This window comes from Corella eumyota, chromosome 1 (genome assembly GCF_963082875.1).
Source record: "Corella eumyota chromosome 1, kaCorEumy4.1, whole genome shotgun sequence".
Lineage (NCBI taxonomy): Eukaryota > Metazoa > Chordata > Ascidiacea > Phlebobranchia > Corellidae > Corella > Corella eumyota.
This window is the reverse complement of record NC_137490.1, coordinates 15,388,969-15,660,574: the sequence shown is the minus strand read 5'-3', so window position 1 is coordinate 15,660,574 and position 271,606 is coordinate 15,388,969. Positions and strand designations below refer to the sequence as shown.

At 29.3% G+C, this 271,606-nt stretch overlaps 50 protein-coding genes, 2 long non-coding RNA genes and 1 pseudogene across 63 annotated transcripts; 29 read left to right on the top strand and 24 right to left on the bottom strand.

Annotated features, from left to right (window-relative positions):
• Positions 1-522: 522 nt before the first annotated feature.
• On the top strand, positions 523-5,035 carry LOC145740676 (cytosolic phospholipase A2-like). The gene is made up of 19 exons (XM_082558504.1): positions 523-579; positions 635-716; positions 834-994; positions 1,120-1,234; positions 1,357-1,490; positions 1,652-1,788; positions 1,879-2,013; positions 2,151-2,247; positions 2,329-2,443; positions 2,797-2,934; positions 3,132-3,218; positions 3,286-3,302; positions 3,398-3,477; positions 3,547-3,680; positions 3,821-3,892; positions 4,068-4,180; positions 4,301-4,511; positions 4,657-4,796; positions 4,955-5,035. The coding sequence occupies exons 1-19, from the start codon at positions 523-525 to the stop codon at positions 5,033-5,035; spliced, it is 2,106 nt and encodes a 701-aa protein (XP_082414630.1).
• A 31,335-nt stretch (positions 5,036-36,370) lies between these two features.
• On the bottom strand, positions 36,371-39,939 carry LOC145759879 (uncharacterized). Its single transcript, XM_082573735.1, has 8 exons — positions 39,756-39,939; positions 39,367-39,509; positions 39,151-39,264; positions 38,853-38,966; positions 38,543-38,695; positions 38,180-38,388; positions 37,677-37,828; positions 36,371-37,281 (listed from the first exon to the last, which is right to left on the bottom strand). The coding sequence occupies exons 1-8, from the start codon at positions 39,872-39,874 to the stop codon at positions 37,107-37,109; spliced, it is 1,179 nt and encodes a 392-aa protein (XP_082429861.1). The 5' UTR covers positions 39,875-39,939; the 3' UTR covers positions 36,371-37,106.
• Positions 39,940-42,082: 2,143 nt separating this feature from the next.
• Positions 42,083-44,778, top strand: LOC145763450 (uncharacterized). Its single transcript, XM_082574894.1, has 4 exons — positions 42,083-42,154; positions 43,378-43,654; positions 43,782-43,964; positions 44,171-44,778. The coding sequence occupies exons 1-4, from the start codon at positions 42,098-42,100 to the stop codon at positions 44,665-44,667; spliced, it is 1,014 nt and encodes a 337-aa protein (XP_082431020.1). The 5' UTR covers positions 42,083-42,097; the 3' UTR covers positions 44,668-44,778.
• Positions 44,779-45,700: 922 nt separating this feature from the next.
• LOC145740666 (putative sodium/bile acid cotransporter 4) lies at positions 45,701-49,115 on the top strand. The gene is made up of 4 exons (XM_082558492.1): positions 45,701-46,130; positions 46,562-46,739; positions 47,935-48,148; positions 48,342-49,115. Exons 1-4 carry the CDS (start codon positions 45,701-45,703, stop codon positions 49,017-49,019), a joined length of 1,500 nt encoding a protein of 499 aa, XP_082414618.1. The 3' UTR covers positions 49,020-49,115.
• Positions 49,091-50,921, bottom strand: LOC145745515 (uncharacterized). The gene is made up of 6 exons (XM_082563617.1): positions 50,503-50,921; positions 50,233-50,331; positions 49,987-50,043; positions 49,773-49,877; positions 49,578-49,700; positions 49,091-49,448 (listed from the first exon to the last, which is right to left on the bottom strand). The coding sequence occupies exons 1-6, from the start codon at positions 50,704-50,706 to the stop codon at positions 49,383-49,385; spliced, it is 654 nt and encodes a 217-aa protein (XP_082419743.1). The 5' UTR covers positions 50,707-50,921; the 3' UTR covers positions 49,091-49,382.
• An 843-nt stretch (positions 50,922-51,764) lies between these two features.
• LOC145745505 (ufm1-specific protease 2-like) lies at positions 51,765-55,574 on the bottom strand. The gene is made up of 9 exons (XM_082563606.1): positions 55,501-55,574; positions 55,179-55,326; positions 54,556-54,747; positions 54,191-54,473; positions 53,897-54,092; positions 53,643-53,789; positions 53,264-53,428; positions 52,946-53,147; positions 51,765-52,681 (listed from the first exon to the last, which is right to left on the bottom strand). The coding sequence occupies exons 1-9, from the start codon at positions 55,552-55,554 to the stop codon at positions 52,470-52,472; spliced, it is 1,599 nt and encodes a 532-aa protein (XP_082419732.1). The 5' UTR covers positions 55,555-55,574; the 3' UTR covers positions 51,765-52,469.
• A 114-nt stretch (positions 55,575-55,688) lies between these two features.
• Positions 55,689-57,298, top strand: LOC145740662 (polyprenal reductase-like). Its single transcript, XM_082558483.1, has 5 exons — positions 55,689-55,982; positions 56,078-56,217; positions 56,295-56,446; positions 56,527-56,677; positions 56,755-57,298. The coding sequence occupies exons 1-5, from the start codon at positions 55,783-55,785 to the stop codon at positions 57,012-57,014; spliced, it is 903 nt and encodes a 300-aa protein (XP_082414609.1). The 5' UTR covers positions 55,689-55,782; the 3' UTR covers positions 57,015-57,298.
• Positions 57,208-79,710, bottom strand: LOC145740660 (neurobeachin-like). Of its 2 annotated transcripts, none has more exons than XM_082558481.1 (51): positions 79,459-79,710; positions 79,016-79,120; positions 78,364-78,490; positions 78,178-78,278; positions 77,800-78,017; positions 77,388-77,514; positions 76,943-77,062; positions 76,111-76,257; positions 75,750-75,962; positions 75,477-75,607; positions 75,135-75,265; positions 74,739-74,869; positions 74,251-74,562; positions 73,901-74,091; positions 73,526-73,716; positions 72,890-73,212; positions 72,507-72,621; positions 71,086-72,332; positions 70,732-70,886; positions 70,357-70,507; positions 70,097-70,277; positions 69,664-69,911; positions 69,348-69,501; positions 68,932-69,027; positions 68,712-68,749; positions 68,396-68,482; positions 68,031-68,109; positions 67,759-67,902; positions 67,386-67,520; positions 67,103-67,229; positions 66,847-66,955; positions 66,447-66,622; positions 66,144-66,259; positions 65,945-66,079; positions 65,717-65,853; positions 62,172-62,289; positions 61,859-61,961; positions 61,669-61,784; positions 61,342-61,454; positions 60,998-61,138; positions 60,683-60,802; positions 60,389-60,541; positions 60,100-60,249; positions 59,845-59,952; positions 59,409-59,664; positions 59,015-59,170; positions 58,771-58,944; positions 58,478-58,649; positions 58,080-58,212; positions 57,856-58,007; positions 57,208-57,777 (listed from the first exon to the last, which is right to left on the bottom strand). In XM_082558481.1, the coding sequence occupies exons 1-51, from the start codon at positions 79,627-79,629 to the stop codon at positions 57,690-57,692; spliced, it is 8,622 nt and encodes a 2,873-aa protein (XP_082414607.1). In that variant the 5' UTR covers positions 79,630-79,710; the 3' UTR covers positions 57,208-57,689. The 2 variants fall into 2 exon arrangements, with proteins under 2 accessions (XP_082414607.1, XP_082414605.1); XM_082558479.1 differs by having other exon boundaries at positions 57,209-57,777; positions 66,144-66,268; positions 66,456-66,622.
• Positions 63,180-64,991, top strand: LOC145740661 (putative nucleotidyltransferase MAB21L1). Its single transcript, XM_082558482.1, has 7 exons — positions 63,180-63,340; positions 63,488-63,688; positions 63,828-63,966; positions 64,120-64,286; positions 64,352-64,462; positions 64,609-64,732; positions 64,815-64,991. The coding sequence occupies exons 1-7, from the start codon at positions 63,180-63,182 to the stop codon at positions 64,989-64,991; spliced, it is 1,080 nt and encodes a 359-aa protein (XP_082414608.1).
• Positions 79,711-80,557: 847 nt separating the features above from the next.
• On the top strand, positions 80,558-83,394 carry LOC145740663 (clarin-3-like). The gene is made up of 5 exons (XM_082558484.1): positions 80,558-80,709; positions 81,429-81,517; positions 81,705-81,887; positions 82,097-82,215; positions 82,330-83,394. The coding sequence occupies exons 1-5, from the start codon at positions 80,582-80,584 to the stop codon at positions 82,534-82,536; spliced, it is 726 nt and encodes a 241-aa protein (XP_082414610.1). The 5' UTR covers positions 80,558-80,581; the 3' UTR covers positions 82,537-83,394.
• A 598-nt stretch (positions 83,395-83,992) lies between these two features.
• Positions 83,993-85,759, top strand: LOC145740657 (tyrosine-protein kinase SYK-like). The gene has a single exon (XM_082558480.1). It carries the CDS (start codon positions 83,993-83,995, stop codon positions 85,757-85,759), a length of 1,767 nt encoding a protein of 588 aa, XP_082414606.1.
• A 602-nt stretch (positions 85,760-86,361) lies between these two features.
• Positions 86,362-87,206, bottom strand: LOC145756005 (late histone H2A.1-like). Its single transcript, XM_082572227.1, has 3 exons — positions 87,005-87,206; positions 86,745-86,906; positions 86,362-86,643 (listed from the first exon to the last, which is right to left on the bottom strand). The coding sequence occupies exons 1-3, from the start codon at positions 87,141-87,143 to the stop codon at positions 86,531-86,533; spliced, it is 414 nt and encodes a 137-aa protein (XP_082428353.1). The 5' UTR covers positions 87,144-87,206; the 3' UTR covers positions 86,362-86,530.
• Positions 87,207-87,557: 351 nt separating this feature from the next.
• On the bottom strand, positions 87,558-88,650 carry LOC145745969 (vacuolar ATPase assembly protein VMA22-like). Its single transcript, XM_082564153.1, has 3 exons — positions 88,342-88,650; positions 87,923-88,218; positions 87,558-87,834 (listed from the first exon to the last, which is right to left on the bottom strand). The coding sequence occupies exons 1-3, from the start codon at positions 88,554-88,556 to the stop codon at positions 87,698-87,700; spliced, it is 648 nt and encodes a 215-aa protein (XP_082420279.1). The 5' UTR covers positions 88,557-88,650; the 3' UTR covers positions 87,558-87,697.
• LOC145745946 (PHD finger protein 10-like) lies at positions 88,444-91,117 on the bottom strand. Of its 3 annotated transcripts, none has more exons than XM_082564142.1 (2): positions 88,754-90,962; positions 88,444-88,573 (listed from the first exon to the last, which is right to left on the bottom strand). In XM_082564142.1, the coding sequence occupies exon 1, from the start codon at positions 90,617-90,619 to the stop codon at positions 88,784-88,786; it is 1,836 nt and encodes a 611-aa protein (XP_082420268.1). In that variant the 5' UTR covers positions 90,620-90,962; the 3' UTR covers positions 88,444-88,573; positions 88,754-88,783. The 3 variants fall into 3 exon arrangements, with proteins under 3 accessions (XP_082420268.1, XP_082420253.1, XP_082420261.1); XM_082564127.1 differs by lacking the exon at positions 88,444-88,573 and adding an exon at positions 90,995-91,117 and having other exon boundaries at positions 88,608-90,680; XM_082564135.1 differs by lacking the exon at positions 88,444-88,573 and having other exon boundaries at positions 88,608-90,680; positions 90,767-90,962.
• Positions 91,118-92,038: 921 nt separating this feature from the next.
• LOC145759067 (cytochrome P450 2H2-like) lies at positions 92,039-94,618 on the top strand. Its single transcript, XM_082572803.1, has 9 exons — positions 92,039-92,343; positions 92,419-92,564; positions 92,778-92,880; positions 92,950-93,059; positions 93,116-93,237; positions 93,314-93,429; positions 93,510-93,654; positions 93,753-93,916; positions 94,029-94,618. Exons 1-9 carry the CDS (start codon positions 92,074-92,076, stop codon positions 94,344-94,346), a joined length of 1,494 nt encoding a protein of 497 aa, XP_082428929.1. The 5' UTR covers positions 92,039-92,073; the 3' UTR covers positions 94,347-94,618.
• Positions 94,448-96,573, bottom strand: LOC145759107 (dolichyl-diphosphooligosaccharide--protein glycosyltransferase subunit TUSC3-like). The gene is made up of 7 exons (XM_082572861.1): positions 96,426-96,573; positions 96,243-96,337; positions 95,916-96,108; positions 95,657-95,797; positions 95,312-95,452; positions 94,897-95,125; positions 94,448-94,766 (listed from the first exon to the last, which is right to left on the bottom strand). The coding sequence occupies exons 1-7, from the start codon at positions 96,492-96,494 to the stop codon at positions 94,660-94,662; spliced, it is 975 nt and encodes a 324-aa protein (XP_082428987.1). The 5' UTR covers positions 96,495-96,573; the 3' UTR covers positions 94,448-94,659.
• Positions 96,574-98,142: 1,569 nt separating this feature from the next.
• Positions 98,143-100,539, top strand: LOC145759032 (peroxisomal carnitine O-octanoyltransferase-like). The gene has a single exon (XM_082572762.1). The coding sequence runs from the start codon at positions 98,387-98,389 to the stop codon at positions 100,253-100,255; it is 1,869 nt and encodes a 622-aa protein (XP_082428888.1). The 5' UTR covers positions 98,143-98,386; the 3' UTR covers positions 100,256-100,539.
• Positions 100,540-100,784: 245 nt separating this feature from the next.
• Positions 100,785-104,104, bottom strand: LOC145759007 (Fanconi anemia group J protein homolog). Its single transcript, XM_082572725.1, has one exon. The coding sequence runs from the start codon at positions 104,078-104,080 to the stop codon at positions 100,913-100,915; it is 3,168 nt and encodes a 1,055-aa protein (XP_082428851.1). The 5' UTR covers positions 104,081-104,104; the 3' UTR covers positions 100,785-100,912.
• Positions 104,105-104,986: 882 nt separating this feature from the next.
• LOC145758980 (sister chromatid cohesion protein PDS5 homolog B-A-like) lies at positions 104,987-117,347 on the bottom strand. 2 transcript variants are annotated; one of them, XM_082572702.1, is made up of 31 exons: positions 117,177-117,347; positions 116,839-117,045; positions 116,426-116,619; positions 115,996-116,203; positions 115,698-115,838; positions 115,447-115,584; positions 115,089-115,316; positions 114,787-114,938; positions 114,531-114,644; positions 114,364-114,445; positions 113,900-114,091; positions 110,533-110,654; positions 110,169-110,268; positions 109,760-109,923; positions 109,470-109,584; positions 109,241-109,393; positions 109,051-109,149; positions 108,739-108,879; positions 108,473-108,592; positions 108,233-108,340; positions 107,974-108,070; positions 107,742-107,856; positions 107,491-107,623; positions 107,198-107,326; positions 106,887-107,014; positions 106,177-106,495; positions 106,067-106,092; positions 105,876-105,950; positions 105,648-105,725; positions 105,497-105,562; positions 104,987-105,425 (listed from the first exon to the last, which is right to left on the bottom strand). In XM_082572702.1, exons 1-31 carry the CDS (start codon positions 117,273-117,275, stop codon positions 105,329-105,331), a joined length of 4,140 nt encoding a protein of 1,379 aa, XP_082428828.1. In that variant the 5' UTR covers positions 117,276-117,347; the 3' UTR covers positions 104,987-105,328. The 2 variants fall into 2 exon arrangements, with proteins under 2 accessions (XP_082428828.1, XP_082428820.1); XM_082572694.1 differs by having other exon boundaries at positions 106,177-106,498; positions 117,177-117,346.
• LOC145759039 (uncharacterized) lies at positions 111,238-113,693 on the top strand. Of its 2 annotated transcripts, none has more exons than XM_082572774.1 (6): positions 111,238-111,883; positions 112,039-112,195; positions 112,275-112,410; positions 112,600-112,869; positions 113,046-113,160; positions 113,410-113,693. In XM_082572774.1, exons 1-6 carry the CDS (start codon positions 111,243-111,245, stop codon positions 113,678-113,680), a joined length of 1,590 nt encoding a protein of 529 aa, XP_082428900.1. In that variant the 5' UTR covers positions 111,238-111,242; the 3' UTR covers positions 113,681-113,693. The 2 variants fall into 2 exon arrangements, with proteins under 2 accessions (XP_082428900.1, XP_082428906.1); XM_082572780.1 differs by having other exon boundaries at positions 113,392-113,449.
• A 979-nt stretch (positions 117,348-118,326) lies between the features above and the next one.
• LOC145759136 (small ubiquitin-related modifier 2-like) lies at positions 118,327-119,866 on the top strand. Its single transcript, XM_082572895.1, has 5 exons — positions 118,327-118,579; positions 118,672-118,722; positions 118,805-118,882; positions 118,983-119,054; positions 119,373-119,866. Exons 1-5 carry the CDS (start codon positions 118,541-118,543, stop codon positions 119,436-119,438), a joined length of 306 nt encoding a protein of 101 aa, XP_082429021.1. The 5' UTR covers positions 118,327-118,540; the 3' UTR covers positions 119,439-119,866.
• Positions 119,867-120,044: 178 nt separating this feature from the next.
• Positions 120,045-124,965, bottom strand: LOC145759027 (MBT domain-containing protein 1-like). The gene is made up of 15 exons (XM_082572749.1): positions 124,823-124,965; positions 123,817-124,003; positions 123,573-123,711; positions 123,203-123,304; positions 122,965-123,115; positions 122,664-122,800; positions 122,438-122,550; positions 122,135-122,267; positions 121,862-121,988; positions 121,604-121,723; positions 121,293-121,464; positions 120,969-121,189; positions 120,708-120,856; positions 120,588-120,638; positions 120,045-120,525 (listed from the first exon to the last, which is right to left on the bottom strand). The coding sequence occupies exons 1-15, from the start codon at positions 124,848-124,850 to the stop codon at positions 120,235-120,237; spliced, it is 2,121 nt and encodes a 706-aa protein (XP_082428875.1). The 5' UTR covers positions 124,851-124,965; the 3' UTR covers positions 120,045-120,234.
• Positions 124,966-125,246: 281 nt separating this feature from the next.
• On the top strand, positions 125,247-131,306 carry LOC145759017 (cleavage stimulation factor subunit 3-like). Its single transcript, XM_082572736.1, has 18 exons — positions 125,247-125,335; positions 125,477-125,569; positions 125,688-125,783; positions 127,411-127,541; positions 127,620-127,721; positions 127,881-128,007; positions 128,112-128,270; positions 128,379-128,460; positions 128,542-128,651; positions 128,737-128,928; positions 129,009-129,152; positions 129,234-129,336; positions 129,419-129,488; positions 129,570-129,704; positions 129,779-129,839; positions 130,054-130,231; positions 130,397-130,552; positions 130,633-131,306. Exons 1-18 carry the CDS (start codon positions 125,309-125,311, stop codon positions 130,821-130,823), a joined length of 2,157 nt encoding a protein of 718 aa, XP_082428862.1. The 5' UTR covers positions 125,247-125,308; the 3' UTR covers positions 130,824-131,306.
• On the bottom strand, positions 130,535-133,782 carry LOC145759127 (sodium/potassium-transporting ATPase subunit beta-1-interacting protein 3-like). Its single transcript, XM_082572883.1, has 7 exons — positions 132,127-133,782; positions 131,904-132,041; positions 131,735-131,815; positions 131,483-131,644; positions 131,354-131,411; positions 131,192-131,279; positions 130,535-131,127 (listed from the first exon to the last, which is right to left on the bottom strand). Exons 1-7 carry the CDS (start codon positions 132,181-132,183, stop codon positions 131,112-131,114), a joined length of 600 nt encoding a protein of 199 aa, XP_082429009.1. The 5' UTR covers positions 132,184-133,782; the 3' UTR covers positions 130,535-131,111.
• LOC145759094 (uncharacterized) lies at positions 132,706-135,084 on the top strand. 2 transcript variants are annotated; one of them, XM_082572848.1, is made up of 9 exons: positions 132,706-132,872; positions 133,036-133,289; positions 133,365-133,439; positions 133,512-133,619; positions 133,694-133,796; positions 133,872-133,991; positions 134,162-134,305; positions 134,405-134,625; positions 134,747-135,084. In XM_082572848.1, the coding sequence occupies exons 1-9, from the start codon at positions 132,779-132,781 to the stop codon at positions 134,915-134,917; spliced, it is 1,290 nt and encodes a 429-aa protein (XP_082428974.1). In that variant the 5' UTR covers positions 132,706-132,778; the 3' UTR covers positions 134,918-135,084. The 2 variants fall into 2 exon arrangements, with proteins under 2 accessions (XP_082428974.1, XP_082428965.1); XM_082572839.1 differs by having other exon boundaries at positions 133,509-133,619.
• An 867-nt stretch (positions 135,085-135,951) lies between these two features.
• LOC145759057 (meiosis-specific nuclear structural protein 1-like) lies at positions 135,952-137,729 on the top strand. Its single transcript, XM_082572791.1, has one exon. It carries the CDS (start codon positions 135,985-135,987, stop codon positions 137,476-137,478), a length of 1,494 nt encoding a protein of 497 aa, XP_082428917.1. The 5' UTR covers positions 135,952-135,984; the 3' UTR covers positions 137,479-137,729.
• Positions 137,730-137,751: 22 nt separating this feature from the next.
• Positions 137,752-140,173, bottom strand: LOC145759076 (suppressor of SWI4 1 homolog). The gene is made up of 6 exons (XM_082572816.1): positions 140,046-140,173; positions 139,237-139,821; positions 139,065-139,161; positions 138,832-138,981; positions 138,460-138,757; positions 137,752-138,331 (listed from the first exon to the last, which is right to left on the bottom strand). Exons 2-6 carry the CDS (start codon positions 139,773-139,775, stop codon positions 138,030-138,032), a joined length of 1,386 nt encoding a protein of 461 aa, XP_082428942.1. The 5' UTR covers positions 139,776-139,821; positions 140,046-140,173; the 3' UTR covers positions 137,752-138,029.
• A 109-nt stretch (positions 140,174-140,282) lies between these two features.
• Positions 140,283-145,638, bottom strand: LOC145759084 (uncharacterized). The gene is made up of 9 exons (XM_082572828.1): positions 145,600-145,638; positions 144,133-144,264; positions 143,916-143,979; positions 143,634-143,779; positions 142,660-142,790; positions 142,167-142,545; positions 141,708-141,938; positions 141,409-141,530; positions 140,283-141,126 (listed from the first exon to the last, which is right to left on the bottom strand). The coding sequence occupies exons 2-9, from the start codon at positions 144,220-144,222 to the stop codon at positions 140,922-140,924; spliced, it is 1,368 nt and encodes a 455-aa protein (XP_082428954.1). The 5' UTR covers positions 144,223-144,264; positions 145,600-145,638; the 3' UTR covers positions 140,283-140,921.
• LOC145759116 (non-structural maintenance of chromosomes element 3 homolog) lies at positions 144,271-145,361 on the bottom strand. The gene has a single exon (XM_082572873.1). The coding sequence runs from the start codon at positions 145,256-145,258 to the stop codon at positions 144,575-144,577; it is 684 nt and encodes a 227-aa protein (XP_082428999.1). The 5' UTR covers positions 145,259-145,361; the 3' UTR covers positions 144,271-144,574.
• Positions 145,639-145,974: 336 nt separating the features above from the next.
• LOC145758996 (uncharacterized) lies at positions 145,975-152,141 on the top strand. Its single transcript, XM_082572714.1, has 17 exons — positions 145,975-146,115; positions 146,297-146,402; positions 146,555-146,712; positions 146,802-146,895; positions 146,976-147,084; positions 147,174-147,273; positions 147,418-147,563; positions 147,655-147,720; positions 147,792-147,888; positions 147,963-149,548; positions 149,627-149,749; positions 149,825-149,910; positions 150,213-150,398; positions 150,524-150,623; positions 150,706-150,925; positions 151,241-151,380; positions 151,563-152,141. Exons 1-17 carry the CDS (start codon positions 146,082-146,084, stop codon positions 151,644-151,646), a joined length of 3,435 nt encoding a protein of 1,144 aa, XP_082428840.1. The 5' UTR covers positions 145,975-146,081; the 3' UTR covers positions 151,647-152,141.
• A 560-nt stretch (positions 152,142-152,701) lies between these two features.
• LOC145764255 (uncharacterized) lies at positions 152,702-158,355 on the top strand. Its single transcript, XM_082575877.1, has 18 exons — positions 152,702-153,309; positions 153,391-153,536; positions 153,606-153,708; positions 153,790-153,899; positions 153,962-154,083; positions 154,193-154,308; positions 154,450-154,594; positions 154,669-154,829; positions 154,907-155,206; positions 155,993-156,235; positions 156,320-156,465; positions 156,555-156,657; positions 156,742-156,851; positions 156,909-157,030; positions 157,150-157,265; positions 157,381-157,525; positions 157,606-157,766; positions 157,842-158,355. Exons 1-18 carry the CDS (start codon positions 153,070-153,072, stop codon positions 158,157-158,159), a joined length of 2,907 nt encoding a protein of 968 aa, XP_082432003.1. The 5' UTR covers positions 152,702-153,069; the 3' UTR covers positions 158,160-158,355.
• A 544-nt stretch (positions 158,356-158,899) lies between these two features.
• LOC145764245 (cytochrome P450 2J5-like) lies at positions 158,900-160,881 on the top strand (annotated as a pseudogene).
• Positions 160,882-160,996: 115 nt separating this feature from the next.
• LOC145763542 (uncharacterized) lies at positions 160,997-163,435 on the bottom strand. The gene is made up of 3 exons (XM_082575010.1): positions 162,721-163,435; positions 162,425-162,502; positions 160,997-161,638 (listed from the first exon to the last, which is right to left on the bottom strand). The coding sequence occupies exons 1-3, from the start codon at positions 163,397-163,399 to the stop codon at positions 161,445-161,447; spliced, it is 951 nt and encodes a 316-aa protein (XP_082431136.1). The 5' UTR covers positions 163,400-163,435; the 3' UTR covers positions 160,997-161,444.
• A 651-nt stretch (positions 163,436-164,086) lies between these two features.
• On the top strand, positions 164,087-166,348 carry LOC145764237 (phosphatidylcholine:ceramide cholinephosphotransferase 2-like). Its single transcript, XM_082575855.1, has 6 exons — positions 164,087-164,114; positions 165,124-165,307; positions 165,477-165,594; positions 165,717-165,855; positions 166,104-166,171; positions 166,250-166,348. Exons 1-6 carry the CDS (start codon positions 164,087-164,089, stop codon positions 166,346-166,348), a joined length of 636 nt encoding a protein of 211 aa, XP_082431981.1.
• Positions 166,349-167,012: 664 nt separating this feature from the next.
• On the top strand, positions 167,013-169,866 carry LOC145763864 (glutamine--tRNA ligase-like). The gene has a single exon (XM_082575400.1). It carries the CDS (start codon positions 167,071-167,073, stop codon positions 169,393-169,395), a length of 2,325 nt encoding a protein of 774 aa, XP_082431526.1. The 5' UTR covers positions 167,013-167,070; the 3' UTR covers positions 169,396-169,866.
• Positions 169,867-169,915: 49 nt separating this feature from the next.
• On the top strand, positions 169,916-182,040 carry LOC145763863 (bromodomain and WD repeat-containing protein 3-like). Of its 2 annotated transcripts, XM_082575398.1 has the most exons (37): positions 169,916-170,051; positions 170,217-170,275; positions 170,367-170,396; positions 170,479-170,538; positions 170,693-170,939; positions 171,112-171,272; positions 171,442-171,582; positions 171,811-171,891; positions 172,173-172,265; positions 172,357-172,542; positions 172,754-172,906; positions 173,160-173,324; positions 173,560-173,694; positions 173,946-174,074; positions 174,288-174,507; positions 174,656-174,763; positions 174,890-175,094; positions 175,305-175,494; positions 175,714-175,912; positions 176,059-176,121; positions 176,231-176,350; positions 176,428-176,507; positions 176,608-176,745; positions 176,913-177,004; positions 177,121-177,286; positions 177,493-177,651; positions 177,887-177,953; positions 178,145-178,303; positions 178,456-178,670; positions 178,871-179,008; positions 179,084-179,263; positions 179,376-179,528; positions 179,646-179,764; positions 179,836-180,269; positions 180,845-180,909; positions 180,997-181,271; positions 181,916-182,040. In XM_082575398.1, exons 1-36 carry the CDS (start codon positions 170,006-170,008, stop codon positions 181,240-181,242), a joined length of 5,202 nt encoding a protein of 1,733 aa, XP_082431524.1. In that variant the 5' UTR covers positions 169,916-170,005; the 3' UTR covers positions 181,243-181,271; positions 181,916-182,040. The 2 variants fall into 2 exon arrangements, with proteins under 2 accessions (XP_082431524.1, XP_082431523.1); XM_082575397.1 differs by lacking the exon at positions 181,916-182,040 and having other exon boundaries at positions 180,997-181,846.
• LOC145763865 (phosphate-regulating neutral endopeptidase PHEX-like) lies at positions 181,317-187,523 on the bottom strand. Its single transcript, XM_082575401.1, has 19 exons — positions 187,421-187,523; positions 186,861-186,950; positions 186,079-186,240; positions 185,840-185,926; positions 185,228-185,433; positions 185,094-185,156; positions 184,856-184,996; positions 184,666-184,746; positions 184,385-184,512; positions 184,203-184,296; positions 183,940-184,068; positions 183,632-183,811; positions 183,308-183,470; positions 183,162-183,216; positions 182,879-183,077; positions 182,564-182,629; positions 182,325-182,420; positions 182,166-182,242; positions 181,317-182,075 (listed from the first exon to the last, which is right to left on the bottom strand). Exons 1-19 carry the CDS (start codon positions 187,497-187,499, stop codon positions 181,973-181,975), a joined length of 2,199 nt encoding a protein of 732 aa, XP_082431527.1. The 5' UTR covers positions 187,500-187,523; the 3' UTR covers positions 181,317-181,972.
• Positions 187,524-187,988: 465 nt separating this feature from the next.
• Positions 187,989-193,625, top strand: LOC145764225 (monocarboxylate transporter 10-like). The gene is made up of 8 exons (XM_082575845.1): positions 187,989-188,406; positions 188,845-189,088; positions 189,326-189,493; positions 189,867-190,038; positions 192,044-192,231; positions 192,559-192,737; positions 193,146-193,343; positions 193,516-193,625. Exons 1-8 carry the CDS (start codon positions 187,989-187,991, stop codon positions 193,623-193,625), a joined length of 1,677 nt encoding a protein of 558 aa, XP_082431971.1.
• Positions 193,626-200,481: 6,856 nt separating this feature from the next.
• On the bottom strand, positions 200,482-203,481 carry LOC145756845 (uncharacterized). Of its 4 annotated transcripts, none has more exons than XM_082572398.1 (11): positions 203,380-203,481; positions 203,117-203,206; positions 202,865-202,987; positions 202,604-202,780; positions 202,382-202,449; positions 201,877-202,290; positions 201,755-201,789; positions 201,554-201,635; positions 201,348-201,471; positions 201,132-201,242; positions 200,482-201,043 (listed from the first exon to the last, which is right to left on the bottom strand). In XM_082572398.1, the coding sequence occupies exons 1-11, from the start codon at positions 203,398-203,400 to the stop codon at positions 200,732-200,734; spliced, it is 1,557 nt and encodes a 518-aa protein (XP_082428524.1). In that variant the 5' UTR covers positions 203,401-203,481; the 3' UTR covers positions 200,482-200,731. The 4 variants fall into 4 exon arrangements, with proteins under 4 accessions (XP_082428524.1, XP_082428525.1, XP_082428527.1 ...); XM_082572399.1 differs by having other exon boundaries at positions 201,348-201,441; XM_082572401.1 differs by lacking the exons at positions 203,117-203,206; positions 203,380-203,481 and having other exon boundaries at positions 202,382-202,474.
• A 415-nt stretch (positions 203,482-203,896) lies between these two features.
• On the bottom strand, positions 203,897-205,916 carry LOC145758657 (WW domain-binding protein 2-like). Its single transcript, XM_082572528.1, has 6 exons — positions 205,582-205,916; positions 205,377-205,485; positions 205,161-205,299; positions 204,937-205,029; positions 204,593-204,799; positions 203,897-204,443 (listed from the first exon to the last, which is right to left on the bottom strand). Exons 1-6 carry the CDS (start codon positions 205,632-205,634, stop codon positions 204,343-204,345), a joined length of 702 nt encoding a protein of 233 aa, XP_082428654.1. The 5' UTR covers positions 205,635-205,916; the 3' UTR covers positions 203,897-204,342.
• Positions 205,917-208,233: 2,317 nt separating this feature from the next.
• Positions 208,234-210,975, bottom strand: LOC145758500 (uncharacterized). The gene is made up of 8 exons (XM_082572516.1): positions 210,804-210,975; positions 210,459-210,639; positions 210,228-210,372; positions 209,925-210,049; positions 209,760-209,819; positions 208,922-209,694; positions 208,606-208,684; positions 208,234-208,538 (listed from the first exon to the last, which is right to left on the bottom strand). The coding sequence occupies exons 1-8, from the start codon at positions 210,892-210,894 to the stop codon at positions 208,472-208,474; spliced, it is 1,521 nt and encodes a 506-aa protein (XP_082428642.1). The 5' UTR covers positions 210,895-210,975; the 3' UTR covers positions 208,234-208,471.
• Positions 210,976-211,822: 847 nt separating this feature from the next.
• LOC145740673 (putative ribosome biogenesis protein RLP24) lies at positions 211,823-213,013 on the top strand. Its single transcript, XM_082558496.1, has 3 exons — positions 211,823-212,037; positions 212,109-212,296; positions 212,650-213,013. Exons 1-3 carry the CDS (start codon positions 211,894-211,896, stop codon positions 212,819-212,821), a joined length of 504 nt encoding a protein of 167 aa, XP_082414622.1. The 5' UTR covers positions 211,823-211,893; the 3' UTR covers positions 212,822-213,013.
• LOC145740672 (DNA-directed RNA polymerase III subunit RPC3-like) lies at positions 212,887-214,810 on the bottom strand. Its single transcript, XM_082558495.1, has one exon. The coding sequence runs from the start codon at positions 214,784-214,786 to the stop codon at positions 213,215-213,217; it is 1,572 nt and encodes a 523-aa protein (XP_082414621.1). The 5' UTR covers positions 214,787-214,810; the 3' UTR covers positions 212,887-213,214.
• A 421-nt stretch (positions 214,811-215,231) lies between these two features.
• Positions 215,232-217,016, top strand: LOC145764098 (RWD domain-containing protein 1-like). The gene is made up of 5 exons (XM_082575684.1): positions 215,232-215,396; positions 215,527-215,738; positions 215,937-216,080; positions 216,296-216,422; positions 216,505-217,016. The coding sequence occupies exons 1-5, from the start codon at positions 215,324-215,326 to the stop codon at positions 216,636-216,638; spliced, it is 690 nt and encodes a 229-aa protein (XP_082431810.1). The 5' UTR covers positions 215,232-215,323; the 3' UTR covers positions 216,639-217,016.
• A 75-nt stretch (positions 217,017-217,091) lies between these two features.
• LOC145764097 (NLR family CARD domain-containing protein 4-like) lies at positions 217,092-224,652 on the top strand. Its single transcript, XM_082575683.1, has 18 exons — positions 217,092-217,211; positions 217,329-217,510; positions 217,720-217,868; positions 218,002-218,120; positions 218,204-218,436; positions 218,542-218,734; positions 218,833-218,949; positions 219,021-219,476; positions 219,638-220,141; positions 220,295-220,352; positions 220,556-220,780; positions 221,003-221,199; positions 221,343-222,178; positions 222,351-222,771; positions 222,846-222,887; positions 223,029-223,206; positions 223,285-223,359; positions 223,572-224,652. The coding sequence occupies exons 2-17, from the start codon at positions 217,367-217,369 to the stop codon at positions 223,352-223,354; spliced, it is 3,942 nt and encodes a 1,313-aa protein (XP_082431809.1). The 5' UTR covers positions 217,092-217,211; positions 217,329-217,366; the 3' UTR covers positions 223,355-223,359; positions 223,572-224,652.
• Positions 223,567-228,946, bottom strand: LOC145764216 (uncharacterized). The gene is made up of 25 exons (XM_082575833.1): positions 228,882-228,946; positions 228,683-228,758; positions 228,506-228,606; positions 228,324-228,444; positions 228,162-228,260; positions 228,003-228,104; positions 227,816-227,911; positions 227,657-227,747; positions 227,509-227,570; positions 227,183-227,320; positions 226,943-227,027; positions 226,744-226,855; positions 226,564-226,644; positions 225,835-225,910; positions 225,662-225,762; positions 225,480-225,600; positions 225,300-225,398; positions 225,085-225,186; positions 224,852-224,959; positions 224,669-224,765; positions 224,488-224,552; positions 224,141-224,278; positions 223,927-224,011; positions 223,740-223,851; positions 223,567-223,657 (listed from the first exon to the last, which is right to left on the bottom strand). The coding sequence occupies exons 1-25, from the start codon at positions 228,944-228,946 to the stop codon at positions 223,567-223,569; spliced, it is 2,424 nt and encodes an 807-aa protein (XP_082431959.1).
• Positions 228,947-230,961: 2,015 nt separating this feature from the next.
• LOC145764210 (carboxypeptidase B-like) lies at positions 230,962-233,294 on the bottom strand. The gene is made up of 13 exons (XM_082575820.1): positions 233,230-233,294; positions 233,033-233,108; positions 232,856-232,956; positions 232,676-232,796; positions 232,514-232,612; positions 232,355-232,456; positions 232,168-232,263; positions 231,995-232,085; positions 231,850-231,911; positions 231,526-231,663; positions 231,344-231,428; positions 231,145-231,256; positions 230,962-231,043 (listed from the first exon to the last, which is right to left on the bottom strand). Exons 1-13 carry the CDS (start codon positions 233,292-233,294, stop codon positions 230,962-230,964), a joined length of 1,230 nt encoding a protein of 409 aa, XP_082431946.1.
• A 1,165-nt stretch (positions 233,295-234,459) lies between these two features.
• On the top strand, positions 234,460-240,160 carry LOC145763335 (phosphatidylinositol-3,5-bisphosphate 3-phosphatase MTMR8-like). The gene is made up of 13 exons (XM_082574802.1): positions 234,460-234,591; positions 234,870-235,054; positions 235,257-235,348; positions 235,841-235,996; positions 236,111-236,252; positions 236,386-236,509; positions 236,890-237,022; positions 237,105-237,214; positions 237,385-237,560; positions 237,956-238,156; positions 238,355-238,519; positions 238,718-238,887; positions 239,032-240,160. The coding sequence occupies exons 1-13, from the start codon at positions 234,568-234,570 to the stop codon at positions 239,481-239,483; spliced, it is 2,130 nt and encodes a 709-aa protein (XP_082430928.1). The 5' UTR covers positions 234,460-234,567; the 3' UTR covers positions 239,484-240,160.
• Positions 240,161-248,214: 8,054 nt separating this feature from the next.
• LOC145753124 (uncharacterized) lies at positions 248,215-248,987 on the top strand. Its single transcript, XR_014283822.1, has 2 exons — positions 248,215-248,487; positions 248,701-248,987. It is a non-coding gene; the product is annotated as an uncharacterized LOC145753124 (long non-coding RNA).
• An 872-nt stretch (positions 248,988-249,859) lies between these two features.
• On the top strand, positions 249,860-253,530 carry LOC145753114 (tyrosine-protein kinase JAK2-like). Its single transcript, XM_082569514.1, has one exon. It carries the CDS (start codon positions 249,888-249,890, stop codon positions 253,314-253,316), a length of 3,429 nt encoding a protein of 1,142 aa, XP_082425640.1. The 5' UTR covers positions 249,860-249,887; the 3' UTR covers positions 253,317-253,530.
• A 644-nt stretch (positions 253,531-254,174) lies between these two features.
• On the top strand, positions 254,175-255,666 carry LOC145763396 (uncharacterized). 2 transcript variants are annotated; one of them, XR_014288419.1, is made up of 4 exons: positions 254,175-254,264; positions 254,343-254,531; positions 254,598-254,698; positions 254,828-255,666. XR_014288419.1 is itself a non-coding variant. In XM_082574835.1 (4 exons), exons 2-4 carry the CDS (start codon positions 254,379-254,381, stop codon positions 254,903-254,905), a joined length of 324 nt encoding a protein of 107 aa, XP_082430961.1. In that variant the 5' UTR covers positions 254,175-254,264; positions 254,343-254,378; the 3' UTR covers positions 254,906-255,666. The 2 variants fall into 2 exon arrangements, 1 of the variants encoding a protein (XP_082430961.1); XM_082574835.1 differs by having other exon boundaries at positions 254,343-254,543; positions 254,618-254,698.
• A 711-nt stretch (positions 255,667-256,377) lies between these two features.
• On the top strand, positions 256,378-256,952 carry LOC145763859 (uncharacterized). Its single transcript, XR_014288463.1, has 3 exons — positions 256,378-256,517; positions 256,700-256,796; positions 256,874-256,952. It is a non-coding gene; the product is annotated as an uncharacterized LOC145763859 (long non-coding RNA).
• A 129-nt stretch (positions 256,953-257,081) lies between these two features.
• LOC145764200 (synaptic vesicular amine transporter-like) lies at positions 257,082-259,812 on the bottom strand. Its single transcript, XM_082575809.1, has 9 exons — positions 259,698-259,812; positions 259,131-259,499; positions 258,798-258,974; positions 258,495-258,631; positions 258,187-258,343; positions 257,832-257,979; positions 257,581-257,747; positions 257,296-257,432; positions 257,082-257,179 (listed from the first exon to the last, which is right to left on the bottom strand). Exons 1-9 carry the CDS (start codon positions 259,810-259,812, stop codon positions 257,102-257,104), a joined length of 1,485 nt encoding a protein of 494 aa, XP_082431935.1. The 3' UTR covers positions 257,082-257,101.
• Between the last annotated feature and the right edge of the window lie 11,794 nt (positions 259,813-271,606).

Genomic DNA, 271,606 nt, shown 5'->3' with positions numbered 1-271,606 from the left:
AATACATAATATGTAGTATAGAGTTTAAACTAATCTTTGCGTTTTACAAACTAAAGAAAAAAAGTTCTGTAAACACCAACTTCGATAAAAGCCAAGGGACGCCAGACAGGTCGCTGTAAATTCTTTGTGCATAAAACACCTACAGCGTTTATCAGCACTCGACCTAATGGAAACAGTACTATATAAATAAAAGAATAACATATCTTTAGTATTTTAGCAAATAAGAAGAATAGATATAGGCTTATAACTAATGATGAGATAATCTGTATTTATAAAAATAAAGTCGAAAGTTATTTTCAAAGGCACAGGTGTTAAAAAAACTGATATAGGAATGTTTACAGACCATATGTTTAATGTTTACCAGTATTGTATTCTATGCTATGCGTATTGTGGAAATTCCTGAACTAATGACGTAACAGAATAAGTGACGATTTGTACCATAAACAATAACATGAAAACACTGCAGTTTATCCAAAGTAGTTTTATATTAAATGAAAGTGAGGAACTTCTGAGTGACCTATAATGTTTTCATTAAAAGTTGCTGAAGACAAGAAACAGAAAAAGTTCGAACAGTTTAAGGTAAATGTGCTTTTTTAAAATGTTATTAATGCTTTAAATGACTCGATATTTTTAGTTTCATAGCAAACCATGTCACGTAGTCAAAATTGTCGTTGTCAAGTTCTGTGGTGTTTCAGTGTCAAAGGTGCAGGATTTTTGTAAGTTAGTTTTATTGATATTTTTAATAGTAGCTGTGATCCCTGTTGTATTGTTAAATATGAAAACAAGCATAGTCGTACACCTACATAAAATAAATAATCTATTTTTGTTAACAGTCGACACTCCAGATCCGTATATTGAAATGAAATGCCCACTTGCTAAAAAAGTCAAACAGTTTAGGACAATCGTGAAGTCAGATATAACATGTGGAGTTTTTGATGAAGTTTTTCAGTTTTGCATTGATAGTGATCAGCTCGATAAACCCTTTCCCTGCCGGGTAAGTTAATTAAAAATACTTAAAATGTTTATACATAAAAGATACAAGCCTTTAACAAAACCTAAGTAAATTGTTAAAAACGTTAAAGCGTTTTGAATGTTTTAAATGTTGTTTATCTATTTTAGATAACGTTGTATGATTATGACAAATTGTCACGTGATGATTATATCGGAAGAGTAAAGCTTAATTTAACAGAACTTCCTTTTGGCAGACAGGTTGAGAAAAATGTAAACTTTAAAGGTCATGGAAAAGTAGTTTTTAAATTTCTTAAAACATTCAGGTATAATTTAAAAAATGTAAAATTATGTTTTCTACAACAAACCGATATGAAATATATTTACATTCAACATGCCTATACAGAGATTCGCCTGATTTTCGACTAGGACTGGAACTTTGCGATGAAGAACGAAATTTTCGCTTAAAGCGACTACCCAAAGTCGCTGAAGCTATTCGAAAATTAATTGGAGATAAAAACGCTCCAAGAGTCGATTATGAGGTTAGAATTAAATAAAACGTTAACGGTCTTAATAAATTTCGTTTTTTTTAAGTTTATGTTTACAATGTTTGTTTTCTATTGAAAGTTACAGCAGATTTTATAAGGTATTAATATTTTAAATAATTTAAGTAGTTCAGATCTGCAGACCTTTTGTTTTTTAGGCTCCAGTGATCTCTGTGATTGGATCAGGTGGAGGATATAGAGCAGTAATAGGAATGACAGGAGCGATGGAAGCTTTAAATGAAGCAGGAATAACTGACACCCTCACTTACATGGCTGGAGTTTCTGGATCAGCTTGGTAAATAATTCTATGAATGATTTTTTATGTAATACATAAAGGTAACAATTTGTAAAATTAAATAACTTAACAAGGTTTATTTCGACCAAGGTATATGACGACTGCCTACGCTCACCAAAACATTGGAACAAATAGTCAAGAACTATTGCACAGCCGTTTACGAGAATCTCTTTCCCATAACCTAAAAAAGGATGTATTTTCTTTGTCGTTCATTAAAGAATATCTGTAAGTCATGATAATTATTAATTTAAAATACATGTAATTCAATTATTATTGAGCATGTGTTGCATTTTAAATTATAAGTCAATGAAAGTGAAGTTACCTTTTTTGTTTATTTATCAATACATTTCATTGCATTAAAGAAAAAACTATCGAGACGAAAAAGAGCTTTATAAACAACCTATTTCAATAGTAGATTTTTTTGGGTATGGTCTTGGAAAAAGATTACTAACAAGCTATGTATGTTTTTTAGCAAAATTTTTATTTAGTTTTTTTATTAACCTTTAGTAGCAACTAAAAATTTAAATTTGCGACATTCAGAACATGGGAATCAAGTTATCTGACATGCAAGATTACATTAAAGATGGCGACGTTCCTTATCTTATGTTTGTTGCGATTAATGTTAAAGATGATAAAGATATAAGCGACTTTGCTGGTACAATATTTATTTATTTTTAACAAATTATTTGCTTTATACTAAATAAACTATTATTAAAGATGGCTTGTTAAGTTAAAAAATATTAGCCATAATCTTGATATTAGTCTAATATTAATTTCTAAGTAAAAATATAAGAGTAAATATATAATATTACCACTCTAAAATTTTTAACATTGTGTTTGTTAAAAACACAATGTTAAAAATTTTAGAGTGGTAATAATTCAATAAACGGCGTATAATTCAATAAACGGACTGGCTGCCTTTTGAACGTTATAAGTTGAACAACCGCATTCTGTAAATTTATCTTGTTACTAAGACAATGTCGATGTTACGTATAATATGGTTTTTAGTTTATATGGAGAACTCTCCATTTGAAATATACATTCCAAACTTTGGAATAGGAATACCACCTAGCATGTTTGGCTCGGTTTGGAATCGAGGTTTTTTAGCAAGAAAATGTCCGGAGTTTCCGCTTCATTATTACCAAGGTAGTTTTTTTAAATATTCTTACCAAGGTAAGTTTATAGAATCTATTAGTAAAAAATATCAAATCATTTATTCTAAGTTGATCAGTTAGGGCAAAATTAAAAATGAGGGCTAGATATATATAAGCGTTTGATTATTTTTTAAGTATATTTTGGTAAATGAATGTGATGATATAATATGTTTTTTTTTTATTACGAAGGCTTTTGTGGAAATGGTTTTGCAGTCATTTTAAAAGAATATGTTGAATATAATATGGAGGGTGGAGAAGGATTCGACAAATACTTAGGTAAATTTTTAAAATATTTCTTGTCAAATTTTTTCGATTTTATTTTAAAACTTTTATTTTTTTGCAGATAAAATCAAGAAATCGGTATGTTAATAAACTATTGCTAACTTTATTTAAAAAAAATAATTTTTAAACGTTTTAAGGAAATTTTTTTATTAATGTTGAACTTGACTTTTTAGGATAGTCCACCTGAAGATGAAAAAACTTCACTGGAAAAAATTCTTCACTGTTTACCCAAATCCTGCACCAATTTAATTCAGTAATATAATTAGTCTTACTAATATAATTCTTAAAAAATCCACAAACGTTTTAAAAAATCTCGTTCTAGAAATTCTTTGCTTTTCATAAGCAGAAATGGTCTAGTTGAAAAAACTGGTAGAATTTTTAATTTTGCAAGATATTTTGATTGTCCCAGTTTTCATCTTCTCAATCCGAACGTCTCAAAGCTCAGTCAAAGAAAAGGTGTTGTTTATATTTTTAAATAACTTCAATAGTTTTCTTTAAGTTTTTCTATTTTTGTCAAATTTTTCTACATTTTCCCGCTTTACAAGTGGTTTAATTGTTACCTTTTTAAAGTATACAACTTTTGGTTTTGCTTTTAGGTAAAAGTAAAGAGCTTAACAAACCAATAAAACTGTCCACCACCAAAAACATTATATCTTTGGCTGACGCAGGTTAGTAAAAAAAATAAGTTGTTATCAAATCTATATTTAAACAATGGAAAATAAGAAAAATTTTATATATATAAAAAATAATATTTAATATTTAAAAAAATAAATGTTAGTTTAATTTTTTTGATTTGTGTATGTAAGTACAAATAAAAAAGGTCACATTTATAGTGTTTTTAAGGAATTTTGATGAACGTTTGTACAAACAATATTTTAAGACCACAACGTCATTCTGACCTTCTTATAATCTTTGACTTTAACGCTTATGAATCAGACTCAAGTTTTGAATATATGGTACTATTAATATTCTTTATTTTTTATTGTTAATATTACCATTTGATAGATACGCAGGTTGGTACATTTTGTTAGATAGTTTTTATTTATTTGATATTTTTATTTTTTCGACTTTTTTAGCCATTGATTCAAGCAGCACAAACTGCAAGCGCAGAGGGAATAAAATTTCCAAAAATTGATTTTAAGAAAGTAGTTAACTCACCACCAAAAGAATATCAAGCATTTGTGGGAAATGGTGACGATTGTCCAACTGTTTTGTGGTTTACTCTTTGCAACACAAAGTTTAAAAAACTAAAAGGTTATAAACCAAGACATGCTGAAAATGCTGATGGTAAGAATCAATTTAAAACAATATTTTTATTTTAAAAATTCAAAAATATTTATTTAAATATTTATTCCTCTTTAAACTAACGGTGTAGAAAATTAAAAAAAAATGTATTTAAGGCAAGTATTTACATAAAGCTTCTTTTTTATAGATATCTCTTCAGATCCGTTTAATGTGTTTTCCGTATTTGATAAAGGAAATAAATACAGCACTTTCAAGTTCGAATATGCTGGTGAAGACTTCGACAAACTGAGCGACCTTATGTATTTTAACGTAATATCAAATATAGAGGTTAGTGAAATGAGTGCAACAAATATACTTAACTTTTTGTCAATAAAGCTAAATTCTAAAACTTAACAAGAGACATAAATCAATTGAACTGTTGAATGTTTAAAAGCCTTATACATTGGTTTATGATAAACAGTAAATTTGGTTATTTTTATGTTTAGAATGTAAAGTATCATATTGAACAAGCAACTCTTTTAAAGCGGGCAAAAATGAATCGAATGAGTTTCCGTTTTAAAAAATAACTATAGCAAAAATGTATAACTAAATATTTTGTGTTCTTTCGGTTAATTTAAAATCTTAATAGAGTTTATATTCAGAACCAATATCTTATTTTATTATTGAGTAAATTTTTCGTACTGCTGTGTTTAAATAAAGTAATTTAAAATATTTATTTAGGTTTGTGAATTTAAAAATTTGTATACGCTACAAAAACATATATTGTGTTACTGCAAATGCCCGAAATTTCGAAAATAAATTTTTTTTTTCGAAACTAAAAATTTGTTTTACCAAATAAACTGCGCCAGTGATGCAAACAAATTTTTAAAATCTTAATACATATACAGGAGTTATGACACATATAATTTATCCATTTTATACATAATTTAAAAATTTAATCAAAAAAAACTATATAGTCAAATGAGTTACTTAACTAAGAATTAAAAGAGAAGGTAAACAGAATTTACAAATACCGAGTAAAAAGCAAGATTACAAGACTAACGCCCCGTCTCAAGGCGCAAACACAGATAAGATTACTGAACTCGTGACGTAGGTATACATTATAGCAAAAAAAAAAAATTATTTTATAAATTAAAACTTTAATTATTTTATTTAAACCACGTTGGTTATATCCACTTATTTTTACATTGTTTTTACCCAATATTAATATTCACAGGAGTTATGAGAGATTTACTAAATATATGTAAAATCGCAAAACTTCAAATTTTGTACTTTATTAGTACCGTACTAACTAACATAATTAAGATTTGAGACAATACATTTTTTGTATAAAGACAATAAAACAAAAATTAGAGCGATTTTGTAATATTTTTTTTACTTATTTAAGCTTTTTTACTAAGCTAAGTATGCAAATGTGCAATCTTAAACTGTTGAAGTTATTAGCTTACCCCGTAAGGCGCTTTCTTGTTGATCTTTACGTCCTCGGTTCAAATCTGGATGAAAAAAAAACAAAAAAATTACTTTAAATAACACCAAATTTGATTATGGTTCGAAATTTTAGATTTTGAAACATATTGTTATTGTCAGTATTATTATGTTATTATTGATAGTGTATTTATTATAATGGTTTAAAATCTTAGATTTGGAAACATATTGGTATTGTCATTATTATTATGGTTCGAAATCTTAGATTTCGAAACATATTGTTATTGTCAGTGTATTTATTATTATGGTTCGAAATCTTAGATTTCGAAACATATTGTTATCGTCAGTGTATTTATTATTATTATTATTATTGTTTTTATTCTTTCTAGTCAGAATTTTGAAAGACGATAACTTTTGTTCTTTAAAAGTAAAAGTTCTAAATTTTTAGTATGTTTGTTATTATCCCAACGAATCGCAAACCTCCTATTTACGACATTTAAATGTCACTAATTACTAATTAATATATTTCATTATTAAAATTTAAAGATTAAATTTTCTGAAATTTTAATATGTTGTTGGTATTATTATTTTGTATGTTGCTATTTAAAATGAAGATTTAACTCTAGCTAAATATCGTTTAATCATTATTTTATTTTATTTTTTTTATAAAATAACGAATCAGTGTAAGTTTAATGCTTGAATAATTTAATAGCGTTCTGGTCGCCGTCAAAAATCGTCCTTTTCGCTGTCTATTAAAGTAAAAAATATTGGTTGAAAATTTAAGTAAAATGTTAAAGTATAAGTCAAAAATGTGTAAAATTTTTTTTTTTAATTGTTTTGTTATTATTATATATTAATACTCGTTTGATTACTAAAAAATTAAGATCGGTATTTTGCTTTTAAATTTAGTTTACTTTTCTATTACAATATCAATGAATGCGTGTTCGTTTGTTAAAATTAGGTTTAAATATAAAAAAGTTCATATTTAAATTTATAATTTAATTAATAAACCTACTAAATAAATTATATTTATAAAAAAGAATCAAACGATTTCGAACCATATTTTATTTATCAAATAAATCTAGTTATTGTTTTTATTCTTTCTAGTCAAAATTTTGAAAGACGATAACTTTTGTTCTTTAAAACTAAAAGTTCTAAATTTTTAGTATGTTTGTTATTATCCCAACGAATCGCAAACCTCCTATTTACGACATTTAATTATTACTAATTACTAATTAATAGGTGTTTGTTTATTAAAATTTAAAGGTTGTTATTAATTTTTTAAATTTTGGTCAATTGTATATTATGATATTACTAACTCAAAAATAAATTAAATTTTTAATTTTTATCACTAATTACTTAATAATAGGTGTTTGTTTATTAAAATTTAAAGGTTGTTATTAATTTTTTAAATTTTTGTCAATTGTATATTATGATATTAGTAACTCAAAAACGAATTTAATTTTTGTCACTAATTACTAATTAATAGGTGTTTGTTTATTTAAATTTAAAGATTGTTATTAGGTTTTTAAATTTTGGTCGGTTTTATCTTATAATATTTATAATTCGAAAATAAATTAAAAAATAATTCTTGTTTGTTTTTTATATTTAAATGCTGGTTTGTTCATTAAAAATTAAAGTTCGACATTAAGCATTAAAAATTTGGTATGATGTATTTTATAATATAAGTAATTAAAAAACATATTAGAAAAATAATTTTCGTTTATTTATCATATTTAAATGCTTGTTTATTTAATAAAAATCAATTTTAAGAATTTAAAATTTACTATAATTTATATCCTAATATCACCAACTTAAAACTGGGTTAAATATTAGTTTTTGTTTGTATAATATATATAAATGCTTGTTTGTTTATTAAAAATCAAAAGTTTGTAATATTCTTAGTTAATGTTTATGCATATCTTTTTTTATTTATAAAAATTTATGTTAAAAATAATCAAATATTTTCGAACCATATTTTATTTATCAAATAAATCTAGTTTTTTTATTATTACAAGTGCTTACTTAAGCCATGTATACAATTTTGCATCATTGAAAGGGCGTGACAGTTAGCTCAGTGCGAAAGGCCCACAACTCTCAGTACTGAGTTCCGAGGTTTGGTTCCTTAGACTCCTCAAAAAAATCAACTTACCAATTTTTTGTATTTTGCGTACATAGGGCCGGTCATATGATCACGTGACCTAGCACACTAGTAAAAAAGTTTTAAAATTTTTTTTTTTTAAATCAAAAGATAACTATACCAATAAAACCGGACTGTTCTAACAGCCGTGCTTGCAAAAATTTTTTAGCAAACATTAATATTTCCGAGAGTTATCACAAATTTATGACATTGATTTTAAATTTTTTTAGAACTGTTTTGGTATAACTAATGCTCAAGATAAAGAAATTTTCGAAAATAATTAAAAGAACAAAAAAACATTTTTTTATTTCGCGTACATTGAATTTTTCGCGCGACCTTTGGACCTAATTAAACCCAAAATAAAAATTACCTCAAACTTTTTTTTTACTGAAAATTTTCGCAAAATGTTTTATCTTGAATGTTAGTTAGGCCAATGCGCGTCTAATAAAATACAAAATTTTAGGTTTTGAGATTTCATAAATTTTTAATAAAAGTTTCATAACTTTTATGAATATTAATATTTTCGAAAAATATTTTGTAAACACGGTAATTGGACCTGTGCGGTTTTAACACAACAATTATTTTTCAAATTAAAATTTTTTATTTTTTTTCAAAAAATTTGTATGCAATATCATTGGCCAAAAATATCACGTGACCTAATTAAACCCAAAAGAAAAATTACCTCAAACTTTTGTTTTACTGAAAATTTTCGCAAAATGTTTTATCTTGAATGTTAGTTAGGCCAATGCGCGCCCAATTAAATATAAAATTTCAGATTTTGAGATTTCATAAATTTTTAATAAAAGTTTCATAACTTTTATGAATATTAATATTTTCGAAAAATATTTTGTAAACACGGAAATTGGACCTGTGCGGTTCTAACACAACAATTATTTTTCGATTTAAAATTTTTTATTTTTTTTTAAAAAATTTGTATGCAAAATCATTGGCCAAAAATATCACGTGACCTAATTAAAACCAAAATAAAAATTACCTCAAACTTTTGTTTTACTGAAAATTTTCGCGAAATGTTTTATCTTGAATGTTAGTTAGGCCAATGCGCGTCTAATAAAATACAAAATTTTAGGTTTTGAGATTTCATAAATTTTTAATAAAAGTTTCATAACTTTTATAAATATTAATATTTTCGTAAAATATTTTGTAAACACGGTAATTGGACCTGTGCGGTTCTAACACAATAATTATTTTTCGATTTAAAATTTTTTATTTTTTTTTAAAAAATTTGTATGCAAAATCATTGGCCAAAAATATTACGTGACCTAATTAAAACCAAAATAAAAATTACCTCAAACTTTTGTTTTACTGAAAATTTTCGCGAAATGTTTTATCTTGAATGTTAGTTAGGCCAATGCGCGTCTAATAAAATACAAAATTTTAGGTTTTGAGATTTCATAAATTTTTAATAAAAGTTTCATAACTTTTATAAATATTAATATTTTCGTAAAATATTTTGTAAACACGGTAATTGGACCTGTGCGGTTCTAACACAATAATTATTTTTCGATTTAAAATTTTTTATTTTTTTTTAAAAAATTTGTATGCAAAATCATTGGCCAAAAATATCACGTGACCTAATTAAAACCAAAATAAAAATTACCTCAAACTTTTGTTTTACTGAAAATTTTCGCGAAATGTTTTATCTTGAATGTTAGTTAGGCCAATGCGCGTCTAATAAAATACAAAATTTTAGGTTTTGAGATTTCATAAATTTTTAATAAAAGTATCATAACTTTTATGAATATTAATATTTTCGAAAAATATTATGTAAACACGGCAATCGGACCTGTGCGGTTCTAACACAACAATTATTTTTCAATTTCAAATTTTTTATTTTTTTTCAAAAAATTTGTATGCAATATCATTGGCCAAAAATATCACGTGACCTAATGAAAACCAAAATAAAAATTACCTCAAACTTTTGTTTTACTGAAAATTTTCGCGAAATGTTTTATCTTGAATGTTAGTTAGGCCAATGCGCGTCTAATAAAATACAAAATTTTAGGTTTTAAGATTTCATAAATTTTTAATAAAAGTTTCATAACTTTTATGAATATTAATATTTTCGAAAAATATTTTGTAAACACGGTAATTGGACCTGTGCGGTTCTAACACAACAATTATTTTTCGATTTAAATATTTTTTTTTTTAAATTTGTATGCAATCTCATTGGCCAAAAATATCACGTGACCTAATTAAACCCAAAATAAAAATTATCTCAAACTTTTGTTCTACTCAAAATTTTTGCAAAATGTTTTATCTTGAATGTTAGTTCGGCCAATGCGCGCCTAATTAAATATAAAATTTCAGATTTTGAGATTTCATAAATTTTTAATAAAAGTTTCATAACGTTTATGAATATTAATATTTTTGAAAAATATTTTGTAAACACGGTAATTGGACCTGTGCGGTTCTAACACAGCAATTATTTTTCGATTTAAAATTTTTTATTTTTTTTTTTAAATTTGTATGCAATTTCATTGGCCAAAAATGTCACGTGACCTAATTAAACCCAAAATAAAAATTACCTCAAACTTTTGTTTTAGTGAAAATTTTCGCGAAATGTTTTATCTTGAATGTTAGTTAGGCCAATGCGCGCCTAATTAAATATAAAATTTTAGATTTTGAGACTTCATAAATTTTTAATAAAAGTTTCATAACTTTTATGAATATTAATATTTTTGAAAAATATTTTGTAAACACGGTAATTGGACCTATGCGGTTATAACACAACAATTATTTTTCGATTTAAAATTTTTTATTTTTTTTTTAAAAATTTGTATGCAATTGGCCAAAAATATCACATGACCTAATTAAACCCAAAATAAAAATTACCTCAAACTTTTGTTTTACTGAAAATTTTTGCGAAATGTTTTATCTTGAATGTTAGTTAGGCCAATGCGCGTCTAATAAAATACAAAATTTTAGGTTTTGAGATTTCATAAATTTTTAATAAAAGTATCATAACTTTTATGAATATTAATATTTTCGAAAAATATTATGTAAACACGGTAATCGGACCTGTGCGGTTCTAACACAATAATTATTTTTCGATTTAAAATTTTTTATTTTTTTTAAACAATTTGTATGCAATATCATTGGCCAAAAATATCACGTGACCTAATTAAACCAAAATAAAAATTATCTCAAACTTTTGTTCTACTCAAAATTTTTGCAAAATGTTTTATCTTGAATGTTAGTTAGGCCAATGCGCGCCTAATTAAATATAAAATTTCATATTTTGAGATTTTATAAATTTTTAATAAAAGTTTCATAACTTTTATGAATATTAATATTTTCGAAAAATATTTTGTAAACACGGTAATTGGACCTGTGCGGTTCTAACACAACAATTATTTTTCGATTTAAAATTTTTCATTTTTTTTTAAAAAATTTGTATGCAAAATCATTGGCCAAAAATATCACGTGACCTAATTAAAACCAAAATAAAAATTACCTCAAACTTTTGTTTTACTGAAAATTTTCGCGAAATGTTTTATCTTGAATGTTAGTTAGGACAATGCGCGTCTAATAAAATACAAAATTTTAGGTTTTGAGATTTCATAAATTTTTAATAAAATTATCATAACTTTTATAAATATTAATATTTTCGTAAAATATTTTGTAAACACGGTAATTGGACCTGTGCGGTTCTAACACAATAATTATTATTCGATTTAAAATTTTTTATTTTTTTTTAAAAAATTTGTATGCAAAATCATTGGCCAAAAATATCACGTGACCTAATTAAAACCAAAATAAAAATTACCTCAAACTTTTGTTTTACTGAAAATTTTCGCGAAATGTTTTATCTTGAATGTTAGTTAGGCCAATGCGCGTCTAATAAAATACAAAATTTTAGGTTTTGAGATTTCATAAATTTTTAATAAAAGTATCATAACTTTTATGAATATTAATATTTTCGAAAAATATTATGTAAACACGGTAATCGGACCTGTGCGGTTCTAACACAACAATTATTTTTCAATTTAAAATTTTTTATTTTTTTTCAAAAAATTTGTATGCAATATCATTGGCCAAAAATATCACGTGACCTAATGAAAACCAAAATAAAAATTACCTCAAACTTTTGTTTTACTGAAAATTTTCGCGAAATGTTTTATCTTGAATGTTAGTTAGGCCAATGCGCGTCTAATAAAATACAAAATTTTAGGTTTTAAGATTTCATAAATTTTTAATAAAAGTTTCATAACTTTTATGAATATTAATATTTTCGAAAAATATTTTGTAAACACGGTAATTGGACCTGTGCGGTTCTAACACAACAATTATTTTTCGATTTAAATATTTCTTTTTTTAAATTTGTATGCAATCTCATTGGCCAAAAATATCACGTGACCTAATTAAACCCAAAATAAAAATTATCTCAAACTTTTGTTCTACTCAAAATTTTTGCAAAATGTTTTATCTTGAATGTTAGTTCGGCCAATGCACGCCTAATTAAATATAAAATTTCAGATTTTGAGATTTCATAAATTTTTAATAAAAGTTTCATAACTTTTATGAATATTAATATTTTTGAAAAATATTTTGTAAACACGGTAATTGGACCTGTGCGGTTCTAACACAGCAATTATTTTTCGATTTAAAATTTTTTATTTTTTTTTAAAAATTTGTATGCAATTTCATTGGCCAAAAATGTCACGTGACCTAATTAAACCCAAAATAAAAATTACCTCAAACTTTTGTTTTACTGAAAATTTTCGCGAAATGTTTTATCTTGAATGTTAGTTAGGCCAATGCGCGTCTAATAAAATACAAAATTTTAGGTTTTGAGATTTCATAAATTTTTAATAAAATTATCATAACTTTTATAAATATTAATATTTTCGTAAAATATTTTGTAAACACGGTAATTGGACCTGTGCGGTTCTAACACAATAATTATTATTCGATTTAAAATTTTTTATTTTTTTTTAAAAAATTTGTATGCAAAATCATTAGCCAAAAATATCACGTGACCTAATTAAAACCAAAATAAAAATTACCTCAAACTTTTGTTTTACTGAAAATTTTCGCGAAATGTTTTATCTTGAATGTTAGTTAGGCCAATGCGCGTCTAATAAAATACAAAATTTTAGGTTTTGAGATTTCATAAATTTTTAATAAAAGTATCATAACTTTTATGAATATTAATATTTTCGAAAAATATTATGTAAACACGGTAATCGGACCTGTGCGGTTCTAACACAACAATTATTTTTCAATTTAAAATTTTTTATTTTTTTTCAAAAAATTTGTATGCAATATCATTGGCCAAAAATATCACGTGACCTAATGAAAACCAAAATAAAAATTACCTCAAACTTTTGTTTTACTGAAAATTTTCGCGAAATGTTTTATCTTGAATGTTAGTTAGGCCAATGCGCGTGTAATAAAATACAAAATTTTAGGTTTTAAGATTTCATAAATTTTTAATAAAAGTTTCATAACTTTTATGAATATTAATATTTTCGTAAAATATTTTGTAAACACGGTAATTGGACCTGTGCGGTTCTAACACAATAATTATTTTTCGATTTAAAATTTTTTATTTTTTTTTAAAAAATTTGTATGCAAAATCATTGGCCAAAAATATCACGTGACCTAATTAAAACCAAAATAAAAATTACCTCAAACTTTTGTTTTACTGAAAATTTTCGCGAAATGTTTTATCTTGAATGTTAGTTAGGCCAATGCGCGTCTAATAAAATACAAAATTTTAGGTTTTGAGATTTCATAAATTTTTAATAAAAGTTTCATAACTTTTATAAATATTAATATTTTCGTAAAATATTTTGTAAACACGGTAATTGGACCTGTGCGGTTCTAACACAACAATTATTTTTCAATTTAAAATTTTTTATTTTTTTTCAAAAAATTTGTATGCAATATCATTGGCCAAAAATATCACGTGACCTAATGAAAACCAAAATAAAAATTACCTCAAACTTTTGTTTTACTGAAAATTTTCGCAAAATGTTTTATCTTGAATGTTAGTTAGGCCAATGCGCGTCTAATAAAATACAAAATTTTAGGTTTTAAGATTTCATAAATTTTTAATAAAAGTTTCATAACTTTTATGAATATTAATATTTTCGTAAAATATTTTGTAAACACGGTAATTGGACCTGTGCGGTTCTAACACAATAATTATTTTTCGATTTAAAATTTTTTATTTTTTTTTAAAAAATTTGTATGCAAAATCATTGGCCAAAAATATCACGTGACCTAATTAAAACCAAAATAAAAATTACCTCAAACTTTTGTTTTACTGAAAATTTTCGCGAAATGTTTTATCTTGAATGTTAGTTAGGCCAATGCGCGTCTAATAAAATACAAAATTTTAGGTTTTGAGATTTCATAAATTTTTAATAAAAGTTTCATAACTTTTATAAATATTAATATTTTCGTAAAATATTTTGTAAACACGGTAATTGGACCTGTGCGGTTCTAACACAATAATTATTTTTCGATTTAAAATTTTTTATTTTTTTTTAAAAAATTTGTATGCAAAATCATTGGCCAAAAATATCACGTGACCTAATTAAAACCAAAATAAAAATTACCTCAAACTTTTGTTTTACTGAAAATTTTCGCGAAATGTTTTATCTTGAATGTTAGTTAGGCCAATGCGCGTCTAATAAAATACAAAATTTTAGGTTTTGAGATTTCATAAATTTTTAATAAAAGTATCATAACTTTTATGAATATTAATATTTTCGAAAAATATTATGTAAACACGGTAATCAGACCTGTGCGGTTCTAACACAACAATTATTTTTCAATTTAAAATTTTTTATTTTTTTTCAAAAAATTGGTATGCAATATCATTGGCCAAAAATATCACGTGACCTAATGAAAACCAAAATAAAAATTACCTCAAACTTTTGTTTTACTGAAAATATTCGCAAAATGTTTTATCTTGAATGTTAGTTAGGCCAATGCGCGTGTAATAAAATACAAAATTTTAGGTTTTGAGATTTCATAAATTTTTAATAAAAGTTTCATAACTTTTATGAATATTAATATTTTCAAAAAATATTTTGTAAACACGGTAATTGGACCTGTGCGGTTCTAACACAATAATTATTTTTCGATTTAAAATTTTTTATTTTTTTTAAACAATTTGTATGCAATATCATTGGCCAAAAATATCACGTGACCTAATTAAACCCAAAATAAAAATTACCTCAAACTTTTGTTTTACTGAAAATTTTCGCGAAATGTTTTATCTTGAATGTTAGTTAGGCCAATGCGCGTCTAATAAAATACAAAATTTTAGGTTTTGAGATTTCATAAATTTTTAATAAATATTTTCGTAAAATATTTTGTAAACACGGTAATTGGACCTGTGCGGTTCTAACACAATAATTATTTTTCGATTTAAAATTTTTTATTTTTTTTAAAAAAATTTGTATGCAAAATCATTGGCCAAAAATATCACGTGACCTAATTAAAACCAAAATAAAAATTACCTCAAACTTTTGTTTTACTGAAAATTTTCGCGAAATGTTTTATCTTGAATGTTAGTTAGGCCAATGCGCGTCTAATAAAATACAAAATTTTAGGTTTTGAGATTTCATAAATTTTTAATAAAAGTTTCATAACTTTTATAAATATTAATATTTTCGTAAAATATTTTGTAAACACGGTAATTGGACCTGTGCGGTTCTAACACAATAATTATTTTTCGATTTAAAATTTTTTATTTTTTTTTAAAAAATTTGTATGCAAAATCATTGGCCAAAAATATCACGTGACCTAATTAAAACCAAAATAAAAATTACCTCAAACTTTTGTTTTACTGAAAATTTTCGCGAAATGTTTTATCTTGAATGTTAGTTAGGCCAATGCGCGTCTAATAAAATACAAAATTTTAGGTTTTGAGATTTCATAAATTTTTAATAAAAGTATCATAACTTTTATGAATATTAATATTTTCGAAAAATATTATGTAAACACGGTAATCGGACCTGTGCGGTTCTAACACAACAATTATTTTTCAATTTAAAATTTTTTATTTTTTTTCAAAAAATTTGTATGCAATATCATTGGCCAAAAATATCACGTGACCTAATGAAAACCAAAATAAAAATTACCTCAAACTTTTGTTTTACTGAAAATTTTCGCGAAATGTTTTATCTTAAATGTTAGTTAGGCCAATGCGCGTCTAATAAAATACAAAATTTTAGGTTTTAAGATTTCATAAATTTTTAATAAAAGTTTCATAACTTTTATGAATATTAATATTTTCGAAAAATATTTTGTAAACACGGTAATTGGACCTGTGCGGTTCTAACACAACAATTATTTTTCGATTTAAATATTTTTTTTTTTAAATTTGTATGCAATCTCATTGGCCAAAAATATCACGTGACCTAATTAAACCCAAAATAAAAATTATCTCAAACTTTTGTTCTACTCAAAATTTTTGCAAAATGTTTTATCTTGAATGTTAGTTCGGCCAATGCGCGCCTAATTCAATATAAAATTTCAGATTTTGAGATTTCATAAATTTTTAATAAAAGTTTCATAACGTTTATGAATATTAATATTTTTGAAAAATATTTTGTAAACACGGTAATTGGACCTGTGCGGTTCTAACACAGCAATTATTTTTCGATTTAAAATTTTTTATTTTTTTTTTAAAATTTGTATGCAATTTCATTGGCCAAAAATATCACGTGACCTAATTAAACCCAAAATAAAAATTACCTCAAACTTTTGTTTTACTGAAAATTTTCGCGAAATGTTTTATCTTGAATGTTAGTTAGGCCAATGCGCGTCTAATAAAATACAAAATTTTAGGTTTTGAGATTTCATAAATTTTTAATAAAAGTATCATAACTTTTATGAATATTAATATTTTTGAAAAATATTATGTAAACACGGTAATCGGACCTGTGCGGTTCTAACACAATAATTATTTTTCGATTTAAAATTTTTTATTTTTTTTAAACAATTTGTATGCAATATCATTGGCCAAAAATATCACGTGACCTAATTAAACCCAAAATAAAAATTATCTCAAACTTTTGTTCTACTCAAAATTTTTGCAAAATGTTTTATCTTGAATGTTAGTTAGGCCAATGCGCGCCTAATTAAATATAAAATTTCATATTTTGAGATTTTATAAATTTTTAATAAAAGTTTCATAACTTTTATGAATATTAATATTTTCGAAAAATATTTTGTAAACACGGTAATTGTACCTGTGCGGTTCTAACACAACAATTATTTTTCGATTTAAAATTTTTCATTTTTTTTTTTAATTTGTATGCAATATCATTGGCCAAAAATGTCACGTGACCTAATTAAACCCAAAATAAAAATTACCTCAAACTTTTGTTTTACTGAAAATTTTTGCGAAATGTTTTATCTTGAATGTTAGTTAGGCCAATGCGCGTCTAATAAAATACAAAATTTTAGGTTTTGAGATTTCATAAATTTTTAATAAAATTATCATAACTTTTATAAATATTAATATTTTCGAAAAATATTTTGTAAACACGGTAATTGGACCTGTGCGGTTCTAACACAATAATTATTATTCGATTTAAAATTTTTTATTTTTTTTTAAAAAATTTGTATGCAAAATCATTGGCCAAAAATATCACGTGACCTAATTAAAACCAAAATAAAAATTACCTCAAACTTTTGTTTTACTGAAAATTTTCGCGAAATGTTTTATCTTGAATGTTAGTTAGGCCAATGCGCGTCTAATAAAATACAAAATTTTAGGTTTTGAGATTTCATAAATTTTTAATAAAAGTATCATAACTTTTATGAATATTAATATTTTCGAAAAATATTATGTAAACACGGTAATCGGACCTGTGCGGTTCTAACACAACAATTATTTTTCAATTTAAAATTTTTTATTTTTTTTCAAAAAATTTGTATGCAATATCATTGGCCAAAAATATCACGTGACCTAATGAAAACCAAAATAAAAATTACCTCAAACTTTTGTTTTACTGAAAATTTTCGCGAAATGTTTTATCTTGAATGTTAGTTAGGCCAATGCGCGTCTAATAAAATACAAAATTTTAGGTTTTAAGATTTCATAAATTTTTAATAAAAGTTTCATAACTTTTATGAATATTAATATTTTCGAAAAATATTTTGTAAACACGGTAATTGGACCTGTGCGGTTCTAACACAACAATTATTTTTCGATTTAAATATTTCTTTTTTTAAATTTGTATGCAATCTCATTGGCCAAAAATATCACGTGACCTAATTAAACCCAAAATAAAAATTATCTCAAACTTTTGTTCTACTCAAAATTTTTGCAAAATGTTTTATCTTGAATGTTAGTTCGGCCAATGCACGCCTAATTAAATATAAAATTTCAGATTTTGAGATTTCATAAATTTTTAATAAAAGTTTCATAACGTTTATGAATATTAATATTTTTGAAAAATATTTTGTAAACACGGTAATTGGACCTGTGCGGTTCTAACACAGCAATTATTTTTCGATTTAAAATTTTTTATTTTTTTTTTAAAATTTGTAATTTCATTGGCCAAAAATGTCGCGTGACCTAATTAAACCCAAAATAAAAATTACCTCAAACTTTTGTTTTACTGAAAATTTTCGCGAAATGTTTTATCTTGAATGTTAGTTAGGCCAATGCGCGTCTAATAAAATACAAAATTTTAGGTTTTGAGATTTCATAAATTTTTAATAAAATTATCATAACTTTTATAAATATTAATATTTTCGTAAAATATTTTGTAAACACGGTAATTGGACCTGTGCGGTTCTAACACAATAATTATTATTCGATTTAAAATTTTTTATTTTTTTTTAAAAAATTTGTATGCAAAATCATTGGCCAAAAATATCACGTGACCTAATTAAAACCAAAATAAAAATTACCTCAAACTTTTGTTTTACTGAAAATTTTCGCGAAATGTTTTATCTTGAATGTTAGTTAGGCCAATGCGCGTCTAATAAAATACAAAATTTTAGGTTTTGAGATTTCATAAATTTTTAATAAAAGTATCATAACTTTTATGAATATTAATATTTTCGAAAAATATTATGTAAACACGGTAATCGGACCTGTGCGGTTCTAACACAACAATTATTTTTCAATTTAAAATTTTTTATTTTTTTTCAAAAAATTTGTATGCAATATCATTGGCCAAAAATATCACGTGACCTAATGAAAACCAAAATAAAAATTACCTCAAACTTTTGTTTTACTGAAAATTTTCGCGAAATGTTTTATCTTGAATGTTAGTTAGGCCAATGCGCGTCTAATAAAATACAAAATTTTAGGTTTTAAGATTTCATAAATTTTTAATAAAAGTTTCATAACTTTTATGAATATTAATATTTTCGAAAAATATTTTGTAAACACGGTAATTGGACCTGTGCGGTTCTAACACAACAATTATTTTTCGATTTAAATATTTTTTTTTTTAAATTTGTATGCAATCTCATTGGCCAAAAATATCACGTGACCTAATTAAACCCAAAATAAAAATTATCTCAAACTTTTGTTCTACTCAAAATTTTTGCAAAATGTTTTATCTTGAATGTTAGTTCGGCCAATGCGCGCCTAATTAAATATAAAATTTCAGATTTTGAGATTTCATAAATTTTTAATAAAAGTTTCATAACGTTTATGAATATTAATATTTTTGAAAAATATTTTGTAAACACGGTAATTGGACCTGTGCGGTTCTAACACAGCAATTATTTTTCGATTTAAAATTTTTTATTTTTTTTTTAAAATTTGTATGCAATTTCATTGGCCAAAAATGTCACGTGACCTAATTAAACCCAAAATAAAAATTACCTCAAACTTTTGTTTTACTGAAAATTTTCGCGAAATGTTTTATCTTGAATGTTAGTTAGGCCAATGCGCGCCTAATTAAATATAAAATTTTAGATTTTGAGATTTCATAAATTTTTAATAAAAGTTTCATAACTTTTATGAATATTAATATTTTTGAAAAATATTTTGTAAACACGGTAATTGGACCTCTGCGGTTCTAACACAACAAATATTTTTCGATTTAAAATTTTTTATTTTTTTTTTAAAAATTTGCATGCAATTGGCCAAAAATATCACGTGACCTAATTAAACCCAAAATAAAAATTACCTCAAACTTTTGTTTTACTGAAAATTTTCGCGAAATGTTTTATCTTGAATGTTAGTTAGGCCAATGCGCGTCTAATAAAATACAAAATTTTAGGTTTTGAGATTTCATAAATTTTTAATAAAAGTATCATAACTTTTATGAATATTAATATTTTTGAAAAATATTATGTAAACACGGTAATCGGACCTGTGCGGTTCTAACACAATAATTATTTTTCGATTTAAAATTTTTTATTTTTTTTAAACAATTTGTATGCAATATCATTGGCCAAAAATATCACGTGACCTAATTAAACCCAAAATAAAAATTATCTCAAACTTTTGTTCTACTCAAAATTTTTGCAAAATGTTTTATCTTGAATGTTAGTTAGGCCAATGCGCGCCTAATTAAATATAAAATTTCATATTTTGAGATTTTATAAATTTTTAATAAAAGTTTCATAACTTTTATGAATATTAATATTTTCGAAAAATATTTTGTAAACACGGTAATTGGACCTGTGCGGTTCTAACACAACAATTATTTTTCGATTTAAAATTTTTCATTTTTTTTTTTTAATTTGTATGCAATATCATTGGCCAAAAATGTCACGTGACCTAATTAAACCCAAAATAAAAATTACCTCAAACTTTTGTTTTACTGAAAATTTTCGCGAAATGTTTTATCCTGAATGTTAGTTAGGCCAATGCGCGTCTAATAAAATACAAAATTTTAGGTTTTGAGATTTCATAAATTTTTAATAAAATTATCATAACTTTTATAAATATTAATATTTTCGTAAAATATTTTGTAAACACGGTAATTGGACCTGTGCGGTTCTAACACAATAATTATTATTCGATTTAAAATTTTTTATTTTTTTTTAAAAAATTTGTATGCAAAATCATTGGCCAAAAATATCACGTGACCTAATTAAAACCAAAATAAAAATTACCTCAAACTTTTGTTTTACTGAAAATTTTCGCGAAATGTTTTATCTTGAATGTTAGTTAGGCCAATGCGCGTCTAATAAAATACAAAATTTTAGGTTTTGAGATTTCATAAATTTTTAATAAAAGTATCATAACTTTTATGAATATTAATATTTTCGAAAAATATTATGTAAACACGGTAATCGGACCTGTGCGGTTCTAACACAACAATTATTTTTCAATTTAAAATTTTTTATTTTTTTTCAAAAAATTTGTATGCAATATCATTGGCCAAAAATATCACGTGACCTAATGAAAACCAAAATAAAAATTACCTCAAACTTTTGTTTTACTGAAAATTTTCGCGAAATGTTTTATCTTGAATGTTAGTTAGGCCAATGCGCGTCTAATAAAATACAAAATTTTAGGTTTTAAGATTTCATAAATTTTTAATAAAAGTTTCATAACTTTTATGAATATTAATATTTTCGAAAAATATTTTGTAAACACGGTAATTGGACCAGTGCGGTTCTAACACAACAATTATTTTTCGATTTAAATATTTTTTTTTTTTAAATTTGTATGCAATCTCATTGGCCAAAAATATCACGTGACCTAATTAAACCCAAAATAAAAATTATCTCAAACTTTTGTTCTACTCAAAATTTTTGCAAAATGTTTTATCTTGAATGTTAGTTCGGCCAATGCGCGCCTAATTAAATATAAAATTTCAGATTTTGAGATTTCATAAATTTTTAATAAAAGTTTCATAACGTTTATGAATATTAATATTTTTGAAAAATATTTTGTAAACACGGTAATTGGACCTGTGCGGTTCTAACACAGCAATTATTTTTCGATTTAAAATTTTTTATTTTTTTTTTTAAATTTGTATGCAATTTCATTGGCCAAAAATGTCACGTGACCTAATTAAACCCAAAATAAAAATTACCTCAAACTTTTGTTTTACTGAAAATTTTCGCGAAATGTTTTATCTTGAATGTTAGTTAGGCCAATGCGCGTCTAATAAAATACAAAATTTTAGGTTTTGAGATTTCATAAATTTTTAATAAAATTATCATAACTTTTATAAATATTAATATTTTCGTAAAATATTTTGTAAACACGGTAATTGGACCTGTGCGGTTCTAACACAATAATTATTATTCGATTTAAAATTTTTTATTTTTTTTAAAAAAATTTGTATGCAAAATCATTGGCCAAAAATATCACGTGACCTAATTAAAACCAAAATAAAAATTACCTCAAACTTTTGTTTTACTGAAAATCTTCGCGAAATGTTTTATCTTGAATGTTAGTTAGGCCAATGCGCGTCTAATAAAATACAAAATTTTAGGTTTTGAGATTTCATAAATTTTTAATAAAAGTATCATAACTTTTATGAATATTAATATTTTCGAAAAATATTATGTAAACACGGTAATCGGACCTGTGCGGTTCTAACACAACAATTATTTTTCAATTTAAAATTTTTTATTTTTTTTCAAAAAATTTGTATGCAATATCATTGGCCAAAAATATCACGTGACCTAATGAAAACCAAAATAAAAATTACCTCAAACTTTTGTTTTACTGAAAATTTTCGCGAAATGTTTTATCTTGAATGTTAGTTAGGCCAATGCGCGTCTAATAAAATACAAAATTTTAGGTTTTGAGATGTCATAAATTTTTAATAAAATTATCATAACTTTTATAAATATTAATATTTTCGTAAAATATTTTGTAAACACGGTAATTGGACCTGTGCGGTTCTAACACAATAATTATTATTCGATTTAAAATTTTTTATTTTTTTTTAAAAAATTTGTATGCAAAATCATTGGCCAAAAATATCACGTGACCTAATTAAAACCAAAATAAAAATTACCTCAAACTTTTGTTTTACTGAAAATTTTCGCGAAATGTTTTATCTTGAATGTTAGTTAGGCCAATGCGCGTCTAATAAAATACAAAATTTTAGGTTTTGAGATTTCATAAATTTTTAATAAAAGTATCATAACTTTTATGAATATTAATATTTTCGAAAAATATTATGTAAACACGGTAATCGGACCTGTGCGGTTCTAACACAACAATTATTTTTCAATTTAAAATTTTTTATTTTTTTTCAAAAAATTTGTATGCAATATCATTGGCCAAAAATATCACGTGACCTAATGAAAACCAAAATAAAAATTACTTCAAACTTTTGTTTTACTGAAAATTTTCGCGAAATGTTTTATCTTGAATGTTAGTTAGGCCAATGCGCGTCTAATAAAATACAAAATTTTAGGTTTTAAGATTTCATAAATTTTTAATAAAAGTTTCATAACTTTTATGAATATTAATATTTTCGAAAAATATTTTGTAAACACGGTAATTGGACCTGTGCGGTTCTAACACAACAATTATTTTTCGATTTAAATATTTTTTTTTTTTAAATTTGTATGCAATCTCATTGGCCAAAAATATCACGTGACCTAATTAAACCCAAAATAAAAATTATCTCAAACTTTTGTTCTACTCAAAATTTTTGCAAAATGTTTTATCTTGAATGTTAGTTAGGCCAATGCGCGCCTAATTAAATATAAAATTTTAGATTTTGAGATTTCATAAATTTTTAATAAAAGTTTCATAACTTTTATGAATATTAATATTTTTGAAAAATATTTTGTAAACACGGTAATTGGACCTATGCGGTTATAACACAACAATTATTTTTCGATTTAAAATTTTTTATTTTTTTTTTAAAAATTTGTATGCAATTGGCCAAAAATATCACGTGACCTAATTAAACCCAAAATAAAAATTACCTCAAACTTTTGTTTTACTGAAAATATTCGCGAAATGTTTTATCTTGAATGTTAGTTAGGCCAATGCGCGTCTAACAAAATACAAAATTTTAGGTTTTGAGATTTCATAAATTTTTAATAAAAGTATCATAACTTTTATGAATATTAATATTTTTGAAAAATATTATGTAAACACGGTAATTGGACCTGTGCGGTTCTAACACAACAATTATTTTTCGATTTAAAATTTTTCATTTTTTTTTTTTAATTTGTATGCAATATCATTGGCCAAAAATGTCACGTGACCTAATTAAACCCAAAATAAAAATTACCTCAAACTTTTGTTTTACTGAAAATTTTCGCGAAATGTTTTATCTTGAATGTTAGTTAGGCCAATGCGCGTCTAATAAAATACAAAATTTTAGGTTTTGAGATTTCATAAATTTTTAATAAAATTATCATAACTTTTATGAATATTAATATTTTCGAAAAATATTATGTAAACACGGTAATCGGACCTGTGCGGTTCTAACACAACAATTATTTTTCGATTTAAATTTTTTTATTTTTTTTCAAAAAATTTGTATGCAATATCATTGGCCAAAAATATCACGTGACCTAATGAAAAACAAAATAAAAATTACCTCAAACTTTTGTTTTACTGAAAATTTTCGCAAAATGTTTTATCTTGAATGTTAGTTAGGCCAATGTGCGTCTAATAAAATACAAAATTTTTGGTTTTGAGATTTCATAAATTTTTAATAAAAGTTTCATAACTTTTATGAATATTAATATTTTCGAAAAATATTTTGTAAACACGGTAATTGGACCTGTGCGGTTCTAACACAACAATTATTTTTCGATTTAAATTTTTTTTTTTATTTTTTAATTTGTATGCAATCTCATTGGCCAAAAATATCACGTGACCTAATTAAACCCAAAATAAAAATTATCTCAAACTTTTGTTCTACTCAAAATTTTTGCAAAATGTTTTATCTTGAATGTTAGTTAGGCCAATGCGCGCCTAATTAAATATAAAATTTCAGATTTTGAGATTTCATAAATTTTTAATAAAAGTTTCATAACTTTTATGAATATTAATATTTTTGAAAAATATTTTGTAAACACGGTAATTGGACCTGTGCGGTTCTAACACAACAATTATTTTTCGATTTAAAATTTTTTATTTTTTTTTTTTAATTTGTATGCAATATCATTGTCCAAAAATATCACGTGACCTAATTAAACCCAAAATAAAAATTACCTCAAACTTTTGATTTACTGAAAATTTTCGCGAAATGTTTTATCTTGAATGTTAGTTAGGCCAATGCGCGTCTAATAAAATACAAAATTTTTGGTTTTGAGATTTCATAAATTTTTAATAAAAGTTTCATAACTTTTATAAATATTAATATTTTCGAAAAATATTTTGTAAACACGGTAATTGGACCTGTGCAGTTCTAACACAACAATTATTTTTCGAATTTAAATTTTTAAATTTTTTTCAAAAAATTTGTATGCAATATCATTGGCCAAAAATATCACGTGACCTAATTAAACCCAAAATAAAAATTACCTCAAACTTTTGATTTACTGAAAATTTTCGCGAAATGTTTTATCTTGAATGTTAGTTAGGCCAATGCGCGTCTAATAAAATACAAAATTTTTGGTTTTGAGATTTCATAAATTTTTAATAAAAGTATCATAACTTTTATGAATATTAATATTTTCGAAAAATATTATGTAAACACGGTAATCGGACCTGTGCGGTTCTAACACAACAATTATTTTTCAATTTAAAATTTTTTATTTTTTTTCAAAAAATTTGTATGCAATATCATTGGCCAAAAATATCACGTGACCTAATGAAAACCAAAATAAAAATTACTTCAAACTTTTGTTTTACTGAAAATTTTCGCGAAATGTTTTATCTTGAATGTTAGTTAGGCCAATGCGCGTCTAATAAAATACAAAATTTTAGGTTTTAAGATTTCATAAATTTTTAATAAAAGTTTCATAACTTTTATGAATATTAATATTTTCGAAAAATATTTTGTAAACACGGTAATTGGACCTGTGCGGTTCTAACACAACAATTATTTTTCGATTTAAATATTTTTTTTTTTTAAATTTGTATGCAATCTCATTGGCCAAAAATATCACGTGACCTAATTAAACCCAAAATAAAAATTATCTCAAACTTTTGTTCTACTCAAAATTTTTGCAAAATGTTTTATCTTGAATGTTAGTTAGGCCAATGCGCGCCTAATTAAATATAAAATTTTAGATTTTGAGATTTCATAAATTTTTAATAAAAGTTTCATAACTTTTATGAATATTAATATTTTTGAAAAATATTTTGTAAACACGGTAATTGGACCTATGCGGTTATAACACAACAATTATTTTTCGATTTAAAATTTTTTATTTTTTTTTTAAAAATTTGTATGCAATTGGCCAAAAATATCACGTGACCTAATTAAACCCAAAATAAAAATTACCTCAAACTTTTGTTTTACTGAAAATATTCGCGAAATGTTTTATCTTGAATGTTAGTTAGGCCAATGCGCGTCTAACAAAATACAAAATTTTAGGTTTTGAGATTTCATAAATTTTTAATAAAAGTATCATAACTTTTATGAATATTAATATTTTTGAAAAATATTATGTAAACACGGTAATTGGACCTGTGCGGTTCTAACACAACAATTATTTTTCGATTTAAAATTTTTCATTTTTTTTTTTTAATTTGTATGCAATATCATTGGCCAAAAATGTCACGTGACCTAATTAAACCCAAAATAAAAATTACCTCAAACTTTTGTTTTACTGAAAATTTTCGCGAAATGTTTTATCTTGAATGTTAGTTAGGCCAATGCGCGTCTAATAAAATACAAAATTTTAGGTTTTGAGATTTCATAAATTTTTAATAAAATTATCATAACTTTTATGAATATTAATATTTTCGAAAAATATTATGTAAACACGGTAATCGGACCTGTGCGGTTCTAACACAACAATTATTTTTCGATTTAAATTTTTTTATTTTTTTTCAAAAAATTTGTATGCAATATCATTGGCCAAAAATATCACGTGACCTAATGAAAAACAAAATAAAAATTACCTCAAACTTTTGTTTTACTGAAAATTTTCGCAAAATGTTTTATCTTGAATGTTAGTTAGGCCAATGTGCGTCTAATAAAATACAAAATTTTTGGTTTTGAGATTTCATAAATTTTTAATAAAAGTTTCATAACTTTTATGAATATTAATATTTTCGAAAAATATTTTGTAAACACGGTAATTGGACCTGTGCGGTTCTAACACAACAATTATTTTTCGATTTAAATTTTTTTTTTTATTTTTTAATTTGTATGCAATCTCATTGGCCAAAAATATCACGTGACCTAATTAAACCCAAAATAAAAATTATCTCAAACTTTTGTTCTACTCAAAATTTTTGCAAAATGTTTTATCTTGAATGTTAGTTAGGCCAATGCGCGCCTAATTAAATATAAAATTTCAGATTTTGAGATTTCATAAATTTTTAATAAAAGTTTCATAACTTTTATGAATATTAATATTTTTGAAAAATATTTTGTAAACACGGTAATTGGACCTGTGCGGTTCTAACACAACAATTATTTTTCGATTTAAAATTTTTTATTTTTTTTTTTTAATTTGTATGCAATATCATTGTCCAAAAATATCACGTGACCTAATTAAACCCAAAATAAAAATTACCTCAAACTTTTGATTTACTGAAAATTTTCGCGAAATGTTTTATCTTGAATGTTAGTTAGGCCAATGCGCGTCTAATAAAATACAAAATTTTTGGTTTTGAGATTTCATAAATTTTTAATAAAAGTTTCATAACTTTTATAAATATTAATATTTTCGAAAAATATTTTGTAAACACGGTAATTGGACCTGTGCAGTTCTAACACAACAATTATTTTTCGAATTTAAATTTTTAAATTTTTTTCAAAAAATTTGTATGCAATATCATTGGCCAAAAATATCACGTGACCTAATTAAACCCAAAATAAAAATTACCTCAAACTTTTGATTTACTGAAAATTTTCGCGAAATGTTTTATCTTGAATGTTAGTTAGGCCAATGCGCGTCTAATAAAATACAAAATTTTTGGTTTTGAGATTTCATAAATTTTTAATAAAAGTATCATAACTTTTATGAATATTAATATTTTCGAAAAATATTATGTAAACACGGTAATCGGACCTGTGCGGTTCTAACACAACAATTATTTTTCAATTTAAAATTTTTTATTTTTTTTCAAAAAATTTGTATGCAATATCATTGGCCAAAAATATCACGTGACCTAATGAAAACCAAAATAAAAATTACTTCAAACTTTTGTTTTACTGAAAATTTTCGCGAAATGTTTTATCTTGAATGTTAGTTAGGCCAATGCGCGTCTAATAAAATACAAAATTTTAGGTTTTAAGATTTCATAAATTTTTAATAAAAGTTTCATAACTTTTATGAATATTAATATTTTCGAAAAATATTTTGTAAACACGGTAATTGGACCTGTGCGGTTCTAACACAACAATTATTTTTCGATTTAAATATTTTTTTTTTTTAAATTTGTATGCAATCTCATTGGCCAAAAATATCACGTGACCTAATTAAACCCAAAATAAAAATTATCTCAAACTTTTGTTCTACTCAAAATTTTTGCAAAATGTTTTATCTTGAATGTTAGTTAGGCCAATGCGCGCCTAATTAAATATAAAATTTTAGATTTTGAGATTTCATAAATTTTTAATAAAAGTTTCATAACTTTTATGAATATTAATATTTTTGAAAAATATTTTGTAAACACGGTAATTGGACCTATGCGGTTATAACACAACAATTATTTTTCGATTTAAAATTTTTTATTTTTTTTTTAAAAATTTGTATGCAATTGGCCAAAAATATCACGTGACCTAATTAAACCCAAAATAAAAATTACCTCAAACTTTTGTTTTACTGAAAATATTCGCGAAATGTTTTATCTTGAATGTTAGTTAGGCCAATGCGCGTCTAACAAAATACAAAATTTTAGGTTTTGAGATTTCATAAATTTTTAATAAAAGTATCATAACTTTTATGAATATTAATATTTTTGAAAAATATTATGTAAACACGGTAATTGGACCTGTGCGGTTCTAACACAACAATTATTTTTCGATTTAAAATTTTTCATTTTTTTTTTTTAATTTGTATGCAATATCATTGGCCAAAAATGTCACGTGACCTAATTAAACCCAAAATAAAAATTACCTCAAACTTTTGTTTTACTGAAAATTTTCGCGAAATGTTTTATCTTGAATGTTAGTTAGGCCAATGCGCGTCTAATAAAATACAAAATTTTAGGTTTTGAGATTTCATAAATTTTTAATAAAATTATCATAACTTTTATGAATATTAATATTTTCGAAAAATATTATGTAAACACGGTAATCGGACCTGTGCGGTTCTAACACAACAATTATTTTTCGATTTAAATTTTTTTATTTTTTTTCAAAAAATTTGTATGCAATATCATTGGCCAAAAATATCACGTGACCTAATGAAAAACAAAATAAAAATTACCTCAAACTTTTGTTTTACTGAAAATTTTCGCAAAATGTTTTATCTTGAATGTTAGTTAGGCCAATGTGCGTCTAATAAAATACAAAATTTTTGGTTTTGAGATTTCATAAATTTTTAATAAAAGTTTCATAACTTTTATGAATATTAATATTTTCGAAAAATATTTTGTAAACACGGTAATTGGACCTGTGCGGTTCTAACACAACAATTATTTTTCGATTTAAATTTTTTTTTTTATTTTTTAATTTGTATGCAATCTCATTGGCCAAAAATATCACGTGACCTAATTAAACCCAAAATAAAAATTATCTCAAACTTTTGTTCTACTCAAAATTTTTGCAAAATGTTTTATCTTGAATGTTAGTTAGGCCAATGCGCGCCTAATTAAATATAAAATTTCAGATTTTGAGATTTCATAAATTTTTAATAAAAGTTTCATAACTTTTATGAATATTAATATTTTTGAAAAATATTTTGTAAACACGGTAATTGGACCTGTGCGGTTCTAACACAACAATTATTTTTCGATTTAAAATTTTTTATTTTTTTTTTTTAATTTGTATGCAATATCATTGTCCAAAAATATCACGTGACCTAATTAAACCCAAAATAAAAATTACCTCAAACTTTTGATTTACTGAAAATTTTCGCGAAATGTTTTATCTTGAATGTTAGTTAGGCCAATGCGCGTCTAATAAAATACAAAATTTTTGGTTTTGAGATTTCATAAATTTTTAATAAAAGTTTCATAACTTTTATAAATATTAATATTTTCGAAAAATATTTTGTAAACACGGTAATTGGACCTGTGCAGTTCTAACACAACAATTATTTTTCGAATTTAAATTTTTAAATTTTTTTCAAAAAATTTGTATGCAATATCATTGGCCAAAAATATCACGTGACCTAATTAAACCCAAAATAAAAATTACCTCAAACTTTTGTTTTACTGAAAATTTTCGCAAAATGTTTTATCTTGAATGTTAGTTAGGCCAATGCGCGTGTAATAAAATACAAAATTTTAGGTTTTGAGATTTTATAAATTTTTAATAAAAGTGTCATAACTTTTATGAATATTAATATTTTCGAAAAATATTATGTAAACATTATAATAAGACCTACGGTTCTAACAGAACAATTATTTTTTTGATTTAAAATTTTTTTTTTTTAATTTCTATGCAATATTATTGGCCAAAAATATCACGTGACCTAATTAAACCCATTTATTTCACGTACATAGAATCGTTCGCGTGACCTTTTAACCTATCAAAACTGTATACTTAGCTCGACCAATGATCATACAAGGGTTGTATGATCATTGGCTCGACCAAAAAAAATTTTTTGTCGCAAAACTTAAAATTTTATAGTTAATTAGAATTGTAATGACGGTATTAAGATTCAAGATAAAGAAAGTTTTTCAAAAAGTCAAAAGAACAAAAATTTGAGCACTTTTTTCTTTGCGTATTCATAACATAAATATTTTTTATATTACAGGTCGTGACTATAGCTATGCGTGAAAAAAAAAAAAATTATTTTCAATGGGGAAACTGGGTTTCGAAACTTAGACTTTGCTACTTACAACGTATGGCATTACGCGTTGAGCTACCGGACTCGATATATCAGCGTTACTTATTTATATACATATGTTTGCAAGAGACTTTCGATAATAAAAAAATATTATGATCAATTTTATTAAACAAAAATGATTTTATAAAGTTGAACAACCGATGTTGTTATGTGTTGTAATGATCAATACTGCCTGTAAAACAAAAAATATATTTAATAAAATATTACATAACGTAATTTGAAAACTTAAATTACACACGATATATGAATATAAACTGTATACGTAATATAAAAATGATGTAATTTTTGTTCTGTTTAATATTTTTTGAATTTTTTTTTTATCTTAGGTGTTCTTTTGAGTGTTTTAACATAAATATAATCTCAAGTTGAAGTAACGACTTCCAACTATTTTGAAGTACTTTAAAAATAAAATTTTACTATGATTGATTAAGCCAAACGCATTTTAAAAGTTAAAGCAAACGAGACTAAAACCTAAAAGTAATCAACAAATTAAATTTATTTAAACTTGATAAACGCAAAAATGAAGTTTTGTGATCGTCAGTAGAGATATAACAATATTAGAGATAAAACAAGACACTTTGGCACGAAGAAATACTTTTGTACATGTTAAAACTGTGAATTTAACTTCGTCATTTTTAGGTTGCACTTGATGAACTTCTTTTGTTAACCTTCCAACTATTTACGTGAAAGTGAAAAAAACCTAATCAAAAAGAAAAAAGAAATTACAATTTTCTTCAAGACGCTTCGGGGAACTCCCCGATTTCTGTTTTTATTTATTACGCTCGGATGGTTTTAAATGTAAATTGCTTTATCCTCGATTATATAATATTTCATGTTAATTAATATTTTACATTTTTAAATATAAATTGAATCACAATGTATGTAACAAATTTTTGTTTTTAATAAGTTATTATTTTTTTGTCTTAATCAAAAAATTTAAATACAGTTAAATATTTCAAGTTTTCTTAAAAATTTACAAAAATTATTATTAGTTAACCAACTTTGATATATTGTTATTACTTTTACTACATAAATATTTATTTTACATAAATATTTATTTTTTGGGATGTATTTATTTAGATTCCCATACTAAATCAAATACTTTTTTTTTTTATTACTACATAAATATTTATTTTTTGGGATGTATTTATTTAGATTCCCATACTAAATCAAATACTTTAAAGCTCTTAAACTTGATACACTATCGAACACATCAAACAATCATTTAAATTTCTTAAATTTAAAAATAAATATCTATTTAATTTTTAACTTTTTTAGTTTAAAAAAAAATGCTAAATTATGTATTTAACTGAATGTTAAAAATTCAGTTAACTTTAAGATAACAAAAAAATAGTTTTTAAAACTTAAATATGTTTTGAAATCATTTTTTTTAATTTAACTGTAAAACAATTTTTTAATTTAATTATTTTTTTATTTTAATTTACTATTGAACCCTTATTATGGTTCGAAATCTTAGATTTCGAAACATATTGTTATTGTCAGTGTATTTATTATTATGGTTTCGAAATCTTAGATTTCGAAACATATTGTTATTGTCATTATTATTATTATTATTAATATTATTATTAATCTTTTCCAGTGTCTTATAAGCTGTAAATTTTGAGTTAACATAACTTTTGTTTGTGAACATTTACAGTTTTGAAATTTTAGTATGTTGTTTATTATTAGATTGTGTTTTCATTCTCCTATTTACAACATTTAATTATCACTAATTACTAATTAATAGGTGTTTATTTATTAAAATTTAAAGTTTGTTTTTTATTTTTTAAATCTTAGCCATTTGTATATCATGATATTAGTAACTCAAAAATAAAATAGAATTTTAATTTTTATCACTAATTATTAATTAGTAAGTGTTTGTTTATTAAAATTCAAAGGTTGTTGTTAATTTTTAAAATTTTTGTCAATTGTATATCATGATAATAGTAACTCAAAAATGAATTAAAATTTTAATTTTTGTCACTAATCACTAATTAATAGGTGTTTGTTTATTCAAATTTAAAGATTGTTATTAGGTTTTTAAATTTTGGTCGGTTATATCTTATAATATTTATAATTCGAAAATGAATTAAAAAATAATTCTTGTTTGTTTGTTATATTTAAATGCTGGTTTGTTCATTAAAATTTAAAGTTTGATATTAAGCATTAAATATTTGGTATGATGTATTTTATAATATAGGTAGTTAAAAAACATATTTCAAAAATAATTTTTGTTTATTTATCATATTTAAATTTAATGCTTATTTATTTAATAAAAATCAAAAATCAATTGTAGGAATTTAAAATTTACTATAATTTATATCCTAATATTACCGACTTAAAACTGGGTTAATTATTAGTTTTTGTTTGTATAATATATATACATGCTTGTTTGTTTATTAAAAATCAAAGGTATGTATTATTCTTAGTTAATGTTTATGCATATCTTTTTTTATTTAGAAAAAATTATGTTAAAAATAATCAAATAATTTCGAACCCTATTTTATTTATCAAATAAATCTAGTTATTGTTTTTATTCTTTCTAGTCAAAATTTTGAAAAACGATAACTTTTGTTCTTTAAAACTAAGATGTCTAAATTTTTAGTATGTTTGTTATTATCCCAACAAATCGCAAATCTCCTATTTACGAAATTGAATTATCACTAATTACTAATTAATAGGTGTTTGTTTGATTGATATTAGGTTTTTAAATTTTGGTCGGTTATATCTTATTATATTTAAAATTTGAAGATAATTAAAAAATAATTCTTGTTTGTTTGTTATATTAAATGCTGGTTTGTAAATTAAAAATCAAAGGTATGTAATATTCTTAGTTAATGTTTATGCATATATTTTTTATTTATAAAATTTTATGTTAAAAATAATCAAATAATTTCGAACCATATTTTATTTATCAAATAAATCTAGTTGTTTTTATTCTTATTTGCTCGAATTTTGAAAGATGATAACTTTTGTTCTTTAAAACTAAAAGTTCTAAATTTTTAGTATGTTGGTTATTATCCTAACGAATTGAAACCTCCTATTTACGTCACTTAAATGTCACTAATTACTAATTAATAGGTGTTTTTTTATTAAAATTTAAAGGTTGTTATTAGGTTTTTAAATTTTGATCGGTTATATCTTATTATATTTATAATTTAAAAATGAATTAAAAAATTATTCTTGTTTGTTTGTCATATTTAAATGCTGGTTTGTTTATTAAAAATCAAAGGTATGTAATATTCTTGGTTAATGTTTATGCATATATTTTATATTTATAAAATTTTATGTTAAAAATAATCAAATAATTTCGAACCATATATTATTTATCAAATAAATCTAGTTATTGTTTTTATTCTTTCTAGTCAGAATTTTGTAAGACGATAACTTTTGTTCTTTAAAACTAAAATGTCTAAATTTTTAGTATGTTTGTTATTATCCCAACGAATTGCAAACCTCCTATTTACGACATTTAATTATCACTAATTACTAATTAATAGGTGTTTGTTTATTAAAATTTAAAGGTTGTTATTAATTTTTTAAATCTTGGTCAATTGTATATTATGATATTACTAACTCAAAAATGAATTAATATTTTAATTTTTATTACTAATTACTAACTAATAGGTGTTTGTTTATTAAAATTTAAAGGTTGTTGTTAATTTTTTAAATCTTGGTCAATTGCATATCATGATATTAGTAACTCAAAAATGAATTAAAATTTTTATTTTTATTACTAATTAATAGGTGTTTGTTTATTAAAATTTAACGGTTGTTGTTAATTTTTTAAATCTTGGTCAATTGTATATCATGATATTAGTAACTCGAAAATAAAATAGAATTTTAATTTTTATCACTAATTACTAATTAATAAGTGTTTGTTTATTAAAACTCAAAGTTGTTGTTAATTTTTTAAATTTTTGTCAAATGTATATCATGATATTAGTAACTCAAAAATGAATTAAAATTCTAATTTTTGTCACTAATTACTAATTATAGGTGTTTGTTTATTTAAATTTAAAGATTGTTATTAGGTTTTTAAAGTTTGGTCGGTTATATCTTATAATATTTATATTTCGAAAATGAATTAAAAAATAATTCTTGTTTGTTTGTTATATTTAAATGCTGGTTTGTTCATTAAAAATTAAAGTTCGATATTAAGCATTAAAAATTTGGTATGATGTATTTATTTTATAATATAAGTAGTTAAAAAACATATAAGAAAAATAATTTACGTTTATTTATCATATTTAAATCCTTGTTTATTCCATAAAAACTAAAAATTGTTATTTAAGCGCAGAACAAAGAAATAATTTTAATTTTTTAGTGTAATAATTAAAAAAGGTATACATAATATTTGATTAATTAGTTCAGTTAATCTTTTTAAATAGGTAATGTTTGTCTATAAATTTATTTACAATAAATATTAATTTTAAAAATAATCAAATAATTTCGAACCATATTTTATTTATCAAATAAATCTAGTTATTATTATTATTATTAATATTTTCAAGTGTCTTATAAGCTGTAAATTTTGAGTTAAAATAACTTTTGTTTTCGAACATATACAGTTTTGAAATTTTAGTATGTTGTTTATTATCAGATTGTGTTATTACTAATTACTAATTAATAGGTGTTTTTTTATTAAAATTCAAAGGCTTCATTAAGTTTTCAAATCTTGGTCACATGTAAATTATGATAGTAACCAATTAAAAGTGGGTTAAAAAATGAAATTTGTTTGTTTATTTTATTTAAATGCTTGTTTATTTATTCAAATTTAAAGATTGATGTTAGGCAAATAAATTTTTTTTTTTTTTATAATTCACAAGTCAACTCACATAACTTTTTTTTAAAAACGTGCATAACTTTTAAAAAAATTAATATAGGGTAATAACATTTTGAAAATAAGAATCTAAAACCATTTTTTATTAAAAAAAATTAAATATGTATATTTCTTTTCTATATTAATACAGTAGTCAGTACCTACTTTAAATGGTCGCGCGATCGACATCAAATATACGTAGTACATAAAAAAAAGTTTAATTTATTTCGATTTAAACCTTGTTATAGTCCTTTAACAGATCAGTTTATTTAGTGACTATTTAAAAAGTCAATATAATTGCAATCAAAATAAATACAATATAAAAACTATTATATTTCAACAAAAATTTCTTTATGCGTATGGTTATTTTAAAAATATTAAATAACTTATGCAAATCAAATAGTCATACCTTCTTAAATGATATCGTTTTTTTTTAATTTTTTAAAAGTAAATTATAAAAATGCGTTACCTCTAATTTTATTCACGAATATGTTTCTTTTTTTATGTTGTCATGTACGTTAATCTAAAAGAACTTCAAAATATATTTATGTTTTTAAATATTAAGGAAAGTTCAAATATTGCACTTTTAATTAAATCTACCGCGCCTAAAGCAGTTATTTGTTAGGTTAAAAAATGTCAATAGTTAAGTAGGAGCATTACATATATCTACCTTATTGTACTTTGATGCATTGTTGAATGTAAAACTTGTAAAAAAGGGAGAAAATATTGGTGGAAGAACTGCAAGATGTGGGCAATTCTAATCATCCTCATATTAGTTATAATCATTATTATTGTATATCTTAATATATCTTAATATATTTAAATAATAACAGAAATCAATGATCAAAAAATAGGTAAATCATAGATTAATAAAACTAACATAATCTACATGCATGCATATAGAAGTATTTTAAAATATACATTTATAAAAAGTTTTTTTTTAATAGCTGTTAATTAAGTAGTTACACATTAGTCCAAAATTGACACTCTACTTTAAATCACTTTACTACCAGAACTCTTAATAAAACTACAGATATATATATATAATTATAAAACACAATTAGATAAAACATAATAAAAATGATTAAAATATATGTAATACTAGGTTGATGTCTAAAATGTTGTATAAAGTTACAGGTTTAATAAAATATGTACAGAAATAATTAAACTACAGAAGTTGTACATTAGTACTTACATTGGCTTTGATATCTAAAAATTACTTGACCTGACATAAGTCAACGATTGCATTTTTTAATTGTATATAATCTTCTTCAACGTTATATACATTACAGCTTATTCTGATCCATTTCTTGTCATTAAAAGAAGGAAAAGCAACAACCACTTTGTACAAGTCAATCATCTTCAGAATAAGTTGAGTATCATTCGTCTCACTGTTAAAAACAGTTACACGTTTTTATGATTAGACTGCTAGCTTATACACTTTATTTAAAAATAAAAAAAGTGTAATGTAAACTGACACCATAAAAGTTTAAAAAAATAAAACATCCAAAACGCACAAAAGTTTAAAAAATAAAACATCCAAAATGCACAATTGGCAAAACAAAATAAATTTATTTAAAAATATACAACTTTATGTAATTTGCCAGTCATTAATTAAGATTAAAAAATGTAATCAGTTTCATACAATCTTTTTAAGTATTAGTGGCATATATGTTATGCCGCTGTTAAACTTTTTTAGTTGATTAAATAGCAAAAAAACACTTAAATAATTTACAGTGTGCTGTTTGTGTTTGTAAACAAAAATTTCCTTATTTAAAGTACTTACTCATCTTGTTTGGGTAACGGAGGAAGTAATACACAAGCCATATAAGGGGCTCTCATGTGATGAGGTATGTCTAGTATACTTGTCTTAAATGCTTTTGCTAGCATTTCTTGAGCCCATGTCAACATCTTATCAGCATATTCCTGTTGTACTTTCTATAAAAAACAGTGATAAAATTTAAGAAAAAAAAATTAAATTTGCTTTTCATACCCAACCTGTTTTATTTTTACTTTTATTCACTTAGTTGTTGTTTTAACTTATCTTTACCAAAATGATAAAAACAAGTACACAAAAAAGGAACTATTTAATGGTTACTAATATTTTTTACACATTGTAATGAATATTTGTTGCAAGAATTAAAACCAAATATTAAATAAGTTTAGATTTTTCTTTTTAAAAACTAATATCATGATGTGTAAAAAAAAATTTGTCAATACATAAATAAATTAAGCATTTGAACAAATCTTTTTTAATGAGCTTAAACTAAACAAATCATTATAACTCACAAATCCTCCAATTATCTCTTGGTGAAACTCAATAGCTTTTGGCAATGTGAAATAAGGACTTGTGTCTCTAGTTCCCATGTAACCAAACCTTTCATGAAAAAACTTTATGTGGTTTGAGGTGATAAGTGGAAATATTTTTCCACTAAAAGCTGGAGCAATCCATAGAAATGCACATCCACGAGAGGCATAACACCATTTGTGAAAGTTTCCTTTTTTGTAAAAGTTGAATGAATAATTTCCGTTTAAAAATAATAATTATAATACCTTATTTAAAATAGAAAAATTTAAACTATTTTTAAATAAAATATAATGGAGAATTGTACACCTCAGGCTATTTAAATCAAATGCCATAATGTGGCTTACCAACATAAAAATCAGCATTAATATCCATAATATCAATATCTATTTGACCAGGAACATGGGCCCCATCAATAAAAGTAAGAACTTTAAAGTCCTGACAAACTTCTACCAATCTTTTTACAGGTAACACAATTGCAGAAGGGCTGGTTATATGATCTGAATTACAATAAAATAAATTTTATTATAAATGCCTTAAATTGTTGTTATTTATGAAGTAAATTATTGTCAATACAGTTGTATTTAAATACTTTTATAATAAATGACATTTATAAAAAAATTTAGAGCAAAAATTATATGCAGTTATTTTTCATACCAATTACAGCTAGTTTAATGTTGGGGTGTTTGGCCAAACTTTCCTTGTACAGATTAATTATTTCCTCTTCAGCCTTGATTGGTACCGGAATATCTATGGAAACAATGCTGATACCTAAACAACATATGTTTAAATAGAGATAATTTTACATCTATAAATAAAAAATTATTTTTACAAATTTATGATAAAAATTACAAAATACTTTTGACAAATTGAAAAATACCGTTGAGTTATTTAAAAAATTTACCATTTCTTAAAAACTTCATAGCTCAATAATAGTTACATTGATGCCACTTACCAAAATCATTTTTAAGTTGGTCAATAGTATTTTTCACAGCTAAATATGTATGTGTTGTCATTAATATTGCATCATCTTTCCCCCATTTTAAATTCTTTAACACGGTATTTGTTCCTACAAATAAAACCAAGTTTACAGAAGTTAAATACAAATATGACGAAAAATTAAAATCAGAACAAGTCTAATGAAAAACAAGAGTTTTTTACTGCCATTTACCAGTGGTAGCGTTATCCATAATGAAAGTGTCATTTGGATCTCCCTTAATAAACTTAGCTGCTGCATAAATAGATTCAGCAAAGTACTTTTGGTATTTTCTTCTAAACCAAATGTCAGGATATTTGTCTTGATCCGCCAATACCCTGTGTGTACAATTATTTTTTTACATGAACTTATATGCAATAACAAATAATATTTTCACCCAAAATATTTCAAAATTATTTTAAATCATATTATTTGAAGCAGGTTAATTTAAACATAAACACAATCAATGACTAGTAAAAATAAAGAAATAACAGCATCCAAAACTATAACTAGTTGTACACATTTAAAATGTAGGTAATAAAATATTTAAAAGTCTTGTAGGTAATTTAAAACAGATTATTTACTCTATTCTGTATTCTGCAACAGGGACAGGTACCAAACCATAGCTTCCATGATTTACCATTGCATTTCCCTTCTCCTGTCGAAACAATTTTCGAATTTCTTCAGAACCTGGTTTTAACATTTTTTCTTTTTTTTAATTTTTAAATAAATTAAAAAAATACCACTATAGTATCAGTATCCCTATTTAAAAATGAATCTAAAATAAATTTCGACACAACCAGCATTAGTTAAAATCCGAACAAAGTATGTAATTAAATAGTTGTTTCAACTTTTACGTTTAAATAAAAAGTTCAAATTAAACATTCCTATATGATCAAAATAGTTACTTTTATAAAAATCCTTGTAAAATATATAAGCAGACAAGTGTACATTACAATCCAGCAATAATAAGTAACTAATTGTTCAACACTTAAGTTGTTTGATTAGCATGCATTTGTTTGTTTAGTGTCTTAAACCCTAACCACTTAATGTGATTGTGTTACACAAACATCACATGAAATAATGAATGAAGGCTATCTAAAATGAAAAATATAAGGTGATAATTTTAACTCATTTGCCTTTTACCCATTTTTTGGCTTCTTAACTTGTTGTTAAAAACAAAACATCTACCAAGCAAAAATACTAATTACAGTTTTAAAAAAAATATTTTAATGTTTTAGTGGCAGAAACTTGAAATTAAAAACAAGCATTGAAGATCAAAATTGGGAATGCCCCTATTAATTTGCAGGGTTGTCATATTTATTAAATCGAGTTAAACTAACTTAAGTATAACTAAAACATGAAAATTAGTTAAACAATAAATTAAAACCAGCTTTAAGCCTAATTTTTAAACATTTTTAGAAATTAATTTGTTAGGAGTTCAGTACAATGTACGAATAAACCTTCTAGCAATAGCTTTTGCATAATAATCTTTTAATTCACAAAAGCAATTATTTTTTATTTTATAAAAATAATTTTGTTTAATAATTACAGCAATTGTAAAAACATTTAAATTGCAGTTACCATATTTTTAAAAATAAAGAAACGGTATTAATAAGCTAATAATAGAAAAAGAGATTGTTTTTTTAGATGCAAGTGTTAGGAAGGATTGAAAAATATACTACCTTAGACCAGGTCACTTCTACCCAAGCTGAAACCAAATAAATTTTATGGTATAACTTTGACAAAATATTTAATGTTGTTTTATAAAAAGTACAATAATTTATACCAAAAATTAGATAGTATTTAAAAAAATTTAATTTATATCAAAAATGAGATAGTATTTATATTTTTTTAATTTGTTTTTATATTACTATTCAATGTTTTTTTTGTTTTTGCTGAAAATGGGAATCTAAGATAATCGCATGATATCCATCGTAAGATAAACCTGTGTTATTAACTAAAAAGACTACGTACGATATAATCTATTGGATTTATATAGAGAACAAGTTGTAGTAAACAGAAATCATATTGTTAAAAAGTTGCTCACTTTTAAACCTTGTGATGATTATAATAAAATTTAATTTAATAGCTCATTTAAAGTATCAAAAAATGGTTTGACATTACCTTTTTACTACAAGAAAAAGAATACTAAAATAAATATTTGTTAAGAAAATTCGCTTTCTTAGCAGATTTACCAAGCAAAAAATAAACTTAAGTATATAAAATTTCTCCCATATTAAATGACGTAGTTGTTATGCTTATCTCCGTAACAGACTAAATATTATCAAGAGGAATAATGTCACGACCAAAACAATAAAATATCTTGTTTACCAAACTGCAATTTCCAATGTTGCGATATGTAGCTTACACTGGGACTAGCATTAAAGCTAGAGTTATAAACTATGTGAATTTATTTTTATTTATTTACATATTTGAAAATCGTTACATAACAACCACAATAAATACATAATTACCTGATTTATCCATTTAATAACAGGTAAAATGTTGCCACCTTATTGTTTAAAAAGGGCAATTTTTTATAGTTAGGTTAAGAGACAAGTAAAAAATTAAGAATTGATAATATTCATTTTTTTCAAAATTAGGAATTGATAAAAAAAATTAAGAATTGATAATAGTCACTTTTAGAGTTTAAGTTGCCATAAACCAGTCAAAAAAGGATTTATAAGTTAAAATTTTATTTAAAACAAAAATAAGTCTTAATATTTGTGAGTAATATTATTTAATAAAACAGTTTAACTTTAATATCACCAGGCCTATTTGAAAGAAACACGGCAAAAAAAATTAGCGCGTGATAAAAAAAAGAAAAAGGAAGAGGTTAAGGGGAATACCCATAAGGTTCTTATTAATATAAGCGAACGAAAAGTTTAAGAATTAAATCACAGTTCGCTGTAAAAGAAGTAATATGTTAAATATCAGGATTTGTTTTATTACCTTGGGACTTATAATAGTTTGTATACAGGTAAAAAAAGTTAAAAATATTTTTAATTTTTAATATAAGACTGTTATATATAGTTTGTCTAAATAAGCCCAAAGAAAAAATTTAATTAAAAGTAGGCATAATTTTTTAATCTATAGGTTAGTATAACTATTGAAATAAACATTTATTAAAAAAACTTAAAATTTATTATCAATAAATAAACCTAAAGTTTATAAAGGTTAACTTTAATCGTAAGAAAGTTAGACAGTCTGCGTTGCATCATTATTTTGGTGTGACATTCGTCTGTCATTACCCACAACTTTAAAAAAAATTGCTATTAAGTATTTACGCTTTGGATACCTAAAAAACATACAAGGTCTAATATTTACATTAAAATAATCAAAATTTTAAAAAGTTTTAAATTTTTTAAATTTTTTTTTAAGTTTTTAAATAAAATTATTTTTAATGCTTATTAAGTTTGAATGTACGTTTTACTTTACATGTATGATAACATCGCTTATAAGAAATACGTAGTTCTCACGCTGGTTGTAAAATATTAATTCAGCTTGTTAATATGCCTGTAACATGCCTTCAAATCGTTGTTATCGTCATTGATATTTTAAAAAGATGATGTTATCTGTAAATAAGCAATGTGTGGAGAAATGTTAAAAAAATTTGCTATTTAACAAGTAAACCAAAACTATGACTTTATCCCTACTGCGGGGTCAAGTGAATATAAATAAATGACTTTAATTTTAGTACGGCATTGACGTATCACGTTGTGCTTGACAAAAGGTTACGCAAATACAGTGACGTCGACGTATTGTTTGCCATAGTAAATTTAGATTGCCCCACCCCCTTTTCACTATAAATTAAGTTGATATCCAAAATAGTTTGCAAAATAAGGTATTATTTAAATCAGACCATCCCTACGTGATTAGGTTAATATTGATACGCAAATTAATAAAGCAACCGAAAGTCATTTCTATATTTAGCTGTTCCCTATTTTGTGTTGCACCACAATTAAAATATTATAAAACATTGTTTGTTTACGTAAAATTGGGATACAAAGCAAAATGCAGAGCAACCAAATATTTATTTACAATATTAATCTGTTTTAGTGCTTTTGTTACAATATTAGACAAATAAATAATGTTGCATCACAAGCGGTACAATCCTATTACTAACTAGCAGCATATACAGTTGATCAAACAACCTGATATTGCCCGATAAATAATTAAAATTAAATACATTTTTGTATTTAGGAATGTTTTACAATCTGTCCATCTCGATTTTATTCGGATTCTAGTCAACCAAGGTCTTGTCAGCCATGCAGTATTTGTCCAAAACGCTATGGTATGGTGACGCAATGTACGAAAAGTTCTGACACTGTATGTGCCCCTTGCAGAGAGGGAACGACATTTCAAAGCGGTTGGGGTCGTCATAAATTTTGCTATTCGTGTAAAAGTTGTGGGCCAAATAGAAACGTTATTACACCATGTACGTTAACGGAAGACACAGAATGCGGAAGTTGCCATAAAGGTATATCTTAATTACTTAACGAAGATATCATATTTTATTTAAAAAACAGTGTATAAGGAACTTGTATTATTTGACACTAGTTTCATATTTCCATTGAACAAGCTTTCACTTTTTATTTACTTGTTAGGGTATTATTGGGATGATATAAAAGGAACTTGTCAGCCGTGCTCGTGGTGTTTTCCAGATTTGTTCGGACCAAATGAAAGATATGTTGTAGCTAGCTGCAAGACAATGAATATACCAGAAGATTACCGGTGTGCAAAGTTACATACGCCACCTTACCATCAAATCACGTTTGAAAAATTTCAAGGTATATTGCTAAATTATGCAAATGTATAACACTATCACGCGTTGTCACTATACACAAGCATTAAAGTGTATGTAAATTTTAATACAAAAGCTCGTTATCAGGCATAGTCCGTCTATATTTAGATCATTGTTTAAATAACAGAATTAAAATTTTGTAAAATCACAAAAGCAATTTAAATTAATTTAAAATTTAAATATTTATTTTAGAAATGAGTTCGCACGATTTGGGGTCGGGTATTCAAGAAGGTTCAACAAACACGGAATATGATGAACACGACGGAAGCGGGGATGACGCTAGCAACTACCCATATGTAAATGACGTTGGTAATTTGCCAGGCGACGATGAAGACGTTTCGTTGTACACCAACCCAAAACTTGTACACAAAGAAAAAGAAGTCATAACAAGAAATGAAATAGTTCTAAACACAGATACAAACGAACCTAGCCAAATGTTATTGCCTGCACCTTTAATGGCTGGGGAACCTCAAAATACTAATATTGAAAACGACTCAACTAGTTTTTTATTTGCTTGTTTTACTGGCTTGTTGGGTATATTATGTATAATCCTTGCAGTGTGTGTGATTGTTTTATCGAAAAGGATTTCTAAACTTAAAAGCAAAAATAATAATAACGGTTTCAAGAAGAAAAGCATTCATTCCAATGAATCAAACTTACCTTTAATTGACATTGCAAGTGATAAATAATGATAAGACTTGTATATTTTGTTTTCATCTTTAATTATTTATCTACATCAATATTACAGTTTAACAAAACATAGTATTTATATTACACCTTAAATAAAATAAATTTGTTGAAGCTCTTGTTTTATATTTAATTCTTTAATTAAGTTACCAAATGCAACAACATATTGTTGTCCTAGATAAGCAAAAGCAAAGCCGACTTTAAAGTTAAAAGCTATCGATCTAAATTCTAATTAAGACTCTGTTCAATTGAACAATTTTCAAAGAGTTTTTATTGATTTGACAAAAACATTTCAGCTAATCAAGAGTGGAAATTTACCTTTTTAAAACTCTATATTAAAAAAGAATTTACTAAATATTAAACAATTTCACAAAACCCACTAATATAGTTGAAAATATTTAAAGGGAAGTATAAAAATCGCATTGTTTGGTTCGATAAAGATTGGATACAAAGGCCTCTTGTTAACAAAGCCTTGTAATTACAACCATATGTTAACCAATTGTCTGCATCACATTAGCTGCAAGTTAGATTCTTTAACTCGAAGACCGTAAAATCGATTTCCATTCCTAAGATCAATAACTTTCAAAGTGATTGGACGGTTTTATTTTTTTCCTCGGACAATTCGTACGAATTAGATGGCTGAGTTGGTTGTTATGTTATAAATATTTCATTGGGTGCCGACGACGTCAAATGCACGCTGTCAGAAATAAGAAAAGCTTCTTATTAGAAATAATAAGACACTGCAATATTGAGAAGGCTTAAGTTTTTTTAACTTAATAAGAAAAATTGTAAAAAATAAAAAGATTGTATAGGATTGGAATAACACAAAGATGTAATGTAACTACCAGGCCAAAATTTACAACAAAAATGTAGTTTTAGTTAGGCGTAAAAACTGCTTTTTATAGTTAAACAGTCTTAATTTTACAAAACAATTGACTTGTCAGATTTAATATAAAAAAATTATTTTATAAAGTTTAAAAATACACAAAACACATGTAATAATAATAAAATTATTTTTAAAAAGAATTAAGAAGAATGAAAGTTATTTATTTAAGTTTCGTAATATTTTGTGGTTTAATCAAAAATGGTTTTACGACCTCGAGTGGTCAGGAATTACAAACTGATGTTCAGACGACAATAACACCAGTGACGTCACCAGAAACGACAACAGATGATGACGTCATTAGCATTACAGTTGCAACGACAACGACCGAATGTCAAAACTCGACGGTCGAGTCGTACCCGGCTAGTTTAATGCAAGAAACTAGTCAACCCGAACCTAACAACCGAGAACTGACAACGACCGACAAAAATATTGCCCAAATTGTAGAAAAAATGAGACGAAGCCCAGGGTTAAATTCGGGAATTGAAGCAGTCTTGGTTCTAGTTGTGATTCAAACCATGCTTGGCTTAGGCTGCACGATGGATATACAAATTATCAAGGAGCATTTAATGCAGCCCACAGGTATGGTATAGTGGTAATACAGCCCACATATTAAAAATTACCAAAACAAACATTAAAAATAAATTATCTATCACCAAACATTGCCTACACAAAAGTTCGATGCAAATTATGTTTTTTATTAAACTAATAAAAAAGTTAATTCAGCCTCCAGGTATGTTCGTCGTGGGCTTCTGCCTACGAATATATTAAATACCAATTTTTACAATTTTAAGGTGATAAAGGCCCTTTCTCATAAGTTAAAGCGTTAAAAATATGCCACTTTGAATCATTTCCAGCGATCAATCGCCTACATAAGCAGACGATTATATTTTATAGCGTCTAAAAACAACAAATCAATTTCCGACATTCACCTTAACGTCGCATTCAAAGTAATGGATTTAAAATTAACCCAATTCTGAAAATCCTAACAAAATGGTTATTGTGTTTTGCAGGTATTATTATTGCGGCCGTTTGTCAATTTGGCATAATGCCCTTTGTATCGTTTCTAATGGCAAAATTGTTTGGTTTGGATAAAGTAGCAGCGATCGCTATTCTAGTTACTGGAAGTTGCCCGGGAGGAAATTTGTCCAACTTACTGACTTATTTCTTGTACGGAGACACAAATTTGAGGTTTGATATTTCTAAAGCAAGACAGATTGTATAACATTAAGTGATACAGTATACGTAACAGAATGCCAAATAAAAATCACGTTTAATTTAATAAAAATTCACTTGTAAACTAAACGAAAAAGATGGTTGCATAAGTAAAGTTCAGTGACTTGAATAAATGTTGCATTAAGTTTGCTTCTTTTGTCCTCTCTTATTTAAATAAAACGTAATATTACGTCTACCAGCGTTTATTTGCGAGGGCGTAATTCAATTGCGTAACGACGTGGGCGTAGGATTTCATTACGCGAGTTTGAGGTATTTCGCTCGAGTAGTTTCGTATCAATAAATGCGGGTGTATCAGGAAACTAATTTTCCAAATATTTTCCGCATTTTTGCCAAGTCACTATTTCTATTACCCTTGCAATGTTGTGGTTAAAATTTTTTTTTTTGAAATTGGAAAATCCAGTTTTTTTGTCCATGTACATTTTATTATGCTAACCTAACTGTTCAGTAAAAAAAAGAAACCCCGACTAAGCATACCGCCCAAAAATTTTTTTAAAAATAAATGGAATTTTACAGAAAAACTCGAATAATTCTATGAATCATATTTAAAAAAAAACGATTGCAAATCTGCAAACTTTCGTATAGACTTGTGGGTTTCGATTTCCTGTTAGACACATGCGATTTTCCGTGGGCGAATTAAGAGAATTTCTTAGTCATTTCATTTGTATTAAGAACTTCTAAAAAATACACAATTGCCCACGCAAACGTGCAGTAGAATGACAAATACCTGGTAAAATAAGTAGCATTGTAGCATTGTTCGTCGTTTAATCATTAAGGTTGTTATTTGCTTATCGTTATCAAATCCCACGTTCTGCAGATTTTAAATCTAAAATAGAAAACTGACCTTTATCACAAAAAAATTTGCAACAATATGTAAATTTTTCATGTTAGTTGATAAATTTATTTTGCGTATAGGACAAGCACGTTATTTTTATCAAAAATACTCACAAAACACTTTAGTCAAGTGGTTTGCTTTGTTTGTATAAGTATTTTGTGACGTAAAATATTAAGTAAGTCGTCTGCTGTCACTCTATACTTCAAGTGCCCTTTGTTAATTTTATGCTTTTTTTAAATTTAAAATAATACATAAAGTTTGCAATACATCTTCAAGCTAAGACTTTGTGTTTTAAATTTGATTTTTTTAATGTTTCAGTATATTGATGTCCACAATTTCCACTGTTTTGGCCTTAGTGTTAATGCCCCTATGCATATTCATGTACGGTTCAAGCTGGATTGAAGTTTCTATGATCGGTCAGTTGGTACCATTTGGTGGCGTAATTTTAACTTTAATTATGACGTTATTGCCGGTGGCTGCCGGTATTGGAATTCGAATGAAAAACGAAAAAGTGGCCACTACTATTTTAAAGGTTAATTTTTATTTTTACAAATTGAATTACTAAAAGTACTTACGATAATCTAAAATTTTATATTTAAATTAAGTTTTTTATCAATTTTGTTTAACGTGACCGTGTTGTTATTTGCAGGATTTAATTGCAATGTAAGTTAATTACGTTTATTACATTTATTGATTTATTAAAAAACTTTTATTTGTTTTTATAGATTTCTCTGATTAGCGTTGGCGTTTCTTTTATCGCTCTAATGCTTTTATCGATAATTCTTTTCCAATCTTTAATTTTCACCGCTATTTCTGGTCCGAGTTACGTCATTGCCTTTATTACTCCATTGATTGGATATGGATCGGGCTACCTACTAGCTACAGGTTTTAGACTTCCTGATGCAAGCAGACGAACGGTTGCCATAGAAACCGGATGTCAAAACAGCCAACTGAGTTCAACAATCTTAAAGATGGCTTTCGCTCAACAAACCATGGGCGCTTATTTCTTGTTTCCGCTCTATTACGCTATATTCCAAGGTTTAGAAGGTTTGGGAATGATTGTAGCGTTCCGGATTTACAGAAGATACCACGCCGATGAACTCCTTGCTGCACATTCTCGAATAACGTACGAAAAGTTCGATACCGACTGGAGCGCAGAACTAGGCGGAGAAGACCCGAAACCGATCGGCGGAACCCTTTACCAGCGTTCGCCAAGCAGTAATGGTTCATTCAACAGTGACCTAGCGACTACTAGCGGCAGAAACGTACCTCACGATCTACCACTAAAGCACAAGTACTCGCCTGAGGACAGTTACGATAATTCTGCCAACGACAGTAGCCAATTAGTTAGCGGACGACAAAATTCAGCTGGTGGAATTTTACACTATGGAGGCACGCAATAAAGATACTCAAATTAGGATAGTATTAATGCAATAAAGTAGCCATGACAATTACTATTTGTACATATACAAAAAAACTACCATATATTCAAAGTGTTAAATTATATATTTCAGTGTTTGTGCGTTTTATTTATTGTGTAATACACAAAATAAAAATTAATTAAAAAAATAAGCATTATACATTAAGCCGTGTATGACTTGTAAAAAAAGGTCAAAACCTAATTAAATACTAAGCATAAAATAGAACTGGAACTTGAAATTATCATTAGCAGCATCACAAGCGAACTTTAAAAAGGCATCATAAAAGTCTTTTTTTACAACTGTACACTGGCAAGAAATAATACATAGAATAAAAGTTAAAGAAAGTTATTCTTGGTCACCAAGTAAGACTTTTACAACTCTGCGCGATGTCGATATATCCTTTGTACTCTCCTAAAATTTTATATTTTAAAAATATTGGCAAAACATTCTTGAAATACTTAAGTACATAAATGCAGTATGCTTATCTTATGCAAAATAATACGTAAATTGCTGTTTATACAATTTGCATATAAATTCTACCTTGATTTTTTTCGTTGGTTTGACGTTATTTCTTCCAGCGTAAAAGTAACACAAAGCTACCGAAGTCAAAATCATTTCGGAAATCGCGATTACTTCCAATATTAAATGCAGAATAAGTGAATACTAAAATCATTAATTTTTTTTAATTGTTGTATAACTAACTATGTGTAATGTAAATATGCTAAAGAGTTTTACCACTATAAGTTGTCTGTTGATCATCACAATATACAACTCGAAGCCTTCAATGCAAGCCATCAGAAGCGAAAAATGAATGCAACAGCCACCAAAAACCGCAATGACCTTTAACAGAATGATAAATTAGTGCGCAGTGTGAAGCGCCAAGTTGTTTACAATATAAATAAACATCCAAGAGCGCTTGACGTCATCTTAGTTAACATGTGTTACTAACCCGAAACGAACGATTTGTCTGGCATGCGGTGTATTCAAAGCCTCCCATTATCAGAAACTAGAAAATAAATAAGATAATTACTTTTGCAAGTACTTGCAAATTGCGACTCTTTAATTTGCTTTAAGGATTCTGTGTTTTTTTTTAATTTGATCTCAAATAGAATATTTTTTTGTAAACTTTAAAAGTGCAACATAATCAAAACAATTCGAAGTGCATGAAACAATATTTTGATCATTAAAAACTTACAAATATAGAACACCAAGTCCCACTGCCTACCGCTTTTCCAAACACTGTTAACGGGATTGAAACCACAATACTGAGTACTCCCAAAATAATTTGTATGATCTGTAATAGACCGAAACAAAGATTGTTATTTAAGAAACGCCAAGTTAATTTAAATCAGACACATATTTGAAATTTTCCAGACAATAGTAACAAAATTTTATATTAAAGACTAAAACTAAAATCTTCTTGCAAATTTAAAGAGTCAAAATATTAAAAGCCTAGTGAACTCACACCAATGCGTTTTATTATCTGAACACGGATAGTTTGTTTCGTGACGTCATCGTAGCCCACGTTTTCGAGTTTAGATTGGGAGTCAAGCAAATCGTCTTTCGAGGATATTTGATCACTTTGCTGACTGGAAAGAATATCTTTACTTTCAGTTCCGCTCGACGACATTTCCTGACTACTATCAGAAGGCGATTGTCGACTTGCCATTTTTTTAAACTTAAATTTCTCTAATTTATAAACTATAGAAGAAAACTATTAAGTGTAAGACTTTCTTGTATACCTTAACACTGAACTGTAATCTCATAAAATAATAAACATATAACTTCCACGAAAATGGGTGTTTCCAACACAAAATAGAAATGTCAAGTAAGCTTGTTTGTAACAGTTTTAAAAGCTACAACATCTTGTAAACTCTTTGTTATACCATTGGTCTGTAATAAAACAGTTTTCTTATGTATATTTCAATTTTTTTACAACTTTTATACGACAATTAATATTTCACGACCTATATATTTTTTTTATTATTGAGTCAGCACTACTCAAAAAAAATTGAAGTAAATTTTAACAAAAGATAATATTTGAAAACGAAATTTGTCATCCAGTAAATAAACAGTTACCCTTTAGTCAATTATTCCTATTTCTTTACAAATTCTATTCTATTTTTCTTATTAACTAACTTTCGTTAAAAAAGTAGGCTTCGTGGTTTTGCTTTCTCTTTGCGAAAAATATTTCGATAATTACTCATTTTGACTAGCGCTTTACAATTAGGAAATTTGAAACGCTTCTAAAACTATTTTTTCTCGGCAACTTCACGTTAGTGTGGTTCTCATGCGCTTACAATTAAAAATACCTAGATATCGCTATAGCCTGCAGTGTTAATTCCTCGATTGCGTTTACACAGGCTTGCTGTCATTACATAGGTTTATCGTTTATGGATTCTACAAAATCGATTTAACAAAAACAAATATTTAAATCGATATTCTTTTCGTGAAATTACGAATATCACGTACTATTATTGTAAAACAAATTATTTTATTTAATTTGTAAGGAAAGGTGAATGACCAGATTAAATTTCTTTGTTTTTTATTTCCATCACCGAGTTATTGTGACGTCTCGCGGGTCATGAGTCAATTTTTCAAACTTATCATCAGTGTCATTTCAAAACGCAAGTTAATTAAGCGTAAAAATCAGTTTTTCTTTGTTTATTAGATTTTTTGTCTTAAAAATACAGACCATTTTCTGTTTAAATTGACAACTTTTATAATTTATTTCTATTTACTTACTTAGCGATAAAAACCTGTATTTTATAGGTCTGTTCTTATTCTAAAAAAATATTTAAAATTTAATAACACGAAATATAACTACACAACCACTTACCAGCACAAATAAAAAGCCTAAAATAGATTTTAATTCGCAAAAACAAATTCGTAAAACAACCCCGCGTAAAACCCCAATTCGAATAGAAAATAATCCCCAAATACACGAAACTTGTAACTTAAAACCCAAACGTATTGCACTTTACCTAATAGTACATCAGTTACTTTAAAAAATAAACAAATATACCTTTGTTTTTAACAAAAAATAGCGAAACTTATTAAAACTTTTAAAGACTTAAATTCAGAAAGTTTGCAGAAACTTAATTCGAAAAAAAATTATTAGTAGAATAAGTTTTGTCATCCTTGAAGAAACTGGCACACAGGATAACCCCTTTAAAATAAAATCTTTAAGTCACCTTTAAAATAACAGCATATTGTAATGTAAAACGTTATTTAGCCTTAGCGTCAAATGCCTTTTCATGAACATAATATATTTTATAAATCACGCAAAAGACTTTAATCTTTCACACACCCAGGTGGAAGTCTAATAAACAAACAATATTAAATAAAATGGTTTTATATTATCTTCAAGAACGACCACCTAGGACTTTGTACAAATATAAATTAACTCTTAAAACACATTTTCAAGTTGAATTAAAACACGTCTGGTGTTTGTGGTAAGCACAAGTTATAATAAGCCGTCTGGTTCCAAAAACTTGGTGCTTTCCACCCGCACCATCCCTTATCCTGGATAGTTTTCAGGTCCTCCGATCCAGTGTAATGTGGATCCAGGATGAGAAAGCGAGTTTCTCCACTCGTTTCACTGAATCTTACTCCTAAGATTGTGTGGGCAAGAACCCCACCTCCTAATAGAGTTAATTAATAATTCAGTAAAAGGAAAATAAACTGAAGCATTAATTGTTTGGTGAATATGTATATCAAGGTTTAAAAATGCTTATTTAATGGGATATTAATTATAAATAAACATTAAAAATAAAATACTTTCAAAACCAGTAAAAAAAAGATGTTGATATCTATTTTAAGGTAGTATAAACACTATATATTAGGTACTTTATTTATTTTAAACATAATTATAATGTTACTATGAAAATAATTAATAATATACAGACCTATCATTACTGGTGTTCCTTGTTTTTCAAAATGCATTGAAAGTTCTCTTCCCCTCGATGCTAGTTCAGCCCCCTGACTAACAAACATGATCTTAGATGTAACACCAAGGTACTCGTTCAACACATTACTTACTTCAATGGATCCAATCCATTTTCTCGTGCCTACAAACTCCTTAGGTTTGTCACCTACATTAACTAGTATCTGGAATATAAAAAAGTAAGATTTAAAAATTATTACTTAGGACTTAAAGGCATGTCTTAATAAGTTATAAAATAGTAAACCATTTTTTTTTGTTCAAAAAATAATTAAGTATATACCTGTTGAATTTCTTTGTGCGTTGGAATGGTTTTTGAAGTATAACCTTGATGAACAAACCATGAAATAATAGTTTGTAAAGATCTGTAAGCACAACCCCAGCCATTATCATCTATTTTATCTTGCATATAGTGATGATAACTATATGTTCCATGTATAAGATGGTTCTGATGTTGAAGAAATGTTATTTTAAAAGCCATAATTTATAAGTAATATTTTTAAAGTTTTAAATCATATTTAAACAAACATCTTTTAATAAATAATATTGGTCAAAATTAAACTAAAGACTAAATGAACCTACTTGTTTAGAACAAAGTATGTAAGCCTTATGAATAAAAATACAATTACACATAAAAGTTATTAATAATTTTTGTAACTTACCTTTCCATCTATAATAACTGGATCTTTTAACCCAACATGAACATTAGTGAGAATAAATTTATTTTGATCTGTAGTCAAGTCTATTGCATTTCGTTTCCTGAATATTGGTCTGGTGCAAAGTTCCAAAAATCGTTGATGCAAAACATCCTAAAAAATTTTAAATGAAACTTAGTTAGTCAATTACATAGTTTTTGACAGAAAACAAAATAAAATCATCGCTGAATCTAAAACTTAAAAATTGTCCAAGCAAATACCTTTCTGTATGTTAACAAATCATCATCGCACATGTTTTGAGGATAAAATATAGACACTGGATGGCACCATTGTGGCAAAACAAAATGGTGACATTTTGGAATCCCTATTTCCTTGTCGGTTGTCATAAAAGTCTCAAGACATGAAAATGTTGAATTCAGATGACGACTTAATGCTTGATCGAAATTGCTGTAAAGCCTAAAGCCGTAACCAAAAAACTTAATTAAATTTGTAAAAAAATTATTATTTATATTCTGATGCACAACATTTAAAATTTTAATAAAATTTAAACTTACTGATTAGCAGTTGTATTTTGGTTGGCATAACACAGCACATCAACACAAATTGGAATTTCAAATTGATTTGAATCTTGATTTTCATATTTTAGTGTTGGAACAATGTTGCTTTCTGATTTTAAATTTTGAACTAGTTTTACACTAACTGTTTTAGATGACTTTTTATTAAAAATATTTGTAGGTAATTCGTCCAAAGAGTTAGAACTAATAATGATGTTGTGTTCTTTTAAATAATATGCATATTTATTTAAAGTTTCCTCATCAACATAACTTTCTAATTTACCTAAAAAAAAATACAAAACATGGTATAAATAAAAACCATAAAGCACTACAAAATTTCAGTTTTTCACTATTGTTACACATACCATTTTTAACCTTTATATTCCATGTAATTTTTCCGGTAATATGAAATTCAGTATTCAATAAAAACTGTTCCTTTATTTTTAAATCTGATAACACTTCATACTCAACATTACAACCTAACTTGTCTTCTGTTAAGCTGAAGTGAGTATCAAGTGGATTCGATTTATTTCCATAACTTCCACATATTCGAATTCCTAAATATGTTATCCAAATTAAAATCAATTTTGTATAAACAAATAAAAGATGTCTTTTATATAGACAGATTGTTTAAATAAAATACCATATACACTGCACATTCAACCCAAAACATCAAGTAATAAATCTTATTATTTTAGGCTTTAATCAACAAACCAGCAGCGTGGTGTAGTTGTAAGAACACTTGCTACACCACACATGGGGTCATGGGTTCAATCCCCACTGACCTCATGCTGTAGCGCTCTTGAGTAAGGCGCTATAAACGGTACAAACTCCTGCTGAGCCAGCACTTAATCAGCAGTATAATTATCATGCAATTATAATCTATAATATCCCAAACTGTCACAGGCAACTAGAGACTGGGTTATTTTTAAGTCGCGCATTCAACTTTCCCACATCGAGGATAAAGATATATACAAAAAAAAAAAACCTGAAGGCAAGAAATTATTTATTGAATCGTCTGAGTTGCTTTCTTTGAGTTCAGAAACACAGCCAGAGATATAGGTTGAATTATCAAAAGTTTGCCATCCAACTAAAAATCCTCTAGATTCACTATCTTGTAAAACTTTTTCAAGTTTCTATAAAATAAATTAAAGGATTTAAAAAATCAAATAAAAATTTTGAAATTTTTTCAGTGAAACATTTCTCAAATTTGTCTGTTTGCGCCGTTTAAAAGTTGTATTATGCCTTTGTGAATACAGTCAATTTAAATTTTAAATACATGTATTTAGCAAATACCTAATTATACTTACTTGTTCTACGTTCTTAGAAAGAAAAATTACTTTATCCATTTCCTTACAGTACATAACATGTGTCAAAAGCAAAACAGCTGATCTAGAAGTGACGTTTTCATATTTTAAAATGCTTGAGTGCGCAATAATGTTTATTTACATTTTGTTTATCCTCGGTAATTAAGTAAGGTCCAAAGTTTAACTAGGAAGTGTAGGCGTTTAACTTTCTAGGTAATTAACTTAGAAGTAAAAGCGTGTTTATTTTAATACAACCAAAAATACTTCATTAATTTTAAGACAAAGATGGTGTACTCATATTTGTTAGGTTTTCCTATAACCGTGCTAAACATCATATGGGTTATATTAATTGTATTTTTGTCAACCTTATATTTCCTCATTTATTGTATACCTCCTGGATCAAGTGCTGGTAATGTGGCCAGATACATTTTAAATTATGGAAAGTCTAAGAAATTTCATGTTTCCATCATGGATGTACCAAAAAGGTATGCAAGTGTTAATTTAAAATTTACTGCATTTTATCTGTTTATTTAATGTGCTTGTAACTATCAGACTTTTCACTTTATTGTTTTTTTGCCAGATACTTTACACACTTTTACGTTTTTGCTACAATTTGGAATGATGTTTGCTTTTTAACAATGCTTGGATTGTGTTATGGTTTAATAAATAAAAACTGGATTGCTAATGCATTTGCAATAGAAGAAAACTCGAACAAAAATGGTCATTAACAAAATGTATATAAAATAATCTTTGAATTTTTTCTTAAATTTCCTAATTTAAATTGTCAATTTATTTAGGTGACCAGATCTCTCTTCTACTTGTTATGTTCATGATAGCTGTCCACTCAACCAAAAGATTGTATGAATGTTTGTTTGTTAGTGTTTTCTCAGAAAAGGGGAAAATAAACCTTATCCAATATCTTTGGGGCTTTGTGTTTTACTTAAGTTTGGTAGGGAAACGTAATGTTGTTCTTATTTTAAACACTAACTTATTTTCTTCAACCCTTTAATAACTTACTTAATACTTTAGGCCCCAATTATGATGACTGAGTGCTTACCAATTCAAGATCTTCCATTTGGCACCTTCAAGTTAAAACATTTCATTGGAGTTTGTATTTTCTTATGTGCCTCATTTGTGCATCAACAGAGTCATTCTATTTTAGCAAACTTAAGGAAATCAGGTGATGTATTTAAAAAAAATTTTAAACACCAGTAAATATGAGTTAACTTTGTTGGTAATCTATTGTTTTTTATTTAGGTGGGGTAAAGAAAAATGCCCATGGGTTACCAAAAGGGGGTATGTTCGAGTACGTTTCTTGCCCACATTATTTTGCTGAAGTGCTGGCTTATGTTGCTTTCTTGGTAATAATTTCTGACCAGTGCAGATCTTGGTGGATAGTAATGGTTTATAATATAGTAGCTCATGCATGTATGGGCATGGGATCACACACATGGTATAAGGAAACTTTTCCCAATTATCCCAACCAAAGAAAGGCCTTTATTCCTTTTCTTTGGTAATTTTCATTTCCTTTTATTTTAATTTATTAGCAGTAAATAATGCTGATAGTAGTAAATACTGCTGCTTTTAATTCGAAATAAAGTCATGTACCTTTTAATTATTTATAAGTGTTATTAAAATTAGCTGTTAATTTTAAATCATAATGTTTAATAAATTGTGTTTTTACCTCTGCTCATTATTAATTGTTTTTAATGAAAGTTTTTAATTGTAAATTGTACTTACTACATTTTAACTTATTTATAATTTTAAATACAAGCAATCAAAAAATTTAAATGTTACTGCTTGCGAATTAAATAAACTCAATTTTAAAAGTTTAAATGTGTTTTTAAATGGTAAAAGGTAATGCAAAAATTCATATTTCAAATATAAAAAAATTTGCAATTAGGTTACATTTATTAAGAAGCAACAAAATAGCTCTGTTTAGTAAATAGTAATATAAGCACAATATACAAGGTCAAAATCTATGATTACACAACAATAAATAGATAATAATAATACATCAAAATACATTAAGCAACATGATTACGTGTAGAGTGTTATATAAATATGCACAATGCTGGAAAAATAATTTTTCTCAGTAAAGTTTATGGCAACAAAATTAGAATAAAATTAGAGCACCAATGTGTTACAAAACCTCAACTGGACTGACAAGACCCTAATTTCTGTTAACGTTTTTATTTGTTTTGGTATTCGTAATGCCATTTATTGAAGTTTATATGAAAGGCAACAATAGAACCTGACATCATTCCAGTGACGATTGTTCTAAAATAAAAACAATTTTTAGTAACTGACGAACAAACTATTTTTTTAGAATTTTAACCACCAATTTTTTTAACTTACTTTTGGTCGTGTGATAGTGCAATTGCCTGTATACCAGCATCACATTGCGGGAAGGTATATAAGTGATTGAAATCCCAGGTATTCCATACTTTAACAACCCCTTTGTCTCCTGCTGTCACTAAATAATGACTGTTGTTGCTACTTAGCATGGCCTAAAATAAAAAAAGTATTGTCAGAGGGTTATAATACTAAGTACTATACATGGCAAAAAAATAGAAATTTACCTTAATATTGTCATCAACTTTCTTGAAAGAAATAGATCTTCCATTCATGGTGTAGTTGCATAGAAGTCCCTCGTTATAAGACACAATAATCATTCCCTCACTTGTAAAAACAATTAGCTCTGGCCTTGGATTTCTAAACAAATAAATTAATATTTTATAAATACTACAATTCAATAACAATACTTGATAAAAGATAAAACCAAACAAAATCTCAATAAATAGGGTTAATTAAAATTCATACCTGTCGTCATACCATTTTGAAACAACAAAAAAATATATAAAATACCAAGTTAAACAACCTAATAAAGATATAATAACAAATGGCCTAATTAAATGTGTTTGGAACCCAAGAAACTTTAATTATATTATCGGAAAATAAAAGAAGTGTGTGCACTTACTTTATATTAACAGCAGGTTCAAGTGATCTTAGAAGATCACCAGTAATTGTGTGAAGCAGTATAGGGCCTTCCAAAGAACCACTTGCAATCAAACCCAATTCAGCACAAATTGCCGTGCATGTTACTTCTGTATCATGTCCAGTCAGTACCGCTCTTGCTGATGGATTTTCATCTAAATAAAAAATAGTTGGCTTAAAAAAGGATTTTAAACAAACTAAAACATCCAATACAGTAACTTTAAGTCAATAAACAAAAAATAAAAAGACAAAATTTAACAAAATACAAATGCTTGCCTGTGTTTATTGAATCACCAACGATTAAATTCCTTCTTCCGCTCCAGTACCACAACATCACTGTAGCATCTCTGGATCCGGACACAAAGTAGCAATCTCCTCCAATGTAGGTCTCAGAGCGAGACAAACAAGTCACAACATCCCAATGTCCGAAAACCACTTGATGGAGTTTGCCTAAAGATTTAAAACACAGTTTTAAATTTATGGTGAAACCAAAATATTTTTTATTATTAATTTTTTTTACCTGTTTCAGTGCTGACAACTCTAAAACTGCGGTCCCAGTGTCCACATGAGATAATAAACCTGTTGTCAGCTGTCACCACAAAACATGAGGTTTGAACTTTTACGCTTTGGTCTATCATGTCACTTATCTGTCTTTTAGCCAACAATCCACTTGGATCTACAAAAAATCAATTATTAAATAAAAAAAAATAAAAAAACAAGATAAAAAAAGCTATTAACAAAAGTCATAATCCTTTTAAATACCAACAAAAAAAGAATCAGTGTTCAAATTTAAATTACAAAACTTTTTAAACTTTAAAACAATATATAAAATGGTTGTTTTTAATGTTAATAATGCAATATTTTAACAAATGTAACACAAAAAAATTAATACCATAAACACTAAAGACACTTACTCATAAGTGGATCAGGTTCAATTGGCAATGGAGCTGGTTTCTCTTCAGAGTTAGCAGACGAGGTACTCGCCGATTTGTCAGGCACCTGGTTCCATTTATTGACACAGAATTGTAAGTTTTTGGTGCAAGTGACAACCGAAGGGTTGGAAAGTGAGGGGTGGGTGTTTGCGCTCACATATACAACAGGAGAGTTGGACTGGAACTTTAACACCATCACTACGTCCTGCATCTCATTTTCTTTGTACATCATTGGAGTCTGAAAATAAATACGAAAGTTAAAAAATAAAATTTCTTTATTTTTTTAAGACTTCAAACAAATAAAATTTATATCTTGAATAATATAAATACAGTTTATTCGTATGTAAAATTTAATTTATTCAAAATATTTGTTAATAAATTTAAACTTTAGTGCAATTAGGCATATTATATTTATTACCAAGTGCATAGCAGAGCTTCTGGGTGAATGTGGAGACAAAAGTAATTGACTTGGAGTTTGTCCAAAGTTTTTGATCTGTTCACGTAGGCCAATCTTTTCTATTGGATCCTACAATTTACATTTAATTGTTAACAAAATTTGACAATGATTGCAATTTTAGGATATAAAAAAATTCATTATGATAAATACAGCTTATACAGGTATATAGGTGGAATAGCATCACATATCTACAAAAAATTTAAAGCATTTAATTACCTTAATAAGGTCCAGGTTGACACTGTTCTCATAAGTTAGATAATAGAAAACATTCGTGGCTCTTACTGCTTCAGGTCCCCGTTGTTTAAAACCGAATATAAGATCAATCCATTGATGTAACTGACATGAGACTATCTCACTTTCCAGAGCCTTAAAAATACAAATTAAATTTATTTCTGCAAGAGATTTTGTATAAAAATGGAATATTAAATAGCTAGAAGCAGTTCGGCTTTTGCCAAAGTAAAATGCTGAAGAAAAATTAATTTATAAAATAACAATAACTTCTTACTAGTCTGTGTTTTTGTATAAAATCATCTGCAGAAGTTGCCCACTTTGGTAGAATGACGTCATCGACTTTTTGATTTTCGCTATTTACTCCGAGTGAATATTTGTTTGAGTTGACAAACATTTCGGGAAGGTAGAAAAACTCTGGAATCAACTCCTAAAAAATAAACCTAAATTCTGAATGTACTGTGCAAAACAAGATAAAGGCGTTGAAAATCAAATAAAGTAAAAAAATGCTAATTGAAAACAAGTTACCAAATTTTAATTTAAAAAAAAAAAAAAATTTGAAAAATTTGACCTTAACATCGTGGGAATCTCTCTGACAGTTTTTCCAGGATTGGAGAATGGAGTGGAAGGTGCGATCTGCATGATCAAACTTTCCTCCTTGGAGGTTGAGGAACAATGTGGTAAACGGTTCCTGTGAAAATAAACAGAGTTATTGTTGAAAAAACAAAAAATATGTAGTTGCTTCTGAATGTTAAATTACAACTTCATAATCAAAATTACCACACAAAATAAAACAACAAAACTATAAAAAAAATTCTTAAATTTAGCCTAAAATAAACCTTAAGTTTTTAAAGAAGTTAATCTTCTTAATTAAAGTCTTACTTACCACTCTGATCATCCATCCAAGTGTAAAAGCTGAGTTTGAGTAATGAGTACCGAAGTGAAACTTGGGAATTGTTGGATCATCCCAATTCTCATATCTTTGTTGAAAATATGAAGCCCTCTTTGGGTTAATGGCTCCTATTGGCTAAAAAATAACAAAAACTCAAATAAATATTATGATTATTAAAAGAATTTTCAAATATGTTGTGAAATAATTATGTAGATACAAAACTGTAAAAGTAAAAAACATATTAATAGTCATTAACAACTTTAAAAAATGCTTCTTAATTTAGTTTTTACAGAAGTTTGATTAAAAAGTTTTTTAAATTAGACTTTCTGTTGGTTTACCTTAGAAAGATCTCGATAATTGCTTGGTAGAGACAAGTCAAGTTCTTCAGCTTCATAATTTGAAATCACCCAAGGAAATACCGGATATTGATTCAAGTCATTAAATGTCCGACCTTTAATAAAAAATCAACATTATTTCCATAAAATAAGTTGGAGTAATTTATTTTTCACTTAAATTTTGTTACAATAAGAAAGTGTATCCTCTACTTTAATACTGTTTATTGACAAACATACCTAATATGTAAAAAAAAAACAACAAGACATTTAGACACAAAACCATAACTTATTTAAACTTGATGAACTTTTACACAAATCCTATCTAACAACCTGATATTGTGTTAAGAAACATGATATATTCAAAGTTAGTTATTTCCCTTCGTTGCCATCTTTCAGTCATGTTTGATGACTTAAATAACTGACGTGGACTAGCCAGGGAAATTCGTCTAAAAATTTTAAAATCAAAATTATTTAAATTGTTTAAGTTAAAATGTATAAAATTATGTGTGTAAAATAGTACCTGGCTTGGGTGAGTCCGTATCCAGTGCCGATCCCCACTCGAGGGAGATAGGATACAACTTTCTTCATTATTTCAACGTCAGGAAAATTAAACATCACACATGCTACAGAATAGTATAAAATAATTTACCAAAAAATTAAGATTATAAAAAGTATTAACTCATTCTTTTATGGAAAATAACAGATACAAAGTAATATTAAAAAAATAATCAAAAGCCTAAAAAAATTAATTAATAAAAAATTCTTTTTTTTATAACATTATATAGTAAAATTATTAATAACTTAAGTTAAAAAAAATTGTAGTTTTCACTAACTTCTGTTAGCAAGAAAGATTTCCAGTGCAGTGTTTTGAAGCAAATATCTTCGCGAGAAAACAGCTCGAACTTCTTGGAACAACCACTTTCCATGAATACCTTCCGCATATACAAGAGTCTGTAACGTATATTTAAATTTAAACACCAATATTAAGACCTAAGAAAAGAGCACCCTGGTTGAATATACTGTAAGTTTTGTCCAATATTTACACAAATGAATAAAAAAAATTATTTTTTGTAAATTTAAAAAGAAAAAAATAATGGTATAGTTAAAAAGGATTTTTTTTGCTTACTTTTATTTTATATTTTTCTGGATCAAGATTAAAAAACATTTAGCTTAATCTGGACACTAAGTGCTATTCATTATTCATGTTAGTTCATCAAATATTAAGCAATCGAATAAATCACGTGTTTAATCATGGAAAAGCGAATGACGATGGCTTAGCGCGAGACTTTACGACAATCAACATTTTTCAATCATGATCGATTAGGAAAAATGCGATACGAGAAATATTTTATTTTTTTAGTCAGAAATATGATTCGAAATGTCTGTTTTTTATCTCGAATTAAACGCAACACCGAATTTTGCCTTGTGACGACAGCGGCGAGCTGGCTTTCATCTTAAATGTGACGTCATCAGCGTAATAATAAAAAAAAATCTGCCGGTCAGGTTGACCAAAAACTTTCGCACGGGTTTTAATCGCAAAATAGGAGAAAAAATCGTTTTAGTTTTTTCTAATCCAACTCGTATATCCATGCTTAGTGTATTGGATAAGGAATTGATGAGCGATCGAAATCTGAAAATACTTACTGAAAAAAAAAGAGAAAAAATCATCACAGACTCCGCTGGGATTTAGTGTCTCGAAATCCGTAAAGAAAAATCTATTTATTCGACAAAGGACCCGATTTTGATCTTAAAGGCAACACGATTAATAATTCAGTGCCAAGCAATATAGCACAGAGTAACATTAAAAACGTAGTTTGTTATTTTGCGCGCAAATGGCAGGCATGTTAGCGGGACAGGCTAATCTAGCGTTTCATGTAAACAAATATTACAACGAAAGGACGATTCCTAGGAAGACAAACGTCGCAAGAAATGTCAGAGACGTCGGAAAAATAGTCGCATGCTTGCTTAAGGAAATTGAACTGCAAGAACCAAGATTTATAAGGTATATTTATTTGACAGCGTGTTTTACTGCTTCGAATAAGCCTACCAGTAATAAGAACATGTCAAGACTTTTTTGACATGGCCTTGGGAAAAAGGCTAAATTTTTTTCTTTGTAGAAAAATTTAAAAATAATTTTAATTCCTTTTAGTTCGTTAAATGAGGTTGGCGGAAGATTAGAAGGTTTGGAGGTAATTTCGCCGAGCGAATATGAAGTCATTTTGTTTCTTAACCAAATGGGGGTTTTTAACTTTGTGGACGACGGTTCGATTCCCGGCTGTGCCGTTCTAAAACTGAGTGACGGAAGAAAGAGATCAATGTCGTTGTGGGTGGAATTTATAACAGCTTCGGGGTATTGCCAATTTTCTTATTTATTTTAACGTAATAAAGATATTTTGTTATAAAGTTTCTATGTACACTTTATTTTTTGAAGCCATTCAATTCTTGGGTGATAAGAGTATTGTTTTAACTTTATAGTTGTCGTTGTTTAGATACCTATCAGCACGCAAAGTTCGTTCAAGATTTCAAGCACTAATGGCTCAAGCAGTGGACAAACTAAACTACAGAGACATCGTGGAAATTTGTGGCGATAACTCGGAAGTGAAACTTAAGATTCGAGATAGTGTTGTGGTAGTTACAGTTTTATATAGTAGTTGTTATTAAAAATTAAAAAATTGGACTAAATAATGGCCTGAACCAGCGACGTAAAAATTGCTACGCTATGTTTATCTTTCACCGAATGTTTTTTAACTGATCAAACCTTTTTTTTAATTTTTGCTATAGGTACGTGTCACCCCGGCTTTCAAGTGCAGTGGGATTTGGCCAAGAAGTGCATCTCACTGGCCTGATACCTCGATACAGTGGCCAACACAAAGTCAAGTCACTTGTGTTAAAACCGAAGGATTTAATTTGCTTTCTAAAGACTCGCTAACTGGCAGGGAAAGGCAAAGGTAAAAAAAATGCTTTCATGCAAGTCTGACATAAAAAATATAAAAATTCTATTTTTATGTTTTAGTAATGCAGAAAGTGACGCTTGGGTTATGTCGTTCTGTGAAGCTGAAGACAGACTGGTTGGTGAGGGAACGAGAAGAAAATGTTTGTCCATACTTAAGACCATGAGAGATCAGTAAGTTAAAAAGCTTCGGATTTACTTTAAAAAATTCACACTTTTTTTAAAATTTGCTCACTATTTACTTGTCTTCAACTTTATACTTTCTTGTATTTAACTACACTAAATATATGCCTTACTAACATAGCTACATCTTTCTGCAGACACTTGGGCTTTCCAACCTCGCCGATAAACGGATATCATCTAAAAACTTTGTTGTTGTACGAATGCGAGAAACATCCCCACGACCAAGATTGGGATAACTCGACCATAGGCGACAGAATACAGGTATACATTTTATCATTACGTCATATTGCCTTAAATATGACGTCAAAATTTACATCTGCTTTATTAATCGAGCTTGTTTTAGGGGATTTTACTACAACTGGTATCGTGCCTTCGATGTCGTAGGTTGCCTCATTACTTTCTTCCTAACGTTGATCTATTTGCTTCCATTCAACCACAGGCATTGGACAACACCGCTCGACAAGTCTGGTGTCTGACACGAGAAATTATAACTAACTGTAAGAGTTTGGATCGCTTATAATTTTGAGATTCGAAAATAAATATTTATTATCACTGTGAAAATGACTAGTTTTTTGTTGTATTTTAAGGTTTCATTTTTTTTTAGGTTATGCGTTTTTTAAATCTGTTTAATTTTATAGCTGTCAAAAATTTCAAGAAAAATGCGTCGTTTAGCAGAATATACGGTATAAAAATCCCTGTAATTGCTAGGATCAAATTAAATTCGATTTATAGATTAGAAGCGCGAAGTACGACATTAAAATTCAATAAAATGAGAATTAACGTCAATTCGAAGCACCGAAGTAGAAAAAGCAACGATATGGAAATAATAAGACTTTATTAATTAAAGGGATTAAATTTTGGTATTTCGTTAAGAATTATTGCATGTTAATCGATAGAGGAAAAGTTTATTACTTATTATTTAGACCTCAGATTTTAACACAGACATATTTAAATATACATGTAATAACCATAAAAATGAACTTAGAATTTAAATAAGGGAGTCCATTTTATATAAATATATATATATATATATATACTGGTAACTTTACGCAGCCACTAATTAGTATACCCAATTCGTAAGGAAATACCCAGTTTTTATATATAAGCTATTCAAAATAATAATAGAAAATACAGTTAATATGCCTGGTAATCAGAAACACCGGTTTGAATGTCCAATATTAAATTTAGTTATAGTTCCGATACCATGTAGTCATAGTTATAAACGAAAAGTAAATCAAATCCTACCTTTGGGTCGACTTTACTGAAGGTTTCATGTAATTCATTAACTTCGAAGAAGAACTCGTCAGGAGTGATACTGAATGTTCCATTTACATAAACTCCCGGACAAATCAGAAATGCTTCGCTACTGAATGACACAGGGCCTAAAAGACAATTAGTGGTAATTATACATAATATTTTCATAAATTAAAAAAAAAATGTTTTCTCTTTTTTAAATATTTTTTTTAATTTTACCTTGAAGTTCATCCTGATCAAGTTCCTCCTGATTGTTGAGAATATCCTCCTCCAAAGAGCTGGATTGATCCAATGTAGCACTTAAGTTTGATGGAGATCGAGGAAGATTGTTTGATGCAGCATCCGGAACAGATGCTAAAAATTTTTTTTGTTTACAATTAAGTCAGATTTTTGCTTTAATGTTTTTATTAGAACTTACTTAAAGACTTGCTGGTATGAAGAGCTGCTTCATGATGATCATTGCCATAAGGATTCCTTACAAATCTTCTTCTTCTCCTTGTGTCATCCTCCCAAGGATCTAACCTCCAATACTCTCTAGATTCACTGTCACCAAAATAATATTATAAATAAAACGATTTTAAAAATGAAAGTAAACTGCTTCTTATGTAGATTGTTTACATGTTTGGATTGCCTATTTAAAAAAGTAATTAAGTTTATGTTGTATTAAACTACGAAAGATTAGGTCTTCATAAAATTGTCTATATTAATATTAAAGTTTAACTGCTCTTGCCTGTCAAATGCAGAACCCCATGCACCCAGTTTGTTGGTCAAAATATTTGTTATCCTGTTCTTTAAAGCATGTGCAGCTACATGATCTCTGTGTTTAGCTGCTGAAATAAGTGAATCACATTGTTTCTCTTCATCTCTTTGCTGAGCCAAAAAAATAGCACTGGAAGACTGCAAATTAAATATTTTTGAAATTTAAAATTTGAACACAACAAGTATTTTCAATAAAACAGGGTTATGATAAAATTTAAAATATATATGACCCTATAGAATGTGGTTTTTAATAGAGTATTAAACTATGCGTATAAAAGTTAACTGTTAAAAATTATGTGTAGAGAACATAAAATATAAATCTGAGAAAAAATAATTTAATACTAACAGTTTATAAAACTAACCAGAAATTGAGCATGTCTTTTAACATCTTCTGCCCTCTGTTTACTAATGATAAAGTCGGCTTCATTTGCTACTCTTACCACATGATCTTTCATTGAATGACATAATAACCTAAACATTATAAAAATACACAATAAAAGATGACAAAAATTAATATTAAAAAAATTGCTACAACTCATCCCAAAAAACCCAAAATATTATATAAATTCGAAAAAAAAAATTAAATATTTTAATTAAATTTAAAAAATTTTGACTTACCTTCCTTCGTTGATAAGTTCAATGAAAGCAAGCCCCGCATTTTTCTGTATAGAGTTTTGCCATTCTTGAGAACACAACAGCATCACTAACTCTACTACTGATGAGTAGGATTTCATACAAACTAAACCTACATAAAAACATATCAAAAATTTAAAAATATAAAAGATATTTTCAATATTATACTTTTACACACAAAATTTTTTTTTTACATTTTATTAAAAGATGTAAGTAAAATTATAGAGACAACAATATTAAGTTGATTAAATTAGTTAAATATGAATACCTTCAACAAGTAATTCCTGCCCATGGCTTCCTACTAAAACTTTACTTAAATGTCCAGAAAAGTCAAGGAATATATCTCTTAATAGTGGAGCTAGTTGGTTCATCGATCTTTCTAACCTTGATGAAACATCCACTTCTGTGAATTAAAATCACAATAATTATTAAATTATAGTTATTTAAAAAAAAAAAATATTTCCATGTTAAGAAAAGTAAAATAAAAGATTAATTTAAGAAGAATTTAAAGCATTTAAGCAGAAGACAAAAAAAATGCTTATAAATATAAAATTTTTGCAAGGACTACACAAAATTTTAAAAATGTTATGTTTTTTTCTGAGAGAAAAGAAACAAAAACTATATTTGAACAGATCACTTACCATCATCCATAACATTAATAGTTTCCACATCAACTTGTGGTAAGTCAGTGTGATCAAATTTATCCTCAACTTTGTCATCTTTATCCTCATTATTAACAGGTGTTTCAGTGGGAATCGTACTTGGAAGGGAAACGCTGGAAGGTTCTAAAAAAAATTTTTTTTTTAAAATTATGCAAAAAAGTTTTCAATTATTTTTAATACAAGTTAGCATGTACTTTGTTTGTTTTATAAAAACATAACTTTTAAATGTTAAATATTTAATTTTTTTTTACCTTCATTATTGCCATCTGGTTTAGATTTTACTACAACACTTCTGTCAAATGAATGGTACGAAGATTTTCCATTTTTCTCCTTATATTTGAACATTTTTTTAAATTAAAAAACAATAATGAAAAAACATAAAAATAAATATTAGTTATAAACAGAAAAATTCAACAATATTTTAATAAAACTATCAGTTAAGTTTTATAGAAATAGATTTTAAGATATAGGCAACAACTCTTTAATAAGCTATTAACACCATGTTATTGTTAGTGTTCTGCGCATGCAAAATCATAAACTAAACTATATTTGCAAAGATTATCAACTAGTGACATTCAATAACTTAGAATTATTTTTTTTTATTTAATTTTTCTACCTGAGTTGGAAAAATATTCGGAGTGACTCGCTCATGCGAGTTATCTGTTTCGCCGGTCGATGGTTTGGTTAAATTTCGTAAAATATCCTAGCAAAAATTAACCAAAAGCAAGCGATAAAAAAAAGCAAATTAAAATAAATTTTAAAATAAAATATCTAACTATTTGTAAGTTTAAAGAAATATCAAACTTAACAAAATCAAATTACTGTCTGAGTGTTAATAAATTGTACCAACTAAAAACACAGCATTATCAAATTGGTATAAAATAATATAATGCTGTAACTAAAAATAAATCAAAATCTCTATTTATTTTTACCTGCACATTTGCTTTTGGAGAATCCTTTAATTCTTCTCCTAATTTAAAAATTTAATTCAATAAAAAATATATAAATTCGATTTTTCGATTGAAAATTTAATATTTAAAAAAAATTTGATCAACAGCTAAGGTTTTTTTTTATTACATCTTTAGTTGAATATTACCTCAAAAATAAAATTTTATTTCATTGCCATTTTAAAGATACCTTTACTGTTATTACCTTCTTGGGTATCCAAATGTTTGGGTGAAGGGTTTCCGTTCACCAAACTTGTTTCATTATTTTTCTTCATGGGGGTTGGCATCTCTGCCTCCACACCTAACATATTATTAATAACAAATAAACAATTAGGGAGATCTGTTTTAAAGTAACTAGCGTTTTATAAGGAATAAATGTTTAAAGCCTTAAAATATAAAGAAAACTGAGGTAGGTAAATATTAATTGTGACCATATTACAACAAGCAATTTAAAAGTACCTCCCAAGTAAAAATGTAGACAATACATTGAGCACTCACTTACACCAATTACTTTAAAGATAACAAATTTTAATTAATAATTAGGTGATTTTACTACTTCCAATAAGCTTTTATATTTTGAACATTAATTTAGAAACTAGGCACAAAATAAGTAAATAAAACCTTGTTTTTTAGGAGTAAACTTCTTAGCAAGGGTGGCTTGCTGTAACTTGATGTTGTTCTCTGGATCAAGAATATCTCGATATTTTGAAACCATTAGAACAGAAACGAAGTAAACCACAGCAAGAGCAAGAAACTCTGCTTGTTTAGAATCATCCTAAAAAAAAGCAACAATAATAAAATAACTACAGTTTTAAATTTTACAGAAAGATTAAAACAATTTTATAAAAATTTAAAGCTCCTTCATACAAAAATATTTACAATATTATTTTATTTGGAAAAAGAAAATATTTATGAATTATAATTTGTCTAAACTTACAATGTCGCGATAAATCACTGCTCTTAATCTTCCAAGATCAGACTCCTGGAGCAACATATTTCCATCCTGGATGGGAGTGGCATCATTTGACATCCACGAGATTAAGACATGAGCCGCATCGGATGCAGAAACCATGTCCTCGATCTTGTTCAGGATTTCAACCTCGTTAAAAGATGGAGTGGATGGAACGGAAGAGTTTTTGTGAACATATCGAGTCTCAAGACAATTACGAACAGCACAAATGCAAGCTGAAATAAAATAAAATTTATACTATTAAAATTAATTTTTTGTAGTATTTCATTATAAAAAGCGGGATAACTAAATTAAAAAGGTTTGTTTTTTCCCTTTACAAAAATATAGACTTTTTTACTTTCAAAGATTTAAAAAAAATATAAATATTACAAATTTACCCATATATTTAACAAAATTTTACCTGTTCTTAAGCACTGTCTAAGTACTCCACCACTGACCATCGTTTTCTCAGTTTCAATCTCAGAGAAGTTGATATTGGAAGCAAACGCCATCACATCCATGAAGTTAGCTAGTCTGTTTAGAATATTCCAAGCAGATGACATCGACATTCCTTGGCCAGATTCAATCAAGTCGAGCTCATACTTAAAACAAAAACTTTTATTAGAATTCTGAAAAAAGTTTAAGATTTTAAAAAATAGTAAAATAAATTATATTACTTACATTAGGTGAAGTTGCAGATGACAAAATGGGCAAAATCCCACCACAAGCCAAAATAATATTATCAATCATTTGAGACACCAAGTGTACAGTGTTGTGTACAAATATGAGATTGTCATTTGAATTAACAACTTCAGTGAGTGTAGTGTTTGTCCTAAAAATACAAGAATTTTGCTTAAAAGAACAATTTCATATTTGATTGCACAAAGAAGAAGGCTTATACCAAATTGGTTACTCTGTTTACATTGGCAAATTAATTAATTTTGTAATAGTCATATTCAGTAGAAAATACCCAAAAAAATTAGTATAGAAATGCAATAATTTAACCACCAATAGGAAAAGTTGACCGAAATTTGAATAAAGTTAGTTTGAACTCACTTCTTCCAATTTTCAATGTCACCCTCGAGACAAGTAAAAAGATCGTCCAATATCCTGAGATGAACTTCTGACCATTTAAACTCCGGAACACGAAACACAACTGTTCGAGGTCCAGGACTAAACTCTTGCTTTGGAGAAGGATTATCCACCTTTTCCTAAAAATGAAAAACTTAAATTTAAATGCTGTTTATATATTTTTTCTCTCTTTACAAGAAGTGGTTATAAGTAAGAATATAACAAAACATATAAGTATATTTAAATATGCCTATTAAATTTGCTAAAAAAAAATTGTTTAGGCCTTTTGGGTATACATAATAATTAAACACTGAACCTTTCATGAATTAAAGTTTTCACCTCTTTATTTTCTAATTCTTTTTCCACCACTTTTTCTTTGACTTCTTTCAACGGGGAAACATCCAAGCAAGTCATCTCATTTAATTTACTTGTGCTGGGTTTCTCACTTTCTAATATGCTTTGCTCAATTGCTGTTTCTTTTTCTAATTTATCGTCAAATTGTTGTTCAGTTTTACTCGACGTGGGTTCATCAGAAGTGTCAGTTTCTTGGGTTTCAATTTGTTCAGTTTTGTTTTCGTCTTGAGTTTCAGAATCCTCTTTAACTTGTTTAATTTCAGATTCTTCTGATACAATCTCATCTTTGTTTTCATTTTTATCTGACACAACTTGTACTTCAGTTTGCTCCTCCTCCACGTTTTCCTGATCTTTTTCTTCGTCAACAGTTTTTGATGAAGTTCTTCTTCTTCTTACAGGTTCTTCTTCTTGTGATTGATTTTCTGAATTCACAGCTTTTGATAATTTTTCATCATTCTCTTTTTTCTTTTGCTGATCATTATCTTGGACTTCAATCGATTCTTCTTGTTCATCTTTATTTTGTACCGCATCTTCCTGAAGAGGTTGATCATCCTTGGAATCTTCTTCCGCTCCAGTATCAATCTGTTGACCTTCACTTACTTCCTCAGGAACGTTATCTTTTAAAGTTTGTTCCTCCTTTGAATTTATATTTGAGGATTCTTGTTTGTTTTCCACAACTTGGTTTTCTTCCTCTTCCTTTTGGACATCTTCTTCTTCCTGTTTATCTTGTGCTGTGTGTTCCTCATCTACAATTATTTCTTGTTTTTTTTTTTCTTCAGAAATATCATTGCTCTCAAGTTCTGTAGGCTTTTCATTTTCAATGGTGCTCTGTTCTTCATTTTTAGATACAATTTCTTCAATAACATCATTTTGAATTTCTACCTCAGCTTTTGTATCCCCAACTTCTGTGTCCAACTCAGTTTTATCCTCAACTTGAGTTTCATCTTCAATTTTAACTTGAGCTTCATCTTGATCATCTATTTCAATCTTAGTTGTTTCTTCAATTTCCTTAACTTGATTGTTTTCAACTGCAACCTCATCTTCAACCGTGTCTTTAACTTCAATTTCCTCTTGGCTCTCAGTCTTCACTTTATTTGTACCATCAGTAGTTGATGTGGAAGCTTCATTTGATTTTACTTCAGAGATTTTTGGTTCTTCGTTTTCGATAACTTCATCAACAATAATTTGAATTTGATTTGCTGTTACTTCAACTACTTGACTAGTAGATGGTTCTGTAAATTAAATAAATTTGTTTATATAGATCAGATATTTTAAGCTAGTTTTGGTAATTTAAAAAGATAAACACAATTATAAAATAACAACTCACACAAATATGTCAAAAAAATGAGGCTAAACTAACTCTTGATATTATTCTAAATTTTTGAAATAAAATATCAAATAAATACCTTCGTTTTTGTTCAGGCCCGAAACAGTGGAAATCATTCCTTGATTATTTTTCCCATTATTTTTGTATTCTTTGTACATTTCCTCCATGTATTCATTGTGGGCATGGTGGGAAACCTAAAACAACAATAATTTAGGTTAAAAGTTAAAAATCATCAGTTTTAGATGTAAATAAATATATATCACCGAAAAGTTAATAAGGCTAATTAAAAAAGGAGTAAAAATGAAAGTAAGCAACTTTACAATCAGAATTAAAATTGGTTTGAAAACAAAAGCTTTACAATTACCATAATCCCAGGCAAACTTATAACACTAGAAATTTATTCAATATTTACATTGAAATATTTTAAATTAATTTCAATCTCAAAACTTTAAAGTGTCTTACCTTTGAATGTACAATGGCAAGTGTATCCACCCACACCCTCCATCCTCCCCACTCAAGTTTTATAGCGTGGTACAAGAGCACTTTAAACAAACTAAACATCAACTCCTGGCACTTGATCTCATCTTTCGAGTTTGGCTTGAAATAACCAAGACTTAGCATCCAGTCTTGCCAGACTGACTGTTGCAGTAGAATTCTGCGGTTGTCCCGGTTAATTTGGAATAATCGCAACATGTCAGTGAGGAATAGAATTTTAATTGGCATAATGGAAGAGTTTGTTGTGGTAGAACATTGGCTTAACATGTTGGCTGTAACTTTCATTATAGCTAAAAAATTAAAAATTTATTTTATGCATGCTAAATGTCATTATACAGATATTTGGAAAAAATCTTCCATTTTTTTGATGCTTAAAGAAGATGTATTTACTAAAGTAAAACAACTTAAATTGTTTTTTTTTACCCAAAACCACAAAATTAATTTGGAAAATAAAAAAGTGGTAATTTAAATACCAGTTTAATGTATTCAGTAGTAATTTTTTACCAACTCGTATAACTGTATTTAAAAAATATACATATAAAACCCACAATTATATCCAAGTACAAAAGTTTGTAATTTTTTAACTTTAACACACAGAAATACCTGGATTATGAACACAGGTGTTAGGGGTAGGCTCAGGGTGAGAATTTTTTAATATTTGTGTGGAAGGGTTTTGTACCATAACCTCATACAGTGCATTGTAAGTTGACACACTCATCTCATCACAGTACAACATTAGTCGCTCACCAATCAACATAAACAAACTCTGTGTGTCCATTAGCTCAGTTTTTCTCCTAAAAAATGTAAAAAAAAATAATAAAAATGTTTGAGAATTAATTAGTTGTACAATTTCAGTATCAATTTCAAGATAAAGTAATTTTAAAAACAAACAGACATACAAACAGCAGTTTATGTTTTTGAACAAATTATTTAAATACTTCTCAAAGATTTTTTTTATTAAAATAAATTGCCCCTTACTTGTCAGAAACTTTTCCAAGAAAATAAGCCAACAATTTTAAAGCATGAATTCTTACAAGTTCTGACTCAGAACCGAGAAGTTTAAACACGACGGCAACCCCGTTTTTTTGATCGAACACCGGGGCTACTGAAGTTCCGTGTTCACTCATTAACCTTACCATCAGTTGAAGTACATCTAATACATTCTCATCCTAAAATTTAAATAAAAAAAAATTAATTTTAGTAAAAAACAAATTAAAAATCCTGCCTATAAAAATTATCAGAAAACTTTCAATTATATTTTAGAAAGACTTTCCAACTAATATAATTCGAAGTAATACATTAAATTATGCTTGTTATGTATAGCTTACCTCATGAATAGTCAGTAAATATCCAAGTACAGATTGCAACTCATCTTCTAAAATACTTCCCGACCTCGTTACCAATTGCTTCAAGAACAATAAAATAAATGCTCTTAGAGACAAAATCTCACTTTTAGTAGGGCGTGGACCGTCCAACCCTTTGGGAACCACTCCAGACCTTGGTTGGGGGTTAACTACCCAGTAGTAATGCTTGAGAGCATGTACGAGCAACATCACGGTGCTTACTCGACGTAGATTGGTTTGTATTGTTGGGGAGGATACAAAGTCAGTGGCCAGGTAGGTGTACAGTGCAAGTTGAACCTAAGCAGATTAAAATTAAATAGAATGGAATTATGACACTGCTCAAATGAACGTCATAGTTGTTTAGTACAAACAAACTTTTCCCTAATAATATAAAAACAAAATCCATAGGCCTATCAAATTTTTGTAATAATCTATAAGTCGTTTTGCTAACAATAAACCAAGACTGTAAATACCTTGGGTTCAGTTCTTATCCACAAAGCAGGGTTAAACAAAATGTGATCACAAAATTGTCTCATAAGTGGAAGGCCGGTGGATAAGTTATCCAAAAACTTTGACATTGATACCATAGTGTTCAACACATCACCTACAAACCAAATAAAGTTAAAACTTAAATTAATTAAAGTAAAAAAAATACTTAATATTATTACCAAATTCTCTTTTTAATTTTATATATGTATTTGTCTGACATGTATTTTGCTTAAAATCTTACTTTTTATAAATATCATTAACAACCCGCTAAATACTGAATTTACAAATGTTTAAAATCTTTATACCTGCAAACCTATTGTTATTTTTTTTATTATCTTACTTTAATAACACTTCCAACTCAAAACTTTTAAATAACCCACCATTAATATGATCTCTGTGAGCTTTCTCCAATAAAGTTCCAATAACCAAGAAGCCTTTTCCTTGAAGAACTTGTTGTTGGGTTTTAACCGAACCTTGCAGAAGTTGAAGCAAAAAACTTAACAATGTTGGACTAAAAATAAAAAGAGTTAAGATCAACACACATAAATTACAGTTACATATTGAGATGGTACATACCTAACTGGAATAATATACAGAAACACATTTTAGTTTGTAACTTATAATCTTCGATTGAATGCATTCAATAAAAAATCATTTGTAAAAATTGAAGCTTATTTTTTTTTTGACATTTTATTTTAACAAAAATATTTTTACTAACTAACCAAACAGAGCTGTCCACTGTTCCATCAGGTTGTTTGTTGTCGAGTTGGGCAAATAAGGGAAACAAGACCTCAGCTCCCCCAACACTGTGTAGAGCACTATGGATTGAATGGGTTACCACTGCTTTCACATCCTAAAGTGGAACATATTAGTATATTTACCTATTTTTTTAACAAAAACACTAATCACTTTTTTGCAAAATCAATAACTATGCAAATTGCCCAAATTTCGTTATAAAACACTAATAAACTAATATTTCTGTTTTATGTACATACCTGTAGCATTAAAGCATGGTGACTGTGAACAAACCACTTATCCCCTGTACCATCATTTTTGGAAGGAGAACATTCAAGACACAGTTGTCCGTCAGTCGATTTCGGGTTATAAGCAAACACAAGACCCTCCGATAGTGTACTGTCCTCATAAAGTACTTTTCGGTGATGATTGGCTAACAGATGGTCACTCTCAGTAGCAAATTTAAACTGGTTCTAAAGAATTTAACATTTAACAAGAAAATGAAATTTGATATATAACCACCGTCATTAAATGCTTTAAACAGAAACTCTTTTCAATAAGAAACATATTTTCAAACCTTAGTTGTATCAAATTGGGTTATTTTCTTTTAGTTTAACTTACCTTGTAACCAGGACCAAGTTGAAATAGAGCATAAACTTGTGATGCATTTAAAGATTCGCTGAACATATAAGTTGCTGCCATTTGACCACAAAACACTCTTGCATCATCACCAGTCTCAGCTGAGCCCAGAAAACATTTGTCATATTGCTACAAATAATAAATATAAAAAGTTAATATTTTTATAATTTTTTATAAGTAATTTTTTTTAAATATTTAATATAATTAGGTGAAAATAATAAATCATCTCTGTTTTTCTTATTTTAGATAATTTTGTGAAATTAACTTGTACTAAATTTCAAACAAATAAATTTCTTATAAAAACGCTAAAAAGTTAAAACAAAAATGAAAGAATACAATTGCTAAAAATAACAACATAAATTCGTGACTAGAATTTTAAATTACACTTCCTTCCTATAATCAATTCATATTTCAAGTAAAATTTAGGTTTAAGTGAGTTATAGTAGTTTTTAGGTCTTTTAAGTTGCAAAATACCACATTTGTTTTTTATATAGGCCCATTTTCTTTTAAATACTGTTACTCCAACAGACTAAACTTAGCATAATTTGATTCATTTTTTGACTTTCATTTGCCCTTGGTGCAACGTATTAGATTTTGTTTTAAGAACTTATATTCCACAAAGGTTTTAACCATGCTCAACAACCATGACATTGCCGTTTCACAAACACCAAAAAAGAAACAATAAACCTAACTCTAGTCAATTTTTTAGCCAAAAATTGTTATTGTAAATTGTCTTTTTTATATAAACAAAACTTACCTGAAAACTTAATCCTAATATTTATAATTTATAAAATACTAAATTTAAATAACTCACATCACTTGTGCTGACTGTCCAGTTCATTTCACTTGTTGAAACAAGTTGGCCATTTGCATAACATCTTATTTCACTCGACCTCCATCGATTGTAAATATGAACTATTGTAACCATATACCACTTAAAAACAAATAAAATTAAAAATTTTCACACAAAAATATTTAAAAGTAAATTTTGCACTACTTAATAATCTTTTTAAAATTTTTGCATAAAAACAAAGAATACATGTAAAATGTCATCAACATTTAAATAAACAAACGAATGGTCATGACAAATCTAGAGTTTAAGAACAAGTTAAAACAATATTTAGATTAAAGGTTTTTAAGCTGTAAAGCAGATTATAGCACAGGAGAGTCAAGTATATCAGGTCATGAACCAATCATTAAAGTCTTAGTAAACATAAGTTCACAAAAGTCTGTTTTAGGAAATTTACAATCTTTTTTACCTTTCTGGGTTTAAAATCAAACTTAAGGCAATGTTGAAATCCTTTTCCTTTAGTTTTGAGTACAGTGACAATAAAACAATTTCCAACAAAATGGCCAGAATAACCAAGCCCTTTATTGTTTCGAAAGCTAAAAATAATTTAAAACATAGCTTTTAGTTTTGCTTTAGGGCAAAAAGCATGCATCTGGTCAATATAGGAACAAAAATAAAAAATAAATTATTAATGCAAAAAAGGGCCAATAGAAAAGTAATTTAAAATTATGATGATTTATATTCATATTTGTAACATAGCTTTTTAAATTTCACAAGCCCGCATTTTTAACTTACATACACATTAAACCAACAATTTTCTTTTATTTGATAAATAAATCTATATCCTGTTTAAGTATTTTAAAAGATATATAAAAGCTTACCAATACAAATATGGTTTATCTACATCAACTCTCAAGCTGTTTAAAGGATCCATTCGAAACCAAGTCGTAAAAGTAAAACCGTTTGCATAGGGCCATGCTTTAAGTGGTGGTAAATGAATTGCACTGTCTCGTACACCAGGAAAACTAAAGAAACAATCTGGACCATGGCGATCAGTTGTGGATTGTAATACTCCAAGTAGTTTTACAGCATGTGGTGGCTAGAAAATTTTTCAAAGCTTAAACATTATATTTTTTGCTAAAAATTAATTACATAATAATGCATGTTTTATAGTAAGATGTATAGCATTATAAATTAATTATTATATACAAATTTTGTCACAGAGATTTTCTTAACAGACTATTAAAAAAAAAATTTACCCATTTTCCTTTATCTCCCTTGAGCATACTTAAAAGTTGTTTTAGCTCCTTGACAGAAATATTATAACTTGCCAGTAAGCACAACATGTCAATTAAAAGTTCTACAATTCAATTAAAAATCAATATTAAGAAAAAAATTGATAAAATTATTAGTAAATCTTTTTTTTTTTTAATTGTCGAACTTACCTGAAACAATTTCATTTGATTGTGCCAGAATTGTTAACAGTCGTTGTAGTAATCCTGCTTCTACACATGCATCCAAGTTTCTGTAACTATTCCGACAGATCCCTTTGAATTTGCTCCAAATTTCAGCCTATAAACATTATTAGAATAAAATTAAATATTAAAACACTTAAACACTCATTACTAAAAATAATACTCCTTTTCCATTTTTTTTTGTATATCTTTATCCTAGATGTGGAAAAGTCGAATGTGCGACTTAAACATAGAGTAACATAAGTTACTTCGACCCAGTCTTGAGTTGCCTGTGGCAGTTTGGAATATTATAAATTATAATTGCCCAATAGTTATACTGCTGATTAAGTGCTGGCTCAGCAGGAGTTCATACCATTTATAGCGCCTTACTTAAGCATGAGATCAGTAGGGATTGAACAGCATGAGATCAGTAGGGATTGAACCCACGACCTCATGTGTGGTGTAACAAGTGTTTTTACCACTACGCTGCCGGTTATTAAAAAAAATGTATTAAGACATTATTGTAATATTATATTGCTTATTTAAGTTTGAGGTTTTTTAATTTTTAGTGTAGTTTATACGAAGTGTTTTAAATAAATTAAGTTATATATATATAATCAATGATAAAAATATTTATTTTTACCTGACACTGTTCAGAGCAGTGATCCATAATATCCAACAAATAAATAATACTTGTTTCATCTTTGATAATAAAATTACTTTCCAAGTCAAATTCACCCCCAACCAGCTAATAAAAGGAGAAAATAAATTAAAGGAAAATAACCATATGATTTACTGCAGTCCATTCTGATTTTGTTTAGTTAAAGTATGATACAGATTCTAATTTTTAATGACTATAATAGATTGCTATAACTTTACTAAACAGAATTGTAAAAAAAAGGTGACACCTAATTATATACACAATTTTTTGACATTTTCGCGATTAAAAATTATTTTACCCCTTTAAAAAAGGTTCAAAGTTGGGTTTATAATTGACCTTTTCTTGACAATTACCTATGTTCTTTATTATTTTTTATCTAGTTTTTTATTAGAGATTAAATTTACAATTTTATCCCAAAAGTTTACCAAATTAAAAACGGTGTCCACAATATCTCGATCCGAAACTTCAACTGCATCAATTAAAGTTTTCAACACAACAAATTTAGTTTCCACTGTTTTGGCATGAGCTACTGCATTTGAAATATCAGCTGCGATTTTAGACAATTTCTCCGTTTTTTCTTCATCTTCATTTCCCATTTTTAACTTGTTGTTATTTATCCGCTGTTATTAGATTGTTAGGTAAAAGTAACCATAATCAAACAAGCGTTAAAAACTAGCTGCTACCTGTGTAAAATATAAAAAAATTGAAATGAACTATTTGACTATTGACAATTAACAGATTAATCAGATAGTTGTTAATAATTTCTGAATTTAGAACTTAATTGGTTTAAAAGTCATATATTGCCTAATTAAACAAACTCAAAAAAACAAAACAAAATAATGTACAGGTCAAAAAAGCTACATAAATTTAAATTTAGGAATATCGACAACAAAATTTATATTACATTTTAACGTATTTTGCATAATATGACGTCAACAAATCAGTTTACGATTCGCCGGTGCGTGACCACCAAAAAACATGACAAATACACGTGGCCTGTGCCACTAGCAGTTTCGTGACGTATTTATAGTTTACCGAATAAAAAAATATAAAAATATAATGTTTTAATACAACAAAAATTAGTATTTATTTGTTTATGCTTAGTTTTTTTGTTCGATATTTTACCCCCATTTTAGGTGTAAAATTATAACCCTACAAAAAAATAGTAACTATGTGTTGCAGTTTCTTTTATAATTAATAAAAGTTATATGTTTTAAACTTTTTTTGTTAAAAAAATCAAAATTTTGTATTATACCGAACTAAAAATAGAAAAAAAAATATTTATATTTGTCCAGCTAGTGTTTAAAAACTGTTTACTTAATGACGTAACCATGGTTGAAAAGTAAACAATTTGAACATGCAACTTATTAAAAAAGTAATTTACATTTGTTTACGCCCTTATGTAATGTATAAAGTACAATCAGTCTTTTTTTAGTTTTAGCCGAATGAAGTTTAAACAACTGTTGGTAATCGGTAGTGAAATATTATTAATTCTGCGTTCTTGATTTTTTTAAGATTTAAAAATTTAACCAGAAAAAATAATTTAAAATGAAAAAGCTTTATGCGTTTGGAACATTGGTTATGGGAATTGCTTCCGCAGCACTGATTGCCGCTGCTTTGGGAACAGAAACATGGACTATCACTAAAGTTGTTGGCAATAATTCTGCAAACACAAGGTAAGTTTTATATGTTTTAAGTTTACATATATCAGTCTGTCATTGTCAGTATATTGTAATATATGTTGTTTCCAATTAAAGTTTTTTTTTATAGTTTTACCAAATATAACAGTAATCTTATTCAGAATTAAAACATAAAAATTATTTACAAAATCTGGTTGTCAATATAAATTGATAAAACACACTTTAGCAAAACATCTAAAATAAACACTAAAGAATTACACAAAGTAGGCAAGCAAAGAGGTCAAAACTGATAAAAGACATGAATCTGATTGAAATGTGTCCTTTAACATATTGTCCCTAAACTAACGACATAGTTGAAAAGATAAGGTTCTGTAAAAACAGTTTATATTTGTTACAATATGTTTAAATGCTAAAGAATCGGGGTTAATAACTTTTTAATTTTGTAATACACAAAAGTTGTGTCAAGAGATAAATGTTGTGTTTGTTATATATATATAATTGAAATGTTTTAAAAATACTAAAACTGTAGGCATATATATACATAAAATGTTTTTTTTATCTTTTAACTTAACGTTATAGACAACTTTACCCTGCACAAGCTAATTTATAAACATCTTCTTGTCCATAATTATCTTCAGGTTAAGTTAATCCATCTTATCATAAAAGATTTAATTTACACCTAGAAATATAAATAAAATCAATTTTTTTTATTAAATCTATTATTTTTTGAATGTTAAATTTTTCGTTATATTTAGCTTATGTCAAGGGACTCGTATTTTCGGACTTTTTAATGGATTTGATGAGGTTTTCAATTGTTTTGGAGGGGGACAGCTTTCATACAGTAGTAAGTTTTTATTTTAAATATTTTTTATTGTGTATATATGTTATATGTGTTTTATATGGCCCGAATTATCATTCAGACTTTTCTGCTAAAATTAATAAGTTGGACATATATCAAAACATAGTCCTTTGTTTTCGATACAACCTATTTAGTCTAATAGTATTTACTACATTTTTTTGTAATGTTACAGTGTTAGATGAAGATGTTCCTGTGGATTATGCTGTGGCTTTACAATATGTCGTTATCGTTTTTTGTGGTTTGGCAATAATGAGTAGCCTTATGGCCATATTTGTTTCTGGTTATAACCTAGTGAGTAGACCGTATGAAACTTATGCTGGACCAGTTGGAATGCTTATTTATTTTACTTCGGGTTGTAAGTATTAGTAGCCTTTCATAATTATGTTGGTATTAATTAAAAACAAAACAAAAAAATCAGAAACAAAAATTTTTGTTAATTTTCCAACCAATGTTTAAAGTGTAATCGTGTAGTGATAAAAACTCCTTAAGTAAGTTTTGATAATTTATATAAACCTTTATAAAGTACATTTCTAGTTTTAGATAAATATTTTTTTATTAATTTAGTATTTTTTGTGCTGATGGCTGTGATACTCTATGTCTCTTTGTACTATACCGACTTTCAAAGTTCTATCCCTTCAGATAATTGTAGCACACAAGTTAACATATGTACAACAAGCCCAAACGTGAGTACCATATTTATCATTTTATTTAAAATGGAACCTGCGATATATTTGCTAATTTATAAATCTTTAAATATCTTAGGTGATCGCTTAGTTATAATAATAACTTTTTTTTAGTTAAACACAATCGACAGCACAGAATTGGGATATTCATTTTACTTGATTGTAGCATCACTTTGTACATTTCTTATTGGAGTTGTTTTAGTTTTATTTGCTGGAAAAGAGTTCACAAAAAAAATCAAAAACAAATGTTGTCCAAGTTCTTTTGGAACTGACGAAATTGACATGGATAACAAAAATAGCCAAGATGGCATTATGTACTAATTATTTAAAGCAATTTAGGTAGATAAAAGGTAACTTTAAAACTAAAATTTAGATAATATACCTTTTGAAACTTCTAAATTTTTTTTTATTATTTAAATCATTATTTAGTTGCTGTTTATTAAACTAATACTATTTTTTAAAATAATTCAAGAGTTGCTGTTATTATTCGCAATATAAAACTAATGCTCGTTAATAAGTTAATTAAACACTGTTATTAATACTAATACATCTATAGCTGTTAAATTCAAATCTTCAATTTTATAACTTGTTTTTAAATTAATTATTTCATTGTGATTTTTATTATATCATGTTTTTAGTGTGTTATAAGTTACTGTCACGACTTCATATAATTTTATTTTTAGGTTAATTTTTTATGTAAAGGTTTATTTCTGTGCATATATGACTTATAACAATCACCAATCAGTGTTTATCATGTTTGTGTTAATTAAGTTTTAATTCATATAAATTTGTGTTTAGATGGCAATAAAATCAATCATTTATATTTAAAAACAATTGTATTACTGTATGTAAATGTAAGCTTAATAGCTATTATGTTTTAATAGTGTTACCTTAAATTAATTGTTGAATAAAAATAGTTTGGCACTGGATTTTTATTTAAACAAACGAAAGTCTGTGCCTTGTGCAAATATTTCATCACACCAGTATTCACATAGCAACTCTTTGAATTTTGTAATGATTAATTTTCTTAAATGTAGTCTTGCACGACATGTGTAGAAATTACAAAATTAATAATTAATTTTTTTTATGACGGCTCGAATTAATTGTATACAAAAAGTAATTTAAATCAAAAAAATTTTAATAACTATTCTTCAAAGTGCTTGGTTTATGGCTTTAAACATTTTTTACATCTCAACTTTATTTTCATTAGTTGTTTAATCTTTTACTGTTATGTAGCTAACATGTAATGCATTGTAATTCTATTGAGTAGTTTCTAAAAAGGTATAAACCGTTTAGTATTTTATTTACATCTTTTAAAAGTGAAAGGAATTTGCATTTAACTTTTTATTTGAAAAACAACAATCACAAACTTAACCACTTCTAATGCAATAACACGACAAACTGTTTGCTAAAGCTGTAAAAAAAGTTTACAGTGGACATTTACAAAGATATTTAATTGCCTTTAAATGAAAGTGAATAAATCCTAATGTTAAATATGTGATTTGGTTTCTACGTTTTTTCAATTGGCTAAGATCTATCTAGAAAAAAGTAGCTTAAATATAACTCATTTAGGTGTTTTGTATCAGGAGAAGTAAATAAGTTATTGAATATATATTGTGTTAACTTAATTGGTTGTATTTGCTGATATAAAACAAATTACGAAACCATTTACATATTAGCATATTATTAACTTAAACATTGCTTGACAAATATAATTTTGCAATTTCAACACAAAACTTTGCATTATAACGGCTGCTGGCCAAAAACTGCTAACAAAATGACTACCATGACTTCAAGCCAGCTAAAACTTCAATTTATTACAAGGCAATGTGCGGAAACTTACTTGAGGGATTTGTCAAATGGGTCTTTTCTTCTTAGAAAGTCGAATCAATACACAGGTTTAGATTTTTTCTTTGTGTCTGTTGTGTATGAAAGTATTGTTCATCATTACCAGGTAACAAAAAATGTTGAAGACTCTCTTTACTATGCTGAACCTGAGGCTGGCTACGCTACATTCGAGGACTTTTGTGAAGCCCACAAAATAAACAGAGGTGGTTTGGTTTGCCAATTAAAAGATCAAGTAATATTTTTACCTGGTCTTAATGAAGCTCAACGGATCCCAAGTCAAGATTTTAGTGAGATTATTGATCTTTCATATTTGGAAAACTTTGAATGGTTTCATGGATCCATTGATAGAGAAGAGGAATATCAAAGGCTGTCACATAGCTACACTAAACATAAACAAGATGGTATCTTTTTGGTTAGAGCAAAATCTGAGGATTTGTTTGTGCTTAGTTTAATAAGTTTAGGCGAAGTATACAAATATGAAATTGTTCGAAATCCTCAAACAAAGATGCTGAAAATCGGTGATAACATTCAACCTTTTTATGCCTTAAATGATCTGGTTGATTTTTTACGAAACAGTTCATCAGAGAAAACAGGTCTCCAGTGTAAATTACTGAAGGTTTGTAAAAATAAATCCAAAACAACAGGATTTAGAGCAAATTTTAATGCTAAAACGCAAACAACTCTAGGCAAAAAGGACAAGGAAAAGTTAGCAATTGGGATTGGAGGAAATTTTATTATTGCAAAAAAAAATCTAAAAATGGGTACTGAAAAGTTGGGAAATGGAAATTTTGCAAAGGTAAAAAAGGGATCACTTCAAACACCTGACAAAACATGGGTTGCATGTGCTGTAAAAACCTTGCACAAAAACAAAGGAGCAAACAAAGAAGACATTATAAGAAATGAAGAAACACTAAAAAACGAAGCTAAAATAATGGGGAAGCTTGTTCATGACAATATTGTTCGGTTTTATGGTGTATGCTTTAAACAAGACCAGCTCTGTATTGTTATGGAACATGTAGTCATGGGATCCCTTAAGGAATATGTTACAAACAAGAACCGAAGCATTTTGCCTGAAAAACGAATAATGCTTCTTATGAATCAAGTTTGTGATGGAATGAAGTATTTGGGCTCAAAAAACATTGTACATCGTGATTTAGCTGCTCGCAATGTTTTGTTGGTGTCAGAAATGCATGCAAAAGTAGCTGATTTTGGATTGTCACGAGCAACTTCAGATGAAAAAATCTACTACAAGCAGCAATCAGACACACCGGTACCGATACAGTGGTATGCTCCTGAATCTTTAAAGTTTCAAGTTTTTACCAGCAAGTCAGATGTGTGGAGTTTTGCTGTAACAGCTTGGGAAGCCTTTTCTTATGGGGAAACACCTTTTAAAATGATCACCCAAAATTTGGTTCAGTTATTATACCAAGGCACTACTCTTTCAAAACCACAAGATTGTTCAGAAGATGCATATGCTATTATTAAAAAATGTTTGGATTTAAATCCAGAGAATCGACCAACATTTAAATCTATTGGGGAAAAAATAACATATCTCCAACTAAACAACAATCCAACTCCATCATGTTCAGGTTACTTAAAAATGAATCCTGTTAACCAACAAGGAAATCTGACAACAGCTGGCAGCTATTCTCAACCCAAAAGAAATGCATCAATTCATTCACCTACCCATTGGTAAATTAGTAAATATCCTTCTGCTGGTTTAGAAGCTTATAAGCTAGCTTATATGCTAAAATAACCATAACCAAGATCACTATACAACAAAGTCAAAAAACACTCTTTTCTATTTTCTAAACATGTACACAGCATTTAAACTCAATAAGGCAAACTGGATTTTTAAATTTGTTTTTTCGTAGGTTTTGATTCTTGCCCCCCTTTGATTAAAGTTAAATTATTTTTGTTATAAAGATATTTAATTTAAACATTACTTTTTAATGCCATTTCTATATAATTATTGTGTGCGTTTAAAATTTATTTACTACTTGTTTGTTAATGTACAGCTATTTTTTTGGAAATATTGTAATTAAAGCATTTTTTTAAATGTAAATTTTATGTTGTGGTTAAAGCCAATCAGACAGTTTTGTCCAATTAATGTAACCCTTGATGTTTTAATAACAATGCTGTAAATTATTAATGATTCGTTGTGTAACAAATGTATAGTGTTTGATTTAAAAGTTACAATCAATAAAATTTAATGTTGCAATATAGTAAAATTTATGCTGCAGTCAGCAATATATTAAGTAAGTATAAAATCAACTAAACAAACAGTTTAAAAAAATTTATTTAACAAAATTGGTAATACACTGACCGAATAAAAGTTTAAAGAAAATTAACATTACTGAAAATATAATGAACAAAAAAGAAAACAATTAAGGAAATGAGATGATAGTGAGAAAGCAACAATAAAAATACCCAGGTAGAAATGTAACAAGTTGGTTGTTTTTGTAATTTAAAAGCCTTGAGATTGGGATTGTGGGGGAGCTTTTGCACTACCTGTGGATTTGGGCAAAAGAGCTGATTGGATACTTGGTATTACCCCTCCATCAGCTATCGTCACATTACCTATGTTCAAGAATTAATAAAACCATTATTCTTCATTTATTATTTATAATAATATATAAACAAAATTTCACAAATTTAAAAAACAAAAAACTTTTACTAACCAAGCAACTTGTTTAACTCTTCATCATTTCGAATAGCAAGTTGTAAGTGACGTGGGATTATTCTTGCTCTCTTATTATCCCTTGCAGCATTTCCACCCAATTCAAGAATTTCTGCAGTTAAATATTCAAGCACTGAAGCCAAATAAACTGGGGCACCGCCACCTAAACCAAAAAATATCAATTTTTTAACAAAATCTAAAAGTTATTGTCTGATTGTACAACGTGCTGACCTGACAACACAATCAATTAACAGTACTTACCCACTCGCTCTGCATAGTGTCCCTTTTTCAACATCCTGTGAACTCTTCCAACAGGAAATTGTAGTCCAGCACGACTGGATCGACTTTTAGATTTTGTTCCTGCAGGTTTACCAGTTTTTGCTTTTCCTCGTCCAGACATTTTTAGTCAAGATAAAGTTTATGAACTAAAACTTAAATAACTTAAACTAGATATTTTAAAATAAATTAAAATAGAATTACAACGTTAGACAGGTACATTAGTTTGTAAGCGACAAACTGCCAGTGGACGAACTCGTGTATTTTATTAGTCTGTTAGTGTACTTAAACTTATCACTAAAGTTTAGTTTTCGCGCCTAATCATTTTCTGCTCGAGTAATTACTATTTTATTCACGTTTATCCTCGAACTTGAAGTTTTGCACTAACAAACGCCAATGTAGCATGAACTTGGTTGATTAAACAGTAACCTGGCAATAATTTTTTTTATTCCTACAAAAATTCTAGATAGCATTAAAAACCTTTTTTGAGAGGAAAAAACTATTATTGGGATTATACTAGAATTCAAGAATATTATAATAACACATACAATTTATTTATTAAAAATATGGCGTTAACATTACCATGTTATTGCACAAATCAAAAACTTGCTACACTTTTTACATATTTTAATTAAACAACAAACAACGTTACATAAGAGACAGTTGATGCTAAAAAAATCATAATGTCATAGAAGCTTCTGCATTAATAATATCTTTATCTGCTTTGTCGAAGATAGCTTGGCAACTTTTTAATTTTTTTTCGGCGATATAAAATTTTCTATTTAAATTGGAAATTTCACAGCTCACTTCTGCAGCTAAAATAAAAAAAAAATCAATTATTAGATAATTAAAAATGTGATGGTTTTTTTATATTATTATATTCAAAAAAGTGTTAAAATTAACCTTTGGTAAATTGTTCTTGTGCTTGTCTTAAAGGTAGCGGAACCAAAACACCAAACCACTTTAATGGATTTGAGTTTAGCTTTTTATCTGCAACCTCTTTGACAAAATTGGACTCTGAAACATTAAGGGCATTCATTTTTTCCGTGATTTCGCTTTGATTTTCATCCACAGTTATTTTGTCAATGTTTTTTCTTCTTGTTACAGTAGTGGTTGGTTTGTTATCACAATCAGTTTTGGTTTTTGACAACTCTTCATTACACTTTATCAATGAAAAACAATTTTCAGCATCATCCAAGCTTTATATTTAAAGAGAAAAAAAATAATGTAAGTTAGATATTTAAATGAACATTTGTTCAATCATATAACATAATTAGATAAAGTATATAAAACAGTTTTGAACATTAAATAAATAGCCTTACTTGTATTGAACTGACAATAAAGGCTCCATTGTTGATGGATACTGCAAGCTAGAAACTCGATCAACACCCATTGAATATCTGGCTTTAGCTAAACAAAGATACCCAGCTTGAAGGTAGCGCTCTTGTTCTCTCTTCTTTTCATCCAAATCTGCAACAATCTCTAGAACATCCAAAGCAGCCTGGTTAAGTTCATCTTGGGTAGAGATGTCAACCATTTTTACTTTTTTATGTTCTGTTTTATTAAGAATTTTAATAATCTTATAAAATCTACAAAAAAAAGATTTGTTTATTTACACAACATTTATCCAACATATTATACCAGTACATTATAATTCAAATGTTACATTTACAGTAGCACTGCAAGTGTAAAGTGAAGAAACATTTACTGCAGAGGATATACAAAATGGCAAACCTTAGGTTCAGAAATAATTTTAAAAAAATGTTAAGGCTGACTTTCTTCTGGATTAACAGTGCAAGCTATTGTAACAGTTGAAGAGTTTTTTTCAGCTACTTCCCCTATTGATTCATTACTGTTTTCCGATGATATAATAACACTTTCTTTTTGTATTATTTTAAGCTTAATAGGAGATATTTTTGGTTTGGCTCCATCAGGAAGTTTATTTTCTCCCGCCTCATTTTCCAAAGAAATATTGGCAACTTCTTGATCAGTGGTTTGTAGTTCAACAATAATAGTTGCTTTGGGATTTCCAGCATTTCTCGGCTGTCTCCCTCTTTTTCTTCCTCTTGGGGACTGTTGTGACATTCTTAACAGCTTTCTTCTTCTTTTCAGAAAATCAGGATCAGCATAGGTACATTGTGAGCAAGCCCATACTCCAGAAGGAATGGCTCGCAAGCTAACACAAAACGTATGATAGCCACGATCACATCGATCACAAAACATCATCAGGTCCTCACGATGTGGCATGCTGCATATGGTACAGGTTTTGCATTCCATACATTGCCAATTATAAGTCAAAATAACGTCAACCAATTCGCTCGACATTTCTAAACAGGACGGATGGCCATGGTTATCACACTGAGAACATTTGATTAAATCCTCATTTTCGTTCTTTTTATTACAGCTACTGTCCTTTTGACAGATACCACAAATAGGAGATTCATTTTCACTGACAGGTTCATCTTTAATTGCAACATTTTCAGTTGTAAATTCATCCAAAGTGTTTTCCATTTTATGCAAAGTTTTGACAGGGGTTGATTCACACTCCATTGGCACTGAATTGTTGTTGGTTTTATCATTAACAGATAAAACAGATTTAGCAACTCTCATAGATGTTTCTGATTCTGCTTCCGATTCAATGTCAGAAATGGAGAGAATCAAATCATCAGGTGGAGCTAAATGTGGCCCATAGAGTGCTGAGTTTAAAGGCAAATACATTAACTCATCCTTACTGTACTTTTTATAATATTCTTGAAATTGACCATGTATAACTGAACAAGGATAAAGACTTGGTCTAGTAAGCGAAGGGTCGAGTTTGCGTACTTTGTTTCTTGGATATTGTAGAACGTTTGTAGACATGTCATAATAGACAGCAAACTCGTCTCGTCTTTGTCGATTTAACATTGCATTATACTCTGTAACTTGTTTCATTGCCTTTTTGAGATAGTTGGACATTTGTGACTTTTCAATGGGTGCAGACGTGCTTGATGCATACTCTTTGTATTTATTTTGCATTTTTCTTTTTTCTCGTTCATGCATGGCAACCCTATATTCATCATATTTTTCAGGATATTCTTTAATCATCATGTCACACACATCAGAACTGCGCAAAGCCGTTAAACCCAAGGTAACTTGAACCTCGCTAATTAAATGAGAACCAAGCAAGTGATTTACCTCATCTGGATCAAGTTTGCGTCTTTGAATTTCCGGATATTTTCTTTTGAATGATGTAATGTTTAAAAATGTGCTGACTTGTTCTTGGAGCATATAATACTCACCAGATTTCTCAGGTGGCCATTGGTATTCAGCTAGTTGATCGGCTGTAATGGCAGAAAAAATATTCTGCTGAAGACAAATAGGATCCATAACTCTACCAGATTGACTAACCCCCAAACCAAACGTGGAAGGCTTACTTGATGCAGTAGAAATATTTTTGATATTTTTGGCTTGAGCTTTTATTGTTGGATCCAAAACTGTGTTGTTTGTGTTTGCTTGATTGTCTATTTCTAAAACTTTACTTAAAACATTTGCAAGTACAAGGCCTACATCATCTTTAATTTCCATACTTAGCAAATTTGTGTTTTCCATTTTATCAACCATTATTAGATAATCTTCATCGTAAATCACAGTAGGCAGTTCAAATGATTTTTAAAAGTTTAATCTGTTAAAAAAACAGCCTGAATCAAACTAATTTAAAAGGTATTAAATTTGGAAGCTTACATAAATTTTAAATATAATTGGACCTACCACAATCTGTTATTTTTCTTAATATTAGCAAAAACAAAAAAGCAGCTTATTCTAAATTTCATTTGTATTTATTTTCTTAAAGCTGTTTGAATAGCAGTTCAGCCAACCAATCGCCTGACCGCATTAACAGATTATTAACATAGCAAAAAACCCAATAGAACTAAAGTATGCGTTAGCCTACACAACAATTAATTAGTACTATTTTGCCATGTTAAAAAGTATACTTACATCAAAAAGGTAGTTATTAAAAAAAAATCATAAGATAGCATGTGACTGCACACTAACAAAAAAAATACTCCAAATAACTTTTACACCACGTTATTTCCTATAAAAATTTATAAACCATTTTTGATAACTTTAACCGCGCGACTAATCCTGTTACCTTTTACAACTGGTGATTTTTATGTTATTTTTTTAATATCACTGGTTGGCATTTCCTTTCATGTTTGTTGATAAATTATTATTTAATTTTAACCTTGGAATTGTAATTGTGTACCGTTATTATTTTGTACAATGTGTTATTACTAGAGTTTAAACTTATTTAAAAAGATAACTTAAAAAAAAAGTAAGTAAAAGAAAAAGATTAAAAAGAAATACTTAGGAAAGTAAAACATTGTTTAAAATAAAAAAACAATACTTAGGTTATAAATACTACAAGGCAAGTGATGTGTTTTTGCAGGGTGCAGGAAATGTCACGTCTATAAGCTATGCATTTAAAACTTTAGTCTAGACTGCATAATCAAACTAGGTTATGTAAGACAGTCGTAAAGGCTTGTTTACTAGGGGCAATATGTATATCACGGTAAAGACTTGTATGAGCAATCATACCTGTGCTGCTTTGCATCAAGTGTTTTTTAAACATGAAGTACATTTTAAACATGAAGTAATAAGATTTTGTTTGGTTAGGTAATACTAAAAATGATATGCTATGAACTTGCGGTGGATTTATGACCATTTTCGAGCAAGTATAACTTACGTGAATCATTAACCAAAACCGAACAGTATACGCTCGTATTGCCAACTTGAAAACTAAAATTTGAAAACCACATTTACTGAAATTTGGGTTTACATTTTCGGAAATTATTTTTTTACTAGATAAAATTAACTTACTTAGAGAGGGTTAAGAAAATTTCTTGTTGTCGAAAGAGTCTCGGTTTCGGTAATAGTTAAATAATATATCAATAAATAAAAGCTGTACAGCCACAGGTTTTTTGGTAATTTGTTTGGTAATGTTGTTGTCTATTAAAAAGTTTTTTTTATTTGAAAGGAATTTATCTTTTGTAACGTACAATAAAAAAAAACAAAAAATGCTGCCGTTTCCAATGGATATGTTCTCTGTTTACAATCTTATTGTTGTAACGATTTGTGTCAACTTACTTCACTACTGGTACAAACGACCCTGTAGTAAATTTCCCCCTGGGCCACGTGGGGTCCCAATTTTGGGATCTATTCCCTTTCTCAGTGAAACCCCCGAGGTCGAATTTGTTAAAATGGCGGAAACCTACGGGAGTATTTTTTCTGTGCGAATGGGTAGAACAGAATGGGTTATTCTTAACGACGCAAATGCAATTCACGAGGTTAGGTTTTAAAAAAGTTGAATACAATGTTCATTATAACATTTTTTTTTAAAATTTTTACGTTTGTTTATTAAGGGCTTGGCAAAGAACTCAGCTACTTGCTCCAATAGAAATCGTTCCCCTGTTTTTGACAAGGTAGCGAAAAACCACGGAATCTTGTCAATCAATTATGACGAAAGGTTCAGATCTCAAAAAAAGTTTGCGTTAACTACATTACGCGGGTAACTAATATACTTATGATTTTTTTTATACGTGTTGCATTATAAAGAAAAAATTAATTATTTATTTAATTTAAAAGAAATTATTGACGAATGTAAGATCTTTATAATTCTTTATCACAAAAAGCTTTCGTTTAAGTCGTTTTTGCCCAAATACTGGTAGGCCTTCGTTAACTTAGTTTAATTGTTTATTTAAAAAATAACGCATGTTTAAAGTTTTGGTATGGGAAAAAAAAGTATGGAGGAAAAAATTACTGAAGAGGTTGCTTTTCTGAACGATAAAATTCGATCCCATAATGAAGAACCTTTTAATCTTATGGTAATTTTTAACGGACCCTTTTAGGTTAAGTTAATAAATTCATAAATTTTACAAGGTTTTGTTGTTTAGGGTGTTTTAATTAAAGCTGTGAGCAACAACATATCTAGTGTTGTTTTGGGAAAACGTTTCGAATATGAAGATCCTGAATTCGTGGAGTTATTAAGAATCATTATTCAGACGTAAGGCAGCATCACATCCATATGTAGTCTTCTAATATTAAACTTGTAATTTTTAGGTTTTCAGATCCATCAACAGCTGCAGCTTTAAAAGTTATGAATTTAGCTTCATTTTTTCAATATATTCCACCGTTTAGTGGTTATTTAAAAAGTTTAATATCCGACATGAAAAAGGGGGATGGTAAGTTTTAAATTTGAAATTTAAAACATTGCATTTTTTATTTTAAAACATATTGCATTACAATGTTTTTCACTAGTAATCCTTAAAAGAATTTATGATGAACACAAAAAGACATATGATCAGGCCAATCTTAGGGACTTTGTGGATGCATTTATTTCAAAAATGAACACAGGGGAAGATTCTTCCTTCACGGTGAACGTTTTTAAAAGCTAATTCTTTTTTATAAAACTAGGTTAGAACAAAAATCGTAATTGTTTTATTTTGTGGTATAGGAAGAACAACTAATCCAGTTAATTAGTGAATTGTTTATTGTTGGAACGGAAACAACATCAAGTACGATTAGCTGGGGTGTCCTTTGTTTATTACATTACCCGGAAACTCAACAGAAAATTTACAAAGAAATTGTGGAAGTAGTTGGTAAATATACTTTAGTTATTGTACTTGTTTGCACGTAAATATACAGTTTAAGCTTTTATGGGTTATGTAGCTTACAGTAGCAAATATAATTGTTTTAGGCACAAAAAACAATGTTGTGTATTCACAAAAAGACCACATGCCATATACATGCGCATTCATTCAGGAATTGTATCGATTTCGGACGTTATCCACGCTAGGTGTCATACACGCTACTAGTTGTAATACGACAATTGCAGAATTCAATATTCCCAAAGATACTCCGGTAAGGAAACTTTATGTCCTTGCAAATTTTATATCACAAACTTTAAAAATGTAGGACAATAATATATATGTATGTATATATATATATATATTCATTTGGTGATATTTTGTAGGTTGTATCAAATTTGTGGGGTGCTCATAACAACCCAAAAGTGTGGAAAGATCCGGAGAAATTTATACCGGAGCGTCATCTGAACGAAAAAGGGGAGTTTGTAAAATCGAATCAAGTAATTCCGTTCGGAATAGGTCCGCGCCAGTGCATGGGAGAACAACTAGCCAGGAACGAAGTGTTTATATTTATTGTTTCTATGTTACAAAAATTCAAGTTAGAACCGGATCCTAGCCAGTCTATGCTGCCGGAAATTAACAAGGGGTGTACAGGTCTTACCTATACGCCCTTACCTTTTAAAGTTGTTGCTAAAGAAAGATAACTGCATCAAGCCTAAGCACCTACGTACATAAATCGTACAAACTTTTGTGTAAAGTACACAATATTTATAGAATTATCACATTAATTTTAAGAAAAAAATAAGTATATTTTGTGAACAAATGTTTATTCGCACATCTGTAGTTTAAAATAATGTTAAAAGCAGCGTAAATAATTTTTAATTGAGTTCATTGTATAGCACCCAATTGTAAGACACTATTCTTTATGAAGTTGCTGTTAAAGGTCATGTTTCAATACAATAAATTAGGTGTAAATCTTGAATATCATGACATGTAATGATAATTTAGTTAGGGTAATCAGCGTATTAAGAAACTATAAGGATATCCACCATATTTCTGGCGAAATACTGACATAATTAGACTAAAGAAGAATGCAACCAAAACCAATCCTCCAATTGCCATAACTAAAAAAATAAAAATTAAAAAGTAACAGCATATTTAGAATACAAATGCACATTACGCCTTTTTAAATGCATCTAGCTTCGTTTATTAAAATTCAAACATACATAAAGGTTTTAATCCCTAATTGCTTACTTTTTCTTGTGGAGACATCGTTTTTGGGTTGATGGGCCTCATGAAGTAGTATAAAGCCAACAACAATAGCAGCATTGATTATCATTACAATGTGGGTTTCTGCAACCAACTGACCCTGGCTACTTCCATGAATATAACTGATAGCTCCATTTTGTGGATTACGATGGTAGTAAGGTGGACCTCGAATGTGATTCCACATTTGGCCTGAAGTCATTCCAAGTACAATAAACTAAAAATAATTTAAAGTAAATTTTAAGTATAATTGGGATATTGTTTAACATAATACACACTAACAAACACTTTAGAAAACTAATCAAGTTAACGGTTATTATATCATAAACTGTTATTAATGCTTAAGATATTTTCTGCAGTTGCAGCATGGCAAGTGTCCCTTATTAGTTATGAATTAACTTACAATAGACAAAATTCCCCAAAAAGTTTTATTGTAGAAAAATTCTAAACTATTTCTTCTCACATACAGTAAACCTCCAGCAAGTGAAAATAAAAGAACAAGAATAACTGTGCCTGTGTAATTCGGAGGTCTAAATATTCTCACCTATAAACAACACATGTTGTTAAAATGATTATTTTTTTTGAAAACTATAAATTTAGATAAAGCAATCAGCATTATAAGTTTAATTTATTTCTTTCAATATTCCATCTGAGTTTATAAAAGGACCTGTGTTTTGGTAAAATACATGGATATATCATTTGCATTATTAAAAATAAATAATTTGAATAAAGTTTAACTTAAACTTACCACTACTTCAGTTCTATCTGCCATCCATTTAGCTAAGTTATCTGCATGAAATCCAACTCTCTGAATATCGTAAGTATCACCAGCTTTCCTTTTACCTTTTGGTGGAAAGTGAATAAACGCTGGGGCAGAATTTAAGCCCATCTAGAAGTTTAAAAATGTTATATATATATTATTTATTATTCCTGAGCTTCAATATTAATTAATATATAGTATATATAATAAGTACAACAAACAGATTTCAACAGGGCTTAAAACTTACAGACTGAAAAATGTCAGATCCAGAATCGAAATCAATGCTCACAAAAAACAGAGAGTTACTATAAGAAGGTGAAAATCTGTAGGAATTAGCTAGAATTTGAAATTCATCATTTGCTTCCTGGCAGACACTGCAACCTCTTTTAGAGTCCAATGCAGTGAACATTGCAATAACAGAATAATTCCTTGGTTTTTGCCTAAAATATGAATGTTTATTTTATCAAAAAATAAAAATTAATATAAATAAAACTAGTATTTTTTGTTTGAATAAAAATGGGTGATTTGGTACACTAGTCACTGCAAATCATTGCATTTAATAAACTTAACTTACTTGACGTAAGTTGTAAATTTGCTGCCTGTCATTTGAATTACAGTTCTTCTAGAGCTCCAATCCATTAGTTGTTTCACTTTTTCTTCAAGCATGTCCTAAAAAATACAAAAAAAATTATTATTAAAAATAAATAAACAACAAAATTTTATTGAATAAACGAAACTAGTCACTGCACTGGCCCACCTGTTTAGTTTTGCAGGAAGTTAACTTACAGCTTATTGTAAGCAACAACACAAAAAATGCTAATTTCATTTTTATGCTCAAGCCAAGAATATTTCCTATTATCTTATTATGCAAAAAAATAGTAGTTTGTTACTTAATGTATGAACTAAACCTACTACATTTGCAAACAAAACACAGACACTTTATTCAAAACTAATTTTAATTATCTTGGACTTGGTGACCATACCATAACATATTTAAAATCTGTATGTAAACATTAATACTTTTGGCATGTTTTAAATCATTAAATTAATTTTGTCATTTTTTCCCGTCGCATTGTTGTAATATTAATTGTATATCGTATTTATTATTTACTTTTATCAATGTGCAGATGTGCGAAAAACCAAAATAAAAAAATTATACGTGTATAGAAAATATATAGTATACTAAATATTATAATATGAAAGCACATATCTTTTTTTAAGGGTTTGCGACATGTTTTTTGTGATTTTAGTTAAAATAATACATTTTGGTCTAAAATTTTTTTCTCAATTTTTAAAACCGATTTTTTCTCAATTTTTAAAAATAAATTTAAATTTTTTTAATAATCTAATAGTAGAGTTTTGTAAAAAATTGACATACCAAAAAATTCGCGAACCGGTGTAAAAATAATTATGCCTTGTTTGCGGGCCTCTTTTAGATTTCTGCCTGGGCTTAGGTCATTGTTTGGGTGTAAAAACGTTATTTGTTAAATAAAACCATGTCCAAACTAGCAATATTCATGGTTTTATAAATGGTACGGGTTTTAAGGCTTATTTTGATTGCAATTTTCTACCGGTCCTGTGTTTCAATTTTATTATTTCCCCGTGACGACTTTCTCTTAAACTTTTAGCCAAAAATGCTTACTATACCCGTTAAAAGACATTTTTGGGGTTTTATGTTAGATTGTAAATAACTTTCTTGTCAGTATGTAATTTTAACGCAAGTTCTAATGTGCTGGTTTTTTTAAGGCCGGATGACGCTACTTAGATCCCAGCAAATTCCAGGGTACTGAGTAGCTTGAAAAGCATTTTTTTGTACCTAATTTACTAAAAATTGCCTCTTTTTTGACCCACGTGTTGATTAAAATCAGTTTTCTTAAAGTGCAGGCCACATGTAACTTTGTAGTTGTGGTTTATGTGCTTAAAAATGTTTTTCGCAACATACGGAATTAACTTACCTTATAGAAGTATTTCCATTTATTGATATATAAATTGTCTTGTTTCTTTACGAGCTCGCACCTTTTACTGATAACGATACCACGTGACAAAAAAGAAAAAAATTTTAAAAGTTAGTGTATCCCTCAACCTTCCCCCTTTTTTTCTTTAAAACTATAATGCTATAACGTTCTGTTAAAAACTTTATTTAAATTAAAAGTGCTGTCCAAGCCTTTTAATTCATTTTTTTAATCTATTTTTGCGTTACTTTAAAAATACTGAACTTTTTCAATCATCCTCAAAATATAACGTAATTATTAAATTAAAACTCATTATACAATCTCAAACAACAAAATAAACCGTGTTTTATATAAAAGTGGCTTGGATATAATTTTCCAGAGTTAAATTATTTGGCGTACAAAAACATGTAAACATGGCTCCGCCATATATCGCAGACATCTAAACATCGAAAACACAAAATTATCAGAATATAGTGCAAGAAATGCAAAAAAACATGTCATATCATTATATAAATAATGAGTCGAGGCTGGTTATGTGGATTGGTTAAAATGTTAAACACACTTTTTTTGTAAACCAATCACGGGTTTAATAGTAACGAATAACGATTGCAGATCAAAGTCCAATCTGCCATTACGAGTTATACGCTGCAAAAACGAATTTCATAGTCACAAACCGAAATTAATATAATTGCATTACCAAATCTTACCACAAACAAGTATTGTGTAAGTGTGATAAATAGTTGGGCAAGAAAAAGCGAAGTTAGTAATGGCTTCTATATTTCTAGTGGATGATCCAAGTAACCCAGAAAATAAAACGTTTTACCATGACAACAAACTACCCTCTTTACCCGTTCCCACTGTAAAACAAACGCTACAAAAATACCTGGATTCTTGCAAAGCAATCGTTTCTGAAGAAGAATATCAAAGAACCAGTGAAATCTGCAGAAAATTTGAGAACGGAAAAGCAAAAGTTCTGCAACAACTGCTTTTAAAACATGCCGAGAAAAATCGTAACTGGCTGGAGGAATGGTGGCTCAACAAAGGGTATTTGGAAACAAGATTGCCACTTCCGGTTACTAACTTTTCTGGGCCTGCAACCTATGTTGAGCATTATTGGCCATTAAAGGATGGTACTCGGGTTGAGCGCTCCGCATTGGGAATGTATTACCTAATGCAGTTTTGGCAATTAGTGAAAAAAGAACTAATTACTGCTCACAAAACTGGAGATGGTAAGTATCTAACAATGCATCAGTTTAGGTACTTATTCAACACTTGCCGAATTCCGCATAGAGTCAGGGATGATCTTTTTCATGGTTTTAAAACTGAAGCAGAGGGAGAGTCTCCAAGTCATGTGATAGTATTGTGCAAAGGTTATGTCTTCAAATTGGAAGGCTGTAACCCAGAAACTGGGGAATTGTACACACCTCCAGCTTTGGAAAAGATGTTTCAAAGAATAGTAGATATCTGTAATGGAAGACCAACAGGTCCTGAAGTCCCGGCATTAACAGCATTAAATCGGGATTCTTGGGCTGATGCAAGAGATCATCTGATTAAAATTGATGCCAAGAATTTATCAATTCTCAGGGAAATTGAAACTTCATTGTTTGTATCATCTATGGATGACACCTATCCTACCAGCTACACAGAAATGTCATATGAAAGTCTGTCTGGAAACCCAGGCCTGAGGTGGTATGACAAGTCTTATACCTCGACTTTTTCTTTAAATGGTGTAAATTTTTGCAATTGTGATCATACTCCTTTTGATGCAATGGTAATGGTAGCATTGGTGGAGTTTATAACCGCCTCCATAAAACAAACCAAAGGAGTTTGGCAAGGATCTTTGGAAATTCCAAACAACATCAAGGTTGAGGAGTTAACTTTTGTTATTGATGACGAAATTAAACGACACATATCCAATGCAAAACAAGAGGCCACAAAATTAAATAAAAATTTGGATCTTCTTCAGGTTATTTACAAAAATTTTGGAAAATCTGACCTCAGGCCATTTAAAATCCATCCAGATTTTGTGGTGCAGTTATGCCTGCAAATGGCCTACATCTCTGTTCACGGTAAGCCGGGCCCAACATATGAAACAGCAATGACTCGACTGTTTTATCATGGAAGGACAGAAACAATGCGAACATGCACACCTGAAGTTGTAAAGTTCAGCAGGGAAATGGAGAAAAACCCCATTATAGGGACACCTGAATACAAGAATTTGTACAAATTGCTGCAACAAGCACATCAAAAGTTCTTAAAATGGATGACAGATGGTTCCTTGAATCAAGGTTGTGATCGACATTTGCTCGGATTGGCTCTTATTTGTATGGAAAATAACATAGAGCTGCCAGAAATTTTTAAGGATCCTTCCTACGTTGCAACAGGGGGTAATGGTAATTTTGTTCTTTCAACCAGTTGTATTGGGTATTTCAATGCACAGGGCTCTGTAGCACCCATGGTAGAACATGGTTATGGATTTTTTTACAGGATCAATGACAAGAAAATTGTGTATTCTTTGTCATCATACAAATCCTGTCCAGAAACCAACACACAAAAGATGAGTGACCATTTTGAGCATGCTTTGGGTTGTGTGTTTAGATTATTATCAAGTTCGGTTGAACAACATAAAATGTAATTGCAATATAATTTTTGTAATAGATTAATAATAACTTTTAATTTTTACTGTTATTTTAAGTGTTAATTTAGTACTAAAGTTCAATTTCAAATTTTTGCACTTGTAGTATAATTTTTTGTAATTTGTATTAGCAAAATAATTGTTTCTTATATATTAACCATTGAACCTACAATATCTTATTCCTGCAGTAACTGCTACCTGAAACAACAAAAATGCTTTGTCAATGCAAAAGTAAAAAATGATTATGTTTTAAATTTTTATGTTAGTTTTTTGCTGCAATAAATACAATAATTAAAAATACTTGTAGAACTGTATTTATAATTTTTTTATCATTTTGTTGGTATTCTATGCATTTAGGTACTTTTACAATTTTAATGTGTACCCTAATCTATTAAAAAATACAATTTTAATTCAAGTGATGGTACAAAGTAGTACAATTTATTGGTTTTGGAAAGTAGAAAAGCGGAACAAAAATGAAACGAAATATTTAAATAACAATTACAGAAAAAGATTGTTAGTAAACCAGGAAACAGAAGAATGCTATAAAAATATATATCAAAATTTAGTGTTGTACAATTAACTATAAAAAGTATATATTAAAAATGTATATTACTAGGTTCATTGGTTTGTAATAATAAATTCATTAGTCAGATTTCATCAAAAATTAAATGCTATTGCTGAATTTAAAAGAAAAAGTTTGTTATCACATTGTGCACCTAATTTAAAAAAGCCAATATTTTTTTCACAACCAGGGCAATGGTAAAACTGTAAAGCAACATTGTCAGATTCGCTCCAAACACAGTCTAGTTCAATACCATTTGATGAAGCATTTACTAATACTAAATTATTTTGTTGCACATTTTCCACTAAGCTCAAATTTACCTCATGTGGAAAATGTTTTTTAATAAAGTTTAATGAATTTCTAATGGTTTTGATTTCATTTTTTAAAGGGGACTGAAATAAGTCATAGTCGCATAATTTGCATTGAGCAAAGTTATTTTTATTCTTGTTGGTTAGTCGTCCGCTTCGCTGGCTTCTTGATTTCATCACTGTTTTACTTCTGGTTTCATTTTTATCATTATCAAACAGTATAGCTGTCCTGCATTTTTTCTTAGAACTTGTAGAAACCGCATCAGAAATTGATTTTCTTTTCGAGGACATGGAAAAAGATGGTAAAAAGTCATCTTCTTCATCATCACTAATAATCATAGGAGATTCCGGGATCACAGTAATTTTAAACTTTTTTTCTGGAGTTTTTTCACATTTTGGAATATCACCAAGTTCCTGTTTAACCTCAAGGTGATTATTAAAGCCATTGTGATTTACTTTTTCTGGTGTGTGCATTTCATTTTTAACTGTAACTTTGTTTTTATTTTTTTCCTTTTGTTTGTCAGTTTTATTCTGGGCTTTCTGAACACTGGTTTCATTTAAAACTGTTTGAGATAAAAAGCATTCTTGTATAGTAGGCTGATGATTAATAAATGGAGGAAAAAATTCTTCAGAAGATTTTTTTAAGGATACCGTTTCATTATGGTCTAATTTTTGAATTGTGCTGGCAGAATTTAAATCTTGTTCGATATTTTCTATTTTAGAAGATTTTACGTCCTTAGGATTTATTTTTTGATGATTACAAAATGATTGAAGTGACTGTACAACAGAACCAAAATTTTTAAAGTTGTTTACCTTCTGCCTTATCCACTTTGATAAACCTTTGCAATATTTTATTGGATTTTTACAAAAACGATCATCTATAATAATAAGGGCACCCCAATCATTTTTATGGCGAATACAGCGTCCCAATGCCTGGTTTAATGCCCTGAATGCTTGAATTTCATACCAATCTCCACCTGTTAGCAAGCCACGGCTTTGCGAATTTTTGTTGTTGTAGTTACGCTTTAATTCAACTTGTTTGTCCTTGAAATTTGGAAAGGGAATTCCTACAGTGATAACAGCTCTGGCATTGTTGTCAGAAAAATCTAATCCTTCACTTGCCTTTCCCCGACAGACTGCTAAAAACAAAGCTCCAGTAAGACTTTCTGCATCAGGAGGTTGGTTAACATTCTCATAAAAACCATTCAGAACTTCATCAAAACTGGATTTGTTTTTTCCATGTGGTTCACATGCAATTTCCTTGCATCTTAAAATCTCATACCAGAGTCCTGTGTTTTTCCATCTTTCACTTAGTTTTTCCAGCATTTTATAACTGGAGAAAAAACAAAGAACTCCATGTGGAACAACTTGACAAACTTGCAAGACCACTTTGCCAAGTTCATCCTGAAATTCATAACTATTGGTGTTTTGATATGTGGCTTGTAAGCGGTGGCCATTTGGGCCAGCTCCTACAGATCCAACCCACACCTGAGAGTTGGCAATCACATGGGCAGCTTCAAGTTGAATGGGAAATTTGACTCCAAGCTCAGATGAAAATGATGACATCGGGGAAAGAGTGCCGGATGTTAAGATAACTGAATGACAAGCATTAAATTCTCCAAATGCAACGGCTGGGTTTAAACACCAAAAATGTAAGTTCATGATATAATGTTTGGATGGTCGTTTAGAAACAGCAACCCAACCATCCCTAGTTCTTCTTGGTGGTTGTGCACCATATTCCATGTGACGTACTGCACTTATTCGATAATCTTCTGCAAACTTATGTGAGTCTACAAACAAGTACTCAAGAACAATTAAAAGTCCACCAATGAGAGACTGGCTTGCAGAATGTAGGACAGGAGGTTCATCTGCATCTTCATCTTGAGTGTTCATTGCTTCCTTGTAACTATTTTGTAATATTTGAAGTGATTCTTTAGTTATTCCCCATTCTCCAAGTTGAGATATAAATTCTGTACCTAACCATACAGAGGACCACGTTTCATAAGATGTTTCTTTTAAACCTGGGACACAATTTTTAAGCCATTGTCCAATTTTAGTACAGACTAGATGTAATGGTTGATGTTCTGGAACTCGAATATTTTCAGAAATCAGATGATCAATATCAGCAATAGTGTTTATTAAACTTGTTTCACTCATTGTAAAACTTGCAGCTGCCCTTGAACTGTCTTCAATGTTGTGGGCTTCATCTAATATTATAACTTGTTCGTTTAGGTTTATGGTCATCTGACTTCGAATACCAGGATCTATTAAATAGTTGTACGGACAAAATATAATTGATGCCCCCATTTTTAGTTCTCTTGTGCTGTAATAAGGACAAACATTGATTCTTTTTCCCAACTTAATAAAATCTTCCAAATCCCAAGCCTCTTTTAAACCACAGTTGTGCAAATTGTCATGTGTTTTTAGTCGATGAACATTTTGATAAAACCCACATTTTGTACCAGGAAGATCTTCATGCCGACCTTTTAGTAAATCTCGACAGCCATCATTTTTATTTGATGTATTTGCAGGGTGTATACATGAGTGTTCCCTACTTGATAAAATTGTCATTTTAACTGATTTGTATGCAGTTCTAGCAAGTTCATGTGTAATTTGTGCTATTTGTTTATGAGTCCTTGTTCCAAACCAAATCGTTGGAACATTTGGAAGACTTTCCTGGTCATCTTCATCGCAACCACCACATTTATTTTTACTAAATTCAGTTTCACTAGCATGAAGTTCATTTGATGTGTCCAATGCAGCCTGTTGTTTTGTTCGTAAATCTTCCTGCCATGCTAGAGCAGAGCATAGGAGAGCGAGAGTTTTTCCCGAGCCAGTGGGGCTTTCCAAGAGGCAGTGACTCTTTTTTTGTAATCCCTTCATAATCATACTCATCATGGACAGCTGAGAAGGATAAGGTTTAAATGGAAACTTAACATTTACACCACCAATCATGATCTCCGTCCAAACTTTAGTTTCCGTTTTAGGTTTTTTTGCCATTATTTTTAATTTCTACAAACAATTTGACAATTATTAGTAAATAAACATTGAAAAATATATAAGAAATGAATAAACGTTTAAGTTATATGTAGTAGTTTTAAATTGTCTAATAAATGAATAAACGTCTAAGTTATATGTAGTAGTTGTAAATTGTCTAATTGTCACTAATATTTATAAATCCTGAACCTAAAAATAAAACATTGCTGAATCATCTGACCATCTTAAAAGTATTCTATCTGTCTATTCCTGTTTAAACAGATCAGTGCATTTTAATTATAAAAACTTTTATAATATTTACTTTTAGCGATTTTAAATTTTACTACATCTAAATTGTGTTAAGTTTATTTATTACCGTCAATAAACTAGCTGTAATCCTCATTGTGGGTTATTGTTTTGTTTGTTTATTTCGCGCCAAAGTAATGTTTATATTTACTTCTCACGTTACCGCGATACAAGAAATATAATGCGCAATATTATTAACAAGATTTATTCCAAAACTCAAATAAGGTTTAAAATACTTTAATGGTTTTTGTTAATATATTAAAATTTAATACTTATAAAAATTAAATTTGAATATAAACTTTTAATTTACTAGAACAAAAGTTATTCTGACTTTAATTTACGGCTTATTTCCTTAAATTCCTCGTCTCCGTTGCCACATAAAGAATAATTGATAATAAAAATGCAGTTTGTAGGTAAATACGAGCAACTTTTTACATCACGTGAGCAATACTTTTGCCACCAAATTTACATTTCTACCTGACATACCGTTTTTATTTTCTGCTAAGTATATTATGCAAATATTGTGCAACGTTTTACTAAAATAGAAAATTTTTCCTTTTTCAATCCGAATGTTGTTAATTGGTCTTTTATTGATAGCAAATCCAAGTTTTTATTAACAAAACAATTAACAAAATGAAATAATTATTAAACGTGAAAGAGCTAATTCCAAATGAAATATATTCAATAAAAACGACTATGTATTCAAGATTTCCATAATTATGACAACGTTTGTGGTAAATTATTTTAAAACTATTGTAACACATTTAAACAACTAAAATCAACATCTTAAAAAACATAAAAACAAAACCATAAAGATCTATCCGCGGACACATAGAAACAAAATATATTCAAAAATACACGCGTTCTCCTTTCAACATAATGTGCCTTGGCAATGGATTAAAAGTACACCTTTTTTTATATTTATTTCACTTTTCTGCGTCTTGCTCTGCCCGATCTTCTGACATTTGACTCTTCACTTGACTCATTCGTACTATTGTTGTCTCCCAAAGTTTTTCGCCTAAAATGGTGAATAGAAAATTAAACTAATTTTTTTGCAATAAATGACAAAAATAATTGCAATTAACTTACACCGGCGTTTTTACTGAAGCACTTGCAATAACATTTCTTATTCCCTTCTTCACAATTGGGCTGTTTCTAAAAATAAATAAAAAGGACTCAAGGAAAAATGATTTAACAATTTTTTTTGCTTTTTTGCACAGTTTCACATTATAGGATGTACCTGGAAGTACTAGATGAAGATTGACTTTCAACATTTTCCTCTGAGCCAGATAGGTCTGCAGATTCATCAGTTGAAGCACTTAAAAAAAAGACAAAATTATTTCCATTCAACAATTTTTAAATAAATTGTACTAAAAACATTTTAAGTTTTTAGGGACCCATGTACAGGATTATCAATAAATCTTAATCAAAAAAGGAAAAATTGTAACCAAAGTTAAAAAAATCAAACTTGGATTTTGTTTTTCCTCTCTTTGTAAACGGGACAGGCGATAAATTTCTTGGCTTTCTCTTTCTACCGGATGTTCTAAAATAAAAGCATTTGTCTATTTAGAGTGGTGGTGAACTCAGTGTGTGCCTTATGTCCAAAAATTATATTATTAATAGGTTGAAATAAAAACATTTTAGTAGATAAAAACCTACCTAACTGGTTTGACAATGCTTGATTCCTAAAAAAAACAAAAAATAACTAAATTAGTTGGGCACCTTACTATTTGAGTATATGTATGTTTTGTAAATAACCTAAATCTTACCTGTGAACTGGAAGTGGTGCTAATTGGTAAAGAAACTTTTTTCTTTTTAGCAGCAAAAGGAACAGATTTAGGAGTTGAGCTTGCTATACTTGTACTACTTGAAACTATATCTGTTGACAGTGATTCATTATCAGATCCAACAGAATCATTGTTAGAAATATTGCTTTGATTTGTTGGCGATTTGGGTGACTTTGGTTGCAAGAATGTGTCATCACAGCTTGGAATAATATCTTTGTTGTTACTTGTACTCTCATGTAAAGTGGTGTCGTCTTTTTCTTGCGATGTAGAAGCTATGGGTGAAGTTGGGATCGGCTGTGGTCTTCTAAAGTAAAAAATTGTAATTTTATTTTATGTATAATTTGATTTTTTTTTTAAATAACAGCTTACTTATTTTCTCCACCATATACTAACAGAGGACACTTTTTTCTGTTCTTTTTACTTGATAGAAGCTTTCTAGTTGAACTTTATAAAAAATGAAAATAAACATTCCTTTCTAGCTCCAAGTCTTAATAATTTCTAACTGATCAAGTTTAATATTTTGCAAATTAAACTTTTATAATTAAAAAGGACTTAACATTTTATATATTTTCTGAATCTTTGGTTACAATCAATCTACTCTGGTAACCTAGATTTTTACTAAAATGGTCATGCTGGGATTGTTAAACAAAATAAAAGTTATACAAAAGTCTCTGGCCATGAATAGTACAAACCTTATAGAATGTTTCTTTTTGTATTTATCACCACCCAAAGCTTCAGTGATAGCTGGAGTTGGGATGAGTTTTACGTTGCAATAATATGCTTTGGGAAGATACGTCTTTTTGTTTTGTGGACCGGTGGGCTACATATAAAAAAAGGTAAAAATATAATAAAATTTATTTGTAAGTAATAATAATTAAAAAATAAAATAACAGTAAAAAATATGATAAGTAAAACATTGTGTTTTAGTATTTAAAATGTAAGTATATGATCATTTAAAAAATCGTTTACACAACATTTGAGAATTAAAGTTAATTTTTATTACCGTGGTATAGAATCGATTTGAGATAAATTTGACAACAGATTTATCAGTGGGTTCAATAACAGCAATAGCATGTTGACTTGACCGATGTAAAACATGTTGAATAATTAGGTCACATACAGCATATATGTTCTGTATAAAAAAGATTTTAGTTTAAAATTGTTTGCAAATCAAAACATCAGCATATATGTATTGAAAATACTCAAAAATTTAAAAAAATACAATGGGTAATAAAAAAACTTTAAATATTTTATTTTTACTAGTCTACCTACTATAACAATTTTTTTTTAAGTTACCTCATTTTTGAACTCGTCAGTTGGGTTAATTTTGTTTTTTGTTCGTTTAATGTTGTCTGCTATTTTTTTAATAAACCCAAAACTCTCTGGATGGTCCTTGGTCAGCAGAGGATCCAAAACAAACTGAATAGAACTGTATAACAATTAACAATATGTTATAATAAATGTTGGGAAATACATAAAAAAAACTTTTAATATACTTTTTTTTAAATAAATCAACATATCTAACACTTTAAAATTTTTTAATTTACTCTTTGATTCTTGGCAGATCTTTTTTAGTCATTTCCTCAGCAAAATCACTGTCATTAGCCAGCAAATAAACTAGAAATGGGATCATGTATTCTGGTATAACCACTACCACCAAGTCTAAAAAAAATAAATTAGAAACCATTTAATATATAATGTATAAAAAAATTATTAAAAAGATACAGTATAAATTTTTAAGTTTTTACGTAATGTTATGTTTAAATTAAAAATACATACCATTATCCAGTGTTGAAGTGTGTTTGCTAGTTCTTATTCTTTTGACAAGTTGACCGTAACAATAACTTCCTCTGTCTCTTTGCTCCCTCGATGCCTCCTAAAATTTTAAAACAAAACATAGACCACAAAAAAAGTAAATAAATATACCAGGTTATTTATATAATTATTTGCTATATAAAATTACTGACAAACTGTTAACATTCTTGGACCATTTTATTATTTTAATTTTAATTTCAGTTAAATTTTATTACTAATTTACCTGGGAAACCACAGCAAATAAAGCTAGAAATGAAATGGGAAGAGCAAAACTTAATAATTGTTGATAAAGTTTGTTTAAAAATGTTTTTCTTACTTCCAAGACAGGATCCTAAAGAAATTTTTTTTATTTTTAAAAAGTGAACTCACATTGAAACAAAAATTAAATTTCAAACTATTAATTTTCGTTTGCTCCAGTGTTTAAGCAAAGGCAAAGGCAAAAACATTTAAAATATGTACTTACATTGAGCAATATAGCCAGAGCTTGATAATTTTTTGGTAAAAACTGGGCTCTTAATTCCTTGATTTGAGCTATCTTAATAATACAACAGGCTGCCTGCAATCTTAAGTGGGCCTTCTCCGCCTTAAAAAACAAAGCAAATGTTAAGGTATATAAAAACAAAGTAAGTAAATTAATAATTACCAACTGCGTTTATAATTTTTTTAATTAAGAAATTTACCCAGCGCAATATTTAAAAGTCAACCACAATTAAATATTAGCTAATTTACCTTGGGTACCAATCCATTGTTCATAAGGTCCCCTTGATTGTGTAATATATGCTGCATGAGTCTTAATGTAGCACCACAATAATCATTTTCGTTTGATCTAATACCAAACAACCATCTTACCATGCATTTCAAACCAGCAATCTATAAAAAAATTAAATTATTTAATATTTGTTTTTTAAAGTTAAATCTTGCAACAAAATGGTATGTGTATTTTTAGTTGAAAATAATTTTAATTTATTATAGGTAGACTAGTACTCATTCTTATATATAATTCCTCTAAAATATAAATTTTAATTTAATTGCATTTTTTACCTTGGTTTTAGTTTCTCTGCTGAGTTCATATTTTTCACACCATTTTGCATCCTTCCTCTTTGATTTTGTTGGCGTTGAACTATTTTTGCTCATCATCACCTTAACAACACATAACAAGATAACATTAAAAATTTTTTGCAAGCATATAACCAAGCTCCTTTAAAAAAATTTGAATAACAGAGTGTCTTACCTTTTTAACAACCACTTTGCTGACAATTGAGCTTAACTGAGTAGTTTTTTCTGGTAGAAGTTGGGCAATACATCCAAGAGATGTTAGTGCTGTTTGCATTTGTAAGAATCCAGTTCCTTCACTTAAAGCTGTTTCTTTGCAAAAGTCAAACACCTAAAAAACATTTTTTTGAATCACCAACCAGAAAAAATAACAGCTTTTTAAAGACTTTAAGATTTATTTTGTTTACCTGCATTAAAGCTGTCTCATTATGTGAAGTGAATTTGTTGATGCAGTAAATAGAATGTTTCGCTTCCTTGGCATTTCCAGTCTTTGCTTTGTTTTTTAGTATGTCAATCAGATCACTTAATAAAAAAGAAGACTATTGTTAAAGGGTACAGTTTGAAAATAATGTATAAGCAAAACATCAGATAAAAAATATATTTAGAAAGAAAAATTTTCAGTTATTTTTTTCTAAATTAATTCAAAATTAAATTTAAAATTAACTAAATATAAAAACCACAAAATTTTTTGACTTACTCTATCATTTCAGGAAAGTTTTCTTCCAGAACATGAGCGGTAAACTTGAGGGTCATTAAAGATTGTTGGATGACATGCTCTTCCTGAGTTTTATCCAAGAAACTCAACAAATCATCATAACATTCCTTTGTTGTAAAAATATGGGGGGACACTTTGGCAAACAGCTACATTAATATAAAAAGTTTATTAGTATTTTTTTTTACTTAAACTAAAAAAAAAATTAAAAAAGTTTTCCCTTGTCATGAAAACCTCGAAAATTTTTATTATTTAAACCACAAAAACATAATATTTTTTATTAATATCATTTTCTTCAAAACAAAAAAATTTATCATTTTTTTAACAACAAATTTAAATTGATATGATTTTTTTCTTTAAAAAAATTTAATAAATAAAATTATTAATTTCATACTGCCATAAGGTCCATAGCACGATGCTGAGCTTCTTCCCCATTTAACTCATCTATCTCTGATTCTCCATTCAACATCTCTTTTATTAAACCAAACAATAGCCTGTAATATAAGTATACTGTGTTGTAATATAAAGTCAAGGATACCCAATAAATTATTAATAAAGTACAAGAATGTTCAAAATTCTAGTTCAACAAAATAAGCACTTAGAAAAGTGTTAGTATTTGTAAGAAAACTGACAGTGCATATTTTATGTAATTTGAGATTTAAATAGAATTTTGTGTTTTAAATTGTATTTTCAATGACTTACTTAGTTTAAAAAAAATAAACAAACATAGTTAAACATTATTTACAAAGCCTACATACTTGAATGAAGGGGCATCAATCATCACTGAACCAATAACAGAGCGACCTAGAAGCTGTTGAACTGTTGCTTTGGTGTGTTTGGTCACTCCTGCTACCACATTCATTTTGTTCATCATATCTCTCTATAATAAAATTGTAAATAAAATATTTTAAATAATTAAGAATCAATCATTTGTTTCATACAGAATATAAAAAAAAATTTGTTTATTTAAATAAAAATAATATTTAGTCATGGTTGTGGCAAGTTTTTATAGAAAATATAAAGCTCTTTTAACAGTAACTATAGCAACACAGAGTCAATATTTTCACAGGATGAGTATCATTTTTATTGTTTCAAAAAAAAAACAATTTAAAATTGCCACTCAAAGTTTGATGGAATTAAATTTTAATCCCACTCTAATCAATTTAAAATATTTTGTTTTAAATATTAATGTTGTCGTTAATTACAGAAATGAATAAAATTTACAAACTCAACAACAACGCAAAGAGATTAATCGATAACATTTTAAATAAAGATGACAACTTGACATGTACTACATAGTAATAAAATATTTCAATATTGTTAACCCTGATGTTTTGAATTGTATTCTAAAAGTTTAAAATGTGGTTTAAGCAAACAAGAAAAAGGCACCACAGGGAGCTATTCATATGTACTTAAGTATGTCAATCGGCAGTATTTGAGCTGTAGTTGAAACTTATTAGGTTTGAGTATGGTGGTTTTTGACATTGCTAAAGAAGTGATAAGATTAGCTAACGAACAAGGTCACACAAAAGCAAACAAAAATGCTATAAATTGGGATGGACTTAAAAGCAAAGGTGGAAAAGTAAAATTTACAAAAAGTTCTAATTTGGAGACTGCTATTCAAGAAATAACGAGTGTTGGCAAGTATCTGTCAATCAAATCAAAAGCAAATAATGGAATCTATATTAAAGAAGATGCATTGATTAATGAGACAAACGAAAGACAAGAATGCAATCTTAATTTAACAACCAAGAACTTAACAAATGCAAAAGTTTGGCTTAACAACTGGCTTTCTTATACATCAAAAGACAAAAAGAAAAAGTTTTCAAAAATCTCACTAAAACCTAAATTTCAACTCGACTTTTACATGCCTGAGCTTATACAATGCAAATGTGAGCTACCACACAAAGAAAATATACCAAGTAAAATTACAATTGACAATGGTGTCAAAGCACCAATAAAAGTTATAAAAACAACAACCAAAGAACAAGGAACTATAAAACTTGATTATTATTTGTGGGGTCAAGTATCAGTACAAGTATGGGGTAAACCTTATACTTTAATGATAAATGATATTTTAGATCCCAAACATAATCCAGAATTTTCAAGGTAAGAATAAATGAATTTTTAGTTCATAATAACATGTTTTTATAGCAATATTATAATTTTTTTATACACTTATCGATAACTTAATAGGTTTATTTTACGTCTCAATATATACTTAAACTAATGCTATTAATATATTTAATTTACTATTTGACTAGAGAAACAATAATGATCAAAAGAAATAAATCGGTTAACATAAAAGAAGAAATCCAGGTTGTTAAATATGAGATTTACGGAAATTATGAAATTCTGACAACTCATTTTGAATTTGATATCAAAATACCAAATTGCATTTTGAAACGACCAGTCTATACAGTAAGAAATCTATAATCATTATATAATATTATTTTTATCGATAAGAAATATTATTTACTTCTAAATTGTTCTTATTTAGGTCAAAGCTTTAAAATGCTGTTGTGATACTGCAAGAATACCTGCCTTAGAAGTATGCTGTCAATTAAAACCATTAACCAATCAGAATTTAGCCAAAATATTATTTCGTTGGAGAAGAATTTTATACTCTTTTAGAAGTAAGTAAAAAGGCACAGAAAATCCAAAAATAAATAGTGAAAGAAACAATAAATATGTTAACTATTTTATAATTTAAACCTATTTGCAAATTAGGCCCAGCCAATGTTAAAAAAACATGCTTCGCTAACTATTTATTTAAACAAAACTAACAACAAATTAAAATACAGAATTTTTTCAAAACTTTTTAGATGATGGAACTGAAAACCAAGAACTCTGGGAGAGATTATTAAAATCAAAAACCGAAATATCTCATGTTGCTATAAAATGCAAAAAATATGCCATGAATTACATTGACAAGTTTTTATTGAGCATTTTGCTGTGGAGGGATGAAATCAATGCTTTAGAAGATATAAGCGAAAAATATTCAAGCAATGAAAAAACAATTGATTTAGCAAAACAATTATATGACTTTGGAGTTCCTGTGCCTGTTTTCAGTTTTTTGTGGCAAGAAAAATCAGGTAATTAACTTAACAATGTTTGTATAATATCTACCAACTTAATATTTTAACAATTTAGAAAATAAATTGCAAATAGGTTTTAATAAACATATCTATGGATTAGATAAAATGTTAAACAAACCTCTGTATTAGATGTCTGTTACGTCAAAATAAAATCAATAAATATTCATTTACAGATACAGGTTGTCCTGTACATAAATTTCTAGAAGGAGATATTACCCAGATAAAATCATTTAGCAAACCGTTACAAAAGAAAATGAACTCAAAGTTACCAGATCGAATGATAGAAAGGTAAATATCAAATTAATTGTAATCTATAGTTTAAACAAAAATGTCACCTACTAGAAAACTGATATACTACAAACTGTTTTTTTTTGCCACATTAAACTAAAAACTAATTTTTTAATCAACCTTTTAAACAACAAAAGTATAGGTTATACATAAACAAATGTAGTAGTTTTTCCAATTTTTAACAGTTTAGTTAACTAAGAGAATAATAAGCCTGTTTAAATCACATTATAGTTAAAAAATTTTTTAAAGGCTAGTTAATAGAATAAATGAAGATGATGGCTGGTTGGCAACAGCAATTTACCTTAAAATTGATATTGGAAATATCAAGAGTTTAGCAACAAATATTCACAACTTTAAAGATCTAAACGAACAGAGAATAACAATTTGGAAATTGTGGAGAATTAAAAAGAGAAAGACAGGAGAATGTACTATGCTAGATTTATGTCATCAACTTAACGAAATGTTAATTTCAAAGAAGATTTTTAATTTCATGTGGTTACATTCTGAGTCTACTCCTTAGTGTTAATTTAATATGTGCACAGGTTACAATAAAAGCCATTATCATTTATAAGTTTTTGATTTATTTTTGGATTTTATCTATATAAACCATATATACATGAAACTATCAATGGAAATTAGAAAGAGAAAAGCTTTTCAAAATTTAAATCCAAAAACAATAAGCTTTTAACAGTATAATGCCTTAAAATTAGATTAAAAATAAGCTTAAAATTTAACTTACCACAGCAACTGCAATCTTTTGACTTGTATATTCAGTTCCACTAATGTAAGACAACCACTGCTTCATCTTCGCATCATCTTTAACCACTTGGATGAACTTGTAAATATTTATCTTCCCACTTTGTGCCATTCCGGGCATGTTAACAAGAATATAAATCACAATCTGGGAAATAACTTTGTCTCTTTCTTTTATCTAAATATAAAACGTTGGTTACTTTATAAAAAAATTTAAAAATAAAAAATGATGTTTATTTGGATGGACAAATAGCAAAAGCACCATTTATACAAAAATTCAAAAAAAGGTTTGGTTACCGAAAAGATTTTGGTTTAGTACCCTAAAAAAATAATTTGAGAATGTATCGAATTTAAATTCTATATATATTATTAATAAACAGACAACATAATTAACAATTCTGCAATCAGGTTATCCAAATAATTGCAAAAACATAATTTGTTTTAACTTACATCGGTTATTTCCAGAGCCTTGACAATTTTTTTCAATGCACCTCTCAATATTTCTTGTTTGTTGACAATCTCAACGAACGCCCTAAAACGCATAACACAATTACAAACGACTTTTAAACAGTTTTTAAATATAAAACAATTTTCTTTTGTTAAAAAATAAGTTTTACTTTGCAGCAAGGTCATCAACAGTGCAGTAAAGTTCCAACAAAAGTTTCATTCTTTCCATATTGCTCAGTGAATAAGGAATCAAACTATTTACCATAATTTTTTCCAGCAATAAGCTAAAAAAATTAAAAACTGTTATTATTTCAAAAAATAAGTAATCTATTTTTTTTTTTTTCCGAAAGTGATTTTAATGTTTTTTAAAATAATTAAATACCAGCTTAAGATTTTGGTCTATTTTGCTTTAAAGTAACAACTTACTAGTCATTCGAGTTTTGTCTGTAATAAAGATGCAGAAGTGTGTTTTTAAACGAACTTAATCTCTTGACATGAAGTCTTGACGCACTTTCACCAGTACAATATTTCTTATATATGTCCGCCATTGCAGTTATCGAGCTTTCTCTGACGCGCCACTAAACAATTCAAAATCAAATTGAAAAATCAGGTAAAATATTGGAGTCAAAAAGCATATGTTTACAAATAAATACATAACCTAAATAACAGATTAAATTATTTTAATGCCAAAAACAGGTATTTATAAAATACTAAATTTTATTAAAAACCTTTTTATCTTTAACTCGTTGTTCTAGAAACTCCAAAAATTCGTCTGAAGCATATTGCAAGTTTTGTATCGCGATATCTCGAATTGTTTTTACCACAGCAACTCTAACATTGTCATCTACATCATGGCGACGAGATTTAAAATAGGGAATAGCATCTTTTGTAAGATGGACATCCTTACCATGATTGATTATTAACTCCCGACAAAACAAAACGCATGCTACTCGAATCTTTAAAAATAATATTTTTTTTGTTACTATAAATATTTTTTAAAAACTAACAATTTTTTTTTTTAAGGTAAGATTAGCAATTTATAATAAAGGCTATAAACTTAATTTGATATAAGCATAAATATTAAACCTCTGCATCTATGTCGTTGAACCGACTTAAAAATGAGTTCCACAAGATAGGATATTCTACTGCTAGTTCAGAATTTTTGTCAGAAAACATCTCAGATAAAAGTAAAACTACATGTAACCTCTCTTGGGTATTATCAACCTAAAATAATAATTTTTAATATAAATAGAGAATAAGTAAAATGATAAAGAAAAAAAGGCAGTTGAAATGAAAAATAGCATATAGAATAATTGCATTAAAATTTGCTAGATTACCTTTAATTTCATGTCCAGTTGTGGGATGGTGTGTGTTAGTAATAAGGGAGATGTCTTGTATAATTCCGGTATTAACTTTCGCCATTGTGAAGAATACTTGTTTGTTGTTTTTTCATTTAATAAAAGAACATCTTGGAAAAACTAAAATGAAATAAAATTCAATTACACGAAGCTTACTATACTTGCTCTAAATTCTACTCTTCTAATTTATTACTTACTAAAAAAAGCGTTTATTAAAATTTAATAGAACTCTACACTGAATTTCAGTTGCAATATATAACCCGACAATCAGACTTACCACCATAAGGTATTGACCAACTACAGAAGATGTTCTAATAAGCAACTCTTTAGCCAATTCGTAAGCACTCCGGTTTAACTTTTTTGTTCTATCAAGTAAACATTCCAGAATTACATCTAACAATTCTGGTTGCACACTTCCGCTGTCAGTAATAGCAAATCCCATAATATCCAGCATATGACTTCGAACCTGTTTATCATGACTATTCCTGCATGATACATAAAGTTTAAATAAAAATTTATTGTCGGTGAAATTAAAAATGACAACTGGGCAGACAAAAATGGCCTTTAGTAGATTTGCAAAGTAAGAGAAATAATAATTCATACAACATAACAATAAAAACTAACATAGTACTGAAGTATTGTAAAAGCTAAATCAATAGCTTAAAATAAATTGTTTTAACAATTATTATTATTAATGTTGAACTTACGTAATAGTACTAAACAGTGTTTTAAACAGCAATGAAAAGACCTCAGTAGTAACATCAGGTTCTTCAAGATCAATACAAATATTAAACGATTTGATAGTGGCAACATTTTCAAGAATGTGATAAGCTCTGGTGTAGTAAGCGCCTCTTGTATCTTTAAGTTGACCCAGTTGACTTATAAGAAATAAGAAGATTTTCTAAATCAAAAAAAATATTTTGATAAAACAGAAAAAATTTCAAACAGTAACAAATAAAATTTAGCAGTAAATTTTTTAGAAAAAGGTATTTGTAGGTCTTCATCCTAAATGTGATGGGGTAGCTAACATCTTGGGCCAACGTAGTTTTTGGCTAATCAAGAGTATTTGCTGAGTAGTTAAGCCTAGTGTTTCAACCAACTACACCACAAATATAGTTACCTTAACTTGATTCAAATTTCGAAAAGGATTTTCAGGTGCATGAAGTCGAAAAACATCAGCCAACATACATCCAATATAAATTCTACAATTCTCATCTTTAACTTCATTAAGAAACTCGTCCTGCACAATATATTTAACAAATGGGAGATACATTCGCTTCATCTCTTCCTCATCTTGTTCGAGTTGTGAGAAAAACTTGCAACATTTCTGCAACAAGTAATTTATAATTGCAATAAAATGGATAGACTATATGTAAAAAAAGGTATTTCTTAAGTACCTTAGTAAAGCATTTAAATACAATCTGAACAGAATCAGTTATTTAAAAAAAATTGTTTTACTTTTAGAGCTTTAGCCATTTCCGTAGGAGTCATATCAGCAGAAACATCTTTCACTCCGGGTGGAAACCCAATATCTTCAATTTGATGTAGTTCTTCCATACTTAGAAGTTTGCCTAGAACTAATAAACTATGTAAACGCTACAATATTAGAAATTTAACATAAATCAAAAAGCTTAAATTATAATAAATTATATTTGCAGTTTAATAAATTATATTTGCAGTTTAACATACTAACAGACAGACAGACTAAAGCAAGCAATCAGCAAGGCAGAGTATGTGCCCTACAGTTTGCAGTAAACACAATAACATTTAAACATATTTAAACCGACACACTGATCTATATAATATTTATACACTACATGACTAGACAACTTTTGTTGTTTGGTAATGCATTGATAAATTACTTCTGTAAATTGTTATGACTAATGACTTTTTTGTAAATGATCATACATAACATAGTTTATTGGTTTGCTTTTTAAAACACTACATTTTAAACTTTTTGGGCAACATTACGTTAACATTTAGGCAGTATTTTAATTTACATAACATGAATAAAATCTAGAATATAATATAGTATTCTTGTTTACCATTTACCATACTGACAAGATAATAACAATAATTAATTTTTATTGAGGATAAAAAAAAATACAATTTGTTGAGAAAGCAATTAAAAACGAATTTTTGGTATTAAAGATCGTAGAAATACAATTAACATTAAACAATTTCCCTTATTACTTGATTTTGTTTCGATTATTATAATTTATTAATATATACAAATAATAAGAGCTTGTTTTTTTATATTTGGAAACTTAATTTTTTCCCTCCTTTTTTCTATCGCAAGAAATTACTTTATTTTGATTGGTTGTGAATTTTATGACGTCATCAGTCTTTGAAACTTGGGTAAAAAAAGAGAAGCTGGCTGCGCGTGTTAGGAAAGGGTGTTGATGGTAAGCTGTTAAGGCATAAGCACAGTTTTTTAATGGGTTAGTTTTAATTTTACACTATTAAATAACTATCGGGTTATAAAATTTTAGCATAACAATAAACCCAGTAAATTAAAAGATTAATTAACGCTTATTGGGTTGGAAAAAATTGGCACCAGGTCGCCGGTGTTTTTAGATAACCACAAATTCGTAAAATCGATATAGTCAAATAACGTTTTGACGTTTTACATTCTGTTTCAGAGTCTAACAAGACACATTATCAAGAAAATTCCTAACTATGTTTTACAAAAATGTGTTAATTCAAAAGTAAAATTTTTATTTATTTTCCTGTCAACTTATAGCATTCTGGTGAATATTTTTAAAACTGGCATTTCAGTTGTGCTTTTTAAAATCTTAAATTTTTATATCAAAAAATCAACAATGGGAGATGAAGATAAACCCAGTGCCAAACCAAGTCAAGTAATATTTTGATTTGCATACAAATTCATTTGATTTAAAAATTGGGTAATTGTATAGCTAAATACAAAAATTGACTTATGTTTTGTTTACAGGAAATTAAACCAGAATGTAATGACCATATTAACCTTAGAGTTACAAGTCAGGTAAATATTGTAATTCCTTATTAATGTACTCTTTTTTTACGCATAAATGTAAGAGTATTAACCAAAATCTTCTCTATTTTAGGATGGTACTGTAGTTCAATTTAAAATAAAAAAACACACTCCCCTTCGAAAACTAATGCACGCTTACTGCGACCGACAAGTAAGAAATATTAAATTATTTTTAAAAGTCAAATATTTAACTGTGCACAAAATAAAATAACTTTAATGACTTTAAAGTTAAATACCTTTTCTTTGTTTAGCAACAAACATATGATCAAATAAGATTTCGATTCGATGGCCAAGCAATAACTGAAACGGACACACCTGATCAGGTAAGTTCAGTTTTAGGATCATGTTAAGTTAATGGGTTTTAAATTTACTCGTTTCTTTTGCAGTTTTTATTATCATTTTTAGGTTCTTAATACTCTAACCCTATAGAAACTTATCCCAAAATATAAATATATGATTAGTTATTATTAATATCTTAAAATTATATATTTTTCAATGTTCTTGTTACTTTTTTGGTTATCAACCAACTTATAACTTTAATGGCTTTAAAAATTTGAAAGAACCATAAACTCAACATTATTTTACCTTTAGATTAAATTTAAATAAAATCAGCAGCAAATAAAACCAAAATTAATTTTTAGCTTGAAATGGAGGATGATGATACCATCGACGTTTTTGCCCAACAAACTGGAGGATTTTTTAAATGAACATCATAGCAAATCTTGTACATTTTAACCAAAAACTTTTGCAGTCCATTCTTGTATATATAATTTGATTGGGATTTAATTTTAACTACTGCAAGAAATACATGTGCTAAATATTAAAGCTAATCAGGCTCGGGCTTTGTTTAACACATAACCTCATGTTGGTAACTTAATTTTTGATACTTGTTCAAGTGTGGTGTATCATTCACACAAATACTTTACACTGCTCATTTATAGATATTAACTTACTTTTTAAAAATAACCATCGACCAAGCAATTTCCTGTAGATTATTTTTTTGTTGTTCAATTCAAAAATAAAGCATTCTTTGCATTTTTAATTGTGAATGTTATATAACATAGCAGGCGATTTAGTTTTCAAAGCTCTGAAATGTTGGTAGTTGTTCGTTTATATTAAAATTTAAACACCTGTATATTTTTAATTATTAACTGGGTTTTACTCACATTTTTAGTTTATAACTGATTTTTGACAAACAGTGTAGGATATAAAAATAGCAAATATAAAATTTAATCAGCTACTGAATCGAATACCAATTGAAAAAAAAATCACATACTTTTTAACCACCGGTATATATCATGAATTTCATTAAATCAAAGGCTTAATGAAAATGTATTATATCTACACTGAAGATAAATATATACATCTTATCAACAAAAAACAATTCAGAAAAATAACATAAAAACAATTTAGTATTAACTTTGCCGTGTACAACTAAAAATAACAAGTTCGTAAAATAAAAGTACTTCAGATGGCAAATTTATTGCACAAAAGTTTTCTATTCTAGGTGGCGTCCTCATTCTGTACAACATCGGATCCAATTGGTATTTCCTTATTTTCCAAATTGGTCTCTGTTTCCATTTCTGCTGGTGTTTCTAAAGAAACAGATGGTTCTTTTGTAACACTGTCTGTTGGATCTATATCATTTGTTGTCTCTTCCAGTTTTTGTTCTTCTGGTTTATTTATTTTTTCTGGCTCAGAACTAGGTAAAATTGCAGATTCATCAGATATTTTTTGCTCTTCTTTGTGATTATTACTTTCTGAAACTTTATCACTATTGACAGCATCCATATCCTAAACATTAAATTAACAATTTAAGTGGATTCTTTTTTATTTGAATTAAAATAAACACTTACCTCTACACTCTCTGCTCTTAAAACAGGATCTCTTTCCTGACTGGGTTCCTTCTAAAAAAAAAAAAAAAATTGTCAAAAACTGTTTAAAATTGCTATTTTATTTTTAGCTGTGAAACTAACCGGTTGTTCTTCCAAATTCGAAGAAATAGGTGATGTAACAATATCTGTTTTTTGTGTTGAAGATTTAAGGTTGGATGTTGGTTGATTTTCAGGGGATTGTGGACTTAAAAGAGAAGTTGTTTTTTTAATAGGAGCAGAAAGTCGCTTACCTGTAAAAACAAATATTGGATAAATAAAAAATTGCAATTCACTTCAATAAATTTTTACTAATGCTATTTCAAAGTAAGTTCTAAAATGACAGTAAAAAATGACAAGCTTTACGTTTCTTTTTTCCTAAAAATGTCTGCCCCTTAGGCTTCTGTTTTTTCTTAAAAGAAGAATCAATCATTGAAGAAGATTTCGAATTGACTGGTGGTTGAAGCTCATAGCCAACTAATTCACACCACCCCACTGGGTAAATATCTGAGGATTGGGAGTCCACCCATTGATCATATTCCTCCTCCCAACCATCAAAATGGATACGGAGCAAGCGGCCTACAACTCTAGATTTTAATTTCATTTGTTAAATTTTGTTGTTAGATTAAAAAGGTATTTATAATTAATTTATTATCTTTTGTTAAACAAACTAAATAAATTTAAAATAACCTCGCAACTGTGGAGACGCATAAAAGTCTCGGCTCCATAAGATCAACAGCTTCCAGCTTCATCCCTTCTTCAAACCCATGTTGTATTTCTTCATTTTTAAACAGGTTAATAGGTGCCGGCTGGCTATCAGTTTCTTGTAAGTAATTCTTCCAGCTAAAAGAACCTTTGTGGCCTACATTTAGTAAATAATCATTTTTATTAAGATCCAAGTATATTTTTTATACTAACCGCAATGTAAAACTGATGTAACACTTCAATCTTTAACTTAGTTCACATTACTAAATTTCTTAAAAATGAATGGTTATTTTGACCTTTTGGGGGTGTAAGTTTTATGTTATTTGCTTCACAAAATCCTACTGGAAAAATAGAGGGGGAAGCACAATTATAACAAAACCAATCAGTCCCATTTATCGCCTCACTTCCATCAATTCCTAGAAATAAAATATTAAAAAAGGTAATTACCCATCCATAGCAATATATATGTCAGATAAATATGTATGCAGTTAAAATTTTATATAGATTGCTGCATTAAAAAAAAACAATAAATAAGATTAAGTTTAAAAGAATACCTATCATTAAATATCCATTTCGAAGAACTTTGCGCACCGTGGCTACACAAATGCAAGATAAATTTAAAGGGTCGATGGCTTCTAGTTTCATACCCACTTGAAATCCACAAACTTTTACCATTTTTGCCTAAAAAAATTAATTAAAAATTAAATTTATACCTTTAGGCCTCGAAAATTTTATTTAACAAAAATATCAATTACGATTTAATTTAAAGTGACCTTGTTTTTTCTTACTATTAAAAAAAAATAAAACAATTGGATTTCCAGACATACCAAAGCAAATAGTTCAGGTTTTGAGTTCTTAAATCCAGGGACATTTTTGTAATCTTTGGTAGCAACTAGAATTCGGTGACCAACCTTCTCTGACCATCCAATATGGTGAATTACAGGAGACCCAGCATGACACCTAAATAAAAAATATGTATTAGGGTTATATTAGTACAAAACTAACACAGGCTTAATATCAGTGCAAAACTAACACTGGCACTGATAAATTCTCGTTATTTAAAGTCATAACTTTTGGAGAAAAAAACAATAATCATTGTTAATATTATTTAAAATTGTTTTTGGACAAACCAGAAATCATCATTCGCTTCATCTGAATCTTCATATCTTAACCTTAATCTTCCTCCACTAACCTCCTCCACAATTCCGATCCTCATCCGAGAAATTTGAGTTTTATCCATAACCTTGATTATACAAAAAATTTTAAATAATTTTAAAAACACTTTAACATAACAAAAACTTTACTTAATGTATATAGCTTTGGCCTATAAATTTCCTTTTTTAATATAATTCAAACCTCTAGTCTCATGTTGACCAAAAACGGACTTTCCATACTCTGAACAACTCTTTGTTGAAAGTCATTAGGTAGTGTTTTTGCTCCGGTGAGTCTTTGAACCAAAAAGCTTTTCCAGTTACTGTATTTGTATTGAATTGCTAAAACAAACAACAAGTGAATTACATTAACAGTAATATCAACTGATTAAACCTTATATTTTTTATATCACTCAAAGAAAAAGGTTAAACTACAAATAAAGGACTATATAGAAATCTAATATTAAAAAAACTTTTTTTAAAACAAAGTGTGAGCACAATATTACTTTTTGGGGGTACAAGTGGTTTTCCAATGGTAGCACACCATCCAACAGCATGAACATCATGTGTGCACAAGTTACACCAGAAGTCACATTTATCTTCATCTCCAAACCCTTCATATCTCAACAAAGCTTTGTAACCAGCTACTTCTACCACCTAAAAAAATAAATAAATTTACAATAAAATTAAAATAAATCATATGTAATTAATTATAAAACAGATTTAAATAAAAATTAAGCAAACCTCTGCAATCCAATAAACTTTTGTAGGTACTGGACAGTCAAGATTTAAAACTTCAACTTTTACTCCTTTGTCAATTTCTGCCCAATGTGATGACATTTGGGCCTTTTGGGATAAAAAATAAATAACATTTGGGATAAAAAATAAATATACAAAATTTCATAAAAGGTTATTAATAAATTGGCATATTAGTAAACACTGTACAGTTATCTTTTAATATAATATTATAAACCAACTTTATAATGTAGTATTAAATCAAGTAAAAAACTGAAAATTTAAGGTATTAAATCAAGTAAAAAACTGAAAAAAAAACTGAAAATTTAATTCCGTTAATATTTTCAATAACGATGTATATATAATAAATAAGATTTACATGTGGGAAAAGGTGAACATGAGCAGCTGTACTGGAAGTTTGCATCAAATATTTTCCCCAGTCAAAACCCGAACTCGAATATTCCCTTCTTTCCATTTCTGAGGGTAAGACCAGTGGTAACTTTAACTCAAATTGGTTCCTAAAAAAGTAAATTATTAAAAGTTTAAAAGAAAACTTTTTTTTAATTTCACAAAATTAAACCGAATAAGGTCACCATTTAAAACAAAAATAGAAATAAACATACTCAGAGACAGATTTTCGCTTTGCTTTAGCTGGTGAAGCTTCTGATTTTGCTGACCCAGTGGATTTTTTTCGATGTTTTGCGGAATAACTATGGGAACACCTTGCACAACAAAATCGTTTTGTGTTTGAATAAAAAGTTTCTTTATCTCCAACAAATCCACACGATTCACATTTGCCAATCTCTTTTGCTAAAATCAAACGTTTTAAATAAAAAAATAGTCAAATATTATTTAAAACAGAATTTTTTTTTTTATTTTGGTTTTTCGCGCATTGATAAGAGTAAATAAGAAATCTGATATACAATTAATATTACAACAATGCGACGGGAAAAAATTACAAAATCAATTTAATGATTTAAAACATGCCAAAAGTGGTAACCAGACACTTCGGCCCCCGGACACTTCGGCCAAAATTTTTTTTTCAAAACAGCGGGGATTTTGCTTTTTAATTACCGCGAGAAATTTTATTTTCGCGTAGTTATATACAGTTTTTTAGACAGTATTTGAAACAAAATAAGCAGTTAATTAATATTTTTTTTAAATAATAATGTGCAAGAACATGTTATCTTTCTTTTGGCGTGTCAATTTTTTAATTTTACAAACTAAAACCTATAAAAAACAAGTTTTGAAAGCACGCGCTTTTAGGTGACGGAGGACAATGCATAATGTTATCTCGTATTTTGCCAAATAGTGCCGCTTTTCCAAACAATATTTGTCCGGGGGCCGAAGTGTCTGGCATTCGCCAAAAGTAATAATGTTTATACAAAGATTTTATAGTATATACATTATGGCATGGTCACCAAGAAATACATCTATTCCATTAATATTTTCAATTTATGGAGATTTTTATGCAAATTTTTTTTAGAATAATTGTCTGTTTGTGCCATTTTTACAAAAACGTTTATCACCTTTTGTTTACATTATTTTTTTATTTTAATTTTAATAAAAAAATGTAAAAACATAACAGTAAGTAATAATTTTAACGATTTTTTTAAAATTATTAATTACTATTTTTTGATTCAGTTGTTGATTCCATTCAGTAAATGCAACTATACATATGTGACACGTAAAACGGTTAAGTCTGATTCTTTAATTTTCCATTCATCGCGCCAGTCAACATCTGGTTAATCTACCGATTGCTAACTAAGGTATTGTTGTCAAAGCGAATAACAATATGGCAGAGGATAAATCAATAATCATGAAAGATTATTAGTGTAAAAAAGTAATTTTAAATATTGGTACTAATTTAAAACAAAAAGTAAAAATTTTATCTGCAATAAATTAATTTTTTTTAATAAAGATTAAGCAAATTTAAAAAAAAAAGAATATTAAATAGTCATAAAAATAGGATAAGTTCAATAAACAAATATACTCCCTTCGAACGGTGGCGCTGTTTAAAAAGGCACGCACATTTTTTCGTTTTTAATAATAAAAAATATTTGAAAATTTTAGAAAACATTTAAGCAGTTTTGTGTTTTTTAATTTGGTTTTAATATGTCAACTGAGAAAGTAAAGGATGAGGTAAAAGTGGACTTATATATTGCAATTATTTATTAAACAAAATACTGCCTGACCCTGATATTATCACTAATTTTCACATTATTGCTTAAATTGTATTAAGTCTGTAAGTTAAATTTATTATTGCTTTAATTATATTTTTAGTATGTACCAGAACGTGTTCGAAAGAATGAAAGCAGAGTACAAGATAACCCTTATGATTTAGAAGCATGGAACATCTTAATTCGTGAAGCACAGGTTAATGAAAAAAAAATTTAATATATATAGCGTAGCCTATACAATATTTTTTTTATTTTGTCGTTTAAAACATCGCATATTTTATGCTTCAAATTTTGAATACCAAATTTTTTTCTAGACTCAGAATATTAACAAATCAAGGGACACTTATGAACGACTTGTATCTCAATTTCCTACTGCTGGAAGATATTGGAAAATCTATATTGAACAAGAGGTTTGACCATCATTTTTATGTATGATTTTATCACCTAACATAATACATTAACTTCTTTTGACAACCTATTAGGCTACTTGAATCATGTACACAGAAGAGTAAATATGATCTCAAAAATGTGAAAGTTATAGAAAACGTTTAATTGTGGAGATAGCATGTGAATTAATCATTAAGTAATTTCTATGTTCTTGTTCCAATTTGCGCTGTGTATTTCTAAATTCAATTTTGCTCGATAAACAGGCAAACTTTGTTTGCATTAAACACATATTTGTAAAAATATTCTGTTGTGTGAGTTGATTAAGAAAGGAGAATACATATTATTTAAAAAGTCATATAAAATTATAGATTTTAAATTCTTCAAATGTCAGGCAGTACACTGATCTTTTACTTTCAACAAGCAGGATTCCTTTATTTCTTACTGAAAATCATAGTTTATATTTTTTCAAGATGTACCTGAACTAGAGAACCTAAACTAGTTTTAATAATTAGACATAGTTTCTTAACTTTTAGTTTAATAATTGATTTGTGAAAGGTTAAAAGTTTTTTTTTTGATATTTAAATTTTGGATCACTCAGGTTTAATAGTTCTTGTTACTTTTATGATTAAGGATCTTTAAAATATATATTTATATACTTTGAATATGTACATGGTCCTAAATTATTTGGAAAGACCAAAAAATACTTTTTTATAATAAATCAGAGACAGTACAATGAAAAGTAACAAACCTATAATTATTTTAAAGATATTCATTTATTATTTGCCACTTTTGGCAAACCTATACCATTAATGTCAAGAAACAAAGTTAATACTGATACTTCAAGAAATTTGCTTCTTTGGTTTCCTGCACGTTAAATTATAAAATCTAACTTATATTTATTTTTAAACAGGATTATCAAGTAAACTTCACAACCTTTCAACTAAAATTAGTTTTTTTTAAGCAAAATTTAAACAGCTTTAGATTAATTAAATATAGATTTAATTAAAAACACTTTTTAATATGTTTATTTTCTAGCATTCAAAATTCTTTTTTTTAATCAATTTATACTCACAAGCGTTTTAAAAGGAGAATTCTTAACAGTTTAAGTTAAAAACATTCTTATATCATTTCTACACCCTTTTTTTACCAAAAAGAATCGCTAAAATTTGAAATTAAACCATTACTTATAAAATAACATAATTTTTATAAAAAAATTTTATTTTGTTTCCACAGTATTCTTTTTATATCAACTATTTCTAGCTAATTTGTTTTACTTTTGCTGATACAATAGATTAGATGTGTTTGAAGAACAGTTACTTTAAAGCAAGGCTATTTAAATTTAATTAAATAAAAAATTACATAAAATTTTTATATATAAACAACTCGTACAGGAAAGTCGTCATAACAAAATCACATATCAATTGGTATGGTCTAATGAACAGTAAGGCTAGTTTTTTATACAACAATCATAAAACAGACCTTTTTCTTTTATTTTAATTATATGCTACAATGCAATTTACAAACTATCAAATTTTGCCTATATCTCTATGCCTAAGTTTGGTAAGTTTTGTTTGGATAAAAGTAAATATTTAAGAAATAAACAAGGATTGTCTCATTTTTTGCAATAATTTTGCCTAAATATTGTTACAGATGAAAGCTCGTAATTATGAAAAAGTTGAGAAATTATTTCAAAGATGTCTGATGAGGGTTTTAAATATTGATTTGTGGAAATGTTACTTGACATATGTAAGGGAAACAAAAAATGGATTAACATCTTATCGGTTAGTTGTCATTTAATTATTATTTATCATTAAAAAAATGTTTTACCGCCTCCTATTATGACTTATTTATTGTTGAAGGGAGAAAATGGCACAAGCATATGACTTTGCTCTAGAAAAAATTGGAATGGATTTAATGTCGTATCAAATATGGTCTGATTATGTGGGATTCCTTAAATCTGTGTAAGGGCCTGATTTATTTTTTTATTTAAACCTATTATCAAAGTTTATTTTATCAAGTAAAATTATAATCTTAGACTACCAAAATTAAATATAGAAAACACCTTGAAAACTTTTAAAGTGATAAAAGCTAGTTGGTAATCTAATATTCATTTTTTGTAGGGATGCTGTTGGATCTTATGCTGAAAACCAACGAATAACAGCAGTAAGAAGGGTCTATCAAAGAGGATGTGTTAATCCAATGATCAATATAGAACAATTTTGGAGAGAATATTCACAATATGAACAAGTAAAAATACTTATATAGTTAATTACTTAATTTCTTTGAGATATGTGTCTAGTGTTTCACTAAAACAATATATATTAAAAAAAATTCCTCCCATTTTTTTCAAGGGCATAAACCCAATTATTGCCAAGAAAATGATTGACGATAAAACACGAGATTTTATCAATGCCAGACGTGTCTCTAAAGAATTAACTGCCATGACAAGAAGTTTACAACGACACAACCCTGCCACCCCACCTACTGGTAGCACTGAAGAACTAAAACAGGTAAATGTTTATTGCATATATACATGATTATGTTGGTTAGAATAAGTTTTAAGTTATAGTCAATTTGAATAAGGTAAATGGCAAATATAAGATTTAACTACCTTTTAGGTAACATTGTGGAAAAAATACATCGACTGGGAAAAAGATAATCCAACTAGGTCTGAAGATGCATCATTTGTTTCCAAGCGAGGTAAGCCAATTTGTTATTTAGCTACCTCATGTTTTACAACCCTCATTTGAATTATGTTTTAATTGCATTTGTTTTGTATAGTTATGTTTGCATATGAACAATGTTTATTGTGCTTGGGTCATCACCCTGATGTTTGGTATGAATCTGCCCAATATTTGTCCAACACAAGTAAACTAATGCAGGAAAAAGGGGTATGAAGTATTTAGATATTAAAGTTACTGTCTCACATAAAATGAATTGGTAAATTTATTAAATATATATTTAAACAATTTTCAGGACACCAATACCAGTAAAATTTTGTCTGATGAAGCATCGTCATTATTTGAAAGGGCAATTTCGACTTTAATGAAGAAAAATACACTGATACATTTTGCCTATGCTGATTTCGAGGAAGGTAGAATGAAGTTTGATAAAGTTCACACAATTTATCGAAGACTACTTGACATAGAAGATATCGACCAAACTTTGGTACTAGTTCAATAAAAGCAACAAATTAACATTCAAACTATCTAAGATTTTATGATTTGATCAATTTATTGTTTTTTTAGACATACATACAGTACATGAAATTTGCCAGACGTGCTGAAGGTATAAAAGCAGCAAGAGCAGTTTTTAAAAAAGGTAGAGAAGATACAAGAATTAGATATCATGTCTTTGTAGCAGCTGCTCTCATGGAATACTACTGTACTAAGGTAAATAAAATCATGTAATCTTGTTAATACAAGGTGTCATTACATTGTTAGCAAAGTCAGTAAATAGTATTTTGTTTTTAGGAAAAACATATTGCTTTCAAAATATTTGAACTTGGATTAAAAAGATTTGGTGATGAACCTGATTATTTGCTTGCTTATATTGAGTACATGTCCCATCTTAATGGTAAGTATGAATGTCAACATAAACATTTTTAAAGCATTCTGTATATTTTATATTTACTTTTGAAATACGCAATGTTTTTTAGAGGACAACAACACAAGGGTGCTTTTTGAAACTGTTCTTACATCTGGAAGTCTTCCCCCAGACAAATCTGGGTAAAAATTTCTTCTTTAAAGTATTTTATACAAGGTTGATTCATAAAAGAACCATACTTTATATAAAAAATATTTTCATAGAACAATTTGGAACAAATATCTTGAATTTGAGTGTAATGTTGGTGATTTGTCATCACTACTAAAGGTTGAAAATCGAAGACTTGAAGCTTTTAGTACTGACTTCGAGGGAAGAAAAACTTGTTTGCTAATCGATCGGTTAGTTTGTATAAACACATACTTAAGATAATGAAATCCTAATAGTATCCAAGAATATATATTAATTTTTTTAGATATCGATTTCTTGATCTCTTTCCATGCTCTGCAGAACAGCTTAAAGCTCTTGGATACAAGGTAAACAAACTTATTTTGATAAATTTTTATTTTAACAAAGCAATTTCGAAATGGATTTATTATTTTATGTTTTAATAAACTCTGTGACTCTGATTTAAACGGTGTATGTTGGTTTGAGTATTAGTAGACAATTTAAAAAAAAGCAAGTTTAAATCATGACAAAAGAATTTGTAAAACTCTAATTCATGCCAAAATTTGTGGTCTCTCTTAATAGGATTTAAAAGCTTCAAATAAATTGGGAGCTAGCACAGCAATGCTTAACCCTGCTGCTGCAATAACAAATGATTCCACTGTCAACCCTCAAGAAAATGAAAGTGATGGAAAAAAGCGGGCAGGATTTTTTGTGCCAGATTTTCAACACATGCTTCCTTACAAGCCAAAGCTCCGACCATGTTAGTTTTTATTGCTATTTTATTTAAAAATACAAAAAATAAGGGCTAATAATCATTAAAAAAGGAAAAATAAACAGACAAAATTATAATACTGTTCACAAAGGATGTAATGTAAGCACAACATAATATTTCATAGCACCATAACAAAAATAATCTTCCAATTAGTGCCTGGATCTCATTCTGTTCCTGGAGGTGAATTTCCAATTCCAACACCTGCCATGGCTTTGTTAAAACTTATGCCACCTCCTCACTGCTTCCGAGGACCCTTCGTAAAAATCGATGATTTAATGGATAAATTTGTCGACTGTTCCTTGCCTTCAGGTAGGATTTTTTTTCAGGACTAAACCACTTAAGAATTTTTGTTTTTCATTAATGTAAATATTACTTTTGTTTTTAAACAGAAAAAGATTGGTTGAAAATAGTAAACACAGGAGGAGAAGGCCACGTTTTTAGCACCAATCCAGCGGCAAAATTGGGTTTAAAGCGACGTTCAACACATGGTGATTCTGATGATGAAAATAGCCTACATAGAGGCAGTGCCCCTCCAGTTAATGATATTTATAGAGCAAGACAACAAAAACGTGTACGCTAAAACAAAACTAAACACTTTGAAAGCCACAGGGGATATTTGTAAAATAAACATTTTGGTTTTTATTGTTCTGTTCATTTTCTTTGTTTGCAAGTAGCAAGCTTCAATGTAAATAAACAACAAAAAAAAAACAATATACAATTTTACTGCATGAAAACACAAATTAAAATAAAAAATTTTAATTGAAAAATACAATCACGATACACAATTTGGCAGTAACAAAATTATAAAAAAGGCGCATTAACGACATTGACAATATCCATCATGTTTTCAGACCCCATTAATGATTTCTTATGCATATGAATCACTAAAAAAAGGTGTTAAAGATTAATATATATTCTAAATCTTTTAAAATTTGTTTCTTAACTTACCCAACTAAAGGTTGAAGATGATGTGTATACGACTTTTCTTCAATTACTCTTCCATTTCTCGTGGAGTCAATAGGAGTCATGTACTTAACTTGAAACAAAATTTACATTTAATAAAAACAAGTTGTAAATTTAAACATTATTGATGTTTGTTAGTCTACTTACAATTTTCTTCTTCCCTCATAATTCCAATAGAATAGCATGACAAAGTAAGACCAATTGCCTAAATATATAATATTATTGTATCATAATTTTCTTTTAATGTCAAGTTAGTAGTCAGGACCAACATCTTACTGAGAGTAATATTTGAACAGAAGACTGGAAGCTTTCAATGTAATTGTAGGTAAGATAACAAGTTTCGAGTGGTGTGGCTGATTCAGCACAACCAAAAGGATGAGTTTTAAACCATGAAAATGAATTGGAAAGCCGCAGATTCAAAGTAATGGAATGTTCATCCTAAAATGTTAAACAAAAATACAACTTTTTTAAATTTTGTTTCTGTTTTGGGTAACTCATGATTTGATGTTGAAGAACAAGTGTACTTACAATGTTGAGCCCACCAACTCCAAAATAAAGTAAAATAACATAAATATTCCAACCAATCCATATAACATTCAAAAATGAATACTAAAAACATATACAAATATAAGAGATAATATTTACATACTACAATTTTTACTTAAAAAGTATAATTATAATTGGAATTTAAACTTACAACGGCAAGAAGTCTTGGTTTGTTTCTATAAGAGCCAAAGAGACCGATAATTATTGCTGTAATCTGACAAAAATTGGCCACAATTGCTGTCCACTGAAGTCCGAGTGTATCAAAGGTTTGTCGAATTAGAATGGTAAGCTTAAATAAATTTAATAAAATTAAAATATATTCTTATTCATATACAAACAATGTACTGATTTATGTAAAGTAGTGTTATATTTACCAATTGAGTGAATAAAATTCCAATCAAAAACCGAACTGAAGAGCAGTAACATCCCATATTTTATAGCTGTTTCTTTTTTTGATCGTCTGTGTCTGTACTGTAGTATGTTAATTTCTTTTACAGGCTATACGGGTCACGGCTAAGACATTACCAAGTATTCGATGACTAACAATATTAACCTAACAAAAGACAAGCAAAATGTTCGCCTGTCTGTCCCACCCTTGCCTTTTGTTCACTTCGTAAAGAATCTGAGATATTTCGGCGTTAAAGTTTAAAACCCAAAAACCCCTCTTCTCTTTAATACAATAGTATACTAGTAAAAATTGTAAGATGTTCTGGCGTGGCGTTATGCACCACCTAAATCTTGTAATTTCGCATAAAAAATTGTGAAAAAAACGCAAGTTATTTAATTTTTTGCTGCACTACTCTCTTAAGGTTGTTATTTTTTAAACAGAAATTTATATGTTTTACAGTACAAATATTTATAGCCTTTTGTTACTTGAGAGTCATCAAAAATCTCAAGTTTCACGAGGTTTGTTAAATTGTTTCCATTATCTGTAAAAGGGTATTGTTGTAAAATCTAAGTAGTAATTACAGCTTTTATCAAACTACATTTCTTTTACTTTTTGCTTAAGTATATCAGTATTAAACCATGTTCGTAAAAAATAGGGACCATCGACACGCAGTTACTATTAAACATGGCAGAGATCCAGAAGTACAAGAAGTTGACTTTGCAAGTAGATACGGTAAAACTTTGCAGTATTTAAGCAGTTCTATTTAAAACTTTAATGCCATTACACATAAGTATCGACTAGATTAATTATGAAATCGGTAAACTGAAGAAATGTGCCTGCTACGCTAAAGGAAAGATTTTGTAGTTGCACTGTTAAAATGATTTTATATTTTAAGATGTATCACAAGAGACTGGTAATAATTTTACCAAGCCAAATGTACAATCACCGGTGATACGTTCGCACAAACGTAAAAAGTCAACAACTACCAAATCAACGATGACGAATGAAGACGATTACACAACTGCTCACACCACAACGCCCTGCACTACACCAACATCATCAATGCATGGTGATCATGCTATTGATGACGAAACAAATGACGTCATTGAAGTTGGTCACAAAATGGTTGGCTGGAAGATGACACCAAGGGTAGGGTTAAAAGTTTAGGAAACGTAAGCACGACTGTTAAATAAAAAATAATTTTTGATTAATTTTGCTATTTAGGTACACTTTCCGCCACCAAATACTATTAATGCATCTTCTAGTTCAATAAAGAGAATCCTTCCTGTAGATTCTTCTGTAAGTATTTAGTTACCAATTTGAGTAAGCTAACATTGCACAGCTATTTGACGTTTAATATTTTACAAGCAGGAGTTTTCAAAATCGGACAGAATAGATCCACCATTTATACATAGACCGGATAGAACTCTGCTCGTGCATCAGACTAAACCGATTTCGTTAGAAGCCGACCCGGTTCAGGTTAACTAAAGTTTAGAATCAAAAGCATTTGTCATGCATATTTTTTGTATATTCTGTATATTATCTAATTTTAGGCTTGGCCAGGTTATGGTGGAAACGTTTACTTTCGACCTTTTCAAGTTGTCAACAAACCTATCCGAGAAAGAATATTACACTCACCCGCTTCACCGTGTCTAGGTAATAACCTTTTTAAAACAGTAAGCCCATATAAGGTTTTAAAATAATTAAAATAAAATTGTTGTTTTGTTAAAGACTCTAGGTCAAGAAGTGTTGCGACATCACGATTAACCATGGTCTCGTCAACAATTCCGGAAACTCATACAATGCCAAGGTCCATGTCGCGTGGGAAATCATCGCGAAGATTTCAATCAGGTTAAACTTAAAAAATGTAGAACAAACTTTTCTCTGTATGGCAGTTTATTACAGTAGGCCAAATATCCCATATTTGCTACATTTTGCACATTTGAAATCGGCAAAAATGGGTTGATAAAATATAAAATGTATTAACTGTGTTGTGTATGTTTACCTTAAATATTGTTTAGCAACATATTCCCGGAACGATATGAGCGAGTTTGCTGAATCATTTAAAGATAATCCCAGTCGTCAAATGTCTCAATTGGACAAGAAATATATTCTTGGAATGCATGGAAATTTAAAAATAAAAGAAGATTGGTCCTGGATAAGAGGTAACGAAACCATGATAGCATTAACACCAGTCAACATAATTAATCCATAGAACTTTAATAGCAAAAAACACTATTTTATCTAAGTGTATTTTATTATAGGCAGAGAATCTCTTGGTAGTTTAAAAATTGGCGATCCAACAAAGTTTGTACATCGCCAATCTACAAATGAGACTTTCACGCGACATACCTTAGTGGAAAAAGTTCCGCGAAATTTCGTTTTTCACCCGACCGAAATACAGCAAGACAAACCAAATCTAAACTCGGTTTCTGTTCGAAACTATTGTCGCAACTATGGAATACCGGATTGGGTTCTTAAACAGGTGCTTTAAACATGCAATTGTTATAATAGATGGTCAATGCATGCTATTTGGTGTAGTTTATATGCAATTATAAGACATTTTCAAGTTTGTCGGCATAAAAAGCATTGTTTTTTCTATGCAGTACATGGAAAAATACTGTCAAACTCGTTCCAAAAACGGTCGCCGATCTTTACTTCGCGTTAAGGGACAAAAAGTGGAAGTAGACCAACATGGCAGCGAACCTCAAAAGCAAACACATTTAACATCCACTAACACGCACTTGTACGATATAAATAAACTTATGACAACTTAGTTTAGGTAAACGACTGTATTGTTTTTTGCCGATTTTAACAAATACGTTAGTCTCACTAAAGTTACTTTACATAAAAGCTATTGTATAACAATAAAGTGATTTGCTTACCTGAAATTTTTTGAATTTTCTTTTTCATACTTCAAATATATTTGTTGCTTATTATAAAACAGAACCAAATGTAAAACAAAACCAAGTGACTAACTAGCTTCAGTAACTCAAAGCAAAATACTGATGACGAACTTTAATAAAAAAGGCACAATTTTGTCTTTTGAAATTCTAACGTGATAGGGTTGATGACATTCTCTTTTTAAAAGAAAAAGGAGGTTGGCGCCATAGAGATACTAATATATACATATATATATATATATATATATAAGTATCTCTATGGTTGGCGCACATTTTCAAGAACGATAACCGTTCGACAAAAACTAATATGTTACATTTTAAGTTTTAATATTTATATATTGTGAGATCCTGTGATATTGGTGAAACTTCAAAATTACCTACCATTTAAAAAACGTTTGTGCCACAACACAACGTTATATCGTGAATCGGTCACAACCCTATTGTGTTTTAACAGTTGCCGTGGAGATTAAATTTTTATTGATAAAACGTAATTTAAACTATTTGTTGTTTTATTTAAATTAGAAGTTTACTATTTAAATAATCGGCTCCGTGCGTATAAAATTAAACAGTGTAATATTTTATTGACAATAACATTATCTAAGATTACGCTATGTCTGTTGGTAGCTTTGAGTTATTTTTTACGCAGTGTGAAAATAATTATTTTTAAAAAAGCGGACGTTGTGGTGATGTGGTCTGTGGACGTAACTGTTAAAAATGGATTATTTTTTTCTTAAAACTAGGTACAAGACTTGTCTAGATGTTTTACATAATTAATTTGTCTGGTAATAATAATTTTTAAACCGAACGTAACTGCGTAAAGAACGTTAACATTTGATATTACTCACCAATTACAAAAAAATATTAAAGTGCTGTCAATTGTAAAAACTGTTTTATGTTTTTGTAGATTGTTTTAACAAAAAGTAAACATTTAAAACAAAAAAATGCTTGCATCTCAGCGCCGAACTGCCTTGACGCATGCACAACAAGATAAAATTAGGGTAGAAAATCGGCGCAAAGAAAATCTTCGGGAAGATTTCTTAAAAAACTTAAAAGATGACACTCTTATTAAGGCTAACATGGCAAGTGAAGACCGAGTCTCAGACAAGAGATTTATTCGAAGGTTGCAAAAACAAGAACAAGAGAGGGTGATGGAGGAAGCCATATTAAAGGCAGAGCAAAATCGGCGTCAGCGAGATGAACAGATGTTGCAAGAAGAGCGCATGGCCCAACAGTTGGAGCTTGTTAAGCTTGAAAATATCCGTGATGAAAAGATGAGACAGCAAATACGCGATAATAGCCTTGAACTAAGAGAGTTAGAAGCTAAACTCAAAGCTGGGTACATGAACAGAGAGCGAGCTGCTCAAATTGCTGAAAAAGAAGCAATAAGATTCCAAGGAATGCAAAGAGATGCTAAAATAGCTGAGCTGATGAAGACTGAGCATGATCGTGCACAGGCAGCAGAGCAACAGAGAGAGTTGGAGCAATGGCAAGAAAGTGTTCGCTACCAACAAGAACTTGAACGCCAACTTGAAGAAAAGGAACACAAAAAACAAGAGGCTTACGAAGAATTCTTAAAGGAGAAACTCATGATTGATGAAATTGTTCGTAAGATTTATGAGGAAGATCACAGAGAGCAAGAAATGAGATTGGAAAAACAACATGCTACTCAGCGATTTATTGAAGAGTTCAAGTATAAACGGGAAGAATGGAAACGATTGGAGAGGGAGAGATTGGAAGAAGAAAATCGAAAAATCTTGCGATTTGCTGACTTGCAACAGGCAAGAGAAAATGACAGAATGGCTAAACAGCAAGAACAAGAAAATGCCAAAGCAATTGTTCAACAACGTCTTGCTGATAAAATTGCAAAAGAACAAAGCTCTAAAGAAGAGAGAGAGCAAATTCTGCAGGACTTGTATTTGGAAGAACAGGAAGAGGCTGAGAGACGAAAAGAAAAGGCAGAAGAAGAGCGAAAACTTCGCCAGAGAATTGAGTTGCAAGAAACGCACCGCGACCAAATGGAATTTAAAGAAATGAGAATGCATGCAGAGCAACAAGAGGAAGAGGAATTTAGACGCCAAATGCTTGCTAAATTTGCTGAGGATGATCGCATTGAACAAATGAATGCACAGAAACGTAGAATGAAGCAACTGGAACACAAACGAGCTGTTGAACAACTAATCAAAGATCGACAAAGTCAATTCGAGGCTGATCGCCAACATGAGATCAATGAGCTTCGTGAAGAAGAGCGAATTCGTGGAATGCGACGACAAATCATTGAGGAAGAAAGGCAGCGCTTGCTTAAGGAACATGCCACAAAATTGTTGGGATATTTGCCAAAGGGTGTCCTTACAAGCGAACGTGATTTGGATATTTTTGACGAATCATTTAAAAGAGCTTATGAAAAGAGAAGAGTCGATCCATTTTCCGATGAATAAACAAATTGTCCAAAAATTTTTTTGTGTAAAAGTATTTGTTTTTTTTGTTATTGCTTTAGAAAGTATTACAACTTTTAGCTTGTTATGAGCACTCAACTTTAATAGACTCTTTTTTACTTGATGTACAAGTATTAATTAGGATCAACATTGTGTGGCGATGGTAACTTGCAAATGTATTATTATTTATTGTTATGATAACTGTAACTACTGTCTGTACATACCACTGAAGCTGTGAAATAAAATGGACGAAAACTTTTATTTGGTGGTAATTATTTTATAGTTTTTTGTATTTATTGGAGTTAGCCCAAACTTAGTTGAAGATCACAAGACAAAGTGACATGAAGAAAAAAGCCTTAACAATTTTTTCTTTACTTTGTATTAAAAATTTTTAAGAAACAACCATACCCCTATATGAGCACCAGTTCATTTATTAATAATAAGTATTATTGTTTCCTACATAAAGGTTGGCAATTACTGGTAATTATCCATTTTAAAGATCAGGAATCAACTTTAATAATTTTTGAAACACAAAAAACTTTGATATGATTTGTTCACTTCTTAAATTTTCCTGTTCTTTTCTTTGGAAACTTTGGCTTGGCCGCAAAAGCTTTCGATTTTTTTGAGTCAAACTTTTTGCCACCACCATCATATTTCTTCCTCTTAAAGGATTTACCATTCTCATTTGTTTTCCAATTTGTTGGTTTATTTTCAATGTTTTTCTTTTTAAAAGTTCTAGGTTTGAAAGAATTCTTTCTTGGAAGTTCATCATCTGGGATGTCTTCTCCAACCTCCTCCTTGTACCACTTCGCATCATCATCTTCTTCATCGTTATCCTCCATTTTTCTTTTCATACCTAAGAAAGTATTTTTTTTACAAAATTCTCAACTTAACATACTATGTAAACAAATAATAAAAGTTGGGAAACAAAATTAAAATTGTTTATATAAATAATAAAAACAGACAATTTTGAATATTTGTTACCTAATATTGATCGCTTCTTGTTCAACTCCTTTTCTTGTTCTTTTCTTTTTATGTTTTGCTCCTGTTCGTTTTTCCTCATCTTTTTCAAACTCATTTTATTTTCTCTCGACTTTTTATTAGCAGCAACTTCCTGGGGCGTCTTTTGTTCATATTTGTGATACATGATGTCACCTTGGCACATTCCTTCCTCAATTTTAAACAACTCCAACAACATCCGAGGACCTAGTTCAGTTAAACGAACAGCACTTTGTCGATTTTTTTGGTTTCCCTTTCCATCCATTTTTTGTGGAAGTTCAACCTAGTTTTTAAATGTTACTTCTCTATAAAATTCGGACTTTGTCATTTTCAATAATATATTACGTATTTGCTTACCTTATTATTAGGATCATCAGGATCCAGTTCAGATTCTGAAGCACTCCCGTCTCCCTGATTTATTAAAAACTCACTCACATCATTACATCGACCCATGTTTGGAGCATCTTTTTGGGATACCAACTTCTTCATCTTTCTACTGATCCCAACCTGATATCCACAACATCAAAAAATTATTAACAAGAAAAGCACATTTCTCCATTGTTAATTATTTTTTAAATTTTAAAACTTACAGCTTTAACAGTAATATTGTAGTGTCTAAATTCGATTCTGTCGCTTTCTGGAATATAGTTGAAGAGCACACACCTCTTCACATTGTTTAAGTCAACCCTGTAAGGGCAAAAATAGTGTTTTATTTAAGTTTAGATAAATATATTTAATGCTACAGATTAAATTTTTATTTACTTGTGAATGTTTATGGAAGGAAACATATTTTGTAACATTGTGGAACAAAGGTTTTGTGGATTAACAGAAAGTGGATTAGAATCTTCGTCATTAACAGTTTTGTTAAAATCATTCAATACCAACAATGGTGAGTGTCTGTATTGGCCTTCTGCACATTTAGGCTTTTTTAACTGAGATACAACATCCCGTTTTAAGCAGTAACTATGCACTTTAAAATACAAAGTTGGCCCTCTGGGCAAGCGCACAAGTCTCATGTTTAAACCACTTGTGGTCTTGGCAAAAGATACAAGATGAGTGACACCTAGTGGCCCAGCTACTGCTACAAAGTCTTTTAGAACATTTTTCTTGTTAACTTTAAGATTTGAAGCTGTGTAAGGCTCCATAGCTGAACGCATGTCAAGAGTTAATTGCTGTACGTTTGAACCCACATGACCCCTCGAAAATACAAAAGTATGTGGCGCTTTGTTTATTTCAACATCTTCCAATCTTTCTGTCTCTTTGCTGTTTTTCTTGGCTCTTCCCTTGTTCTTTTTTGGCATGTTGGCTTTTAACCAGATATTTGTAACGTGTGATCGTATGTATAATCTAAAGGGTTTATTATAAAAAATATTTAATAGTTTAGGTTTAGTTACCATCATATCACTTTACTTATTGGTCAATATTTAGCGCAAATATAGCTAACGTACATACTGGCATTAGGAATAAATAGCGCTTAACAAATTCTCATTTACTTAAACGACTACGGCCAGACGGTAAATCAGTAGTACTAAAAAAATATAGACAAAAATTCATAAAAACAAACCACTTACCTGTTAAAAATGTTATAAATTATACTTAGTTCCAAGCTGCAGTTGCTTTAAAACTGATTTTATGTTATTCTAGTAGTCACGTAGTTGGTAGTTAATTAGTAGAACTGTAAAAGCACGTGTGATTTGAGTGAACAAACGTTTTAACCGTTTTTGGTGAATAGCGTTAGTGACTTTTCTTTTATTATTATATGACGTAACGCAAAACTTAAAACAGGTAAACAACACCTAACATTTAAAATTCAACGTTATATTTTATTACGACGACTACAATTTAAAAGATGACACAGTGTAAACTACCGAGGAACAACTCGTGATAAATTTGCAAACAAAAATCACTCAAAACTTGCGAAACTTGCACAAACGCTTAAAGAGTATTCACATATAACAAAGCTATACAAGAATTTTGATTTAATAAAAGCATGAAGTAGACAAAATTAAACAGAATAGTACCTAAATATTAAAAAAATATAAATAGCTTAAGCAACTTGAAGATTAGCAAGTTTGTGCAAATATAACGATATCACAAAACTAAGCAAAGCTGCGTGAATATTTAAAAGCAATTAAAAGTTGTTAAAGTTTGAAGTAAAAGTTACTTATATTAATAAAGTGCAAAAACTTTTTTTTGTAATGAAAATAAAGCAACAAAAGCACAATAATCAAAAACTATAACAACAAAACCACAGGCGTTCGCGAATTATGAAAAGTAAAAATTTGTAAAAATTGAAAGGAAAAATTTGTAAAAATTGTAAAAAAATTATATAAAAATAAAATATCAAAAAATATGTATATGAAAAAGGACTGAAAACTAACTACAACCAATTAATTGTATCATAAAACCATTGCTAATATGAAAAACCTGATTAAAAGGAATTTTTTTTAAAACCTATACCCATAATACTCAACGTATTTCATTTGCTGAGCCTCGCGAATTGCTTGTAAAAGCTTCTGTGCCTTTCTTGCTTGCCGTGCTTCCTTAAGAGATTGTCGTCGTAGCAACCTATCTTGATCTCTTGCCTTTCGAGCCGAATCATTTTTAGCTCGAAGCCATTTCTTGTAAGCATTGTTACAATCTTTTCTCTCCCTATGTTTATTGTACAAAATTTTAACAATGCCACAAAATAAATACATTGACAATGAATTTGTTTGCTATTACAAAATAATTTGAAGAAAACCTAAAAAATTACCATTATTGTGAAATGTCAATACATAGGTGGTTGGAAAAAGGTGGATTTAAAATATTGTTACCAATCTATAATTATTAGGATAACATATATAAGGCCAAGTTATTTTTTATACTACCCAATAAATTATTTAACAACATTCACTACTGTAGAAACTGAATAATTAAAAAGTTTGTAACCACCTTATATACCAGCCTTCGTCAATTTCAATTTGCTGTTGTTGGACCAGAATTCTTTCTCTTTTAGTTTGCATTCGTTTTTCTCTAAGCCAGGCTTTGTAACATTCCTCTGCCTGCTCTGCTTGCTAAATGTCAATATACAGTTTTTGGAAACTAGTTAAACATGGCATGTAAAAAATACTGTATTTATTTAAGTTTAATTTAATAAAAAAATGCATAAAGTATGTTTGGCTTTAAAACAAATTAGTTTAGCGCATTTAAGGAAAATTATTCTTACATAGGTAAACAGTTTTGAGACTTACAGAACTTGTTGAATTTGTGGAACCTTTTTCTTTCTGCTCCTTTTTCTTCAATTTTATTTCTTCATTTTTTCGATCCAACCAAGCTTTCCAACAATCCTCTGCTTCTTGCCTTGCAGACTCTTCCTCTGTCTCTTTTCTTAACTTTTCTTCTCTCATCCTCTTTTCTTTTGCATCTTGTTGTTTTCGGAGGATCTTTTTCATTTCTGGAGAGTAGGAGAAGGGCCGCTCGGACTACAATTAACAATATATTTATTAATAATTGGAAAAAAATTGCATTGCAGGTTATAGTTGGGGTTCAAAAAAAAAAATTGTACGTTCAAAAATTTCCATTATGTTACCTGTATAACTTGTATGTATAAACAATTCTTAGTTACAAAAATAAAATTCTATTTGTTAAGTGGGTTATATGTAATATATATTTAAACAAGATATAAAAAAATATCTTCCCTACAAAGTTACCTTTGGTTTAGGTCCACCATTTGCTGAAAATGGTCTAGCTTGATTAGTAGGGGGATGAGGTTGATAGCGTTTAACTGGAGCACTCTTTGGACGTTTTGTTTGACTAACTGGAGGTAAATGTACTTCTTTGGACGGCGCTTTCATTTTTGCGTTTGCAATAGCAACACTATCGGAATTACTATTACTACTGCTACTATTTGTTGGTAAAATTCCCTTTAGCTCGCTTGCTTCTACAAGTTCAAACTGGCCATCCCTTTCAATCAAGATTTTCTCATTTTTGTGGACAAATTTGCCATTTATTTCAACAGTGTCCTCTTTTTTGTTATCTTTTTTGTCATCATCGCTCAAATTTAGTTCCTTCATTTTTTCTGATGATTCTCTGTGTTTTAATGTGCAATATTACATTTAAAAAATATATTTTTTCAATGATTTGTGTTTATTTAAACTCCAAAATTTTTTTTTAAGTAAAATACTTTTTTAAATTAAGGTTTACTTTATTTTTTCTTCGTCTTCAGAAGAAGAATAATCGTTTGGAGGAACTTCAAAGTCAATAAGTTTCGGTTTAAAGTTAACCCTTCTTTCTCGTTCTTCTTTTGTTTTGTCAACTGCTAATGCTTCATTTGCCTGGAATTACAAAAAAATTTATGGAATTAGATATTAAATAACAAGGAAATAAATGTTAGTACTAATTTGTTAAAATCTTAACTGTTGATCATTAGAATAAGGTTTATTTAAAATCACATGCAGTACAATAGAAAAAATAAGTATTATAGCAGAAAAAAAAACTAATTCTTAAAACAACTAACTTTTTAAAATCCCTTTGATTGATATCTATTTCTTTCACTTAAACTTTTTATATTAAACTTTTAAAATCAAATAAAAAATAACAAGAGTTATCTGGTCATCTGGTATTGAATAGTGATTGAAAACAGTCGTCAACGCCGTAAAACTAGATTGAGATAACAAACCGAAACTTTCTTGTTGCTATAATAAAACTTTCTTAACAAAGACAACAATAGGTTTGCTACACAGGCTAATTGAACAATACAATTACTACTAGCTCAGCATTTACAACTGGCAATATTGCCACGCTGAAAGTCTATTATTTTATACAAAAATTCAAGTAACACAAGATTTATAAATAAAGCGTAAAAATATTTAAAAGGCATATATATAAATAACTGCATTTCAATGCTATAACATTGGGTTTTTATTTGTAATAAAAGTAAGTATCACATAAACAACATAAGAATATTATATGACCAATTAACATTATTGCCAAAACAACTGTGCTGTATGAAATATTCATGAGAACAATAGTTAAGAATTGTACTATGTGTATTACCAACAATTTAGCAGTAGAGGTATTATTTTTTTGGTCTTCATCCCAAAATTAAACAGAAATAAATTTAATGGTATAAAAGATTATTAAAACATTAATAAATTTATTAAAATTTTACTACAAACCTTAACCAATCTTTTATGAACATCATATTCCTCTCCCTCCTCAGCATCATTAAGATGAGTGTTCTCATGGAGGATTTTGCGTTCCGCAGGAGTTAGTTCATCATCATAATCTGATTCATCTGTTGTAGTAGTTTCAGTTTTTTCATCTAAAATCAAATCATATTTTTTTGGTTAGTAATGTTTTGGATCAATAAAAACAAAAAACAGTTCTTTAATAAATTTATCTGATATTATCCATGATAAAAATATTTTTAATATTTTTATAAGTCTTAATTGGTTTACCTGATAGACGATTAGATTTTATTGGAGATTGGGATCTTTCCTCACCTTCACTTGAATCACCCTCCTTAATTAAAAATAGTTTAAATTTCATTTTTTTGGAAAACAGATTAAAAAAAATAGCAATTGCCAATATAATAAATTTAAAATATGTTCAACGTTTTTACAAAAAAAACAATTTTAAATTTTACAAAAATAGTTTCAGTTTTTTTAGATTTACCTCTTTGTGACCTTCTGAGTCTTTAATTAACCAATCCAAATCAGTTTCCCAATCATCTTCTTTTGTTGAACGTTTTTGCTCTTCACTCATTTTAATATTAATTTACCAACAAAACTAAAAAACCATGAGAAGCTGAAAAAATGAACAAATTTTTGAGAAAAATAAAAATGATATTGGTAACATAAAATAGCAGTGCACTTGGGAAATTTTATGTCAATATTTAATGTTATACAACTAGCTACATTTTGACAAGGATTTTAAATAAATCAACAGCTTTTAGTGTGTATGCAAATATTAACAGAAATAGGAAGAAAATTAATCAAATCATTTTGGCAGTGGCAATTCAATATAGCTTGTATACAAAATTCTGAACACAGGAAAAAACAACAATAATTGCAATCAAAAAATGGCTTTAAAAAAAAAACTTTACAAATAGTCTAATTTACTCAATTGTCCTTTCATCTGATATCATATCATCGAGTTGTGATTTCCAAACTTCAATATTAGATTTACCATAAAGCTTAGTAACAAACTCAAGTATTTCCCGTTTTCCTATTTCATGTACTGCTCTAAGACCCCATTTGTATTGAAATCTAGGTGGGTCACAATTGGGTGTTTTAACTATGTCAATGTACAATTGTCTGGCAAATTCATTGTGGATTAATTTTTTTACGCAGCCGTGGACTGGATGGGGTTGAACTTTATCCATGCCAAGTATTTTTAAAGCACTCCATAATGGGGCTTCTAACATAACATTTCCGTTCATAAAAATTAAAGTTAAAAGTATGAACAGCAACCCTCGTTTTTCGTTTCCATTCCATTGCATTAGTTCAATCGCTTCAGCATGTTTCATTGTATTTACTAAAATATAACATTTTTTGGAACCTTCACCTATTTCCACTAACTTCATTCCAAAAATGCGATTTAGTTTTTTCTCAACCTCATTTATAACACCAGTGTAAATGCTTTTATATTCTTTTAGTACATGTTTATTAATGTCTGCCCTTTTAATTGGAATTTTTTTCTGTTCCCAAATAAGAAGAAGATGAATAACTTCATTGACTTTTCGATCAATTTCATAATTGGATAAACCTGATGTTGATTGAGTTTGGGATTGGGTTGGCATGTTTTATATAATTTTTATTGAATTTAATAAAATTATATACAAAAATCTGCTACATAAAGATAACAAATTAAGTAAATCAAAAATGCAATTATGTTTTTTACCAACAAATGTTACTCTATGTTTAAGTCTTATAGTTAGAGTTTCCATAAAACAAACAATCACAAAAAAATATATATATATATATTTATTAAAAATAAGTATAACACCAGGCTGCCAGGCCAGGCAACAACTTTGTGATATTTTTTGGCAAATGACCATTTAGCCATTTAACTTAACTTATGACCTTACAGCTGTTATTTTTAATTATTTAAAAATAGGTAAATTTAGGTTATTATACTTACTTTGACAGTTTGAAGTTTAAAACTTAGTAAAAAGCGTTTTCGTATCCCGTTGACCAGTTAGCCAGTGTCCACTAAACAAAACAATAAAATAACAAACCCGCTACACTTTACATTACGTGCATCCAAGCATAGATTAATAGTATCCTCATTTTTTAACTTTTGTTTTATGTTGTTTTGCGATACTGTCAGTTGTTAGAGAGATATATTGATTTATTTTAGTTTATTAAATTAAATATTTCTTTAATTAGTACACACGTTAACAAAATTACAACTAAATCACTCGAAATTTATTTTTTACTGCAAAACTATTACGTAATTTAGTATTGCCAGCAGTAGCGGCAAAGAGCAAAGCATAGCAACCATTATTATTAACGGTTTCTAGCAAAGCTGGATTATTTGTTTTTACGGTAAATTTTCGAACATGCGCTTAGCGTAACAGAGGTTTAAATGGTTGTAGTTACAGTTGCTAGATATCGTTAATAATGACTCTGGGTGGCCAAGCATATATGCAGGTAGGTGAAAACTGTTTATTTTTAATTATTTATATAAGTGAAATAAATGACGTAACAGCGTAACGTATTTTTAATTATTTTTTTACGTTGTTATGGTTTTAAGTGTATATAGTAATTACCAGTTATATGCATGTAAGTGTTTGTTTAGGTTATTTATTATAAATTAAAATATACTTCATAGGTAGGAAATGAAACCTACTCTCTTATGGTTACTGAAGAGGACATGGAGAAGAGAAGAACGGAACGTGAGAGACAAAAACGACTTTCTCAAGAGACAAATAGAAGAAGAAAGTAGGCATTAAAATGAAATAGTATTTTATTTATGTTGTAATATTATTTGTATTAAAATACAGTTTTAATTTTTTACATTGATTTTGTGCTTAGTTCCACTGTTAAAATGTCATTCAAAAAAACATTAGAATGATATTTTAATTACTTTACAGAGCATTAGAAGACAGAAAGAAACTAGCAGTTGAGAGGGAAGCTCGAAAAAGAAGTTTGGAACTTTCTAAAAGACGACAACGTCAAACAGAAGCCACTGAACGGTATCAAAGATCTCACATTGGGTTGAAACATGATAAAAGAGCAAAATTTCATGGAGGTACAAAACAATACGAGACATTATGTTCATTATAGCTTGTTTTTATAAAGATTTGATAAAGACTAATTTTATTTGTGTAATAAATAAAGGTATAAAGCCGGTTCCGTCACTCGATAATGTTCTACAGCAACTTAGAAGTGGAAGCACTGAGATTAGTTATCCTTACCAATTAAATTCTGCAAGGTATGCATTTTAAGTTTTACATATAAAGAATTACATGTACTTTAATAAAAAAATTAATTTTATTAACTCTCTGTTTAAAGTCCTGAAGTCTCATCTCAGTTAACTGAACACGTCAAGTCTCAATTTGAGATGGAACTGGAGGAACAAAAACAAAAATTTTTAGAGCATCACAAGCAGCAGACTATGCAGGTATATTGAAAAGATAACAAATTTTTTTTTTTTTAGGTTACTTATAAAGAAAAAGATCTAATTTGTAAATCATTTTTTAAATATTACAGGAATTTACAAATGAACTAAAAGCAGAAACTGTACCTGCCCCAGCAACAAGACCATACAATGAAACTATGTACAATGTAAATGCAAACTCCTTTTTAACATGTAAGTAACAATACATTGTACTTGAGTTTATTTGTATTAAACCTTTTATTCATTTTAATGGTGCTTTTTTATTATGTATTTTCTGTGTGCTTTTTTATTATGTATTTTTAACTTTAAATATTTGATTTTATTAATGATTGTTAGATCAACAGCAAGAAACACCAAACTCGAATTTTCAATATTCCAATGTTGACATTATGTCTGGAAGAGCTGTAAATTCAATGGACCAAGTTCAAGGGGCACCTGGCTTAGCCGGAAGCTTATCAAGATTATTTATTGGGCAAGAACAGGTAAGTTATAACTTTTGTGGTGCAATTGTTTTTTAAAGTGTCGAAACTATCTACTTAGCTTAAATAAATAATTTAACTTTCGTTTATTTAGCACTTAAATGAAAGAGGTGAACCAGCACAGTTTGAAGAAGAAGAAAGGGATCAGTTATCAGCCAAAGTAAATATATTTAGTTTAATTGCATGTAATCCATAACAACTTTCTGTTTGTAAGTTATATTTTGTTTGTAGACTGATACCTTAATACCAAGTTATGGAAGATCACATAAAGAAAAAGTAAGAACTTACCAAACCAACAAAACTAAAGTTGAAGATTCGTTGGATACAGGTACTTTAAATTTTAAATATTGATTTTATTACTTTATATCTTTATTTTAGGGTTTATTGAACATTTTTATTTAGGATTAGATGATCAAGATTCTTTACATGGAAGTAACGACCCAGTGGCATCACCTGTTTTCAACAATCATCTCACCTCATTTCAGAGAAAATATTTTGCCGATGTAGAAACTGCTTTAAAACAAAATACACCAGTAAATTCACCTAATTCTTATAGGGTTTCTGGTTATAACAACCAAGAACCAAAACCAACAGAATCAAAACAAATTGAGAATCAAACCACGACTTACTATTCAGCTAACTCCTCACCATCTATTACTCGAGCGCCACCTAATTATTATGTCAAGTCATACCGTCCATGGAGTACAACTGAACCAAGTAATGATGTTTCTGATTGGTCAAAAGCAAAGCCTGTTACAACAAGGCCAATGTCAGCTGCACCTACCATACAAACTGCTCCGCAAACTAAAGATGAGAGCAGCAAGCAATCTTTAGTTAGCAGCCAAATAGAACAACCTGCTTCGAAACCATGGTCTGCTCCAGTAATGCATGTTTCCATCCCCACAAGTATGCAGTTTGTATCAAACTATGCAACAACTACCACAACTCAACCAACTGTTGTTCAACAAACTGTGAAGGAGGAAGTTGTTAAAAGAGAACCGATAAATAATCACTGGATGACTCAAACCACTGCAACTCCAATAAGCACTTTTTTAAGTAAAACACAAAGTCCAATGCCAGATTCCATACCCAATAAGCAACCAGTGTTAAGTCGACAGAGTTCTATCCAAAAGCAAAAACCAGCTGCTTCTGTTTTGACAGAGGCAAGTCCTCTTCCCATGCCGACAGATCGTCAAAAAGTCTCTTTTTCGCCAGCTCCTGACGAAAAAACAGTTGCAGAGAGTACTCCCATAAAGGACAAAGCAGAAACGCCAGAGAAAGTTAGGAGTATACTAAGAAAAGTTTCTAAGTATGGAGGCAAATCGACATATCCACTTTATCATGCTGCAGGCGTAGTTGCACGTAACCAGTGGGTTGACCACGTTAACAACTCACCATACCAAACCGCAAACGCAAAGCTGAAAAACACCGAAGTACGCGATAGTTTGGAAGCGAAAAAAATTGAAGAAAAAAAGGAAAGAAAATCTGTTAAGTGGAATGAAATTCAGTACAACGACGGCACTTCAGTAAGCATAGCTACACCTGGCCTTATCGTAAAACCCGAAATCCCAGTCTCACCTGCTCCGGTGGTTAAGCAAGTTTCCCCGCGTGGTAAATCTCCAAAAGGGAAACAGGGTAAATCCAAAGGCAAGCCAGCAGCTGCTTCTAGTCCTAAAGGTGGCAAAAAGGGTGGTAAACAAGGTCGTAAATTTAAACCCGCAAAAGAAGTTGTTCTGCCGATGGAACCGCGCCCGCCCACTACCAAGAAAAAGCAATTGGTTATGGCGACTGCTATTAACTATTCTGTTCCAAGTGGTGATTACTCAGAATCGAATGAATCACCCACAAACAACAACCAAAATCAACGACATGTTTCTTGGACAACAAAAGAACAAGACGTAACAATGGACACCTTGAAAAGTTCGGGATCGAGCGAAAATCTTGATTTTTCGCCGACAGTTGGATCAACAGTCCGAAATGGAAATCAGGTAAACTTTAAGAAAGTAGTCATCTAAGGATTTAAAAAAACAACATTGCTGCTTTAGTGAATAAATTTGTAAATTTAGGTAACAATTCACATGATGAAACCCGATGTTAGTAACGGTAAAACTACCGCAGAAGATGAAGGCCAACAACCGAGCTTAGATAAAACGCCAACTGATCAAGAAATAAGCTGGTTATGGGACAAGGTACGATATTAACAAGAATTTTTAAATATGTGCTTTATTAAAAGCGTGTTTAAATTCTTTAAAATATTATTTCAGGTTCGTTCTTGCCTTGCGCAACGTCCGTCAAGCCGGGTCCAACAACCAAACAATTTACTTCGCAAAACAGCGAGTGATACAAACAGGTTTGTTGTTTGTTTAGTAACATATATTTATATGATTGTTACTTGTTCGTATGTTATTTTAGTAACGGAAAACTTATAGAATATAATACAATTTCCTGTGAAACGCTGTGTATGTTTGTAATGCGATATTTCCCAAGCTATTTTATAACTTGTTTAAGCCACATAGCGTTGATGTGTTATATAACCAAGAATTTATATGTGTAAAATTAAAGAAAAATTATAGGATTAAACTCCCCTTTAAATTTTAAAAGAATCATAGTTGTTGCAACTTTTTTTTTATATAGTCATGCTGTTTTAAACAGGTTTGGTGGCGCTGGCCGACGATCGGCATGGAATGCTGCTGTGGCTCCGACAATACAGCAACAACAGGCTAGTATTGTGTCGATCGACGGAGGACTTTTATCGCCCGATAACATGCTCGTTAAACCCACGCGAAACCGGCGTTTGGTTCGACCAACTTCTGTTCAACTTTCCAACAAAGCTCCCAAGTATGATAAATAATTGCATTGATTTTATGCAACAATAGCTAAAAAATGTGTTATTTCTTGTTGGACATTACATTTAGTTTTTAATTGCCTTACGAATATTTAATTATTTTATTTTCCCTTTAAAGTTCTGCAAATGATTCATATGGAGCATTTATGCGAAGACAAGCTCTTCTCCAGCAACGACGTCACAAACACTATATGTCACGTGGTGTAAAACCAGATATGGTATGCTACTATATTTAAAGCACAGAAATATACAACTGCTTGTAGTGTAACAAAACAAAAAAGTAATTTTTTATGTATTTAGATGAGAACTTTTTCAAATTATCCGTCCCCAAAGCCCAGCTACAATGCTCCATTACCTTCTCCGTCGTCAGCTAGCGGTAGAGAGCATATGTCAGATAGCACGACCGCGTTCTTACTTGCTGAGACTTTAGCCGAGCAAAATTTATCGGAAGATCAGATCATACATGCCATGGACTCCCTGCAAAAACGAACGAGAGACGCACAAAAACACGGCAAGCAAGGTGATGATGTAATAATTATCGAATTGCAGATTAAAATTTAACCTTTTTACTATAATATGCTTAAAATTAAGGCAATATAGGTAAACATTTCAACTTACTTAAAATAACCTAATTGATAAAATGTGAAAAACTTCTTGTAACTTGTAATCCTTACCGGCAGGCCTACATCACTAGATATAGACAGATTGACCTTCACAATATAGCTATTAGGCCTGATTACCAAATAAATTTTTGGAAGGACACTTAATTGAAAAATGTCATGCTTCAACTTTACTATAAGTGCGTGGTTATAACGTTACTTATGTTAATTCACAGTTATGGCTTCAGCACTTTCAACAGAAGAACAAAGGTTGCTGGCCTCACTGGAACGCCTGAACACAAGGCTTCGAGAGGTCGAGGAGACTGTTTCCAAGAACCCTCAATCTTCTTCCGGGCCATTTTTCAGCGGACCCCAGGTTCTTTACCCCTGTTGAAAATTTTGTTAAACATGACTATTCTGTTTTCATTTTTGTGTATTGGCACACTTGCAGATGACATAAACTGCATGTCGTTTTTGGGAAATTGTTATAAAAACACAATATTTCTTTACACTTGATGTTAATACTTAAATGATTTGATTAAATATTTTTGTTTACAGCATCAAATTCCAGTCTATAAACATCAGAACCAACGAAGCGTTTCGGCCGATGCTCGATATCAGAGATCCCGTTTGCGTTACTAACTTTTCGTTCTATATGTTTACGCAATAAAATTTATGCAGATTTTTTACCTATATTTTATATCGCGCACTGTGTTTTTAAAAGTTCCTTTATTATTGCGAAATGGTAATCGTTAATGTACTAAAGTAATTCGTTTGATAATACTAGTATTTTTATTGTTAAAATTTGTATAGTGTTATTTAAATTTCTTCCAAAATTATTGTAAAATTGGTAAGTAAATAGCCCTTGTATGGGATTAATTTTAAATGTTTATTTGTTAGTGTTAATAAGATAATCTAATTATTCAGGTATGGGCGCAAAATAAGAAATTTTAAAAATGCGCATTGTAATACTCTAAGTACAGTTTAAATATTACGAACTTAACATACAAATAAAATTTAATATTTTGGATTGATACAACTTGTACGCTAAGTCTTTAAATATTATAGCTGACTGTGAAGTAAAAATGGTTTACTGTATTATTAACTTACTTTTTTCTACTATAAACCTGCTGATAAACTTTGTACCGCCACGCCTACAGAACGCCCCCCTTAACAGGAAGCGTTTCGAAACAACATTTTATTTAACCCGTTTAGGCGTAATAATAACGTGTTTTATACCATAACATAGTACACGTTTTTTGTTGATTAAAGTGCATTAACTTATGCCAAGAAAACGTTATAAGTATATGTATATATTGGTTTATTCATTTCTTTTATAGGTACACATTATTCAAGACCTACAATCTTAATATTTCAGTTATGTGGTCAAACAACGCGCTGACCTTTTTTGTTTGTCACAGGTTGGCTATTTCGTCGTGATTGCGTTATATTGCAACACAATGTACTGAAAATCGTCATCAGTCGTGATGTAACCTAAAAACTAAAGTGTTATACGTCATTAAAGATGATGTAACGGAACAAGGTCTAAAAACCATGGCAACGATTGCGCAAGAAGTGCAACCCAATGCTATATATATTAGTTGAAATTGAAGCTAAAAGTAGTTACTACTACCTAGAATTGGTCGGTCAACTGGCTAGACTTAAGTTTTGTTATACGTTCAGGTTTTGTGTTTTTAAATACCAACGTAAAAAAGATAAATAAAAATGGGTACATTAGTTATGTTCAAAATAGTATGTGCGTTTTAGTTAATGTGACCTTAGTTAGAAATACGGTATGTAAACTTATTTCAAAAACGAAATGTCCATAAGTGTAAACGATGTATTTACACTGCCTAGTTAGGTTTATTTGTTTGAAGCATACGTTTTGTTTACTTGCAAGTTAATTTTACACTTTTAAAACGAAAACGCTTTGTGGTTCTATTGAAGCTAGCCTTAATTTATCGGTTTTTAACATTTCAAACTGTTAGTAATTTAAGGTCTATTTGCAACAGTGAGTTTTAATATTGTTGTGATAAAATCAGTGGCATAAAGTAACAAAATCAGCATGATCGCATGGTTTCTGTTGGAAATTCTGGCAATTCTTCTTGTTTATTATTGGTACAAACGACCGAAAAACTTCCCGCCTGGCCCAAGAGGATTTCCCTTGATTGGCGCCATTCCTTTCTTAGATAGCAATCTTGGACTTACGTTTGCTAAATGGAAAAATAAATATGGAAACGTCTTGTCTGTTCGAATGGGAAGGGAAGAATTTGTAGTTTTGCAAAATTTTGAAACTGTGCAAAAGGTTAATATGATTTGTATTCGAAAAAAATTATAGTAAGTTGACCTTGACTTAGATTAAATTATTTGCTTTTTGTATTTTTAGGCCATGGTTAAGGGGGGTTCAGTATTTTCTGGACGTCCACTTATTCCTTTATTTCAGGAAATAACACAAGGACATGGCGTGGTGTTTATCGACTACGATGCGAAATGGAAATCACAAAGAAAGTTTGGAATACGAACTTTAAGAGGGTAATCAACTTTTTACACAAAGTAGTGGTATGTAGTAAACAGAACTGACTATTATATGCGATATTCTAGAGTGGGTCTTGGCTCTAAAACTATGGAAGAGCGAGTTTTAGAAGAAACTGAACAGTTCATGCAATCCGTTCAATCAGAACAAGGAAAGGCCTTCAACATTTTAGTGAGCTTGCTACCTTGAAATTATCCAGCCTACTTGCTATATTTTTTAAATGCAAGGGAAATTGTTTTGTGTTCTTTGCAGGGTAAAGTATCTAGAGCTGCAAGTAACAACATATGTGGTGTTGTATTTGGCGAGCGATTTGAATACGACAATCCAGTGTTTAAAGAACTTATGGATATTATGGAAAGGGGGTAAGTATTTTAACGGTGCTTTAATATAATGTTCACTTCTAATATAAAACATTTTAAATTAGGTTTAGTGAACCGAAAGCAACTCTACATCTTAATCTAATCACGTTTGCTCCTATATTGGCTTACATTCCCCCATTTACAAGCACTATGGCTGAGTTAAGACAAGATATTAAATCTATATTAAGTAAGAACTTACATTTCTCTGGTTTGTATATAAAATTTGGTTTACAAACTTTAAAAAACATAAAAAAAAGTTTGTTATTTTTGAGAATTATTTAATTAAATTATTTTAGGTATTTTGACTGGAAAAATAAAAGAGCATAAGGATACTTACAACTCTGATAACATTCGAGATTTTATTGACGCTTTTCTTTTTGAACAAAACGAGGGAGAAGACAAAACATTCACTGTAAATTAACAAGATGTTGTTGCTTTTATTCGTTGTTGCTTTTATTAGTTTGGCTCGTATAAATCTTTTCCATATTTGATTTACAGAAATGAATTTAAATTTAGTCTTTTAGTTAAAAATAATTCATTTATAATTGGGCAGGATCTTCAACTACTTCAATTTGTGAGAGATTTATTTGTCGCTGGTACAGAAACCACAGCAACAACTATAAGATGGTGCCTTTTATGTTTGTTACACTATCCTGAAACAGAGGCAAAGCTTTACCAAGAAATTGAAAATGTAGTAGGTAAGTTACAAAATCCTAAATTAAAAAAAATCTTTTACAGAGCTTTGATTATTTATAACTCTTATAAATTTTAGGTTCGTCGGGCACAGTTAAATATTCGCAGAGGGACCAAATGCCTTACGTTAACGCTTTTATAGAAGAAGTATTTAGATATCGCGGGCTAGTTCCTTTGGGTTTACATAAAACCAACGCAGATGTCACCTTTGAAGGATACTTTATACCTAAAAACACCTCGGTAAAAATGTTGATATTTTTTTATATAAAAACTTTGTATAATATGAACACGGTTTAAGATGTTTAGTTTATTTAAAGGTTTTGGCAAATTATTGGGCTGTCCATAATGATCCAGAACTATGGAAAAACCCGGAAAAATTTATCCCAGAACGCCATCTTAGCGAAAAGGGTGATTTTGTCAAATCAAACCATGTGATTCCTTTTGGGCTTGGACCACGGCATTGTTTAGGCGAACAACTTGCTAGAATGGAAGTCTTCATTTTCCTAGCGACCTTGGTTCAAAAATTCAGGTTTAAACCAGATCCGGTCGAATCCACGCTGCCCGACATTAACGACGGATGTCATGGCGCTATCTTTGGTCCACTTAAATATAAAATAGTTGCTGAAGAAAGATAACTTTTTAAATATTATAATGATGAACCGTTTTCTCCAGGACTTGATTTGAAAGCAATGTTATAATTTGTTTAGCTTTCTATTTTTTAAATTTTATTGTATTGTTTTTTTATTGTATTGTTGTATTATTTTTATTTGAATCATGGACTTACAAATGAATAATAACATTTCTTTTCTTTTTTTAAATTTGATGTTGTTAGGATATATTGCAGATTTAAATTAATAATTTTTTATTTTATTTTAAAAAATCTGCATACAAAATAAACGTTATTCTATTTTGGTATTTTCCAATTTTCTTTACCCGTTTCATTTATATTTAAAAAAGAGTCTTTTTTGCTTCAATTATGTTTTATTTCCCCTTTTTTACTAACATCGCATACGTTAAATAAATACATGCTGTAAATATTGTTAAATCAAGTTATTTTGTTCAAAGTACATAAAATAAATATAAAGGTGACTGTGTTCTGGGTAATTGCATCGATGCATGACAGTCAAACTTGAGCAAATATTGCATTTACTTTGTCGATGCGGCTTTTAACCTAATGTAGCGTACATGTTTTTTGTCTACGTTTTTTTACTCTGTAAACTACCACCTTGCTTAATGTATCGAAAAATTTTTATAGCTTAAATGAGGAAAGTGTATTATGAAGTTTTTGCATTGTAGCGTAAAAGAATTACCCATTATTTAATGTTATAAGTAAATGTTGCCCATTTTTAACTACGTTTTTTAATGTTGTTGTAGTAAAATAAATGTTAGAAAGTAACTGAATTAGCATGATCGCGTGGTTTTTGCTAGAAGTTTTAGTGATTCTCCTTTTTTATTATTGGTACAAGCGACCGAAAAACTTTCCGCCAGGCCCTAGAGGATTTCCTTTGATTGGCATTGTACCCTATTTGGACAAAAATCCTGGACTTACGTTTGCCACATGGAGAAAGAAATACGGAAACGTCTTGTCTGTTCGAATGGGAAGGGAAGATTTCGTAGTATTGCAGAATTTTGAAACTGTGCAAAGGGTTAATATTTTTCGCAAGTCTAATAGACGCCTTTTGAATGTTTGCTCAAATTTGTATTCCATATTTTAAACTTTGTTTTACTAGGCTCTAGTGAAGGGCGGTTTGGTATTTTCTGGACGTCCACAAGTTCCATTATTTCAAGAAATATCACAAGGACATGGTTTGATTTTTATCGATTACAACGAAAAATGGAAATCGCATAGAAAATTTGGAGTACGAGCTCTTAAAGGGTAACTGATTTATTACATAAAATTTGTGTTAGGCTATAACCTGTACAAGCATACATGATTATATACTGTTTCAAAACACATTTTTACAGCATGGGCTTTGGGTCGAAATCAATAGAGAAGCAAATTTTACAAGAAACTGAACAGTTTATGCAATCTATTCAATCAGAACAGGGAAAGGCCTTTAACATATTGGTAAATACAATTTTATGATTTTTTTTTAGTTAGTTCAACTTTTTAAACTTTTATAAGCAAGATAAATTAAATGTTTTAATGCAGGATAAAGTGTCTAGGGCTGCAAGTAATAATATATGCAGTGTTGTATTTGGCGAGCGATTTGAATACGACAATCCAGTGTTTAAAGAACTAATGGAAGTTATGGAAAGAAGGTAGGCGTTGTATCGTCTATTTTGTTTTACCATTTGGTAACATGTTAGTAAATTTAGGTTTAGTGTGCCGAATACAACTCTACATATTAACCTAATGACATTTGCTCCTATATTGGCTTATATACCCCCATTTTCGAGCACAGTGACAGAAATTAGACAAGATACTAAAATTGTTCGGGGTAAGGTGTTAGTTTTAAATGCTAAGTATGAAAAAATTGTACACGAATTTAAAAATACTTTTTGATATTAAAAAGTTAAATTTAAAAAAATCGTGTTTAAATTGTTTGAATTTTATCAGGTATTTTGTCTGGAAAAATAAAAGAGCATAAAGATATTTACAACTCTGATAACATTAGAGATTTCATTGACGCTTTTCTTTTTGAGATAAACAAAGGAGAAGACAAAACATTTACTGTAAAAAACGATAAGAAGTTAATTTTATTATTACATTTTATTTTCAGTAATAAACTAAACATAATATATGTGAGGTGTTAATTGCTATATACCAATCATTTTTTTTATGAGGTAGAATCTTCAACTACTGCAATTTGTGAGAGATTTATTTGTCGCTGGTACAGAAACTACAGCAACAACTATAAGATGGTGCCTTTTATGTTTGTTACACTATCCTGAAACTGAGGCTAAGGTTTACAAATGTATTGAAAACGCAGTTGGTAAGTTTCGAAATATTAAGGAAGTAAAATTTGTAGGGTGAAATTTAATTTATCAAACTAACAGACTTCTTTGCGTTTAGGGTTATCAGGCACAATTAAATATTCGCAGAGGGACCAAATGCCTTACGTAAACGCTTTTATAGAAGAAGTGTTTAGATATCGAGTTCTAGCTTCTTTGGCTTTGCACAAAACCTCCGACGACGTCACTTTCAATGGTTACTTTATACCTAAAAACACCACGGTAAAAATGGTCAAATATTATTTATAAACTCTTTGTATTGTAAAAACACAGTTTTAGGTATTTATTTATTGAAAGGTTTTGATTAACTTGTGGGCTGTTCATAATGATCCTGAACTATGGGAAAATCCGGAAAAGTTTATCCCGGAACGCCATCTTAACGAAAAGGAAGAATTTGTCAAATCAAACCATGTGATTCCTTTTGGGCTTGGACCACGGCATTGTTTAGGCGAACAACTTGCTAGAATGGAAGTCTTCATTTTCCTAGCGACCTTGGTTCAAAAATTCCGGTTTAAACCAGATCCAGCTGAATCCAGTTTGCCGGAAATCAACGACGGATGTCATGGCACTATTTTTGGTCCATTCAAATATAAAATAATTGCCGAAGAAAGATAACTTTTAAAATATTAACGGCGTAAATCACTGGTTGCAGGACTTTGTAAACCTGTATGTAAAATAAGAGTTGTATATTTTTTTAGCATATAGAAAATTAATATAATTTGGATTAAGAAAAATATGTTAAAATATATCAAATCTATATATATATTTAACACTCCGTTATAATCTGTACTTCAATTTCGCATTTATTAAAAACGTGTTGTATATGTTGTTGAAATCAGAGTTTTTTCTTTCTAAGTACATAAACATAAAATATATAAAAGGTCGCTTTGCTCTGGTAGACTGTATTGGTGCATCACAGTTAAGAATCTGTGAATGCATTTTTAGTAACGCTGTCGAAACAAGTTTTAAGTTTACTTAGTTTACAATACACATACTTTAGGTGCTTTTAAGATACAAGGTTAGGTTAAACCTATTTTTTGTCTGAGTTTTTGTTTGTTATGCAAACTACCAAAATCTTACTTATATATCGTAAACGCGCTTGCGGGTCTATTGAACAATTTTATTTAGGAGAGTTGCGTAAAAAAATGAATGACTGTAAAGTGTTACAGTTGAATGTTACTCGGTTTTAACTATATGTTTTTTGTATTGTTGTGATAAAAGTAGTTATAAATAACAGCATTAGCATGATCGCGTGGTTTTTGCTAAATATTTTGATGATTCTCCTTTTTTATTATTGGTACAAGCGACCGAAAAACTTTCCGCCAGGCCCTAGAGGATTTCCTTTGATTGCCATTATGCCTTTATTGGAAAGAAATCCTGGAATAACGTTTGCTAAATGGAAAAAGAAATATGGAAACGTTTTGTCTGTTCGAATGGGAAGAAAAGATTTTGTAATTTTGCAAGATTTTAAAACTGTGCAAAAGGTAAATAAATATAATTTTAAAGCTAGTTTGGCATAACTGAATGCTTACTTGTTTGTCTATAGGCCCTGGTAAAGTGTGGTACAATAATTTCTGGACGTCCACAAATCTCATTTTTTCAAGAAATATCACAAGAACATGGCGTGTTAATTATCGACTACGATGCGAAATAGAAATCACAAAGAAAATTTGGAATGCAAGCTCTAAGAACGTAATTGACTTAATACATAATGTAGTAAAATCAAGAAAAGCAAGTTTTAGACGAAACTGAACAGTTTATGCAATCGATTCAATCAGAACAAGGAAAAGCATTCAACATAATGGTAAGTTTGTTTTCTCAATTTTTTTAGCGCATAATCTTATTTTATATTTTTCAAGCGAGGAAAATTGTAATGTTTTCTATGCAGGATAAGGTATCAAGGGCTGCAAGTAATAATATATGTAGTTTGGTATTTGGCGAGCGATTTGAATACGACAATCCAGTGTTTAAAGAGCTAATGGAAGTAATAGAAAGAAGGTAAGAATATATCGTTTATTTTTACATCAATTTAGTAACATGTTAGTAAATTTAGGTTTAGTAAGCCAAAAACAACTTTACATATGAACCTAATGACATTTGCTCCTATTGGCTTATATACCTCCATTTTCGAGCACAATGACTAAAGTTAGACAAGATACTAAAACTGTTCTGGGTAAGGTGTTACTTTTGAATGTTAAATCTAACAAATTTTAAAATTATACTTCAAAAAGCATTTTTAATACAAAAAAATACCTGTTAAATTTTTTTTTTATAATTTTAGGATATAACATTTTTAAATTTACCAGAAATTTTGTCTGGAAAGATAAAAGAGCATAAGGATACTTACAACTCTGATAACATTCGTGATTTTATTAATGCTTTTCTTTTTGAAATAAACAAAGGAGAAGACAAAACATTCACTGTAAATTATTTTAACAAAATGTTGATTTTATCTGTATATATGCAGGAAAATATAAATAAAATATTCGTTTTTAGTAAGTTGTTGAATACATTTAAAAAAAATTTTTGATGAAGCAGAATCTTCAACTACTGCAATATGTAAGAGATTTATTTGTCGCTGGTACAGAAACCACAGCAACAGCGATAAGATGGTGCCTTTTATGTTTGTTACACTATCCTGAAACAGAGGCAAAGCTTTACAAAGAAATTGAAAACTTTGTTGGTTAGTTTTTAAAATATTAAAACAGCAAACTTTTATAGTTAAATCCAGTTTGCTGTGCTGTAACAGAAATCTCATTTTCAGCTACGTTTCTATGTTTAGGTTCATCTGGCACAATTAAATATTCGCAGAGAAACCGAATGCCTTACGTAAACGCATTCATTGAAGGAGTGTTTAGATATCAAATACCTCCCCCTCTGCTTTTGCACAAAACCAACGCAGATGTGACCTTTAACGGTTACTTTATGCCTAAAAACGCCTCGGTAAAAATGTTGATATTTTTTATATAAAAACTTTGTATTATAAAAACACGGTTTAAGATGTTTGGTTTATTTAAAGGTTTTAGTAAATTTGTTGGCTGTACATAATGATCCAAAACTATGAAAAAACTCGGAAAAGTTTATGCCGGAACGCCATCTTAACGAAAAGGGAGAATTTGTTAAATCCAACCATGTAATTCCTTTTGGGCTTGGACCACGGCATTGTTTAGGCGAGCAACTTGCTAAAATGGAAGTCTACATTTTCTTAGCGACCTTGGTTCAAAAATTCCGGTTTAAACCAGATCCGGCCGAATCCACGCTGCCGGAAATTAACGACGGATGTCATACCACTATGTTTTGCCCTTTTAAATATGAAATAGTTGCTGAAGAGAGATAACTTTGTCAAATAAATTATAATACAATGAAAAAGTAAATTTTTACATATTGGTCTTGCTTATATTCAGTAAAAGTAGCCCTTTAATCTTTTATTATTATTTTGTTAATTTATTTGCAACTACATTTTAAATCACATAGTGATGGGGGAATTAAAGTTGGATATAATTAACTGGAAAATTACGTATATTTAGAGCATAAGCTCGGTCGTTTTAAATAGAATCAAAGCATATTAATTCTAAAAACGAAAAAATGTGCTAGTCAAGAACAAAGACAGATAAATAATACAACGCATTTCTAAATGCATTCTACGTTTAAGTCATATTTTAAAAATATGTCGTCAAAAATAATATAAGGACCGTAAGTGCATAAGACGAAGTGTGAATGGAAAATAACAATAATGTTTACAATTAAAATTTCTAATTTTTCGTCATGTTATTAATATAAATATATATACAGGGTTGCATTTGCACTAACTAGCTTAGTATTAAGTAAATAAAGTCAGTATTTTCTAAAATGATCATCACAAATATATAAGCGAGTCGTTCAAATTTTTTAAGAACATACTTATTCATCGCCTGATATTCTGCTGTCTTTTTTCATTAAACGTAGAAGTTCGTCGTTTAGTTCCTGAGTTGTTTTAAATGTCGGGAATAAGAAAATATTTTCCACCGTCTCGGTTTTGATTCCACGCAAACTATACACGTTGAGAAATATTTGAGAAAGTCGCATTTGATCATATTTGATTCTACTTTGGTAATCTAGAGATAAAATTTAACATTATTCAAAGTTTTATCAAAATTTTTATTACAATATATAAAAATGCTTTGGCTAAATTGGGTAGGCTGAACTTTGTGCCATGACTCTAAGTGGTTTTTTGCCTTTTTTTAAATACAAAAATAGGTTAGCGTTGGTTATTATAACTATTTGTTTTTACATTAAATCTAAAATAAACCTGATTTTGATAACGGTTGCGGTGTAAACCGAGCTATAAATAATATTGATCTTGCTTTGTTTGTTTTTTATGTTCTTGGAAATATTTTTCCATTTAAGATTTTTTATTAAAAAGAGAACTGAAGCCGACGTCTGTATTTGCGAAAAACAAGTTGACGAAAGGGAACAACATATTGACTTATTCAGCAGTTATGGCCTTAAGTTAACCCGCGCAAACTCTCTCACGTGAGGTAAAACAGCAATTAAAATAAAGAGAAACTGCCTATTGTTTGTTTCAGGCCAGGCTTGGGCACCGGTTCATACTTCAGGGCCATTTGCTATTTGTTTTAAATTAATGGTTAACTTCTCTGGTAAACATTATTGAGGATATATATCGTTGTTGTTTGTCGCGGTCAACCTTGAAACACACTCAAATTCTACAAAGGATGTGATATGGCAAATTTTATCGGCACGGGCCAACAAAAGGTTGGGTTGTAAAAATAACTTTTTTTTATTGCCTCATGATCTTAAAGCTACCTCATTTTAAAAAAAACTGCCTAATCCCATTTTATTTTTCATTTCCATCTTAACAATACAATTACAAGGATACTTACCAATATCATTGTGTGGATTGTGTGTTAGGGCCTTAAATATATCCTCATCAATTTGACTTGCCGTTTTTGTGTTATTTACTGTAATAAAACAACAGCATGTTACCATTTTATTTAGCCTTATTAGTCAAATACGTCAATAAAATTATTTTTCGCACAAAAATCTATCGCAATAAATACTTTCGCTTGTTAAATTCTATGTCTTTTTAAAAGTTCAACGCTGTAAATTTTAAATTAATTATTCAGTTGCCCAATAAAGATTGAATTGCCATAATTATTTTAGTTAAAAAATCGTTTACCTCGATCTAAAAAGAGTAAATCCCGGAGCAAATCGAATTCGTAAGAGGACAATTTAAGATTTTGGCATCTCTGGAGAAGCTTCCAGGTCGTCATGATATCGAATGAATTTGGCACGTCACCAACTGAGGTCATAATGACGTCATCAGTAAGTTGAATCTCCTGAACTACGTAGAGCAAAAAGATCTCTAACCAGCAGGAATCGAGAAGTGAAGTTTTATCGTCCTCCGAAAGATTTTTTACGACATGCGAATTTTTAACGAAGTTGACTGTTTTTAAAAGAATGTCTGTCACCTTACTTCGAGGCAGGGGTGAACGCTCAGCTTTTTCAACATGTGGGCTCGGAGTTCGACTTTTCAACTGCACTTTTTCAGCCGTTTTACCAGTTGCAAGGCAATCAAATAAAATTGGAGAATGTGCAAAGCTCTCATGGATCGATCTTGTTGACCTTGTTGTGTCAAGCGAAGGAGATTTTCTGGGATATGGCGAATATCGTTTGGGTGTATTAGATCTTTTCATGGTAATTGTTGAAGCCAAAAATGGAGCTGAAACTGGGATTAAATGAGTAGAATAGGGTGGGTAAACACATACAGCATAGTCATATATATGTCCCATTTCATAAAAAGGATCTGTTCTATATGCAGTAGGTCTTATCGCATTCGGGTGGAGAATTGTCGACATCCAGATTTTTACAGTTACTAATTTTAAATACTACAATTTTCGAGTTCTACATTAATATTTTATTTGTTAAAAATAACATAAATTTAATTTTTTAAACTATTTATAGCAACCAAACTATTACTCAAAGTATTTTTTTTCAACTTTTTTTCTAGCAGTCGCTTGCAAATTAGATTTTTCTTAAAAACATCACGCCACTTACAAAATTCCACTAATAGTTAATATGCAACACAATTTTCTGAGTTGTTTATCAAATTTAGAATACAATTCCTGTCAACACTTTACATAATACCACAATATTGACTGACATTATTAACTTAAGTATACAATACGCTTCGACGTAAAATTTTATTACATTAGCCGTTACTTTTTTTGTAAACTAATAAAATGTATTCTTGAAAAAAAAATTAATAGATTGTTAATAAAACTGTAAAATAAATCTGTTTATATATCAACTTAATCAGACCTTTTTGCTTGGTTGATTTTTTAATTAACATTAAATGAATTTTATTTTTTGGCTGACTACCGCTTCACAAAGCACATTTTAACAAAAAGTTTTTTCAAATCATTCTTGTTTTAAATTTATTTTAGCTCCGGACAAGGCTTATATAATAGTAAATTATTGCGAAATTTTTCTAAGCTTTGTTAACCTTGTGTTGGCCACCCGAAGCTATAAATGAAACAATAAGGATGTTTAATTTAGGTATCGACTCTCAAGGTAAACAAGCCGTTTTCGAAATAAAAAAATCATTGATCGATAAATAATGGCGTTACACGACCTTCAGGTCGTTGACTTTAATTTGATCAACCTTAACTTAATTATAATACCTTGTTTAAATAAAAAAAAGTTTGTTTAAATGCATTACAAGAAGATAACATACCAAAAAATAGCCATGCTATAATTAGTCAACAAGTACAAAAATAGATATGATTACAATTACAAAAAGTAATTGCCAAAAACAGAAAAATCATAAATAAATAAATGTAAGGATTGAAAATGGTTGCATTCAATATATATGATTTGTAAAAACCGGTATTTAATAGGTAGAATGGTGGCTCTTTAGTAGGTGTAGGTGTGGCTAAAATTCCACATACCATATCAAAATTCTTTCTCTCGTATAGCCTTGAACAGTTTAATGTTTAAAGGTTAATAGGATGGTACAATTTTTTAGTTTAACAATTAGACGGCAGACGACAATAACTTTTTACGAGCGTTGCACATTGCAAGTAGACTGAGTTTAGCCTTGGTTAAAAAAAGCCAAGCCAAGGTTTTCTTATATCAACAAACGAAATTTTTGTTATAAAAGTAATACCATAAACTGGTTTTATGACAGTAAGGCATTTTATTTCTAATTCGAATTTAAAATTTTAATTATTTCCTGGGTATAAGAAATACATTTGAAACTCAATATCCGCTATTTTTTACTTGTTTATCAGTATTTGTAATTTATTTTATTAGATAGATATTGTTATATTATGTTAAAGATCGTTAAAAGGCATTTTAAAATAAAAATGTTAAAAGATATATACGCATGTCAATAGGAGAAACAAAGTTTTGTTAGTAAAAAGATAATATCACAATGAATAAAATTATCAATTTATTAAATAAGCGAACAAAATTAAAAACAACAGTTATGTCGGCCGTATATCTTATATTTGGTAAGTTTACCATCGACTTTTTTACTACAAAAGGGTTGTTTTATTTTAATAAATATTAACATGTACAGCTGTTTTGCTCTGTCTATCTGTTCTTCCCATTGTCAACGAAAATGTTCCGCTAGACGCAAAACCGCTGCCTGATCTTTGGTTTGCAATTTTTCCCTTAATAAAAGATACATATCACGTGACAGATACTTGCCTTTGTATATTGCTTGGAATCGCGGTTTCTATCGTTTTACTGCACGAACAAGGGTAATCTCACTTTGATTCTAATATATTGCAAAAATTTACTTAAAATGCAAAGTGTAATTTATTTTAAATATTTTGTTGACAGTGCAAATTAAGGCTTATATTTAAACTAATGCAAAAACAAATTGTTTAATGCCTTGCATAAGATTTTAAAATATTTGCTTTGTTGTAGATTTCTTGTATTTCGGAGAGCGGCTTTTATAATTGGCACTTTATATTTATATCGTGCTGTGGCAATTCTGGTAACTACATTACCGGTATCTGAGAAAAATTTGATTTGTGCATCAAAAGTAGGTTATTCTTAACTTAAAGCTATTGCTAATTTAGGAATATTTAGTTGTAAATATGGCATAATTTAGCGACAACTGTATATGGCTAATCTGTTGTAATTTGTTTTGTTGTTTTTATACAGACAGATTGGTCTCCACCGCTGCTTCTAAAGAGATTAATCGCGCAACTAATTGGTCTCGAAAATTCACATCTCTGTGGAAGTTATATGATAAGCGGACATACTTTATTAATAATCACGTTGCAACTAATCATACAACAATGTAATTGAAGTAATCTTATAGCAGTGTTATTTTTTTTTCTGTTTTTTTATTTATTAGAATACAGAGGATGAAAATGTAAATAAAGAATTTTAATTTTTGAAAATATAATTTCGTGTAGACTTACATTTTTTTTTTATAATTATTAGATTCATTCAAAAAGATCCGTTTCGTTTTGGGTTGGGGAAGTTGGCTGTTGGCTTATGTCGGGCTGTTTATGATAATGCTATCACATAAACATTATTCAATAGATGTACTGATCGCATATTTATTGACAAGTCGTCTTTACTGGAATTACCATGCTTTGTGCAATGTTGAGGTAAATTAATTAGGAAAGAATTTATATAACTTTATTACTAAATGAAATTTTTAAAGCCAAGTTTTTGAATATTTTTAGGAGTTAAGCTTGTGGGTCAAAAATAACCCTGCAGTAAAACCATGGTGGTTTTCAATATTTTGTTTCTTAGAACAAGTGGACAACTTGCCGTCTTATTAATACTTTTTTTTCTTAAAAAACGTTGTTAACTATTTATAATAAACAGATTTAAAACAAAAATGGTGTTTTATAAACTGATTGAAATATGTTGTGAGGATAAAACAATTAAAATTTTTTTAAGATTAAATCCTGTAACAAAATATCATAACCGCTAGAGAGTGGTATAGAGCTTTTTGTAGTGAACACGAATTTAGATTTTACGTTTTATTTTAGTTTTATGTAAAGTTAAGGGCAAACTTCTTTACAACTAACTAAATAGAGAACAAAAATGGCATCTTGACAGGTAAATAATGTTAACCAATGAAATCTTCTTATAAAACAGATACTGGTACCCGCAATTTTTATAGTTTAAGTTGGAAATATATTGCATCAGCCAACAGGCCAAAATAAAACTTATAAAAATGCCAATGTTTAGTTGTTTTAACTTCTGCACCACTGTTTACTTTATTTATATTACGTAACGCCATGATATTACTACGATTTAATGCAATAAAAGAACGTTTAGGTTTCAAATTTACTAAGATATTTGGTGCTCGTTTTTTTATTTTAAATGTAGAAAGGCTGAAAGGGTTGTCTGACTGTTGTTGTTTATTATAAAAGTTAAAAGAAATAACACTTCTAGATTTATCCGTTAAAATTTTTTTGTTTTTATTATTTTAGTTTGGGTACCGTTTATCTGTTTAAAATCATATTTATATTACCTAATTAAAACATAATATAAAATGAGTGATCTTGTGGATTTGTTTGTGGAAGCTGGTTTATCAGAACAAAAAGCAAAGGAGACAGCAAAAAACAAAATTATTTCAGCAACATTTAAAGAACTTATTGAAAAAGCCAAAGCTTGCAATAAACTAGACAAAGAAATTGGAAATCTTTTATACCAAATTTCAAGTCGACTAAAGGAAAAAAATCATTTTCCTATTCTTTGTGATTATGTTTGTTCGAAAAAGATTGTTACCGAGGTGCAGTTAAGCTCGGCGTTGCAGTATCTAAAATCTAATCCTGCACTGCCCATCGATGAAATTAAATTTTCGAAAGAATGTGGGGTTGGGGTTGTGATCTCAGCTGATGAAATTGAAGAAATAATTGGATCCATTGTCGCTAAAAACAAAGATGAATTAGTAAAACAGAGGTACCAGTTCAACACTGGAAAACTGTTAGCTGCTACAAGGAACAAACTAAAATTTGCAGACGGGAAAATTGTTAAATATGAACTGGACATGCAGATTCTCGATTTACTTGGACCTAAAACAGAAGCAGACATGACTGCCTCAGTTAAGACTAAAAAAGGAAAGAAGGAAAAGGTGCAAAAAGAAGTATCAACCAAAAAGGAAATTGCAAAAAAGGAAGAATTTGAGTCTACAAGTTTAATGGAACAGCTCAGAGGAGCAGCACTAAAGTTTCATAAAGTTGGTGAAAATTACAAAACAGAAGGTTATGTAGTGAATGACAACACAATGAGGTTGTTAAAAGAACATGTTGAATTTATTGGTGGTCAAGTCAGAACCAGATTTCCTCCAGAACCAAATGGAATTTTGCATATTGGTCATGCTAAAGCTATCAACTTTAATTTTGGGTATGCCAAAGCAAACAACGGAATTTGTTTTCTTCGCTACGATGACACAAATCCGGAAAAGGAGGAAGAGAAGTATTTTACAGGCATTCTGGATATGGTTAAATGGCTGGGTTACACTCCATACAAAGTCACTCATGCTTCCGATTATTTTCAGAATTTGTATGATCTTTGTATCGTGCTTATCAAGAAAAATTTGGCTTATGCTTGTCATCAGAAATATGAGGAAATAAAAGGAATTAATCCTCCAGCTTCACCATGGAGAGATCGACCAATTGAAGAAACTCTGGCTTTGTTCGAAGACATGAAAAATGGTAAAATAGATGAGGGTGATTGCACAATAAGAATGAAATGTGTAATGGAGGATGGTAAACAAGATCCTGTGGCTTACAGGATTAAGTTCACAAACCATCATAGAACTGGTGACACATGGTGCATTTACCCCACATATGATTTTACTCATTGTCTGTGTGACAGTCTTGAGCACATCACCCATTCACTTTGCACCAAAGAATTTCAAGCCAGAAGGTCAAGCTACTACTGGCTATGCAACGCGGTTGATATTTATTGCCCTGTGCAGTGGGAGTACGGAAGGTTAAATTTACCCTATACTGTGATTTCGAAGAGGAAAATAACTAAGTTAATTGATCATGGTATTGTTAGAGATTGGGATGACCCACGTCTTTTCACTTTAACCGCCTTAAGGAGAAGAGGATTTCCTGCTGAAGCAATTAATGATTTCTGTGCGAAAGTTGGTGTGACAGGAAATCTGGTTGTTTTGGAACAGGATATGTTAGAATCTTGCGTGCGTTCTACTTTAAACAACATTGCACCTAGAGTAATGGCGGTGTTGGACCCAGTAAAGGTAACAATAACCAACTTTCCAAACACTTCAGGACACATCGATCTTTCTGTTCCTAATTTTCCTGCTGATGAAAGCAAGGGTCATCACAAAATAAGATTGTGCACAACTTTATACATTGAGCGCTCTGATTTTGTAGACTTGGCTGATAAAAACTACAAAAGATTTGCCACTAATCAGACAGTTGGATTACGACATGCCGGTCTCATTTTAACTTACCAAGAAATGATTAAAGACAGTTCTGGAAAGTTAGTTGAAATTTTAGCGAAATGTGATTCAGTCGGATCCATAGCAAAACCAAAAGCATTTATCCACTGGGTGTCAGAAGAGGGCAGCATACCTTGCGAGGTGCGTATTTATCACAGATTGTTCAAGCACAAGAATCCTGAAGATCCTGCTGTTGTTCCCGGTGGTTTTGTCACTGATTGTAACAAAGATTCGCTGGAGGTAAATAATGATGCAAGGGTCGAGACAACAGTCAGTAATGCTCCAGTATTTTCGAAATATCAGTTTGAGAGGGTTGGTTACTTTTGTGTAGATCCGGATACCAAACAAGGCAGACCTGTTTTCAACCTGACCATCCCTCTGAAGGAAGACTCTAAAAAGAATTAATTTAAAAATGATGTTTCTAATAGTGTAATAAGGTTGCTACTTACAAAGTACTTTTTTCTATTTGGCTCTTTTATACACAATGTATACAAATTATGTAGAACTATATTTGCAAAGGGTAGATTAAGACATTCAATGGTTTTTGAACTTAAAACAAAGTAAAATTTTTCCAAATTTTGTAGTCTTTAATACTTAAGTTTCATAAAGTTTATTGTGTGTTTTAAATGTTTAATTTATTTTCAAATTAACTATAATTGGTAGAATTAGGTAATTAAAATATGAAAACTTATGCAGCTAATTTATTGCAAAAGGCGTCACAATTTATTCTTTATATTCTTGCTAGAGTTTTGCAAAATTGTTTTCCAAGTAACTTATGGTGTTGTAGCATTTTTGGGTAGTTGGTGTACTAAAGCAGATAATTCTAATCAAATTCAACTAATAATCTTACTGACATCAATTTCAACTTTAATTACAGATGAAGATATAATTAAGCTTCATTTGTGAAGCTGATCAAATAGTTTAACTCACTTATGAAAACTATTTTTAAAATGGTTTGTAACATTCTCAAACCGAAACATAGTAATAACTAATTGGGATATGTTATTCACTCAAAATGTCATATGCATTGGTTACTCAAAAAGATGATGGTATACTATTAGGTAAATAATTTAAAAACATTGTTTTTGGGTAAATGTAAACATGTTTTAATCAACCAGAAAAAAACTATTTTTGGGGGTAAATAGCTTAGTTTCATTTATTTATAAATGGAAGGATAACTTTTTCTATGCATAGTAGTTTATTTTAATTAAATTTTTTATTTTTAGATTTATTATTTCTTGTTCAGAAATTTTTATCGAGTAGTTCTTGTGCCCAATCTGGGGAGGTAAATATGTTGTTTTAATTAAAAAAAATATACACATTGATGTGGTTTAATTAAACATAACTCTGTTTTTTAATAACAATTTTTGTTTAAGGTTTTACAAAGGGAATTGGAATCACTTAATGTAAGTTAACATTTGGTAACAGTTAAAATTTTTAAATCTATCTAGAAAACTATATTTTTATATATGCTAAATCTATTTCTAGATTGTTCCAAAAAGAGTTGACTGGAGAGGAAATTCACATAAACAAACTTATGCAGAATGGGTAAATAAATACTTGTTGTTTATAGCATTATTTAGGTGGACTGTTAAAGTGTTTCCATATGTTTTTGTCATTCTTAGTTTCAGTTATTTTGATAAACTTTGCCATTACAAATAAACTTTTAAAAACAACAAGTTTTTAACTACATATTTTTCAGATAAAAAGACACGATGGAATAAAAGACGATCACTTACTTCATTTGTTTCAAACTCTGTCAACCCTAGTCAGCAAGAATGTTCCCTCCCCCTTCAACGGTTCACTGATCTCACCCATAAATTTGGACAAATATGCATTTTTGAATAAGGAAACACCAAAACCAGTTACATGGACAAGCAGGCAGCATTCAGCAACTGTTCAACAACGGCTGTTGTGTCCACCTCACAACTATAAATCATCCAACTGGGGTAAGTTTTTTTGTTTAATTAAAAACTTCCTACATTTCTGTTAAATTAATTTTCAATTAACTGCAGTTTTAAGTAGACCACAAAGCAATTGCATAGATTTGTTATTTTGAGTCACTTATTATTATATTTTTTATTTATTAATTAGTTGTGTAATGTTTTAATTTTTATTTAGTAAATGCTGTGATGGGAAGAGAATTATGTGGCAGACAACAGCAAAAACTCATCTTCCCTGTTCATATTTATAAACAAATCCAGCTAGGACTCAGAACCCTGGGTCACCTTTCCTCAGTTTATTGTGTTTTGTTTGACAGAACAGGATCCAAAGTTTTTACTGTAAGTACTTTACTAAAAAAAATTTTTAATGATAAATATATTTCATGAAAAAATTTAAATTGTTTTAATTAATTCAAAAACTTGCATTTAATTTGTAAAAAAAAAAAAATATGTTTCTTAATTTCTAAATCACAATCATTGATTTTTTCTAATATTTTTGTCTTTTTAGGGATCAGACGATTGTCTCATAAAGTTATGGTGTGTGTGGTCTGGCAGACTTCTATCTACATTGAGAGGGCATCAGTCTGAGATTTGTGACATGGATGTTTCTTATGACAACACCCTACTTGCTTCTGCAAGTTGTGACAAAGTATGTTGACTTTTCTCATTCTACAATAGGGTTAGAAGTGATAAAATTAGTTTAAAGTTTTATAAAAGTTCCGATTAAATTTTACAAAATATTTTATTTCAAAATTTAATTTACAATCATCTCTGGTTTAGTTATGCACTTTTAAACTTATATACAATCTTTGTACTTAAAACTCTATTTGGCTTTTAAATTAAAAATTTATATTTTTTTATTGTTTTAATAATTTAGATAATCAGGATATGGGATTTACAAAGTGGAGCATCAATAGCTGTTCTTCATTCGCATACAGCTATTCTTACTTCTATTGAAGTAAGTTTTTTATGCATTACTAAACAATGGCTTTCCACATTCTTCAATAAATTTTATTTAAAAACATAATTAAAAAAGTTCAGAAATTTTCATTTTTATAATAATGTTGTTTAAACAGGTGCATTACATTCACAGCAGTAATAAGTCAATAACTTAATTAAATACACAAAAACTGGTATTACAAAGTCTTACCTAACTATGTTTCTTCATTAACCTGTACATTAGTTCTGTACATTAAGCAACCTGAAGTGTTTTTCACTAAATATTTTATCGATTTTTAGTTTAGCCCCCTAGTGGATGACGAAGTAGGTTTCCTGGTGACAACAGGAAGAGATGGAAATGTTTGTTTCTGGAGATGGGATAAAACTAATAATGTAAGTTTTGATCTAAAAAACATTTTAAGAAAACTGAAAGGAAATTTGTGACGTTTAGATTTTAAACATTATTTTAAAAATATTGGTTTAGGTTTTTGAGGGAACACCTACCAAGTTTCAGGAGCGCAGTCGACCGGGAGGATCGGTTCTTTGTGTGTCTTGGAGCTCAGGAGGAAGATTTGCAGCAGCCGGAGCATCAGATGCTTCCATTCACATCTATTACATTCCTCCTGTTTGTAATCAACCGAACAAAATTGCAGAACTTTTTGATCACAAAGTAAATAAACTATTTATAATATTTTTTTATAAAATCACTTGGTAAAATATGTTTCAAAAACTTTAGTCTATGTATCTTTTAATACTTTTTACCTATTTTGTCTTATAAATAACTCTTTATTATTATAAAATATTTTAAAGTTAACTTTTGCTATTACAGGGATTTTAAAAGAATTTTTTTTGATTTTATTTAAATCCAATTTTTCCTTCAGGACAAGGTTGACAGTATAAGATTTGCTCACAACAAGTTACATTTCACAAGTGGTTCTTATGACGGGAACGCGAGAATTTGGAAATATGAGGAAAATCAATGGATTTCAATCTCACTTAATGTTGCTCTTGCTCTTGGTGAAACTGGACCTGATGTAAGTTTGTTAAATAAATGTTTACTTTTTAATATATATATATATATATATATATATGTATATAACGAAAAAAAATATCTAAACTTTAAGTTTTTATGTATATTTTTTAGTTAAAACAGCAAATTATAATGTGTCAAAAATCTTATGTTAAAAAATAAATACCAATTGTAGCACCTTTTTACCTATATAGTAAATGGAAACAAAATTTAAATTCAGGCAAATGTAATAACTACCACATAATTTATTTATTTAGATTCAGCCAATAGCTGACAATGTATCAGCAAGGTTAACAAGAGCTGATGTTCGAGTTATTATGGTGGCATGGAACTGTCATGATACTTATGTCATAACATCTCTCACCAACTATGAGATAAAAGTGTGGAGTGCATTTGATGGAAAGCTGACAAGCATATTAAAGGTAAAACAAAAGCATAATAAAAACATAGACCACATCTTAACTTTAATACTAAAGTTTGTGTTTAAATTTTTTTTGAAAGTTTTTTCTTAAATTAATTTAGTTTTACATTGTACTAATTTTAAGTGGTCGAAAATTAAGTGGAAAGGAATGTTATTATTAAATTTTTAAAATGGGGTATTATTTTTATTTGTGCACATTACCAAAATAACAAACTAAAAATATTTGTGTTAAACAGAGTCATGAAGATGAGGCTTACTGTCTTGAATGTCATCCAACAGATCCTCGTGTTTTGTTAAGTGCAGCTCATGATGGAAATATATTTCTCTGGAACATCGAAACTGGAGAACAAATCAGCAAATTTCATAACCTGGTAAAGCCTTGTACCTTGTGTTTAATAAAAAAAGGTTAACTGGTTGCTTAAATCTTAGCAAAATTAAAGTGCCTTGGGCACATGCACAAATTTTTTACGTCATTTTATAATTAGCTATATATAAATAAAACAAAAATATTTTAAATAATGAATCATGTTGTATTGATATTTCAATTAAGAAGTAAATTTTAGATTTTTTTGTAATTTGCATTACATGAAATACATACAGACAATGAATATTTTCTTTTTAGCTGGAACACCAAGGACATGGAGCTGTGTTTGATGCAAAATTTTCACCAACTGGCAATCACATTGCATGTACTGATTCACATGGTCACCTACTTATCTTCAGTTATGGAGATAACACTGCCTATAAAAAGGTAAATATATTAAAAATGAAATTTTTTTAAATTAAAACAAGGATCACAACATTTAGATTTAATGGTATCAAAAATAGGTTTTTTACTGGATGCATTTTGGATTAATTTTCAAGAAATTTTATTTAATATTGTTTTGTTTTATTTGATATATATACTATTAAACATCATGAATTTAACTTTACTTTTTATTAATTTTTTTTAATAAACCTCAAGGTTCCTATGGATCAATTTTTCCACACGGACTACCGTCCTCTGATCCATGACACTTTTGGGTCAGTGTTGGACGAACAAACCCAACAAGCCCCACACAGAATGCCACCTCCTTTTTTGGTTGACATAGATGGTAACCCTCACCCCCTAAGCTACCAGAGGTTGGTTCCTGGTAGAGAACATTTAAACAGTAATATGTTCGAACCAGTAGCACCTGAAAGAGGTAAGTTTAAAAATTTTCTGGGGCAAGTAAGGAATTTATTTTTTGCTCTATTTCTTGATTAAGAAAAGTGAGTTTTGCTGAGTTAATTTTTTTTAAAGTGAGTTTTGCTGAGTTAATTCTTTATTTAATTATTATTTTTACTTTGTAGACATTCCAAGGTCACCTTTTCCCCCCACAAGTCCATCTTTTCTTGCAATTGAAGGGTTTAATGAAGCAGACCCACAACCACAGGCACAATTACAAGGCCCGCCACAGGGTTGGTTTTTAAACTAAGCTAAACCTGAAAAAAATGTGTATATTTTTCTATTAAGCTAATACCTGTTTTTAGTTAGTTTTGGTAATTTTTTTAGAACAAAAATTATTGAAAAATTTTTTTTTTTAGGTCAAGAAGCTGGTGTTGTAGCAAATGGGGTCGTCCTATCTTCACCTTCTAGAAATGCCCCGATAGGGTTAAGAAGAGAGGGTGAAGTAGCGGGTGTTCGACAAATGCACAGTAATGCTCCAAGGAGTCAAATGGCATCAGCAGATGATTTAAGAGCTTTAAGAAGAAGACACGTCATCCCTCCATTATCACCTTCTACTCTACGGTTAGTATTTAAACCTGGGTTATAGTTTTTTTCCAGGAATTGTTTGGTTTTACTATAATAAATTAAAAAAATATTAAAAAAAGGATTATATATTTTTGGTATGTAATCTAGTAATCTTTTGTTATAAAATAAAATATGGCATTTATTTAAAAATTTATATTTTACACAAGGTCTAAAACATAATGTTAATATCTTTTTGTTATCCTTTAGGAACAGCACAAGAATTCGCCAAACTCATGGTGACCTTGAAATAGCAGCATACAGAAGTGAGAAGCGACGGACGAAAAGGACAAAGTCAATTGACATATGGAAACCCTCAGTGTCAGAGATGGCATCTCAGATGGAAGATCGATCAACAATGATGTCGAGGCTTGCACTAAGGTGTAGGGAGTCTAGTATTGTAAGTTTTAAAAATAAAAAAAGTAAAATAATAATAATAAATATGAATTAGAACTATTAGAAAATATTTTAATCAAAACTAGTATAACCCAATTTACAAAAAGGTAATAAAGCATAAAATAAAATTAAAGTAATAAAAAATTTACAAGAGTGTTGTTTTTGTGATGTTGTAACAAACTAAACTAATTTTTAAAAAGGAAAAATTAAATTTTTTTTTTAGGTAAACGTGGTTGACATTCCCACGCAGAAGATTGTTATATTTTCCTCCTCTTCTGAGACATCAAGCTCATCCTTGTCTTCCTCCACGTCTTCTAGTGAGGAGGGTGACGGATGGGATGTTGCAAGAAGAAGACCACAAACTAGAATTTACTCCACAAGATCGAATCGATCTTCGCAGCAAATTCGAATTCTTGATTCTGGTAATTTTGCTCAATTTTTTTATTTTTTTTAATACTTTTAAAATTTTTAGTAAATTCTAAGTAAAAAAAATTTTTTTGTTGTGATAAAAAATAAACTATTTGATCAGTTTTTTTTCATTAAAACTAAATGCCTTTTATTTTTTCAGATGAAAGCAATGTTGAAGTAAATATAGTAAATGGACATGTTAGTCCAGATGAAAATGAAACTGGTAAGTGCTATTTAAATTTCAACATCCAAGTTCATAATTTAAATGTCATTACTTTCAATTTTTTTAATTCTTTTAAAATATTTTATAATTTTTTTTTATTTTTGTTAAGATATACGAACCTCGAGTAGAAGAAGAAGGCGTAATCAGAGATTTGTGTCCGCAGCATCTTGGCATCCTACTGATGATGAAGAAGACGAAGAGCTAGTCGTAAAGAGCAAAGAACAACCAAGTATTTTTCATACAAAATTTTAACCCAAACTTAATCTTTTTAGTAATAATTTTTTCATTTATTTTTATTAATTTTAGGTACCTCAAAATCACCTCAAAAAAGAAAAAGAAAGCCAACAAAACTTCTTAAATCAGTGCCAAGATATCCTGCTACAAATGTAAATTATATTAGCTGCTACATTATCATAAATTGTTAATGTCAATGTATATAAATTATGAAAACTTAAATCAAATTTTTTAACCTTTAAATTATTACAGGCAAGTCTCCCATTTCCAACAATTCCAGGTCAACTTCCTCCAGACCAATACCTTCCCCCACCTTGGGTCCTCGAAGAGTTTCCCAAACCCTCACCCTACCTACCCCAGATTGGTGACCAAGTTGTTTACCTAAGACAGGTTGGAAAATAAATTTATTACAAATTCTTCATATTTTTAATATACATTTTTAAAACTTTGTTGTGTTTTATTAAATGTTATGTTTAAATTTATTCTGCTGAATTAAAGTACATTAAACGTCTACTAATAACATATATTTATAATTTTATTTAAATGATATTTATTAGGGCCATGAACTTTATGTAGAAGAAGTTATGTCAAAGACATTGTGGAATATAGGAGATAATAGAGATGTTTGTTACAAATCTTTCACTTTACAGTAAGTACTCTTTTTCTTTAACAAATATCAATCATCAAATAAAATGGCAGGTTAAAATACATTGTAAATTATACTAAGCATAACATGATTAATAATAAAAATGAATATTTTTTTAGACCTGTGGAATACTGTGAAGTTATTGAAGTTGATTACGAGACGGGACCTCCAACTTTATGTTTTCTTAAATTAACTAGCTGTAATGATGATGGTGTTACGCAAACATTTACACTAAGATACCATGACCTGCCATGTGTAGTGGATTTCCTTATTCTAAGAGAAAAGGTTAGTTTTTTATGTAAGAAAAGAAATATATATTTTTAAAGACATTATCTATTACTGTAAATAAAATTTTTTATAAAAACCCATTTTTAAAATATTAGGCGTTCAGTATTAACTTGCAGCTTTTTATATAGTAAAACAGCCGCAAAAATTAAAAAATAATAATATTTTGATTTAAAAACCAAAAAATATTTGAAATTTTAATTTAGTTTGATGCAAGTTTAGCAATAGAATGGGAGCAGGGGAATAGGTTTAGGTCAATAATAGATGATAAATGGTGGTATGGAAAAATAACTTCGATTGAACCTTTTAATCAGAATGAACCTGACAGTCCATTTCAATCGATGTGTGTTATATGGGATACACAGGTGATGGTTTGGTTACTTTTTGTTGTAATTGGATTGTTTTGTTTATTTTTTAACAGTTTGAATCAATATTCATTTTTTTTTTATGTTTTATAATATTTAAAATTTTGTTTTTAATTTTTTACATTTATGTTTATTCAGCTAAATTACTCTTGTTTTTTGAAAAATCTATTTTATCTTTTAATTAATTGGGGTTTTATTATAAACTAAATATACAAATATATTTAAAATTTTACAGGAAACTGAGAGGTTATCTTGTTGGGATTTGGAGGAAGTTGATGACAGTGAAAACTTACTTGAATGTGGTAGGCTGAGTTTTTATTTAAGTTGTATAAATTTAATAAAGTTTTTGTGTTTTAATTTTAAATTGAATTAAATAGTTAGTTTATATAGGAAAACCTGTTTAATTTAACTTTATTGTAATAATAACAAATTTTTTATACTGGTATCAATTTTAAATAAATATTTTTAATTTTTTCTTTTAATCTTTGTAAAGGACTTACAATTAGCAACGAGGAAATGACGGAACTCTTCCGCTACCAAGTGTCAGAAAATCAGTGGTGGAATTTAACGAACGACAATATTGAAGGTTTTGAAAAGGTTGATCAAGAAATTGAACGTTTGTGCAATGGAATTGAGAAGTTGTTGACATATGGTAAAAACAACAATTTTTAATGACTTTATGTATTTTAAAATTTCAATTTATTCAATAGTCTGTTAAATATTTTTAATTTATTTTCTATTTAAAGTTCTTTTTTTGTAATATGTTATAGACACCATTTAATTTTCATGTTTGCATTTTAACAGATTTGTTTTCTCCATTTTCTGGCCCGGTTGATTTAAGGATATATCAGGCTTACACTTTAGCTGTTGCTTTTCCAACTGACCTAAAATTAATTTTAAGACGTTTAAAAAATCGTTTCTATCGGCGATCTGTTGCCTTAAAATGGGAAATTGAAATGATGAAGAGAAATGCTTTGTCATTTAATCAACCTCACTCGGAGATTGTCAAAAAAGCAAAAGTGAGTTGGGCATCCATATAATAGTTCAATGTGTTTTAAATTGAAAAATAAATTTTTTTTTTAAATACACCATACTTATCTATTTAGTTTTTACAAGTTTTAATCTGTTTATTGTAAGCAATTTTAATAACTGTTATTGCCTATTCCAGTAGAGTGTTTTATTTATCTTAAAATTATTAAATTTAAGTTTTTTGTTGTAGTTGTTGTGTGAATTGTTAATGTACTATACTGATCATCGAGATCACGAGGATCTGGATAATGTGATGGAGATCCTGGATGTTCGGAAGAGGTGTGAGGAGAGCATGGACACAAGTGAAGCAGAGGACAATAAATATGAAGTACCAAAATTAAAAAATAATTTTAAATTAAATTTAAAAAATTGTATACAACATTTTTATTTATTTTTTTTTTAGGTGAACCACATCGGACATAACAACACTCCTGCATCTATGCTTCCTTGGATCAGCGAGGAAGAGGAGGAGCTTCCATCATTGGATGATTGGAAGAGGGAGTGTGTGGAGCTGGTGGAGTTTGTTTGGGAAACAGAGGATGCCGGACCTTTCAGGGAGCATGTGGATGAGGATGATTATCCTGTAAGTATCAATTTTGGGCGTTTTTAATGTCATAGCTTTTTCCAATTAGTGTATTATATTGCCTGCAAAGTAAATTTTTTATTTTTGATTTAATTTATGAGCTTTTGTTTAGGATTATATGGAGTATGTGGATGAGATGATGGATTTATCGATTGTCAAGGAGAAATTAGCCACAGATAAATATTCAAACCCTAATGAAGTAGATCGAGATTTGTCCCTTATATTCACCAACTCAAAACTTTACAACACAAACAAAAAATCAAAGGTACCAATTTTGTTGGATTTTTATGCTTTTTTAAAAAATTTTGATTGAATAAAGCCCTGATTCGTGAAAATTTTTTTTCGATGACTAATTTTCTTAATTTTGTAACTTTTTACACAGATTTACAGCATGACAGTTCGGTTGCAAATTTTAGTTCATTCAAGAATGCAACCCATCATTGAGAAATGGAGTCAAGTTATAGATGCTCACACCAAAGCTGAACAACAGAAAGATAAAAGGTAGACAAATTAGTAGAAAATACTTGAGTTATTTTTAAAATTTTGTTTGTCATTTTAATTTTTTATCTCAGAGCTACTGCTAGCAGAAAAAAGAAAAAACGAACTGGAAGAAAAACCCGCAGTTCTAAGAGAATCCAGGAGAAGATCAAAGAAGAATCAACATCCGGAATCACCAGATCAAGTCGGAGAAGAAGGATCCTTGATGAGGGAGATGAGGAAGTGAATCTTGCTCCTGTGATTACAAGAGAAAAAAGAAGATACAATGAAAGTGATGAAGAAGTCGGTTCGAAAAAGATCAAAATAGAAGCTCCCTCTACCTCAAGTAACTATGACAACACCTCTCCCAACATCCGGACTTCGTCAAGATTAAGAAATCAAACTGGGCAAGGGTCAAAGATAAAGAAAATGTATGAAGAGGACTCGGATTTCGAATATGGCGATATTAAAGAAGAAATTCAAACTGTTAGTTCTGAATCTGAACCAGAACAAAAAACCTTTAAATCAGGTAAATTATTTAATACAAGCTGTTTTAAATACAGGGTACGAATTAACGTTTAAAAAACGATTCGCTAAAAATGAGGTTGAATTTTTAGAGCAATAATTAGGTCCAAGTCATAATCTTCGTTTTTTGATAACACTTGACGCGTTGCGTAGCGTTTTAAAATGTAACGTCTTGTTAAACAATCGTTAATAATTTTTCGCACAAAAAACGAGACATTTTTGATTACTTTAAAGCTGTGTTATGTATTTAAAAAATTGCGCAATAACTAAACGAACCCGGAGGTGAAGTTTACGCATTGCCAAACATGGAAAGTTTTTGTTATTAAATGCCCTATAGTACTACATTCACGCAGGATTATATTGGTGTAATTATAAATGTGTTAAACCGGTTAAAAATAGATCGTAACAATACACAAATATACACGAAAGTATTATTATCGCTTGAACTTTTTTGGTTAATTCGCTAATTCTAATATATTTGTAAGAAACGATTCGCGTTTAGCGAATAGCGACCCGTTATTTCGTTCTCTTAAATATTTTTGAAATTAGTTTTTTTTTTATTTACTCTTTGTTGTTAAGATGAAAGCAGTGAAGCTGTTGAAAGTGATTCATCTGTAATTCACCAAACAAGATCTCAAAATAAGGTAATTGGAAATTGTGTTTTATATTTAATTATATTTGTTTAATTAGAATAAAATAACTTATTCTCTTTTTTTATCAAACAAAATTAGAATTCCAAAAAGCTGCGAAAAAAAAAGAAAAAGTCTTCAAATGAAGAAGAAGCCGAAGAGACTTTTCCTCTACAGAGAAGAAGTTTGCGAGCACGGAGTTCAAGATCAACTCGGAGCAGAGGAACAAGGACTGTGAGGTACAATGATGGATCAGGAAGTGAAGAAGAGGAGGGGGTCACAAACATCTCGAGCCGAGGAAGAATACGTAAACTCTCCTCCAAAGCTCTCGAAGGAAAAGTTTATTAACGAAAAAATTTAAATTTGCATAGATCAAGGTAGTTTAGAAAATCGAAAATTGAATTTTTTTTAATAGATTTTTTATTTCATCAATGTTTAGATATAACAAATCATATTGAAATATGCAACAGATACTTGTAACGAAATATACCTAAACGCCTTATAAGTAGGCATTAACAAACAGGAATTTTTCTACATAGTGTATAAATGTACTAATTTTGTCTGACAAAAACAAATGGACATGTTAAACTAAAACATTTGTGAAAGTTTTTGTCACGTGCCAAACATCTTGTATAGCCAATATAGTGTACTATGTTTATTGGAAGTTTATTTTGCAATGTGTTTGTATTGAGTTATTTTTTATTGGATTTAAAAAACATTTGTTTATTTGTGGGGCATTTTTCGTCTGGATATGTTTTAATACTGCGTTGACACTTTGTCGGATTTTATTTGCGCCATATGTTATTTTGTACTGCCCCTTACGTTAGGTTATCATTTTGCGAATACATTTGACAAGTTGATGTATTAAAAAAATTTACAATTTGCTTTATTATATATAAAATCATTTATTTAATAAGTGATTAGTTTTATCACATCTAAGATGTTCCTTTACAACAACGTGACCAAACTCATTTGCAATTAAAGAGCATACACAATTAGTTTTTCAATTATTATCAAATAGGTACGGCAAAATACAAAGGTACAACACAGTTGAGCTGATTCGAAACTGACTACATTTTCACCAGACCACACATCTATCTTCACCCCGGTTCATGTTGCTAGTAACAGGACAGTTATAAACTTCACTAAATTCTTTAAAATTGGACATCGAACCGATTACCCTTTAAAATCATTTTTTAATTAAAGTTGGTACAGTTTTTTTTTTCTAAGATACCAGTGTTATTGCTTTAACTTAAGGTAAGTATACATACCTGAACCTTCCAGGACTATGAACATCAGTCTTAACAGAGTTCTTGGCTGCTTCCGGTCTGTAATGACCACATCTTACCTTAAATTTTAAACAGTTATTTATTGTTTTAACAAATAGTACAATTCTTGTTTTAAAAATTTAATTCCATGGAAGCACTTACATTTGCGTAACCAATAAAAAACATTTGGTTGTTGGATAAAGGAATGCCAGGCAATGGTAATTCTTCTCCTTTTTCTTTAACCCAATCTTGGTAAGCCTACAATTGTAATAAGTTAATTTTCATGTCTTTAGAATAAGCAACATAGTCAAATAAAGTACATTTAAAATAACGTGAAATACTGGCCTATTCTAGTCTCATTTGCTGTAGAATTAGTTGCTATGTGTTTAAAATCAACTTACGTAATATGATTCCCGAATTCCGCCGTTATCAGCAATATTTTCACCCAAAGTATTTTCGCCGTCCATCTAAACAAATATTTATCTTTATTAACGTCAATTAGCCTAATAAATTTCATGCGATTTTGCGAGTTTTTATAAATCGAACACAATGCTTTGGTTATTTGTTAACCAAGGCTAAACAAATATTTGTTGCATTAGCTTACAGAGGCCATTGTGCATTTTAAAACGATTTGGAATAAAGTTTTTTGACATGGTTTGTTTACAAATATTAGAACCTATACTTTAGTTTTTGAATAGCACTTAATCTATATTTACGTTCATTCCTGCTGTTTCCCAATAGTAGTTATTATACTGATCAACCAAACATTGTGTTTTTTCGTTAAAGTTTTCTATCGACGAATCGGTCCACCACTGAACCCGGTTTCCATCTTTATCATATTGTCTCCCATTGTCGTCGAAAGCATGCGTGAGCTCATGGCCGATAATTGTTCCGATTGCACCAAATTGATATGAACTATTAGGAAAAAATAAAGCATAAAATGATACTGTATCGTAAATATTGAGCTCGCCTGTCTTATTAGTTCGTATTGTTGCTTACAATGGATAAGTATTTCCCCAGAAAAATGGATACTGTAGTTCGCCGGCTGGAAAAGCTAAGAAAAGAAAAACAAACATCAAAGCAATTCAGAAAAAGGTTGTATAATAAAAGTTTTATATTTATAACTGGAAAACACAGTTCTTTACTTATTCTGTTATATGTAGAGGAGTAGTAAGCGTTAACAGTGGTTGGAGCTGTGCTCCAGCTTTCCTTATCGACAAGTTGGTCAATATATTTCCAATCAGCTTGAGCTGACTCGCCCAAAATTCGAACAACATTTCCAAAGTAATCGTTTTTATCAATCGTTATCTAAACAATAAACACCGGCCTCTTAAACCTGTCAGTTTTTCATTAAAACAGACCCGAAAGTTTGGCAAAAAGACTCTCTTAATTAAATTTAGTATAATTTTTTTACTTTTTTAAATTCATCCGCGTTCTTAATTTTAGGCATTTAGTTCATGTAGGCTTACTTGTTTAATATCTTCTGCAAGCCAAGTCTTGTTTTTATAAAATTCTGCGTATCCAATTTTTGGATCTACGTAGTCACATTTCTCCCTTGCAACAACTTTGCTCTCTTCGTCCATCCACTCTACTTCGTTGTCTAGCAACCATTTGAATGACGTCTTTATTCGGTCAACCATGTCTAAAACCTGAGACAAAAAGTCATGACAGTGATTACTTTCAACTTATACAGGTAAGTTTTAAAGCATTGACTTCGTTATCTAAGCATTCTTATCTAATTAAACATGTTCTAAATTTGTTTTCAAATAAATATTACCGATTCTTTTTTGGACTCTTGAAAGTGGTTTTCGATAAATAAGTTTCCAGTAGGGCCAGGCAATACAGCATCTGTATAATCTACACAACTATACCATCTTTCGTTTAATGACGATGTTCCACTAATAACCTAAAAACGATTTTTTTTTATTAAAAAGCTAAATAAAAGCCTTTAGGAAACTTTAAAAGCTAATTTAAAATGTCGAGTAAACAAAACCAAATGTAAACAATAAATTTTAGCTGGGAAAATGTTTATAAAAATACCTTGTTAAATTCCAAAATTCTATTTTGATAATCCTCTCCCAAATTGTTAATCCGATTTTTAACAATTCTCCAAACGAGGTAGTTTTGCTTTGTTCTAAAAACATTTTGATTCTGAAATATTCATATCCGTAAATAACGTTTTGATATCAAATAAAGCGCTCTTTTTATAACCCTTTACTTACGTTGCATTTGTTTTGTTTAGTAATTCAATTAAATCGACGAAATATTGTGGGGCTCGGTTAATTAAAGTTTGGGTTGGTTTTATTTCTTGGTCCTCTATTACAGCATTAAGCAGCTTTAGCCATTCAAACTGTGATAAAATTATCAAACTAGTAACATTTTAAATTAGAGAGAGAGTACACATAAATTTATTTTTAAGGTACAACCACTAAAACCTATCGCAAAACACAATTAATTGTTTTAAATTATAAATTTAAAATTTTTTAATTTTTATAAAGTGTACCCCTGGTGCTACATCGTCTTCCAATTCCTGCAACGTCATTTTGTTGTAAGTATTTTCTGAAGTTCGGTTTGAACCTGGAATCTAAACAAGGAGAATTTTCTTTATTCCCCTTTACGTTGAATAAATACCAATAGACTAATCTAATCAGTAAATGTTGTATTAACCACATTAAAAAAACTCGCTTTAATACCTTTATTTTGGCGAGTTCTTTTTCAAATTCAAACGCGGCAATCATTTGATCGTTGGTGCCGTCAGCCTCGCATTCCACATCTGTCTGACCTTTTAGCATGCATGCCACGTCTATCATTAATGACTTTAGTGCATCTTGAAACTGTAAATAGGAACATTGCGCAGTGCTTGTTATATGTAAGATTAACATTAGGTTGCATTATATTTAAAATTTTTTTTAAAATAGTAGTAGTTTTTACCGTTGCATATACTTCATCATCCAAATAGTAAGCGTCAGTCATTGTCAAACTTGATTGGTCAACCTGAAATGTTTAATTTCAAATTAAATTTGTCGATTTGTTGTAAATAGTGTTTTTTAAACTATGTAGCCAACCTTTAAAATGTAGACGGATGAATTTTTGTCATCTACCCCAACGTAGAAATTCACTAAAATGCTGTTGCTGTATCCTCCTTCAAGTGTTGACATAGTTCCTATTTCGTCATATTCTGTTTCGGTCCACGAAACAGTCAACACTGGCCATGTTAAATTGCCAACCAAGAAATCAAGAAGTGGCTTGCTACCTTTACTTTCAATTGCGTCTGAAATGTTGAAATATAAATGGAATATAGTGATTTAATATGTATATGTACCTAGCTAGCTAACCGAGGCAGGCTATTATTTTAAAATTGTTATTTATTCACTTTACCTTGGTCTCGTGTTTATAATGAAGGTAAAATTTGCGCACAACGACTCTCAGGTTAATTTATAGTTTACATAATCAACATTAGCTTATTATCGAAGTATTCGTATAACATATGTCGATAGTGGCGTTCAACAAACAATGCGAAACAAACAAACCTTTAAATTTGATTTTTTGGGAACTGTTTACTTTTTATATTCGTTATAGTTATAAAAAATCAATTTGCCGCTCAATTTTTATTTTTTATTTTGTTGTTATTTTACAAATTGCTTTTTATTTGTTGTTATTTTACAAATTGCTTTTACCTGTATCTGTGCATGAGTTGTACAAGTCTTTTGCTTTAACAATTGCCTCTCCATCTGAAACAAGGTTTGCTGGAATGTCTAACAAAGCTGTTAAACAAAAAAAAAAAAACAATATAAACATGTTCTTGTTTTGCTAAATTAATAAACGTGTTTGTTGTAAACAAAATTATCTTTATATGAAACGGCAAAAACTTTTTCATTTTTTTACATCAAGCCAAGCATAAAATTTGCAATATTACTTTTAAGATTTAATTTGACTCTATCCCGCAGCACCGAGTAGGTTTGATAGTTGCTGGCATCGCTCGGGATTGGGTTTTCCTTAATCCACTTTCCACAAGCAAATTCGAAGAAGTCGTTGCATGGATCCTCATCCCAATTGATTTTCGCATTGTAATATGCAGCTGTAAAAATTAGTATCAACAAAAAATATAATTACAAAATTTTATTTAGAAAAATTTACATAATGCAAAATAATTTTTTTTTATATACACAAAAATATGTTTAATGCAAAATCCCTTTTAATATTTAGGTTTACCTTTTTATAGTTAGTTAATGATTATGTTTGCAGTGTAAGGCGAGGTTAACATTGCAACAGTTTGCCATTCAAACAATTAAATAGCTTGGCGTCGGCGATAATAAGGCTCGTTTGAACTTTTATTACGCCGGGAAAAAATGCCAAACGTAAAGTTAGATGGCCCCTGGTTTGTGTTTGATTGAAGTTAGGTTTTATTCCCTCGACGTTCGACATTTATTTTAATATTAGGCGAAGTATGGATAGATAACTTAATCAAGTAGAAGCATTACACGCGTTGCGCTAAAACCGCTACACATTTACCTAATTGTTACGAACAGTTGGGCTTGGCATATATCACGCGCTCATAACGTATAAATCTATTTCGACCATGTGCTTAGCATATATTAGGTATAAATAAAAAACACTTGGTTTTGCATCCAAATATAGTTGTTGATAACAAATCCAATAGTTTTAGCATTACGGTGATGTATCGACGACGTATCTCACCTGTTTCTACACATTCCATATCGACGCATACTTGGGTGACGTCAGATGGTGCGGGGGTTGTAGCATTCTCACCGATCGAACCGACGTAGGCTAAAATAAATAAATTAAACTTGAAGTTAGTTTTAAACTACAAGTTTGCTAAAAGCGAGATATTTCTCTCGCTTAACGCTATAAATAAAATAAACAGCTAATCGGCTACACTTTACGACTTGCTGAAAAAATAAAGCTTTTTAAAAAACTAATAAACTATATACTTTAACATTTTGTCGAGTTAACATTTTGTAACTTGTTTTTATGGGTTAATGTTAAAGGTGCTCAGTTAAGTTACCTTGTGATTAAATTACGATTGGTTATATGTCGTTAACTTGGAGACTTACAATAGAGTGATAGTCGGGCATGAATTTTTTATCAAAAACTTAACTCAATTTTTCGTAATAGATTAAACTATTCTCAAAAATTTTTTTTTAAACTATTCTCAAAAAAAAAAATTAAAAATTTTTTTTTTAATTTTAACAAGTTTGTATATAGGATTAAATATTTCGAGCTATGCCCTAACTTACCCAAAGAGAACAAAATCACAAATATAAGGCTTATAACTGCAAAAACTCCGGCTAACACTGCTACAGATCTAGAACCCATACCTATTCTATTTAGGTGTTTATTCCGCACAAAAAACTAAATATGAGTTAAAGCATCGCACATATTTTTGATACAAAGCAACGAATATTGTAGCTGTGATTTATATTTGCTTGATGTTGCCACACAGCATTTGATAATAACCTGCTGTGGTATTTCATAGTGGGCGCACATGAGCTATCATGCTCTAAGGTGAATTTTGTTCATTTTTACATTTTGTTGACTTTAATCTTAGTTTGATTAAAAATTCTTGTTTTTATTTAGTTAAATTGGTAAAATCAAGTAATATATAAAGTTGCAGGGTCAACGTTATTATAATTTAATCATGGAAATACATCAAATAAACTTCTGAAAATATCACCAAAATTTGAATTTCATTTTTAATTTTAACTTTTGTGACGCAATAAACAAAATAAAAATAATACCACGTGTATTTTTTTATATCAAAAAATTGTACGTGTTTTAACAAAACCACTACCACGTCAAATTTAAATGGACGAAAGCCGTTGTGTTAATGTAAGTGTCATAAATTTGCCTCCATCAAGTGAAGAGTTATCTATAAAGCCAATAAAACCAGTCCTAACACCGAGTTTGTTAAGAAACGAAACCGTAAGCTTGAAAGGAGACAATGTATCAATTGGTTCACACGGAGTTGCGTTTGAATTGCAAGAAGAAAATAATCAAATTCCTAAAATAGATCAACCACCGTTTGAAGGGCCTCCTATCATTGAAAATGAAGGATTTTCTACCGTTGAACCCGAATCTTTTTCACCGCCAGATGGCGGGTGGGGGTGGGTGGTGACGTTTTCATCTTTCGCAATTAATATAATTTTGATCGGAATTCACAATTGCTTCGGAATTCTGTATATGGATCTAGTTTCCGAATTTAAAGAATCTTTATCTAAAACAGGTAAGTTATTGTCTATAAATTTTGATGTATTTTTTGTGCAAATTTAAACATTACAAACAAACTTTGTTTTTTTTCAAACATATAACGAATTTTCTTTAGTTGTTAGGTAAGTGTTAACAAACTAAAACGTCCTACAAATGATATCTTAACAATTTTTTTAAAACGCGCGTTTTTGTGCTAAGGCGTGTCGGCCTAAAAACGAGGCGCGTGCCCGTTGCATTCCTAAGCTTTTAGTTTTCTGCATTTTCTGTTACACTGTAGATTTAAATAGTTTTAAATGTATGCTCAGTATTAAAAAAGGTTCAATCAAAGTGTATGGGATGCTATAAATAGTATACTTTAAAGTTGGTTTAATTAGCTACAAAGTTATGCATTTTGTTAAAAGGTAAATAATAAATAAAAAATGATTTTTTTAATAAACATTCTTTTTGTTCTAAGCGTGGGTAGGTTCTATTGCATTTGGTTGTATTCTTGGTTTTGCACCAATAAGCGGTCTGCTTTCTAACAAATATGGCTGCAGAAAAGTTAGTTTATTTGGAATACTCATCGCCTCAATTTTTTTGTTCTCTTCATCGTTTGTTACAAGTATTAATGCAATGTACGTCACGTATGGCTTCGGTTTTGGCTTTGGAACTAGCCTAAGTTATATGCAGGGAGCTGTGATGGTGGCTAGATATTTTAGGTAAGTGTTTTCTAAACAGCCGTTGTTCCTATTTTACTGCCATTACAATTTTTAGTATTTAAGGTTGAAATTGTCTTTTAAGTAAACACAAGCTAAAACCAAATGCATTTTTTACATTGCATAGTTTGTTTATTGCATAGACTTAAGTGGTAACAAAATCGCATAACATACAAGAACTAAGGAACTAATTTTTTTACATAACATAAAACAATTAAGACAGTAACGTTTTTATGTCAGCTCAAAACGGGCTCTTGCCAGTGGAATCGTGCTAGCAGGTAGCACGATAGGAATTTTTGCAATTGCGCCAGTGTACAACTCCATCAGAAATGCCTATGGTTGGAGAATAGCATTAAGAGGCCTGTCTGGAATGGTGCTCATTAATTTGGCTTGTGCAGCAACATACCGGTAATAATCTAGTTATTGTTCTAAAAAAATTATTATAATTATTTTAGGTATTGTATACTAAGCATTATTTAAATAAAAAGTTTACGCGTAACAAATAATATTCCAAATGGTCAACCAAAATTTGATAAATTAATTGGCCTAAATTACAATATTTCCAAATTTAAACGAACTACGTGATAAACTGTTTTTTTTGTGGAGATATGAATTTGGTAATTCCAAACTAGGGCGATGTCTAATTTAATTACGTAGGCTTGATGACGTGTTTAACATTGCTAGCACACACACGCTTTCTGTAAGACCTATTTACTGCGTCATCCAGAAAAGTGTATTGCTTGCAATGCAAACTTTAAATATATATCTGTGTTATCTTTAGGCCATTGCGAAAACCCGGCGAAACGCCTACGACTGTCGAGGAACGAATTAAAGATTCGCCGGCAAGAAAATTCGTCTTCGATTTTTCCTTATGGAAAAACAAAGCCTTTGTTGTTTGGTGTATAAGCGTAGGCTTATGTAAAATCGGGTACTTAGTTCCATGGGTTCATATGGTAAGTGGTTTATCGTATCCTGTATTACAACATGGCCTAACTAATTGTTTAACGGTAAGCGGTATTACGTTGTCGCACCGTTAGTTAGAAGTAAGCTGACATGCAGTTCCAGCACACACACGCTTTCTGTAATGGGACTTTACGTTTTGTGACATCACAGAAATGTATGTTGCTCAAACTGAAGTCAAAAGCATGTCGTAAATCGCCGACAGTCAACTTTTCCAATTGCGCAAGTTATTTTTCCCTCTCCGTGGCGAAAAAGAAGAGACCAGTACGTAATTCGAGCTCTGACTGTAGATTGATTATTTGCTTATCCTGTTTCCTGCCCGAGCAGAAGCCCGACATCGAGAGATGCATCTGTTTTGAAAAGGCGCGCGCGATATTTAGCCGTTTACTAGTTTTTCAAAACTTGCTATCTCTATCCAGCACAAAGGTTGTTCAATTAAAACATTGTCGCGCCGAAAAAAAATATTTTATGCAATCATTATACGACTGGTTTTTACATAAACTACAACGCCTGCAACACCTCTAGCTTAAAATCCCATCCAATTTTAAAATTTAAAATATAATAACATACACATAACTTAATAATAGTAATAATACTCGAGTTTATATAAAAAGACCAAACGATTTCTCGCAACAATGAATTAGAGCGAACTTACAAAAACAATTTATCACTAGATGGTCATTTTATTTTTACTTACTAAAGTTTTTATTATTAATAAATCATTCCTAGGTAACAAACAGGAACTTCTTCAAAAATAATAAGCTATTAAAACAGCTATACAAAAAAACAAAAACCTTGGTTGGTCTCTTACTTTTAATTTATTTAAATCACAAAAGTACATACCTCTTAAGTTTCCAACACAATTATTTCTGGCAATAATCGTTGCTAGTGTGAAATTTCCATTTTTTTCGTCGCTTATTAGTTGCCATTAACAATGCATACACGATAATGCTGTTCAGGGTTCGTTCCAAACCGTTATATAGCCATATAGCCGGATGTTGAGATCGAATAACGCCTGCTGCTGTAGCGTTGTTTGTCGTCAGTGCCTGCCATGAAGAAGTTGTTTAACGTATTAGAAGATTAAATATAAAAAACAGACATGCACAAATACAGACAAACAAACGAAAAAACTTTCTTGGGTCTTGACAACGACTTAACGACAAAATTCAAATTAATCATTTTAAAAATAATTCTTACATAAATTTGGTAATACACATGAGTAAAATAGTGCATCAAATAAATATGAGTTTTAACTCAGTTGTATTGCCATTGACTAATTAATATTTACAAGTTACAAAATATGAAAAAAATAAATCTTAACGAATGAACGAATGGCGGAACACACTTAGAAAAAATATTTTTTAAAGTCATGTGATACAAATGCGTATAAAACTTAAATTATAATGTATTAAACATAAATTCACCTATATATATTTACAATAAAATAAAACAATAAAATTTAGCTAACTAACAAAATAATGTTATTGAAAAATTATTACATTATTAGTGTAGTGTTATAATGTAACAGAAAGTCTATCCATCTATTGCTTCCTATAATAAGATAATATTAAATTTCGATAATTCCTTGGAACTGTCGCATTTTTGACAAAAGTGTAAAATTATCTCAACAATGGGAAATTAATTTAATACACTCAGGAAACAAAATGTCAATTATTTTGTTTAATAAAATGTTGTAATAATATTGCTAGTTAAAAGCTATTCTGCTGTCAACAATGTTAACACATTTTGTTCAATTAAGGGGATATCTTATCGTATTTTGCAAAAGGTCTTATAGTATACGTAATGTATACTATTTCACTTAAAAGAACAATTTACTATGGGAAACTGTCGTTAAATATTAAGGCCTTTTTATAAAAAAATTGTCATATAGGATTTTAAACATTTATACCTAAATTTTGATTCACATTTTTGTTACCCACGATACCGTACCCAATTAAATACTTAGAATGGATAACTATTTTTTTTTTTTTGATTTAGGTAAAGTTGTCCACCGATCTCGACCTACCACGTGAGTTCGGTTCATCGTTGCTTCAGTACATGGGCATCGCGGCAACTGTTAGCCGCCTGGTGGCGGGCAAAATCGCAGATTCACCAAAAATAAAACGAATTTATATTTCGCAATGTAGCGCCTTCCTCCTCGGATTGGTTAATTTAATTCAACCCAGGTACGAACAGATCGATAAAAAATTTGAAAACCACTTGCAAAAATGCTGTAAAGTGCAAGTTACATATTGACTTTATTTTTTCGAGTGATTAAGTTCGATGGGGCACGCATTTCCATAAAACCAGAAGTCATTGGTTTGATATTAACGTCAACCGTGTTGTAGCGTTCTTAAGTGACACACCAACCTGTTTAAAATCCTATTTAGTATACACCATGAAACAAAACATGAAATCGACATAGGCATAATTAGCCTATGCCGAGAGTAATAAGTTGTCATCTTTCATTAAAGATACATCGATACTTAAAATAACCAAAAACCTTTTTCTAGCGTGATATCCAAAAAAGGCCTTCTGGCGTACGCAATATTATTGGGAATCCTTGACGGTGGAGTTGAAATATTGTTGCCTGTTATGACACTTGATTTAGTCGGTGCGGACCAATTATCAGTTGCTTGGGGTTGTATATTAGGAGTTATTTCTCTCAGTTCAATGGGTCCTCCGATAGCAGGTAATATTACAAGTATATTTTGTTATTGTCATAAACATTCCTTTACCCTTTTTAATGCTGTGTTTTGGCAGTACTAAAAATTCCAGAAAATAAAGGCTGTGAAAAGTTTTGAACCTAGCGTTTTAAGACTTGAAATATTATGTTTTATTTTATTGTTGCCATGTTAACATCTCCTAGTATGCCATCATTAAAATTAACGGGCTACCAACAATAAATAATCAGTAGTTCAACAGTACTCTGTGTTTTATTAGAAAGAAAGTATCATTACACACATTATGGCTGCTATAACGACCTAAAAATTTAAATAAGTTTTTAAATAGCAAACGAAGTCCGCCTTCCGTAAATAATAAATAAGGTAAATAATAATAATAAGGAAATAATAATAAGGAATGTTGTTTCGTATTTTAGGGGCTATACGTGACAACACAGGTTCCTACGAGGGCGCATTTTATTTCACTGGTATACCATTGATTTTATCATCCTGTGTACTATTCCTTATACCGTTATGGGCTCAAAAACAAACACAAATTCCAGCTACAAGTTTTCTTTCGATCGATCCTTCGCAACTGGAAGATATTGTCCAAGACGGAAGAAATGTTGCTACCGGTCAAAAAACAGATTATTTTCTACAAAGCTTTCGCAACCGACTGTTCAATTATGGTAGGCAAATTAACATAATATTTAAAGATTGAAACAAATGCGAAAGGTAAGTTGATACCAAAGCAGTATTAAATTTTAATTCGACCCCATTTTGATAAATAATTGAATTATAATTTAGGTAAAAGTCCGATGGATATTAACAGAGCCTCACAACGATATTTAATAAACGAAAGTTCCAATCGAAGTGCAGGGACATTTGTAGCGACCCCCGACATTCTACAAGATTAATTTTTTTTAAATCAACTTCAAACTTAATTCTAATACTAATACAAGTTTAAAGGCGGATAAAAATATGGGAAAACATTCATTGTAATGCACATAGAGTTTTATTTAAAATATAAATCACCAACTGGACCTTCACATTTTTTTGTTCGCTTCAAATTTTGTAAAAGTTGGCGACGTTTTTTAATAAAAAATAGAAATTTGTACCAAGTCCTAATATAAAGGATTAGGAAAAAAATTAATCAAAAATGTTACAAACTTTATACAATACAAACTAATATTGAAAACTAATTAAGTTCTTCATATCAGTCAAAAATTAATAAATGTGGGCCAGGTTTTTGCAGGATGATTCAGCTGACATGCGGGAGTTACATTTTATCAGGTCTAATCACTCATCGCATATTAGCCATTCAACCTCAAATAGTTTGTAGCAGGTGGATTAAAGAAGTGTGAAACTGAACATATTTCAAACATCTATGATGGCAGCAAAATAACAATCGCCAATAGTTGTTATAAAGCGAATGAAGAAAGTTTTTATACCTGCCGCACAATTTTGGTCATTTAAACAGTCTTGTTTAAATCAGTTCAGGATTTAAAAGACGAACGATCTACTTACTTTAAGAATAATGTACTTTATTAGAAACGTATTTAAATAATTAACAAATTTTAAATAAGGGAGTTAGAATCTCTTTGTTAAATCGCTAAAATATGAATTTCTCGTTTAATAGTTGTTTCGGTAACAGAAACATAGCCGATACAGGATACCATCTCAGCATTATTGAAACCTACTCCCTTTTTAGGCTGACCTAACAGTCTCCAGCCTAATCTTGCGTAAAATGGTTTATGTTTTGTAGCCTATTATAGGAAGCACAATATGTAAAACTTAGTCATAACATATCTGGATTAGGTCTTCATTATCTAAAAAACTAAAACAGTAAATTAATTTGCATACTTTTCCTTATAACACGTATTTATTTATCATCAATTAAAGATAAATAAACCTATAAAAGGTATTAAAAAAAAACTAAAATGTATTACAAACTACCTTAATACAAGGTTAAGACAGTTAAAATTGGTAAGTTCAGATTTACGTTTTTTAATATGCAACCCGCTTGTTATAATACACTTTTTTCTTATTTACAAAGTCATTACAAAATTGTTCTTTTTGTAAATTAGATATTAAAGTAATTTAAATTTCCAGAAAAAACAAATCCTGAATTTAAAGCAAAATTTCTCTTTTTTTGCCTCCGTGGCGAGTAGGGCACACTCTCAGCGTAAGAAATAGTTAAGAAAAAGGTAAAGATAGTAAATAAACTGTAGTAAGGCATATAGTTGGAATCAAGTCATAATTTAAACCAGCGTTGAAGGTGACGTCGAAGTGCATGCAGAAAGTTGCTTACGTAAAAAGTAAACGACAAATTAACGGTAAATAAACATACTTTAAAATAAAACCTATATAAGCTATGTGTTAGAAAATTAAAAGACTCAAAGATCATATTTTTTCTCTGATTATTGATGAAGATATACGTACATTTATTTCTTCTGGTAATTATTTTGTATTTTATGTAGTTAACACCAGGTTTATTTTTAAAGTTTAATATGGACGCAGAAACGGGGTATAAGTCGGTTTTTAGAGAAGTAACGAGCCAGGAAAACGATGGACCGGTAGCGGGTCTTAGTAACTATGTTTTGAATCGGTTGTTTGTTGCTGGTTTCGACGAACAGGTAAATTTTATTACAAACTTTCTAGTATCGACATGTTACCGTACTAGCCTTGAATACTTGCTAAATGCATGTCACATATTGGTAAAATGATAATATTTTAATTGTGTTGTATTTTGTCTAAAGACCACGGAACGTGAGTTAAGGGCGTTTTTTGAAAATCTCGGAAAAGTTAAGACCGTGAATATTATAGCTGACCGAGTTGAAAGGTTAGTGCTGTTCTAAAACTATTTTATGAGTTTAAACGCAAAATAATAAAACATGGTTTTCATTGATAAACACATTTTTGCTGATGTGGGAGTTACAAAACGTCGTGTTCTAGAATAAAAACACAATTAAAATTAAAGTGCTTGGTAGAGCTGCGTGTTATCGCCCTGCCGGTTAATCAACTGTCAAACTTATATGAAAATTTATTGGTATCGGATATTTTCTCGCAAACTGCAGAGCTCGCCGTAAAAGCCCCTGCCGTTTTGTAATCAAAATACAATAAAAACTAGTCGCTGTGTATAGAACGGGACAGCGCGATGTCCCTGGACGTTTATGATGTGCCAAAACCATTACTATCGCCTAATTTTCTCGTGAAAGTAATTTTTGAAACCTGTATTAAATGCGATTTATTTTATAACATACTTAAAGTGATTTTAAAGTTTTTACTTATATTTAAATTAAAGTAAAATATGGAAAACGACAAATTTCAGCCTTACCTTGGTTTTGCGAAATTCTATATTTATCGAAATGTCGCTCTGTTTTGGATCACATAGCGAATCACAGCGGGGGTAAGGTCGTAATGACGTAACGGGTTTGGTATGAAGTCATTCTTAAATAATGATTTTTTATTTTCGTGTAAAATGTTTTATTCAAATGTGTTTAAAGCCGACCATGTGAATTTTGGCACTTATATATTTTTTAAGTTTATTTTCGGTCAGTAACGTTTTCCGGTCAAATATGAAAGCTTTGATTTTTTTTTAATATTTTATTGTGATGTCACAAATCGTTTTTTTTAACTAGTAAAACGTGAAATACATCAAAGACATGCGAAAATCGATATTAGCCGGAAGTATTGGCCTGCGTCCAAATAAAACAAATTTCCCTTCTCGAATTCACCAAAAAAAAATTTTTTTTTGCAAAAAATTAAAAAATTGTTGGGTGTTTTAAAAGTGATATATTTTTACATATATTTACTTGAAAAAATTTTATTCGTTAATTTCTATATTAATATTTCCATACGCATTCATATTTTGGTTGTTGTTCTATGTTGCGTATTGTACTCGATAAATAATTTTGGGTTTAGTCGGATCACCATATTGCTAAAAACGGAGTTGACTTCTTGCAAGTGTAGTTTCTTTATTTTCACACTTGCAAATTTTCGACCTTGATTTTGGTTTTATCATTCTGCACAAAAATAACCAGACAAAATGGCGACAATAAAAACCAATCGTCTGTTTTTTACGAAGTGTGAACTCAGTTGGGGGTTTCTTGATTTTAATTGCCACACTGTTGTTGTAGTTTTTAAAGTGTTTTTAAATAAGAAAAAGTGCTTGAAAGTTAGAGTTGATCGTAATTGAATGACAAGTTCGTTTGTTGCATTTAATGTCGATCGCCTTACATTTTTAAGTGCAATTTCTCTGTAATATTTTTTGTTGAAAAAATAATATCGAAAACATTTTTAATGTTTAAAATTGGCTACCAATTAAAAAAAAAAAATGGATGCAAATTATTTTAAAAATTTCTTACCTAAAAAAGTAGTAAGCCTCTAGTAAAGAGTTCTATGTTTTATCATAATGTAAAAAATGCCATTTTGATAGACAGAGAATCTTTATTAGCGCGCTTAAATCATTTAATTTTTATATCTTTAAATCCACTAAATTTGAATATTTAGATTTTTTATTTTAGTATAAAAAATAAAGGTTTTTTTAAAATTTTTAGTGTAACACTAGCTCAGCAAAAACGTGCAAATAATTCTTTACGAAATATTATTTTTCATAAAGTTATATTTGCCAGTTTTTGTTGTTGCAAATTCATCACAAATTTAACAAAAAAATTGAAAAACTGAGTTAACATTTAGAAGTGATTTTAAGAAATTCACGTCTTAATTTTAACTTAATTTTTTGTTTTTCTTAACTACAAATGTTATTTTACTATAAACAAATTTTAGGTTATTTTAAATTGAAAATTTGGGAATTGAGTTGGTACTTTGCAAATAAAATTTTGTATTATTTGTAATTTAGCAATTCTAATCTCTGTTTTTATTTACTGCCAATTAGTGTTATGATTTTTAAAATGGTAACTCGGTGATAATAAATTTAAAAAATTAAGTTTAAAGCTTGATATATTTTTTAATACATTTTTAATTGGCTAACTCTTGCAAACAATTTACATTTATTCAAGCGTCCATTTTGCTGCTTATTTTAAATTTTTCTAAATAATTAAAATTCGGAATTTGAGTTGTTAATTAGTGAGTGATTTTTAAGAACTCACTCTCCATTTTACAATTCCAATTTCGGCTTTAGCTTTCTTTGGTTTTGGTAAAGACTAGCGACAGTTTTTTGTCAAGAATTTGATTAAGCCTCTAATTAGGAATTTTCTGTTTATTGTAATGTAAAAATGTTCTAAGCATTTGATAAACAGAGAATCTATATTAGTGTACTTTCCTTTAAACCTGCTTATCCCAAGTAGATTATAGATTTACCACTACACGTGCACGCGTTACTTAGGTTATAAAGTGTAGCTAAGATTAAAATTTTGATAAAGTTATCAAAATTTTTTAAAAAAATCATTTAAAAAAATTGGCTTTTAAGCTTCTAGGTTTGGTTTATGACTTCTTTTAAATATTTGGGGTATTATTTTTTAGTTAAAAAAAATCTAAAGATGTTTTAAAATATCTTTTTGTAGCACAGCCTAAAAGAGTAAACAAAATTTCATGAAAACTTTTATTTTTCATAAAATTTGATTTGCCAGTTTGTGTTGTCGCAATTTCATACTAGTTTTTTTTTAAATTATCAAGTAATTCACAAATAAGTTGTTCAGTAGAAATAAAAATAATTTTGGTAAATTAAAAAATTAAGTTAATTTTTTGCAAGTAACGTTTTTAACTTACAATATTAAATACATTTTTTATGTATTTATTTTCTGTAATTAAGTGTTAAAGTCCATTTACCATTTATACTTCAAAAAAAAGGTTAAAACAGTATACAAAATCATTTTATTGCGCTATTTTTGCCCACGGTTAAGCACAAACTATTTTTGCACCCGAAAAAAACTTCAAAAAAGCCGACACATGGGTTGGCATAATCGAGCTTAATTAGCAACATTTCGCACTAATCCTGCGGACGCAACGAAATTGATTGACATTTTGTGCGCTTTTTTGAACGAAAAGCGATAATTGGCAAGGGTTATATAGGAACATTACTGGATCGCGCACAGCCTTATTTTGATTAGATAAAATCTGCACCTGGATTTGTGACGTCATGTTTTAAACTGGTCAAATGACGTTAGATAAAGATAATTCTTTCTGCGCTAATTGGCCGCTTTTGGAAAGCGATATCAAAGTCCATTAGGCCCGACTTCAAAATTATTAATAATACTTTGTTTTAAATGGTTTTTGGTTAGTTAAATTATTTGAAAATTAAAAAATGTAAAAAAATTTTAGACCCTATGGTTTCGTGACTTTTGAAAACAAAACTGACTGTATTAAAATTCTTAAACGAAAGGTAAGCAAAATAAATTGATCTTTGAAATACAATTTTATACCTAAACGTCTTTTATATTAAATCTGTTAATAATTTGTATCAGAATGAGTTTGAGTTTCATATACGTGGTAAAACTCTACAAATAAACCCAGCATGGTTTAAGCCGGCTAGAACGATTGGTGCTGATGGAAAATATAAAAACAAAGCCACACCAGCGTTTTTTGTTTCTGCGGGTAAAAAAATTAACTAGTAGCTTCATCAATTTAAAGTAGTTAAAAATACACAAAAAATTTACACAGATTAGTTTAAATTTTAATATTTTTTACTATGTTTAAATAGAAAAAGAGCTTATTGCCAGTAATGGCGATCGTGTGCTGTGCACAACTTTAAATGGAACAACTTTTTTCAAGGAAATTCCCACACCATTTTGTAGCAATCAACATGTACATGCCAATTATGTTTGTACTTTTTTAATTTTTATGTAAATCATTTATTTTTTACAATAACTTTTTTATTCTTCATTTAATAAACCCTAATGTATAAACTTTAAATTAGATAAATATGGGAATATGTGGTATACCTGTTCCAATAAATAATGGGGAAACTTTTAACAATATGGTGTTACAACCAAATGTGCAGGGTAAGCATATAAATAAAAAGGTTAAATATACGTACTTAATACTTTTCTTTTACATTTTCTTTCTGTTAAATCCTACAATTTATATTTTTATACAGGTGAAGTTATGCAGTATTTTCCTAACTACACAGTAAGTCCTGCTCAACATTATAAAAACAATCCAATAACACCTACATCTTTGTTTCCAAATCCAACAGCTCAGCAAAATAAAATGTTTACATATACTTGTGTGGTACCAGAATACCTCAACCAGGCTACCGCTACTGTATTTTCCAACCTGGAGGATCAAACTTATGGGCCAAACGCAAATCATTCTGTTATGAAAGTGAATCTAGATTCTAGTCATGACGTGGTAATGCCAACAATGCATGCGGTTGGAAATGCAATGTGTTTTAACGGCATGATACCGCCCGGTGCATTACCCCAGTTCTAAAAACGCTATGTTTTATTGTAACATATTGTATAGCTACACACTTTATCACATATCACTGGTCATACCGCAATTGTACAAAGTTATAACTTACCTACCTCATACTTGTATCTTACACGTTTTGTGTGTCACCCAGCAATAAAATCTCATCTGTACTTGTGTAAAATTATTACTAGTATCTACCAGTATTGTTGCTATGTATGATTTTAAGTTAAATTTTCAGAATGTTTTTAAAAGGACTTCTTCAATTTACTTATTCTTAAATTTTGCAGTACAATTTAACAAGATAAACATAAGAGTAAAAGATGTCACCTTGCCCAAATTTCATACTAAACCGCTTTTAGTTACTTAACAATACTTCTCATAAACAGTCTAAAATTTTCCGAAAAGCAACTTTATTGAATTAGGTTTACACAGGAAAATAAAATTAGTAAAACTGTAACATTTAAAGGGTTTGTGATTGAATGCAATGAAATTGCAACATTGCTTCTAAAATTATTATAAGAGTCTGTTAATTTTTACCCTTTGTACTTCTAAAAATTTTGGCGAAAGACGATACTAAACAAAGTACAAAACTGTTCATTTCTTTACAAAAACTCATCTAAGAAGTTTTGTAAACAAAATTAGTTCCATTTTATTTGCTTAAGGAGGCAAGAGCAAGTTTTCTAAGATCTTCTTCATTTGATTCTCCACCTGAACTTGAACTTTCATCAATTGCCTTTTTTGAACGCTTCTGTAAGTTGTTCTTTGAGAGAAATGTGTCGAAAAGTGAATCAAGATTTTCCTGGTTTTTGAGCTTCTGCTTCTCGAAATGATCTGTAGGAAAGATTTCGACGCTCTCCTGGGATTTGATTTCCGGCTCTTCTTGAAATTCTTCTTTATCTTCCTCATCTTGTTGAGATCTTTTGGGTGAAGCACTTTCCTCTTTGGATTCATATGCGTTCTCCTGTAACACAGTAATAGAAAAACTTGCCCTACTTGTTTATAACTCCTGGTTTTTAATCAAATTGTAAAATAAAAAGGTTAAATTTTACCTTTCCATTAACTTTCTTATGTTTTCGATGCTTTTTACTTTTCTTCTTCTTTGAGATTTTAGACTTCTTCTTTTTTTCACCTTTGTGCCTTTTCAGTTGAGGAGACATTGACTAAATCAAACAATAAATGTTCAGTGTTTATAATAAAAAAAAAACATTCATTAAAGAGGGCCATTACAAGATTGTATGTGATAAAAAAACGACTTTTAGGGCTACCTTTTTGGGTTCGGATTCACTTCCAGAGCTGGAGTTTCGTTCCCTTTTGTTTTCCGTTTCTTTTTCTGTCTGTTTGGTCTCCGGAATAACCTCTCTACAAATAAGAATTGTTGTTCCAGGAAAACTAGTGTTATGGTCAATTTATCAGTACCAAAAAAAAAAAAATGAAATAAGCATTCACAAGAAAAAAATAGATATTCTTTTACCTTATTTTTGCTGGCACGGGTTGTCTGGGATTTCTTGCCCAGGGATCTGGTGGCAAGTTGCTTTTATCAGAGGTTTTCTCTCCTGTAAAAGGCATATATTCAATATTATTACTAGTTTATGATTTGAACTAATTCTTTTATGTGCTAACAGTTAGCTTTATACAACTTGTTAATGTTTTCACAAATCTACTTTATTCAAACCTGTATTACTTTGTTGATTAAGAGACGGCAGTGATCTGAAAAAAAAACAAAGTTAACAAATCAAAAATTAAAAATATCAATGTCACAAACAAAGTAAATTATGTTGTGGTCAAAACAAATACCTTGTGCCATTATCAGTCGAGGATTTAGTGACTTTATTCTCCTTTCCACTTGTTCCTGATCCCGAAGATCGAGAGGACGACCGAGATCGGGATTTATTTGGTTTTCTTTCATTCCTTCGCCTTCTTCTGGAGGAAGAAGATCGTCGTCGAGATTTTTGTGGGGATCTTTTTGGTTTAGGGGATCTGAGCCTTCGATGTCTTGATCTTGGAGATGGAGATCTTCGTGGCCTTGACCTTGGAGATCGCGATCTACGGGAACTGTGCCTTGGAGATCTTCTTGATCGATGCCGAGGAGACCTTGACCTGCGTCTTCTTGGAGATAGGGACCGACGTGTTCTGGAGTTTGATCTCCTTGAGCGACTTCTTGGGGAATTGGAATGCGATCGTCTTGATTTCACTGTTGTCTTCTCATCACTAAATTAAATGAATAATAATCAAAATAAAATCACATATTTACTGAGCAAACTTTGCTAGAGGAAAATATGTCTTTTTTAAAATAGCTTGCCTTCCATTCTTGTTCATCCCGCTTTCTTCTTTAGTATCTTTGGGTGCTTCTAACTTGGTGGCTGCCAACTGTAAAGATTTATGGTATTCGAAACTGAGAAGAAAAGAAGAAACCCAAATAATATATAATTAACAAAGTAAAGCGAAAACCTATATTTACTGGCACAAAACGCAAGAAAAGTATTTATTATTATTGTATATCTTTTTTTTCTAATAAAAATACCTGCTGTTGTCGAAGTCTAATTTCTTCCTTTTTGCTCTCGAGAAAAGTTTCTGGGATTCCTGTTGCTTGTTCTTGTGCAGAAATAAGAAGAGGCCACAACTCGGCCAAAAAGAGTCGAGAATTTTTGCCATTTAAAAACCCTGTTAGATTTATCTGGAGAAGCTTTGGATCTGGAAACTATAATAAATCTTTTAACAACACATCCAAAGCAACACAATGTTTAGTTGTATATTATTTTAAACAATAAATCAAGTAGGCTACCCTTTCTTCCAAGCTGTTAAAAACATATTCAATCACAACATCATCCTCAAATCCGAGCATTTTAGTTATTTTTTCTGAAATCCATGGCTTGATAGTTTCCATGTTAACCTTTTTAATATCGATCTAAAAGTCAGTGGTTTAAATTATATTTCATATATTTACAGAATTTTGATAATTGTAAAATAATAACAAAAGTATTTTTCGACTGAAAATATTTATTTTAAAATTTGGGGTTGAAAGTAAAAGGTTTACTTTGGTATCCAACCCTTGAGCAAACTTCATCGATTTCATTAATTTTTTTTGTTTGTTTACGAAGCGGTTGTCTTGGTCTGCACTGGTACCCTATAACAAAAAGAAAACATGTTAATTACTAGTTTAACGTATTATTGCTTTCCAAATAAAAATTAATCTAAGATTTGTTTTTTAAACTTGGCCTAACAGTCTAATGTCCGTTTGTAGTTTAGTTATACTAAAAAAAATAGTTATTTAAACAAAAAAAAACAGATAAAATTTACTCTAAAAAATCCAGCATCCATATTGTTTGACGTTTTCAAAAATCCTTTTTCACTTGTAAAAAATTTTACTTATAAAACTTAAAAGTTTTTGTTTATTAATCTGGATAATAAATTGCATAGATTATTATATAATTTATTTTAATCTGTTGTTTTTTGGTACATTTACTGCAAATGTTCTGTTATTTGGTCTGCCCTTTTGCCGGTAAAAAGGAAAGCAGCATCTAGTTTCAAAAAGCAGAAGCGAAAAGCCTAAAAGCCATGCTATAGAAGGCTATAACAATAGCACGAAAAAAGCAGTGTTGCCAAAAAACTTTTGGTATGCAGATGATAAAAAAATAATTGTGTTTATATCAAATGACAATACAACATAAGGTAATAATCAAATTAACTTAACTCTTTACTACTAAACTGTTCACTAAAGCTTTTATCTAAATATTTTCATAAAGACTTATCTTAATATTTGCCAATTAAGGACCAAGATTTTAAAAATTTAAAATCACAACTTTTTAATATTTACAATCTTTTATTAATGTGTTAAAATACTTAAACAACTAAAACAAGCACTAATTTAAACACACCACGACTCTTCATTAGAATTGAGAATAAAAAATTAACCTCGATTTATAAATAAATTAAAAATTGCACAACAATTATTTACATTTCACAGTAATATTACTTCCATAAAAAATGAACATTAAAACATTACTCCAATATATTGTTAAAGGTCAGTGTAAGATTTTTATATCATACACAATTTCACACGTTTTATAACACATAACAAATTATTGTATACAAATTTTAACTTTATTTAAGCATACAATATTCTTAACAAAAACAATATACAAAAATAAATACACTAAATGCTATCTCAAATTACCAATGTCAAAATATAATATGAGTTAGAAAGAAGGGTTTATATCATAAAGCGGTACCATATTGTTAATCAAGGGCTATTTAATTTTTCTACTGATCTTTTTTAGTGACATCATCATATTTAGGGGGTGCTTGTGAAGGGTCATACTGCGGTGGTAGACCAGATTGACCCGCCTCCATTTCTTTGGTTTCTGTTCATTTAATATATACAAGATTATATGAAAAAATTGGTTATTTAGTTTAAAAGTTAATTAATATTTTTCCATCTTTGAAGTTTTAACATTAAGTTAGGTTAAGGGCATTAAAATTTTCATACCCCAAATAATTAAAAAAAACTTACGATATCCATTGTTGTAGGGTGGCTGTTGGGTTGGGTAATATGCAGGTGGGTCGGATTGGCCAGCCGGAGGGTAGAGAGGTGGGGCAGATGGGGTTTGCTGTGGAAAGTAAAACGTATTTGCGTTGTTGACAGGTGGAATGGCATAACCTTGTACACTAGATCCAGGACAAACTAAAACAGGTTGAGCTCTGTACATCAATTGTGGAGCTAGAAAAAAAAATTGACAAATAAATAAATGTTAACAATGCAGTTTTAGTATTGATTTTGCAATTTCTATAGTGAACATGCAAAAATAGTATCACTTTCAAATAAGGTTAGTTAATCAAATGTAAAAAAATACTTACGGTTGGTTGCATATTTGACTAGCTTTTGACCAATTTCGATAGCACCGCTGCTGTTAAATGTCATTTCAAATTGTGCCGAACCTTCCCAACCACCTGAAAAAATGTTTATATTTTTTACATTTGATATGGCAAACACCAAAAAGCCTTATAAGTTCAGTAAATCTTAGAATAAAACTATTTATTTAACTGAAACACTCCTATACAATAGCATAATAATGACATACCATTGGGCTCAGCAAGAATTTTTCCTTGCAAATAATTAGCTCCAAACACAGGCTGCTTGATTTCGAAATCTTTTATATTTGTAAAAGGCATACTTAACTCGCGAAGCATGTCACTATCTTTGCCATTTTTAAAAATTAACTGCAATAAAGTAGAAACATATTACAATATTTTAAGTTTATTATGTGTTAGTATGTGGGACAGTGTAATTCACTTACGCGAAAATTGGTAAGATAAACATGACCGTGTTTTGTGCCCTTCATATGCTCACACGAATGAGAAAACTTCTTGAAAGTAGCAACAACGTTGGATTTGTCCACAGTGATTCTGTAAAAAATGTATATCAATATTTTGATATTTATCTAATGCTACAGTTTAACACTTAAGCAAAATAAATTATCACAAAAATATTAAATAAATTACATTTCTCCATCATATAAGGCAACTCCAGGTCCGACATGTAGATTAATAGACATAATTCTGTTGTTATTTTATTTTGTTATAAACAAGTTTGTAGTAGATTTTTAGATTTTAAAGTCACCAATTTCTGTAAAAGTAAAGATGTTAAACTACAATGAAAAAATAATGTTAACTAATTTAAAGGCTCAGTCTGCCAGTCACTTGATTCCTTTCTAAAACACTAACTATACAGACTGGATATAGTCAGATAGTAAGGATAATCTAAAGACATTTTACAGCGTTTTTAGCTCATTATTAAAGTAATAACAGTTTTATTTAGAAGGTAACCTAGTCAGTTCACAGGACAACTCTAATAACATAATTTTGCCATATAAAAACGCGTCACATGACTAATATATCGACAATTTACTTTGTAGTCACGTGATAAATTGTTGTTGTTATTTTTTACGAAAAAATACATTTTATTAACAATCACTGGAAGCGCTAGATGCATGTGAAGTTTTATATTCCCCCAGTGATTCAGTTTTCGTTTTTTCTAGTTATGTTTTGACAACAAACCTTATTCTTTATAGGATATTTATAACGAATGATTATTTTTTAATAACATAAGTGGGGTGAGGTTTAACATACCGCAGAGTTGCAGGCTCATAAAAACACGGTAATTGCACTTAATTATAGCAAAACAAAATGTATTTATAACATGTATCCGAAAATATAAAACCACACACGTAACAACAATAACTTTTTGTAAATGGTAAGGATATATTGTCCAATATATTGAACGTCTTGCAGTTAAGGGTTTCAAAAAAATAAGAGTAATTTTCATACACACGTGAATATTAACAGATGCCTATTTTTTTCATGACTAAGGAGAATTAGTTAAATATGTTTACCCACGGTGGAAAGCGTGTGTTACAACTCGTTAGCGAAACAACACGCGTGTACAACTTGACGTAACCAGGTGCATACGTCATCCAAAACGAACAACGCATAGGCTAATGAAAAGGGGATACCATTTTGGGTTTAGAAATTTAATACAAAATATGACTAAATTTTTTACCGAAATGTATTATTTTTCCAATTTTTAATTAACTGTCAAGCATTTGTTATGTGCGCTTCCTAAAAGGCAGCATTGCGCCGGTTCGTGTGAAATCAATCGAGTTTTGGATTTAGTTACCAAATGACTAAAAATCCAAGAAAAAAAACTGAAACCCAAGTTCGTAATTTTAAACGGTTGCGTGTAGAATGTAAAGGTCAGTGCGTGAGGACTTTTGTTATGTAGACTTCGTGTTTAGTATAACATTTCTTTTTTTGTCTTTAAAATAAGTTAATTAGTTTATTGCACACAGTTTTCATCGTCATTGAAATTTTACTTGTTTAATTAAAGCTGCCGTGACTAACGTTAAAAGCTTTGATTTTTACATGGAAAGTTTTTTTATTTCTTGTAAAATATATTTTCTGATGTTTAAAACAATAGAAAGGTCACGAAAGCCCATTTTACTGTTGACGGCTAAACAAGCTTTTATTAATGGCTTTAATGTTACTCTATGAGAAGTTAACCTTTTTTTGGTGTAAAAGCGACAATAAAGAAATGACTTGACGAAAAAAGCATATTTGATGTAAAAAAAAATTAATTATAAGTTAGAATTGGAGTATAACGTAAGGTGAATGCACGAATTATTTTAGATAATGATTTTTTTTCGTCACGTCATTTCTTTATTGTCGTTGGCCCTTGTCTGGAAGGGCATAAAGGAAAAAACACGCAAGATAGAAATTTTAGTAGGTGCCACTGTGTTTACAAAACACAACCGAAACCCTTGTTTTGGGATTTTTGTTTCGATTGATGTTTTACGTGTGAAATTACTTCGATACCCAATTACGTTTACGGTCTCATGGCGGCGTTGAAAAAATAAAAAACAAACTTGGTATTAAAAATAATATAAAGTTTGACATTTACTTTTCTAAAAATGGATCCAGCGACCCGGATTATTTTTATACTAAAATTGCAAAGGATAGCAGTCGCATATCTTATTACAGTCACTTAGTAAGATATTTGTATTCATTCAATCTTTGTTTTATTAATAGTATATAATTTTCTATGCGCGCTCCCAGCCATTTGGCTTATTGGCTTTAGGTGTCTAATGATGCCAACCCTACATTTACTAGTTATATGCCTTATTTAGATAAATACCTGGGTTACGCATTAAAAACAATCTAATTTCATGCAATTTAGTATCACAGTGTTGTACGTCATCAACTGATACACGCACGACTCTTTTTTACCCAGTTATTTTCTTCGCATGTAAACATGGTATGTTTAAGCCCCAACGTTATATTCATAAGCTACACGCGCTTATTTTTACAAAACCAAACACCTAAGTTTAGGTTGTAAATTTGTTCGACCTACAAGAGATATAATAAAAAGAAACCGAAAACGTGACGGTTGCGGTAAATAACATTGTTTTAAAACAAATTTTCTGGTGTCAAAACCAATTCCATGTTATTATAAAGCAGGTGTTCGGTGACGTGAAATTTAACATTTTTAAACTTAAATAACACATAGTTTCAACAATTTGTTTTGGAAGCGTATCTAATAGGATTTATATTACACTTCTTTATTTAAACTTTAAGTCATACCAAATATACACATTTTAGATTGTACTATAATTTATTTTACAAACAGCGCCTAAAAAAGATAAATACGTTTGCATAATATTTTTACAAGTATTAATTAAAAAGAAAGTTTAAAAAAGAGCTTTACAGTATAAAAACTTAATGTTAACTAACATAACGCCATAGCAGTGTTTTTAATAATACAAAATACTACATAATAAAGCTATATGAGATTATAAAAATGCAAGTGCACAAAATGACTAAAATTTCTAATTACTATTCATGGGCCTCCCGGACAAGAGTTAGAGTTGACCCTCTCCCATTCTTCAAATGCTTCTCTCCACTTCCTATAACATAACACGTTTTACATTTATTTATTTTTATATATTAAGTATATTATATTTAATAACTCACATAGTATAACTTCTCCATTCATCAAGCGCTGCCAAATATTCCCCTGAACATTCATTTGTGGAAGGTGGTGTTGGGGAAGCTAAAAAAACACATTTTATGTCATACTTAAATATGTTTTACTAATAAACCACTCTTATTTTTTGGGGGGTTATAGTGACATGCCATAAATGGTGGTTTTGTGACATAAAACCTCCACATATATGATGTTCTTTTTTTCGTAAAACAAAACGCATTCATAAAAATATAAGAAGAATATGTTATTTTTTGTACTCTTAGAAGTATTGGTTAAGCTTATGGAATAGTTAAAAGTAGTTGCCTGTTGGAACTTCAGTTGTAAATGGTTCTTGTGTTGAGCTCTGGATAGTGGTTGTCGTCGTTGTAAAACCTTCCGTTGTGGATGTTGTTGTCTCTCCTGTAGACGTCGTCGTTGGCTCTGTACTTGTCGTTGTTTGCTCTGTCGCTGTTGTTGTCGAATCTGTGCTTGTCGTAATTGGTTCTGCTGTTGTAGTTGTAGTTGTTTGCCCTGTAGTTGCCGTTGTTGGTACTGTGGTTGTCGTTGTTGTTGGTTCTGTGGTTGTTGTTGTAGTTGGCTCTGTCGTTGTTGTTGTTGTTGGTTCTGTGGTTGTTGTTGTAGTTGGCTCTGTCGTTGTTGTTGTTGGTTCTGTGGTTGTTGTTGTTGGCTCTGCTGTTGAAGTTGTAGTTGTTTGCCCTGTAGTTGCCGTTGTTGGTACTGTGGTTGTCGTTGTTGTTGGTTCTGTGGTTGTTGTTGTAGTTGGCTCTGTCGTTGTCGTTGTTGTTGGTTCTGTGGTTGTTGTTGTAGTTGGCTCTGTCGTTGTTGTTGTTGTTGGTTCTGTGGTTGTTGTTGTAGTTGGCTCTGTCGTTGTTGGTTCTGTGGTTGTTGTTGTTGGCTCTGCTGTTGAAGTTGTTGTCGTTATTGGTTCCGTCGTAGTAACCGCTGTTGAGCCAGCATCTCGAACAGTGTTTGCGCATAGGTCGTCTAAGCAAAAATCATCTGGATCGTCGCACGCCGAACAAGCCGGGCCTTGTAGAAATGGCGGAAGAATTAGTTGATCTGTCGAGCTAAAAATGCTAAAAAAAAAAAATTATTAGAAAGAAAATTAAGATGTAATGTTTAATTATTTTTTTGAACTCACTTTCCAGCAACTCCGTAATTGCAAAACACCAGAAAACTGTGATCAAAACCGTTCGCAGCACTATAAAAAAAACGCATTATTTTCAAAATTTTTATTTACAAAAAAAAATTAGTATAATTTGAATTGCTTTGGTGATTTAAGTAGTTCGGAAAAAATAGGACTTACTCCGCTGGGGTTACTCGGCAGAACGCTGCCCCGCAACCGATTTTGTAGGTTTCGGCCCAAACAACTTGAGTGTAATGTCCGCAGACTCCATCGCATGTTCGATCGTCATAGTTAAAGTTTGGAAACTTACAAAAATATGTCAATATTTATTTCACTGCTGTTTTAAAAAGCATGGAAGTTAATGTTTTTTAACATAAAACAGTACAATTTTTTTAACTTTTATACCCATGCACATTTATCTAAAATTAAAAAAAAATTTAATTTGTTAACAAAAATGTTAAAAACGCAAACCAAACTTTTTACCTCGTTATACCAATTATCAACAGCAACCTCTGGATTGCCTGCAAGGGTCGAGGAACTCGTGGTCGACAGGTAAAGATTTTCACCGAGAATATCAAAATCGGGAGTGGACCTGGTAGATTCATCACTGTGGGTGAAATCACAGTCTCTAAATTAAAAAAAATAAAAATTAATAAATAAATAACATTTAAAAAAAAAGATTTTAAATGGTATTACAATTTAACATTATACTACCTAACGTAAGTAGCGGCAAAATCAGCGATATCTTGGTCCCAAGTGATATAGCGCATGTTGGAGGAACCAGAAATTTGTCGATAACCATTATGTCGGCCCAACAACGATTCAATATCACTATCGGTTAGTTCGTACTGCTCGATGAATAATTCGGCATTAGCTCGTTTTTCCCGGCTTAATTCTGTATAAAATGGCATTCGTATTTTACTTACAGTTTAATTTGATATGCTCTTTGGTTAAGATGCGTTACTGGTTATTTACATACATAAAATCTTAGGCTTATAAAAAAAGCAATTAAACTAATTGTCAAAATACAAATATTAAAGAAAGAAAAATTAATCTTACCATTCGGATTGGTTTCATGTTTTATCGTTTCACCTGCTAAAACTGTTCCCACAACTGCAAATGCAGCAAAGATCGCACAAACAGAATTCATTATTATTGTTTGGTCGGCAAAATTTAGTAAATTTTGATTTTATCTACGTTTTTAAAAAAAAAATCACAGAATTTTAAATAGATTTAAATTATTATTAACTTTCATTTTATTTTTTCTGTGACTTAAATAAAATATTTTTTTTTAAATTTTTTGCTTGTAATGTTGCCGAATCTTAGCTCTTACTAAATGCATGTACTGACGCAACCCCCCTGTTTTATAGATCAGTAAGGTTAACCGCATTTTTTTCTTACCTTTTTTAATGACTGAGACTTGGCGTTCGACCGTGAAACGGGTTTTATTATATAAATGTAACCGAATATTTTACCCTTTAAACAATTTCCTGACACAAAAACATTTGACGACTAAAACAACAAAATTTTAAAGTAGCCAAAGCAATTGTTTCAGCGAATGTTATTACATATACAAAGCTTGCCACGCTAACTTTGTTTTGGTAATGAATTAATTTTAGGCCGCTTACAAAGCAAAAAAATGTTCGTGAGTGTGTAATAAAGAAAATGGTAATTAACACAAGTTTTTTTGTGTATCTTAGCGTGAATGATTCTGACAGGTGTACATGGTTCACTACCGCCAGACTTTCTGTTATTTGGTCTCAATTGTCTAAACATGTCAGTTAAACATCACATGTTGTGTTTAGGTTAGTTTATTTGTCAACATATTGAACCCTTATCTGGACTAAATTATATGTTTTATACATTACTATAAAATTTTTAAATTTATTAGATTAAAAAGTGGTTAATTAACAAAACACTTAAAAACTATTCTGTGGGCAATACCACCAATTCGATGTTTCTACGTTACGGGGGCGATTTTAAATAAAATTATAGGAGTTGTCATAACGCAGTAAAACTCCTGCTCGAAGTGCATGTGTTTCGCAAAAAATGTTTTAAAAGATCAACGTCTGGATTTTAATTAATACTAGTTATAGTTAGAGATTTAAATGTTTTGTATTTAACCTACAGGTGTCAGAAATAGGCAAAGATGAGAGTAAAAACCTGTTCATTTTGTTCTTCCCCTGTATATCCAGGTCATGGAACAACTTTTGTTCGAAATGACTGTAAAATTTTCCAGTTTTGTCGAGCGAAATGTCACAAAGCTTTCAAAAAGAAGAGAAATCCAAGAAAGGTAATTTATTGTGTACACCAATTTACACACCTAGAAATAAAGGTTGATTTTATAACTAAATGTTTCCATAGGTTAAATGGACGAAGGCTTATCGACGAACACATGGAAAAGATTTAACAAATGACATATCACTTGAATTTGAAAAACAGAGAAATAATCCAATTAAATACGATCGTGAAACTTGGAAAAATACTGTTCAAGCAATGCAAAGAATTGACGAAATAAAAACCAAACGACACAATCAATTTATTATGAATAGGTAACTAGTTTACATATTTGTATTAAACTGTTGTATTAATGTTGTAAATGGCTGGATACCAACAGCAAAATTAAAATGCTTTTTTTAACTATAGTAGCATTTTGCTTTTTGAAGGAATTAAGCTAAAATAGCCCCCTGACTGCAAAACTTATGGGTTTTGCCATTTATATGTGAATTTTATTAAAATTTAAGAGTTATGACGAAATAAGATGTTTAAATTGGCGTAAATTATTCTAAAAATTTTCGCTGGCTTAGGAAATTTAAGTTCTACAGTATAGAATAGCCCCCTTTCTTCTTTCCAATTTTAATGAAATCTTTACATACTTCATTTTGATACACTATTATTTTTGTAGACTTAAGGTGGGTAAAAAAGTAGAGAGGGAAGCAGACATTCGAGAAGTAAAACAAAATGTGAATCTGATCCGATCCCCAGCTGCCGGCTTGCTTCAGAAGAGACAAGAAGAGGAGATTACAGAAATTTTGCCAGAAGAGAAGGAAGAACAGGAAGAGATGCAAACTGCTTAGGTCTCAACATTTTTACTCTATTGGAGAAACTGGAAATGAAACAATTTTTTTAATATTAAATTCTATTGTTCTTTCAAGTTTATTCTTGTTCACACAATGCTCCATATCACTTCTGTTATTTTTTCCATTTAAGTAATAAATTCTTGATAACTTATGTCAGGTGATATACTAATAAACTAAAATGTCAAAGTTGTAATGGGCTTAGTTTGGTATACATTCTAGTTTTTGCTTTTTTTTGGTTAATAAATGGTCAAAGAAATTAAATTGGTTAATGTTGTGACAGGTTATGTTTTATGTTGTATTAAACTTTCTTAAATCTCTTTATTTATAGCACAATAATGTTAGTCACTACACTAATATATAAATGATTTTATTTATACATTTATTTAAAGATTAAACATTCAGGTAAGACTTGAGAACAAACACAGTTTTTGCTACTTGTTGTTGTGCAGTTAACAGTTTGATTTCATTGTTTTTATATTTCAAAAGCTCTGCATTTTCGGCAGGTGTGATCATTGCTTCAATGTCTTCCAACTGCTCCTCATCTGCCTCAACAAGGCCATCTCGAATTGAATTGACCTTTTCTTGTTTCTCCAGCAAGCGTTTGGTAACACCTGTAAGGTCTTTGTGTTTGATTATCAGGTTAGTTATGGATTTGTAACATTTTGCAAGCAATGTACTTGAAACTCTGAATAAGTTTACAGAGAACAAGTAATATGTTCTGGAGGGAGCATGATCTGGGGTGCGTGGTATTTCCTGCATTACTAAAACATTGTCAGAAAACATGTTGTAAAGATATTCCTTGGCTTCTTTTCCAGGGATCATGGCAAGCTCCTCTACCTGCTTTTGTTCCAAATGTTTTTTGATCAACAGCAATCGAAAAATGCGGCATGATTTACTTCCGTATCTCTCTTGTATGTATGTCAAGACTGATGATGTGGCAAGAATTTTTTTAGCACTTTGTAAATTAATAATATACGAGTTTCCACTTCCTTCCCCAAAGACCTCGACTATTTTTTCATTGTCACTAGCGAGCAGTTTCAGGTACTGTTCTATATTTTCTATCTTGAGTGAATAACCAGTGGGTAATGCTCGCTTTATCTCTGGACCGGAGATTGGGTGGGTATGTAATGCAATAAAAGATGTAGTCACCTCACTTATGCGAAGCATTGCTCTTACTATTTCGCCACAATGTGCTCCATGTTTACGAGTTATGGCTAAAACTATTTCTTGATCACGAAAAAATTGATCAAACCGAGAAAAATTGATGCACCAATAAATGCCATCGTCGTCTGGTACAGTTTCAGAACTTTCAGTTTTCAAGCGTTTAGGATTGGGCTCAATAGTATCTTCTGCATCTAAAGACCTTTGTCGTTTTAAACTCTTCTGTGAGACAAATGGAATAACGTACATTGAACCTTCAATAAGTGTTAACTCGGGAACAACTTTTGCTTTTATTTCTTGTTCATCAGGTGTTAAAACTTCAGAATCCCTGCATAAAAAATGTGTTTGTACAAGTTGTTTAAAAGTTGTTTGAACAGTTTCCATAATATTTTCCTCTTGATCTTTATTTTTTTGGAGTCTCTCAATAACTGATCTCATTGCATTACTCATTAACGATATCCCATGCTGCAGAATTTCTTCCACCAAAAGCTCGGCAATGTCACCATATAACAACTTTGCAGTGTGAATTACTTGAGGATAAAAAATTAATTGCAAAATGGTTGGAGCATTGCCTTTGTACTCCACCACTTTTCGTTTATAGATTTGAAATTTAGCAAACTTATGTTGTATCAAAACACACAATGCTTTTCGAACCTGGTCATATTTCAATGATGTACCATTAACAATAAAGCCGAGAGGTTGCCAAGAGTTTTGGCATAGAAAAATTCCAACTTTTGCAACTATTTCTCCAAAATATTCCGAAAGCAAATAGTTGCAAAGATTAATTTCAACAGCGCTCATTTTAAGGACTATTCTGCCATTATAAATTTCTAACAAAAAAGAAATAATAACAATTTTACCAAACTAATAAATTAAGAAACTACAGCTGCTTTATAATTTAAGTTTATTACCTACAGGTTAATATTTTAAATATTTAGCAAGCTTAAGAATAAATGAACGAGCAAAGACTCGTGTAACACACGCACAACACTAAAAACTTATTAGTTTTAGCTGTACCACACGTGCTTTTATTTTGAAATAACGTTGTTTCCAATTTTTTTTTTTTTGACCTTACCAAGTTACTGTTTGGTTTTTGTATGTGTAGAATTAAAAAATCAGGTATAAAAATCTGAGTATTTATGTATTGCGACATTAATTAAATTGTATAGATGATTTTAGACGTACAAAAAAACTTTTCTATGTTTTAAAAAAAATTGTTGGTAACACTGACAACGTGATTGTAAACAAAACTTCCTGCATGCAACAACGAAAAAATATTAATTTAGTAATATAAATTACAAATAAAAGCCCTAGATAAAGAGTTAAATCTTTAACGAAATGACTGATTATGAAGAAGAACAGACAAATGAATTAGAAGCGTTGGAATCTATATATCCAGATTCATTTGAAAGTAATAATTAATTTGTTAAATTTACGTTTTTATTTATAACAATATGTAATCTTATTTTTGTTGATATATGTAAGTTGTTTTTCCAAATTGTAACACCTAGGTAGTGTATAAATATATTTTCTATTTTTAGTTTCTCCAGAAAATCCCAAATGTTTTTCAATTCAAGTAAATTCAGAAGAATGTGATAGTTTTGATGTTCAAATTGATCCTTTGTCTGTCACATTACAATTTACATACACATCAGATTATCCTGACGAAGCTCCAGTATTTAAAATTTTAGAAGTTGATGGTTTGTCAAATGACAGTGATGAAGAAAAAATATTAGATCTTATAAATGAACAGGCATGTTAAGTTTCTTAATATATATTTTTAAAATTGTGCTTAATATAATGTATAAGCTTAGTTAATACAACTTTATCAATATATATAAATTAACAGTGTGATAATGTAATTTGTAATGTTAATTGTATAAAATCAAAGCAAGGACAAACAAAAGTGGGTGATTGTATTGTTTGTTATTTTAAAGTTTTTCTATTTTAGATTGAAGAAAATATTGGCATGGTGATGGTTTTTACCATAGTATCAACTCTTCAGGAATTTTTAAACACTATGAAAGATGAAATTATTGAATCGATAAAAGCTGAAAAAGAAAGAAAGGAAAGGGAAGAGAAGGAAGCAGAAGAGGTTAGATAACCAAATTATCAATATTTGTATTTAAGTAATAATTTTAAATAAAAAAAGTTGGTTTTATGTTTTTTTTTGATAAATGTAAATATATATATAAAATGTTTACTGTTAAATTGTGTCAACAGTTTGAAATCTATAATTTCAATAAAAAAATATCAAATTTAACATATTGCAATTTTTATTGAAAAATTTTCTTGGTTTATAATGTTTAGAGAAAATGTCAAGGTACTCCCGTGACTGTGGCAACATTTATGATATGGCAAGCCCAGTTTGATGAAAAAATGCGACAAAAAAAAAAAGTAAATACTCAAACTGAGAAAAAATCGAAGAAAATGTCAGGTATGCTGTCAATTCTTTTTAAAATGTAAAACTAATATATTTATAAGACAGTTACCTTAATATTTTTCATTTGCTGATTAAGGTAAAGAAATATTTGAATCGAAGGGAAATATTACCGATGATTCGGAACTTTTGGATGGCGAAGTTGCTGTTGAAGTTGATGAGTCATTGTTTGAAGATTTAGACGATTTAGAATTAAGTGACTTGGAAACTTGATTATTTACAAATTGGTTATAATTTTTAAAACATTAATTGGCACCAAGGATAAAATGGTGGTAATGGTATTTGGAAATTTTTTTATCCCAAATTGTTTTACTATTTAAACTATTACAAAAATGGTTGTTACAATTAAATTTAAAGGTTGGTATGTTTAAATAGGTAATATATTACAATTTTAGGTTGTTAATTTATTCAATTAAACATCATTTCAAGGTTAACGAAAGTTAATATTAATTCAACAATTATGTTACATTGAAAATAATGATTTGTATTCAAATGTTATTTTATTAATGTCACGTAGGTAAATTTAAATAAAATAATATAAAATATATGCTTTATTTAATGTGGCATCATATTGGATCTTATTACAGCTACAATGTTTGCTTTTATTGTTGTTGCTTGGCAATAAATAGCTTTCTCTTTTATTCAACTCCTCAAGTGCTTTAAAAGCTTACATTTAAACGATACTGTGTGTATATATCATATATAGGTCTATCATGTTTAGTATTTATAAGTTTTAGTTACTCATGTAAAGGTTATTTTGATCTTGTTTTATACTACCATAATAAGGTAAGTGGATTCTTCTTGTAATTTAAAATTTAATAAACACAATTTGTTTTTTTTTACTGATTTGTAATTTGGCACTTTACAATACTTTTTAATTTAATAATCTAGATTTTATTACAGCAATTAAAAGCACGAACCCAAAATAAAATCATTTCGAAATGGAGTGGAAAGCAGATCCTATAAAGCTAAAATGGGCATCAAAATTGTCAGAACTTCTAATTGTTGATGTTGCAGATGTTTTTTGGAAGTTTCTTATTTGTAATATACCCCGGGAATACGAAAAGCAACCAGATTTGAGCTTGGTATGTAAATATTTTACATTTTTGTGATTGTACGTAGATTTTTTATGAAAATGTTTTTAAATAAATAGTAATTTTAGGTGACTGTTCATAGATAGTGACTGTTCTTTATTAATTAAATGGTTATTATCTTGTAGTTTTTAAATAAATATATGACCTTAATCATGGCTTTCAAAATTATTCTAAGCTTCAGTGAAAATTGTTTATATTAGATTTTGGCACAAAACAAGGAATTGTTTGTTCATGTTCGCGACCGGACAAAGGAAATCAATCATGAAATGTTTTCAATATTATATTCGGAGGATGGCACAGATTTTAATCCCGCCAACATAGAATTAAGCTTATTGTATATTTTAATTAGGTATGTTACCATTTATGTATGATTATTTGTAAAAATGAAATAAATTTTTCTTGTTATGCATTTTTTATAATACACATAAATAATTGAATAATTTAAATTTTTACTGATTTGTAATTGTTTAAATTTTAAACAGGTATTTATGTCAAATAAAATCTCCAACTTGGAAATGGTGGTTTGAAAATCCAAGAACCAACCAAACAGCTCCAATATTTAACATTATTCGACTAATGAGGTTTAAGGAAAAAATGAATGGTAGGTCATTTAACTTAAAAATTAATAAATACAATAACTTGTTGTTACATAAGTGAAGAATAACTTTATTTTTTGTATGTTAGATATCTGCAATGATTATAAAATAACCGAAGAAATATTTAACGCATCTTGGAATTATTTGTCGAATTTATTGTCTAACCTCAACCACAAATCAACTGTGAACAAATTTGGAAATCATAACTTAGATACCATGAGAAAAATTGTTGATATAATGGGATGGCAGACAACAGGTCAACAAGAAAGAGATGTGGTTTATTTAAATTTGTTAAGAAGTCGAAAACTTGTGATTGAAGAGGTAATAGTTAAATTTTTTAATATTTAAACTAAATATGAATATCGTTTAATGCTATTGATTGTTATTGAAAAGTCTGATGCTATTGTATTTAATTTTGTTTTATAGGCAAGCCATCCATTTGCACCATTTTTAACATTTATTTCTCAATTTGGTCAAAAAAGGCAACAGTTTTCACCAAAGATAAATCGTGACCTCTGTGTGGATTTCACTTTTAAAAATGAATATAATCTTGATGAAAAAAATGTGAAATTTTTTGTAAATCATAACTATGTTCACGACCCGGTTGCATTTAACGGTGGTTAGTTAATAATAATTTCTTTTTCAATAGGAATAAGACGATTTTATGTAAAAAATATTTGTCATGTTATTTTAGCTAAATTTAAGTTTATATTGCAGAAAATAAAGCTGAACAAGATCAATTATCTTATAAAAAAAAAAATTGTACAAACAAAACTACTGTATTGAATGACAATATGATGTACAATAAGATAGGCCATGAGGTTTACATTGAAGGTTTGTAAAAAAATAATTATTTTGTTCATAGAGCATTTTACTGTTCTTCTAATACAGGTATTTTATTTTAGGTAAAAAAAAACTCTGTGAATGTTTATGCGAGCACTACATACAACACAACAGTTTTATTTGTCCAATACCATCCAAACCAGGTCTTAAATTCCCTATCAATACATCATATCCAAATCTGTCATTACTTGGGCCTGACCCACTTAACATTAATGTTGAATATGTAAAACCAGACGACGAAATCATTTCTGTTGGTAACATACCAGCATTAAAACTTGGCTCTACTGAATTAAAATCGTGGAGGGATGCATTAATTAGTGAAAATTCTATGAGAATAATATTTACTGGTGAACATTCAATTGGAAAAACAACGCTTCTTAGAAAGTTGAGCTATGAATGGGCAACTGAAAGTACAAGTTATCTTCATGATTATCAGTTTGTGTTTTTTGTTGATCTGGAACTGGTGAAAAAAGACAAACCTTATACCAGTTTAAGTGACTGCATTATTGATCAATGTGGTAAGTTATGTATAGAATTTTACTTCGTTGAACACAGTTACTTAACTCATTGCATTACTTTGCCAAAATAAAAATTTATTTTTTTTTTTAGCTAAGCATATCTTATTTTTAATTATTTATTTTTTATTTAAAGTACCTTACTTTATGTATCATCTTTTTAGGATTAATTAGACAAAACAATTTAAAACCTGATGAAATAGAAGATATATTTAAAGTCACTGATGGAGATAACATTTTGTTGCTTTTTGACAACATTGATCAAATGCCTTATGCGAAGTGCGATGCAATGTCAGAAATATCCGATGTTATTTGTGGTAAAAAATGGAAGAAATCTTCCGTGATTATGACAACCACAAACAAATTTTTAAACCAAAAATCATTATTCACGGAGAATCTTTACAAAAATATAAATTATCTTTTCAAGCGCAGTTTATTTAAATGGCAATTCTTCTCTGTTGATGGATTTAAAACCAAAGATGTGTTGTTGTCTGCACAGGGTTATTTTGACAATTACTTAATGAAGAATCGGGATTTGTGTTTCCGTAAATTTAAAAATTATTTGCGAATTTTTCAGCGTGATGTATATACAACAGTCACAACATTGCCGATAGTAACATCACTGCTGTGCGAGACTTGGTTGAATTCTTATTTGGATACAAACAAAGGTAGCCTATTTTATTTTACATTTATAAAATTCTTATTATCTTTATTATTTTAAATATTTTTATTATTTTAAATAGATTTTGTTTTTTGAGTAGACATATAATACCTTATAAACTAAGGCCTTTATCTAATTTTTTTAAATTTTTTATTTAAAGAATCACATGAAAATGACGCGTTATCTTTTTGTGACTTAATCCAGCAACAATTTAACAGGTAGAAAATACATAGTAAAGCGTTTAAATAATTTTTAAACTAAAAATTGTAGCATAATTTAAAAAATTAACATAATTTGAAACAGAATTGTACCAATTTTTATAAATTTGCAAGGGTTTTTAATTATTAACATAATTTGAAACAGAATTGTACCAATTTTTATTAATTTGCAAAGATAAGATTTTACTATATTGTTTTGATAGAATCAAATTAGATTTTGCCACTACTGACAAAAACTTTTTGCAAGAAATTCTGGACAGATCATTATCAGGAAATTTAGGAGAAGTTTATATAGTGACGCCAAACCTAGATTTAGCTGAAAGTTTTATTAAAATGGGAATTCTAAAAGAAGTTAAATATCTTTCACATCCTGAAAAAACTTGTGTTCGATTTTCAAATGCTCTTTATGAGCAATTTACTGCTTCCTGGTAATTTTTTTAAAGTAGAAAAATTTATTTTGGTATTGTTAGTCAGAAAAAGGCTTTTTAGGTAAGTTGTTACCTATTTAATTTAAGCAAGTGCCAATTTTACCGGTTTTAAAAAAATTAATAAAATAAATAATATATACTTAAAATAAACTATTAATCCTAGTTTTGATACAGTTTATTGTAATTATTTTTTAAAAGATTTGAATAAAAATGATTTTTTAGGATCCTTTCGTACCAGCATGATTTACATAAAGTGAATATAGACGAGGTTATACAAAAACATTTATCATCAATATTAGTTGTCATCTATTTGCAACATTTTATACTTTTTTGTTGCTATCAAAATAACAGACTTGGGGACAAAATAATTCAGAGGTTGTCTGAATTAGTAAGCAGTGATGAGCTAGAAAATGAAAAGGGTAATTTATAAAAATTTGTGATAAATTTTTATTTAAAATAAATTAATATCAGATTTATTTTATTCTTAAATTATATACCTAATTAATATTTTTTACTTATTTTTTAAAATTATATATTTTAAAACTCTTTTTACCTTGTTTAGGTGGAGTCTTAGGGGAATCGGTAATAAACCTGTGCATTCAATGTTTTTATGAGATGAAACTAATTACTCATTCTGCTCCCTTAGTTTTTAACTCACATAACAATAATCAAGCAAAGAAAAAATTGATTAAAATGAACTTTACAACTGATGGTGTATTGCACTTTAGTGGAAGTTACCTAAAACTTTCCTCAGTGGATTTTCTTTCTTGTAATAGTAAAGAGGCTTTGTTGTCATTGACAACTAAGTGTAATCCACCATTGAGTAGTTCAGGAACGGTTTTTCCATACCTGAAAGTCAACAATTTTTGGTTTAAATCTCTTTTGCTTTCTTCTTTTGATGGCAAGCATGTAGAATATGTTGCTAAACTGCTCAAAAATTTACCATTTTTGGAAATGCTTAGTTTAACAAATGTATATGGTGTTCAGAACAAACATGTTGCACAATTATGTGATGGTTTATTATCAATGATTCAAAAACCAATTCCGCCAGCTTTACATCATCTTGAATTTACCACCAGGCACTCTTATTGTCAAACCTTTAATATCACTAGTTACAGTAACCTCGGGCAGTGCATAAATCAATTACCTTATTTAGATACACTTAACCTAACAATCAAAAATGGACATTTACTTTTTAGTCTTGTTGAAGGACAACTCGTCATTCCTTTAACGCAAATCAACATGCCAAACTGTGGATTTTCTTCTAACGATTGCAAAAAACTTGCTGGTGTTTTACAGAACCTGATATTTATTAAAACTATTGATTTGTCTTGTAATATGTTGTCAACGGGATTTGAAGAAATGTCTAAACAGTTAGTTTTACTTAAACGACTGAAGGTAGGTTAAGTAGGTGAATAACAAGGTTATTAATTCTACATTATGTTTTAAATATAAAAGTTACAAGTTAAATGTTTATGTTATCCTTTTTTTATGGCAAGCCGGAAAATATTTTACATGTCTTAGTAACATTATTTTTCATAATCTTATAATGTTTTTAAAATTTTTTCAGAAAATAAATTTGTCAAGCAGCTGTTTAACCGCTCAGGGAATAGCTTTGTTATCCGAAACCCTTCGAGATAAATGTCTCCATAACAACATCACTGACATTGATCTTAGTAAAAATGAAATTCAAGATGAAAAAGTGATGCATGATCTCTGTTCCACATTGTCTTCCATGAAAAGCCTAAAATACTTAGATCTTAGCTGTAACTTATTAGGAGATGTTGCAGTTTGTGTTTTATCTAATGGATTTGTAAAGCATCAGCACATAAAACAACTTTTTCTGGACTCTGTGCAAATTGGACCCATTTCCCTCTTATCTTTAACTTATAATTTGGGCGAGTGTTCCAATCTTCAGAAGTTGAGTTTGGCTGGAAATTATTTTAATGAAGATTTACTGCAGTTTGCATCAATTTTTAAAACCAGTAAAGGTATAGTTAATGGTAATGTTTTTGTTGTTTTTTTTATTGCAAGATTAATCCATAATTGTTTTGTTTATATTTAGATGATGGTGGACTAAGGAATTTAAAAAGTTTGAATTTGTCTGGTATACAGTTTGTTTATTGTAGTTAAAATTATACTTGATTTAATAAATTTGATACTGTTTTGAAGACCCATACTTATTGCATGACTTTTTAAGCATATATTAACAAATTTTTAATTTTATACATGTACAACTTTGTTCCAGGAGTAAGTGACTTGGATCCTGTTTTTGTTTCTTCAAAATCTGTTTTAGCATTTATTCGATCTATAACAAATCATAATGCTATACAAACTATTGTCCTACACCACGTTAATATGAAACCACGCGACTCTGTGTTTCTTTTTGATGCATGTGAAAAGCACAAGAGTTTAAATCGGATAGTGTAAGTTTTTTTTACCTAAACATGTCCCTTGTTTTGTGTTACTTCAATAACATTTTGGTAATTATGTTTACTTTGTAGGTTAAGTAAGAAATTGGTAAATTTTTCCGCTGACCAGTCTCAGCATTGGAAAGTATTAGAATTATTGTAAAATTGGTGAGTATTTTATCAGCTTAATGCATTTAATAAAAACAAATATTGCACTACATTGGAGTTTTAAAATTGTGTGTATCCTTTCTTTGTATACCCTACTTGGCGCCCCCCAAAAAATATTGTTATTTTATACAAAACTTTAATTGTTTGTTTTTCATATTTTTGTTAAACCAAATGATATCTTATTAATACACTTTATTTTATTGGTAATTAAGGCAAATTTGGGCAATTTCCATTTGCAATATGCTCTGCAATCACCATAATTCCCGCCCAAGCTTCTTCAGCTGTGTCTTGGATAAACCTTACATAAATAAATTAAAAATAATTAATTTTGTGACTGCCTTTTCAAACATAAGAGCTGACAAATTACATATATAACTCACGCTTCCGGGAGAGTAAATCCGTAGCGGCCCTCGTCTCTTAGTTCAACAGCGAACGAACATGTTATTCTCATTATATCGTATGTATAATCAACTGAACTTCCAGTAGCAAGGTCTAAGTAATGGATTTTTCTTTTATTTATACCACTAACAAAGGGCTTTATTTACCAGTTTGTACAAGTTTACTTACAAATAATGGTGGAAATGGGGCCATAATCGTACAGCTGCCAATGAGCATCGAATATGGCATCAGTACTTTCCATTGCCATGTTAAACTAAATAAATAGTGTTATTACTATTGTGTAAACACAAAATGAGCATTAGATTATATAAAATGTGTTTCCAAACTTTTTTGGCGTTTTAGTTTAATGTAAATGTTTGTAGGTGCTTAAAAATAAACTTACGAGTCTGAATTGGCTTGGACTTTGTTCAAATTTGTAAGCATATGGAAACATCCAATACTGGCCATATGCATGAATATCGATAAATCCTTGAACATTTTTAGCACTCGACATAAGGTTTTTGATATTTTCAACCTCAATCTGAAAAGGGATTAAACGATTCAAAACATTTTTTTATCTTCAATTTATTTGTTATATTAACCGAGTTATAAAAGGCTAAGGACACTTGCGATTTAGCATTTTTATTTAACTTTTGTTAGCGTTTTTTAAAGTTTAAATACTGCTGTGTGCTATGTTGAGCATTGCTGCATGGTTTGGACTTTATATTTTTGTATGTTTAAAGGTATTACCTCAGAAAATGGATGTGGCCCATGGTAAGAATCACTACAAGGATCAGGACTTGCACCTGGCTGCTCTATAAAGGCAGTGACAAATTTCATATTTATTAGCATTTATATTCAATCCATTAGGGAATAAATTTAAACATTAAAAAAAAATCTTATGTTAAAATGTATTTTTTATTTAACTAACCTGACCATTTAATATCCCAATTTCTGTTTGGATCAACTCCGATACAATTGACTTCACCAGGATAATAATCACTTCTAGTCTTTCTCCATAAACGATCCTTAAATTAAATTATTGATAAAACTTTGCTTGATTTATAAAGGTAAATATTAAAAGCAATTATTTTTAATCTGGATTAGAACTAACACCACTCCATGTATATTCGTATCCATCTGGATTTGCAACCGGAATAAAGTAAAAGTCGACATTCCTTAGCACATTTGATTCTGGGCTTAACAATTTTGCTTCAAGCAACTGCAAAAAAAAGTTTAACAAGAAGGCACGATATTTTAATACATAGTTAACAGTGATTGTAAAATAATTTACATAAAAATATGTTATTTTTGGTTGAATTTAGCAAAATGTTTCGTTCAACTTACATATTTAATTGAATGTAAGCAAGTTGCGGGTGATACCCATTCTCTTGAGTGTATACCACAAGTTAATACAAAAACCGGGTTGTCTGAAACACCAGACGTAATCTTAAAGTAAAATTTACAATTGTAGATTTTTTTGGGTTTAAACAATTTTACAATTACTTTACTGGCATGAAATGTATTCATATATTAAACACTTTTAAAATTCAGAAAATTACATTGAGGCCAAATGTTTCTCGCCCTTCAAACGATTGACCGACACTAAAGAGATGTGCATTCTCATATGTTTCATCAATGTTTTTCATCCATTGTACTATCTGGAACAATAAATAATTTTTTACGTAATAGTTTAACTTTTTTTTTAGTATAAAAAAATACTTAAAGTTGAATTGGTATACCTCGTCCAATGTATGGTAAACATTGTAGTCAAAAGTTGCAAGATTCATTTGCTCGGGTCTTGACGAAGTTTGTTCATCAATTGCTGTTTGTAAATCGGCAATGAACACGGTAAAGTCAATCCTGTAATAAAAGAAAAAATAAATTGTCTGAAAAAAACAAAATAAACAGACATATAACCTACTTGTTTCGAGTAAGAAACATTTTTATAGCTGGTAAGTAAATTGCGGGAACGTGAAGGTCCACCGGTCGTAATCCACGTGTTTCTGTCCAGAAATCAACCTCCTTAAAAAATGTTTTTGCTTTGTGTAATAAATATTTTATTTAACCCAATATTTATATTGCCTGATAACTTACATGCCACCTTTTTGGAATACTTTCCAAAACATCGATTTGGAATTCATTTGTTGGAGATATTCTTAAAACTTGATCACTGTACGATATTCAAAGTATTTTTAATTTTGTACAAGATTAAAATTTTGTAGTAAATACAAAATGTATTAGTTCAAACTGGATACTTACTTTTTAAATTTGCGCACGGTCGAAGCCACTGCCACTAAAGCAAAAAGAACTAAAATTACCTTCATCCTTTCTGGTGATCTGGGCGACAAAGGTTTTGTGATACAAAACTATATAGTGAAAATTGCTATGTCAATTTATTTACAAGGGCTGCCACATTGGCAAAAAGAGATGAGAATTTTTCCGTCTGGTGCAAAGGTAAAGGAACAACATGTATGAATAGTCGTTAGTGCAAGTTAGCTAATGCGCCTTGTTTCTATTAATATCCCTGCTTGTTTATCACCTAATATTTAAGATCTTGTTTATTTAGTTACATGAGCATATTTGTGCGATATAAACATTTAAATTTAAAAAAAAAATAAACATTAATGTAATATATTTAGACCAGATTTAGCTCCAACAGTTTAAAAAATGCAGTTCATTAAAATCTGTTTTATTAAAATGGATTTCTAATTGCTGATCAGATTTTTTTGTGTTATTTTTATAACTATCTGCCTTTGTTAGTTGTGCATAAAAGAAACCATTTTCAACAACCATTTTTGTATTCGATTTTTTATTTGTATTTACCAAATACAATTTCCGTATTCGATATTTTGGGCGATCACCATTAGCCCAGCAAATGTTTCTTCCGCAGTTGGTTGAATATACCTTTTTAATAAAAAAATCATATATTGCAAGTCAGAATACCAATAATGGTAAATTGTATAAGTCATATGGTAAAAAATTAAAACACTAAATTAGGTATACCTTTCGGGAAGAGTGAAACCATACAACCCGTTGTCCCTAAGTTCTGCGGCGAACGAACATTTCACTTTAAGTTTCTCATAAACGTAATCCGATGAACTTCCTGATGACTGATCTATGTAAAAACGCATTTTTAAGTTAAGGTAAACTCTAGCAAGCAGAAGGCTTTAGGTAATACTGATAATGTACGAATTTAACTTACATATTACTTCGGAGATTCGACCGTAGGTATAGGTCTTTCCATGTACAGCTCCAATAGCGTTAACACTGTCTAGTGCGATAGATCTCTGTAACAGTTCAAAGTAAACACTGATTTATTTTATAGTTTTACCCCTTTAATAACCTTATTAGCATTTAAAACAACATAAATATAAAAAAAAAATTAAGCTAAAATAAACTTAACTGGGTTATTATTTTTAATATAAAAGTTTGTTTTACTAACCAGATCACTATCATGAATGCTTAGGCCATATGTATAGGCATAGGGGTACATCCAATATTGGTAGTAAGCATGTATATCAATATATCCTTCAACATATGGAAGGCTACCAATCCAGTCTCTTATGTTTCTGACCTCAACCTTAAAATTAATTGTTTTTTAAATGTTTACAAACGTTTAATTTCTTAAAATTATTAAAAAAATTTTTATCTTGCACTTATTTGATAAATAACTACAATTATTATATCGGATAAAACATTAAATAACTTTAAGTCTTATTTAACAAAAAAACATTTTCATTAAAAATTTTGAAATATTTTTTAAAAGACCTCTGAAAATTCTGAGGGTCCGTAAAATGCATCGTTGCATGGACTTGAACTTGCACCTGGTCCTTTAAAACAATAAATTTCAGCTATTGTAGTTTACACTAATAAGCATTTGCGATTTTATAAAAAAAAACCTTTAAATTTTACTTACCCGACCAGTTTATATCCCAATTCCTGTTTGGATCAACTCCAACGCAAAGATTGCTGCTGTACGTACTACGCGTCTTTCTCCACATTCGGTCCTTTATTAAAAAGTAATTTAATTTAAAACTTAAATAGTAAAAAACTAACAATCAAGATTTTATCCTACCCCTTCCCATGTAAATTTGTAACCATCTGGGTTTGAAACTGGAACAAAGTAAAAGTCAACCTCGTTCAGAATATTTCCTCCACTACCTTCTAACAACTAAGATGAAGACAAAAACGATTTTTAAAGATTTTATTGATCGACTAACTCCTTTTAAGGAAGTTTACTTCATACCACAACTTTAACTTACATATTTAATCGAATGAAGACAAGTCGAAGGTCCAACCCACTCCCTAGCATGCAAACCACAAGTAATAACGAAGGCTGGTTTAAAAAAAACACCGTTACTGATCTGAAATCAAGGACAAAATGTTTAAAAAGTTATGCTGCACATTTAATAACATGTTACCTTTAAGCCTCGCATTGGCCGTTCTTCGAAGGTATTTCCCAAATATTCTTCGCTGACCATAGAATATGTACTAATAATGTCATCCATCCACGCGTTTATCTAAATCGATTAAGTATTGAAATTGAGGTTACTTGTTATAAAATATTCTAATTAAATATTTACTTCGTCCAATGTATGGTAAACATTGTAGTCAAAAGTTGCGAGATTCATTTGCTCGGGTCTTGACGAGGTTTGTTCATCAATCGCTGTTTGTAAATCGGCAATAAACACAGTAAAGTCAATTCTGTAATAAAAGAAAACATTTTTTTTAAATATGATAGCTGAAGTCTAAATGTATACCCTACCTGTTTCTGGTCAGAAATATTTTTACACTAGGCAAGTTAATTGCTGGAATATGAATGTCAACTGCTCGTGATCCATGTAAATCTGTCCAATAGTCAATATCCTATAACGTAAAATAGGAATGTGTTAAAACAAACATTTAAGTTACTTTTATACATTTTATGATAACGTTTACTTACAGGCCATTTTTTTTCAAGACCTGCTAGTATTTTGACCTGAGAGTCGCTTGTTGGTGTTATTCTGAGGACTTGATCACTGCGCGAATATAAAATAGTAAAGATTATGTGTTATTAATTTAATAAACTAAATAAAAGTATAAAGGTTTTACAAAACCAACAAAAAAATTTTTAAACGTTTAAAAATAAAACCAAAACTTACTTTTTAAATTGACGAACAGCCGAAGCTACAGTCGCAATAGCAAATAAAACTGCAATTACTTTCATCTTGATGTGAAGATATTTCATATGCTGTACTTAACTAAAAGCTTGCAGGTTTTATAGCCAAGTCAGGGGCAACGCCGGGAAATCATTTTTAAGGATGGGAAGTTAACATCTGAAAGTCATTACTTCATAACTAAATAAATCAATATTCATAACTCTAGTTATTAATATCTGTTATATTTGTAAAAGTTGCGTAATTGTTCGGGCGATGACAATGCATTTTAGCGTTGTTAGGAGAAAACATTTTGTATGTTCTTTAAATGCTTTTTTTAAAACACTGTTAGAACCACATTTTGTTAACTTTATGACGCTAGAAAACATTATTTTAGAATTTTTATTTGTTTTATAAAAAAAAGTTGCCTAAACTTTACCAAACGGATTATTAATTAAATTATGTTAATGTTAATACTTTGTGACGAATAGAAGAACTTTTAATAATATCTTAAACGTTTCACAATATCTACTGTGTGATCCACAATTTTAATGCGGGGTTAGGTTCACTTAATTAATTCAAGTTTATTGCTTGGTTTATTAAACTGTACTTGACCTACTGAACGAAAAGGCTGTGGCTTCTATATTTAAATAGTTTATTAATAAAAAAAGTTAACAAGACTGTTTATTTGTTATTTGTCATTCTAACATTCTCACGCCAGTTTAAGTCAATGCAAAAGGGTATTAAAAAAAATAAATTTAGACTTGATGTTTAAACAAAGGGTATTTTTGTATATCTTTAAAATAGAATGACTTCACATGTATTAAAGGTCACATATTGAAATAGTTCACAATATGAAAGCGCATTTAAAAAAAAACATCAATAATAAAATAAAAGTTTATTAATCAACTACTTGCTTAATTCTATAACACTGCGTTATTCTAAAGGTGTTGTAAAGCTAAAGTTAAGGAGATCCGCTAAAAGATTAAAGAAGAATACATAAATATCAAACAAGGTTTTTTTATATCATCATTTATTTGAGGTTTACCAAGATTCGGATAACTAAATATCTCGCGAGCAATATTATTTCTTATAAATAACCTATCTGTACTTAAAACAACATTTAACGTTTAGTTATAAATAAAATGTTTTTTTGCAAAATTTGTACGCCAAATTATTTTTTTTCCAAATTTTATTGTTTAATTCCTCGCGGTCAAACGGTTAAAGCTACTGCTACTAGAGCAAAACAAACTAAGACTAATTTTATCATTCTGGTGATTTGGTCAACAAATGTTACACAATACAAAACCATATAGTGAAAAGTTAATTTGTTAATAAGAGTCGCCCCGTGGGCAAAAAGGGTGAGAATTTTTCCGTCTGGTGCAAAGGTTTTTCGTCAGGAACAACACTCGTAAATAATTGTTAGTGCAAAAAGGCTTAAACTACTTTTTTTAAAAGTATTTCTACTGGCCTTATACTTATTATTTAAAACCTTGTTTTATAAAGTTTTACGTAGACAAGTTGGTGCGGTATAAATATTTAATACAATGAATTTTGACTAAATGTTTTTCAATGCAACTTTTTTAAATCTTGTTTAAACAGGTTTTTATAAAATAAACTTTAATATAATTTATTAAGAACAGATTTAGTTTCTTTTAACTGTTTTTTTTATTCTGTTAAATTCTTTGTTTAAAACTTGGCCAATATATAAGAACCTATTAGAGTTAATTTGTTTGCAAGAAACCACTTCTATATCGTATTAAAAATCCCAAAGAATCTTGTTATTAATTTACTTTAAAAATTTCTGTTCACTAAAATAAATACCTTACATAGTACAATGAAATTAAATAACAGAAAGTTTAAAGTTGGACACTAAAAATTCTAACATTCTATAATTTTATATTATTTAAACATCTAGGTTTTTAAAAGTTTTTAATTAAATTACACTTAGAGTTTACGCATGACGAAAAAAATTCAACGCCTTCTGTTGTTTTTATTGTGTTAAACTATCTTTCTTTAAATGGCCGAAAATAAAGGAAACAATTTTAAACACTTATTTCTGTATTCGATTTTTTATTTGTATTTACTAAATACAATTTCCGTATTGAATATTTTGAGCAATCACCATTAGTCCAGCAAATGCTTCTTCTGCAGTTGGTTGAATGAACCTTTATATTAAATAGAAATTTATATATTGTATGCCACTATACTAATATTGTTAAATTGATGTAATATGGTAAGGATTTAAACCACTAAATTATAGTTATACCTTTCAGGAAGAGTGAAACCATATAGCCCAGTATCTCTAAGCTCTGCAGCAAAAGAGCATTTCACTCCAAGTGACTCATAAATGAAATCGGTGGAACTTCCCGATGCTTGATCTAGGTGGAAACGCATTTAAACTTAAATATGAACAAAGCCTAAGTTTTAGGTGATATAAATAATGTTGGAGTACAAAATTAACTTACATATCACTTCGGAGATTGGACCGTATTTATAGGACTTTCCATGTACAGATGCAATAGCGTTAACACTTTCGAGTGCGATAGATCTCTGTAAAAGTCCAAAGTCAACACTGATAAATTTCATGGTTTTAACCAACATTTTGATCTTATTTAATTTAAAAAAAATTAATGTTACTTTAACTTACCAGTTCACTATCATGAATGCTTAAGCCATATGTATAGGCATAGGGGTACATCCAATATTGGCTGTAAGCATGTATATCAATGTATCCTTCAACATATGGAAGGCTACCAATCCAGTCTCTTATGTTTCTGACCTCAACCTTAAAATTAATTGTTTTTTAAATGTTTACAAACGTTTAATTTCTTAAAATTATTTAAATTTTTTTATCATGCACTTATTTGATAAATAACAACAATTATTATATCGGATAAAACATTAAATAACTTTAAGTCTTATTTAACACAAAGCAATTTCATTACAAATTTAGAAATATTTTTTGGAAGACCTCTGAAAATTCTGAGGGTCCATAATATGCATCATTGCATGGACTTGAACTCGCACCTGGTCCTGTAAAAAAATAAATTTTAGCTATTTTAGTTTGCGCTAGTAAGCATTTAAGGTGTATATAAAAGCTTTTACATTTTACTTACCGGACCAGTTAGTTCCCCAATTTCTGTTAGGATCGACTCCATCGCAAAAATTGCTGCTGTACGTACTACGCGTCTTTCTCCACATTCGGTCCTTTATTAAACAGTAATTTAATTTAAAAAATCGTTATTTAAATGTAAATTATTAAAAACAAACATTAAAGATTTTATCTTACCCCTTCCCATGTATATTTGTAACCATCTGGATTTGAAACTGGGACGAAGTAAAAGTCAACCTCGTTCAGAATATTTCCTCCACTACCTTCTAACAACTAAAATAACAACAAAAATATTTTTAAAGTGTTTAATCAACGACTAAGGTTTTTTAAGTTAGTTTATTACATAGTACTTCCTTTAACTTACATATTTAACCGAATGGAGGCAAGTCGAAGGTCCAACCCACTCCCTAGCATGCAAACCACAAGTAATAACGAAGGCTGGTTTAAGAAAACCACCATTACTGATCTAAAATCAAGGACAAAATGTTTAAAAAGTTATGCTGCACATTCATTTCCATGTTACCTTTAATCCCCGCATTGGCCGTCCTTCGAAGGTATTTCCCAAATTTTCTGCGCTGGCAAAAGAATATGCACTAATAATGTCATCCATCCACGCGTTTATCTAAATAAATAAAGTATTTAAAATCAAGTAACTCTTTATGAACTAATTTTTATTGTTATTCACCTCGTCCAATGTATGGTAAACATTATAGTCAAAAGTTGCGAGATTCATTTGCTCGGGTCTTGACGAGGTTTGTTCATCAATCGCTGTTTGTAAATCGGCAATAAACACAGTAAACTCAATTCTGTCAAATGAAACACCATTAAAAAAAATATAATAGCTAAGTCTAAACGTATACCCTACCTGTTTCTGGTCAGAAATATTTTAACACTAGGCAAGTTAGCTGCTGGAATATGAATATCAACTGCTCGTGATCCATGTATATCTGTCCAATAGTCAATATCCTATACCATAAAATAGAAATGTGTTAAAACAAACATTTAAGTTAATTTTATATATTTTTCGATAACGTTTACTTACAGGCCATCTTTTTTCAAGACCTTCTAGTATTTTAACTTGGAGGTCGTTATTTGGAGTTATTCTTAAGACTTGATCACTGGGGGAATAAATTATTATAAAAGTTATGTTTTATTCATGTAATAACTTAAATAGAGTTATTAAGGTTTACAAAACCAACAAAAAAATGTTAAACGTTTAAAAAATTAACCAAAACTTACTTTCTAAATTGACGAACAGCCGAAGCTACAGTCGCAATAGCAAATAAAATTGCAATTACCTTCATCTTGATTCAAAGATAAATAAAGTGCTGTGGTCGAACAAGGGCATGTCAGTTATATAGCCCTGACAGGTAATAATTGAAAGGTTGGGAATATTAACATCTGGAAGTCAATTATTTCGTAATTATATTAACCAATATTACGAAATCTTGTTATTAATATCTGTTAATTGTAAAAGTCGTCCACAACATTTATCGTAAAACCTGATGACAACGTATTTATAAGAGTTGTTAGGAGAAAACATTTTAAACATTGTGTTAACAGTAACAATGCTATCTAAAAACACTATAAAAAATCAGTATTTAAACTTTTGTGTTTTTTAAACTAGAAATTTTTTTATTTTTAATCGTTGCTATGAAAAGAGTTGCTGAAACTCCGCCAAACAGTTTTTTTTTTATTAGATTATGTAGCCTAATTATAAATACTCAATGGTGGATATGCGATTTACAAAGTCAAGAAAACAGACGGTAATACGAAATTGGGTTCACTTAAATGAGTCAGGTTTGTTGATTAATTTATTAAAACTGTACCCAACCTTTTAAACGATGAGGTTGTGGCTTCTATATTTAAATTGTTTATTGATACAAAAAGTTACCGAGACATATAGCTGCTTACTTATCATGCTAACTTTCCCACGCTGGTTTACGTCAATGCGGCGAAAGCGTATATAAAAAAAAACAAATTTAGAATAAATGTTCAAACAAATATATTTTAATCTTTTAAAAATAGAATGACGACACGTGTATAGCGGTTAAGTTATCATAAAAATACGTATAGGCAACTAAATTGTATAAAAGATCACATACACAAACCAGTAAAATATTCTTTTTTAAAAAACGTCACGATGTACAAGGTTATTTATTGAAAAAAACACATCAACAAAATAAAAATCCATGAATCCACTACATGCTAAAATTTTAACCTTGCGTCATTGTAAAGTTGTTGTGATACCAAAGTAAAGAAGATTCGTTGAAGGATTGAAGAAGAATATGCAGAAACATCATATGAGGTTTTTTTAACATTAGGCAATTAATTATAAAAATTGCTTTTTTTAACAATATTTACCAATTTTTTTTTAATTTACAAACAAGATACGTTTACTTACATCAAAACGTAAGTAGTGAATGGTTGATATTTTGTTTCGAGGTTGGCATACTAAAAACTTAGTATCCGAAATTGAATAGATCACAAGAGCTGTGTTGTTCATCAGTTTATGTACTTGAGTAATAGGTTTAATTAAAATTTAACAAAATTTTCGTTTAATTTTGTTTATTACAAATGGAGTATATCAGAACACCAAAGGTATGACATTTACGTAAATGTTGCTAACTTATTTTAAATACTTAATAAACTAACAGACTGCCAGATTAATTTCAAATTTTGTAAATCCGCAAAAGTTTGCTTTTTACAAACAGACAGATTTACTTACTGACTTATTAATGTGAAAATTTCAATTTTAATAAAATATAGTGTTAACAATTATTAATAGGCTATTTTTAAATGCATATAGGGGAAAGAGGAATCAAACAGTCTGACAGTACATAACTGACAAATTGTGAGTTTTAAATTATCATTTTTAGGTGGACAATGTTCGCCTGTTAAACAATCATTCACGCAATTCGACAGAAGGAACACTCTACCTCACCGCCACTCACTTAATATTCGTGGATAAGTTGCGAAAAGGTGAGCTATGGATAGTTCACACTCACATTCAAGTGGTTGAAAAACTTAACTTGGTGCAAGCTGGCTCACCATTAAGAATAAGGTAGTAAATTTGTTTAAAAACTAGTTAGTTATAACTTTAGGTTAAATTAATTCCATTTACCTTGTACTATAAAGGTTTTAAGATTAAAAAAATTGTTTATAACAAAAAAGTTTGAAACTTTTAATAATTTACAATTTGGCCAATTTTGTATATAAATTAAGAAGGGTAGCTTGTGAGTTATTATGTTTGTTAATGTTTTTAGATGCAAAAACTTTCAAGTTCTCACTTTTTTAATTGAACAAGAAAGAGATTGTCATGATTTATACTCTTCACTTTTAAAGCTTTCAAAACCGGGTAAGTTTATTTATATTCAAAAATACCATGTTTCTAGCAGTATAATAGCTTAATTTAAAAATGTTGTTGAGAAAATAAATTACCAGTTGAGTTACAATCTTGTTAAAAATTGTATTTACAATTAATTTATTTGCTGATTATTGTGTTGAATTTTACATTCTTAACAAAGAATTTTACATTCTTAACAAAGGATTCTTAACAAAGCGTTTTTAATGATTGGGTTTCATAACATATTGACTCATAACATGAAAAGTGCTCTTAATGCAAATTAGTTTTTTAATGACATATTGCTCAGTTTCCTTGTTATATAAGTTTTATCCCTTATGATCAAATATTTCATGTTTAATAACATTAGTTACTAAAAATCCTGAAATTTGTTATTAAAAATCCTGGAATTTTATGTAAGCTAAAATTAAATATCATTACTGCTGACTTTATAATCGATAAACATAATTAATCACCTAGAAAACTTATTTTTTTGGTTTGTTTTAGTAAAAATGAGTGAACTTTATGCTTTCTCATACAATCCTCGTGAGGAACAGTTATCACAACAAGATGGTTGGGATTTGTTTAGTTTAAATAATCAATTTTTGCAAATGGGTTTGCCAACAAGATATTGGAAACTAACTAGAATCAATAATGAGTTTGGTAAATATTTTTCTATTACTGTTGTTATTTTACATAATTGTTATATTCTGGAATTTCAATAACAAATGTATGTTATAAATGTGTGTTTACCTACATATTATTTTTACACAATAGGATTATGTGACACCTATCCAAAAACATTATGTGTTCCTTCGCTTGCAACTCCGGCCTTAATGTTGGGCAGTGCAGCTTTTAGAAGTAAAAAGAGGTTACCTGTGTTGTCTTATTTACATAAAAATGGATCAGCTATTGTTCGGTAAGTTGACAGTCACAAAAATACTGTTAGTTTTTTTTTTTTATTTCTTGAGGTTTAATAAATTAGTAATTTAGTGCCATTATTGCAATTTTTAGGTATTTAATGAAAAATTTGTGGTTGATTTTTATTACAGTTGCAGTCAACCAATGGCTGGTTTAAACTCGAGATCAATTGAGGATGAGGCTTATGTTGACCTTATTAGAAGATCAAAACCAAATGCAAATGATTTTATGTATATTGTAGACACAAGACCAATGGTAATGCCAATTTTATTTAAAATAGAGCTATAAGAATAAAAGATTTAAATATTGTTATTTATGTTGCATTTAATAATAATGTTATTAGCTAGGCATAACTATTTTTAGGCATATATATATATGTAAATCTTTATTAGAAAAAATTAATTTAAAAAAAAGTTTCTTAAAAGTTTCCTATTTAACACATATGCCGTGTTTCATATTAGTTGTATATATAAACATAACAAATTTTATTATTAATTGTTTTCAATGATTGAAATTTGATTTGTTTATAATGGGTGATTAAGTAGGGTACTTTTTTTGCTGCAAGGTCATTAATTACAATTTTGTTTACTTTTTTAGAATAAAAAAAAGCTTTAACTTGAAAATTATTTTTTCAGATAAATGCAGTTGCCAATAGAGCACAGGGCAAGGGATATGAAAACACTGATTTTTATGAAAATATTAAATATCATTTTCTTGGTATTGATAACATTCATGTGATGAGAACAAGTTTAAATAAAATGCTGGAAGGTTTGTGTAAATAAAATTTTATTTTATAATTTATTGGATGTTCCAAAAAAAAAATTCAAATGTTTTATATTAAACATTACAGCATGTGAAGATTCCAGTTGTAATATGAGTACCTGGTTGGAAGGAATTAATAATAGCGGATGGCTACGACATGTTTTTAATGTTCTACAAGTTTCAAAGTTTATTGCAAATGTAAGGTTAAAGTAAATATATATATAACTTCCTCTCTCTAAAATATTGGTGATACAACTATACATGTAAATTCTTTTAACAAATAACATGTTTTTCAATGAGGGGAAAATTTGCATTTATTTATTTGTGGTAATTTTCATAACAAAAATGTTTTTTTTTTTACTATTTAGGCTGCTGGTGTTGAGAACAGAAGTGTTATAGTTCACTGTAGTGATGGCTGGGACAGAACAGCACAAACTTGTTCCTTAGCTTCGATAATGCTCAACCCTCATTATAGAACAATTGATGGGTTTTTGGCTTTAGTACAGAAAGAATGGATTCATTTCGGTCATAAGTTCACCCATCGGTATTTTTTTTATTTTTTTTTTTTATCTTTCCAATATAAGGTTTTATTTGTTATTTTTTATTACAAATCAAAATTTGTTACCAACCCACTTAAAACACAATACATGGTTAATTTGCCCACGTGTTAATAAACAGGAAATTGGAAAAACATGATTAACCGTGTTAAAGTGTCATACGCATTGTTTTTACGCATTGCCTGTTTGTCTGATTTTGAGTAATAACATAAATTGATTTTTTTAAATGCTGCAATTAAAAAAATCATCAATAAATAGTAGGGTTTAAGTATTAAACATATAAGCAGCTGTTGTACTGCATTGATGTAGAGTTGAATTAAATCTTTAAAAAAAAATTAAATCAAAATAATTACGAAAATGGTAATTTTTTATTTTTTTGCAGGTGTGGACATTTAGACGGCGACAATCGCGAAACATCACCTGTTTTTACTCAGTTTATTGATGCTGTTTGGCAGCTGATGAGGTTGAAGCCGTGTGCGTTTCAATTTAACGAAAAACTTTTGTTCGATTTGCACGATCATGTTTTTTCCTGTCAGTTTGGTACTTTTCTTGGCAACTGTGCAAAAGATAAACAACAACACAAGTAAGTCAAGAGTAATGTTTTATGGATATATTTGAACAAAATGTTTTTTTTCTTACAAAATTACTAAATTAATGTCATACTTTGTATTAGTTTTTCAATAAGTGTCATACTTTGTATTAGTTTTTCAAAACAGAGCCCCTTGTCTTTAAAAAAAACCTTGCCAAACAGATTCAATTTAAAACAAAATATTTTTTTTAGTTTGGTGAGTTTAACTTACTCACTGTGGGGTTGGATGATGAAAAGATCTCAAACTTACAAAAACTCGCTCTACCGAGCTTCAGTTCAGCATCAGGAGGAAAATCAACTTCTCTTCCCTCCCTCCTCTCCACATTTTGTACAATTTTGGCGTTCAATGTATAATAGGTAATGTAGTTATCGTGTATTTAAACAGTTTTGTTTGCAACATTTTTTACCAATGTAATTTTTCTATGCAATATTTGCAATAAAATATAAAAGAACCAACAAAAGATTGACATTGCAGAAAAAATGACAACAAATTTCAAAATAGACCAAATTTGTAATCAACCATTCATTATTAAATTTTAATGTTTTTGTTACAAGATTTGACCAGGGATTACAACCAAGAGAAATGATTGAAGTGGCTGTCAATAGATTAAATGTAGAGTCAGGTGAACTAGCACAAAGTGTCAAGGAACTCAAAATTAGAAGAAATCAACTCAGAAAAAAACTTGGCATGAAAATACCAGAGGAGGATGTGCAATATATATCAGGTAGAGTATGGTGATGAATAGGTTTTCATTTTTTTTACAAATATTAAAATTTAGGATTTTGTGGTATATTCTTTACGTTTTTTTTTTTTTTTTTAATTTGTGCATTTCTACAAATTTCTTTTTATTACTTCTTTGCCAATGTAGACTTACAGAAGCATCAAAGTCCTTATAACTCTCCTAAGTTATCCGCCAAAAAAGATTCAATTCAAACCAACAACATTGATTCTTCTCCTAGTTGTTTGGCTTTAAAACAACTCCAGCAACAGGATAGCAACAATGATGATGTCACTAAGCCAATTAACCCTCAATTAAACCACTCTGGTGTGAGTCCCTCACCTAAACAGGTCAAAAAAGGTATCAGTGCCATTGTTCAACCTGCCGAGTTATTAGTATCTTTTTCGACGAAATGTTTAAGTGATAGTGAGGAATGTAGCAGTGACACACAAGAAAGAAATTCCAAAACTGTAGTTGATGATTCGACAGTTAATAATATTGTCAAATCTGAAGCCAATCCTAGTTTACAAAATTCTGACTCCAATACAACGGAAATTAATTCGGTCCCCACATCCCAATCAACATTTTATGTTTCCGAGTAATTTGAATAAAGGATACCAAATAGCATTTAAATTAGGCAATACATTATTAATATTTAAATTTAAAAAAATAAACATTTCATATGCAAATTAAAATTTTGTCTTAGAAGTACCATTTCGAGTACTGATTTATTTAAATGATAGGGAGATATTTTAAGTTAATATACCTTTTTATTATGTTTAAGAAATTTGTATGATTATGTTCTGATAAGGAAATCTTTTCTTATGTTTTGTTGCTGTGGTTACTTATAGTTTATTTATTGTCCTGATTGAACTTTAATATAACTTGAAATTTGTTTGATCAGTTTCAAGTTCTGATTTTATGTTGTACCAAATTGGTAAATCTACCAAAGTGCACTTGAAATTGTTGTTCCCATAATATATTGTTTTAATTCAGTCGAGAAATATGTGCAAGTACTTAAGGGTCTAAATAATTAATTTTTTTAGTTTTCAACATTTTGGGCGTATTGATTATGTCCAGAGCATATTGTAGTTTTTTTATTGGGGAAAATCATAACAAAATTGTCGTGCAATATATTTTATTACGTATGCGATCAGTATACAATGAAAATGTGATTATACGAAAGTTAATGAATATGATTTGATGATAAACAACAAATTTCGTTAATATGCATTTTCATAAAAAAAAACACAATACCTAATTGAAAGAACAATGAGCAACGAGGTAATATGAAATAAATATTTACAACGATAACATCGTAGAAGCAATGTCGAAAACCAAAGCCAGCTTATCTTTTTAGTGAATAACAAGAATATGTAGGATTTGTTGTCGAAATAATTGAGTTTATTCCAGATAACTATTAAATAGGTTAAATATAAGACAATTGTTTATAATATATTCCAGCTGAAAAGTATATTTTGTCCGGTTGTTTTGAGTTTTAAATTTATGATGTTTGATGATAGTATTGACTCCCATCAGTTGTTCACGATCAACTTGTTAATTTTACTAACAAGTTTAAACAATATCCATACTCCACAATATTTTACAGGCAAGAAATACCTTTTGATATACGTCAACAAGTCAATACGCAAAACACACAATAAAATGAAGTTTGATTATGGTTTGTAACAGATTTAATCTTGGTCCTTCAAACTACAATTTCAACACTACTCGCATCTCTCCGTTTACTGCGGCCACAACCTCCGCTACTACTTCACGTGATTGGAGGTGCTTTAGACATGCATCTAAATATACACTTAGTGGGTTACGTCATTAAGGCTGGTAGGCCAGGGACATGTTTGCGTGCGAAGAAAACCAATGTTAGTTTAAAATAATCTCGAGGATTTCCGGTCAGCACAAGTTTTCCGGTCATTTTGGGCAATTGATTTGTTTATGGCGCCAAAGACATCATTTTGCTAAAACAATATTGTTTTATACTGGGATATTACTCAAATTATTTTGCAAGGACGCAATATTGTAGTGCTAATTATTATGAAATGCTAATAACTTAGAAGAAATTTAAAATTAGCAGTGATTGATATGTTTTGGAGCCAATTCAATAATACTTTTTGTATTTCTGAAAACGCCTCGCGTAGTCTTCAAAATCGACAGACCTTGCAGTAGATAAATTTCCACTTACTTTTATTTCCTTGTCATCGTCATCAGGATAAACTAAAGTGGGAGGAAAATACCAGTTGTCATTTATTTGTTTTTGTTCCGTTCCACCAACGTAATCTTTCTTGTTAAGGCTGCAATAATCGTCTGGTGATTCAGTTTCAAGTTTTGTTTGTATTTTACTTGGGTATAAATTTTTTCGGTTATCAAAATCATCCGATTTTTGAATCCGTTGTGGAATTCTTATAGCAGTTTTGTTGCCATTTATATTTACAAATGGTTTGATTAAGATCGTTTGCCTGGTAGTTTTAACGTCAGCAGTTTTGTTCAAGGAGTGCCCATGGATTGATGAAGTTTTTTCATCGTCGCTGTTTTTAGTTGTAAAATTCCCTGGTGTGCAAACATTCAATCCTGAAGTTAAAATATCACTCCAACTTCTATTAGGTTTATTCGAGTTAACGCTACGTCTAAGGATTTGCTTTTCTTGTAGTTCTTTTTCGCGTTTTTTTCTTCTTGCTGGCGTTCAATCTTTTCAAGTAAAGCCATGATTTGATTTCTAGACCTTATTTGTTGAAAAAAATTTATCCCTTTAATATTTTTATCTTCAAGAAACTGCGAAAACGAAACCAACTCTCTGTTGTTGTTTAAAAACCGAGTGCTAAGAACGTGATTTTTTTCATACCCCGATTTTTCAATAAGAAGATGCTTTATGTAACGTTTGTGCGTTAAACACCACTGTGTTGGCTCTGGCAACTCCAAGGCCATGCAAAACTTTTTTAACATTTTGTAACCAATTTTATTTTCAATTATTTTTTTGGTTGCATGGACGTTCCTGGTTGTGGTAAAATCAAGAGAAAGCTTTAACCAAATACTGCATTGAAAGCCTTGGTGGCTCATCTTGGCTACAACGCGCTGAACATTGTCGCTGGAATCATTTTGCAAGGTTGTAGGAGGCTGATGAGTACTGCCAATTCTACACAGAGACCAATTTTCTAACTTTGACTGGAATCCTTTTATCTTCGGGTGTTTCGAATAGTCAAGAGTTAAAACGTATACCGTTGGACTGAACCTTTCCTTTCTCAGTCGAGTAGCAAATCTACTTTTTGATTTGGAGGCATGCTCGTTTAGTCTATCGATAATCAGATTGGCAGAATTGTTTCTCCAAAAAGATTGGCAAAAGTTGAATATCTCTGCTTCTTCTAGTACGGTTGGATTTTGTTTGTTAAGCAAGCAAGCGATTTTGCCTGGTCCTGAAGTCATGGTTGCGAATTTCTTTAACTAAAACTAAGTAAAAATAATTGTTTCACCAATGTATACTGTTGTTGCACTGGCAGTGTTATCTAGTAAAAGTGGTGTTTAAAAGTGTTTTATGAGGCTAAAGAAATTATAGTCAGTTAAACTCCTATTGTTTTTTATTGCACTCTAGTGGTAAGCAACATGCGTGGGAATATATTAGATTTGGTGGTGTATGTGAGTTCAATTCTTATAAACTCATGTTACACAAATGATAAAGAAGAGCGGAAATCGCTGTTAGTTAGGCCTATATGGAGTTTCATATATCTTTATTTTGAAACATTAATAGGCTTTAAATCTTTTTATTTGTTTTGTAAAAGTAGTGAAAACAACTAGGAAGTTATTAAAATAGAATAACTGAGCGATTCTAGAAAATTTTTAGAATACTTTCTTAAATTTTGAATTTTGTATATTATTGAGTTGAAATTTTTACACCAAATTTGCTATATGTGTATGATAAACTACACTGCATAAATAACAAAGTTAAATATTCTATGCAACCAGTTTTCTGAATGTAGTAAGAGATTCAAATCTTAAAGATTTAATCTTTTATCCATTCCTGGAAACAACTTAATGCACTCAACATTTTCTTTAAAACATTTATATTTTGCAAATAAGGTTTGATAATGCTCACCTCTCTGTAACAAACTTTCCGATCTTCGAGGCCGTACTGGAAAATTTCGTGCAATAGTGAGACTATATATACATACATTTCCTCTCCCAATACAGGAAATACGTTTCACGAAGGTTGCGCAATTTCCTCAGAATTTAAGCGCGATTTTATTTTTTCAAATTTTGGAAGATAACGCGCGACCAAATGTTACCATAAGCGAGGAAATACGTGACTTTATTTAGGAAAACACGCGATCTTCCGGTATACATGTTTGAGTTATTTAAAATAGGCCTTTTTTGCCTTCTTATTTTAATTTTAAATAGACATTTTTTAATAATTAAGTTTTTTTTATTGAACAAAGAACTTTTTTTGATTAAACAAAAGAAAAAAAGAACTAAAATGAATCTAGCAGTAAAAGAAAGGGGCTGCAGCCCAAACAAGAAAGCAATTTAATAAACAAATCTTACTAGTTTGCAAAAATCAAATCTTGGTAGTTTTCATTGTTTTTTGGTACTCCCGGAATCGCTTTGCGTAATTGGATTGAAATTCTTGTGACGTCATTGGCGGGGAATTCCCAGAAGCAAGCATACTATCACGGTCGGGGCTAACTTTCGTGCGTTTTGCAGGGGGGGCTGTTATTTTTTCGATAAGCGTTTCGTCGTCCGATAAGCATTCCCAGTCATCGCTGTTTTTATCTGTTACTTCGTTATTATTCACCTCTTCAGGGTTCAGGTTATTTTCACTGTAATCAAGATCGATTTCGAGGTCATTGTGTGTATCACTGTAAGTAGGTGACAGATTTGAAAATTCGTCGTTTCGTGATTCCGATTTTATTTCAATTTTTATTTCTTTCTTGTCTTCTGTATTATTTTTTGGAAGAGAATAGCAGAATCTGTGATCTATACTTGTAGTTGGTTCGAATTTTAAAACATTTTCGTTTTTAACTGACTTGTGATTACTCGAGCTACCAGTTGTAAAAAGTTGGTCACCTGCATGGCTATCATTTGGTTCAATCTCTTCGGGTATTATTTCCGTTTTGATTTTATTTTTATCAAAATTTTTATTGTATTTTGTAAGATCGCCAGATTGTTGATGTCTTTTTATAATGTCATCGACAATTTTTTCTTTATTTACTTCGATTCTTGAAGGGCTATTTGGAACTTTTTTGTTTGACACAGTTACCTTTTTTTCTCTGACAGAATCTTGTGCACCATTAGAGGGCATGCTTTTTATACGACAATCTTCGGAATAACGACGGCTCTGTTGCTCTTTTGGAGTAGGTTTGGATTTAATTACGGTGTCCCATATATTGCTATAACTCAACGGTTCTTTCACAAGTGGTTTGTTGGTAATAGTTTTAACAGAATTTTGAGAAATATCAAAGCTTAACGACCGTTTTTTGACTGACCTTTGATAAACATTAGTTGTTGTTGTTGTTTTATTACGGGAGCATATATTTTGTGACAATGTATTCGACTTGGATGTGCTACTGCTTGAAACCCCCGCAAGTTGAACTGGTTTGTTATTGTTGTACGCCACCTTATGGTCTTTGTTAGCGCTTTTAGGCGTTGATGTTATGATCGGGGGTTTAAGAATTGTGCGAGCCAGTCTATTGGTAATTGGTGTGGTCGTCTTATCAATGTCTGTGGAAACCCTTCTTTGTTTACTTAAACTTGAAATGTTGGGCAACAGAGTATGTGTTGTTGTTGTCGCGTTCGTGGTACAATGAGGTATGATTGTCGAGTTAGGTACATACCGGGCAATATTTTCCCTTGATGCCTCTCCTAGTGGTACAATAACACTGGATTTAAATGAAGATGATGTCTTAGCGATTTCTTTTTCAGTAACTTTATCAACGCTTGCAATTGTTCTCGGTAATGCACGAGCAGCTTGCAGTTCCTCTTTGCGTCGGTTTCTTCGATTGTTGTTGTATCGTTTTAAAGGTTCGCCCAGTTTGTTTACCTTTGGAAAATGTTTGTGGTTTACCTTTTTACTCAGACCTGAACCAGGGTTGACAACCTTAAACTGTAACATTTCTTTATTTACATAATTTGGTAATTTTTGGATGTTATTTTCTTTAAAGAACTTTGGAAACGGAACAAACTTTTTATTATTGGTTAAAAATTGTGTGCACAAAACATGATTATTTTCGTATTTGGTCTTCATACAAATAAGTTGCTTTATAAACCGATTGTGTGTCAGATACCAACGCGTAGGCTCGGGCAATTTCATTTCCATGCACCACTTTTTGCTGACCTTAAAACCGATTTTATCTTGTATTGAATTCTCGGTTTGGGACACAGATCGTGTTGTAGTAAAATCCAAGGGAAATTTCGCCCAGATACTGCAAGTAAAGCCTTGGCGCTCCATTTTGCTAATGACAGCTTCAGTAGCATTGGTGGAAACGTTCTGTTGTTGCGTGTTACCAACTTTACACAGCGTCCATTCGCCTAAAATGGCCAAATTTAACTTTGACTTTTTGGCCTGCTGAAGAGTCATAAGATACACTGTAGGACTAAAAATTTCTTTTCGAAGTCGAACTTTTTCTTTGGTTTTAACAGCATGTCGGTTAAGTCTATTCAATATCAAATCAATGGATTGGTTATTCCAAAATGCGTTGCAAAAATCCAGAAGTTGTTTTTCCTCGGATTTAGTTGTATTGCTTTTTTTAAGCAAATCAACAATTTTGTCTGGTCCAAGTGTCATGTTATTAAACTTTAGGTAACTTTTTAACTAATTCTAAACACAGTTATTTTGTTATATATGTTTACTATAACTCACCAATAACTGAAAAGTAATTCTAGCAAAACTGTTTTACAGTGAAGAAAGCAGGGCAGCTTGTTTTGGTTTTGCCTTCTGACAAATCCGCTCTTTTTCGCTTGTTTGTTTTTGCTTAAATCCAGTTATTTTTACAACACTATACGCATTGTTACATAGTATTTTTAATGCGGGTAATTAAAAGTTCAATAGTGCCGTTTAGGTAACCTGAAATAGTCAACTTAATGTTGCTTACTAAACATAACTTATTTAACTATTTTTTTACTCTTTAGAAGTTTTAAATTTACCGCCTATTGAAAAGGTTAACAAAACTGTCATGCCGTGTTGATTTACTTGTAAACCTCGAAGTCTAGTAACAAAACAAGACACGATTATGCTTAAAACTGCTTGATGTGGTGTCCCAGTTCTGTCATTTCTAGGTTGGTATGATTTTTAAATTATACTTGGGTCCTGGCGAACGTATTAGCAACAACATAAGGCCTTCAAACCTAACAGTTTCTCATTTTAAAACTTGTTTCTATTCATTTTACCTTTTGTTATTAATCGTAACTAAAAATATATATAAACTTATTTGTAAAAATGGTGGTTGTGACCAAAATTCCAGCAACTTGATTTCGATTTTTATAACTAAATGAAAAGCCTAGCGAGACTATATGTAACTATATGTTAGCTATAAAAAATTAAATATTAACGAATTGAATCTATTTACTGTGATTTTTAATAAATGTAATATTTATTTACGCTTCATATGACAATACGAATTTAGTAGATGGAATATAAAACTTAAAACTGATTCTTACTGTTTAGTCGATCTTCTGTATTGTACCTTGAACTGTTATTGACGTCAAAACATTGACCTTGGTATTTATTTTCGACTATGACATTTTTTTTCGGTTTAGTGCACACAGTTTATGTGTAGTACTTTTACGCATCGATGACAGCAAAAAGTTTTCATTCCCTTTTCCGCAGGTATATTGTTAACAAAAAATGACAGCAAGTTTCTTAGTAAGTTGTTTACGATAGAGACATACTCGTCTAACCTGTACTCATTTAAAAACAAACTAATCATACAACAGCATTATTTATTTTATATTAGCTTTTGCAACCGGCAATTAGTATACAAACACATAGCGGTTGACCTGTAATTCTAATCAATGATCACATTTCCCATACAATAACTATAAGACGTTTTTAGCAACTAAAAAATAGAACAGTAAATTACATTTTGACCTTGTCAGTATTGTAGCCTTATAACATAGTCATATAGTTTAATTGTAGCCCGATTTGCAAATACCCACTACGTTAATTTTATTGTTTGATATAAAACTATGCACATTCCGTGAACGACATTCAGTTTTTGCAACTATCTCAATAGTTACTACCGTTGTTTAATAAACGCCAAGTAAATTATGTCATTATAACTTCAAGCCTACAGGCCTTTTAATAGACATCTAAAGTAGTGCCAGTAAAATGTGTTTCCACCGTTACGTCTTTATAGACTTTACGCTTGTTTAAAACGTGACTTTGACACTTGAATTAAAATGTGGGTTAATCTCGCCAATAAACATTTTAAATTGGACAATTTTATTTTTATACAAAATTCGTTTAATTAGTTTAAATTAAATAACATGAACGATAAAACCTTAAAAAATTAAATTTCTTAAGTTTGATTATGTCAGATTATTTTTATGGCACCAATGCCACGAAATTCGTTTCTAACGTTGGCGATAACAGATTCTTTTAATAAAAAACACGCCCCCATTAGACCTCTGAACTATATAAATAAGAAAATTTAACTCCAAGGTAATAAGATAAATCTTGTTTTTCGATACAAATGCATAAATAGATGTGACAGCTTTTTTTTAGTTTTGTACACGATTATTTTTAACGAGTATATTCTTAAAATCGTCTCCTTTTACGACATCTTAACAATTTGGCGTAGACAAACCCACAACTGAAATTTTTTTATGTGATTAAATAGTTATGTTAAAAAAAAGTGTTTTGCGTTTCTTTTATTAGAAAGAAAGTTATTGAAAACACATATGAGTTTTGTCTTAATCAGCTATTTTCTAATAATGGGCATTTTTAATATTCTTGGTCATGTATTTTTTCTCAATTAGTATTTTTTGGGTATTTGCAAAACAATATGATTGTTTTATGTTTTTTGTATGGCTGTTCTTATAAAACGGGTTGTGTTTAAGTAAGACAATATATGGCGCGTCATCTAATTATATTTATAGCGATAAGACCGTGACTATTACCACAAAGTTTGCCACAGTTTGTTCTATGAAGCCGAGTCACGTATTACAGAAAAGCTGTTAAAGAGGAAGTATAAATAACTCAGTTGGATAAGTACCGACTGGATATTAATGAAAACTCTTTTCTGGGCATTATAGATAACGCTGTTTGCGGCTCAGACAAATTGTTAAAAAAGTTTTTAAATTAAAAAAACTTACGATGTAAAAAGACGATAATTAAACAGCACAGTAGTTATAATAAGTGTGACATAAATCATTAAATTATTTTACTTTATGTATCAGTTTCCGAAGTGTCCAGGTTAATTAAGTAATCGTAATTATGTTAACAAAGGTGAATACTGTGACCGAAGAGATTAAAATGACGGGTGCAACGGAATCTAGTTCTGATATGCTTTGGACTGAAAATGATATTCAATTGCAGTTTTGGCTTCCAATAACTGTTACTATTGTAGCCTTTTTTGTGTTTTTTGTCTATGAAGTAATAGTAAGGTAAGATTAATCTTAATTTCCTAACTTAATTGGGTTTTTCCGAGGAGGCTGTTATTCAGATTTTAACAATGTTGGTTTGTTTTTACGTTTCGCTAATACTAAACACGTAAAAGTTAAATTTATATTCTTTCATGAATTGTTATTTTGGCTACCAAAAAATTTGATAGTTGTAATAGATTTAACTTAAACAAAAAGTTTTTTAATTTATTTTAGGTGTATTATTCCAAGGATTTATTCAAGTGAATCTGGTCAATACACATGTGTGCCAACAGATGAAAATGAAGACTGTGAAAACTTACCTTAACGTTAATAAATAACATACTTAGTACACAAAACACTGTCAGACTACTTAGAGTGGCTTCCAGCTTTATTTTCTCATACCTACTTCCGTCATTCAATGTTTGCCTTATTGTTTAAAGTAAACACAATTTTTAAGTTTTACTACAATACGTTGGTTTAAGAGTACAAAGGCTAAAAAACGCGAAAAACATTAATCTAATGTCTCCAAAATATAACGACACAATGTGAAATGTGTTTAAATTTTATTATTGGTACTACAAGATTTCATACAATTTTGTGCTTTTTTGTTTAATAGTATTTTATTTATTATGTCTTTTTTGTATTTTTGAATAAAGTGAATAAAAAGGTTTCTGATTTTTTTACAAGTAGGTTTAGTAGTTTTTTATTTAAAAAGTTAGCTAAGGTATAAAGGGGAGAGCAAAAATATTTAAAAAATATAACGTATTTATCATTTTTTTAAATAGTTGTATCAAACCTTGTATATATTTTGTACCATAAGAAAAACGTTTTATTTTAATATATTTAAATATAATCTAATAATAGAAAAAATTTTTTTTTTAAATTTTGTAGTAAAAATTGGGCAACCCTGTGGTTGTGTGAATTGTTATTTGTGTTTTTGTTTTGCAAAAAAGACGAGTAGAGTTTGGCAAAGGTTTAAATTTTTAAAATATTCCCCAACATTTCCAGTCTAAAAGTTACACCCTTAAACCCTATTTAAAACATTTTTTACCTTATCCCTTACACGGGCATACAAATAAATAGGAGTTTAGCGTAAAACAAGGGATATGACCGAAGTGTGAAAAGTTAGTCAGGGTTGATTTACCGTGTTTGTATATCTTTGCTCGCTAACTTTAGAATTTGGGTCGGTTTTTATAGGTTAAAAACTAATTCATAAATTAATAAACGCCTTTTTGGTGCGTAAAATTGTTTTCATTGCTGTAGAAACATTTAAACTACCCCTTTAAACCTAGCGGTCGACGCTAATCACTAATAGAGCTCCAAATTGTGACTTATAAACAATTTTATTATCTAAGCTTAGTATGTTATGTATATATTTCTATTTAGAGCCTGAGAGTAGTTATTGAATAAATGTGTATAAAATGGATGACATAAATGTGTATGTTAAAGTTTTTAGTCCAAATATTGTAAATCAAAATCAACCTGGTTTAAATTTAAATCATCGGCTAAAAAATTGGAGTATTTTAACATTTACTGAGCGACATGATTCAACAGTTGATGAATTGTTGTTTAAATGTGCGGAAAAATGTAAAATTACACCCTTGTACTTTTCTTTGTTTGCTATTAAGGACAGCAAAAATGACAACTGGATTATGCCCCAAACAAGACTGGACTTTTTCAGCGATCGTTCTAATGAGAGTGATGATACTGATGGAAGACTACTAACACAAATAACTGATGCCTCTTTGGAATTTCGGATTCGTTTTACCTTTCAAAGTGAGTGTGAGATCGATGGCAAACGCTGTGAAGCACAGCGATACTCAACATTCAATGATGGTCAGCTTAAACCCATTATGAATGAAACGGTTTTGGAATATTATCTTTATCAACAGCGAGATGATTACCTGTCAGGAAAATTACAGATTAAAACCTCAGTTTCAGATGCGACTGGTGCTGCTTTGGGAGTTGCAGTTCTTGATATGCTTCGCCTAGCTCGTGAACATGAACAACCTTTGCATCAAATAAAAAATATGGTTCACTTTAAAAAATTGTTGCCACACAAGTCTAGACGAGGTCTATCAACTATGAATTTTTGCAATCGTTTTCGTGTTCAAATGAAATTTAATCATTATTTGCAGCATTTTGCTTCAGTCTGTGAAACCTGGCTGTCCTCAGCCTACAACATTGCTTATTTCCATGGTAAATATCTTCGCAACCTTGAGCTGGTAATTGGTGTGAACAATATTGAGAGGTATAAGTTGATGCCAGAACTGGAAACTAATGAAGGGAAATGTGAGGTTAGTGTTGGTGGTGATTGTGGGATTATGACAAGGATGACCTCATTGCCGGAGGAGAAGTGGGGAGACTTTATGGAAATTACAGATATGAGTTTGCAAGTCAAAAACAAGCATAGAACAGAAGTTTTGTGGATTGTCACCATAAGTAAACTGGATGGAAACGTTCTTAGTCTTACTTTCTCCTCTGTTGAAGAAGCAGAAAATTTAGCTTCTTGTATAGATGGATATTACAGACTTTTAGTTGATGCACATCATTATTTGTGTAAACAAGTTGTGTCCCCTCAACTGGTTGAGCTACTCTCCTTAAAGTGCAATGGGCCTATTCTTTGTTCTTTTGTTGAGGACTACATTAATTCTCAAGACAAAAAGCTGTTGTGTGTTGGCGACTGCGTGCTAAGACAAAGTCAAGATTCGTATGATGAATATTTTTTAAATGCAGTAACTGAAATCGAGCCAGAAATTGAAATCCGAAATTATAAACTGGATAGAAATGAAGAAGGCAAGCTTGGTATATTTGGAGATGAAGATTCTCATATTCACGATGACCTTAATGCCCTTAAACAGTGCTGTACAGAGGGAGAATATTATGGTCAATCCATTCCATTTCAAGTTGAAAGATTATTACCACCAGTAATTAATCATAGAACAAACCTTACTATTTGTCGTTGCATTGACAATAAAAATTTGTCAACTGAAATTGGCGATCCTATTCCTTCTATTAATTCTATTAACTATTTTATGCAAGGAGATTACACTTTTAAAGAGCACCTTGGATATGGAAAGTTTACAACTGTTGTTTTACATGCTAACAAAAAAAATCCTAACCAACTTGTTGTTTTAAAACAAACTGTTGATATTCAAGAGCGATCCGAACTTGGTCAAAAACACCATATTGACGAATCATTTCAAGCCTCAATTTCTATGTTAAACTGTTCAAAAAATCTTCATATCGTGCAGCAACTGGGCACGATGGGCAGAATTGTTGTGTTAGAACATGTACCATTAGGGTCCATAACTAAGTATTTAAGTCAAACTCAGCCTGAAGTAGATGTCATCACAGATGGAAGTTGGTACCTGTCAGTATTATGGCAGCTTGCTCATGCTTGTAATTACCTGGAAGAAAAAAAGTTTGCTCATGGAAATATTCAAGGAAAAAATGTTCTATTATGGCAGGCAAGGCCACAACCACATGTCAAATTAAGTGATCCAGGAGTTCAAACTTGCAGATCACATGGCAATGCTCATGCTGTTGTGCAACCTATTTTACCTGTACCTTGGCTAGGTTATGAATTCTGTTACATTGATAGTGAACCAACATCTTCAACACCCACTTCGGCAGGAGATAAATGGAGTTACGCAACAACAGTTTGTGAAATCTGTGCAGGAGGCATTTTACCCAACAACTGTAGGCAGATTAATGCGTTTAAAATTTTTGAGGATGAAGATATGAAGGCAAGATACCAAAAGGCAGAAGTTTTTCCCATACCGGAAATCCTTCTATCAACAAGTCTTAGCAATTTGTTAACCCAATGCTGGAAATCCTATCCGCCATCCCGTCCAGCTTTTAAAGAGATTCTGCGAGAATTAGGGATGTTGCTTACTAGAGATTATATCTTACCTGTCAAACTGATTAATAGAAATGGTAATCCACCTCCAAACCAAGCCATCGTTCCAGATGTTCGTAAATTTGAAGACAAAAACTTGACCCTGCTTAGACCATTAGGTGAAGGGCATTTTGGTGTTGTTGATCTGTATCAATATGACAGATATCAGAACGGCCGCACTGAATTGGTTGCTGTTAAATCACTGCGTCGTTCAATAAGTAACACTCACCAAACCGGTGACTTAATTAATGAAATTGAAACTATGCGCCGGTTGGACCATCCTAATGTTGTAAAGCTAATGGGAGTGTCTGAACCTTCTTTAAGAATTGTAATGGAATATCTTAGATTTGGTTCCCTTGCTCATTACCTGATGGATAATAACAAAAAAGGGATTTCTTTTAATTCCCTGTATAACCGTTTACTTAAATTTTCCAAGCAAATTGCCCAAGGAATGATTGCCTTGCAAGAACATCGCCTGATCCATCGCGACTTAGCAACTCGCAACATATTACTTGCTTGTGACAACTACAATTCATCCTATTACATAAAAATTTCTGATTTTGGGCTTTCTCGATTTCTAACTGAAGACAAGAATTACTACAGGGGAAAGTCAGAAGATTTTCCGGCACAATGGTATGCCCCAGAATGTCTCGGTAGTAACGGTCACCGCCAGTTTAACTTTCAGTCCGATATTTGGTCGTTTGGCATCACAGCTTGGGAAATTTTTAGTTACGGAAAGCGGCCTACTTACAAGGACATAGGAGAGATCAGTATGTTCAACTTGCCACGTTTTCATGAGATGTTAAAAAATGGAATGAGGCTTCCGCAACCAAGAGAATGCCCAGGTGAGGTCTATCATCTTATTAAAAGATGCTGGGAATATGAACCGAGCAATAGAATCAGCTTTGAGAATCTAAGGGATGAGTTTGATCGCCTTATTTTGCCATGATTTAATATTAAAAAATTATTAATATTTTTTCCTTATTTTGGTGACTTAAAGTATGGTAACAAAAGCTGTTTTTTTTAGTAATCAGAACTGTACTTGTTGTTGATTACATTAGGTTTATAATTAATTAACCTATTGTGCTTAAGTACAAGATCAACATTTTTTTTATCTTATCTCAATATTTATTAACATTTTGTAGTAATGGTTTACTTTTAAAACCAACAAAGTAGATTTTTCATTTTTTTAATATTGAACTTACCAATTAAATTAGAAAGTTCATAAAATATCTTAAATTTTATAAAACAATAAGATAAACTGCAAATTCTTACTTTTTACAATATTTAATGTATAGTTTTAATTCAACATTTGCATTTTGTATTTTTTCAGTTTTAAGTAGTGTTTTATAATAAAATGTACTGTTTAAAGTTTTTTTAATGTTGTGTGAACCCCTTTTTTTAAAAACCTGGCCTTATTTATAAACTGCAATAGTTATCACTGCTTTTCTATACTTGGTTTTTTATATTTAATATTCTAAAATACAAACTCACTGTCATTGTTGTATAAATGAATTTAACTCAAACAATCTTGAAAATATTTGTTTTTCTGTTTTAAATGTTAAATTTTATTAATCATTTGTATTAGGCTAAAATAATTTAAAGGCCTATCATATTGCGTTTTAATTTTAGTTTTTTATTCATTGCGAAATGTTAATAATGAGCAATATTTTTTAAGTATTTTGACAATTAACCTTTTTGTTTTACTTTAGGGTTTCATTTGTTACTTATGTATTTAGTGCTTCTCGTTTGCAATAATTATTGTTTTTTGTGACTTAATTTGCTTTAACGCATTGTATTCATGTATTATAGATTTAACTTAAAATTAGGAGAATACCAATTTTTATTTTTATTTGGAAACTCTATACTGCAGTGGTTGTTTTGGATAAAGTTTTAGGTAACTTACAATTTTTGTGTTTAGAGGTTAAATATCTGTATATTTTGTTGTTTTATTAATGTTTATTTTTAATTTCAGACTGGAAGAAAACTACTTTTCTTTCGTCAATTGATCATGTCAGAGAAAATTAGTGACATAAAAGGAAATATAATGTCCAATATTTTGAAACAAAATGACAATCAATTACAATTAATACTTGCTAAATCAAAAATACGCGAATTCCATTTCGATAGCTCTTCAGTATCTGTGAAGAAACAAGTTTTTAATGTTCGAAAAATGGTATCTAGTTTAACTATGAATTTGATTTTTTCAAATGTTTATTTTTTATTTCAGATCACTTTATGATTGTTTAGGAAAAAAGGACAACTTCTGATTTGGATGAAGCATTTTCAAATATGACCAAGTTTTTGTCAATGTCATCACATATCACCCTGGTAGATATTGTTTTTTAAATTTATTAAATGGTTATTTAGACATTTTTTTACATGATACATGATTTAGACAATTTTTTTACATCATTTAACTTATAATATTTAATGATTTATTATTAAAATTTTTTTTAGAAATATTATCAAAATTTGCCATCAAAAGATCGCAATAAACAAGAAGAAAGATTTTGTTCAAAATATTTAGATTTCTAGCTTCCCCCTTAAGCTATAGGAAATTAAATTACAGTTCTGTCATGTTTGGCTATATTTTGACCTGTCATTTGTTTACTGTTACATAATACTTGGTTTAGGCATGTAAAGGTACAACATGTTTTATGTGCCAAGCGGGAATCCAACTTGTTTGCCTTTGCTATAAAAGTTAAGTATATAAACGCTGGTATTTATATCTATCGTTGCCCTAGGTGTTAACAGAACATGTTGGTAACATTGGATTTTGTTACTGAAGTTGATGTTTATTAAAAAAATAACTAATTTAATTGTTGTCAAGTTATATAAAATGTAAACGAGAATCAATAACCTTACTTGAAAAAATTATGCTTGAATATGCTGTTTCGACGAACACATATTTTTTAAAAAGAAAAACACGCTTTGCGGTACGATATGTATCTAAAATAGAAATTTAGGTATTTCCACCGAACCGTTTTTTCCTTTTGTATACATCTGAAATACACAAATTTGTGGTTTTTAAATATTTTATTGTGGTATGTTTGACTTAACATTGATGTTATAGTAAAGCTTAATACCAATTTACAAAAACGTTAACTTTGATTAGTTTTAAATCGTGTAGCTGTATACAGAAATTTGTTTTGTTAAATAAAATAAGTTTTTATTGCACAAAAACGGCATTTAACTCATTAAATGATACGTACGTTATTAGTATGCTATTAAAATTTAGTAAGGAGAATTTGGTAGTAGTTTTTTTAGTTCTTTGAAAACGCGTTTGTTTTATCTATGTAAATATTGAACCACTTTTATTTAAATAATTCAGTTTTTAAGATCTTTATTAGCCTATTAAATTATTTTAGTTTAATTTGTTTTTTGAAATATATATTTAAGGGTTTAAACTATCAAGTTTTCCGATTAAAATTACTTTCTCTTACACAGTTTAAAAAATATTATAATTATTGCTAAATGCTAATTAGTAATAAAATTATACCATAAATTTTATTGTGCTGAAATTACTTTTTCAAAATAGAAGTTGTGATGTGATATGCAAAATACGATGACACAGGGTTTTTACCATACGTCATCAGGCTATGTTTACTCATTGATAAACTCAGTTTTTTTCCATACAAATTCCTCTAATGTCGGCTTCACTCTTTAACGTGTCGATATTTAAGTTGGAAAAAATGTTCACTTAAAATAAAACGAAAAACATTTTTAAACAAGGTATTTATTTTATTATTTATTTAAAAACTGCATTTGTTGTCCATAACTTAAAGCTCCCAACTCAGTTTTTCTTAAAATGCCGAAGAATTACATAGGCTTCTAGACTAAACAGGATAATATCTTATCATGAGGATGTGATTTTGCACTATGACTCTCATAAACAGCATACGGAAAATAATATTACTTCCACCATATGTTCATGCAGCTATAATACCGTCTTTATTATATTCCTCAATACAAGTTCTTTTCTGTGAAGCTAGGGGAAACAAACAAAAATGTCGAGATATTTGTGTTTTGTTATCATACTGCTGTTGAGTTTGATTTTAAAATCAAAAAGTGAAAACGAAGTTGTACAACAAGAAAAGAAACCAGAAATACTGGCTCACTCAAGAAACAGACGCTTTCCTACCCCATTGTAAGAATTTAAAAATAAATATACATGTTTTTTATATAAGCTACGCATAGTTTACGCTTTATTAAAAGGTGTTTTGTAGTTAATATTTAACAGAACAAAAATGTAGAATGTATAGTAGAGTGTTTGCCTTTTGTATATTATTAAAATTTGTAGTCAAACTTTAAATTATTATTTTTTTTAAGTTTTTGTTATGACACAATGAACAAACAATATTTTCACGAAATAAACGATTTCGAAGACTTAGATGACCTCGTCGAAGACCTTATGGAATAACCTAAGGTTATTACTTGCTTTGTCAAAACATTATATTAAGATGTTAGTCTAATTTTAATGTTGTTGATTGTTTTTTTTTTCAGAAAAAATCGGCATACAAGATAACCAGAAAATTGCTAGATTGTAAATTTATTGTGTATTAAAAAGGAAATACAAAACAAGAGCTCATATCGTATAACAATTTTGTGTTTTTTTGTCCACTATGATGTTACAAAAGTTTGAAAAAATAGGTTGTGATGATATTGTGCAATCTTTGCTATTGAGTAAAGCGATTTTCTAAATCTTTATTTGGAATTGTTGTCTGCTATAGGCTAGGGAGATTCCACCATACTTCCATTTCTCGATGAGTTTATGGACAATTCATCATCGCTTTTGTGGAACAAAATCGGCTGCATGAAAACATAAAGTTATTGTGTTTTTTTCGTTTTTAAAAATGGCAAAAATAATAATAATAACATATTATCAAATATATGTATGATAGAAAAATTAAAAATAAATCGAGTACCTGAGTTTCTTCATTTTGTCGTGGGGGATTTCGTAAAAACAATATCACTGGGGCGTAAACGAATACAATTATTGCGACGATCCACATTAACCAACTAAATCCAATTACGCTGATTACACCTCCCGCACTTAATGTACCTGTTTAAGAAAAATTGTTTTATAAAAGACTTTTGTAAAATATTCTTTAATTTTAAACCTTTGTTAACGATTCCAAAACCCTAATAAAATTATTAGTCAAAATATCACAAAAAATATAATTCTTAATATAGGAAAATTGAATTCTTACTTATTATAAAAGCAAAACAAAATGCGTTATCCGCAATCGCAAAAACACTTCCAAAAACATTTTGATGACGTATTGCAACTAGATGTGCCACAATCGGAAAGAAACTGGAATCGCAAAGTCCAACAGCGCTTCCAACTAGCAAACCTGGTCCTATTAACTCCAACAAACTATAAAAACATTTATAAAACGTTTGTTGTATATTTTGTATATATTTTATTTAATATAGTTTTATTTTTATTTTTAACCTTTACCTGTTAGCAAATGGTATGGCAATGCAACCGATAACGCAGGTATAAAACCCAATCAAAGCCAGGACCCAGCGTGGTAGCTTCTGAGCAAATATAGCCACGATGTTTGTCATAACTAAGTAAGAAACACTTTCAGGAAGAAAAGCAACACCTGAATAAAATATTGCTTGATTTGCAAGAAATAGTAATATCTTTTGGTTGAAAAAATGACGGTTTTAGATAAAATGTGTTGCCGTTAAAGAAATTTAACATATGATATGTTATAGATCTAACCTTAAAAGGTTTTTGGCATAACATTTTTCCAAGCTTTTAAAGACCTAATCTGCTAAGTTACACAAATACAACAATTTTGTCTTACCAAGCTCCCACTTTTCTGCACACATGGTAGTTTTCATCCAAATAGGTTGCCCAGTTTCCAAAACTCCGATGCTTATATTAGCTAAAGTAATACTACATGCAGCCACAAAAACATAAGGATCGCGCAGAAGCGACCAGATGGAAGTAATATTCAAAGTCTAAAAACGTATTTTCACATGATATAACTAGTTTCTTTATTACAATTTATTGTACCTAACTTACTGCAGAGTTTACGTAAAAAAAGGTAAACTTTTATGTTCAAAGATTAGCTTACATATATAACTTTTTATAAATCAATATTACTCTTACTTTCGATTTGGCTGAAGTGTTTAACCTTGTTGAAAAAAATTGAACAATTGAAACTAGAAAGGTCAATCCAGCCAGAATTAGGAAAACAGTCTCTTTGCCAAATACCGTATACACTACACTTCCAAAAGGTGCGCCAACTGTTCATTAAACGAAAACAAGTGGTAAAATATTTAGTTAAAAGGATCATATTACTATCCTTAGGACAATTTACAAGGGCCCTTAATATAGTTAACAATAACTGCACAGTCACTAAACTAAAGCAAAAACTCAGATATCAAATATGAGAAAAAATTAAAATCTTACTTAAAACTCCCATTGCCAATCCTCCGAGAGCTAGTCCGATTGCTTTTCCCCGCTTTTCGTCGTCATGGTAGCGTTCCGCCAACATCCCTAGTCCTGCGGTTGAGGAGCAGGAAGACCCGATTCCCTGAATTCCTCGGGCTAGGATTAGGACTGTGTAATTTCCTCCAAATGCAAATACTATTTATTATACAAAAGTTTTCATCTATTTAACAGTTTTGAAACGTTATTTTTTCTTAAGTTAGTATCAAAGGTCTCCCTTATTTAAATGTCGTACTGTGTTTGTACGACAAATTAATGCTTTCCAAAAGCAAACCTATTTACTGTTTTACTCACGTGTAGCAGATGCAATTAAAATTCCATATCCAACAAACATAGGAATACCGAAACCAAATCGATCGCAAATTGGTCCCACTAAAAAATTGGCTAGCAACTGAACTATTGGCTTGGCAGCAAAAAGAATCCCAACGTAGAGATTCTCTTTTAACAAGTATTTGTCAGCATCGCTCGTTACACAATCTGGGTTTGTTATAGTTGCAGAGGTTGTAGAATTTGCTTGTTCAAATTGTGTAAGATTTTGGTATTCGGTTACATTGAAAACATTTTGTGTGAAATTCAACAGGAAGTTGGTTGGTTTCTTGGTCGTTTCAGTTATTAATTCCTCATGCACGTGCTTATCGTAAAAAAACTCGGGTAAAATGGGTACTGAAATATATGTAAAAACATGGTTCAATAGATGATATTTATTACATTATAATATTTATAACTTTTGTTTGTTAAAATAAAATATATATATATTGCGAATTACTAAGTATTACCATAGCATATTAATTATTATATAAGCTGGGCATGATTAACTTACATGATATTATTACGTAAATTTTTAAATATAAATATTCTTACCAACTGCTGTCAGTAACATGTTATCAATCATTAATGTAGTGTAAACGATACATATGGCCAATGAATTTGAACTTCTAATTGTATCCCATTTACTTTTTAGTGATTCAAATGCCATTTATTATACAAAAATAGCATCCGTGTTGTTGATATAATTGTTAAACAATTTTTAAAACTTTTGTTCGTCTACAATCTACTTAGATTAAATTATTTTTTTCCAGTTGTGTAAAATTTAAAAAAATGTTCTAAAAACAAATTAAACACTTCTACTGTTTTTTAGATAGCTTGCCATAGTATATAAAATTTAGGCTAACATTGTTACCAATTTTTATTTTCTTTTACTAGCTGTATTGATAGAGTAAAACAATCTGTAAATTTCGAATATTAAAAATCCCAATTACTTTTTTTATTGGTAACTGTGGCAGCGTTGTTAACAAAATCAAGTAAAAAATAAAACTAAAAAACCAACCAAAATTTCACTTTTTTAATTTACGTTTCAAATTATTGTTAAGCATTTCTGATATATCATGAAGTGATATTCATAAAACGGGTAATTATATTATCAACGGTTACATAAATTGGCCAAAAAAATCGATAAAGACAGCTGCAATTCATGTGTTTTTGAACCAACCGTTTCTGATTATTTCTTTTTAGCTTAGTCGGGGTATTGATTTGGTCGTTTTGTGTTTATTTAATTGATATTGTTATTAAAAGGCTTTTTATCGCTGTTTTACTTGGAATATAATTGTGTATCACAAATTAGGCTTACAAGATACTGTGACATTTATATATAAATAATTTTAACCATGTTAATAAATACCTGAAAAAACACGGGATTATTTTAAGCCCGGCAAGATTTATTAGGCCATTGTTTTTTAATTGAAATTCCCGATTAAATGGAAAAAAGATATAACCTAGCCACATATGATTAATGTGTAGCCTATACATGAACTCATCGTATTTAAACGAAATTCGAAAAAACGCTTATGAAACTTTTGAAATATAAAGCCAATAAAAAGCATTTATTTATTAAGTAATATAGATAATTACAACTACGATAACTTAAAAGGGTTTTTCTATTTTTGTGTTTAAATTTTATTTTAAATTTGTCGATTTAGATAAATAAAAATAATAATTTTTTTTAATTAGTTTTTTTACGACACTGATTCGATATGTAATTTTTTAAACTTTTAACAGAGTAAAGTTCATTTTGCAACTTGAAAAATAAATTTTTAATTATTTACCCAAGCATCATATTTTGGGTTTTAAACTTTTTTAACTTTATTATGAAAGAAAGTGTTGTAATTTAAACAACCAACACCACACGTTAACTATTAATTAGAATCTTTTTGGAAATTCTTTTATCTTGAGCAAACATACAAATGATTTATTGAATATTCTTGGAAAATCAAATTACTAATCAGAAAAACGTCCAAGTTTTCCCTTACTAATAATTAACGAAAAAGTTAACGTGACTAAATAGGTATAACAAAAATATTTTGTATTTTCTTTAACAAAGATTTATGTAGAAGGTATAAAATAGCTATATATATTATCAAATGTTTTGATTAGCGTACATAAGAACTTTTAAAAATGAAAGCGAAGTATTATTTCGAGTTTTTGATCGTATTTACGTATGCAACGTTAAATGTGCATTCTAAGTATGATCAAACCATTGTTGAAGGTAAATTTTTAGCTTTGAAATAATTTTAATTTTTTGAATGTACTACGTAAATTTTGCAAGTAATATAGTGCAAATTGCAAATTGCAAAAAGGCAACTGAATAACAGAATATTTGCTGTTTAGATTTTTCTTTGTATTCTGGAGATTCTACAATAGAGAATTCCGGAGGTATTTAATAATTTGTAAACGAAACGAAATTTTAAAGTCTTTAAAATGCAAATTTTGTCAAAACAAATATTTTGATTGTTATTTGCATAATTCATTTTTAGCAACGACAAAAGATTTCATAACTACAGAAACACCAACAGTAAATTCGACAACTTTAAAAACACCAACAGTAAATTCGACATTTACTGAAACACCAACAGTAAATTCGACAATTACTGAAACACCAACAGTAAATTCGACAACTACTGAAACAACAACAGTAAATTTGACAACTACTAAATCACCAACAGTAAATTCGACAACTTTAAAAACACCAACAGTAAATTCTACAACTACTGAAACACCAATAGTAAATTCGACAACTACTAAATTACCAACAGTAAATTCCACAATTACTAAAACACCAACAGTAAATTCTACAACTTTAGAAACACTAACAGTAAATTTTACAACTTTAAAAACACCAACAGTAAATTCAACAATTACTGAAACACCAACAGTAAATTTGACAACTTTCGAAACACCAACAGCAAATTCGACAATTACTAAAACACCAACAATAAATTCTACAATCTCAGAAATATCAACAGTAAATTCTACAATTTTAGAACCACCAACAGTGAATTCTACAGATTCCAAAACACCAACAGTAAATTCGACAACTACTGAAACACCAACAGTAAATTCCACAATTACTGAAACACCAACAGTAAATTCTACATCTTCAGAAACACCAACAGTGAATTCTACACCTTTAAAAACACCAACAGTAAATTCGACAACTACTGAAACACCAAAAGTAAATTCGACAACTACTGAAACACCAAAAGTAAATTCGACAACTACTGAAACACCAAAAGTAAATTCGACAACTACTGAAACACCAAAAGTAAATTTGACAACTACTGAAACACCAACGGTAAATTCCACAATTACTGAAACACCAACAGTAAATTCTACAACTTCAGAAAAACCAACAGTGAATTCTACACCTTTAAAAACACCAACAGTAAATTCAACAACTACTGAAACACCAAAAGTAAATTCGACAACTACTGAAACACCAAAAGTAAATTCGACAACTACTGAAACACCAACAGTAAATTCGACAACTACTAAAACAACATCAGTCAATTGGACAACTACTGAACCACCAACAAAAAATTTGACAACTACTGAAACACCACCAGTAAATTCCACAGTTTCTGAAAAACCAACAGTAAATTCAACAACTACTAAAACACCAACAATAAATTCAACAACTACTGAAACACCAAAAGTAAATTGGACAACTACTGAACCACCAACAAAAAATCTGACAACTACTGAATCACTAACAGTAAATTTCACATATACTGAATCACCAACAGTAAATTCTACAACTAATAAAACACCAACACTAAATTCGACAACTTCAAAAACACCAACAGTAAATTCAACAACTACTAAAACACCTTCAGTTAATTCGACAACTATTAAAATACCAACAGTAAATTCGACAACTACTAAATCACCAACAATAAATTTGACAACTACTAAAACACCAACAGTAAATTCAACAACTACTGAATCACCAACACTAAATTCTACGTTTACTGTAACACCAACAGTAAATTCTACAACTACTAAAACACCAACAGTAAATTCAACAACTACTGAATCACCAACACTAAATTCTACGTTTACTGTAACACCAACAGTAAATTCTACAACTACTGAAACACCAACAGTAAATTCGACAACTACTGAAACACCAACAGTAAATTCTACAACTTCAGAAAAACCAACAGTGAATTCTACACCTTTAAAAACACTAAAAGTAAATTCTACAACTACTGAAACACCAACAGTAAATTCGACAACTACTGAATCACCAACACTAAATTTTACAACTTCAGAAACACCAACACTAAATTCGACAGTTACTGAAATACCAACAATAAATTCAACAACTACTAAAACACCAACAGTAAATTCAACAACTACTGAATCACCAACACTAAATTCTACGTTTACTGTAACACCAACAGTAAATTCTACAACTACTGAAACACCAACAGTAAATTCGACAACTACTGAAACACCAACAGTAAATTCTACAACTTCAGAAAAACCAACAGTGAATTCTACACCTTTAAAAACACCAACAGTAAATTCGACAACTACTGAAACACCAACAGTAAATTCTACAACTTCAGAAAAACCAACAGTGAATTCTACACCTTTAAAAACACCAACAGTAAATTCGACAACTACTGAAACACTAACAGTAAATTCGACAACTACTGAAACACCAAAAGTAAATTCGACAACTACTGAAACACCAAAAGTAAATTCGACAACTACTGAAACACCAAAAGTAAATTCGACAACTACTGAAACACCAACAGTAAATTCGACAACTACTAAAACAATAACAGTCAATTGGACAACTACTGAACCACCAACAAAAAATTTGACAACTACTGAATCACCAACACTAAATTTGACAACTACTGAAACACCACCAGTAAATTCCACAGTTTCTGAAAAACCAACACTGAATTCGACAGTTACTGAAATACCAACAGTAAATTCAACAACTACTAAAACACCAACAATAAATTCAACAACTACTGAAACACCAAAAGTAAATTGGACAACTACTAAACCACCAACAAAAAATTTGACAACTACTGAATCACTAACAGTAAATTTCACATATACTGAATCACCAACAGTAAATTCTACAACTAATAAAACACCAACACTAAATTCGACAACTTCAAAAACACCAACAGTAAATTCAACAACTACTAAAACACCTTCAGTTAATTCGACAACTATTAAAACACCAACAGTAAATTCGACAACTACTAAATCACCAACAATAAATTTGACAACTACTAAAACACCAACAGTAAATTCTACAACTATTGAAACACCAACAGTAAATTCGACAACTACTGAATCACCAACACTAAATTTTACAACTTTAGAAACACCAACACTAAATTCGACAGTTACTGAAATACCAACAATAAATTCAACAACTACTAAAACACCAACAGTAAATTCAACAACTACTGAATCACCAACACTAAATTCGACAACTACTGATACACCAACAGTAAATTCGACAACTACTGAAACACCAACAGTAAATTCCACAATTACTAAAACACCAACAGTAAATTCTACAACTTCAGAAACACCAACAGTGAATTTTACAACTTTAAAAACACCAACAGTAAATTCGACAACTACTGAAACACCAACAGTAAATTCGACAACTACTAAAGCACCAACAGTAAATTCTACAACTACTGAAACACCAACAGTAAATTCGACAACTACTGAATCACCAACACTAAATTTTACAACTGCAGAAACACCAACACTGAATTCGACAGTTACTGAAATACCAACAGTAAATTCGACAACTACTAAAACACCAACAGTAAATTCGACAACTACTAAATCACCAACACTAAATTCTACAACTTCAGAAACACCAACACTGAATTCGACAGTTACTAAAATACCAACAGTAAATTCAACAACTACTGAAACACCAACAGTAAATTCAACAACTACTGAATCACCAATAGTAAATTCTACGTTTACTGTAACACCAACAGTAAATTCTACAACTACTGAAACACCAACAGTAAATTCAACAACTACTGAAACACCAACAGTAAATTCGACAACTACTAAATCACCAACACTAAATTCTACAACTTCAGAAACACCAACACTGAATTCGACAGTTACTAAAATACCAACAGTAAATTCAACAACTACTGAAACACCAACAGTAAATTCAACAACTACTGAATCACCAATAGTAAATTCTACGTTTACTGTAACACCAACAGTAAATTCTACAACTACTGAAACACCAACAGTAAATTCAACAACTACTGAAACACCAACAGTAAATTCAACAACTACTGAATCACCAATAGTAAATTCTACGTTTACTGTAACACCAACAGTAAATTCTACAACTACTGAAATACCAACAGTAAATTTAACAACTACTGAATCACCAACACTAAATTTTACATCTACAGAAACACCAACAGTAAATTCCACAATTACTAAAACACCAACAGTAAATTCTACAGTAACTGAAACACCAATACTAAATTCGACAACTACTGTAACATCAATAGTAAATTCAACAACTACTGAATCACCAACAGTATGTTCTACAACTACTGAATCATCAACACCAAAATTTACACTTACTGAAACACCAACAGTTAATTCTACAATAACTGAAACACCAACACTAAATTCTACAACTACTGAAACACCAACAAAAAATTCTACAACTACTATAACACCAACAGTAAACTCGACAATTACTGAATCATCAACACCAAAATTGACATCTGCTGAAACACCAACAGTAAATTCGACAACTACTAAATCACCAACACTAAATTCTACAACTTCAGAAACACCAACACTGAATTCGACAGTTACTAAAATACCAACAGTAAATTCAACAACTACTGAAACACCAACAGTAAATTCAACAACTACTGAATCACCAATAGTAAATTCTACGTTTACTGTAACACCAACAGTTAATTCTACAATAACTGAAACACCAATACTAAATTCGACAACTACTGAAACATCAACAGTAAATTTAACAACTACTGAAACATCAACAGTGAATTTTACAATTACTGAAACGCCAACAGTGAATTTCACAATTACTGAAACACCAACAGTAAATTCTACAACTACTAAAACTACAACAGAAAATTCCACAATTTTAGAAACACCAACAGTAAATTCAACAATTACTGAAACACCACCAGTAAATTCCACAATTTCTGAAACACCAACAGTAAATTCGACAACTACTGAAACACCAACAGTAAATTCGACAACAACTAAAACACCAATAGTAAATTCTACGTTTACTGTAACACCAACAGTAAATTCTACAACTACTGAAACACCAACAGAAAATTCTACAACTACTGAATCATCAACAGTAAACTTGACAACTACTGAATCATCAACACCAAAATTTACATCTACTGAAACACCAACAGTTAATTCTACGATAACTGAAACACCAATACTAAATTCGACAACTACTGAATCACCAACAGTAAATTCTACGTTTACTGTAATAGCAACAGTAAATTCTACAACTACTGAAACACCAACAGAAAATTCTACAACTACTGAAACACCAAATGTAAACTCGACAACTACTGAATCATCAACACCAAAATTTACATCTACTAAAACACCAACAGTAAACTTGACAACCACTGAATCATCAACACCAAAATTTACATCTACTCAAACACTAACAGTTAATTTTACAATAACTGAAACACCAATTCTAAATTCGACAACTATTGAAACATCAACAGTAAATTTGGCAACTACTAAAACACCAACAGTGAATTTCACAATTACTGAAACGCCAACAGTGAATTTTACAATTACTGAAACACCAACAGTAAATTCTATAACTACTGAAACTACAACAGAAAATTCAACAATTACTAAAACACCAATAGTAAATTTTACAACTTTAGAAACACCAACAGTAAATTCTACAACTACTGAAACCGCAACAGAAAATTCCACAATTTCAGAAACACCAACAGTAAATTCCACAATTACTGAAACACCATTAGTGAATTTTACAATTACTGAAACACCAACAGTAAATTCTACAACTACTGAAACACCAACAATATATTCAACAACTACTGAATCGCCAACACTAAATTTTACATCTACAGAAACACCAACAGTAAATTCGACAATTACTAAAACACCAACAGTAAATTCTACTACTTTAGAAACACCAACAGTAAATTCTACAACTTCGGTTGGTATATCAAGTGCTACTAAGACAGTTGAAAGTTTAAAAACGACAATTCAAAGTGAGACTACTAATTTTTAACTATGCAATTATAAAATTGCAAGTTTATTTTGTATGTAGTAATAGTTAAAAAATCTATGCAAAAATAAATGTACGATTTTATTACTTTTTTTTCTACCTTTGTTATAGAAAATTGATTTTGTTTTCTTTAAACTTTTTAGCAACTACAAAACATCCGATACCAACCACTAATGTGGATGTTGTAATAACACCGGATGATCCTATAGATGGTAGTGTTTGTTGGAAATTGGCAATGTAATACTTTTTAAATAGAAAAGTGATTAATAATCTCTTCTTAAATATTTCAGTTTGCCCCACTAAATGTATTGGTTGTTCCGGTCCATGCAATAGATTAAGTCCTGACGATGAAACATGTGTTTGTCCCTGTATAAGTGGCTACACACCAAAACCCGACGGGTGTAAACCAGGTACATTTACTGTTGCTATAGTCCAGGTATATAATTTACCATTTCAAAAAATTGATTATTAATTGGTACAATATTTTTTTTGTAGTGCAATGCGAGAAAGACACTACTAATTATCCTAAATTAACACCTCCAAAAGATGTAACATTTCCCGTTACACAAGCTGGTTATTCAAATTTTACTCGGGAATTTTGCCCAGATGGAACATCGAATGGTAGGATGTTGACAATGTCAAATAATTTTAAGTTAAAATTGGTTTAGTTATTTAGATTTAGATAATTAATATTTTATGTGTTTTGCCAAAAAAGGTATATTATAGTTTGAAATAAAAAGTTTAAAACGCATTTAGAGGGGTTACCTTATGGAACTCGACAATGTAATATTAACGGCGAATGGTTGGATCCAACTTGGCTATCTTCATGCAACTTTACTGTGCAGGTTGTTTATTTTATAATTACAACATGATTTAACAATCCAAAGTTGTACAAAATAGTTTTACTTATATTGAGATTGCATATTAGAGTTTAGAAGACATTACGATAACTACCGAAGATGAGCGAGAAGAAGTTGCAAATGATCTTGAAGTGATTACTTCTGATCCACAAGAGATAGATGCAGAGGAAGTTACATCGACGGTCGTTGTTTTAGAGGAAGTTGTTAACACGGAGACATTAACTACTGAAGTAATATATTAAATGTGTAACTCTGAAATAAATATTGAATATTTTTTTGTTGGCTCTATTGTTTTAGATATTCAAATAAGTTTTCAAAAATTATAACTGTTTAGTTAATGTTACAACTAAGCCAAAGCTTACAAGATATCATGTTTTATTAGACTTCTACATCAGTCATATCAACGGTGGGAAACTTGTTAGCTGTTCCTGAAGAAGAACTGGAGGACAGTGGTGAAGCTGAAAGGTAATTTAAATTAAATTCAATAAAAAAAGATTTGCATGTTTATTATATTTTTAATAAAATAAATACTGTGTAACCTTGTTTCGAAAACTTAAATAGGATTTTAGAAACGTTGGATAGTGTAAGTGAAAAAGTTGAGTTAGAGGAAGGAGAAGAATATCAAGAAGTAAGCAGCACAGTAGCGGTTGCTGTTATTCAACCTACAGAAGAAGGTTCGTTTAGAACAAAAAATAAACAAATCAAATCACTGATGTTTATATTTACCTGTGTATTTAATCATGTAAAATATTTAAAAAAATATACTATCAAAAATTTTAAACAGTATATAGATAAAAATAGCATAACCTAAAACTTACTTATGTTATTTTCATTTAGATATTGAAAAGGGAATTGGATTTGGAACAATAAGTCTTTCGACCCCTACTGATCTTGGTTTTAGATCTGATCAAATAAACACATTTGTATCAGAACCAGATAAAAGCGTGACTTCCTATGTAATAGTTCCTAAAGAAGCAATTGATAAAAGTCCCGGTAATTTAGGTTGTTAAATTTCAAATTTAAAACTTTAATTTTGTAATATCTTTAAAAAATTAACTATAATTGTATGGATTCAACTTTGTGGCTAATTTTTATAGCCTATCAAAAAGTTAAATAATTGTTCTATTTAAGATAAACGGATTTCGTTCTATGCCTTTCCTGATGACAAAATATTTCGTGCATCATCAACAACAAGTCGAACTAAATCTGCGACCGGTTTGCCAGTTAATTCCGATGTTGTGTTATCGGCTTCTGTTGTTGGTACAAATGGTTCTATATTAGTTTCCAATCTTACAGATCCGATTAAAATCCAGTTTGCTCTAAATCAGGTATTACATGCTATAAATTTTGGGATTTTACAACGGGCTTGATTATATTTAGCGTTATTTGCGTTGCCATATGCTACAATACTAATATCACGTACACAGCACTTATTTGTATATTGCTCTACACTTTCAGTTTCCAATAAAAACTCCCCATTATCACAAAAGGTTAAGATTTCAATTGATAAACTCCTATGAACTATGATATAATGAACCTGATGTCTATGGTATTTATAATTACACGGTATATATATTGTTGGACTTTTTGTATTACTTTTCTAGACAATTATGGAATCAAGTCCAACAAATTCAAAGACATATTGTGCTTATTGGAACGAGGAGATTGGTGAATGGACTTATGATGGAAATGAAACAATTGACTACAACTTAGAAAGTGTAACTTGCGAGTTTAATCATCTCACAAACTTCGCCACGTTATTTGTAAGCCAATATTAAAAATGTTAACTTCTACACATTTAATCACGTCATTATCAAATATTTTCTTTAATAGACTCTTATAATTTATTAGGCGCGAGGTGAATTACCTTCAAACATCAACGACATCTTAAACGTCATAACTTTAGTTGGAAGTTCAATTTCGTTAGTGTGCGCTCTTCTTACAATAATGGTTTTTGTTTGTGTCAAGTAAGTAAACACTTTAAATAAATATTAAGATAAATATATTGTTAGCAGCCAGCTACAGGACTATTAAAAAAAAATGGTAAAGGATTTTATCACTTTGCTATATATAACCTATAAGGTATTTATAAACCTAAGAAAAACATGGTCCTACATTAAATTCAATTTTACTTTTTGTTAAAAATGACAAATTTTGTTTTAGAAAAACCAGAACAGGTCGCGCTCGATTTCGAAGATCTTTCATATTGGTTAACTATTCCCTTTCTCTTGTACTTTTAAACCTTTTTTTAATTTTAAGTCTTGTAGACGAGATATCGTCCAACAAGCAAGGTTGTCTGGCAATTGCAATCTTAATTCATTTTTCACTCCTCAGCGTATTTTGTTGGATGATGGTTGAAAGTGTAAACATTTACATTATGACAGTTCACGTAAGTTGAATTTTTTTTTCGTTTAATCCAATTTTATAGTCTAATAAAATACTCCATTTTTATTTTGATGCAGTTTATTTTAAACCAAACTTCGATTAAAAACAAGCATATTTTCATGCCTTCCATTTTGGTGGGATGGTTACTGCCAGCTATATTTGTTAGTTCCTTGGTCGGAGCAAATCTTAACTATTACGTCAGAAGTGATGGAGAGTAAGTTTAGAAATTGTTTGTATATTTAATCGAATAACGGTGGATAAAAAATCTTAAAGTAATTTTCTTTGTAAATTTTATTTTAATGTTGTGTTGTTTTTTAAGGTGTTGGATTCGAACTGAGGACATTTTGTATTTTGTTACAATTCCAACCAGTATAATAATGGCAGTAAATTTGGTTCTATATGTGTTAATTTTGTACAAAGGAATTTTTAGAAAAATTGCTGTTAGAAAGCAGGTAAAATACTAAAATAATCAAAGTTTGCATTGGTTTATTCAAATAGTTACTTTTTACAGATGTTTAATAACGAATTAAAAAAACACATAAAAACTCATATCCTAAAATGACTAAATGTCTATAATGAATGCCAGATTTAATACAAATAATTTTTTAACAGTCCGTGAAATCGAGAGCTCAAAAAGACTCGTCAGCACATCTAAAAAAACAAATTAAAGGTTCTGTATTTCTTTTTGTGTCTGTCGGAGGATTTTGGTTATTTGGTTTTGGTATCATTAATCCAAATGGAAACGAGACGGCTCAAATTGCGTTTGCTTGCATTTTTACTGTTTGCAATTCCCTACAAGGTAAATAACATGTAAAAAATATAAACTGTATGGTTAATTTATCAAGTCTGTTAAAAATACAAAATCTAAATACTTCAGGTTTGATGCT

Coding starts and splice junctions, on each gene's coding strand:
- LOC145740676 (XM_082558504.1), top strand. CDS start 523: ATGTTTTCATTAAAAGTTGCTGAAGACAAGAAACAGAAAAAGTTCGAA. Junction 995..1,119: donor ATAAACCCTTTCCCTGCCGG/GTAAGTTAATTA, acceptor TATCTATTTTAG/ATAACGTTGTATGATTATGA. Junction 2,935..3,131: donor TCCGCTTCATTATTACCAAG/GTAGTTTTTTTA, acceptor TTTATTACGAAG/GCTTTTGTGGAAATGGTTTT.
- LOC145759879 (XM_082573735.1), bottom strand. CDS start 39,874: ATGTTAAAACCAGGTTCTGAAGAAATTCGAAAATTGTTTCGACAGGAG. Junction 38,967..39,150: donor CCAACTTAAAAATGATTTTG/GTAAGTGGCATC, acceptor TATGTTGTTTAG/GTATCAGCATTGTTTCCATA. Junction 38,696..38,852: donor CATTAAACTAGCTGTAATTG/GTATGAAAAATA, acceptor ATTGTAATTCAG/ATCATATAACCAGCCCTTCT.
- LOC145763450 (XM_082574894.1), top strand. CDS start 42,098: ATGTTAAATATCAGGATTTGTTTTATTACCTTGGGACTTATAATAGTT. Junction 43,655..43,781: donor ATGCGGAAGTTGCCATAAAG/GTATATCTTAAT, acceptor TTTACTTGTTAG/GGTATTATTGGGATGATATA. Junction 43,965..44,170: donor CACGTTTGAAAAATTTCAAG/GTATATTGCTAA, acceptor TATTTATTTTAG/AAATGAGTTCGCACGATTTG.
- LOC145740666 (XM_082558492.1), top strand. CDS start 45,701: ATGAAAGTTATTTATTTAAGTTTCGTAATATTTTGTGGTTTAATCAAA. Junction 46,131..46,561: donor GCATTTAATGCAGCCCACAG/GTATGGTATAGT, acceptor TGTGTTTTGCAG/GTATTATTATTGCGGCCGTT. Junction 48,149..48,341: donor TGGCCACTACTATTTTAAAG/GTTAATTTTTAT, acceptor TTGTTTTTATAG/ATTTCTCTGATTAGCGTTGG.
- LOC145745515 (XM_082563617.1), bottom strand. CDS start 50,706: ATGGCAAGTCGACAATCGCCTTCTGATAGTAGTCAGGAAATGTCGTCG. Junction 50,332..50,502: donor AGATAATAAAACGCATTGGT/GTGAGTTCACTA, acceptor GGTCTATTACAG/ATCATACAAATTATTTTGGG. Junction 49,449..49,577: donor AACCAACGAAAAAAATCAAG/GTAGAATTTATA, acceptor ATAAAATTTTAG/GAGAGTACAAAGGATATATC.
- LOC145745505 (XM_082563606.1), bottom strand. CDS start 55,554: ATGTACTGTAAGGAAATGGATAAAGTAATTTTTCTTTCTAAGAACGTA. Junction 53,429..53,642: donor CAGTTATTATAGATGGAAAG/GTAAGTTACAAA, acceptor CTTCAACATCAG/AACCATCTTATACATGGAAC. Junction 52,682..52,945: donor AGGAACACCAGTAATGATAG/GTCTGTATATTA, acceptor TAACTCTATTAG/GAGGTGGGGTTCTTGCCCAC.
- LOC145740662 (XM_082558483.1), top strand. CDS start 55,783: ATGGTGTACTCATATTTGTTAGGTTTTCCTATAACCGTGCTAAACATC. Junction 56,447..56,526: donor TTGTGTTTTACTTAAGTTTG/GTAGGGAAACGT, acceptor TTAATACTTTAG/GCCCCAATTATGATGACTGA. Junction 56,678..56,754: donor AGCAAACTTAAGGAAATCAG/GTGATGTATTTA, acceptor TTTTTTATTTAG/GTGGGGTAAAGAAAAATGCC.
- LOC145740661 (XM_082558482.1), top strand. CDS start 63,180: ATGTTAGCGGGACAGGCTAATCTAGCGTTTCATGTAAACAAATATTAC. Junction 63,967..64,119: donor AGATTCGAGATAGTGTTGTG/GTAGTTACAGTT, acceptor TTTTTGCTATAG/GTACGTGTCACCCCGGCTTT. Junction 64,287..64,351: donor ACTGGCAGGGAAAGGCAAAG/GTAAAAAAAATG, acceptor TTTATGTTTTAG/TAATGCAGAAAGTGACGCTT.
- LOC145740660 (XM_082558481.1), bottom strand. CDS start 79,629: ATGGGAAATGAAGATGAAGAAAAAACGGAGAAATTGTCTAAAATCGCA. Junction 70,508..70,731: donor GACATTGAAAATTGGAAGAA/GTGAGTTCAAAC, acceptor TTGTATTTTTAG/GACAAACACTACACTCACTG. Junction 61,962..62,171: donor AATCTTTCTTGCTAACAGAA/GTTAGTGAAAAC, acceptor ACTATTCTGTAG/CATGTGTGATGTTTAATTTT.
- LOC145740663 (XM_082558484.1), top strand. CDS start 80,582: ATGAAAAAGCTTTATGCGTTTGGAACATTGGTTATGGGAATTGCTTCC. Junction 80,710..81,428: donor AATAATTCTGCAAACACAAG/GTAAGTTTTATA, acceptor CGTTATATTTAG/CTTATGTCAAGGGACTCGTA. Junction 81,888..82,096: donor TATTTATTTTACTTCGGGTT/GTAAGTATTAGT, acceptor TTATTAATTTAG/TATTTTTTGTGCTGATGGCT.
- LOC145740657 (XM_082558480.1), top strand. CDS start 83,993: ATGACTACCATGACTTCAAGCCAGCTAAAACTTCAATTTATTACAAGG.
- LOC145756005 (XM_082572227.1), bottom strand. CDS start 87,143: ATGTCTGGACGAGGAAAAGCAAAAACTGGTAAACCTGCAGGAACAAAA. Junction 86,907..87,004: donor ACACTATGCAGAGCGAGTGG/GTAAGTACTGTT, acceptor TTTTTGGTTTAG/GTGGCGGTGCCCCAGTTTAT. Junction 86,644..86,744: donor AGAGTTAAACAAGTTGCTTG/GTTAGTAAAAGT, acceptor TCTTGAACATAG/GTAATGTGACGATAGCTGAT.
- LOC145745969 (XM_082564153.1), bottom strand. CDS start 88,556: ATGGTTGACATCTCTACCCAAGATGAACTTAACCAGGCTGCTTTGGAT. Junction 88,219..88,341: donor TTATTGTCAGTTCAATACAA/GTAAGGCTATTT, acceptor TTAAATATAAAG/CTTGGATGATGCTGAAAATT. Junction 87,835..87,922: donor ACAAGAACAATTTACCAAAG/GTTAATTTTAAC, acceptor TTTTTATTTTAG/CTGCAGAAGTGAGCTGTGAA.
- LOC145745946 (XM_082564127.1), bottom strand. CDS start 90,619: ATGGTTGATAAAATGGAAAACACAAATTTGCTAAGTATGGAAATTAAA.
- LOC145759067 (XM_082572803.1), top strand. CDS start 92,074: ATGCTGCCGTTTCCAATGGATATGTTCTCTGTTTACAATCTTATTGTT. Junction 92,344..92,418: donor ACGCAAATGCAATTCACGAG/GTTAGGTTTTAA, acceptor TTGTTTATTAAG/GGCTTGGCAAAGAACTCAGC. Junction 93,430..93,509: donor GGGAAGATTCTTCCTTCACG/GTGAACGTTTTT, acceptor TTTGTGGTATAG/GAAGAACAACTAATCCAGTT.
- LOC145759107 (XM_082572861.1), bottom strand. CDS start 96,494: ATGAAATTAGCATTTTTTGTGTTGTTGCTTACAATAAGCTGTAAGTTA. Junction 95,453..95,656: donor CAGATAGAACTGAAGTAGTG/GTAAGTTTAAGT, acceptor TGTTGTTTATAG/GTGAGAATATTTAGACCTCC. Junction 95,126..95,311: donor TTTGGGGAATTTTGTCTATT/GTAAGTTAATTC, acceptor AATTATTTTTAG/TTTATTGTACTTGGAATGAC.
- LOC145759032 (XM_082572762.1), top strand. CDS start 98,387: ATGGCTTCTATATTTCTAGTGGATGATCCAAGTAACCCAGAAAATAAA.
- LOC145759007 (XM_082572725.1), bottom strand. CDS start 104,080: ATGATTGGTGGTGTAAATGTTAAGTTTCCATTTAAACCTTATCCTTCT.
- LOC145759039 (XM_082572774.1), top strand. CDS start 111,243: ATGGTGGTTTTTGACATTGCTAAAGAAGTGATAAGATTAGCTAACGAA. Junction 112,411..112,599: donor AATTTTATACTCTTTTAGAA/GTAAGTAAAAAG, acceptor AAAACTTTTTAG/ATGATGGAACTGAAAACCAA. Junction 113,161..113,409: donor CCAGATCGAATGATAGAAAG/GTAAATATCAAA, acceptor AATTTTTTAAAG/GCTAGTTAATAGAATAAATG.
- LOC145758980 (XM_082572694.1), bottom strand. CDS start 117,275: ATGGAAGAACTACATCAAATTGAAGATATTGGGTTTCCACCCGGAGTG. Junction 109,585..109,759: donor AACTTTCCTGAAATGATAGA/GTAAGTCAAAAA, acceptor TTTTTTATTAAG/TGATCTGATTGACATACTAA. Junction 107,624..107,741: donor GATCTGCCAAGAATCAAAGA/GTAAATTAAAAA, acceptor ATTGTTATACAG/TTCTATTCAGTTTGTTTTGG.
- LOC145759136 (XM_082572895.1), top strand. CDS start 118,541: ATGGGAGATGAAGATAAACCCAGTGCCAAACCAAGTCAA. Junction 118,580..118,671: donor CCAGTGCCAAACCAAGTCAA/GTAATATTTTGA, acceptor TTTTGTTTACAG/GAAATTAAACCAGAATGTAA. Junction 119,055..119,372: donor AAACGGACACACCTGATCAG/GTAAGTTCAGTT, acceptor ATTAATTTTTAG/CTTGAAATGGAGGATGATGA.
- LOC145759027 (XM_082572749.1), bottom strand. CDS start 124,850: ATGGAATCAACAACTGAATCAAAAAATA. Junction 123,712..123,816: donor AAGCGAAAATCTGTCTCTGA/GTATGTTTATTT, acceptor TTACTTTTTTAG/GAACCAATTTGAGTTAAAGT. Junction 122,268..122,437: donor GAAGCGAATGATGATTTCTG/GTTTGTCCAAAA, acceptor TTTTTTATTTAG/GTGTCATGCTGGGTCTCCTG.
- LOC145759017 (XM_082572736.1), top strand. CDS start 125,309: ATGTCAACTGAGAAAGTAAAGGATGAG. Junction 127,542..127,619: donor AATGGATTAACATCTTATCG/GTTAGTTGTCAT, acceptor TTATTGTTGAAG/GGAGAAAATGGCACAAGCAT. Junction 130,232..130,396: donor CAAGCCAAAGCTCCGACCAT/GTTAGTTTTTAT, acceptor TCTTCCAATTAG/TGCCTGGATCTCATTCTGTT.
- LOC145759127 (XM_082572883.1), bottom strand. CDS start 132,183: ATGGGATGTTACTGCTCTTCAGTTCGGTTTTTGATTGGAATTTTATTC. Junction 132,042..132,126: donor GAATTTTATTCACTCAATTG/GTAAATATAACA, acceptor AATTTATTTAAG/CTTACCATTCTAATTCGACA. Junction 131,816..131,903: donor AACCAAGACTTCTTGCCGTT/GTAAGTTTAAAT, acceptor ATATGTTTTTAG/TATTCATTTTTGAATGTTAT.
- LOC145759094 (XM_082572839.1), top strand. CDS start 132,779: ATGTTCGTAAAAAATAGGGACCATCGACACGCAGTTACTATTAAACAT. Junction 133,620..133,693: donor TAGAAGCCGACCCGGTTCAG/GTTAACTAAAGT, acceptor ATCTAATTTTAG/GCTTGGCCAGGTTATGGTGG. Junction 134,306..134,404: donor AGATTGGTCCTGGATAAGAG/GTAACGAAACCA, acceptor ATTTTATTATAG/GCAGAGAATCTCTTGGTAGT.
- LOC145759057 (XM_082572791.1), top strand. CDS start 135,985: ATGCTTGCATCTCAGCGCCGAACTGCCTTGACGCATGCACAACAAGAT.
- LOC145759076 (XM_082572816.1), bottom strand. CDS start 139,775: ATGCCAAAAAAGAACAAGGGAAGAGCCAAGAAAAACAGCAAAGAGACA. Junction 139,162..139,236: donor CCTTCCATAAACATTCACAA/GTAAATAAAAAT, acceptor TTGCCCTTACAG/GGTTGACTTAAACAATGTGA. Junction 138,332..138,459: donor CAAGAAGCGATCAATATTAG/GTAACAAATATT, acceptor ATACTTTCTTAG/GTATGAAAAGAAAAATGGAG.
- LOC145759084 (XM_082572828.1), bottom strand. CDS start 144,222: ATGAGTGAAGAGCAAAAACGTTCAACAAAAGAAGATGATTGGGAAACT. Junction 142,546..142,659: donor GAAGACGAAGAAAAAATAAA/GTAAACCTTAAT, acceptor ATTAAAACACAG/AGAATCATCAGAAAAAATGA. Junction 141,531..141,707: donor CCACAAATTCAACAAGTTCT/GTAAGTCTCAAA, acceptor ATTGACATTTAG/CAAGCAGAGCAGGCAGAGGA.
- LOC145759116 (XM_082572873.1), bottom strand. CDS start 145,258: ATGCCAACCCAATCCCAAACTCAATCAACATCAGGTTTATCCAATTAT.
- LOC145758996 (XM_082572714.1), top strand. CDS start 146,082: ATGACTCTGGGTGGCCAAGCATATATGCAGGTAG. Junction 149,750..149,824: donor TAAGCTGGTTATGGGACAAG/GTACGATATTAA, acceptor ATATTATTTCAG/GTTCGTTCTTGCCTTGCGCA. Junction 150,399..150,523: donor CTTTCCAACAAAGCTCCCAA/GTATGATAAATA, acceptor TTCCCTTTAAAG/TTCTGCAAATGATTCATATG.
- LOC145764255 (XM_082575877.1), top strand. CDS start 153,070: ATGATCGCATGGTTTCTGTTGGAAATTCTGGCAATTCTTCTTGTTTAT. Junction 154,084..154,192: donor AGATATTAAATCTATATTAA/GTAAGAACTTAC, acceptor AAATTATTTTAG/GTATTTTGACTGGAAAAATA. Junction 157,266..157,380: donor GAGAAGACAAAACATTTACT/GTAAAAAACGAT, acceptor TTTATGAGGTAG/AATCTTCAACTACTGCAATT.
- LOC145763542 (XM_082575010.1), bottom strand. CDS start 163,399: ATGTCGACAATTCTCCACCCGAATGCGATAAGACCTACTGCATATAGA. Junction 162,503..162,720: donor TTTACTCTTTTTAGATCGAG/GTAAACGATTTT, acceptor GTTTTATTACAG/TAAATAACACAAAAACGGCA. Junction 161,639..162,424: donor CAATCCACACAATGATATTG/GTAAGTATCCTT, acceptor TTTTATCTCTAG/ATTACCAAAGTAGAATCAAA.
- LOC145764237 (XM_082575855.1), top strand. CDS start 164,087: ATGTTTAATTTAGGTATCGACTCTCAAG. Junction 165,595..165,716: donor ATTTGATTTGTGCATCAAAA/GTAGGTTATTCT, acceptor GTTTTTATACAG/ACAGATTGGTCTCCACCGCT. Junction 166,172..166,249: donor ATGCTTTGTGCAATGTTGAG/GTAAATTAATTA, acceptor GAATATTTTTAG/GAGTTAAGCTTGTGGGTCAA.
- LOC145763864 (XM_082575400.1), top strand. CDS start 167,071: ATGAGTGATCTTGTGGATTTGTTTGTGGAAGCTGGTTTATCAGAACAA.
- LOC145763863 (XM_082575398.1), top strand. CDS start 170,006: ATGTCATATGCATTGGTTACTCAAAAAGATGATGGTATACTATTAG. Junction 176,508..176,607: donor CAAGATATCCTGCTACAAAT/GTAAATTATATT, acceptor AAATTATTACAG/GCAAGTCTCCCATTTCCAAC. Junction 179,765..179,835: donor GAACAACAGAAAGATAAAAG/GTAGACAAATTA, acceptor TTTTTATCTCAG/AGCTACTGCTAGCAGAAAAA.
- LOC145763865 (XM_082575401.1), bottom strand. CDS start 187,499: ATGGGTTCTAGATCTGTAGCAGTGTTAGCCGGAGTTTTTGCAGTTATA. Junction 184,997..185,093: donor ATGATGAAGTATATGCAACG/GTAAAAACTACT, acceptor TCCTATTTACAG/TTTCAAGATGCACTAAAGTC. Junction 182,421..182,563: donor GAATTCGGGAATCATATTAC/GTAAGTTGATTT, acceptor TTACAATTGTAG/GCTTACCAAGATTGGGTTAA.
- LOC145764225 (XM_082575845.1), top strand. CDS start 187,989: ATGGACGAAAGCCGTTGTGTTAATGTAAGTGTCATAAATTTGCCTCCA. Junction 189,089..189,325: donor ATGGTGGCTAGATATTTTAG/GTAAGTGTTTTC, acceptor TTTTTATGTCAG/CTCAAAACGGGCTCTTGCCA. Junction 189,494..189,866: donor GCTTGTGCAGCAACATACCG/GTAATAATCTAG, acceptor TGTTATCTTTAG/GCCATTGCGAAAACCCGGCG.
- LOC145756845 (XM_082572398.1), bottom strand. CDS start 203,400: ATGGATGCTGGATTTTTTAGA. Junction 203,207..203,379: donor TGGATGCTGGATTTTTTAGA/GTAAATTTTATC, acceptor TTTTTGTTATAG/GGTACCAGTGCAGACCAAGA. Junction 201,472..201,553: donor CCCGTGCCAGCAAAAATAAG/GTAAAAGAATAT, acceptor CCATAACACTAG/TTTTCCTGGAACAACAATTC.
- LOC145758657 (XM_082572528.1), bottom strand. CDS start 205,634: ATGTCTATTAATCTACATGTCGGACCTGGAGTTGCCTTATATGATGGA. Junction 205,300..205,376: donor TTTATCTTACCAATTTTCGC/GTAAGTGAATTA, acceptor ACTTTATTGCAG/TTAATTTTTAAAAATGGCAA. Junction 205,030..205,160: donor AATTCTTGCTGAGCCCAATG/GTATGTCATTAT, acceptor ACATTTTTTCAG/GTGGTTGGGAAGGTTCGGCA.
- LOC145758500 (XM_082572516.1), bottom strand. CDS start 210,894: ATGAATTCTGTTTGTGCGATCTTTGCTGCATTTGCAGTTGTGGGAACA. Junction 210,640..210,803: donor ACATGAAACCAATCCGAATG/GTAAGATTAATT, acceptor CATTTTATACAG/AATTAAGCCGGGAAAAACGA. Junction 208,539..208,605: donor GAATGGAGAAGTTATACTAT/GTGAGTTATTAA, acceptor GTTATGTTATAG/GAAGTGGAGAGAAGCATTTG.
- LOC145740673 (XM_082558496.1), top strand. CDS start 211,894: ATGAGAGTAAAAACCTGTTCATTTTGTTCTTCCCCTGTATATCCAGGT. Junction 212,038..212,108: donor AGAAGAGAAATCCAAGAAAG/GTAATTTATTGT, acceptor ATGTTTCCATAG/GTTAAATGGACGAAGGCTTA. Junction 212,297..212,649: donor AATCAATTTATTATGAATAG/GTAACTAGTTTA, acceptor TTATTTTTGTAG/ACTTAAGGTGGGTAAAAAAG.
- LOC145740672 (XM_082558495.1), bottom strand. CDS start 214,786: ATGAGCGCTGTTGAAATTAATCTTTGCAACTATTTGCTTTCGGAATAT.
- LOC145764098 (XM_082575684.1), top strand. CDS start 215,324: ATGACTGATTATGAAGAAGAACAGACAAATGAATTAGAAGCGTTGGAA. Junction 215,739..215,936: donor TAGATCTTATAAATGAACAG/GCATGTTAAGTT, acceptor TTTCTATTTTAG/ATTGAAGAAAATATTGGCAT. Junction 216,423..216,504: donor AAAATCGAAGAAAATGTCAG/GTATGCTGTCAA, acceptor TTGCTGATTAAG/GTAAAGAAATATTTGAATCG.
- LOC145764097 (XM_082575683.1), top strand. CDS start 217,367: ATGGAGTGGAAAGCAGATCCTATAAAGCTAAAATGGGCATCAAAATTG. Junction 218,735..218,832: donor CCCGGTTGCATTTAACGGTG/GTTAGTTAATAA, acceptor TTTATATTGCAG/AAAATAAAGCTGAACAAGAT. Junction 223,207..223,284: donor AAGAGTTTAAATCGGATAGT/GTAAGTTTTTTT, acceptor TTTACTTTGTAG/GTTAAGTAAGAAATTGGTAA.
- LOC145764216 (XM_082575833.1), bottom strand. CDS start 228,946: ATGAAAGTAATTGCAGTTTTATTTGCTATTGCGACTGTAGCTTCGGCT. Junction 228,105..228,161: donor GGCCAATGCGAGGCTTAAAG/GTAACATGTTAT, acceptor CCTTGATTTCAG/ATCAGTAACGGTGTTTTTTT. Junction 225,399..225,479: donor TTTACCATACATTGGACGAG/GTATACCAATTC, acceptor TTATTGTTCCAG/ATAGTACAATGGATGAAAAA.
- LOC145764210 (XM_082575820.1), bottom strand. CDS start 233,294: ATGAAGGTAATTGCAATTTTATTTGCTATTGCGACTGTAGCTTCGGCT. Junction 232,457..232,513: donor GGCCAATGCGGGGATTAAAG/GTAACATGGAAA, acceptor CCTTGATTTTAG/ATCAGTAATGGTGGTTTTCT. Junction 231,429..231,525: donor GCATTCATGATAGTGAACTG/GTAAGTTAAAGT, acceptor GGACTTTTACAG/AGATCTATCGCACTCGAAAG.
- LOC145763335 (XM_082574802.1), top strand. CDS start 234,568: ATGGAGTATATCAGAACACCAAAG. Junction 235,349..235,840: donor TTTAAAGCTTTCAAAACCGG/GTAAGTTTATTT, acceptor GGTTTGTTTTAG/TAAAAATGAGTGAACTTTAT. Junction 237,023..237,104: donor TTTAAATAAAATGCTGGAAG/GTTTGTGTAAAT, acceptor TAAACATTACAG/CATGTGAAGATTCCAGTTGT.
- LOC145753114 (XM_082569514.1), top strand. CDS start 249,888: ATGGATGACATAAATGTGTATGTTAAAGTTTTTAGTCCAAATATTGTA.
- LOC145763396 (XM_082574835.1), top strand. CDS start 254,379: ATGTCAGAGAAAATTAGTGACATAAAAGGAAATATAATGTCCAATATT. Junction 254,544..254,617: donor TTTTTAATGTTCGAAAAATG/GTATCTAGTTTA, acceptor ATGATTGTTTAG/GAAAAAAGGACAACTTCTGA. Junction 254,699..254,827: donor TGTCATCACATATCACCCTG/GTAGATATTGTT, acceptor AATTTTTTTTAG/AAATATTATCAAAATTTGCC.
- LOC145764200 (XM_082575809.1), bottom strand. CDS start 259,812: ATGGCATTTGAATCACTAAAAAGTAAATGGGATACAATTAGAAGTTCA. Junction 258,632..258,797: donor ATTGGCAATGGGAGTTTTAA/GTAAGATTTTAA, acceptor TTTAATGAACAG/TTGGCGCACCTTTTGGAAGT. Junction 257,980..258,186: donor TGCAGAAAAGTGGGAGCTTG/GTAAGACAAAAT, acceptor TATTTTATTCAG/GTGTTGCTTTTCTTCCTGAA.